We start from the raw sequence: 288,358 nt of genomic DNA, 5'->3' as shown, positions 1-288,358 counted from the left end.
TTTACATCTCATTGTTCACAACAGAAGTACGCGTAATACCCTAATATCTACCAAAGTGAGTACACAATACTCAACCATTTGTACTCATATACTCGTTGTGTATCCTGAAGCTACTAATAAATGGTGGTAAGAGTACTGTTTACGGTATAGTAAAATTATAATTATTAATATTTAATTTTTAGAAACGTTCTGTTATTCAGAAAGGAAAATGTCGGTAGAAATAAATACATCACAATATAAGGGTAATATAGTATTATATTTATGTTATATATATAGTATACCTGAACTTTTTTAACCTAAAACATTTTATGTTATAATAACAACATATAATATTTCAAAATAATAAAAGGTATAATAAAGGTTTCATACTTTACATTGTGTTGTCCCTATTGAAAAAGTAATTTCAAATAAAAATACAATAAAAATAAATTAAATATTTGATAAAATATATTTTATAGTAAAATTGTAATCAGTTACAAAATTAAATTTAGAAAAAAAATGAATAAATCATGTCTCATGGTTTTCCGTCACGTACGAAGTTGTGGCCGGACACGTCCTATACCTATCCGAATACCCGTTATAAATCATGGACATAGAGAGTGTGCGGTCCACCCAAATTAAAATTTCATTGTCAAAAACACGTATGTCCTGTAATTTTCATTACACATGAGTAAGGGTAAGGGTTTTAGCGGTATTTCATGTATAAATAAATTAAGAATACGTGTTTCCTCTCAATAAGTATCTATGTAATCATTTGGAATTAAAAAAAAAAGTAAAAATGGAATACAAACATTTTTTTTATTTTAATTATTTTTATAACATCTGTACTTCATAATATAGGAATATTTAAAGTATTACTTTATCGTTTTCCTCAATTACTCAATTCATGAATGAGCATACCTATTTTCCTGTTTGTCCAATGGTCGACTGGTAGACAACACCATCCGGTGTTAAGTCCGCCAAATATATACACTGCATTCCAATTTAAAATATATTTGTAATATTATATATAATCCTTTAAGTGGTACAATAAACAGTTAATAAATAAAAAAAAAACTATCTGTGAATAACTATTATAAAAGGGTTCCATAATACTTCTAGGTCAAATACGAGTATGACGCACTACACAATAATGGAAATAAAAGAAAACCAATTTACCTATATCGATATTAATAAAGACATTATGTAAATTCAATTTCATGCGCAACGACCTGAAACATTGTATTCCATACCTTCTCTACAAAGGCAACAATTTAATTTTCCTTCCCAAAACGCGGGCATGTGTTACACAGAAATATAAATATTTAAATTTAATTTTTTTTCACGCAACACCCTCACGGAATGTATTATGTTAAAACCAAACGAAGCAATTTCGTTTTCGTGTGTTACGGAATTTATCGTGTACATATTTTAAAGTAGTAATGTATTAAAATTTATCTTTAATATACTCCCAAAAGTAAACACTTTTTAGAATGTACATCACGCGAAATCTCGAAAAGTTAGTTTCGAACCTTCTATATATATATATATATATATATATATATATATATATATATATATATATATATATATATATATATATAAAAATTTAAATTTGAAGCTGTCTCTAAGTATAATACGAAATATGAAAATGCCTATTTTTCATAACAAAAACTTCAAATTTAAATTTTGTTTAACTTTCTGATATATAACTGTATCCAGAGAATAACCAATTGATAGAATAACCAATAATAAAAAAAAATTAAAAAACCAATAAAATTGGTCACTTCTAGACGATGTATCAAAATAAAACAGACTCCAAATTGTAAGTTATCCTTTCAAAAATACTAACGTAAAAACAGCATTCAATTTGTTACATACGTGATGTCAGAACAAACATAAATACTGACACATTTTTATTTAATATTATATTGACATCTATTGTCTCGTATTAAAACTCTTAATTCAAATTTCTTAAACATGTCCCAAATATAAATTTACTAGACTAGTTATAAATTTATTAATAAGATAAGAAAACAAGACAAATGCTGTCTAGGACATCTCAGATGGAATATAAACTTGCGAATAATACAATTAAAATTTAGGTACTTTTCATATTAGAAACATTATACGTGTGTAAATTTAGGTTAAGATCCTCCGGAACCAGCGTACATGTATGAGTTATAAAAGCGGATGAAGCAAAACATATATTTAAGGGTAGAGGCCTTTGTCATTCTATTCTCTCTGCCTATCCTATGAGGGATCTCCTATCCATGTGTACATATAAAAAAAACTGTAACCTGGCCGTGACTGTGGACCTTTGGTTAATGTGAAATTTTGTCTAATGGTAGTATAGTATCTAGGTCAAAATATAGAATATTCTTACTACGTTATTTCATTACAAAAAAGAGCATTATATTCGTCCTAGAAGCATTAGCGAGCCCTTTTACAATTAGGATAATAAAAAAAATATATTAAAAAGTATAATAAAACATTAATGTTGTAATATAATACAGGTGACATAATTTTATGTATCCATAATCTCATTTCTTGACATTGTTTATTTGTAGAGATTGTACTTTTTTAATACTGTTTCAGAACTATTACATATTAAATATTACTTGGTGTCTGGTATTTGTTTTATTATTTATCTATTTATGTTCATGCACATTTAAACTATTAGGATATAATAGAATATAAGCCATTTAGAATAACAAAATATAGATAATGTACACTGATCATGAAGCTTTAAATATACAGTAGTTTTGCTGCCTTAGCTTTGAAAGCTGTTAAGCTATATAAAAATATGTCGATGTTGCTAAATTTGTTGCTGTATAAATTTGGTAATATTGCAAAAAAAATAATACTTTGAATAATTAGTACAACGTTTTAATTCAAATATAGTATATACATATTAATTCTACTTTTACAATGTGCATTTAGCACCAATATTACTGTATCTTTTTTCATTCTAAAAATCTAAAAAGGAATGAGAAAGAGTATGTATTACTTGAAGAAATCCTGTGACTCCATTTCCTCCTAAATCTTAGCTCCGCTCTCATACAATGATAAATGATGAGATTGGTTGATCCTTTTCTCCGCAGTACGCAACCCGTATCATTTGTTATGATAAATTGTAACACTGCTCAAGGACTGGCTACACTCCACATAATGTTGCCTGTTGGTCGGCTAAAAATATTATTTACTATAGCACGTGATAACCCGGAATATGGTGCTTTTCTTTATATCCACTGAGATTTGAGGGTGTAAAGTACTCGTGTCTAAATCCGTATAAAGTTGTAATGTCCGTTCATAATTTTAGTTCATCCAGTCTTTTTTTTCTTATTTCAAGATATTTATAAATATTATTTTATTTTATTTATAAAATAAACCATATCTCTTGATAGGGATGGGATGGTCAAAAGCATTTGTTGATTTTAGTCGTTATGTTAAATTTAATACTAGATATGTTCATTTTTTTCCGGCCATATTTTAATAGTAAGTAATAAAATTTATCTTTTGTTATCTATTCCAAAGAAATATTTATCTATTTTATTTAAAACTATAAAAATCTAAAAATTCCCATTAGGATTTATTTATTTAAGAAGAACCAACAAAGCATACATATATATCGACTTAAAATATATGACAATATAGTTAATTCATAAAATTTTGCCTTGATAAAATTAAAATTATATATATATATATATATATATATATATATATATATATATATATATATATATTGTTGTGAGTATATATTTTTTAATCAACACAAAAAAGAAATGTTTTAGCTGTACTTATGTCCAAATCTTCAGCGCAATGTACGTTTAACCTAAACAACGTTATGGATTTTTACACATGGGTTAATTTGTCTTAACTGTGATAATTTTATACCTATATGTATTATGAGTATTGTGTCATTTTATGATAATTTTATATTCTATCTACGGTACATTATACCTATTTAATTTATTGTCTCTGACTTTCTGTGATGTTCTAATAAGAAGTCATAATAATGTACTGTTGTAACAAATAAAAGAAGTATAGGCAATTTATTTATATAAAGTATTTATTTAAACAAATCACCATATGTACCTCTTCATATAAATCATTAAGTTAAACATTTTTAAAATCACAAATACATTTTAATTCGTTTAAATTAAATTTGATTTTAATATGAAGTATGTTTTGCAATAAGCAGTTATTATCTGTAAAAAATGGCAGCTTTAATTGACAAGAAATGGATGTGAGACCAATAGGGATGTAAATATATCGACTGATAACAAAAATTGTAAAAATTGGTTAGTTAGCAACGTAATTATGTTACAAATATTTTAAATGGAAAGTAAATTTATGTATTTGGTATCTAATATAACCTCAACGGCTTAACCATTCATAATAAAATTTGGTATACACGTTGTATATGGGATAAAGAAGGATATAAACTTTTTATTCCAGTCAATGTATATATCCCGAACTCGCGGACCAAGTCGTGTATAAAAGCTAGTGTCGTCTCAAACATATTGAGAACCTTCGTGTTTTGGAAATAGCTTAACGACATTAATTACTATAAAATGTCAAAGACTCATTTTAATATAGATAGAGAATAGATCCTAATGGTTGTAAAGTCTGATATTTTAGTGATTTTGTTATGTCTCTCTATTTTGTAAAAAATATTAAATTATTATATTTTAAAACTGAAATTTTTTTAAACATAAAACAGCTTAATTTACCTAATTGAAGCTCGCTACGGCTTATTAATGTTGAGCGTCCCTCGCACCTATAATTTTATACAGGAGTAAGTAGAGATAATCGCGGTGTCACGAGCCAACTTAAATAGAAAAGTTTTTGGGTTTAGTTTATGCATGCCCTCAGGCTAGCCCTTACTAAGTGTTGCCTTTCAGAACTTGGGGTCATAAAAAAGTTGGCCGATGGGGGCACTGGGGTTAATTACGTCGAAAACTTTATATTTTGTCGGACACTCTGTATTTAATAAGGTCATTTTTGTGAAATATTTTCCGTTGTGGGTTTTTGAGGTTTAATTTTTCATTGTTTTATGTAATGTTTCATTCTATATTACAATAGATAGTACGTCTTCTTAACTGACTTCAAAAAGAAGAAAGTTCTCAGTTTTTATTTTTTTATGTTTGTTACCTCATAACTCCGTCAGTTCTAAACTGATTTGGAAAATTCTTTTTTTATCTAAAAGAAAATACTTATAGATAGGTTTCGTAGATTATTTAATAACAATTTTATCAAAATCGGTTTAGTAGTTTAATATTTAGACCAAAATAATTAGTTTTGTCAATTGAAGTCGTTTTTTTTCGGTTTTAATAGAAATAAATAAATATTTAAATATATTTGCTAAACACACATACAATCTCTAAACGAAAATTATATAAATTATTTATTTAGATAACTATTATACAAAATTACTTATGAACTTTTATTAAATATTTTATTAAATTTTTCATCAAAAAATAGTGGATCACTTGTACTGAAACAATCAAGGTATCAGCCATTTTAATTCCATTAACATTATCTATGTTGAAGTTATTAAAGCGTCTGATACCCGTGCAATGAGGTAAAAAAAGAATTTGACACTTGAATAAAAAAGAAAACAATTTGACAAACCAATGAAAAAAAAAACCTAATAAAATCCAATAAAACTCATTTGGTGAGTCCCCGCTGTGAAGTGAATAAATAGTTCCCAAGTTGCCCGTACAAAAAGTGAAAACTTTTTCTTTTATCTATTGAATCTGATATCTTTTTGGGCAAAACGACTTTTTCTCTTATACTAAGTAATCGATTTTTAAAACTTTCTCTAAAAGCACAAACGTATTACTTAAATGAATTTATTATTATGATGATGATATCAGCCATTACATGTTCACTGTTGAACATGAGTCTTTCCTATAAGCGAGGTTTTGCCAATATTTGCCACGCTTTGCAGACAGATAGGCAACCGCAGTCAGGCTTTGGTGATGTTTTAAAAGGGTTGCTGCTGCCCATTGCTCGTCCATTAAGTTTTCCAATACTTTTTTAGTTATTTTTTAGTTTATGTTAATATACAATGTACTATCGAAAGTACTACCGTTTATACAATTGTTTTTAATGGGTGACAATGAAATGGCAACTCCGTCGGCACTATCGGTATACGCAGACAGGGCACCAATGAGGGATAATTAATCAGGATAAAAAGCAGGTCAGTCAACCCATCGTGACGAATTCAACGACAAATTAATCACAATATATTTCCAGAGGGAACCACGTGGAGGTCGACCTATCAGGGTGTATTGATAACAATGGGGACTAACCTGCCCGTTACTAATAATCCCTCTCCCCTCCTTTGAGTATACTATTGTACTATATCAAATCAACCACCACATGATTTCCATTGGAAATTTTCAAGAATAATTATCCTATGCACATCATATATGGATATGCAAAAGTAAATTGGCTGCTCTATACTGGTATATATTAGATCCTTTTTTTTTAATTAAAAACTAAAAACACTATTACAAAAATACCATTACACATCTGAAGTGAAGAACATCATAGGGAGAATGAATCTATCTTTTTCTTAGCCAATCCATCAATCCCACTCACTCATTCACATTCATTCATCCCTATTTACTTCCACGTTCCGTTCCAGCAAATATTGATTACATTATTGATTTTATTTTCTACATGTATATTGATCCATATTATATCTCATACGTGAATCGAATTTTATTCCAATCCGTTTAGGTACAACAAAAACCAAACAAACATCTTTACACGCCTTCATTTACAAGAGAACTTTTGTTCACATTTGTATTATTTAATACAATAATTATATTTTATTTTTTATAGAATAAACTGAGAGTTTAAATTAAATATGAGTACATTAGTTTTATACCTAATGTGTTCTAATTATTATAACTCTATATCAAATATAGGTTACACTTGAGGAAAAAAATATATTATATCTTTCAAGATAGAGATACTCGTAAGTGGGTCTAGGTTAGTAACACTATTTGCGGCGAACGTTTAATATTTTCTTTCAAGAATATGTAATTTCAATCACGTACCATTCCGAGACTGACCAAAATGGTGTAGTGACAGTGAAAAATAATGTGACCTGACCTTTAGTACATTTTACAAATCCTTCACGGAATTCTTCCATTTTTCTTTTTCCGTCCCTAATCGACACCCACATAGAGCTTTTTTTTTTGAATAAATTGTAGTAATGATATTTTAATTTTAGATAACTCTATTCGTATTTAAATACATGGAATTATCAATGATTGGTCCTTTAATAATTTCTATTTCTATTTTCATTATTGTAAGTTGTTGGAGTATTAAGTGTGGTCACTAAAGGTCCAAAAATATTATTAATATTATTCATAGGTGGCAACTCTTGTAGTTGTTTATGACAGTGTGTGCTCTCTTGTCTGTGGTCTTTTTCCTCTTCCTTTTTCCAACTGAAACTTGATGTACACGTGAGTCAAAAAGATAAATTAAATATTATTAAAAATATTGTCCGCTGTTTTTATAAAATACCATCAGGTTATGGGCTCAGTCATTTGTGGTGTTGAAAAAAGTTATAAAGTTCTGAAAATAAAAATTATCATCACGGGCATCCACGTGGTGAGTCGACGAAGCGGCAAGTCGAGAATAAAACTTCAAGATGGAAAAGCATTTCGAAAAATTAGCATTCAAGTTAGAAGGAACAAATAATTGGACCACATGGAAGTTCCAACTTCGTGTATTACTTCAAGCATTAGAATTATATGATGTAGTTGAAAAAGACGCTTTGACAAAAATGGCGTCGGAAGATTTCATTAAAAAGGATCGAAAAGCCCAATCATTAATTGTTTTAAACATCCATGAGAAAATAATGGTGCACATCATAAACGCAAAATCGGCATCAGAAATGTGGGCGAAACTATCAACCATATATGAGAAAAAATCGTCTACCAGTCTTCATATAGAACAACAGAAGTTTTTCCATTTACAATGTGAGGATGATGTTATACTTTTTATATCAAAGCTGGAAGAAATAAGAAATAAAATAAACCAACTTGACAGTAATACATCAATTCCGGATAAAATGTTTATTACTAAAATACTCATGGGACTTCCAAGTAAATACAAACATTTCATAGCAGCCTGGGAATCAGTTCCAGAAAGTAATCAAACAATAGATGAATTAACAGCAAGGTTACTCATAGAAGAGGAAAGAATGAAGGAATCAAGTTCATCAGTAGCGTTAACAACTAAAAGTGCTGTACAGTCACAACATAGAAACAAATGTTATTCATGTGGAAAACCAGGTCATATTAAAAAAGAGTGTCGTTATCGAATTGTCTGCCATTATTGTAAAAAATCTGGACACTCCATAGGTGACTGTTGGATAAGGAAAAATAAAGAAAATCAGAGAAGTAAGAAAGTTCAGCACACTAGCAATGATATCAGTAATGCGTTTGTTGCTAATATAAGTGATTCCAGTCAATGGATTGTCGACACTGGAGCTAGTGAGCATATGTCGTTCCAAAGAGAATCATTTTCATATTATCAGAAATTAAACCCTCCAAAAAAAGTAATAATAGGAGATGGAACTCAATTAGATGCGGAAGGACAAGGAACTATAGAGTTGTTGGCATATAATGGAAACAAGTGGATAAAAACAACAATATCGAATGTTTTATATGTCCCTAAACTGACTATAAATCTTTTTTCTGCAAGAAGTGTCATGGACAAGGGCCATGATTTACATATAAATAGCACAGAATGTAAAATTTTAAAAAATGGTATGGTAGTTGCTGTTGGTGTTAGAAAAAATAAACTGTATATGATGAGATTCACACAAGGGGAGCATGCTGCAGTCTGTAAAGAAGTGTGTTTGATAGAATGGCATAAGCGTTTGGGCCATCAAAACTTACAACATGTAAGAAATATATTAAATAAAAATAATATTATGTATGAGGACAGTCAAATTGAAAGCTGCGAAGACTGTATTAAGGGAAAGATGCATAAATTCCCATTTGAAAAGAGTAACTCAAAATCTACCAAAGTATGTGAGTTAGTACATATGGATGTCTGCGGCCCTATGGAGGTATGTTCCTTAGGGCAATCAAGATTTTTTCTTTTAATCAAGGATGATTATTCAGGCTACAGATATGTTTATTTTTTAAAAAATAAATATGAAGTGTATGAAAAAATAAAAAAATTTCTTGATATGGCAGAAAAGGAAACTGGAAATAAAATAAAAATAGTAAGAACAGATAATGGGAAAGAATTCATAAATAATAATGTTAAAAAATTATTTGAAGACAGAGCTATTAGACATCAAACATCAGTAGTTTACACTGCAGAACAAAATGGAAAAATAGAAAGAGATAATAGAACAGTTGTCGAATGTGCAAGAACAATGCTATTATCAGCAAAATTAAATAAGAATCTATGGGCAGAAGCAGTCAATACAGCAGTGTTTATTTTAAATAGAACCGGGAAAACAAATATTCCTGAAAAGTCACCATTTGACATTTGGTTTAACAAAAAATATGACATATCACATCTCAAATTATTTGGGAGTAAAGTTCACATACATGTGCCAGATGTGAGAAGGCAAAAATGGGATTCAAAAAGTTTAGAAGGTGTTTTTGTTGGATATGGAGAGTCTGGAATAACAGAGACCAAAGGTTATAGGATATACATACCTACAAATAATACAATAGAGGTAAAAAGAGATGTAATCTTTATTAAATCAACAGATGAAAAACAAACAGATACTTTATTACCAGAAAGTGAGGTTATATTAGATTTTGAGAGTATAACTGACTCAAAACAGGGGGAAAAGTGTCAAGAAACCACAAGTTCTATCATAGAACAGAGGACACAAGAAATAACTGAAAGTGATGTCCAAGAAACTCCACAGAGATCTCACACAGATGTACAAACTATAGAAAAACAAAAAAGACAAATAAAGAAACCATTGTGGTGGAATGATTATGAAACATCATTTCTATGTGTCATTGAAGAGCCAAAAAGTTATGAAGAGGCTGTCAGCAGTTCATATTCTGAAAAGTGGCAGGATGCTATGAATAAAGAATTACAAGTGCTTAATGAAAATAACACATGGACTGAAGTGCCTGTGCCTATCGGGAAAAATGTGATTGATTGCAAGTGGGTGTATAGAGTGAAGTGTGATATGGATGGGAACCCTACAGACTTTAAAGCTCGGTTAGTAGCCCGTGGCTTCCAACAAAATGACTGTTTTGAGGTTTATGATATATATGCACCAGTAGCTAGATTAAGTACCTTTCGTGTGTTGTTAGCCATAGCAAATAAGTTACATTTACCAGTTCATCATTTGGATGTCCGTAGTGCCTTTCTTTATGGAAATATAGATGAGGAGGTATATATGAAAACCCCTAAGGGTGCAATAAACAAAAATAATATAGTTCTTAAGTTAAATAAGTCGATATATGGTTTAAAAAAATCCCCAAAATATTGGAACTTAAAATTTCGTTCTGTAATAACTAAGAAGGGGTTTGTTAGGTCTGAAAATGATTACTGTCTTTATTCAAAATGTGAACAAGGTAATAAAATATATTTATTATTGTTTGTAGATGACATATTATTATGTGCAAGTGACTATACCCAAATTGTGTGAACTAAAAACCTATTTATCTGAAAACTTTTGTATGAAAGACTTAGGTCCTGTCAAAAATTATTTAGGTATATCTGTAAATCAAAATATTGGAGAGGGCACCACCGAATTAAGTCAAGAAAATTATTTGAAATTGTTATTATTAAAACTAAACATGTCAGACTGCAAAACACAACAAACACCAATGGAAAATAAATTACAACTTGTTAAATCAAAGGAAAATGATCCTTTTTATGAGAGAAAATGTAGAGCTTTATTGGGAAGTTTAATATATGCAGTACAAGGAACAAGACCTGACTTGTGTTTTGCAGTGTCATATCTTAGTAGATTTCAAAATCATGCTGATGAAAAATTGTATAATTCAATTAAAAGAGTGTTGAGATATGTAAAAAATACAATAAATTTAAAATTGATATATTCTTGTAAAAGTAGTGAAACAAAATTAAGTTGTTATGTGGATTCTGACTGGGGAAGTGATATTAATGATAGAAAATCAACATCAGGTTTTTTGTTTAAATTGTTTGATTGTACTGTTGCTTGGTCATCAAAAAAACAACAATCTGTGAGCCTTTCATCAACTGAAGCGGAATGTAATGCTCTTAGTTCTGCTATAGTAGAAGCGATTTGGTTAAAAAAATTAATTAATGACTTTAATTTATTTTGTACTGGTCCAATAATAATGCATGTTGATAATCAAGCAACTATAACTATTTGTAATGCCCCAGAAAGCAATAGAAGAGTAAAACACACTGATATAAAATTTAATTTTATTAAACAAAACATAGAAAATAGTATAATTAACATAAAATATGTACAGACTGGAGAGCAACAAGCTGATATATTGACAAAACCTTTATGTAAAGAAAAGTTTATATATTTTAGAGGCAAATTAATGATGATTTAGAATAAATGATTCATCTATGATATTATATATGTGTATATATATATATTTTTAAATTCAGTTCAAAATATTAGAACAGGTTCTTTTTGGTTATTCTTTTGGACACTTTATTGAGGAGGGGTGTTGGAGTATTAAGTGTGGTCACTAAAGGTCCAAAAATATTATTAATATTATTCATAGGTGGCAACTCTTGTAGTTGTTTATGACAGTGTGTGCTCTCTTGTCTGTGGTCTTTTTCCTCTTCCTTTTTCCAACTGAAACTTGATGTACACGTGAGTCAAAAAGATAAATTAAATATTATTAAAAATATTGTCCGCTGTTTTTATAAAATACCATATAAATATACCTTTTGTGAAATTGTATAAATAAAAAAAAGATATATTATAATAGGTATTTCTTATAATTCAAAACTTAATTAATATTTTACTGCAGTAATAAATAGTTTTTCCTTATAAAGTTTAATACTAAATCAGGTTGACAAGCCAGAATTCTGGCTTGTTCCCTATTCTTACTAATATTTAAAATTTCAAAGTGAATTTATATGTTAGCCACTTAACGCCTTAACAACTCAGTCTATGGTATACACACAGATAGTGGAATTAAATTTGAATAAATTAGAAGGAGAAACGTTATTTTTTATTCCGACCAATAAATATATCTCAGTCACGCAGACAAAGTCGTGGGTATAAACTGGTAGAATATATTATTGTTGTTCTTTATGAAAGATGCATATCTTTACTATGTTAATATCTATAGAAAATACACAATATCATATCGATTAAATTATTTTAAGTTGCTAAATAGCTTTATCTTTTTTATGGGTAAAATGTAATGATAACCCCGCCTGCGCTATCGGTATGCGCTGGCGGGGCACCAGTAACTATACAATAACTAAAATCTCTTGCTTAAAAATATTATCGATCATTTAAACCAATAAAAAAAATTTACAATTTTAAAATAAGTTGAAAATACAAAATTGAAACTGAATCTACATTCACCTAAGCCGTTTTGCAATTGAAATAACTTCAAAACTAATTTAAATAATTTAAACGCCCCGACAACTTGATTAGGAGATTTAATGTACTTAGCGAGTGAATTAAAATTGGACAACTTATTTAAAGCTCCCTTCATTCATGGACATAAATATTCTTGTTCAATTCTTGTAACAAGAAGATTTACAATGCAGAAACACAATGACTTAAATTGTTAAAAAAATTATATTGACTAGTGCTATTTTTATTACTCGCGTGAAATTAGCACTCTCTGACGTTGAGTGTTTCTAGCTCTACTTTATATCTCTTATTTTATGAAGGACTTGGATAGTCTAGACGATAAATAACGAGTTAACAACGGCTAAATATTTTTTTTAATGGATGAAGAGTCATAGATGATAGATAAAAATGTAGGCAAATGTAGGTCCATTGTGAAAAATTCGACACGGGTTGGCCACGATGGTTTCCAGAGAGAGCCAATTGGAGGTGGATCTGATTGTATTGTTCAGTATTGCCTACGTAGTTGAACGTAATACACTCTAATTTACATCAGTATAAATATGTATATATAAATCCATATAGTATCTATGATCGATGTTTTTTGTATACCTACATTTTTCTTTTCTGCATGTGGTATGTACCAATAATTATTAGGGCAATGTTTGTTATATACCTGTATAGCAATACAATTTACATCACCAAAATATCATTTACTTATTTACATTTTATTACATCATTAATAAAATAATAAATACAGTTAATTTTAATGAGAAATGATCCAAAAGGCGGCCTTATCGCTAAGAAATCTCATTGCCCTCAGCAATAAAACCGCCTTACTGTACTTATACAAATGTATCGATGTGTTTGTAAATTGTCTTGCTTATTTCCTATATATTGTATAATGCAAATAAAGTATACTCATTCATTCATTCATAATCTCTTCCGGACAACCTTTGGGTAAAGGATATTGAGAAAATAAAAAAAAAAAAAAAAAACAAAGGAAAAGAGAAAAAAATTACCAATGTTAGTTACATAATTGTAACTATTATTGGTAATCCTAAATAAATAAATCAATGTTAATTTATTATTCTTGTGATATCATGCAAATAAAAGTATATTTTTTCATTCATTCATTCACAAGTACAAAGGAATTAGGATCGCGTTATTTTGTGCATCAAGTTTAGAAATATTATTCTTATCAGTACGAGTCTATGAAATATAATTAACATACTAAATAAAACTAAGTTCTCTAATATCTAAGTTAACTGACAGACAACACAACGCATAGCTGAAACTGAAACAAGCACAAGCGTAATTAATAATACTCTCGCTAATAGACCGCTACATTATCTCTAGTCCCAGATTCTTGAGGTGTCTCCAAAGATAATGTACCTATTATGTTCGGACGTTTCTAGACTAATGTAGTAACGATGTGGGCACTCAAGGTTGTTACTGTTTAAATAACTAAGGAGGATATAAGATGGTTCTATAGTCATACTAACTGAACGAATTTGAATGAAATTTGATATACAGGTAAAATACACATACGAGTAACTGACCCGTACCATGAGGTTATACAACCTTAACACATAGGATACTTTATGTACTGATTCACGCGAGTGAAGCCGCGTGATATAGCCAGTAACACCTGATTCGGTAAAATGTTCACTATATCATTGCTTGCTGAGTACTTGAAATAAAATGAGGTACAGCAAGTGCTGTTTCACATATGTACGGTAATATTTTTTTTTATTTATTTTCTTAACCTTATTTTATTTATTAGGACATTTATTAATTTATTTACATACTTGGATAATTTAATACACTTTAACAACGATTCCTGCACTAAACTCTAGGCGCAACTTTTTAATGACAAATTTACATGTAAGTTTTAATACGATTAATGTTTTAGATCACAGGTACAGCATTTTTTAAGTAGTCAATCAAAAATATTGAAAAATACCACAATTGCCACAATTGAAGTCGGTTTTATTTTGTGGAACACAATTTAATTATTTTTTTATAATAAAACTCTGTAACTGTTGGTTTTCCTTCAACAGAAGAAAAATATTAATTTCATTTATGAAAGTGTACTTAGTATGATTCTGTATCGTTAAATATTTATATTCTCATCCTTTTATTGAAGGCAATAATACCTTTTGACAACATAATATTTTTTATTACTTTTTATCCTACAACTCGCTTCAACATTTCAAATATTAATAGATACAAGAAAAAGGGGAATATTCCATATTATATGTGACGAATAAAACGGATCACGAAGTCTTGTCACGAACCTACACATATAAAAGAAACAATTTTGTATACGTCAGTAGACACATTCCAGTAAAGCATGCCTGTATAACTTTATGTGACTTATACAAACAATGTGATTGTATAAATGAATATTAATATTGTGAATTACGTTCATTGAGGTAAAATGGAAGAGCTTTATCCACTCATTTCATATTTTATATATAAAGAGTTAGACGAGTTGTTTTTTTTAATGTATATATAATATATGTATATAAGTGCATTTTATTTTATCGGCTTATTTATAACTCTTTAAAAAATACTATATATTATATACGTAGATATTTTAAATTGAAAAATATACAAAGTAAGTTTCAAATTGCTGGATACAATAGAAAAAAAAAAGCAATCAATCAAATAACAAAGAAAATAAAAATGGCGGCTATTTTGATTAATTCTGACACCGGATCTATATTTGAAGTGTATAGGGACCATCGGATGTCGATTTTGAAAGCAATCGATTAAATAATAAAGTCTGCAAAATACTCAATAGTATCTTTGTGTACCTACATAACATACCTACATAAATATTATATTTATATAATGTGAAAAAAATTAACAAAATACAAATAATAATTAAAAATAATTCAATTCTTATTGAAAAAATCCATCTCATTTTGGGAATTTTAATTCAAATGTGGGAAGTTTATTCCAATACTTGCAACACAAAAAGTGGCTCGAATTCTTTTAAAAGAAACGTGAATATTTATAATTATATTTATGCTTAAAATTGGCTATAGGGTAAGTCCTTTATTAGTTCTATTTTTGTCTTATAATTATGGCTCCTTTTTAGTGTGAAAAAACTCATTTCGTTTATTAAATAATTAAATATAGATACATTGTGTGCATAAGTATTAAGAACACTAATTAAAAAATTGACAGCTGACAAAAAATTGGACACTTTAAGACTCGAAGTTCTATCGATATATCTAATCTTGTAGTTTATTCCAAAAGCGGATAGCTAGTATAGTAAACGATTTGCCATAAAATCTAGTGTGATGTACTTGTGTCTTTAACTGGAAACTAAGGTTGACGGTATTAGAGGTATGAAAGAAATCAAACTGTTCCTTTAGATTGTGAGGCATCGAAGAATTATAGAGAACATTATGAATAAAAGATATCCACCTTAAAATGTATAAAATTGATTTAATATAGCTATAAGGCACTCACAGTGCTGTATTTTACTTTGTTCTCGAACTTGTCCCTTACGATCTTCTATTGTATTATTACAATAATGAATATAATACAATAATCCCCCATATATAAGTAGCAGGATAATATTATCTTATGTAATGCAAATTAAATGAAGAAAGGCTTTGTCGTTTTCCCGGAATGCCATAGACACAAGTTTACAATACACTCTTATCTAACCTCTTGTGTTTTAAGTGTTTAGATATTATTTTTCATTATCAAACTACAATAAGCAGATTTTTTACCCTCTTTTTAATTCTAATCTATAATTCAAAAAGTACTCTTTGTCAAAATTATAGTTGTGATTATCAATACGTAATGAAACTATGATCACATATTAATATTATTAGAAATATTCCTTACTTACTTGTCCTATATTGTAAAAATCTATTGTATTAAATGTTCTAATTTTTTTTTTATATTTTTTATTTGAAATATATATTTTTTTATACAACTTAGAATGGCAAATAAACTGACGGCTCACCTGATGGAAAGTGGTAACCGTCGCATATAGACATGAGCAGTACCATGAATATAACAGAGTAACAGTTTCGCCCATTATACCCCCCCCCCGCCCCTCATGCGTTACTATTTCTGAGGACTCAGGTGGTATTTATCTGTACTCTGTAAATTTACTGCCATATCCCACCCTTCAAACCGAAACACAGCCATGCAAACACAACTGCTTTACAGTAAAAACACGATAAGAACAGTGGTTCCCAAGCAAACGTCTTTTGTACAAAGTAAATAAAAAATTCTGCTAAAAAATAAATAAAAGACCATCTCATAGAAATAAAAAAGGAAATCATCACCTACAAGCATAAATAACACCATGAACGTTGCAATATATGTCGTAATGCTACTGGTACTACTTATTCATTATCATTATTGAAAACTATTGTATTATATCGCCATACCCACTAATTTTACTAACATAAACCAACTTTCAAATTATAAAGATTGTATCGCGCGAAAAAGCGACTTCAATTGTAATTAAACCATTAGTTATAATAATTTTAAAAATTAAATCTATATATAAGTCTATAAGTATATCCTTTTAGATAAAAAATAATTTTACAAATCGGTTTACAAATGACAGAGTTATGAGGGAACAAACATAAAAAAATATAAGCAATATGAGAAACTCCTTCATTTTAAAGTTGGCTCAAAAGATAGACATGCAAGCATAGCCTGGTGGTAGAAACACTAATAGAAAAGTGATACCCATATGGATAATTCTGTATTATCTTCATACCATGGTTTAAGAATAAGAAAAAAAAGATATATTATCTCTATAAGATCAAAACAATAAAAGAAACGTGTTTCATCAAAGATTGTAAACTGCAAAGCCTCAGATAAAACGTCAACACTGGAAACTTCACAGGCTCCTTGTAACTTGACGAAAACAAATTCGGAATTTGTCAATTCGTTTAAAATAAAACCGAGGCACGAAAAGTTCTCATTTGAGCATTCTCATTTATTTGAATTGTGTAACAACAACATTGTTTTTATCGTTATTTACTGGTAATATTTTATATATCTATATTTCCTATTGGGTACCAAAACCCGACCCTTCCCTATTGAGATTCCATAATAAAATATTCTGAGAAGCTTCTTTTTTTATGCAATTTGGAATGGAAAACAAGCTGACTACCCATCTGATGGAAAAATGGTAAACGTGGCCTATACACATGAACAGCGCCATTCTAACCATAAAATACAATGTGACGCCTGTGGTACATGTGACGTGGTGGTTGATATACAACAGTTATAGTCAAGAAATGCCTTTATTTAACCAATTTAATATTATAATGGTAAGTATATTTATTTGTACTAGAAAAAAAATACATTTGATAGGTTGGAATTATGAGGTATAAAGGCATAACCAACCACGGGCATCACAGTATATTTCATGATGTCCATGGTACTGTTAATATCTGTAGATTTTTATTGCAACTTTCCATTAGTTGGGCCGTCATCTTGTTTCCCATTCCAAACTGCATGAAAGAAGTATGCTACGCAATCTCACTGCATACTTGTAATATTCTGAATATATATATTATTAAGTAAAAATCGCTTAATAATCTATCAATATTTTCATATTCATCCATCCAATCTATCTATCCATCTATCCACCTATCTTTACAAACTTTCTCATTTAAAATATTAATAGGATACATAGAAAATATACTGTTTTTATATACTCATTATTAAAATTGTTATTAATCTGAATATGAAAGAAATGCAGAAAATATATATATATATATATATATATATATATATATATATATATATATATATATATATATATATATATATATATATACATCTTATCTATATTTTATATATACTAGATTATATATATATATATATATATATATATATATATATATATATATATATATATATATATATATATATATATATATATATATATATATATATATATATATATTTAGGAAAATTTCACTAATATCTACTATTTCTTGCTGAATTTCAAATCAACTGTATATTGGCTAATATTGTACAACTAAACAAGTGAACTGCGCTGGCGACTTCATATAGTAAAACAGATAAATGTAACGTATGTTTTATTGTCCGTACGTAAAATTTTACGGCGATCGATAATACACATTTTCTTATATGATTTTGTGGTCGTATAAAAACCTTATTTAACCCTCATCTCACGATGTTCAAATAACACATTCCGTTCATTGAAGAGACGCACGTTTATAGAATAAGAAAGACTTACAGTAATTGAGGTTACCGAAAAATAAGGGGATCACCAAGTTTTGAGCTCGGAAGTGGATAAAAATTTTCAGTTCACCAAAGTTAAAAAGTTAAGTTAGTTGCCCAAAAGTATTAAGTAATCTGCATTTTAAAGGTATGGATTAATAGATTAATACCTGGATTTTTGTAATATTATTATTTTTATCTTTTTATAACATAAAAACTTCCGAAAACAAAATGAACAAAGTATCTAAGTATATAAATGTTCTTAAGTCTATCTATGCTCTGTTGGTCCATAATAATAGGTATAAAAACACTATGTATTTCTGTTCAAAAACACGCATTAAAATCATATCAATACACCAAAAAGAAACTTTGTACAAAAGTCGTTTTCTTGGTCACCTCTGTCTCATTCGTGTTTCTACCGTGATGCAGTTGTGTATGCATGGCTGTGTTTCTGTTTGAAAGGTAGGATATGGCAGTGAATTTACAGCGTATAGAGGAATAACACCTGAGTCCTCGGGAATGGCAACGAATAGAGAGTATCATGGGCGAAACAGTATACTCTGTTATGTCCATGCTACTGCTCATGCCTATATGCGACGGTTACCACTTTCCATCAAGTGAGCCGTCAGTTTGTTTGTCATTTTACGTTGCATAAAAAAATAGTCAGAATGAGAAAAGCCACTATTGTTTCCGATTTGTGTTCTTAATTACGTAATTTTAGAATATATGCCCTTTTGACTCAGTTCAAAGTCTATGCCAAGCTTACATGCAGTCTCGAGCTCTTAAGTCTAAGGCGAGACTTTGCTTCCCTTTATGTGTTACACCGCTTGTATAACAAAAATGTAAGCAATTGTTTAAAATGATATCCACAGCCGCCTTTTATCGTCGCACCACTTTCCGTCGACAGAGAATTCATCCTCACACGCTTGAACTTAATGGCTGCGTACAGTGCGGTTTCAGGCCTAGAGACTACAGTATGGGGTTCTTTAAAAAGGTTGTATTAAGGTTTCTTCAGAGTCGGCAACGCGCACGTGACACCCCTAATGTTACAGATGTCCATAGGCTACAGTTACCGTTCCACATCAGACGGGCTGTATGCCAGTTTACCACCATCGTGGTATAAAAAAAATGTCCATGTGGTTCAGAATATGTACTGAATATTTACAATATTTTGTACCGTATTCTTTTCTGGAAAATAGTTATGTTTCACTTGTAGTATTGCTAGGTTTTCAATTTTGTTACTCCGTTTATAACCTAAGGAACTTGTTATACTATCAAACAAATATATATAACGTGTACACCTGTATTATACCATTTTATTTTTGTACCCTATTAATATAATAAATATTTGTAACGATGGATTGATGATTGTAACTCTTTCAAGTAAAAACATTGAATAGATTTGATTGAAAGATGGTATACGGATAGATTACATCCTAACTCAGCACATAGAATTCTTTACGTACGGATTCAAGCGGATAAAATCGCGGGATATACGAGTAGAGACTTAGAGATAGTAAATTAATATATAATGTACCACGTGATTAATTACGTTAAATATATTCTTCTATGTAACAATAAATAATGATATAAGGTTTATCATAGTTACCATTCTATTCTTAGATATTATAAAAAGGCACGCGTATAATTAAGTGATTCTTACATAATATGTTGATATCAGCAAACATTTTTCAATTATGTAGTATATATTAGAAGTAATATAATGAGATTGTCTTACGGAGTAAAAAGATTACTCCGTAAATATAGAAGTCTTTGATAAAACGTCATATATGATAGTGTATCATATATGACGTATCATATATATCAATATTTGATAGTGTATTAAGCCCCTAAAATATAAACTATGCCCATTTTAACCTATTCCTATACAAGTCAGCAAGCTTTGCGACCCTACATATATAATACATTTGTCACGTCAGTGTTATCTTCAGTTTGTCTGTCACGTGGGTGATAGGGTAATGGCAGGCGCGCTCCAGAATTTTAAATTATCCACGCCTTTACTACACACGAAAATGAAAAAACCGGAGGTAAAATAAAGACTTTCAATTTCCACGTAGATATTTCTAGAGAAACTCGTCCTCCTGCGAGTGTTTGGTAAGTTTTTTGCATAAGTTTAATAATATGAAAATTATTATTTAGCGAGAGCATTTTTTTTTTACTGAAAAAAAAGTATTCAAGATTAATTTGGACTTTTTACATGACTATCAAGCGAAGATAGGCGAGTTTTTATTCTAGATTATGATTATATTAGTAGATATAATGTATTTATTTAATGATCATGGTGTCTTTCCATTTATAAAAAAGAATTGAATATTAAAATTTATATATAATATTATATTATTATATATAATACTAAAATTAAATATTTCTAAAATAGACATAATGTCTCGATTTTAGACAAGAGTCTGGACTCACTTTTCACTCAATACAGAAGGCTTAAAATTTTTATTCGTTTTTTAACCAACATTTCTTTATGTATATTTTTACTTTTATAATCAAAATACTCTTTCAAGAAGTTGTTAATTATTTAAACAATTTATATGTAACTAAATTCAATTTTCTACCTTTTTAGATGTATTTCGGCAGAATTTATTTTGCTTTTACTGTGAGAACTCACTTGGCGAGTTTAGTAAGTCGCTTGATCAGCGTTTCTCGACTAGCGTTGTGTTACTGTTTTAAGACTATAGATTGTCTTAATTAACATATTTTACTTCAATATGTGTGACCATATACAGATGTGGTGCTTCGTTTGTATTTGCGAAAAAACATATTTAGTCTGGCTAGAGAAGTATTATATTCCTTGGTATATATTTTTACACGCACATTTTAATTTGTTTTTAGAGAGGTAAGCCATATTATTATAGATAATCTATACGCACGGACCGGCCATGCGAGTCGACGTAACCCATATGGCAGTACTCTATTTTGATCTCTTGTATTGTATTGCTAGGTGAATTTTTATAGTTAAAGCATTAAATATTTACCAAAATATAGACATACCGAGTGTGAAATTCACTACAACGACCCTAGATGATAAAAGCTTACGATTATTCCATTCTTATTACAGAAGTTAATATATGTATATATTTATTTTATAATTATGTAATTCTTTAAATAAATACCACAAATCGAAGTTGGAACAATCAAAAGGTAGTGAAAGTTGAAGTGAAGCTACTACACCAGAATATTTGTATAGCCTTGACTAATGCATACTTGTATATAACTCACAATTTTAAGTCACCCTCGAAAATTAATGAAAGACTAAAAAAAATGTTGCAGACCCTACATTTAGGTGGCCAACACGTAGTGCTAAACTACAGTCATTATTCAGTATAATTACACCTTAAATAGTATGTGGAAAGCTTTATCCATTACGACGGTCCAGGCGTTGTTAATTTTAACTTTAATTAAAAATAATTTCTCTTCTAGTGGACAACAACGATGTAAAAATATTTGGATATTCCTAATAACACAAGTGACTTTAGTGTACACATGTTTCTCGTATAATTTTTTTTCTATTTAAATAAGACAAAAATGTATAGGAGCTATTTCTAAAATTATTTAATGCATTTTGTAGCTTAAAGAATTCTTAACTAATGAAAGTGATTTTAAAAATAACGTGTTGACTGATATTTATTTTCGCCAATGTTTTTACGTTTTAATTTTCACCTTTCATTAAATTTCAAGTTTAAGAATATTTTTTTTATTCAAGTAAACTCAGTTACAAGTATCTTTGAATAGTCACTTTCTTCAATATTGATAAATTGGAGGGAAAGGGATTGTTAGTAATGGAGACTAAAAATCCTATTGCTAGCAATATATTCCCCCCTATATAATAGGTTCCCCCTGGAAATTGTCATGATTAATTCTTCAGGATGAATTCATCATGATAGGCTAACTGGCCTGTTTTCATTCTCATCGATCACCCTTCACTGGTGCTCCGCCAGCGTATCCCGTTAGCGCAGGCGGAGTTACCATACCATTTTCATCCAACAAAAAAAAAAAATTGATAAATTGAAGCACGCCGAGTATTGTGGTGGTATACTTATTTGAGGCCAATTTGCAACTCGGTTTTAATTTTATTTTATAATAATAAAATTACATTAATTCATGCATTGCATAAGCAAGTGGCCCAGGATTGTTCCTTGTGACAGTCTATGGGGAGGCCTATGTTCAACAATAGACAGATAGTGGCTGAGATGATGACGATGATGATGATTGATCCTCAGTAGAACAAAAATTTCAATTGGGCAGAAATTAGGAAATACAATAAGCTCATTTAGAGTTTCGTAATATATTTTTGTTACAATTTTATAAAACTCGTATAAACTCAGCATATCCGGATATATTAGTTTTCAGGAGACGTCGTAATTAATGTTTCGCGGTAACAAAGTTTCCATTTAAACGTAGCTAGTGGTTTTAATTTCGCTCGAAATGTGCTAGTATCATTCTTTTCCTATTCTTTCCTATTATAGTACCGATTGTTAAGAATATCACTTATTGTATACAAATTTAATATTTATTAAACTTATAAATGTGACGAGTTTATTTCTTTGTTAACTTTCAGCGCCTTAACAACTTAACTAATTACTATAAAATTTGGTAAACACATATTTTGTGATATGGAAAAGGATATAAGCTAATTTTTATCCTAGTCAGTAAATATATTTACATCATGTAGAACAAGTTGTAAATAAAAGCTAGTACATAATAAAAAAAAAAAAAAAACTTTACTTCTATTAATAACATATTTTTATTTATTAAGAATATGTACAATGTAGGAAATAATATTTTTTTTGACAATTTTAAAATCGACAAAAACTTAAGAAGTTCCAAAGTACGCCCTCGGCACATATAGAGGATTTAAAATAAACGGCCTTTACGGTGCAATTGTGAAGTTTAATAGGTCTCGACAGGTGCATTGTGCGACGGAACCCGGCATGATAATGGTTATGACTACGGAACTCTATTCAACATGAACCATACTAGACCTAAATATAATGGAATAGACAAAAATTCGTAGTTTATAAAACAACTTGAGATATGGCCCAGTTACATACGGGTAAATCGATTTTTTTTAAAATAATACATAAGCTATGTAACTGGCTGATAATGCAGTATTCTAAGAAATTTTAAATTTAGAAAATTCTTTTAGCTATAGAAAACTATATTGTTAGCAAGTAGTATAAATATGCAGCTAATTTACTCGTAAGTCTGAACAGTCAGAAGTCATGACCAAGTACAATACTAGTACTATAATTACGATGAATTTAATCACAGAAGTTAAAAATCTCAATAACAAGTGCATAATTAAGAATAATTTTGAAAATAGATAAAGCAAGAGATATATGTAAGCATAAACAGATGCGTTTGGATCTAAGTTTTCTTAGTACCAAGTAAGAAATTTTTGTAATTTTAAAATACATAATAGTCTTTTCAAAAAATTAAAATATTATCCTAAACATCAAACATTCACTTGTCATGAGAAAACGGTTTTATTATTGTTAAATTTTTTTAATATTTAGACAACATAACTAAAAAAGTATTGTATAAGAAATTAAAATCATTCATTTCCGAACTGTGTAAAGGAATGTTAAGTTCTGTAATTAGCCCATGAGTCAATGCGAGAGTCTCTGTACATAATAATAATATGTTATTTTTATGTTGAAACTATTTTAAATATTATACAATTTGTCACTTTTAGCTTCAATCTATATTTACGTGGAAACGGTTTGGAGTGTGCCAAGAATGGCTTATATGAAATTTGTGAAAAATTGTATCTGCTATAGTTAAGTTAAGCAATTCAATTATGTTCCTTTTATATAAAAGCTTCTGTATTTTATTTAAAATTAAAATCTTATCACAATTTTTATTTTATTTGTTTATTCAATAAAATAATTATTACATTATGACAACAAAAACTAAATTTATGTTATAAATCTAGTGCTTACATACAAAATTATAGTAATGGTATTTAACCCGACTCTAGATATTTCTGAGCCGCTTCTTTTTCTTGATTATGAGCACAATATAAGTTCGATATAATTATGGATTACTAGCTGTATCCTACGACTTCAGCTACATGAATCATTAAATAAAGTATCCTGGGCACTAAATTTAAATATAATCTATCCCTACATCAAATTTTATAAAAATCTGTTCAGTAGTTTTTGCGGGAAAGGGTAAAAGCATCCTTTTGGGAGTGATGTTGCTTAAAATGTTAATATCCATTTTTATTTTGTAATAATATCTAAAACTACGACAATATGATTAATTTGGCAAAAAATTTAAATTTATATATTCAACTTACAAATTTTTTAACTATTACATTTCTTTCGAAACGTTAATATGACATCTGAACTTAATAGTAATGGACTTTATACCGGACTGAATTACAAATACACGACAAATAACTCGTCGACCTTTGATACAGCACCGCTATAAATAATATCCTAAATCCTGATAACACCCTTTCACAATGGCACATGGTCGTGTACTGGCCGTATAAACTAGCACCTAGTTCTGACTCTATCTTAATCTTAAACACATGGCTACAAAATACGTAGGCGATATAATGCCTGTGTATGTGACACATACAGATTACACAAGCATTGTACTATCAAATTACAAACTAAATATATTTTGTATTTTTTTTATTTATTTTAATAAGTGAGGTAAATAAACAGCTATAGATAGAATCGTCGTCATTAAGGTTAATGAAAAGAGTTCTTAATGAAATATTTTTCAAACTTGTCTTTTCATTAAAAGATTATATTTGAATTGAACGTAGTTTTGGTGCAAATGTTTATATGAGATACTTGCTTATTTATTTAATTGGGAATAAATTTCTATAATAACTTAACTATTATGATGCATGCTTGTCTATACTATTTTAAGAAGTTAGAGTTGACAACGTAAAAAACCAACAAACATAAATTCATATACGAATAAATGTAATTTCAACATTTAAAAAAGTAAAAAAGAATTTTTTATAACAGAAATTAACCAAAGATTACGACAATATAGGCCTTTCCTATAGATGAAAAAACTGAATCAAAAACTATGATAAAAATCACATGTGAACGTTATCATAGTTATCATGACGCTCAATTGCTCATACTAAATTCAATTATTTTTATTCAAATGCCCTCATGAAACCTTCCTTTTGTAGTGTCATTATTTTTCGCTACATATTTACTAGAACTGCTATTCTTACTTAGAAATTAGGAATTAATAAAAATTACCAATAATAAATATTTTACTGCAACATCAAATACATATGGCATGCTAGAAACAATAGGTGCCATCTGCAGTTGTATACTGCATTAGTGCTATCTGGCGTTCTAAGTAGGTAAGTGCATTATGACATATTGTGCACTAACCTTTAGAATTTCGTTTTAACTAATTAATTTACGATATTGTAGTGGTGGGTTACAAAACAAAATTAAACAAGAGATATTCGATAGTGCTGGAATCGAAATTTGTGGTTTTAATTGATGATTTTGTTAAAAATAATTTTAAATATACTTTCTAAATGGGCTAGTGGTTTTTATTATTATGTATGAATGTGAAGTAACAGGTAATACGCGACATTTTCCTGAATGAATTATAACCCATATAATCGTAAGTTTTTTTTTTCTTTTAATAAAAGAGGATGTAACTCTCGTTTTATCAAAAATATAGTAGTTTTCTTTTATCTCTTTCTATATTATTCTTATATATTTATATTTCTATATTCTCATAATATTTATAGATTTCTTTACACTTGACATAATAAATCGCTAATTATTTTGCATTAATTATTATTCGAATCGTTTTTATTAGGTTTACCCTAGTATTGTAATAATTATATCAGGATTAAATACTTCCATTCACAAGTACATAATAAAATATATAAAATCCTGAATTAAATTATTATCATAGTTTTTATAAAGTACTATAACTTCATAGAAGGAGTTAAGTAACGACGGAACCCTACTAATGCGCGTTTGTCACGCTTTTGTTCGATCTTTTTTCTTTATCGCATTACCCTGTAAACTCGACGACCGTAGGATTCTTAGTAAGAAATTTGAGTAAAGGAGGTGTTTTTCTCAAAACCCTTTTCGGATTACAAAAGTAGCTAGCGATTCTTTTGCCAGAATTCTTAATTCAATCGATAAATTGTCTTGTATACCCAGTAAAGGGTATGTACTCTATGTAAAGAATTTGTAATCAGTATATTAAAAGAGCAAACTTAGAAAATATACAAAAATCTATAGACTATATTTATTTTTACAACTTATAATGGCAAACAAGCTGACGGCCCACCTGATGGAAAGTGGTAACCGTCGCCTATAGACATGAGCAGTACCATGAACATAATAGAGTATACTGTTTCGCCCATGATATCCCCCATGCGTTGCCATTCCTGAGGACTCAGATGTTATTCCTCTGTACCCAGTAAATTCACGTTATATTGGTATATGACGTGACCACCCTTCAAACCGAAACACAGCCATGCAAACACAACTGCTTCACGGTTAAAACACGAATGGGACAGAGGTACCCATGCAATCGACTTTGGTACAAATTCTCCCTCTGGTGGATAAATACAGTAACTCCATGTAATCCGTCAAAAACAGGCCAACTTTCTTATCCATGAGTATTTTGTTTTAATAAAAAAATATCTAGTTAGCCAAACGTCAAATTAGCTGTCTAAATTTTGACCCACTTTTAGCACTCGATAATTTAAATGATCTAAGGCTGATTCATAAAAGATAATTCCATAGTAATATATTATTATAATTCATATGAAAGATGTTAGCTTGGACACCATTCTTTGACCATGTTTCTATTGCTAAAGAGTCGCGCTTGTATAACTGTTTTAGTTTTACAGGCTGAAAATTTTTCTAAACATTTTACTTAAAATGCATTTTTATAATTAAATTGGTGAATTTTTAAAAGTATTTGTTCACCAACATTATAGTGGCGGATTTGTATTTGTTTTTTTTTTTTTAATTCGTTGTTACTATACAAAGCTACGATAAATTATGTAAATTAAATTTCGTGTGGAATCCACTTCACAGCTTAATGAGAGAAGAATTTTTAATGTTCAAATTCTTTTTACTGCTATTTATAATGAAAAATATTTTATTAAATTTATTAAGAGAGAAATATATAAAATTGTAATACAAATTTTTAAAGTTTAAAAGATGAGATATGTAGTGATATTATGGAGTATAGATGCATACATTTTTAGTTCTCGAGAATGTCTCTTCTAACCCTATTCATATCTATAGAAAATGGTCGTTACTTTCCATTAGGTGGGCCACCAACTCCTTCACCTCTTTATAAAAAAAAAAAACATTAAAACCAAAAACAAGAAATTCCAAATCATTGTTATTATTTGATGCATTTCACTTTTATCTAGTAGTAGTTTCTTTTGTAGGCTTGCTCCCTACTACGTTAGATTCTAATATGTTCAGAAAAATGTGGACATATCGAGTGTGACGCTTCTCGTAACGGCAAAACTTAGTGTTAAATTTATGTTTTAACAAAAGTCTCCGTTCACAATTATATTTCGATTGTAGGTATTTATTTCGTGAGCATATATTTCCTTCTATTTTGTCGCCGTATAGTCTCAGTATAGAATAGGCCATCACTGTCTTTCCTGTAGGGGTCGTAATAGGCGACGAAGGGAACTTTAATGGTCGAGGGATAGGCAGCTGCGTACCTCTTAAAACATTACCAAAAACCCTAAATGCGGTTGCCAACCCGTCTGCCAATCATGCAAACTACTGGCAAAACCCCCCAATAGGGGAAAACCTAACTTCAGCAGTAAACAGCTAAAATGGTTGTTTTACTTACTGTAACTGCACTATATCTAAGATATATTATACTACGTATTATATTGCATAAAAGACTATATTTTTGCGCGTTACAGAACGCAAAATACTATTATTAAGCCTATGTATAGCAACTCTTAATCGACCGAGTCCGAATTTAGACAGCAATCTAATTAATCTCAGTTTCGTACCAATCCATCTTCAATGGGCCCCGATAGTAGAACGAATGGGCATCCATCTATTGTGACCGTGAATTTATCTTTACCGCCATTGCGATCTCACAATAATAATGATGTCCCATTACGAGTATTGTGTTTCTGTTAATGCAACGCCGGTCCATTAGTACAACTTTATAAATTTGCTTGTTGTTTATGTTCGCCCGCGCCAATTTGTTGTCTTCTATTCTTATGGGAGATCCAAAAACTCTATTATTAATGGTTATGGTGTATAAGATACTCCTGTACAAAAAGATCCTGACATTACATTCTGATGAGCTATTTTTCTAAACTTATTTATCTTAACCTCATATTTATTTGTTTAGTAATTTTACGAAATTACTGTTATGTGAACCATCATAAACTTTATTTATAGAAGGCAAAGGGAATGTTAGTGATTGGGTCTGACTACCCTATTGCTAGCAATATATGGTATATTGCACCAGGTCGACTTCCACGCGATTATCCTTAAAAACCATCGTAGTTAATTATTGATGAATTCGCCATGACGGACCAACTGACCTTTTTTTTACGTCGGGAAATCCTCATGGAGACCCATGGAGACCTCGGGGGAGGCATATGGGTACTGCCGGACTTTTACTGGCTATAACCACCACGTGTTTCTCGGTTACGACTTAAGGTAGCGTTGCTGCAGTTCCGATTTATTGCTATTCCGCAACAACGCCAACGCCGTTGCTCAACCCCATTTCAAGGGAGGGAGGAGCCCGCCTCTAGGTGCCTAACTCCCGGTCCATCTCTGAAGGAGACGTGCCGAAACAAGAGCACGTTCCTCAACGCAGAGGCCTTCTCATTGCAGTGCACTGGTCACCCCCGTGTTCATCACTTAAGGCCCCTCTTGAGAGGGCTGACTACGATTATGCTGTCAGCCCCGTTTTCTTCGGAGAGCATTTGATGTTGGATCCAACTCCCGGTCCCGTTCCTCTGCCTATTTTTGCTACATGATCTGCTTAGAAAAGGACACCATCGCTTTCCAGGATTATTCATCGCTTACCATCTTTCTGACGATAGATAGTACCGTGTTGTCTACATCGATAACTGCCGTCAAAGCCTGACACGCAATTATCCACCTTGGATAGTCTTTGAGAGTGTGTTGCATGAAGTCCTCCTTCACGCCATATTGCACGCCGATGGCAAATGGATGTGGATTCTGTACAAGATACCTTCCACAGATACCTGCCAAAGCACCCATGCCCCGACGGACCAACTGACCTGCTTCATTCTCACTTATCAATCACTGGTACCCTGCAAGTGTATACCGATAGCGTAGGCGGGGATACCATTTCATTGTTATTCGTTAAAAAAACTCAGTTGATAACAATTTTAAATCTATTAGAAATTCTGTTCATATTAATACTTAGAATAAAGACTTTGCTGTGATATTAAATTTCAAAATTTAGAGATAATTTTAGAGTAGTAGTGCTTCGGAATCGATCCTAATGTTTGGTATCTCTAGACTTACCAGTTTCAGATGTATGTTGCTTAGCCAGTCACTTTCTCTGTCAAGCAACATCGTAAGAGTTTTTTAATTCACTCTAACTTTTTTATTTTTATGCTGCATGATTACGTCACTAATACTTAACTAATTTTCACAACTATTTTTGCAATTATTAGGATGATTGGAGTAATCATTTTTCTTTACGGTGTTAAAAACCCGCTAGTTGCGGAGCAAAATCTACTTGTAGACGGGATTCTGTGGTCTAAATTAAAATATTTCCAACATACTGTAAGATCGTAACTACTGTTATAATTGATTTTTTTTTTGTTAAACATCATACTTATCGTTATAATTATTTATATTTTCTTTGCGTATATAAATTCGGGGTTACCCTATTATTTTCAGACTCAACGGGAACCTTTATTCATGAGCATGTCTATATTATAGTATATAATATACAAAACAAACAGTTATTTATTGTAAAAAGATATAAATAGAGTACAATTTTATGAAGGGCTGTGACAACAGGGATATTTGTTATTATTGATGTTACAAATTTTTTTTGCCGAATAAAATCCACTTGTAGATTTTAGATGAATTCCGCGTTCTAAATTCAAATATTTTCAAAATTAAATTGCTAAATTGTTTATAAAATATCGCGTCGTTCTTCGAATATGTAATTTATTTTAAAATACTAGTGATGTCAATATTTTTTTTGCGTAACAATATATACTTGGTTTTGCCCCTAATCTCAATATCAAAAATACTTTATTATTATATAGATTAAAAATAGCACCTTTATTCTCAATTCTCTATGTATTTACTACTATTCTTGTTTTTAATTATTTTATAATAATGTAACTATATTTATTCACTTGACAAATACTAATAATTGATGTCTTTTTACACTTTGACTTTGCTAGAACTCTTGCAGAATTAAGCTGGCCTATCGTACATCGTCATATTTTTTTTACTTTATGGGCATAAATAAAAATGAATTTTCAAAGGTATGTAAATGCATCACTTTAAAAGGACTGCACCTATTTGACTCATTATTTTTTTTTTATTGTATTTTTAAATATCAAGAAAATGTTTGTACAAAAAATGTGTTTAAAAATCGAAGGAAAAAGTGAAAAAATTACACCCATGCAAAGCCAGGGCAGACAGATAGTTAAAATAAATAAGTACGTACTTAAACATACTTTCGAAAGAATTATATATTTTTTCTTTAAATAAGAATAAAATTAATTGAATTTACGAACAATATCTATTTGAAACCCAAAATCCTTACTTATGGGGCCCAGAATATAAAAGGAGAGGAACATATTGAATAAATACGGGTCTTATTTACAGCGCAAACATCTCATCAGACAATACAAACAAGGAAAGCTCCGTTCACTCTGTTTTTCCATGCAGATATCTAAATTTCGACATCTGAAAGGCTTGTACTTAGGCGCTATTATAATAATTGACATGAAATAGGCAAATTTTCTATCAATCTGTTCATTGTATTTTATAATAATAATATCTTAAATAATTGTTTTTTAAAAAACTTTTATTTTTCTTTAATGTAACTTTAAATGGCAAAGAAAGTGACAGCCCGCTTTCTGGAAAGTGCTAGCCGTCTCCTATATACATGAGCAGTTCCGTGGGCATAACAAAGCATACTGTGTCGCTCATGACACCCTTCATACGTTGCAATTCCTGACGAGCAAGGTTTTATGTTTTAATTTCAAATATATTAAGTTATATACGTATGTTCAAATATATACATACTGAAAGATGGCATAAAAGAGATTACAATAAAAAATATTGGTAATCGATTTACAAAAGAACAGAGGTATAAAAAAGTACCATCCGGTGCAATTAACCGTGAAATGGGGTCACGTCACATTGACGGTGAGACATTGAAGTATACCCGGCTCCTAGAACCTGTAAAGGGGATTAATATATCTGGCACACAGTGGTATAAAATAATAGAGGGCCATGGCAATATCGAATTGTAATTAATATGAAGAACACTTCCTCTATTATATTATTTTATGTAGTTTAACAGTATAAGTTCAGGGAGACTTTGTACAAAAGTCGATTGCTTGGGTACCTCTGTCTCATTCGTGTTTCTACCGTGAAACAGTTGCGTTTGCATGGCTGTGTTTCGGTTTGAAGGGCGTTTGATATGGCGTGAATTTACAGGGTACAGAGGAATAACATCTGAGTCCTCAGGAATAGCAACGCATGGGAGGTATCATGGGCGAAACAGTATACTCTATTATGTCCATGGTACTGCTTATGTCTAAAGGCGACGGTTACCACTTTCCATCAGGTGGGTCGTCAGCTTGTTTGCCATTCTAAGTTGTATAAAAAAAAATAAGTATCTACTTGCGTTTGTTTATAATATTGGCAAAGATATGACATGCATTAATATTATTATTTGATATTATGATTTTTAAGTATTTTTTAAGAAGAACGCAGTTGCACATATTTCGATTGTTAAGTTTCCTTAGTCACCTTTTACGACACGGATTTTACTTGCTAAACTCCCCTTATGGCAAAGACCTATGTTCAGCAGTGGACTGTTAACGGCTGATATAATAATAATAAAATAGGCTACGTTTTATGTCTATCAATGATCATATCAGTATTTTAATCATATCATCATTGGTATCAATATAAATACACGTATGAAGTCGTGGGTAAAAGCTGGCAATAATATTAATATATAAACATTTATTTGAATTATTGTTCTCCTTAAAGGAAACCCGGGCGGACTAGTAGGGTGTGCAGTGCCTCACTATTAATTAGAGGCATCAGTGCAGAATCCAATACGATTAGTTATGTAATGGAGCGTATGTACGGGTAAGACATTGATGTATGTACGTGCTAGCTTATATATTTAAGTGAAGGTTTAATTTCGCCCGTGCATCTACTTTGATTGAACAATTTGAATTCTCATACACGTATTTATCATGATTATTTTGAAATATGTACTTGTATTTATCAAATTTCTATAAATAATAGAGTAGTCAATGTATGTCAATTATGTAGATATAAGAACGTGTTTAGCTTTTTAAATTAAATTTAAAAGACAATCAAATATAAATCCTTAATACCATATAGTTCTCTTACAACTTCTTAAAAGTTATCTGTAAAAGTTAGCTCTACGGGATAAGTCCGCTATTCTATATTAAATCTTTTGAATGTGTCCAATGTAAAGTATGTACAATAAAGATTTTACAAGACAATACAACAGTCTAAAGAAGTCTCCCTTTTAATTGTATTAATGTTATTATGAAGAGAGGGAGACTGATTTTTATTAATGCAGACTACCAGCCTCATTGCTAGCAATATAGCCTGTCAGGTCGATCTCCACGTGGTCTCTCCTGGATCCCAGGTGTATTGATCACGATGAGCTAACTGACTTCATTCTTACTTGTGGTGCCTCACCGGTACCCCGCTAGTGTATGATATATCGTTAGTGCGGGCGAGGTTGTCATTCCATCATCATTCTATATATCTATCTATCCTATTTAAGAACTGCGCTCTTATCGGTGGAACTCTTGCCACTCACTATGATTTTCTGCGAGAAGAAATTATTTCGGGAATGCCTTTGACCAGATATCAGCAGGCAAGTAACTCTGGCTGATATACCACGGTGTGGAAGGCAAATGGAAAAACCACCACACAAATTTCTCTAACAAATGGAGCATTATCACCCATTAAAAAATTATTATGTGTGTAAAAGTAATATTTGTAACTTAAAACGTAATGTACGTATAACATGTCATAAATACATTTAGAATTTGATCACAATATAATTACAAAATAAATTAAAATACATTACTTAATAATATCTACATTGTTAAAGAATGTAATGTAATAATATAATATTGTTCTAAAAATAACTAAAAGTAATAATTCGGAAATAACGTATTGGTTACTAATATTAGAACGATTTGGATATTAATTATGTAGAAATGACTTTTGAAACTTGTACATTTTGTTTTTATTTGTTGTTTATTCACTGTAAAATAGACTAGATAATTATACGAAAAGCGCCATCTAGAATACACACTTAGAAACTTGTTGTGTTTCCGCCCGCCTAACTAACAAATACAAAAACTGCTACAAGGTTTGAAAGCAAATAAAGTTGTAAGACAGAGCGGCACACTACATAGTGTCAACATTTGCTGTCTAGATGTCTCACATATCAAATAATTAGATTTTATATTCCCTTATACATAGACGAATATAGGGTTAATAAACAAATTATATACTTACGATTATAGAATAGGAAATTTTTAGAGCATTATCATGATAAAAGTGAAATATCTGTATTTTACTGAGTATAATAATATCAAACGAGTAGCAGAGAATCTAACGTTATCACTTAGATTAAGTTCGTTAATTAAAAAAAACTTTCCATTAGTGAATAGATAGTAATAAATTTTAATTCAGACAACATTTTGATATCAGTCGGATTCGAAATCACGACCTTTAAAATCGATTGCGTCCTTGTCGATTAATTGCCTTAATATGTAAATCAATATATAAAACTGCAATTACATCCTGATATTTATTACTTCGACATTTCAATGTCAAAGAACCAACCCTCTTCAAAACATAATCATCACGTAGCTTTACATATCGAGATATATAAATTGACAATTGAATATATAGACTTTATTTTGTCTCGCTTCATTCATGTTTCACCTTCGTCCATTGAATAGCGACCTTCTGTCGAGACGGTGTCATATTGATGTCAAACTCAAGCATGCGCTTTGGATCTTGCACATGCGTACTTGCAATTCTTGCTGTTGTGTACATTCTGTTGTTTCGCGTTACAAAATCTGTCAAGCTTCAATAATAAGCTTAAATTACTTTGCTATGGTCTTATAACCGTATAAAAGTTAACTTAGCGATTAGTTTTAGTTTTAGCGTTTCATTTGCGTTTTGTTATGTAGATGACCTTTGTGATATTTTCTCATTAATAGTCAGGCTTCAGAAGAATTTTCGTTTCCCTTGTGTGAATATATTTTATAATGCTCATTTAATTGAGCATTGTTTAATTGCGCTGTAAGGGGAACATATCAAGAGGTAAGTTAACTGATAACTGTATATTTGTACATAGCTGACTGATAACGAACGTATAGGTGTACAACTGAAGTGGGCGTTACTCAAGACAAACTGCGTGGGTGAAACATCTGGCTTGTCGCAGACTAGGTGTCACTTAATTATTTATTCGTGCAAACGTTTTCATTTGCTTTTTACAAATATAAGCATAATACTTCATTGCTTTTAACGTATTTTTCTAAGAAGATCAATATCCGATTTACGATGCGTAAAAAAAACGTTCCTTACTCACAAGCGGGTATAAATATTTAAAAGAAATATATTTTATTAAAGGTTTTATGTACTACGTTACATATTATAATCACCGGTAATGTTGTGTTATTATGTGAGATCTTAATTAATTTTATGCATTTTTATGCAAAATTTCATTAGTAAGACAAAATCGATATCCCTTGATTGGGTGTGTAGTAAACGCTTACAGGTCGCTGCTAGTGTCCTACATATTGGCAAGTAAGGGAAGTCAATAATAAAACAGATTATGTAGGTGACAATAAATATAGACTTTTTTGTTTACATAAATCATATACTTCATCAATATACTTTGTAAATCGTCACATTCTTTTACTAATTGTTTTATTTCTGTTTATTACATTTTACATTCTAAAAGTTTGATTACATTACTACACTAATTATAGTAATTTATATGATGAATGCGAATGACATTACTGTTATTCGAATCTTCTACTATTCTGTTATCATACAAAAGTTGCTTATCAAAATTTGTGTCATTCATGAAAAAAAATGATAAAGTGCATTACTACCAAAATTATGTTAAAGCACGTAATTTTATATCTTCGTTTCGGTGTACGAATAAGAAGAGACAGGTTGGTTCAAAGTACGTTAAAAGAATATGAAATGAGAAACATAATAACCACGTAATGTGCAAATGAAAGGAGATAGATACTCGGGTAAATCTAAATTAACTTATCGAAATCAAATAGATCACATAATATTGAAATGAAGGTCAAGCAACTCTGCAACATTCGTGCATAAATTATAACAAAATTTTTCACAGTAAAAAATTTCGTTAACAATAGAATATAGAATGTCCAGAAATTACATTCGAAAAGGGCAAAATTGTTATTTTTTTCAAAATCGTCTATTTTCAAGTAGAGATAATTAACTAATAAATAATAAAGATGAAAGTGTGCGAAAATTTCGAACAGGATTAATTGTATAACGTAGTCAAGGTCACAACTATTTACAATATTAGAAGTAATATGCATAGAGATATAATCCTTTTAGTTGTATTAGGTATCATTTACATGTGTTATGTTTTCCAGTATCAATGTTGTACTCGTATTGTAACTATAACATGTAGTATATTTCTATTTTTTTTTTTTAAATTAGCAAATTTTTTTCTTCACTAATTCACAATTTCTATCAGACATAAACTTAGTCCAATTTAACCTATCTTAGACAAGCTTGCGCATTCACCGCTATATAAACTCATTTACTGTGGCACAATTGCTCCACTCAGAGACGGTAACGAGTCTTTAAGTTTAAGGCGTTTTTGCCTCTCTCTGTGTGTACTATCGCTTGTAAAACGGATTGTGTTCTGAGGAATTGTTTAATTTGAAATGATGCCTAAAGCCACGTTTTATCATCGCACCGCTCGTCATCGACAGGAAGTTCATCCTCACAAGCTTGAGCCTAAATAGTCACGTACAATGCAGTTTCAGAGAAATTTTCTCCCACGAACGCTCTGTGGAATAGATCTCCCTGTCGGGGTTTTTCCTACAGGCTACAATATAGGGTTATTCAGAAAGAGTATATTAAGGTTTCTTTAGAGTCGACATCGCGCACGTGACATGACGGTGTTGCAGGCGTCCATGGGTTTCAGTAATGGTTTACTATCAGACGGACTGTATGCTTGTTTGCCACCTTTGTCGTATAAAAGAAAAGATTATTTAAAGATTGACTACAAGAAATCCCTTTTATGAGATAAGTCCACTATTATTCTTATTTATTCCTTAAGAACTCTGTATCCTATAGTTTAAAACTTCACCGCACAATAAAGTGTTACGAGCAAACAAAATAAACTAGTATGTACCCATTTAAAAGTTAAGGGCCAATAATCCTTCTAAATATTTTACTTAAAAACATTTTAGTCATATAGGAATGAAACATTTATAAGGGTTCATTACCCTTACTACGTTACTACATTTATTTCAAGATATTCTATATTTTATGGTAAATACATTTACAAAGTCGCTTTTCCTTTCCTTTTTTCTAAAAGTCCTTTGGCCTACAATAATACAATTCTCGTCGTAAACTTAGTTATAGAATTTGTATGCATCTCCGCTTTTCACTATACCGAACTGAATTAAAAGCGAAGAGCGTATAACAGAATTATTTGTGATCATTTTATATATACAGAGTGAAATCAAAGTCATTAGCGTTCCTTTTATGGGAGTGTTCACCTTATGCAACTGAACATATTTTCCAAAGAAATATGTATCAACAAACGTTATCAAATTTGTAACTCTCCATACTAACCTGTCAGCTCGAGGCGCGGTATTGGTATAAAAAGCTAAAACTAATATTTAATGATCAGTGTTTCTTTGAAAAAATATGTTTGTAAGATTTAAAATAGGGTGAAATGTAATTTAAAATGTATATTGTTATTTATTTACTTATTACGTTATTTGTTACAATAACAGTAGTATAAATACCTCTGGTAATATCAGCATAAAAATGTTTTACCTATTAAAATCTTGCAGTTGAAATAAATATTTACCTTTTATTAAGATTCTTAGAAATGCAATCAATTCAACGAGATGCCCTATCTGGCTGATGGCTTACCTACATATGCTCGTTTTTGTTTTAAATAATAATAAATATTTCTATAAATAAATAAATTCCACAAATAAGTCACAACCTGGTGAACACAAATATGACAATAAATCATTATTAAAATACAAATAAATGTACTTCATTCTTAAGCTCCTTTAAAAGAGATTATCAGTATGACATTTTTCTTTTTGTATATAACTTCGATAATTATGAACCAACTTTGGTAATTATTATTGCGATTGATAGGTTTTACTTGTTCTCATATTAATATTATACTAATTTCGTCACAATTAATATCACTGTTTCGTGGAACAAATTTCATTTATCCATACTATTAGAAACTTACACTTGAATTTACTTGAGTATATCAATCGATGAGTAATTAAATACTAGACACTATAAATTTGTGTTAATTACTATTTCATGCCAGGTAGCCTAATAAAATTATCAATAAACAAACCTACTCTCATAAATATTAATAACAATAATGTTACAAGATAAATCATCAATCGTTTACTGAACTAGATAAGTTACGAGTATTGTATCTTGTAGAAGTTCATATCACACAAGTTCATATCACTACACCATACACACACATAACACTTTGCAGAAGTTATTTGTCAAAATGACAGTCGGAGATTAATGGCTAATATAGAAGGTTTTAGAACTTTGGTAGTAATAGTGGTGATCAACCTTCGAGTGTTGACAGTCACATACATAGTAATGGTAGCGATTAAATTAAAGAAAATAATTCTAATCAAATAACCAATTAACCAATTCATCAAATAAGTTTATTTTGTTTTGTGTGAATAAATTTAATTTATCGATACCACCGAAAGCTTACATTTGGACCACCAATTTTCATTTTGCGTGAAGTCACGCGTCAGTTCAATTTCCTTTTCATTCCAGTCGACGGGAGAGCGCCACGGAGAGTGGTTGTCTGTATAGTGATTTTAAGTACATATATTTATAACGTAGCTATCAGTTTGTAACTTAATATATCATACATTAAAACTATCAATTATTTTACAACCATGGATATTACAATAACTAGACACTATAGTCTTGATGAAGTGAGTACTTTTTCTATCATTTTTTTTTTATTTTAGTTGTAATTTTTTTAAAGCTTTAAAGTATTAATAAAGCTGTATGAATGGTCAAATAAAGAAAAGTTTTATAATTAATAAATCCTTAAATAGTGACTAAGTGCAAAATACACAATTTTATTTATTTATTTTATTTAGTGTTTAAATTATAATTATTCATTAATTAAGGCCAATTGTTTACTATTATTATTGTACCTACATTTTGCATGCCTTTTTTTCCAAAATATGCATGTTCGTAACATATTACTATTATCATTTTAATACCACGTTTTTGGACAAATAAATATTATCATAATTTTTAATTGCCAAATTACTGTAGCAGTAGTAGGATATTATATGATATTATCGTCACAATATAATAAGAGAACAAAATGTCAACAATTATATATGGAGATGCTTATACATTTCGAATTCGTGAATAATATTATCACGATACATGTTCGTGATATTGTAACAGTAATAGGGCGACTTTATAATTAACTGTACAACATAGTATCATACACGATTTTATCGCCACGATATAATAAGAGAATAAAGTATTTAAATTTGTATGGAAACGCTTTTAATTTTTCACCACGACATTGTGAACGTACACGAAATGTGGAAATGGTAGAGGTAAAAGCTAACTTAAAAATGGCTTCACACATTTTATATCGTAATGCTAGAATCGTGCATCGCGCGGTGTTACGAGCAATAATATAAAACTAGCCATCATATAAGAATTATAATATAGTTAAAATGCATGCATGCAATGCTAGCACTATAAGCAAAGAGAGATTATGGATGGGCGAGAGATGGGTAGCAGCGTCCCTCTTAAAATATCTTTAAAAGCCTAACTGTGTTTGCCACTATTAGACATAAGCATTCTCCCCGTATTGAGAAGGTTTATATCCAACAGTGGACAGTTAACGGCTGAAATAATAATAATAATCAAAATGCAAAATTTGGAAATTTTGCGAACGCGCCGTAGCTACATCAAGAAAAACACTAAATTAAAAACTACCAATTAGAGTAATTTTGACGATGTTACAAACTTATATATCTTAAAGGTTTTTTTATGTACCTATGATTAAATGCATGGCAATTTATTGGTTGCGAATTGATATTATTAAAATATGAAAATCATATTTCAATAAATATTAAGTGATTGATAAATTTCGAAGCTGACGAGACTTGCACTCACACCTTCTATTTCATGCTGGAGCCAATATTCTTACTAGTTGAGCTACCGCTTTGCTGATCACCTGTTCGAAATTTTACATTACAATTGTAATTTTTCAATAAAATGGTTATGTTAACTAGGTATGTCATAAATTTATAATTATTTTGATAATAAAGTAACAAGTGTAGTAAAACTATAAGAATTTTATGATATTATGGTATTTTTCTATATTAGTATTATAAGTATGAATTTATAAAAAAAGCGTCTCTATTAGTTTTATATTATCTACAGTACAAACTCTATACGAGACTTTTTAATAGAAATAAAAGTTAAATAGACTACGCCTACACTATTGGTTTACGAGTACGTTAGCGGAATACTAGTTAGAGATACATGAGGTTGAAGTCAGGTCAGTTGATTCATTGTAATGAGTTCATTGGAAAATAACCATGATTGTTTCTAAGGAGACCGCTTAGAGATCGATCTGATAGGATATATTCCTGAAAATTGACAATTAGGTCTCTATTTTTAATAATCTTCTTCACTCAACTATATATACAATCAAGGCGACTTTCACGCAGCCTTCTCGAAACTTCGCTACGACGTGATTTGACAGGTCAATTAAAAGTACAGGCAAAGAATAGAAATTTTATAATAAATCGATTATAAGAATAACACAATTAAAAAAAAAACAACAAAACTCAATAATTATATTATTAAGATCAAATTATTCAGTAACTTTTACTAATAATGAGTTATATTTTTGTCAAGCCACGCCTTTTTAGTTTTTGTAATAAAATATAATAAAAAAAATCCTCTGTTATAGCCTATTTTAAAATAGGCCGGTACGCCATTCCATATTCATCTTTTCGAAGATATGTAATCTTCAATGTATAGGTAATTACAACAATTCGTTATACTTTATTATGCAAATTATACATATTATGCATATATTAAGGCTACCCAATTCAACCTGTATAATGCTTGCACGATCTGAGGAAGGTATAATGGGTATTTATTATTATGGTAAACATCATAGATAAAGTACATAACATTATTTATCGAAACTAAAAATTTTTAATTCATTTTGTACCGTCTTAAGTAGCCAAATATTCCTTTCTTACGCGTATTAAATGTAAAAAAAATGTTATTACTTATTTACATATATACGTCATTAAATATTGTGTGGTTATTTTTTTTACAATTAATAAGAGGTCGATTTATGTACATACTAAAAAAGTATTCACAATACATTTTATGCCATCTTCCCAAGTGACTTTCCTTTTATGCCCTTTGTGTTTTATCGATGGGTGAAAGCATAAAAAATATTTTTTTTATTAGCCCATAAATTCATGGTCATAAGTATAATGTCTTCTAAGGTTGAACTATAATGGTACATTTGAAATATGTAAATTATTATTATATTTCTAAGCTATATACGTTAGAGTAAAGTATCATATTGAAGTTTACGAGCTATATTATTTTATGTCACATCATAACTGTCCTGCTATTCTATTCGTCTTTGCAATATCGTCATAATATTCGTACACTTTCTGTCATTTAATATAGCATAAATCTAGATATTAAAAAGTATGTTTCCCTTGAAGCAATGGTAAATGATTTTTTTATTATATCAGCCATTAACTATCCACTATTAAACATAGCCCTTCTCATAAGAAGTGTTTTGACAGTAGCTGCCACACTTGGTAGACGGATCAACAGTTAAGCTTTAAAACAATATATATTTTAAAAGAGACATTGCTGCCCATTTCTAGTCCATTTAGTTCCCTTAGTCGCCTCTTACGAGAAAGGATCCCTTCCTTCGGCCAATTCTATACCGGGCCTACACGGCAATGAATATAGTTACCACCATCTTGTTGTTTCTCATGGGTGCAATAATAAAGACGTATCTATATATATATATATATATATATATGTATATGTATATATATGTATATTTGAAATTTGTATAGAAAAACAGGACCAAAATCAACAGAAAAATAATTCATAATAATAATGATACACTTTGTCTTAATTCAGACATGCAAAGTTGCGAAATACCACTAGATCTGCCTAATCAAATAATGATATAGACAAACATATTCACGTAACTCTTGAAAACAATTACTCCTTTTTCTGTGTAGTTGTGTAAAATCCAGACGAATCGATAAGTACCATCTGTTGTAAAGTAGGTTTAAAAATAAGACATTAATATTAGCTTTTAGTCTACTAATATCATAAAGTTATTAAAGATATTTGTTACTTTTGTTAATGAAATTTGGTAGACAGTATGATGGATTACATCATCACAATACATCATCTGTATTAACATACATATAAGGTAATTTTGCTCTTCACGAGTCATGGGTGAAAGATGAAATATAGCAATGAAATTACAGTCATAATTACAACAATTTTCATAAGAATGGCAAATTATGAATGGAACTATGAGCATCACAGCATATTTGACATCCCTGAAACATTATACATTGTTAAATAAATAGTGACATTCTTACCAAAATAAGCATTCTCCGAAAACAGCTTTTAGAAATTTATTAATTTTGTTAGAAGTGATAGGCTTAATCACAATTACTCAGGTTGTTAACATAAAGGAGCCTATTTCAAAGAATCCACGCCTTAAAATGGAACAAATTTATAACAACTTTTCTATTAAATAAATACCTAATAAATGCCTATACTCTCGATATGCGTATGTTATAATATTACCACTTATAATATTATTATTATAATCGTGGGAACAAATTGACAACTTACTACTTAAACCTTACTATGATTACAAGTTCGATTTCCGCATAATACAAATATTTGGCGAGTTCACTTTCAACCAATTTTCAAGACATTTAATAAACACGCTAGGGGGGAGTAGGAATTGTTAGTAATTGGGCTTAATAACCCCTATTGCTAGCAATACACTATATCATTTCGACCTCCACACGATTCTTCTTGGAAACCATCGTGATTGGTTTATTGTTGAATTTGTCACTATATGCTCATTAATCTGCTTCAACCTCACCTATTATTCCTCACTGGTGCCCCGTCAGTATATACCGTTAGCGCTAGTTAGTTTTCATTCCATTATCATCCATTAAAAAAAATATACACGCTATGTTTAAGACGATCAAAAACGTTATGCTATATTTTATTCAAGTTGGTGTGGAAAACTAATAATATAATATTTTTTACAGTCGTCAATGAGAAGCGGGGCGTTAGCTGCGATGGAGGCGGAGCCCGACCTCAGCACCTTCGAGAACAAGTCAGGCTTGGCTGAGGACATGAAGTTCCTCGCCTCCATGCCTGAATTGTGTGACGTCACATTCCTCGTGGGAGACACGCGAGAGCCAGTATGCGCGGTTAAAGCCGTACTGGCTGCTCGTAGCAGGTCTATTGTAGCTTTTTATTATATTTTTTATAATAGCTGATCAAAGTGGCCATACTCCACCTTTTGTAAGTAAACGTCCATGAATAAAGAACTTTATCTCGGCAAATAAAATAAAAAAGCATATAAAATAAAAAAAATAAAAACATTGTCTATGTAAGCATATCCAAACACACTAATGCCAACAAGAGCCCTCTATGCAAATAATTAATTCATAATAGCGAAGCCAAAGTGGTCACCGTGATCAAAAATGATCAGAACACATTATCATCATCATTAGTTTAAAGGATTCTAATGATATCACCAACCTTTTCACTTTATGTGCTTTAGTAGAATTGATTGACCTTTCTAAACTAGTAGCTGTAGCTAAATCTTTGTATAAATTCTTTAGAAATGCTACGCTTTCCTGATATTTAGTAGTAGGTATTTGGAAGTTCGGGATGGAGTGACCTTTATATGTCAATAAGGCGTTCAACTAGAAAGGTTGCACATTTATCACAAATATATGTTGATTCTATCTATATAAATGAACACTTTATTTTGTCCATTAATAAATGCATCAATTGAGAACTACTAGAATTATTTGACTTAGTAGTCCGATTATAGGTGGTAAAAAAACTTAAACATGGTCAGCGCAATGACTGCTGGGTCATAACTTTAGAACAGTTACATAAATTGTTTTTAATTACATTTTTATTTAGCTAATAATATCTCAATTAAAGTATTTCCTTAAACATTTAGGATTGATTTTAGATTAAGATAAAAAAATAGTATTTAGATAAGACAACATCTGTTGGTTCTGCCAGTTAGTAATATAAAACACAAATCAAACTTAAAGCCTGTGTTAAACTGTGTTAAGTTCTAAACTACGTTACAACTATAAAGCTTTCAAAAGATTAAACCTTGTGTAGGTATAGCAATTACCAAATATATAGGGAACTCTAATCTCTTCAGTACTTCGACTTTCTTAGTTCTAAATGTTGTGGAACGATGGATATTTTTGAAGCCATTTACGAAAGATGCTTAGTAAGAAATTGATTTTTTTTTTTATATTATTGTAAATGAAAGTACTCACTCCTCAAAGTAGTTAATATTAAAAAGATTTATTTTAATAATAATTCCCACTTTCCATATTATAAAATATCTAAATTGTATGTTGACGAAAGTTCACTGTGTGGTCCCGGCATAGATTGGGCCACCACTTCCTTTTCCATGGGTGCCTTAAGAGGCAACTAAGGGAACTTAATGATCAAAGGATGGGCAGCAGCGTTCGTCTTGAAACATCACCAAAGTCTAACTACGGTTATTGGCCCGCTTACCAACGTGGCAACATCTGACAAATCTCCGCAATAGGGAAAAGCCTATGTCGAGCGATGGACAGTTAACGGCTGATATAGAAGTTAAAAAAAAAACGCAATGAGAACAAAAAATATTTGTTTCGCTCTTACTAAATGACCTCGTACAATACAATGTCAAGAATTTACTCATAAAAGCGGCGATCCAGAAATTCCTAACATTTACTGATGTCATGCAAAGTATCCCTTTGTAGCCCGCATTAATGTTAGAAACATTTAAGTTGTCTACAGGATATTAACTAATATGCGTGAAATTTAGCGTGAACAGAGCTAATTTGTTGTGGCAGATAAAAATTATAAGGAAAAGTTGGTTTACTGAAAACCTATGTGCGTGTATAGAAGACGTTAATCAAATCATAAGGATTGTAACTCCTACTCACTTTATCTTTGGTCAAAATTTGCTAGGTTCGCTAGAAATAAACAATGTAAGTTTTATTGTTTTTTTTTAAAAAAAGTAGATTTTCAATTCCTCAAATTTTTAGGTGACTCAATTACGTCGTCAATGAAATCGATTTCCATTTATTATATTACGTTCCAATTTCATTATTTAACAAGTTTTTCATTGCGCTACGAAAACTCCCTATCATAGAAGCATAATCTTCTTACAAACAACTTTCTGAAAGATTTTATATAATACTAGCATAATGTGATTACTTGTTATAAAATTACAATCGACATCTAACCTAAGTTTTATGAATTGATTTTGTAATCTATGTTCGTTTACGCTAATCTTTGAAATGGCTCAGAAATTTTCGATATAATTTGGTAAATAGTTATTCGCTCCAACTTGAAATATAAGATAGTTTTTAACTCGATAAAAAAAATGGCGGTAGGAGAACATATACTAACATTTGCTGGTTTTATTAATATACAACATTATTTTTGTTAACAGGGTATTCCAAAAGATGCTTTACCAAGCCCCGAGTCCCCAAAGAAAGAAGGAGCCCGCACCTCGTGAGAACAAGCTTCGCCTATTTCTGAAACGTTCGTCCGAGCCCTTGCTCAATCTACAAAATGCCGCTCAACAGGTAATTACATGATTTACTACGAACCTATATCAAAATACACTAGTTTGTACGGGAATGTTACGTGTTCATCCATCCTAAATGATATACATGAATAATTTATAACCTGAATTATCATACTTCTGATTCTATATATCCATCCATCACCATAATATAAATATATTTAGGTGTAACTCCTGTAATATACAAAAAATTAATAAAAGGAATTATTTTTATTTGTTTACATTATTTCTCAGAATTTTACAAGATGTATCCCTGACTCTCCTTATAATACATTTAAATAAAATAACTATAAGCATGACTTAATATGTAATTATAAGTCTAGGTTATTTGAAAGTAAAGTCTTAATAATAATAACAAAGGAATTCATTTCCCTTAAATCAATATGAGTTTTACTCTCAATTTCTTTGATTAAAGCTATATCGAGAGCATGATTGCCGTCTAAAAAGGTTCCAATATCTACGGGGAATTCTACCAACTTTATTGCTTTATTCCTCTTTCTCAAGAGTTCTCCGATACTACTTTAGGAATCAGCAAACGTTTGTTTCTTCCAAAGAAATCTCGAATTGTTGATACTGTCGTGAATGTTTATAGGTAAAATAGAAGTAAATGCCAGAGCGAGGGGTGTTTGTTTGAGCTCCTAAAACATTTACGTGAAAGTACACAATAATGATTATAAGCAAGACGAACATTTCTCTAAAAGACGTGAAATGTTAAAGTAAATTGTTTTTACTGTGTTCAATGCAGAGATCGACTTTCGCGCAGCAATTGGCACCGATACAAGAGGTAAAAACAAAATTAACGGTGTTGTAGGGAACATTCATTTCATCGGTTTTCAATATTCGGTGTTCATATTGTAAATTTTTCACTTTTTTAATACACTTTTGTAGATAGGACTGATTTGATTCGGCTACGAGTAACAAAACTTACTTTTTGGATCGAGTTTTTGTCTTAGGCGAGTTCCATCACTGAGATTGTATTGCATGATTATTTTGTATTCGTTGGATTTTTTTTTTATATTTCTTGAGAACAAGTCTTATATGTATCAATGTTGTATCATCTATTCACTGGCATTACTTCCTTAAAAATCGATGATTAGCTCAAGATACAGTTATAAATAGCACCCTTATGCATGCTTATAATAAATGTTCGTCAACCGCATTAATGTTTATATAAAATTGAAATTATTTCAAACAACACATATATTTATTTTGACCACAATACTGAAAAATATAAGGTTATTGAAATGTATTTTTTAATTACTGGCATTTTGTCTTTTATCGTACTTCATTGTTTTATTGTGTGATTAATTAAAGCTTCATTTTTTTTATGCTTTTTAATGGCTTACAGAAATATATTAATAAAACTTCGTAAGTATTAAAAATAAAAACGGCAATAATTATCTTTCTTGTAACAAAATATATTTCTGTTTCAGCTCAATATTTTTATTCGCATACAATTCAATCAGAAATTGTGTTTATCTTACTTATAAAGATTTTAATTTTCAGTTTAAACTTTCGTGTCTCCTATTTTTGCCTACAAAATTATAAATTAATAATAACATGTAACTTTCAAAGAGCTTTATACTTTGATTATGACAAAAGTTTTAATGTAAAATCAATGTTTATAACAGCCGTCTTCGCAACAACATCAGACTCTGATCATCGAAGAATTTGAACCGGACGTGTTCCGTCAACTGATCGAGTACATCCATACTGGTTGTGTAACCCTTCAGCCAAGAACATTGCTGGGTGAGTGGTTAATATATTATTACGCGTAATTTTACTAACACACTAAAAGGTATAATTGAAATAAAATAGTCCATTGAAGATAGCGACTAAACGTAATTATTATAATGTTGAAGGTATTATTTGGAATTATTATTAGTAAGGGTTGTCATTTATAAAGAACGTATAACCAAACAATAAAACTTAGACTTTATTATTAACATATTTCAAATATTTATCATTTACGAATATAGATTTTGTTTTTAATATAAATAGGCTAAAATCATCTTTTTATTTGGACTAAATTGTCTCTGTTACTGTATAATATAAGACTTTTAGCCGAGTTAGCTAATAAAGAAAACTATTCCAATCAGTCATAACAATTTATTAGTATTGTTACTCGTACATTACTGGATATGAATTTAATATTTTGTCATTGACTTGGTATAAAGATGGTTGCCCATATGCAAAATTTTCAAATTACTCAGCAAGCTATGGAGAAAGCTATGCTTGAAATTTCTTTACGTGACGAAATCCAAAAAAACATATCCGCAAAAGAACCAAAGTAACCAAGCAAGCTGATGTGGAAATGGACTAGTAACATAACTCGAAGAACCGACAACTGATAAGGGAGAGGTTTTAGGTCAGCGATCTCGTACAGATAAACGCAGTGAAGGACGACTCCCCCTCCACTAGATGGAGTGTCGACCTCAAATGCACTGCAGGAAGTCAATGTATGCAAGTGACTCAGGACCATTTTTATGGCACTTTATGAGGGAGGAGATATACTTATGTTCAGCAGTGGAGAGACAATGGCTGACATGATGATAAAGATGATGATGATGATTGGTATAAAGACTTATTTTGAATTTTCCTTTTCTTGTACTACGTATGGTTTTTTGTTTTAATAGCACCCTCTTATGACTATTATATAACATTATGTTCTTACTACTATTAGGAAAAAGAATTACTATGAAATAAATAATAAATTATATTTTTAAATTTCTCTTAGTTATTCAAATTAATATTATAAATTTTTATTGCAAAAAAAATTATAAAATATATTTATAAATCTTAATTATAAATTAAAAGAACGCAATTTAAATATAACTCCAGCAATTTACCATATCTGTTTCGTAAAAGTGTTGTTTTTGTTAATGGTATAGGATTGTTTCCGTTATTATTTAATTTGTCCCATTTCGTCCGTCGTCGAATCCGTCCCAACAGTTTTATCCCGATTCAATTATTTATAATTATAGATCTTTTTTGAGTTTACTTGAAATGTTTGAGTTTTACGAATATGATTTAGGATTAAAAAATATATATTTCAATTAAAAATTCAATAGTAATTGAATCAATTAATAGTCATTAACCTCTGGAATAGAAGACTTGTGAATGTACGTATGGCACCAAGTAAGCTTATGTTCAAAAGAAAACGATCTGTTGAATCAATATGCAGCAATGCAGCTCTAATTACGTATTACTTAATAATTAAATAGGTATATAATTACATATCAGTCATTGTGTGTAATACCGTGTAATATTATTTAGTATGATATTTATTATTATGTCAATTTATATAAATAGGTTAATTCAATTTTATGTGTAATGTATGTTCGCAACCACACATCAAACGTTTTCTGTTTTTACCTAATGGTTAGCTGGTAGAGAGTGCCATACGGTATTAAGTTTGTCATTTGTACAAATTTTATTGTGCAATAAAGAACAAATAACTTAACAAAAATATCTACATAAAAACGAAAAAAAAAGAAACAGTTTTATAGACAATTTAATTCTATTTGAAGTTTTAATAGTCTCACTGCTCTTAGTTTTTTTATGCCATTGAGTATTGTAAACAAGCTCGAAAAGTACACAAGTTAATGGAAAGTAATGGAAAATGGTCACCGTCGCCTACGAACTTGATCGATATCATCATAGATTTATGCTGTGACACGCCTTACACCACTCTTATATGGTAGGGTGATATTGTGGATTATTAGAGTAGGTACATCAAACAATAAAACAAAAACTGTGTGATCCATGGCTGATAGCAGGATGTCATTTGACCACCACAGTACATATGTGCCGAATGGGTTTCTTATGATATGTTTCTTTCTCTGTTCTGAGTAAGGTTGGAAGGAACAGATGGAAGGGGTGGGGAGGAAGAAGAGGGAGAATTAGCTACGTAAATATTGTAGGGCTGGTAAATACGCTTTTTAGCGTTCATGAGAGAGATGTAGGGTTCATGAACAAGTAAGTGTATATTATTTTTATTATGGTTTTTAATAATCTTAAATTATAATTTAAGTAAATTTTACTTTTTCTGCCATTAATTACCATTGCAATAATTAGAGCTATTATGTAAAAAAAAATATATTTAATTTATTCAAAATATTTCCACAATGTACCATTTAATTAAAATAAGATTCTATATTCTTTTGGGAACATTATTCAATTTGAATAAAACTCTGGTTTCATATTCAACAAACATGGAAATCTCTGCTCAGTGTGTTTGACTATTACCTACTTATTACTCGACAGAATAAATATTGACTTCATTATTTATTCTGAAGTTAATAATGAAGTTTATTATTAAATTTAGACGCAAATACAAAGCAATGATGGAGATAATAAATGTCTATTTCCGTCAGTTCTTGTCCGGTTTTTTCTTAAACAAAATAATAAAATACATTGATATAATCTTGATACATTCGTATTATAAGTATCTTGTAGATGAATAGACTACCGATAAAAATTGTGTTCCACAAAAACAATAACAACACCGATTGTAACAATAGCAGTTATTTTGATTAAAAAAAAAACTGAATTGATAAAATTTATTTATATGATTTTGATAAAATTTTTATGGGACCAATCTCTAAGTACATTCTTTCAGATAAAAAAAGAATTTTTCAAATCAGTTTACAAACAATGGAGTTATGAGGTTATGAATATAAAAAAAAAACATAAAACTGGATTGAGAACCTCCTTTTTTGAAGTTGGTTGAAAATTGAGCAAGAGCCGGATACACCTGGAGAGTCCATGAAGTGGCACATACGTTACAATGGGTGAATGGAATGGATAGATAATAGATATAGATATATTTATAGAGATTACATATAGATATATTATTATAGCTACTTGAGAAAACCTGTTAGTGGCTTATTTTGTGATACTAAACTGTATCTATTTGCTCTAGTGTACCCCTGGTTTTCCTGTTAGTAAATAAATATATAATGATACAGTACTAGTACTTTGTCCGCTATTTCGTACGCATAATCTTCAAAATTAGGAAAACCAATGGAATAAATCACTTTTAGATGACATATCGAGATAATATATATATCGGTTTTTAAGTTAGACCCTCGGGAATACAACTGTAGAAATTGCATCTAATTTGGAACAGTAATTTTTATATTATGCCAGAACAAACACATATATATATAGATAGATAGACAGACAGACAGATGGATAGACAAGTAGAAGTAGTAGTATAAATTCTTAATAAAAATTATTGCTTTGGTACCTACTGGTCTTATTAAATAAGACCCTCATATAAATTTATCTTAAATATCTCTCATATACAAATATCATCAAGTTACAAATTTATTATATTAGTAAGTTGATAGCTTTTACCCGCGACTTCGCCCGTGTGACTGACCTAATTAATTGAACGGGCTAAAAAGTAGGTCATGTCCTTCTTTGTTACAAATCTGTGTATACATTTCATGACGATTAGTTGAAGCTGTTAAAATTTGAAAAGGTAACAAATTCACAAATACACTTTTTCTTTATAATATTACTTTTAAGTACTAATTTTAATTTACAGTATTTTTAATTTTGTCTTTGAACATAATTATATATATATATTATATATATATATATATATATATATATATATATATATATATATATATATATATATATATATATATATATATATATATATATATATATATATATATATATATACACACGGCATATACAACGAAAAACATTACCCATCTTATACGCAGGCTTGTATGATTTGAATTCTTGATACCGACATCAATCTCGATAATGGGTCCCTGGAAGATGATATGCGTAAAAGAAGAGTGGACCCCACTATGACAAGTGATATGGATCGATAAGGGGTAACGTACTGCGCCAACCCTAGATAACGGGACAAAGGCAGAAATAATAATACCCATCTACACTTCTATACTTGTTATAAATTAAAATAATCGATTGAAACCATTAGTTCTGGCTGTATTGCTTTCAACTCTAAAATAACTCGTAAAAAACGACTAAGATATACATAAATATGTATATATCCTGATTTTATGGTGATAAATTTGTTTCCAGTAATTTGATGTTTATAAAATAAATAATACATTTTGTATGCATAATGAAATAAAAAAATTAAGTGTTCGCAAATGTAAAGAGTAAATAGGTATAAAAACTAAAATATCAGTTAAGTTTCGTTTAGCTACGCTTCCTTTACTTTTAACTTGAAAGACTTCTCTACAAAAAAATGTAAATTATTATTAATTTAAGTTGATATATTAAAAAGTGATTCCGGAAACTGATATTAAAATCGAAACGATAATCATTCGAATCGGATATTAGGAATGTGAAGATATCGCGTAACATGCGTATATACAGGGAGAAATTATTATTATTAAGGGAAAAATAATTGGCATCTTCTAAGGGGAATATTGTGCCAGTAAAACAGAATATTTTTTCCCAGGAAACTGAGCTGATAAAAGACAAAAAGTTTTTAGCCAATATGCTAATACGGTACGTCCAGTTGTTATTTTAAACAGCCTCAAAGTATTCGTATTCAAAAGTTTAGTGAAAAAATGTTTAATATCGCTAGTGAAACACTGTCTTAAAAGAACGCTGATTATTTCAGATTTCTCTCAGTATATATTTGAAGTTACCTCGTCCTGATACTATTATCTATTCAGGCGCAGACTTAATACAGTTGGAAATTGAGGGTTATTATGGATCATTGTAGTCCTTCATATACATTTCATGTAGTCATAGTAGATAGTACTGATAGTGTCAATCTTCGAGAGTTGAATATCCATCTACATACTAATGGTATCTGAATTAAACAAAATAATTCTAATAAAGTAACGTACTCTAGCGACCGAGGGGAAAGGATTGTTAGTAATGCGGACTATCAGTCCTATTGCTAACAATATACGCTATCAGGTCGACCTCAACGTAGTTCCCCCTGGAAACCATCGTGCTGAATTCCAAGTGTGTTCATCACGATGGGCTAACTGACCTGCCTTTTCATTCTCACCTATCATCCCTCACTGGTGCCCTGCCAGCGTACACCGTTAGCGCAGGCGGAGTTACCATTCCATTATCATCCACATTTGATAGCAACCAATATATTTATTTAGCTTTCATTACTATAACTTTTTTGTTACTCAATATGGATGAGACTTTTAAATTCTTTTAATATTATTCAACGAATAATTTTCCCATAACTTTATCTTAAGATTCTGTTGCTTAATTTAAATAAGTTTTGGCCGTCCAATATGCTCGGTCCCAAAACTTTCTAAAAAAAATTCCAGGTTAAACTTAGTTTTTTTTTTCTTAAAAAAAAGATAAATCAGGCTTGTTATTAATTATGAAATGAACGGATCTTCTTAAAAAAAAAAAGAAAAAATAACCCGCGTAAAGTTTTTTATTGTATTTACGTTTGTACTTTAATTTTGTTGTGAAAATAAGTACTACATGGTTTATAAAGGTATTATAAAATTAATTTTACTACATGTTTGTCTTTTGTAAATTTAGTTGTAGATTAATAAATGTCCTTTTGAAAATAGAATATACAATATTGAAATCGACAATGCGTAAACGTCTTCACATAAATTACGCGTGCCAGAAATAAATAGCTATTAGAGATTTATGCTGTATCAAATCGCAGCTTAAGTCAACCAAGACGCTTAAGCTAAATACTCATTTCCCAATCGCGAACCAAATAATATAGAAAAAAAAAAACCTCTTCACAGCATTGTGTTGCTTCTAGTTCCGATTATTGCCATTTTGATCCGTGTACAATACATTTATAAGTAGGTATAAACATACTTATATATGTAATCTGGGTGTTTATATAAGTATAATAAACATGTGTAAGTATATCTTTTTTCAACAAATAAAAAAGTATTTTATCATGCAGAGAGACACGACGGAGGCTGTTGTAAACAACGAAAGTTCTAGAATTTCAACACCAAATAATGTCGTCTTCCCACGATTAATAGCAGATAAGATAATTTTATATACAAAGCTATTTTAATTCTTCAAAGAGGCTGTTTTATAAAGATATTGTGTTTATAAATAGAAATAGCTGCCCAAGCAACAATTTTACGCCTACACAAATGCGTGACAATTATATTACACCTTGAGAGTTTTGGGACCTCATCGGGTTTCTTGATAATGAAGAAATTTTGTGTGTAAAATAGTTTGAATATTTATTACTTCCCTGCTTTCCGTTTATTATTTAATATATATCACGTCCGTTTCCAAATTTTTCAATCGCTTAATAGTTATAGGAATATATCATATCTCCTCCTACTGGGGGGAGGTTTGCCAGTAGTTACTATGTTTGGCAGGCGGGTTGGCAACCACAGTTCAGTTAGGCTTTGATGATGTTTTAAGAAGGATACTGCTACCCGATTAAGTTCCCTTAATCGCTTCTTATAATACTTACGGGAAGAAAAGGGGTAGCCCATTCTATGCCGGGATATTATATACTATATAATATTTTTGTATCACGAATTTATAAAACTTTTATTTTACATTCTTATTATTATTTATCTGTATTAAGTCCACCAAATGTATATAGAATTTCACTATGCTTTCAAGTTTAAATAAATAAAATAAGTAAATAATTTGTAATATTATTTAAAATGTTTTTATTATTAAAATTTATACACGTAACCGATTCTGAAACGTTATTTTCAAGTGTATTATCGTACTATTATAATAAAATTGTAACTAGACGATATCTGTACATAGATATTTAAGAAAAAATTATATAAGAGATCTAAATAAGACCAATAGATACCAAAACAATTTTTAGTAATTTTGTCTGACTATATGTTTGTTCCTGTATCACGAAAAAACTATTACACCAAATTGAACACAGTTTTCGCTGTTATTTTATTAAAGGTTTAACTTAAAATCAATATATGTTGCATCTAGAAACATCATCTAGAGGTAGTCTTTTCAAAGAAAGTTTTCCTACTTCTAAAATATACACAAAATAGCAAAAATCTAGTAAAAAATATTAAAATTATATTATTGTATACATTGTCTCTATTTTATTTACTGTATACCATAAGTATAGGCAGGTGAATAAACGGAAAAACAAACATACAAATACAGGTTCTTTGTCGAATAAGTACGATACGGGCATTACAGTCACGAAAACATTTGATGAATAAATCCGACTGGTGTTGTCAAAAGTCAAAAGGTTAAACATATGGATTTCAAAGGAATTTGTCATATAGATAAAACATATCCTATATTTACATATAGAGTATGTATTATTCTAATTCAATAATTGCAAATGCCATATACAGGTTGTTTTATAAATGGTTGTTTTGAAGTCTTTTATCTGTTTTTATCAGCTTGTCTATTTAATGTTCAAAATCCAATGTATAGGTCTTTTTTTTTATACAAAAATCCACAGCGCTTAAAAAACAACTTGCATGCTAAGTCTCTTATGAATACAGCCAATAACGGATTTTATTTATATAAAAAAATTATAATTCCAAAGCGAGGTAGGCAAGTTACAGTGGGTGTATGAATGAACTGAATTCATGTATAAATTTTTTATTCTGACAATATTATAATAGCATATTCCTTCGTTTTTGTTAAGTATAGGCTAAAATTAAAAGCATTAAGATCCTTTTAAAGGAATATTAATTTAAAGCAGATAGAAGGAGGTAGATCGAATTTGAAATTTTTATACTAAAAGTCGTTGATATAAAAAACAACAAGTAAAATCGAAAAATAAAAATAGAGAAAATCGATATTATAAAATAAAGAAAATAAATGACAGTATTTAAAATTTTTGCAAGTCTACTAAATCTATTAAATTATGCTATCATTATTTCTTTTAAAATTCGAGTCACTGCTAATTATAACTTTGTATAAGAATGTGATTGTATTTTGTGTCTGTGCCGTAAGCATTTTCACTGCATATTATATAGTATAAGTTCATAATTAAATATATAAATTATCATTATTTAATTAAGGTGTAAAAGATGATATTCGCCTTAAAATAAATTATTAAATTCCATTGCACATAGAATTTAATAAGAAAATTACTACAAAATATAACAAAAAGAAGAGATAATTGTTATATTATTATAAACTTAGATTAAGTTTCTTAATTACGTACAATTAAAAACAATTAAATTCCAAGTTTAATATAAAAGGTAATATAGAGAAATTGTATAAAACATTTTAATGTTTTTATATTTCAATCGTAACAAACAAGAGATTTTACTAATATTATGAATATAATAAGAATAATTTACATCTGTGTTCTACAAAAAAATCGTCTTCAATACTTCAGTAGTAAAACCATATATTTTAATTCAAAAACTAAACTACTGAATAAATTTTGATGTAATTTCTATGTGACCAATCTGTAAATATATCTTTTCAGATAAAAAAAGAATTTTCTAATTCGGTTTATAACTGACAGAGTTACGAGGTAACACATAAAGAAAGAGATGCCTATAATCTTCGCTATCTTTCTAATTTTTAATTTGCGGTCTCCATAATCGAATGAAGTACCATTCTAATATATTTATCATTAGTGGACATGAAGGCCTTCCAGAGTGGGATTTGTCTTTCACATTCTCTTTCCATTTACCACGCTTTAATTTTGCTGTGCATATTTTGATGAATGAATATGATGAAGTAGAATCCCTAATGTATTAACTTTATTATTGAAGATGCATTTTGGTGTACCCCTTTCTTAAGGCGATATGTAATGATAACACGCTGCTCAATTTGTTCTATTTGCAGAAATTACATTAAATTCTTGATTTATAAATTTATAAAATCACAAATAATTATCGCACACGTTTCGAATTTCGCATAATTAATTAATCTTTCAAACCATCTTTATATATTTAACTATATACTGTATATATAAATACGAATTCGTGAACAATACTAATAATATATACATATGTAAGTCTATAGTTTGCTTCTATAATCCTATATTAGTCAATAACATGAATGACAAACTAAAACATAGGTTTACATTTGACGAATATATCATGAAACATACAAACAAAAATTCAATCGGGAATCCTTCTCCGTTTTGAAGTCTGAGAAATAATCATCGAAGTAAATTTACAGGTGTGATGAACGCAGCGGACTACTATGGTCTCGATGAACTCCGCCGCGCATGCGCCGGCTTTGTGCAATGCTGCATCACTGTTGACACCGTCTGCGCACTTCTAGCATCAGCTGAGCGGTACATTCAGTACAAGTGCACTAAATCTTTAGTTCAGAAGGTGAGATAGTAATCAAATGACATAAACACATAAATAAAAACTGTCTATTGCTCAAATATTCTTTTACAGACTGAAAACATGTTCATGAAAAAATATATGTTTATAGACCGCACTATTATGATTTTTTTAATGCTGATCTTCTGTTTACATGAAAAATAAAATATGTACAAATTATTTAAATCTTTGTATTAAACTATATTTATAATAATTAAACCTTACAGTCCAAACGCTTGTTTTCCAATCGCTTCACCGCAAAATTTTTGTGCTAAAAAGCATTTTATTTTCTATTCTGCTTTTGACCTACATAGAAATTGTCAGGTTTTTAAAGTATACAATAATCCCCCAGAAATCTGTTTGGCTTTCTTATTTATTTCCTCAACTGGATAAGCTTTACAGTCTCCCAATAGGTCTAGGAAAGCATCAATACCGTAACACATATGTATAATTAAATGGAATAATATTAATTAGGTTTAATCGCATAAAAATAATAGAAAAAAAAATCTATATCTTAAATATAGTTTATCGTAGCATATCACAATTTTATCGTTACAATATAATAGTAGTATATAAAATTTCGTATGAAGAGGTTTTTATATTTTCATTGGCAATAGTATAAATTTTACTTTCCTATTAGTGTATAAAATTTCGTATTTAATGAAGAGGTCTTTATATTTTCATTGGCAATAATGTTATTTTCATTTCATATAATTAGCATAATAATAAACAGAAAAAAGTAACTTTTAATACAATTTAATAGGAATGTTATAAAATTATTAGTTGACCCGACCATAAACACTTTGCTGTCTAAAGTCAATTAATTGAATGTTTCAATATTTTACGTGGTCAATAAACTTAATTTAAATTCACATCGTGACTTAAAGAAGGTTACAGGTAAATAGTACCGTCAGCAATAAAAATCAGGTACGTAGGTTACACACTTATATATACTATTATGACTTATTTTTATTGCTGACGTTTCGATTTAAACGTAAACTTATTTATTCTTTATTAATTAAGGTACTTTTTATTAAATTTTATTCAAACAGAGAATACATATGTTTTTTTTTTAATTCAGGTGTTGGAATTTGTCGACGAGCATGGCAACGAAGTGCTAAACTTGGGATCATTCACTTTGTTACCACAACACGTCGTAAGGCTAATTCTAGCGAGAGACGAGCTTAGAGCTGACGAGTTTACTAAATTTCAGGTAAATTTTAATTATATAAATCGATTCTCCTAATATATTATTCAAAAAATATCTAAAAAATGTATACGCTTGTTACTCAATCACGATTAAATGGCTTTATAGATTTGAATGATATTTGGTATACAGACAAACCAAGTCCTAAATCGAGATATGATAATTGTTCATTGTAAGTTACATAAAAATGTTATCGTGGGATATAGCTAATTATTTTTATTTGTAATAAGAATATTAAAATTACTAAATGTAGTTATTAATAATTTCATTATAATTGATTGTTAATTTTACGAAAAATAAATTAATTTAAAAAAAGAAAATATAGAGTAATTATTGCAAAACGGAAACAATATTCCTACTTAAAAATATATTATGGAATTAAAATTTAGTATTAATAAAAAGTTATTGATTTATATATATTTATGAGAATTGCAAAATAAACAACGGAGAACAGGCTTTTTGTTTTTTTTTTGGTAGTTCATGTCAGCCATTGTAATTTATTTCCCTTTCTAAAAATATACTAACATTATTAAATAGTCAACATAATAAAAGGCATTTTTACGCACATACATATATACATATATTAGATAAAAATATTTAATTGTTTAAAATGAAATTCCAGGCAGCACTGATGTGGAGCAAAAAATACTGCGACACCAACCCTAACATGTCACTTAAGGATGTCATCGGTAACTTTTTGGAGTACATTCAGTTCCACAAGATCCCTGCCAATGTTCTAATGAGAGAAGTTCACCCACTAGGCTTGGTTCCGTACTCCATCATCATGAACGCTCTAGCGTATCAGGTGCGATGTCGTCGAAGTATTGGATATTTCGTTCATACCGGACTAGTAATGATTGCATTATCTATCAATTATGAAAAAAATAATACATATACAAATTATTAATTAATTAACATTATAACAATGTAATCGAAATCATTAATATACTTAAACAATCCTTGAATGTTGTATCAGTAAAAATTAATACTTTTCCCAAAAAAACATGAGTCAGTAAATGAACAATTTGAGCCTACCACCCTAACATGATATGTTTTTTGGTTTTTTATTTCGCACAATTTGGTTTTTTATTTGGCAAATGTGCTCAGTTGCACGGACAGAGTAAGTTAATATAAGAATACTTAAAGTTCTCTTTTATAGAAACTAAAAAAAGAATAAACTTATATATTTATTTACTTTAATTGCTTAATAATAGTTATTGGTACATATATGAGTTTTAAAATATTTTAAAATAAATAAACTTTTAACATTAAAATATATATTCAAAAATTGCACATAAATCTATTACAAAAACAAAATATAGCAACAAGTGGGTACTTTATTTTGCTTCTTAAGTTCGCAAATACTATATTACTATCACAATCAAAAACTTTAGTAATATTTCAATAAAAAATAAAACCGTTTAAAAACAATTTTATTTTACATTTTCTATTGGAGCACTTTTATATTTGAATTTCATTAAATTGACGGTAATGCAAACATTGTCAGGTTACGGTGTAAATACTCTTAAAGATCGCCTATCCAATCAAAAAGAAATAATATAGCCTCTGTATGTACTAACATTTAGTTGTTATAAAATAAATAAATAAATTGCTGTGAAATATACGTAACTTGCTATTATTTCTAATTGTTGGTTTATGTGAATCTTTAATTAATGTTTAATGTTATAGAAAATCTTCGTGCATAGTTATTTTATCTTTAAATATATTAATAATATATATTATTTATAATATAAAGTTATTTCCATTATAGATATTTTCTTGCTAAATATGGTACTTCATTTTAATTTAATTATAGTATACAATAAAATTATAAAATAAAATATAAAATTTGTAAATATCATATGTATATAATCTATTTTGTTTATAAGTCTCCTTCATAGGCTGGTAAGTAAAATCTAATATTCATTGCACATTTATTACCATATAACTAATTTTTAAAAACTTATATAAATTTTTATGTACCGTAAATAATTTATCATAATCTATTTGAAAAGAGAAGGTTTCTATAGTGTTTAAATTGACATTATTGGTATACTATAGATTAATTAAAGCGTTATAAAACAAAAGAACTACAATAATTGAAATATGGAAAATAATGTTACAAAAAAAAAGTTAAAATAATTATAATATCCCATATTCAGTAATATCCCATTTTCTAAGTCATAATTTCCTACACGAGAAATGTATGATTATTACACCATTAATAAAAGTAAAATATTTATATTTTTACCTCTGTTAATTATAGTATTTATATATATATATCATATATGAATGTATTGCTTACAACTTGTAGTTTTTAAATTTGCATGTGTGTATAAGTTTGATGCTTTGATGTAGAACATTGAGTAGAGTGCTGAAAACGCTGTTGTTGCAGGCAGACCCGGCCAGCATAGATCCAGGAAAGCTGTCCCCGGCTCGAGTGCGCCGCGCTGGTCGTTCTATGTCCGTGCAATCTTCACTCGACCCCTATGGGTCCAACACAACCCTCTCCTCCACCGGCTCGAGCGATGTTCCGTCTTCGGACTCTCGGCACAACTAACGCGAGGGGAACTTCCCCTATCCTATATCCGAACCCGTCCCCGGCCCCTCTACCGCCCCTGTCGCCCCTCTCTCTGCTCCGGATAAACCACCAGAAAAACCTGATAAGCAGCCAGAGAAACTCGGGCTCTTCTCGTCTATCAAACGTGCTGCCAGCAAAAAGTTTGGTGACCGACGCTCTCCAACACCAAAAATTAGAGAACCGCGATCCAAGTCGGACAGTATAAAACATGCTGCTCTTACTAGACAAATTTCTGAAACAGTAGCTGCGTCTGGAGACCCGACTTTCGAACGTTGCAGACCCAGAAAACGTGATAGCGAAACCGAATTTCCCGTTCGTAAATCCACTTCAGAAATCTCCGAAAGTTTTCCATTCGTGAGACGTGCATTAGCTGAAATAGAGAATGGTTTGAATTACTTCAGAAGATCAGTGGCATCGGATGCGGGTGAGCCGAAGGCGCCTTTGGCGAGGACTGAACCAGTTGTTGTTGTTGCGGCTGCTGAAGACGAGGTACCAGCGTCCCCTCCTCCGCCGATGGGATTAAAAGAACGCCGAGGCTCCCGTGGGTCACCGTGCGCTAACCTACCCCCACTAATGCTACCACCGTCCACTCCAGAGGCATCACCAAGTCGTTTATCTCCGAACCGACTTTCACCTCAACCAAGAGAGCCACAGTCAGCACCCATAATAAGAGGTAACCCACCTCGTCGTTCTAGAACTCGTTCGGAAATGCCACCTGATCCTCCGCCGCGTTCACCACAAACACCCAGACCAGCTTCTGTTTCTCCTAAACATACATTTGCTTTTAAGATCGTATTAAAAAAAGTGGAGAGTACACCGAATACCTCCTTCGACCGGCCTGACCAATGAGAGTACCTCCTCTAAGCGCGACCGCAGCAATGCGGTGGAGTACTCGAGGTTAAACGCGCTTTTCTCCGTTTTCTAGAAAATGCTAGTATAGATTAGATAGCAATGAACTGTTCATTGAGGTTTGTCAAAGAAAATTGTACTTGAAAACATGACGCTTCGGAAACTTCTTTGAATTCTTATGAATTCAGGGGCTGGTCCCCTGTTTGATGTTTTTCGGCATGAATGTCATTGTAAGAGTAATGATAATAATATACAATGTATGGAGCATGAGTTGTGTATAAATCATTCATATATTTGTTACATGCATAAACGAGATTATATATTATTAAAATATAATATGTTCGTAAAACGACGACTCATGATACATGTATAAAGGTTTATATTTTGTGAAGTTGTTCCAACATATAAAAATTAATCATATTGCTTAAACTTCCAAGACAGCATTTCTGCGAATCAAAGTTTGAAGCACTATGAATACTTAATAAGTAAAACAATATCTACTTTATACATAGGATCCCGACTATGAATGTGCCTGTATTTATCATAATCCTCTATTCTAACCGTTACCTTGTTGTTACGTCTTACCATTTAGTGTACATACTGTGTACTTTTTTACGATCAATATCCAAACAATGGACAGTCTATCTAAATGTATTTTCGATGTTATACAAAATTGTCTAACGTGAAAGTATTTTTGTATTGTTGTACGAGTATATTATGACGAGAAAATGAATTCAATAGCATTGTTAATGTAAACATCAAAGAAATTAGAAATTTATCCTTCAATTTTAACTTCTTTCAAAAAATAAGTATTGTAATGTATTGTCTACATTTTTTTAACTCTTACAAAAAAAATATATTTTCAACTAAGTAATTCTGCGATGTTAAGATATTAAACCGAAGAAATTTGAAATTTACTCAAGGATTCAGAATAAAATGTCAAAACTATAATCTATAATTATAGTTTTGACATTTTATTCTTGATTCTATCAAATTACAAACATATATTTGTAGAATTTATAAACAATTATTTTTCAATTACATTATTTTACTGTTAAATTTTATTTGACAATAGCTGTATAGATTTAGTACCTTTGCCTTATAAAAAAAAATAGAACCATAAAAAATAATTTAGTCTCCTACATATAATTGGTTTCATGAACATGACCAAACTTCCACACAGACCACAGAATCTTCAGCTATCCTGCCTTCATGGCACAGAAAAATAAACTACGAAAATCAATTCTAATACAATAAAATTTTCGCGCATTGCACTAGAGAATTATTAAGAAAAGTTAATCTATTTATTATTTAAGAACACGGTTATATAGAACAGAATATCTAGCTAAAAAGGAAATTGCACGTCAGACTAGGCTGTATGGACTTCGTCTCCTTTTCCTGTCAGGTCAAAAAAAAAGTTAATAAAGGAAAAAAAAATTATACGTGTTTTTATATTTTTTTTTTTTTTTTAGTGATCAAAGGATAGGACTTTTTCTATCAGAACTTCAAATTAAGTATACTTGTGTACGAACCATGCTATTGGATTCATTATTTATATAACCCAACCACAATAGCTGTTGTACATTGTGGAGTGATAACATAATGTGTGATTCTGTATGAATTTATTGCTTTCTCGTGTTTCGTTGTTTGATTATGCACCTACTTGCAACTATTCATTTTTTCGAAAAGTTTTGGCTGTGTCTATAAAATATAATACATTTCAGTTTCGTGAAAAAAAAAATTAAATTAATGTGATTTTTGTCATAGTATTTTTGAAATAATATGTAAGATATAACCAAAGACATTTTAATATAAAATACAGCCGTAAATATGTATGTTAACCTGTTTCTATAAAAATATTTTTGTTTTAGAAGAAAATGAAAACACATTGTACTATTTTTATCAAGTTATTTTTTAATTTCTTTATGAAATACAACTAGTGCACATTAATCATACAAAATATTCAATAAATATACATATATATATATATATATATATATATATATATATATATATATATATATATATATATATATAAACACTATTACGTACAGTTTTAAAATAAATATCTAAGATATTGATGTTTTTGTCAAAGTGTCGTGGTATGATACAATCAAAGGTATGATTTAAAATACTAAAATACAGCTCTAAAAATATATTCAAGATTAATTTTTTAAACAAAATAAATAAATTAAAACATTTATTTAATATGTATTTTAGTAAGTTTTACATCAAACTCGTTTACTTTCTAAAGCTTTGTAACAATAAATAAAATAAGGAAAAACGTTTTTTATTTTATAAAATTAACGTTGAATGTCTAATTAAATAGTCATTGTTTATTAATTAACATAACTTTTATAAATGAATGGATTTGTTTTTTACTTCTAATATTAATTTTAGGAATTGTTTAAAAAAAAGAAATAAATATAATAAGATTAAATATTTTATAATAATCAGATAATATCATAATAATTGCCAAGTTTTATTCTATGTCTGCCAGTTATGGTCTTCCACTGATTAAATGCATGATCAGAAATGTAGTTATGGAATCAAAGCCTATTGTTTAATTTTTATACATTATATAAGAATAACTCATAGTTTTCTTTTTTTTTTGTTATTGTTATTATCTAGATTACGTTTTGACGTCTTAATATGAAATAGGTTCTAAACCAAGTTACCTACATGATGCCAGTTTTATTTAAAGTTATTTATTTATAAGCTGTTTTTCTACGTTGGGCACAATTAATAAACTAGCATTAGGATGTTTTATTTCTATCAAATTTAATCATTTAGAATTTAAACAGAAAAGATAATATACTACAAAATGCAATGAAAAAAAACCTTTCTAATTTAACTCCTTGTGCATTTTATGTACTGCGTTATTTTGTTGAAAAGATGCACTCAGATTGTTTATTATTGTGACAAGTATTTTAGAAAAACATTTAATTGTTTATAATAAAATTGTAAGACCAAAGCTTTAGAGCTAAACCTTATAATACAAGAAAACTCAAAATCTAAAATTTTACAAATAAAAGTATTTCAAATGACACCTTCGCGGTTTCCTTACATTACAAAAAAAATTTTTAGTGAAATCTTTTCTGTAGATTGTACATATTTATTTGTAAGCGTATTATTTTTATATATATTTTTTATATAATAAACTTTGACTAATGGGAAGATCATTATAACTACGCTTACAAATATCTTAAAATCTAATTTACGGGTGCATGTACCGTAATATGCTGTCTTATTCTTTTTGCAATTACCACGTGTTATTTTAGTGAAACAATTTATACTACTGTGAATCAAGTTCATTATTTGATGAAATTTTTATTATAATACATTTAATATACACAAAATTTTTGCAATGTACTATAAAATCATTATCATTTCATAGATCTACCATCACAGTGAATTGTTCAGATAAATTCATTTGGTTAAATGTTTGTATTCGATGTCTTTGACGGGTTTGTATCAAAATATTTGTTGTACGGATATTGTGTTTTCTAAAATATATTGTGTAAATAAAAAATATGGTCAAGAAAAGGAATTACTTGACAATTTAATGACTATTATTTTTCTATCACCTTTATTTTAAAGATACTCTCTAAAGTATTTCCAGTGAAAAAAAAAGAAACAATATTTTTATGCCCTCTTGTATGTTTATAATATTCGAATTTTGAATCCTAAGGTACGAAATCCTCATTACTATGTAAAGAAAATACAAAATGATATCCCATTATCGTTGGTATAGGAATGGGATGGAAGTTTTCCGATTCAAAATAAAAGAAGAGAGAAAAATTATCAAAACTTTGTACAAAAGAAATCTGCATGAGTGCCATTGTCCCATTTGTATTTCTATCGCTTAGAAACTGTGTTTGTGTGGCTGTTTCGATTTGAAATATGATTTGACAAGTCAGTAAAATTATAAATTACGACATGTTTTATACCTTAGTTCTCAGGAACTGCAAAAGAGGTACAGGAATGATGCAGTATGTAACTGTAGTATCTATGATGCTATTCATGTCTGTATTCGATCACTTTTACGTATGTAATCCTTGCTTTGAGAGTCCAACTCGTGTATTCCAAATATACACACAGCTCAGGCTCTCAAATTATGACTAGACAATAACATTATACTCACCATTATATTCATTATCATATATAATCATTACATGTAATTACTCCATGTATATAATTAAATGTAAAGGTTAGTATACTGACAGTGATTACTAAAATTGTTACAACACATGTTACGACACGTGTTTCATCTCTAAACGAGGCATCTTCTGAAATTAATACATCATAAAATGTGTGAAACAGTTGAATTTAGATGACTGTGTTTCGGTTTGATGGGTACCACCCTTCAAGTATGGCAGTGAATTTATAGGATACAGATTTTTAACCCCTTAGTCCTCAGGAATGGCAACGCATGGGGGGCATGTCTTTAGGCAACAGTTACCACTTTCCATCAGGTAGGTCGTCAGCTTATTTGCCATTCTAAGTTGCATAAAAAGATAAAAAAGTAAATGTGCTTAGAGTTAATGATCGTTGGAAATTAATGACTAATATGGAAGATCCTAGAATGTCTAGTAATAATAAATAGTAAGTAGTCAGGCTTCAAATGTCGGCAATAGCACGCATAATAATGATTGCGAAATTGAACAAAATAATTCTAATCAACTAACCATAAATACCTATCATTCACTAATGGCTTAATATCGGAATTCTGTACGATACCGCAATGTTAACAATGTAGTGAAAAGCAATTATCTGATTCCCACAGTTTGTGTTGGTTACAAATGGCATCACTAATAAAAACTTTTATTAAACTAACACCACATTATTACGTTTTGTGGCTTTTCCAAACATGATGCATAAATTTGTGAAAACAAAATCTTAATCAAATTATTTTAAGACTGTGTCTAAACACAGTAATTTTGAAAAAAATACTGTGTTCAGACATGAATAGCTAATATAATATTATAAATAAAAATAAATAATACTATGTGATTTTAACTGTCATCGGAAGTGGCTGGTTCGAGATGTCACGTGTCTTCTGTACTTATTATTATGATATCTAATTTGTGCCACGTGGCATGCAAATAAATAAATACATTCATAAACACCATAAAGTCACCAGGTCTTTGTGGTGAACGTAACACTAACTACACCAAAAATATTATTGACTACCCTTTGAAAAATTTGTCGCAAGAACAATTTTTTTCTTCTTTTATTATGGTTGGCTCCTATCATCGCATGGTGGTGATAGCAGCCAGCTATAATATTTCGTTCTTCAGACATAAAGACACGATGAATAAGTATATATAATATGCGCATTCTTTTATCTACGTCATGCATGTCTTACAGTCGGTGAGAGTTCATTAATTATGTAAGCTTCTTGTTTAGATGACCCTTGTTACCTACATACAAACGTCAGCTAAAAAAAGAATCTTTTAATTTTTTATTGCTACCGCATTGGAAAATCAAGGAGGTACATTCATTATTTGTAAGAATATACGTTTTTAATAGTTTATTTACAGATATATATGTAAAGTGTAAGATATTAAATTCTTACACAACTATGTGTATGCATGTGTATGTTTATATGTATATGAATTAAATAATACTAAAATACAAAACACCAGAAATATTACAAACATTTCCAGGCTTTTTAACAAATAATTATGTTTTTTTTTTTATTTAATATTTTACTGTAATTCTATTGGTTGACAAATATTAGATGGTTGTCAATGAGATAATATACATATTACATTTAAAATATTTAAATTTAGAATGGGAATTCTATATCTACAAGTTAGATTTTATTTAAAGTCAGCGATTTTAATAACAAGGAAGTAAAAACAGCGTGTAACCTACTATTATATATTTATTAATAATAGTCTAACCTACACATATAAGTATAAATTGAAATATAGGAAAATCAATAAACTCTTCGTTTTGAATATGTTTAAAAAGACACATGACGCATCTAAATCGACTACACTAATAAATAATCGTTACGCTTAGTTGTTCATATTATTATAGGTACTAATATATGTTAGAATACAAATGAGAAAATAAAATAATAAATTCGACTACAACAATACTATTTAGGTCAGAAACTTCGTAGAGGATGGTTGACAAGTCGAGTCCACTCGAGAATGCTAACGAGCTTCTGTACAAACGAAACCCCACTTTCCTTGGAAAAGGAGTTTGTTTTTGTTTATAAACGCTTTTCATAAAGAACGCTAATACAAACGTAATATAGTAATATTCGGAATTAAAAATATTTTTGAAATTGATTTAAAAATTTATATATAGAGCATATCGGGGCTAGTGCTTTTATCAGCTAGAAGGTTCGTTGTTGCAATAAATTTTAGGAATATCGATATATATATATATATATCGCTGCCTACGCCGTCGGTATACACTGGAAGCGCCAGAGGTATAGAGAGAGGTTAGCCCATCGTGTTGAATTCCACAAGAATTAACCATGATAGTTTCCAAAGGGAACTACATAGAAGTCAACCTGTCAGGATATATAGCTAGCAAAGAGACTGTTAGACTACTATTAACCCATTACTAACCATCCCTTTCCACCTAGTCAAAATACTTATACTTTTTTCTACTGTATTTCCTTTGTTAGTTAGTTTGTACATAATATTATAATACTTGGAACATTTTGATCGTTTATTGATATTCGATTCGATTAACGTTAACTAATAATCATAATCATCATATTAGCTGTTTATTGTCCACTGGTGAACATAAGCCTCCGCCTAATATAATGGTGGTTTTTCCAGTATTTGCCAGGCTTAGCAGGCGGGTTGGCAACCACAGTAAGGTTTTCTTGATATTTTAAAAGGGACGCTACTGCCCATCCCTTTTCATTAAGTTTCCTTAAACGCTTCTTACGACACCTACGGAAAAGGAAGGGTGGCCCATTCTATGCCAGGACTACACGGCATAATAACAGTAAGTATAAATATAAGTTAATAGAATTAATTATTTATAAAAAAAATGCAAAAATAACTTTTATTGCATAACATTTAAATATTAAAAAATCAAAAAGGAACTATATAGCTATGACAGCTTTATTGTTTATCAAAACTCGTGAAAAAAAAACCCGCCTTTCCTTTTGCAAAAACTCAAAAGAAAAAAGATTCGAACGTGATCTGAAACTAAATACTGGCTGACAACAAAATGTTAAGTTAATAAAAAAACACAACGGACTGAACACAGTTATTAAACTTAATTTGTCTAAGAGATAGGTAGTTATAGGTTTGTTTTTTTATTATATAAGGAATTGGCGTTAGAAATTACAAAAAGATAAATAACATCCTTCATAGTACAGTGGTAGGTACATTTTATTTGTAAAAAAAGTGATCTCTTTTTCTATTAATCTAATCGGCTCTTTCGTTTCGATTAAGTTTTATAACTCTTCTATCAACTCTTTTATTTTTAATGGGTTCTTGATAGTTTCTTGATGGCCATTTGAACAGTTTTTAAAGTTGATTGCTATGTCGCTACCATAATTACAATAATGACGTGAATTGTAAACTGTACAATACCTTAGATGATTTACTTAAAATATTCTGCGGGATAATCGTATATTTATAAATTATGTTTATATCACGCCAAATCTTTTACAGGATGACTAGACACAAGTGAATAGATTAGAAAGTGGTAACTCTCGCCTATAAACAGTATTATAGACATATCAGAGTATATTGTGTCCCCCATGATACTTTTCATGCGTTGCCATTCCTGAGGACTAAGAGGTCATACCTCTGCACCTCTGTAATTTTACTGACATATCCCATCCACCAAATTGAAACACAGTCATGCAAACACAACTGCTTCATGGCAGAAACATGAATAGGACAGAGGTACTCTAGCAAATTACTTTTATATAAAAAGTTTCCCTCTGATAAAACTCTACTGCTTTTATCCTCTTGCTTCATTCGTAATCCAAGTCCTATGTGTATTACTGATTCTTGAGACCTATAATTTCACTTTTAGTTAGTACGTGACAGGAACGGGAAGCATTAGTTTTTCTTGATTAAAAAGACACAGCATCCAAGGACTGGTAGAAAGATATACAGACAGAGTGTTGATTAATGGATTGACTTCATCATATAAAAAGAAAATTTAAACCTAACATCCAAATAGCATATCGTATTATTGTTCTATTAGGAACAGATTGCCAATAAGCAGATTAGAAAAAGAAAAAAAAATAGTATGTGATCTTTTTGATCATACCTAACTAATTATAAGACTATACAAATATATAGCTGTAATAAAAAAATAATGAAATAAAACCTAAGATATATACAAGATAAATTATTTTAAGTCGTATATCCAAGACAAATCAATTTAATCAACCATCTTCTTCAAATATGTATATCAATCATAAAGTGAACGTATCTCTTTCCTAAATGAAGTCTGTAATAAAAAGATATACGTCTCGGTGTATTGCCTTTCGACGTCTATCATATCAGCAAATATTTGAAAATAGATAAAATCTCTCATAAATCACGCTATAGTCATATACATACCAGAACTGTTCATACATTAGATGATATGAAACCAACCGACTTTTGTGGCGCCTTTTTTCTTCGTACTTTCTTTTATTTTTATTTATTTTTTTATTCTTTTTTCAACCGACTTAAAACAAATGGAGGTTCTCAATTCGGTTGTTTTTTTTTTATGTTTGCCACCTCATAACTCTGCCACTTATAAACCGATTTAAAAAAATATTTTGTTATCTGAAAGGATATACTTACAAACTAGTTCTATAAAAAAAAATCTCGAAATCGATTAAATAGTTTAGTTTTTAAATCAAAGTCAGTTTTTTTAGCATAATCTTTAATATAAAATTTAAGTAAAATATTAAAAAGAACAAGAAATCTGTTTAATTAAAATTATAATAACTCAAATCGATTTACAATTTGAAAATCATGTAAAACCTACACATTAAAAAATTCAATTAGATTGTAATTGTACAATCTAATTAACTCTTTCAATTCCTATGTAATAATACTCTTGAGACAAATTCTAAGAAATCATTCGAGAAATTTTATCAGAAAATGTACTCAAAATTCTTCCTGTACACCATTCTCTATACATATCATTCTCTATACACCAACCGAAGCTGTCTATTTTATATTACTCGATCAGAAACAAGAGCCTTATTTACTTTTTAAAATAATTTGTATATAATATATGATACTCTACCAAAGAATTTTCTACCTGTAAACCTTAGGAATAAACAGTAAATTCACGAATGTGGTACTTATTTATATTAAGTACGCAGTTAATTTGCTAATTATTTTGCACTGACTTGTAAAGTGGTGGCATGTGCGAAGGGGCGAACACTCCCTGCGCAGAATATGAGTAATAAAATGCTTTAGATAGGCTACCAATTTTATTCACAATCACGATGTTTATAGAGTGCATTTTATTATAGCTTGGCATATGGGAATCTCATATAAAATTTATTATTTGCTATATTTGCGTGGATTCAGATTAATTCATATTAATATAATAATTATAAACGTGACACTTTATATCAATTATCTACTTACTTTTTAATTAAATAGCTGAATCGACTTTTGGAAATTGACATACGATAAAACTGGTTAAACGAAAAATTTTAGTATATATTTTTTTTCAATTCAATCCACAAAAGGCTTATTGTAGTTAAAACGTTTATATTAAACAATTGTTAAGATTCCTACGTAATATATAAAGCTAACTTTATATGAAAATGAAGTCAAATATCCGAAAAAATAACAAGTTTAATTACGATAAAATTAATACACAATAAATATGGGAGTAACATTTATTTATTACAAAAAACAAAGTTTCAAATTTAAAATCACAAATCAAATTTTTTTTTATGTATTTTGTATATAAATACATACAAATTGCGAATTTTCTTCCTTTGACAGTCGCTTAAAAACCGACTTCAGCCGTAATACATTTCGCACGAAATCAACACGGAAGTAAACACTTTCGATTGCAAAGCAAATCTTCAAAATCTAAAATTAGTAATTGAAAAGGAAACATTTGTAGCTTACTTCGTGCATAAAACATCAAAATAATAATAAATTAACAGCGTCGTTTGTCATAAATTCAACAGTACAAACAGGGTGGAAGGAACAGAAGATGGTGGATGCATGGAAATTTATTGCGATGGCATGACAAACACAAATGCGGCTTAAATTTTGCATTAACCTGATTTCGAATATTGCGTTCATGGAACTGACTGATGAGGGGTTAAATTTTGAAGTAAATTTATTAGAAGCGTGAGCATTGGTTGTTAAATTTGTAAATAAAGGGGTAAGAATAACTTTGTGTGTACCATTGACTTTTTGGGAACAGCCATTGATATTTTTATTTATTTATTTATTTATTTATTCTTTATTGTACACAAAAAAAAATATTACATATAATATATATAAAATAAAAATAAAGGTGTACAATAGGCGAGCTTAACTCTGTAAGAGTTCTCTTCCAGCAAACCCTGAGTGGAAAGGAGCATTAATTATTTATTAGCGGGCAGTATGCGTACAATAATAGAAGGAAACATTATTGATGTTTCTATTAAAACATATGAAATATGTTGACTACATAAATAACTCATACAATTAAAATCAAAATAAATACATATCTGTATACATATACATATATACATAGACATAAAATATCTCTTTACATACAAAAAAATAGGTACATATACATACATAGACATAATAAGTTTATGAGGACAGAAGATGCTCTTTTAATCTGCTCTTGAATATATTCAGCGATTGACTTTCACGAATATGCAGTGGAAGAGAGTTCCATAGTCTAGCCGCATGAACCGTAAATGATCCACTATAGCATGAGGAGGTATGAGGAGGGATTTTAAGAATAAGAGATTTACTCGACCTACTGGACATGCCAGTGGGGTCAAGGAAAGTGAAACGTTCACAAAGATAAGATGGAGAGGAAGAACTATACAGTACAGAATACAGGAAAGATAAAAGATGAAAATCACGACGTTGACGAATTGGGAGCCATTTTAATATGCTTCTGTAAGAGGAGACATGATCGTATTTTCTAAGTCCATAAATAAAACGTATGCATAAATTCTGTAGCCGCTCCAACCTATTTAATTGTTCCTCTGTGACATCTAAATAACATACGTCAGCATAATCTAGAAGAGGTAGTAATAAAGCTTGGGCGAGTGTGATTTTCGTTTCAATGGGCAAAAATTTCTGAAAACGTTTGAGCGAGTGAAAAGAAAAGTATAGTTTCCTACTTACTCCATTGATATGTTCACCCCAGGATAAATTACTGTCGAACATGATTCCAAGATTTTTGGCACTTCTAGCATACGGAATTGGAGATTGCTCATAGAAAATAGAAGGTAAAACATCAATATCAAGTGCACTATATCTCCGATGCCCCCCGATTATTAATGCCTGAGATTTACGAGGGTTGACTAGAAGTCCGTAGGATTTTGCCCAATGGGATATTTTATTTAAATCATGGTTTATATGATCAATAGCCTCAGAGATGTCACAGAGTTCAAAGTGTTGGTATAGTTGCAAATCGTCTGCATAGAGATGGTAGGGAGAAGAAATTACTTGAGTAATAGCATTAATAAATACTGAGAAAAGAAGCGGGGAGAGAACGCCGCCTTGTGGGACTCCAGATGCAACCTCACACCAATCTGAGTATACCTCATCATAGCGTACGCATTGCAATCGGCCCCGAAGATATGAATCTAACCAATTGATTACAGGTGGAGATATGTTAAGAGATGAAAGGATACTTAAAAGAATGTCATAGTCAACAGAATTAAAGGCACTGCTGAAGTCCAATAGAACAAGGAGTGTCAGGGAGTGGTTGTCCATAGCCCAGCGTATATCATCAGTTACTTTGACAAGTGCACTAACTGTGCTGTGACCAGGACGGAAACCAGATTGATAAGGACTCAGCAAGTTATGGCCAGACAAATAAACGGATAGTTGCTTGTGCACAATGTGCTCCAATACTTTAGATAAGGTGGGAAGTATTGAGATAGGTCTCAGGTCAGAAATAGATGTGGGATTGGATGTTTTAGGGATAGGAATAATGTGTGCTTTCTTCCATAGCTCGGGAAAAGAGCATGTGTCTAAAGAAAAATTAATTATATGAGTAATTATTGACAATAGTTCATCAACAATGGGTCGTATCATTAGAATGCTCACACCGTCTGCACCCGAAGCTTTGGAAGAGATATTGAGGAGACATTTCTTAACATCACACTCTGTAACCATGCTGAAAGAAAAGGGATTACACTCGGGTCTAGGCATTTTCAGAAGGTGATCAATAGTAGTATTTTTGACATTATTGTCTAGATATATGGGTGATTTAGAGAAATGTTTGTTGATGTCATTGGGATTAAAATTGTTAGAGATCTCTCCAGTAGACTTACCAATGCCGAGTGATTTAAGAAATTTCCACAAATTTTCCGGGTTGTGGTCAATTACTGAATTATGTATATAGCGACGTTTAGAATCCCTACACATTCTAGTGCAGCGATTGCGTAATCTCCTATAAGTAGTCAGGTTATCCTCCGTTGGTGATATGCGATAGCGTCTCTTGGCTTTATCTCGTTTAGACATTAAACACTTGATACGTTTGTCAAGCCAAGGTGCAGGAAGATGTTTAATCTTGACTCTTTTAAGGGGAGCATGAGAATCATATAATCTGTTTAAGACACTATTAAATTTACTGACTTTGTTATTTATGTCAGAATATTCTAAAATTGGATTCCAGTCAACTTTATTAGCATCTGAACGCAGTTGTTCCAAGTCAATCTTGTTGTAGCTTCTAAGAAGTACATATTTGGAAGAAGGTTTAGGAGTACGCACACGATACGATACATAGATTAAATCATGATAAGAAAAAGGAGCAGTTATTTGTCCAGAGGTATTAACATTATCAGGATTGTTTACAATAATTAGGTCGAGAAGTGATGGGGAGCTGTGTGGGGCGTGATGTGTGGCTAAAGATTGAAGGATATGCATATCAATGGACGAGACCAAACTACGGAGCTTCTGGGAACGGTAATCATTTTTTAATAAACAAGTGTTAAAGTCTCCAAGAATAATAGAATGGTCGTATAAAGTTGATATGTTTTCTAAGTAACTTTCAAAAGAAGAGAAGTAGTCTATATGACATGACGGACTATAAAAAACACCAAGTAGTAATTTGGAGTGTAGGAGGTTTAATTCTATAAAAAGATATTCCGCAGACTGAGAATAAATACTAGGAGAATGGTCAACAATCGTATACGATAAACCTGTTCGTAGGTAAATAGCCACACCACCTCCCCCAGCCCCGGTTCTATCATTCCGAATTAGTGTGTAATCTGGTAGGGAAAATTGAGTAGATAGGAGAGAAGGTTTGAGAAAGGTTTCGGAAATAAGGACAGCATCCACTGTGTTGGGATCGAAACTAGACAAAAGATCATCATAGTGAGCAGGGACACTTTGAGCATTGATATGGACTATATTTATAGATTTGCTTTTATTGTATGGTAACATTATTTGATTCAAACGGCGTAACAGTAATGTAGACTCATCTTCAGTGAAAGCACTAACATAACTGTCGTCAGAATTGGCATTTGAAGAGCAAGAAAAAAAATCGTCATTAAAATTTAATGACATTATAGTTATAAGATAAATAAATAATATATTAATAATAATTATATTTAATTCTAAAGGAAGCTTTAAGTTTCAAACAATAAATGCACCTTTGCACTCATCATTAGTTACCTATATTATACAAAACAACATAAGCCGTAATCAAGTATTACGAATAAAAACATTTAAACAAAGACCATCTAAAGCGAAGGAAACTCACAGATATAGAATATTCCCCTGAAGAATATCCCTAATCCATAAACATGTATAACCATAGATTAAGGGTTAGCGTGCAGATACAATATTTATGATACTGGCAACTCAATGTAATGTTTGACTTTGACATTTAAATATCTGAGAGGTGTAAATGACTGCAGTAACTAAGAGCGTTGACAATTTGTTTTGAAATATGTTATGTTTTACTACCCACATAACACTACAAGTACTTTAATGAGGCAGTATAATTTGATTCAAAGCACATTATCAAGCAAACAAAACACAGTGCACACAACACAGAAAGATGCGATCTCAAAAATTGTGGTAATTAAATTAAACAAAAGTCATAGTAAAGCAACAGCAGAGTAATGTTTACTTATTACCGCGTCTGGATCTACCCGCTTTTATGTTTTTTGTAGGAGTTGAATCACTCACTTTATCAAGCTGCTTCTCTCGAGCCCCCCGTTCTGGGACATGCGATGGGAATTTCTTTAATAGGAAATTGAGTTCAGACATTTTTGTTACAGTTTTGTAACTACTATTTACACATTACTTAAATCGTCATAGTCGTAGAATACTGAGGGATCTGACGAAGATTACATATAAAGATCCGTCAGTATTCTACGACTATGACGAAATGATAATATAATGATGATAATTTACACATTATTGTCGTGATAACTCGGCATAGAATGGGCCACCACTTTCTATCTCGTGGATGTGGGAGTCGACTAAGAGAATTTAATGGTCTAGGGGATGAGAAGCAGCGTGCCTCTTAAAACGTCACCAAAGCCTAACTGCGATTGCCAACCCACTTGCCAAACGTGGCAAATATTGCCAAACCCTCCTTAATGGGAGAGACTAATGTCCAGCAATGTACAGTTAACGGTTGACATGATAATAATAATTTACAAATTAACATAATTATAATTCAATTAAATATTAAAATTAGGTCTTGGCTGGCTACCACACTCAATAGCGATGGAAATTAGCTAAAATATAAACTAGACTTCTAAATGCCAGACGTGTTTTATTATAATATAATAGGCTTTTTTTTTAAATAACATGCGGTTCACCTAATGGTAAGGAACTACTACCGACCATATGCATATGCAACAACGAAGGAATTGCAGCCTTTTGAAAAGGAATATGCTCTTTTTTTCTTAAGAACTGTATTTCTAAACTGAGATCGTAACCTTTAAAAGTTACGATATCGGTTGAAAAATGTTGTTGCTGAAACTTGATTTCTTTTTTTTTTTAAACAACTTAGAATGACAAACAAGCTGACGGCCCACCTGATGGAAAGTGGTAACCGTCGCCTATAGACATGAGCAGTACCATGGACATAACAGAGTATACTGTTTCGCCCATGATACCCCCATGCGTTACCATTCCTGAGGACTCAGGTGTTATTCCTCTGTACCCAGTAAATTCACGCCAACCGAAACGTGGTTTTATGTGAAAGAAATTATCTTAAAAAACGCGTGGTGCAAAACTCTCCAGATCAGAAGATTAACCAAAGGGAGACAAAAGTCGTCCTCGTGAATATTTTAGTCCCATGTATTCAACCGCGAAGCAACTGTGTTTAGACAACTTTGCATTGATTTTAAAAGAATATTGTTTTTTATGATAATTTTATTACTGTTTAGCTTGTGTTTATCCACTCATTACTCATCTAGATTTTGATCTTAACTTATTTTTAATTGGCTTATTGTTATCATATATATTTAATTTTAAGTTATTACAGTTGTAAGCTTCTCTAATAAAAGCAAATAATATTGTAATAAAATTAGGAATATGTAAGTACAGTATTAGTGTATAATAGCAACGCATGAAAGATAATATAACTGCCACAGAATAAACCATGATGTTGATAATAATATTTATACCAATAGACAGCTTTCTGCTAAAAGAGCCAACTTTCCATTTCATTAAAATTCCATGTAAGCAAGCAGTGATAAACGAAATATATATAAATGATGAAATCAAATACAGAGTAAACAAAATAAAATTTCAAATAAAATTGTTTGTTAGGTTATTTTTACGGCAAGACTTGATATAAAGGATCATCGTTAAAAAGAATTCCAATTTCAAGAAAAAAATAAGTATAAGGTGTGCTTCTTATCAAGAGACAAAATTAAATTTGCTTCCTTTATATAACAGAAAGTGAGAAACGAAAAATTAATCTAGTCTGGCAATATTTACATTGGTTTTCGTACCATCTGTAGGCGTGTCTCTTTCAAATTTTACTACAATCCAGATGCTACGTAAATCTTTTCATTTTGTTTTAAAAGCGTTTATTAGAAATTTATTGTTCATCTTACAAGTATTGTTTAATAAAAGTAATATTATAACGACTGCAATTACTGGTGTGATAGTCAGAGGAATTTGTCAAGTATGTGATTATAAACTACATGATATTTTATGCACATTTCGGTAATTATCGCCATCACTAGGCTTATTTCGTTTTATTAACAGTATTTTTCATCATCAGAAAGTTAATTGGATATTAAAATTAACATACCAAATTGTTGATGCTTTCCAAATTATAAATCATATGAAAAGAAATGATAAAAATTGTACACTTACGAGCACATACGCGAAAATACATTTGATTTTAATGTAAAATAATTATGCCTGATGATAAAAATGTACCAATTTAAATAAAATCATTATTAAATTCTATAGCCACTGATCTGACCAGAACTGCTTAAGAGCATTTCATTTCTATGTCAAGGTACTGCTTGACATACTAATGGAGTGGGTAAAATCTTATTTGTGATGAAATGACCCCGTTAAAAGCCACTTGGTTTACTTTGATTTGAAAAATAATATATATAAGATATTTTGCTCTGAAAGTTTCTAAATGATACTGAAAAATGAACGATGGACGTTTTTAATTATAGCTGTATGAGAAATAATTTTATAGAGATATTAGTCATGTAAAAATAATAAAATTGAATAATACTTGATTAAAATATTACAAGATAAAAAAAGACAAATTTGAAAAGAAAAGTCGTTTTGAAGTTGATTTGAAATAAATATTTATATTTTTTTAAACTACTCAAACTTACCGTTAATATGATTTGTTTTGTCTACGAAATAATCTTAATCTACGAAAACAATATCTTTTCCTTAATAAAGACAAAGAGAATAATTATTAAAATATTTGATATTCCTCTAAATATATTTATAGAAATAAAATTATAAAATAAAGTTAGATAGGTATTAGTCTACGACAGACAAGACAGAAATTGAATACGAGAATTAATCTATTCTAGGCTTTGAAAAAAGATTATGAATTTTCTGAATATACCTAATTTATTTTCAAGACTCTTTACAGTATGACATTTTAAGCTTGAATTATTTACAATGTTAAAGTCAGTTCTTAAAGTTTCTGTTCAAGAAGTTTTATAGTCACTCCGCGAGATAATTTATTCGTACATGTTTTTAGACATCTTTTAAATTTAAAATAATGGAAACTGCAAATTTTACTACATAGTTTTGATATTTTATACTTATGACAATAATCAAAGTTACATTACTATATATATAATATTCATTATCTGAACTAGTTAAGTATTTGTTATTAAAAAAAAATCTTTAGAAGTAAAAAACCTAGTACTTATTAAAAAAATCTGTGTTTAGTTCCTAATAATACAAAAGTGCTCGTAATTGCTTCCTTCCAATTTTATGATAAATAGTAATCAAAATTCTGTCCAGAGCATATATCGAGTAATTCATCAAAAGTAGAAGAAAGGTTCTTGAGTGATGACTTCGTACGGGCAAACGCAATGTAGGACCCCCCCCCCCCACTAGATGTAGTGACGACCTCAAATACATTGCAGGGAACTAGTGGATGTAAATAGCTCAGGACCGTTCCTTATGGTAGTCTATGGGGAAGGCCTATGTTCAACAGTGGACAAATATGGCTGACATGATGATGGTGATGATTAATTCAACAAGACATTTATTATTATTATTACTACAAATGTTTTATTATTACTATAAAGGCAAATACAGTGCCCTATTTTTTAAAATAATTATAAATTAATGGAAGAAATCGCATCGCCTACTTTGTCGTTCCCATAGAACTTTTCAAGACGCTTTCTTTGACTGATTCTCAATACATCTGCCTACGTCTAACTATCCGATTAGGGAGCATCCATTTTGCAAGGGTGTCTGGCAGAATGTCACTAAATGTCATCTATAGGGAGCCAGTGGAGAATAGTGAGCTAATGTAAACAAAGCTATCAATTTGTAAGCAAATGATGTACAATACATAATTATCAAATTTAATTATTTAAAATTGCTTAGTGAAAATTTGTATATACACTAGTTTTTAACTGCGACTGTGTCTGCGTGATTAAAACAAATTAAATAATAAAAAGTAGCCTATATCTCATTATAGTAACTGTAATGACGTTATCGTACTAAGAGAAAACAAAAAAAAAAACAATCAAACTTACTTTCACATTTATAATTTTACTAAAGCCAATAGGTAATGTAAACAGAAAAACAATAAAGCAACTCCCTCGTGGAGAATAATGAATTCTTTTATAGTTTAACTGAAGAGAATTTATGCAATGAAAAAACCGTATCGCGTTTAAATTTATGAGCTCCAAAGCTGTAAAGTCTCACACTTCAACGGACCTATATCAGATGTCCATTCACTACGCGAAATGAAGTTGGTGTGAACCAAATTTTACGTTGTTTTTTTATTTAAAAATATCTGACATTTAAGAGCCTATTTAAATTGTGACGTTACTTTTTTTATGAAATTTTACAGATTCTCGTAAATATTCAAGCTTGACATATTTTAATATCAACTTATTTTTAAACAATGGTTAAAAATACAATACAATGTTTCACCTTTTCATTTCAGAATGTCGTAAGAAACAATATGGGCCAGTGTGAGAAAAGAAATATTTATGTAAATAAAAATTACTTGTCGTATGAAAGGGTATCTGACTTCAGAACTTCTATTTTTTATTTTTTGTATTTGTAATTATCGAGGTTTTTCCGTGGGTTCTGGTTTAGCAGGGGACACTTCAGGGTCGGCAATGCGTGCGTTATGCCCCTGGTATTGCAAAAGTTCATAGGCTACGGTAATAGCTTACCATCAAATGAGCCATTTGCTTATAAGACATTTGCTTGTTTGTCACCTCAGTGGTATATAAATAATTCTCAGTATAAAGTTTCTATGAAAGAAAATATTTCAATAATCGTATGAAAAACTGAAAAATTTTAATTAAAAATTTTCTTATAGGTGAGTGGGTGAAAGAGAAGATTTATTCTCCTCTTCTTTATTAGTATACCAGGGCAAATCCGAGACGGGAAACTACTTTAACATATACCAAATTAACTGAAAAGCTTGTTATACTAGCCTACTAGGCTGATACCCGAGAAACTAATATCCTGTATCCATCCTTTTATATGGAGAGATCCGTGTTTAGTAATAAAATGTTAATAAGATATTATGGTTTGGTATGGTATTTACCGAAGGTAAACTTATAAATTTGCCGGTTTACCATATGAGTTATAGGTACACCTGTGGGAGCTATTTCGTCAAATGTATTGAGTATTTGGAAAAACTTCTGCATAAAATAATAAATTATATTAAATTAAAATAGGTGTCTTGTTGCATGTAGCTTAAGGCCATTCCTTACGGCAGTATATAGGGAAGGCCTATGTTCAACAATGGGCAGATAATGGCTAATATGATCATGATGAAAATAGATATCTAACAAATTTAACTGTCCACTGCTGAACATAAGCCTCCCCCTTAGGAAGTTTTGTCAGTAGTTGCCACGCTTAGTAGTAGGATTGGCAATTAGGCCATCAAGATTTAAGAGGAACGCTGTTGCCTATCCTTCGCCCTCACTGAGTCGCCTCTTACGGGAAAGAAAGAAATCCTCTCATTAATATCTCTAAATAAGTTTAAAAACTATATATTTATACTATGGTGTCATTAAGCAGTTTTTGAATAATTGTAATGTTCCCTAAGAGTAGGTATGTAGCAAATAGATAAAATAATAGGTGCCTTATAAATATTACTGCGACCTAAGTATAATCTTCTATAGTAAGTCCAATACTGTTCCTTAATGGAATGTAAAAATACGTTGAAAGCTCCAACTCTATGTTTATAAATTCTAAGCCACAAGTGGTTTCCAAAAACAGTCGTTCCAAAGATTTTCGTCGGTGTTTTTGTCTTATATTTTTAGAATGAACCAATTTCAATTCCTATTGTGGATAAATAAAAGCTGATTATACTCGAATATATATATTTTTTTAATTATTAAATTTAAATATAGAACACTTTATTCAATTTGAATAAGTCCAAGTAAAGCAAACACGATAGTCTGCGTGACATTTCTTCCTGCGCACCTCACCTACATTATTACAAGTCTCCTTTATCTTTCCAGTACGTCGTCACTTCAAAAGATAATCCTTATACAAATTCCTGTTACAAAGGAAGAGGTCTTGGTTGTGGGGCGTGCGTGCGGAAGTGAAAACATTCAAGTTGGTAGGCGCATATTTCAACACCGGCCTGGAAACGAATGTATAGTGTATTTTTTTAAACAGCTGTTACGTCAGTAAAACTGTTCGCATAGGCTTTTTTTTATTTTATCAGGTCTACAAGAAAAATAGTTAGTTGTTGGTAACGAGTTGATATTTATGTAATGTATGCTCAAGATAACTAGGTGTTATCCGCGGGTTTGGTCGCGTAACACCTGTTACTTTTCAATTTCATGGAAATTTACGAAAATATTTTTTGTGAAAATCTACATGTACAACCTATAGTGTTACTTATGTACTGTTTAATTCATTAAGGTTATTTTATTTCCATTAAAATTAGTATATTTTTGCTATTCGTGTATTCACTATACTTATTATACCATATAACACCTATTAGATATATGTCATATGATTATTTTGCCAAAACAAGACGGATTTTTTAAAAATCTTATTTTCCTATTTAGTGTTAAAAAAATTTACTGTCGATAGTATTGATTCCATATTAATTTTATGATCGTTGAAGCTTTTTGATCGAATAAAAAAAAAACTACAAAAGAAACTCTGCAGAAATATATTTATTTGATTAAATATAATTTAACTAATAATGTAGCAGATATATTGGATGTAAAATATTATGAAACAATTTAAATATAATGTGTCTGCAAAACAGTCGTTCATTGAAGTAGGTATTTTTTTAGGCAAAATCAACTAGTTATCGTAATACTGTTTCGACAGAATATATTCTTATGTTGCTTATTTTCGGGAATGACTTAATTGATTTAGGTGGTAACTTGTGCATTAGCAAAATGTACAAGAAAAGTTACTTGACTTAAGATCCATTAGCCGTGACTGTCGACGAGCTTAGAACACATTGACGGCTTCCAATTAAGGCTACGGTTCTGTATGTACCTTTAACAACAACAACACTTTTATAAAGGTGTCATTACAGAAAAAGTATACATTTATGCCTGCATATGTAAATTTATTTATTAATTTATATCAGTACGTACACATTACAGAGAATTAACCATGGTACATTAATTTATACGGTACAATAATATTTAGTTTAAACTAACTGTAAAATGTATGTGTCTACATCAAATCATAAACACACCTTGTAAAAAAATGTGTAAGTACAATATAATTTATGTATTAATAAATAATTTTACTTGCTTACATATTTACAAATATATAATAAAAAGTAAATATATTAAAACTTGTTTTTATTTGTGAAAACCTATAATTAATTGGCTTTTTGTCCTTACTGTTTTTTTTTCTTATGAAATTCTCTAGCTGTTAGTTTTTCTTTAATACTTTTCACTTTTGGCTTGATTTTTTTAATGATGGTCATCAATTTATCTGAATGTTTTGGATTAATAAGTCCAAAAGTATAAAATAAATAAAAAAAAAATATATATATATATATATATATATATATATATATATATATATATATATATATATATATATATATATATATATATATATATATATATTAAATTATTTATTTTCAGATTTGTCTCATTTTTATTTATTGTTTTGTGTGATAAATAAAATATTATTAGAAATATGTATATATAAATAATCTACGCATAGGCAAAATTGATGGTTTTATTTAACATCATAAGTTACAGTTTTATTACAGTTATAATCAAACTTCTTAACATATTTTCAGTAAATTCAAACAAAAATATGAGTTACTTATATAGTCAACATATTTCATATTTTTTAATAGAAACATCTATAATGTTTCCTTCTATTATTGTACGCATACTGCCCGCTAATAATTAATGCTCCTTTCCACTCAGGGTTTGCTGGAAGAGAACTCTTACAGAGTTAAGCTCGCCTGTTGTACACCTTTATTTTATATATCTTATATGTTATAATTTTTTGTGTACAATAAAGAATAAATAAAAAAGAATAAATAAATAAATTCTCTATATCTATAAATAAACATTTTTATTTCGTTTGCTTTAATTCAGTTATAATACTTTCAATTCATCTGGCCTTAAACTGAACAGGTTAAAACTAAGTTAAGATACGAAAGGGGTAGCCCGCTAATAACATTCACTTATCTGAATTTGAATTTCATAAAGGGGAAAATTGAACACATTGAACTCTCCGAGAATAGAATATTAAAACTTCTGTAACCGGTAGGGAAAGCGCTTACCAGTAATGTAGATATGAATGAATCCTCTTACTTTTTCAATTTGTTCTTCCAGAAGAAAAACAAATTATTATAAACTTTGTAACGACGAGATATATATACAGCATTGATGACACTTCTGTATTCAAATTGAATACAAAATATTGAAATTATTTTTCACTGCGACTTCTTCGGTATGACTGCGGTATATTGGGATAATGACTAGTCTATATACTTTTCTGTTCAAAATACTATGTATTATATATGTGTAATATTTTATACTATGTAATGATATCTATCAACATATTAAAAAATGAAGTCCCTTCCGGTCTGTCTGTCTTTATTCTTTAAAACTACGCAACGGAATGCATTTTTTTTTAATAGATAGAGTGATTCAAGAGAAAGGTTTATATGTATAATACATACATAATATAGTAGAGAAACACTCATAATTTTAGAAGTTTTTAATGTGATGTGATGTACTGTGCACACATGTGAAGCAGGGGCGAGTTGCTAGTAGCATATGTAAAAATATAATATTTTTAAAACATGCAATTTTTACATTGTAATATGGCATATTTAAGAAATTTCATGTTAAAAATCTTAATTTTTTCTTCGAAATGAATATGAAACCAACACAAGGAAAAAACTTTTTTTGCATAAAAAGTAATTATAAATTATAAATAAGAAACCGCGTTTCATACACAATAAAAATACAATGGAACTAACTTCCTTTTTAAAGTAACTCTTAAAATGTCTCACTTACACTTTGCTATTCTATAAATCCAATAGAATACCTATAGCTATATGTAATCTTATTATAGAGTCACCAGAGATCCCAAGTGATCCTATAAAACAACATAGTGTGCGTTCATGAATAATTCAAAAGCTTCCGGTCCAACTCACAATAGACTGTCTATACTCGTAGGTGAAATGAGAATGAATCATTGATATATAAAAATAACACTAGTTTCGTATAAATTTGAAAAAAGTTACTCTTAAAACTGTACTGATTTAAAAATAAAGAGAAAAAAAAAACAGTTAATATAGGATAAGAAATAAAAGGAATCAGCTACTCTAAATATGTAACTCCGTATCTTAAACGCTATGTTTTTATTCACAAAATTTATAAAAAGATGCGTTCCTTAGCATGACATTAGTCAAGGAATACTTCCGTCTACTCCATCAGAAATTATAGTCCATATAAATTTTTTGTTAATACTTCGGAAAATTTCTCTATATACGTTGCTTGTCGTTTGAAAAGAGTGCATAATTTATTTCTAATGCGCTCAATTTTTTGTACCTCTTTTGCCACAAAATACACCTTGACTTTTCTGTAAGTCAATGAGATGAACAGAATTTTACCAATGGGAGACTTTAGGATAAAATCGACTGACTATCTTACCTTTTTCTATCGCTAAATAACATGTTTACATGCTAATGTCGGTTTAGGGGTATGGTGGAGACATCAGTGGATTTTAAGATGGTACACAGTTTGTTGGTTATCGTATATTAGGTACCTAATATTTGACGGACCATATATTTAATACATTTTCTCCCTCATTGTTTAAAAAAATAAACAATACTCTTCATCTTCTTCTTCCTACCCTTATCCCAATTATTATTTGGGGTCGGTCAAATCTTTTCGTAATATGGACAATATATTTTTTATCCATACTACAAAAGGATTTAGCTTAGTTTTACGACTAGCTGCTTGCCTGACGTCAACCCTCTTTGGGAATGCATTTATTGATAGTTTCCGCCACCTACGGTTCATAGGAAAGGATTAAGGAAGAAGAAATTATGTGAGAAAGGAAAGGGGAGACACTGCAGCGGCTCTAGAGTCCTAGGTCGAACACCCGTATACCCTTATTCTAGAATCGAACAGATTTCTAGAGAAGAACACCTCTGACTCCTAAAAAAATAAACAATGCTATGATCGAAAATTTCGAAAAAAACTACCATAGTGTCTGGTAGGTGCCTAGTTATACCTTTAGCAATCAATACTATACGAGTATATAGAATACCGTTTCCATACATCTCATAACTGTAAATGCGACGCATATTCCTAGTTAAATTCCTTCACATAATAACATGTAATACAAGAGAAACGTGACGAGTTGTGAATAGAGAATATAAGCTATATAGCAACTAGATGTGACATAGAGGAAGGAACTGTTAACAATAAAGACTAGCAACCCCTTTGCTAATAATGTACTCTGTCAGTCAAATAGGCTTCCACGCGGTCCCTTTTGTAAATTATCGTTGTTAATTTCTGATGAATTTGTAACGATGGATAAGTGACCTGCTTTCATCCTCAAATACCTCTCACTGGTGCCTTGTTAGCATATACCGATAGCTCACGCTGAGTTATCTTTTATTTACAATAAAAAAAAAAATAACTGGATGTGATACAGAAAAGTTAAGTGAGACTGTAAAGTAGGATATTTAATTTCGTAATAAAAAAATTTAACAGTTAAAAAAATTATAGTACGTAATGCATGCAATATGTATATGCAATATGCAATAAATGCATTAATTGATAAATATATATTATAAACTATATACTGAAATATATTTTGGCAAGGACACATTTCAAGAAAGTTTACTAATTGAATCAAGTTAGTAAAAACAGCTTATAAACGCTAATAAACCTACATCAATCTACTGAAAACTAAATGTGTCTTCTATTTAATGAAATATTGCAAAAAGTATTCATGATGATAAATCGCCTTCATATCAAAAATTGAAAATACCACCTGCTATTTCTACCAGTGCAATAATCCAAACTTTGTTCAATATAAGTTTAATGTAAAAACTCCGAATCCAAATTTATTCTAAATACATGTAAGTTATTTTGAGATTACCAAGACAAAGAAAAAAAAATAGCACGTAAAGTAGTTGCAAACGAGGCATTTACTTAAATGAATATGAATAATATCACATATGTTATATAACTAATTACGTCACCTGAAGGCATTATTCAGTTTCACAAAATTACGAATACTATTTTGAAATTATGAGCGACAATTTTAAAACGCCTTAAATTTTAATTACACATTATTGTGTTTATACTCTTTTTCTGAATTTAAATATTTTTAAATTAGAAAATTATTAAAAAAGAAATCGTAACATCCCAGATCATACATTACAAATAGTACTTTTTTTTACGATTCCAGCTTGTTTAGAAAAAAAAATATTTTTAAAAATTTTACTTTACAATTTCTTAACAGCAACTTATATCGTGTGATCGAGATATCTTCACTGGCTACAATAAAAAGTCGCCTATGTCCTTCCTCATCCTATATAGTACATATATATACCTACATATATATCAAAAGAAAAGCTAAGAATAAACAAACAAACAAACTTACTATCGCATTTACAATAAAAATAATGATCAAGTGCATAATATATGTTATACAATCTAGTCAAAAACTTCTAGTTACAATAATAAATCTGTAACACTACATTCAGTCTCATTCATATCGATATCAAAGCTGCTACAGTGTTGTATTATAAAGTGCTACGTGTTCTGTTGAGAATAGTTATTGACAAGTGCAATATTGTCACTTCTGTTATATAATAGTAGCTCTGTCTGCTTTCGTTTGTGAGAAGCAATCTCACAATTTCCATCATAAACAAGGTTGGAATGATATTGATGAAATCTGGTAGAGAATGATATATTGAGCTCCGAAAACTGACATATAGTCTTTTGAATTAACTTTTAAATCGACCCAGATCATTTCGATCGTTCTTATATTTTAATGTGCAGTCTAATAAAAAAAAATTGAAAAAATCGTCAATTTTTCACTTACTGAACATTATATTCTTTACGAAATTGATAGAGTTTACTCCAGTATAAAACACATACGCATTTCATATTGCTGCCATTGTAATCGTATTTTATTTTACTTTTATAAAAAAAAAATCAAATCGTTTTAATATTTACTTCAAGTAAATCTTTTCAGAGTCAAAATGGCTATCTCCTATTTCACCTAAAAGAAACATACTAGGCCCTGATATGCTCAAAGATAAATAATATAGCTAAATATCAATCAAATAAAAAGATTATGGTAAATTCAGTTATTAGTTATGGTATTAATAGGAACTTTGAGTAGTCAATTTAAGTGAATAAATATATACTTAAGAATTAAGATAATGTCGTTACTCAGGTTAATCACATCCTTCTCCTGAGTGCCAATTACTTTATAAATGAACTCTCTGAACTAGAGACTGCAATTTCTATTAAGTTATTCAATTATTTTCAGTCTCAAAGAAATTAGTAGTTTAATTATCGACTGGCTATCTTGAACGCAACTCGATCACGGCTCACTATTAAGTAGTAATAGATTTATGAAGTTCTTAGAAAACGTAATTAAATTATAAAGTCACAGTGTTGTCCTTATTGTATAGAGATATGGGGTTATACCTTAACAACATAGACTTATTTACGAACCTTTTAGAGCGTTGAGTGGTCTATAAAAGTTAGGGCTTCTTTTCTAGTGAAGTAAATTTTTTAATAAAAAAATCTTGTTAAAAGCTGGCAAAAATATTTCACGTCTATAATAAAATCAGGTATAATGGACTACAGCGATTGTATTTTAGTACAAATTTAATAATACTAAAATACAATATAGACAGGTTTTCTTTTGTGTAATAATAATAAATAGTTCTTATTTATTTTGTTTTTTAATTTTTTTTAACTGGAATTATGGAATCGATGTAAGAGGACAACATAATATGGTCTATATCAAATCTACGTGAGGACAGAATAATGATAATAAAAGATTATAAAAAAAAAATATATTTTGGAAATGGAATAATAAATTGATATATAATATATAGTCAGATGCAATCTAAGGAAGAAATCAAATTTCCAGAAATGAAATATTTGCAAGAAACGAATTATGAAAAACCATGATTCAACAGATGTAACAGAGACCTTTGGCGTCCGGTTTCCCTTTCCCATCTCTTATGAAACTTTGCATGGTGATATACTTTATAATAAAATTAAAAAATAAATACTCCATATTCATTTTAATAAAACGTACTCAGTTAAACTTTGAAATAGGAATAGTCATACAATGCTTTTATAATTTTGAGTAAATATTAAACAATTCTGAATGGGTTTAAAATTATTATTTGTATTTTTTTTTTTCTTAATTATTCAAACTTATCAATTTTTTCATTATTATCAGGTAATATAAATTAATAATTGCATTATAATAACAACCACCCGTTTTCATTACCATACTTAACTGATGATAAAGACTCTAACAGTTATAACAAAGGCATAGTTAAACTTAAGAACGAAACACACAAATCCTTAAGTAAACTGTTAAAAGGGTGAACAAGGCGGTTAATTGTCAAACGTAAAAGCAGGTGACCTATAAACTTAGTTTTAGATAGCGGAATGGATTGGATAGGAGAAACCATCGTCTTTAAATCAGTTTATAAGCTGAGTGCAATTTTATTGAGCCATTTGAAATATCGTGAAATAGATAAAACCAATAGTAAAAAGTAAAAGGATATTGTTAATGTTTAATTAAATAATTATTAAAGAAACAAAGTATTAATTAATTATTGAAATAAACAACAATATGATAATGTAGAAAGTTTTTGGAATAGGGCTTTAGAATAAATAAACATCGACGCAGAATTAACGGAGACGTCGATTATTATCTTGTAACATACTCATAATGATACAAAAATACAATGAAATTTAAAATCTCTTCTTTAAAATTGGTTATAAAACGATTCCTAATATAATATCAAATTGTATATAAATATACGCCAAATTGGAAACTGTAAAAAATTGTCGCAATTAAATATGAATGAAAAATTTACTAAATATTCTGTTCTGATTTTAGATACTATGTGTATTTTGTTATTTATAGAATTACATAATACTGGTCTTTACACAAAACTTTGTTCGCATGACCACGATATAGTATTAAATTGGTTGGATATATATTATTACATAAGTATAATAATCCTAAATACATATTAACTATCACACACAGTGCCTCTAATAAAATGCGCTCAAACTTTATATGTCTGTGTTAAAGTACAATTCTTTATACGCGAAATACAAAGGGAAAGCCCGATGTAAACCATTAGCATTGGGATTTTCAAAACCCTTATATATTAAAAAAAAATCGGGTGAATCGTGAAAAGAATTAGCCTAAGTTGTATGCGTGTGCATACCAAATTGCGTGACAATTGGTCGAGCCGTTAAAGCACCAAGAGGTTACAAACAAACAAATTTACATTCATATTTATAATATTAGTAAGGATTATGTAAGTTGTAATAAAGTAAAAGTGCCGCTTAATTAATGCCCTTGAAACAGAATGGGTTGACAAATTTTACTAAATACTCCATTTATTCAGAACGCATACACTATAAACAGAATATATTTACTGACTGAAATCTGTTTCACCACAAAGTTATGTTTTTGACAGCTTTGAAATTGTAGTTATAACAAATTAATTGAGTCTCGATTTCCGGACTCACTCTCGCATGCAACAGTAATTAATTTGCATGCCTGTAGTTATATCACTTAAACCGAGAAATCTTTAGTGACATCGTGGTTTAAACTAAAACTAGATTATTATCAGCAGAATTAGATTATAATCATTAGAAGTTATTGTCTATTGATTCACCCATAAACTGCCATAAAGAACTTAATTATCTTTTTACGCTGACTTCTTAAAATATGTTTTAAATTCAACATAATATAGCATGGGATTCCGCCTGTCAAGCGTGACAACTACTGGCAAAACCTCCTTTATAGAAGAGACTTATGTTCATCAGTAAACAGTCAACGGCTGATATGATGATAGCTGGATCTATTTAGGGTCGTCCTAAAATTTGTATATATAAGATCGTTCAGCTAAGATTTTCTTCTTCTTTATCTCTTATCAATACTTTGATCTATATGACTGCCCATTGAATTAATTTATTTTTCTGGTTATATCAATATTTTTGATATCCTCATTTTGGACTCTTTGTTAATTAATTAGACACTTAATTTCTACTAATTTTACCCGCGATTTTGTCTGTATTATCTACGAAAGTAATTCGATAATTAATTTTAAGTTGACTTATGTGGGGTACCTATATACAATAAAAGAATAGACGATAAGAAAATATAGACAATAAAAAGAGTTTTGCTGTATCAGTACATAACAGGTGTTGTGTGTATTTTAGAACTCAGTCTCAATCCAAGCTAAACTGGAATATCTCCACCGACCAATAGTCTAAAAGCCTCGCTTTAACAATACATCGTCTTGTTTCTCCAACCATGATATGGCATGATTGGCAAAATCATCGACTTCAATTGGTGACAGCCTTATAAATTAAAGTAGTAGAAGAAGAAATCTCAACTATATGAAAATGACGTTGAATTACACAAATACAGTGCTTCCGGGACATTTTAGTCTAAAAACTGATAAATGGAGTGACTACAAACAGTTATAATGGACTCTCAAATTCCATGGCAAATTTGTGAATCGAATATTAAAAAAATATAATAAAGTACGTTCATTGTTTTTGTCTCGGTGTGAAAAAAAATATTTAACTGTTTTTTTTTTAATAGTTCCAAATAGACCAACTGATGTGGAATTTTTACTTATGTATGTTTATAACTACGAGTATATATGTTTCAATTCAAACAAAAGTTGGAACCTATATGGTCGTGTACAGTGCAGTTTCAGAGATGTTTTCTTTCACAAACACTCAGGCTATAGAATAAACTCCCTGCTGAGATTTTTTGTAGAATCCACTATATGGGGTGTTGTAAACGTCCATAGACTACAGTGACCAATTACTTTAGACGGGCTGTACGCTTGTTTACCACAGTCATATCATTTTCGTAGTTTAAAAAAATTGTTTGATTTGTAAATTAATAAAATTTTGCCAACAAAAAAATTGTGATAATGTCATCAATTATAGAGTAAAAGTGTGCAGTAATTTATAGCAACTATAGGTTTATTGATGGTTAAATGAAATTTTTTAGACTTACAACGTCAGTTAAGAGACAGACTAGTTAGTATTAGGGACGTACGATGCACATTTGAAAAGAGAATTTTTGGAAACAAAAGATCTAACATATGAAATTGCTTTACAAATATGTCTTAATTATCAAGCTACATGATAAAATAATGCCGAAGCAAACTCCATTATATGGGTAAGATATGTTATGTATGAAAATAATGGGTAATTTAATAATTGCTTTCCTGTTGATTTATGTGGGATATCTGTATAATTATTATGACAATTAAAATTATTATGTTTCCAGTCTCTCCCAAATTGCGTCTTTTAATCTTTGTCTACGCCAAATAAACAGAAGAATTCATATTCTTACCTATTTAATATGAATACAATCATAAATACATAAAAATTTATAAAAATTCTGTTTCACAAAAAAAACTGACACACAATGTAGGTCATTTTTTTTACCGTGTGTACAAAATCAGTTAATTCAATTTAAAATCTAAATTACTGAACTAATTGTGATAAAACTTCTATGGCACTAATCTGTAAGTATATACCAGAGGGAGACTTTGTATAAAAGTCGTTTGCTTGGGCACCTCTGTCCCATTCGTGTTTTAACCCTATAGCAGTTGTGTTTGTATGGCTGTGTTTCGGTTTGAAGGGTGGGATATGGCGTTAATTTACAGGGTACAGAGGAATAATATTTAAGTCCTCAGGAATGGCAACGCATAGGGGGTATCATGGGCTATACATATATATACTTTCAGATAAAAAAGAGGGCTCGTCAGTTAAATTCATCGTCGAGTTATGGTTTAACAAACATAAAAAAAAGAACCAAATCGATAGTCTTCTTTTTTTGAAGTTGGTCGAAAAAGTTTTCAACAACATTAAAATGTTGTAATATAACAAATTATATTATATTGATTATCATATTTTACAATGTGAGTTACATAATACTTATTTACAAAGGGGGAAATAAGCGACTGATGACAACATGGTAAACTGAAAATATCTACGTCGGCTTTGCGTGTTCGCTTTTAAGTTATTCGAAGTTGTAATTTAATATAGAGACTCATAATTTTACAGAATCGCGATATGTTACGATATCGATCTTGTAACCAGTCACCTACCATGACTGTGCCCGAAATTTCATAGCTGTAGAAACACGACCTTGTTCTTTAAAAAAAATGTTGTCAGCATTTTTTATTTTAATTTTGTTTTTAGTTTATTATCAGATGACGTATATGCTTATTTGTACCCTTGTGGTATAAAAAAATATAAAGTTATTATTTTTTTTATAAAAGATCACTTTTTATATTTTTTCCATTAATTTTTGTGGCGGTTTCTCTCAAAATATCATATTTTTCCAATTAAATTAATTTTATTTAGAGGAATCTCTTTATTACCGAAGTTGTTATAATTTTTATTTTTTTCTAAAGACAAAATTGACATTTTTAAAATAAACAGTAACAATATATAATAATACTTGTATAACAATAAAACATTGACGAAGCAGAAATTGGAAAAATTATAAAAAAACCAAACAATACAACTAACAACTTCCTCCTTTATGACGTCGATTTAAAATTATGCGTTTTGACCGTAGGATATTTCATGGCGGTGATTTAACACAAACAATATAAAATCATTTATCTACTGCAGCACTGTCGATATTGATATCAATGTGATTCATCAAAAGCATGAAATAAAGGATCAAAAACCCACAGTTAGGTCGCCAGGCTAAAATATTGCGTGACGTTATATATCTTTAAGTAATTGTCACAAAGGTCACCAGGGATGTTTAATAGTGTTGTAATTAAGCAGTGAATATTTTTACGGTTAGAATGATGTAATTGATACAATGTTTGAAATATTTTTTATTAATACACTGTCACACCAATAGTCTGGTCCTAAGCTACGATACCCTGTATTATTAGAAACCTGGCAATGAAAATTAGAGTGTCCAACAACAACCGGGCTCAGAGTTAATATAGGTAGAAAAGTTCATTTCCTAAATTGGTCCTATCGAGAATCAAATCCAAGAACTCTTTTGCCAAGTGTTGTACACAACACTGCACCAGGAAAGTCGACAAAATATTTTCTAACTTCCTGGTAATGAATAATAGAAATGACTAATATTAGACATTAAGGTGTGGTACAATATTTTTCGATTAACACTCCACTGCTGAACATAGGTGTTGCCCACGAGGGGATTTACCACGCTTGGCAGGCGGATTAGCAATCGTAGTTAGGCTTTGGTGGTATTTTAAGAGGGACGTTTCTACTCATCTCTCGACATTCTACAAACATCACCAAAGCCTAAATGCAATTGCCAACCCGCCCGGCAAACGTGGCAACTACTGGCAAACCCTTGCATTAAAAGAGAAAGGGATTATTAGTAATGGGGTCTTTTTTTTTGATGGGTGAAAATGGTATGATAACCCCGCCTGCGCTAACGGGATACGCTGGCGGAGCACCAGTGAAGGGTGATAGATGAGAATGAAAACAGGCCAGTTAGTCAATCGTGATGAATTCATCAGGAATTGACCATGATAGTTTCCAGGGAGAACCGCGAGGAGGTCGACCTGGTTGGGTATATTGCTAGCAATAGGATTCTCAGTCTCCATCACTAACAATCCCTTTTCCCCCTTAGTAATGGGGTCTAACAGTCCCATTGCTATCAATTAATTATATTATGGTCCATTAAACTAAAAGATTCAGTAACGACTACATTGTGTACTGGTTTAGTAATAGGATTACAAATAATTGCCATCAATTCACCGCAATGCAGTGCAATTTGTTAAAATAGCGTACCCATAACCGTGGGAACAAGCTGCGTGACGAAACTAATAAAATCACCTCCTTCAGTTCCCGCCTCGTTAAATTATTAGGACGATAAAGTTAAACTTGTATAGGATATTCGGTGGAAGTTAAGGAAAATTAGAGACAAAATATTATTAATTGTCTAAAAAAAGACCAATTCGATTTTATTTTTTATATTCATTTTACGCGATATCTTCTGAACTAATTATGATGAATATATTTAATCTATTTTTTAAACTTATACATCATCATTATCATATCAGCTCTTAACTATCCATTGCTGAACATAAGCCTCCCCCTAGGAGTAGTTTTGCCAGTAATGCAAGTAATGCCACGTTTGACAAGCGGATTGGCAACTGCCGTTAGGCTTTGGAAATATTTCAAGAGAGACGCTGCTGCCTATCCCTCGCCCTCCCTTAGTCGCCACTTATGACACCCACGGGAAAGAATGGTAAGAATGCCTATTCAGTGCTGGGATCACACGAGAATGATACAGGTATTGTTTTAATGATGAGGTAAATTTTGTTATAGAACTATTTTAGCTTTATATATTAATTATCATCATCATCATCATATCAGCCGTTATTTGTCTATTGCTGAATAGCTGTCTCCATTGACTGCCTATATGTATCCTGAGCCACCAGTCTCCACTGACTCGCTGAAATACATTAGAGGTAGTTATTCGATCCAGTTTGGTGTTGTTCTACAGTGTGTTTGGTTATACGCTACTCCCACTTCAGAACCCTTCTTCCCCATCTGTTGTCGGTTCTTTGAGCTATGTGACCAGCTTATTGTCACTTCAGCTTGTTTATCCTTCGAGCTATAATGGTCACTTTGGTACTTCTGCAGAAATTTTCATTTCAGATGTACAAAAGATCTTTGTACAAAAGTCGTTTGCTTAGGTACCTCTGTCCCATTCGTGTTTCAACCGTGAAGCAGTTGTGTTTTCAAGGCTGTGTTTCGTTTTGAAGGGTGGGATATGGCGTAAATTTACAGGGTACAGAGGAATAACCTCTGAGTGGCAACGCATGGGGGGGTATCATGGGCGAAACAGTATACTCTGTTATGTCCACGGTACTGCTCATGTCTATAGGCGACGTTTACCATTTTCCATCAGGTGGGCCGTGGGCAGCTTGTTTGCCATTCTAAGTTGTATATAAAAAAAAATCCATGACGCATAGAAACTCCGAGCATAGCCCTCTCCATAGTCTATGGAATTGAGCTGAGACCATGTTTCAGTTGTGTATGTTATCACAAGCAACATGCACTGGTTAAAGATTTTTGTTTTCAAGCTTATATCTTAATCATACGGACAAATCCATATGATTTATAAATAAATTAATTGTAAGCTTATACATATAACTACGTGTTTGCTTAACCGAATTATCGTCTTCAATTTGAATTGGTTCTTAGTTCAGAAGTACTGAAATATTCATAGATATACGTTAGTACGCATTCTACCTTCTAAAAACATGAAAAACGTAACGAAACATCGACCCGAGTTTATAATATAGCCTTCGGTAACAACTGGAAATAATCAATAGCTATAAACTATTAAAGAACTAATAAAACACCGGTACGCCGAATAGTACAAGGAAACCTTACAATCGGCTGATCATTATTCAAACGCAGCTATGTACTACTTCCTAATAATTTTATCTTAAAAAATAATTTGATAGGTAAACAATTTTATATTTAACAATAATGTTATTTTAAATTTCTGGTATCCAGTATCTACTTTACCTACAGGCAAGTTTTAATGCATCAATTTAAATACGCAATATTTTTAAAAACAATCACAATGACGGTCGAGTAAAGTGAACGATTTTCGTGATTATTTTTTATCGGGATAATCAAGGAATATAGATTAGATTTCGTTTATTTTAGAAACTCTATAAATTCTTATTAAATAATATCAAATAGTTACAAACAAGGCTATTTTACTGTAGAGTCTTAGAAAAATACTCTCTACACGATCTCATTGAATATTTGAAAACAGGTTATCTTACGTAATAATCATCATCATGAATTCAGTCGTTAACTCTCCACCGCTGAACATAGGCCTCCCTCTTGGATGGTTTCATTAGTAGTTGCCATGTTTGGCAAGCGGGTTGGTAACCGCAATTAGGCATTGGTAATGTTTTAACAGGGACGTTGCCCAACCCTCGACTATGAAATTTTCTTGGTTACCTCTTACGACACACACGGAAAAGGAAGGGGTGACCTATTTTGTGCCGGGATCACACGGCAATATAATAACTATAGTTACTAATATAATAACTAAATTATAACTAAACAATGTATAAACATAGGAGATATTTTAGAAAAAAATGAAATGAGATGTTTAAATAAAGGAGATTATTGACAGAACAACGTTAAATAATATGTAGTGGTCGAATTATAGTTGCTATTAAAAAATAATCCTAATTATTACTAATTAGCTACTTGTTCGCTAGCAGCGAATTTATTTCTCAGACAAAGGTGCACCTAGTCTATTTAGTAATTAGCAATCATGCTACGAAATACTATTATTTCCCATAATTAGTAATCCATTACGAAGTAATTGCATAATGTTTGTTAATTGAAAATTTATAGATACTCAGCCAACTAGACCTACGTCAATTGCTTTTTTTTTTCAGCAATAGGATGTTATAATTTATTTTAAGGGTATTTTCGTTCTTTAGGTATGCGCGTAATAGTCATATAGTACTCTGAACTAATTTCTTAAAAGAATTTTACTAATCCAGCGTAAAGAAAAGTTATTAACGAAAATCAATATTTTACATTGTAAATTTTAGCAAAAAAAATTTTAATCCATATTAACTTGACAGCTAGACACAGCGTGTTCATAGAGTATCGACTATAAAAAATGTTCAGTCAACAATTTGACGTAACTGTATTAAAAAAAAAACAAAACGCACCATTACTTACACTTATGTTAATATTTTTTATCGTAATCACGAGGACCCATTTACATAAATTAAAAAAATATTTATTTTTTTATATTTTTGATTAATTATTGACAAAGTTCTCTCTACCTAGCCTAATATATATAAGGGAAAGGGATTGTTAGTAATGTCCCATTGCTAGCAATATACCCTATCAGGTCGACCTTCCCGCGGTCCCCCCTGGAAACTATCGTGCTCCATTCCTGGTGTATTCATCACGGTGGGTGGGCTAATTGACCAGTCTATCATCACCCACCTATCATCCCTCACTGATGTCCCGCCAGCGTATACCGTTAGTGCAGGCGGGGTTACCATTCCATTATCATGCATTGAAAAAAATATAAAATAGGTACCTATAATTTACAACAAATTTTATATCGAACCCATAATTCTTAGGAAAGATTTTGCCTCACTCTGCATGTTCTACCGTTTCTACAACGGATAGTGCTCAGAGGAAATGTTCAATATGATGTCCATGGCCACCGTCTACCATCGTACAGCTCGACATCGACAGGAAGTTCGGCTCCATATCTTAGAGCCTAGATTGTCGCGTAAAGTGCGGTTTTATAGATATTTTCTCCCACGAATGCTCAGGATTGAGCTTCTTGTCGAGGTTTTTCCAAGAGACTACAACATGGGGTTCTTCTAAAAAGAGATAAAGAGGTTTCTTCAGGGTCAGCAACGCGCACCTCTGGTATTGCAGGCATTTATATGCTACGGTAACAGCTTACCATCAGATGGGCCGTATGCATGTTTGTCACCTCAGTGGTGTGAAAAAAATATTATTAAAAAAAGTTGTAAATATAGAGTTTATTCCAAAGCAACCGACATATGATAACTATCTACTATTTTTTTAAAATAATTCGATAATTTTGATTCATTATAACATAATTATAATATAATTAATCAAAAATATTTTAGTGTCTATCTATTTTCGCGATATGAATGCTTTTAAACTACAGCTAATTCATTATAATAGGTACCTATATACCTAATATATATGTTTGGTAAACAATTATTCTATTAAGCCTAGATTAACAATCACACATCACCGGCAAATGAGCAGACATGCTGACCTTTCGATATTCTCGTACCGTGTTGGAACTAATAACACTACCTTCGTTAATGGACACCACGAAAATGTCGGAACTCTATTGAACGTCGAATATTTATATTTCTTTGATACAACTTCCTCGAAATTATGATGTTTGATTAAAGAGGTCATGTGACGAGGTCCTATGAAAAAATAACGTGAATGAGTTTTTTATGACTGGGTGGACAAACGTAAATAACGACAAGAAAATATTCGATTAAAAGACTAAAAATAAAAATATAAAAATACTCACGACTCGTTTCCATTATGGAGTAGTCAGAGATTTCTATAGACTGTTGCATTGTTGAAGTATATTAGGTATTTTATGCCACTATAATGGACGTAACATACTCTCAACATAAAATAAATAAAAAAAATGCATTGTAATAACTATAATACCTCTCATAAGTTGACATTTCTGAGAATTATGGTATGAGCATTATGCCTCCATACCCTATAATTTTTCGGCTATATCTTACTTTTCGATCCAAAAACAGCCATGCAAGCTGCACGGTTATTTCATGGCAGTTTCATGGCATGGTTTCATATATATACAGTCCAATATTATCACAAAGAGTATCTTTCCAGTAACGCTTTATTTTATTACAACAGAGTTTCAATTTAATACAGAATATTTAAATATAATATATCAGAAATTTATATTACAATGTCATATCATATCAACATAATATGTTTGAATAACAATCACGTAATTTATATCCAGACTTTTGGGATCTACGAGTGTAAGTCAGGATAGTACTCCTATGTAACAATACTCACAAAATACAATTTAATTACGATTTGATTTAAATTATTCAATGTTTTAATTTCATGTTCTTTTTTTTTACTTTTTATACACTTAATAATGCATAGAATGGGCTCATCAGCAAACAGCGTTATCCATATCACTATACATTTTTATTTGCGGTTAACTGGTGACATAAATATAGAGAAACATACTCGTATGTACATGTCTATCTCTGAACTAAATGTTTATTATATACATATATTAACTTTCATGAAATACGTAATACCTAATTCAATAAATTGCTTCGGCACAAAATTTCTAAATGATTATAAGATTTTTTTTTAATAGAGTAATTTATTACATTAGGTGATATTTTTTATACTTACTCTAAATTTTTTCTTTAGCTTTGCTGTTTTGCGTATTTATATTTTATAAGAGAGTTACAGAGTTTATCTAATTGTTAATACTCGTATAATGCGAAGTAATTATCGTAAATTTGTACTAATTTTCTCATAAAAATATTACATAAAAAATATTATTATTATATTTACAAGGTGTTAGTTCTATGTCGGGAAAGTATAATAAAACCAATGAGAGGCTTTTATATTTTATTATTCATTGTGATAGTAAATAGACGTAAGGATGTAAATAATTGTACAATATACATAGTAGACCTTTTTTTTATAATTTACATTAAAATTATGAGCATTTTTAATGTTAATCGTGATCATAATAGATATGTACACTTTTAGTTAGTAATATTCTACTCGAATATTCACTAATATCATGTAAAAGCTACACTAATTTAAAATACATTAAATAAATTAAACTCGTGTAAGTGTTATTGTAATTGGAAATTGCTATAACATCGTTTATTACTTTATCATTAAAACCATATGCTTAAGAAAACTATATTTTAAAACACTACTATAAATAAAAATCACTTCTAAATTGAAATCTAATTTTTACAATGACAGATAATTGAAAATACCTAATCAAGATGCAACCATAAATATTGGCACAAGACAATTTTAACGTTGTTAATACATGGATTTCTTTTTTTCTACAAAACTTTAATATTTTCTAATTTACAACATTGATTTTGTTAAGGAAAATATAAATGTGAACTATACTTTATACATATTACTATTGTGAAGATTGTGCATTTAAAAAAAATAAATCAAAATTACTTTTGTATGTTATTATAATAAAAAGTTGATTTTTTTTTTCATTATTTTTTAAATATATTTTTCTATACCAAGGTTAATATCGAGATTGTTTTATTATTCTAATTTATCATTTTAATTTAGTTCATCAAAAACATATAGTACCTATTTGTTGATCATTTAAGCATTATATTGTGTATCAATTTTGATATGAATAGGTACATAATAAATTCGTGATTGAAGGCCGATTGCAATGATAAAATTTTACATGTACAGAATTTCTTTTTTACATATGTGAAAATTAAATAATTAATAATTTACTTTAAATAAAAATAAATTTAATTTTTGTTACAAGAACAATGACACTTTTCATTTCTATATAAATTTCCTCTTTTAATGGCGTTTTTCTCAATTCTTTTTTTTTATTATAAGAAAAAATAACAAAATAGTCTCACAATTAGCAAAGTTATAATGTTTTTACAATAATTATAAATAATTAGGTACTACTAAATAATAACATTTTACAGTATTTATCGATGTGCAACAATTTAAGTATGCATATATAACTTCAGTAACTATAAATACTGATAAGAGAATTTGATACACCAAAATATTTATTACATTTTTCGCAAGCGTATATATATTATATATTACTATTAATTGTACAACTTATTATTTGTACAACTTAAGCGAATTGAAATACGTGTATTTTGTCAAGGATGCTTGGTTAGATTTAGGATTATCCGAGATTTTTATTTCTGAGTTGTCAAAAATACAGGTAAATCAATCTAGTTTACAACTAAAATGTTTAACTTAAATACATTATCAGTTTATTAGCTTTATCCATTTAAAAACGTATCTGTTTTAAGTGGCTTATGTATTTAGAGCGATTGACACAAAGAAATGATGTATCAACTGTTTAATAATACATTATCTATATTTCAATATTGTTCAGACCATTACATACATTACAATGATATTATAATACAAAAAAGTAGACACTGAGATGATCGGGACATTTGCTACACTTCCGCGCAAACAACAAATATTAGCTGTCTTATTTATTCTTATTGTATTAAACACTGCGTCCTTTTTAAAATATTTGATAATGTGGCACAACATCTGTGTACTGTCATCGTCATGAATATTTTTTAGTTGTTTCCAAAGCATATGATATCTTCTCTTTAAAAATTTCATCTATTAAAAAGTACCTCACTTTCTTGTGTAAGTGTTAACGAATTAAACATATGAAATAATTTCATTGTTTATAAGACTGAAAATTGTTAGATGCTGTCTTTACTTAATTTAATTGTTAATTCATTCAGATAACAATTTCAATGCACCAATATTGTAGCCGATTTGAAATTTACTCTTTGATTGATAAAAGGGATTTATCATTAGGATAATTTAAACTAGGACATGTGCAACACACGACTATCTATTATTCGATGAAGGATAATATATAAATAGTGGAGGGAATAATATAGTCTTAACTTTGAAATAGGTACTATAATATACAACAGGAAATATCCACTTATCGGAATTAAGGCCTACATGACATCCTATAACCTCTGGTCCCTAAGCACCAGTCCAGTCTAGATAAGAAAAATTAATTGCAATGTTTTATTCTAATTATACCAAAGGGTTGTTTAGTGCCATTTTTCATTTTGATTTTAATTTCATCTACATGATTTTCATAATTAATATTTATAATTAATATATAATTAATTTTAATTGACAATTTTTAGAGATATTTAAATATTATATTTGAAAAAAGAAAAACATCTAAAGGGGAATGTGTTTTGACTAAGAAAGAATACAATGGGCGGATTAAAAAGTATATACATCGCACGGTTATAATTTACATAATTTAGAGTTAAATAATCTACAAATTTTCTCTGATCTAATCTTGCTCTACACTGGTTCATACTTTGATGTTTCATTACATTTTTATCGCTTATATTCTATAATACCATGTGCAGATAATACATATCATTGGACCAAAATTCAACCTTCAAATCTTGACGTAGATCTATACATACTATTAACATAGTTTGCGCCATTAAATTAAATTTCTTCATATATTTTTATTTATAGCTCTCTTCTAGAGAAATACCTAAAACGACATTTGCAAAATTAAATAATGATCAATTAAATATATTTTTTATTACTACAATTTTCTATTAATCTTAAATTTAAAGAAAAAATATCAATGAACAAACATTTATTTATAAACGGTTTCGAAGAAATTAAATATAAAGAAGTCGAAGCATAAGAAAATTACAATAATTTTTATGACATAAATGTATTTATAGCTGATATAAAAGATAGTATAGGTACATTTTACGATTATCTATAATAATTACATTCATTATAGTGGACTAAAAATCAAGTAATAAATGAAATATCTAGGACACCGCAGATTATGACTATAATTTGTACATAGCTATTTATTATCATATAAGTGACTTATATAAAATTGCTTATAAGAACATTACGCACATCATATATTTCATACTCGATAAAATTTAGAGTGGCACTGTTAAGTCGAATATAAATTTACAATAAAGTTATTGTGCAGTCCTTAATTATGAGTTATGTGATTTTAAATCTAATCGCCGACATTTATATTTAACACTCAATAGAGACGCAGGAGAGTAAAGTTACAAAAATATCAATGTCAAGAATTAATCAAAATAAACACACCATACCAACTATAAAAGCTATGGTCCCTCATCAAGACACACATTTAAGTAGCTACAGATTAGAATTTCATGCAAGTCTCCAGAATTCGTTGTGACAACTCCGCAAAGTTCCGTATTTGGATCACTCAATCGTATTAGACCAAAGTGCTACACAGTATCACAAATTAATAATTTTATTATTAAAATTTTGATCGTCCGATGCGATAAGATATATGATATTTATGGGCTCTGCACGGGACTGGGCCAAGGTGGCCTCATTTTTTCCAGCACATATTTGAGCTGGAAACTGGTATGGAAATGCTACAGATACTCGTCTATCTGATCATAGTCCTCATCAGGGGGTGAAGGTCCAGACACTGAAAGAATTGGTAGTCCAAAATGTTTGACAGTTTCTACACTGCCACTATCGTCTGATTTGCTAGCTTCTTCGTTTATAGTCTCTTCTCTTGGTGGTTTGGCTTTGCAGAGGCGTTCTGATGAATCGCTCATTGTAGTAAGCGGTATGTTGTCTGCTGATCTATAGAAAATATATTAAAATTAAAATTCCCTATATTTTTATGGACTTAATTTTAAGTATCTTAGTAATTTCGAATAGATAATTCGATTTAATAACTTTATACTCAAATCAGTTAATAATGTAAGTAAAGTAAAAACAAAACTCTGTAAAAACAAACTTCTCCAACAAATCAGAAAATAATTATATTAAAAGTCGATAGAAGAGTGAGCGATGGTCTCAAATATGTTGCACGAAACGATTGATTTTTTTATGATAAGGATGGAAGAATTTATTAACCATTTAGTACGATTGCAATACGTGTTAATTAATTACAATTACTGAGTCAGTGGGTTACTGACTCATTTGCCTACTGTAGCTAATGCCATGCATATTTTTTCAAACCAAATACGTTTATTATAAGTACAAGCACAAACTTACCTAGCCTTCCGACACAGCTTCGATTGAGAGCCGTGTCGCCTTAGGAATTCGCCGGCGTCGAATCCAGCGAAACCTGTGGGCTCAGCGGAGACGAAGATGGCCGAGTTCACACGCGGTCGATTGCACCGTGCCAACAGCCGCTCTTCACACTCCAAACTTTGCGTATGTGTGTGTGACCAACGCATATGCTGAAATAGAAATAATATAATTCAGAACTATAGATTCATTAATATTTGAATGTTACCTGTTCACATGAAAATTATAAGTGTACGTGATAAGCTTCCAATCTCAACTTTGTGAAATAATAAAATATGTACAAAGTAGAAATAAATGTTTTATTTTACAATGTATTTTTATACAAGATAACCAATCTTTAGTATAAGATAGGTTAGGTATATAACGAAACAAGTATTTTATACAATTAAAACAATTCAGTTCAAATTCAACCTTGATATTACATATATTCTACACTTTAAAGACAAATCACCATTCGAAACTGACTGAACATTTGAAGCATTAGAAGTTAAAGTTCCTCGCAATTTGGAACAAGATTACTTAGGTTAAGTTTTCAACGATAAACGTAGCTTCTGTTGAGCCCGCATACGTACAAACTACGATAAAACTTTCTGTTGTTATTAATAACTAGCTAAAACTCCCGTGTTTACCTACGTGATTTAGAATAAAATTAGCTAAATTAAGCAAAACTGTTGACAGAGTTTCACATGTCATCGCAAATGTTTTTTTATAATGCAAGTTACTGTTTTATCCTTCACACACAGTGAGTGATAAAAAAAGACAAAAACATTCGTGTTCAACTAACATATGACACACAACGCACAGTAACCTTTGTTTCTTTTAAATATTTCACGTGAATATAACAAAACGGGAAAACTTTTTCCACACTTAACTTGTGAATCGCGTGTCCTAATACGACATCTACTAACTGAGTAGCTTATAAGTTGTTGATGTTGAAAAAAGAACCTTAAGTCTTGGATAAAAGGTGAATATGATAGCGTGTATGTGTCATGGAAAAGTGTATAGTAATCACAAGTATTGCATGTTCATCACGATGACAATACTGGCACGCAAATATTCACTCGAAGCACCTAATTTTAGGTCGAGTATTCACTAGGGACGGCTGACTAGCGACACGTGACATATTATATGGATTTTATGTACCTGTAAGTTACTAGCTATACCAGTTACTTCGTCTGCGTATCATATTTACTAAAAAGTAGCAAATATATATACATTGTATTTAGTAAGAAAAATAGATAAAAATAAGAAATGGAGAAAAATGTACATTACTTTTTTTTATTACAGTCAATCAATATATCCTGATAAAGTCACAGGCAAAAATTATTAATATCGTAAAGATATAAACACAAAGATATAAGTACAAAAGTATTTTTATATTTATAGAACTAGAATAAATAGCAGTATATATCCTTCTGTGTCCCAAATACGCGTATACCAAATTTTATAATTAATTAATCCGTTAAGACGCTATAAAGAAACAAAGAAACTCACTTTCACATTTAAGTCAAAATATCAGGGAAGGAAAAATATTTATAGGTATACCCGATATAAAATGGTAATCTATGCCAAAATATAAATGGCAAATACTCAATAATAAAATTTCATTGAAATTAGTTTTTATTTTATAAATTATTCTAGAATTATCATAATTATAATTATATATAATATGGAATATTTTGAAATAAATTTATATTTGCCATTTTTCTAAAATGACGTAGTAAATAGATAGTTAGAAATTAAAGAAATCCTGATACCCGATACTGTAAACTAATTCAATTATTTTTAGTTTTTTGGCTAATTTTTGGGATATAAAATTAAATTAATAATACCTACATTCTGATTCTTAATTTAATTGATGTCTTAACATTATAATTTAATTTGATTATAATGTTAAGACATCAATAATCTAAGTATAGAAATAACCAAGTTTCATAATCAATCAAATAAAACAGAGAAGAGATAATATTACACTACTAATGGGTCTTTATTTCAGGCAACAAGAGTATTCCCAAGAAGATAAACCTATCTACATATATATCATATATATGATAATATATCTTTATAATTTTCCTGTCTTCATTCCTATGAAATAGCATATATACCTGTACCTTAATCTAAAATATACACTATATATATTTACATATTAATCCTTATTTCCTAATTATTCTATACGTTTGTCTATTTCTGATATTATACAAAATTAACTAGTCATATTATACAACAATATAGCATATTAATTTGTACTTCCGTTCAATACTTAAGTATTATAACAGTTTTAATATTTTATTTAGAACAACGTAGCGTGTAACTTCACTATCCTCTGACCGACTAAATTGGACAAGGTTTCTTATTAATCATTTACGAAATGTCATATATATAGAGAGCTCGTCCTTAACAAGTTTAGTTTGATTTATACTTTACAGTAGTTTGATTAACATCGATCAATGAAGTGAAGCAATTTGGATGGGTGACCGCACTATAGTTTGTTGATTTTGTATACGACGTGCCGTAACGTTAAGTCATGTTAGCACAATATACAAATTTTATTTTTATTTTTAATTATAATTAAGTTATTTTTAAGGTAACTAAAGTTTTTTTTTATACTAGTATGTATGTTGGCAAACTTGCATATGACCTTTTTGATTACAAACAGTAATGCAATAAAAGGTATAACGCGCACGTTCGTAATTTTATTACGCCCTTTTTTAAAGAAAGACTTTGAAAAGAGAACGATTTGAAAACTTCAGCAAAAACTTTATTATTTATTATCTACTATCTGAGCGTTCGTGAGAAAAACTCCTCTGAAACAGTACTGTGCGTGACCATGTTGGTTCTAAGGTGCGTGAATGAAATCGCTGCGAGTAGTGCAATGATAAAAGGAAGTGACAAATGACAGAATGGCTCTTCGTATATTCAAATGGAGAATATAATTTTTTTTTTATTTTAACTACTTAGCTGTATTTACTACCACATTCTATACAGGTCATTTTATACAGATATTATTGTTTAATCTATGGTATGGTTTTTTAGTAAACTTTTTTTTAGAATACGCATATACTTAGTCAAAAAGTCATAAGTGCTTCTTTTTAAATTGGACTTTATTTGGCCATAGCCTAGATTCATACTCAAAGACCAAGTGAATAGTTAGATTTTCTACTATAACATTGAAAGCTATTGAAGAGAAACCTGCAAAAATCACTTTCAATATTACCAGCGTTCTAGTTTCTTCCCGCGCTTTTATTGAATTAAATGCTGTGAGTTAGCTGAAAAGGGTTACTACGGGTACCATGAATATAAGCTATCATACGTTGTAATAGAAAAGAAAATCCTCTGTATGCATTTATCCGCGTATATGACCACCTATATACGTGTTATATTTATTTCTATGCAACTAAGAATTACAAGCAAATAATAAGTAAATACCTTATCGCTATCACGTTTATGAGAAAAAATAATATTCAGTTATTGTTATCTCGTTCTATCTTCCTCATAGATCAATAACAATTTTTATAGGCAAACACAGTGTATTTAAATACAAACAATGGGAACTATCTACCTGATGGGAATATGTACCTATCTACATACGTAAGTACGTACATAAGAGGCAACCGTCACCTATACATAAGATTAAAATTAGCTTTACAAAATACATTGTGACAACAAACAGTGTGATGTTTATTTTGAGGCAGGAAGCCTGATGATCTAAGAAACAGGCAGCTCGCTGCCCAATTTAAATATCAGTCTCCCACAACTATGTTTAGTTTCATGTTAGTTTCATACTCTGAAATTTCAGTACCATGTGTCTACCATTAAAATCCAAATGCAACCGTGTAAATAAAACTGTTTGATGATTCTAGTGGGACAAATATAGGCAAAGTTGTCGTTCGATTAAATTAATTAATATTGTTTAATTCATCATTATTTAAATTTAATCATGCAATGTAAATCTATGTATCAATAATGAGTAATAACACAATTCGTAAATATACTATGCACACGAGTTTTAACTATCTATAATTATCTATTAATAATATTAAAAAAAAAAACACCAATAAATTGTTTGATTTTCAAACTAGTACTATAAAAAAAAAAAAAAAACTTAATTAAGAAAGTAAATATATCACTGAATGTCTCATCGTCATAAATTATTATGTACAAAAATTTTAATAAATTTAAAAATACTTCTTTAAATATAGGTGAAACCAAACTAGATAAGCTATTCATCCTGAATATAAAGTCCAGGATGAATAGGCATTTGTAAAAGATATCCAGTCACTGCTTTCATTCATTTTCTAATTCTAAAAGATTCCGACACGTCCTATATGGTAGAAGTGTATAAAAGTGATGCAAAGTCATCCTAGTACGATTATGAAGATTTACAAGGTGTGATCAAAATATAGCAAGCCGAAAATCAGAGGTCGTATAGTATTTATGATACTGAATTAAAGTTAAATTGTTGTCAATAATATTAATTTTGTTTGACATAAAAACAGCTTCAATTGTAGAATTTTTATTTTTATTTCGAAAAAATCAATTTCTTCGATCAATTTAACAAAATTATTATTAACATAGAAGTTAACTCGATCAATTAAAATACAATAAAAATATAGGCAAATTAAGAAGTCTTTTGAAGTTGCATGAAAAGATGAGAGTTTATAAAGATATTTGGATCATTATTATTCTACACAATTAAAAATAAATGCATTTAAATACATAGGCGTGCATACAGATCATATTCTCTGTTATGAATACTTAGTTACGTACTAAATGTAATCTGCCGCAAATCAGAAATATTTTTGATATTTGTTCCATGTGTAGGTAAGTTGTTTAGTATATTGTGCAAAGTTGGTTAGTTTGACAAACTGTTCTTGAAATATCAATAGTATATTTAAAAATAACTGCAGTTCTTCAATACTATAGTTGTAAAACTTCAATCAATAAATAGTTACTTCAAGTTGTTGCATTGCCAGAACGAACTTGTAAATGGGTAAATAAGTTTAAAATAACAGTTTTTACCCCACTATATTCAATGTAATTATAAAATTTTATATATTGCATTTTCTGTTTAATTTCAAACAATGGTTAAATAAACCATCAAAGTACCCAATGGTAATCCATAATAATTTATAAGCAATTCTAATATTGTCATTTATCGAATCTTTTAGATTACTATAACTTTAAAGATATAAAATATGTCGCTAAAAGATTATTATCTTTTTTACTAAAAGGCAAACCATTATAAATTTGTATTGACATTGGCAACTGCCAAACCTATTAAGTATGTTTACATATTTTCAAATATTATTGTATATTTTGACACAATAATTCGATAAAATACTATTAGACAAACTTTTAACAAGTGGGTTGTCAACTTGTCGGGTTGTTTGTCATTCTCAGAAAAATATGAAAGAAAGTAAAGAAAATTATAATAAGGATAAGCAAAGTTTTTTTTTTTCCATGGCATAATAATTCTGCATAGGTACTTTATAAACTTTTATATCGGTGTACAAAATTTAGACAAAAAGTTTATAACTCAATTATTTAACATTGATTTTGTTTGAACGTACTTTTATATTCTTAACTTTTGGAATTTTGATTATTGTATTTTATTACATACAAAATAGAAAGGTAAATAAATAACAACGTTGTTTATCTTGTAAATCATGACCAACAAACTCTCTACAGTTTGCAGGTCTTTACATACATACATAATATACTAAATAATTCCTATATACCTTATACGATAGGTAGATATAAGTGAGGATCAATGACCTACGTACATAATCTCTTACTTCCTATATTTTCATAACCAGTCCCACGCGTTTACCACGATTCCAGGTAATCTGCTCTCTGACAGTACAAGATCTATCTAATCATTGTAGTCTAAAGCTTTCCTGAAAATCTAGCATCCTTCCATTTTTGGATTACGTAGATATCTATTTTGTTCACCTTTCATCCGACATTCTTTTCACATAACTGAAGTAATTTAGCACATACCCTATCTGATTTTTATGCCAACACGTTCATTCAAATCAATTCCATTACGATGAGCATGCAACTTTGTATGGGATTCTATCTTGACTTTCCTTTCATTTACACTGATGTATAGCGCTTTGTTCTCTCAATCGCCTCATCTGACACGGGGACACATATGGAGAGAAAAAAATATTTTTTACTCTCACAAAAATTTATGAATAAAAAAAATATCATATAAAAAATATTATGATGGCACTTCTATTTATTTTTCTACTCCTTTGATTGACGGTATAATTCAATCCCAGCGTGAAGTAAAATTTTTAGGCATCATTTCCTATCTAATTTTACAATTTGATGAATATAAATCTCTAGCTTTAGTGGATTTTAACAGACAGGGTTGTGGAAAACTAACTGTTACGACGTAATATGAAATATATAATATAATAACAAGGAGTTTTTTTAAAGAAGTTATATGTACAAATAATATATTATATTATGTTAATGGTGATCTGATAAACATCACTGCCTATGTTAATGAGCAAACGTTTCCAATATCCAATACTAGTCGCTTTTTAATACTAATTGTTAGATATGTGGATAGTATTAAGCACGTACAGGTAGCTACGTCCACCTTTATAAGATGATTCACCTCGTTTATTAAACCAATGTGTAATCGACCTCTGTGTTCACTTGTCGCGTACCCAACTTAGAAATACATAATAATAATAATATATTGTAAAATAATGATATAAAAATAATTATATTAATAAATATGCTTGACATATTAGTATCAATACTATTTTAATTACTTTATAATAAGTTTGCTTCATTGTTAAAAACCATAGTCGTTACGCAATGAAATAACACGTCAACAAGTCCTAACAAAACTAGATATTGCTGGTCAGTTCTTTTAAATTGTTTATTCCTGACACATTCCTTCTTGACACAGTCTTTATCAAAATAGCAATTAACAGCCTCGTTAGCTTCGGCAATATTCGGGTTAGCCTCGTCCTTCCTCTGTTGCTCGACCGTCAAATGCTCTATTTCCGACCTCGATAATAATTTACTATTATACAAATTGATTGCAAATAGAGTTGAGTAATCCTAATAATATTACATATACAATACAATATAGATAGCTATTACAAAAAGACATTTTCCTGATTTAAAAAAAGCAGATTCATAGAATAATAATGTATTTTAGGTACGAGGACACGAACGGTATAAATTCTTAGCTCAAATATTTGAACAAAAAATCGACAGTGCAAAACGTGATTTGTGGATTTATCATAACGTGAGTAGCAGAAAACAGAACGTGATTTTGTGAGATTTACAGTCGTGAATTACTTTTGCATTACCTGATTCTCAATTCCGCAGCCGCTAAATTCCATTTGAATATTATTTTATTTACCAAATTCTGAATTTGTAAATTACATATTTTGAGAGAGTATTATTGATATTTTTGAGAGTTTTTCCCAACAGATAACAACATTACGACCCCAGCAAAAGAATCATAAAGTATTGACAATTTCAAACAACTTGTAATCAAGTTTGTTTATAAAAATATTTTTTCTGTCATAAAAATTGTTTTCTAATATGGATATTGACATTTAAAATTGAAATATACAGCCCATATTAATCACACAAAAACTGTTAAATTTTAATTATGTAAACAGTTTATAGAAAAATAAATATTTATTTATATATTTACATTTATTTATAAAATATATAAGTATATACTTTAGAAAATTTATAATTTTATGTAGTACATAGTTTATATTGACAGCAAACTTCGTTATTATTTCATACAAAAACTAAATATTTACTCTCGTGTAGGCTTTAAATTCAATTTTCTTCTAGTTCGAATAAAATTAATGCTGTAAATCCAAATAAAACTGTGGAATGCCAACTCAAACTGTCATGAAGTGGTAAATAACTGGGTTTTATCACAAAAACGGCTAGAAAATAAACGCGTGACAATCTCTTAACATGTGCTTTGTAACGTGATCAGCGTGCGTATTAGCGAATTACGTGATTCGGTTTGACACACCAGTCAGCGTGCCGCGGCTTACTTGGTGTTCGCAACCGGCACATCGGCACTGACAGTGTTGGCATGCCCGCGGCCTACCGCGGGCGGGACTCCGCTAGCTGCCATGGTTTTGCTCGTCCTGAGCTGCGTGGAGCAATGCGAACTGACAGCCACAGTCTCTGGCACTCCTTCTTGGGTATTGGAAGCAGCGATCCAGTAGACAGCAGACGTCCTGCGCACCACACTATTTAAGCAAAGAGCAAAGCTAGAGTATTCGTTTGATACGCGTTGCACTACTGCTTGTTGTAATATTAAGCTTTTTGCATCTGTGGAAACGAAGCCTTGTAAAGATTTTTTTAAACTAAAGTAGATTTTTTATATGACACTTAGTATGTGAATTTGCTATGACATCTTCGGTATGTATACATTTAGGTACAATATCTATAACACATACTACGTTTTCAAAATAAAAAAAAAACAATAATTAAATGAAAATGCCCTTACGTCTAACTAAAACATACAGATGCATTACTTGCTGTTATGAATTCATTGCTGGAGAGTTTATTTGCAATGTCTATAAATAGCGAAATGTTTCAAATTAAAAGAACTCCAGCTTTAGAATAGCAATAAAATATTCTTTGTATGTTTAAATGGCTAATTTAGATATATAAATAATTGCTATATTATCGACTGTGATCACATATCATCTCACCGTCGAAGTAGTTGAATCCGAAGAGGTGGGCGGTTTTTTTGTGGTCTGAAATATTAATTCCTTCTATAAATGTGCGCATCCCTTATTTAATTAATAAGGCGAAACACAAATATTATTAGAACTTTTAATGTCCTATATTAGTTATTTTATGGGTGCCAGTGTGTAAAGTTACCCAAACGTTGTGTAATTTACATGGTCATGAAATATAACGGATAAAAGAGAAGGCTATCCGTATCTTTGTGTAATAGGTACAAAGTGTTCCAATTAGTTATTTTTTTTAGATAATAAGAACAATATGAGTTACATATCACGAAAGTAATTGGGAAAATACACGTAATGGACAATTAATAAATAAATGAAACTATCATAGCCTAGAAATTTACTTTGACTTATATATACTTAAAAGTTTTCTAGTTTGACTTTGACCGACACCAAAAAACTTGCATATATCATAAAATTTTTATTATGAAAACAAATTATTTATTTAAAGACAAACAATTATGTCAATACATTGTAAATACATTTATAAATTTATTCCTTTTGTTTCCTATAGCACAACATGTAAAATAATGCGCAATCATCCATCTGTTTATTATAAAGTTAAAATGTACATTAAGTACATTTAATTTCATATATGTACATAAAGTAAAATTTAAATTTCATTTTACATAAACGGTACATAAATTAATACGAAATACTGTAATAGCTCCAAATCTACCATTCTTTATTCAGGTAATCCTTACTAATAATTTATAAACATATAACTATGTATATAATATAGTTTATTAACTCTTGGAGATTTAAAAGCACTATAAAATTATATATGCAAGTAATATTTAGCATAAAAAAAGATATAGGGCTATTTTTGTTCCATGTATGAAGTCTGACAATAATGGCATAAGAACTATGTTAATTGCGTATTCATTTAAATTGGGTAGGTATATCTATTAAGACCCATTGTAGAAGACAGGCCTCGTGCAGTGACCGTACACGGGATAGATGAGAAATGGGATATTTTGGTTCTGCAATGTTTGACCCAGTTTTCATCAAGATATTTTTTTACCTATTGTTCTATCTTTTCTTAAACTTATACATATTTTTACGAGAAAGAGACTTTGTACAAAAATCATTTGCATGTACACGTTTATCTCACCCGTGTTTCTGTTGTGAAACAGCTATGCTTACATAACTATGTGTTTGTTTGTAAGATCTCTTTTTATACTACTATGGTGGCAAACAAGCATACGGCCCGTCTCATATTGAAGTTCTTCAGAATTATAGAATATTGAAATAAAATAACAAAATTTCTACAGAAGCATTGTTACGCATTTGTATACTCTAATTAGATCGTCCTCAGGATAACTCTGATTACCCCTCCCCCTGCGCTACCGTGGACTGTACCATAGAAATAAACAGAATGACAAATTGATAATCCTTACTAATATTATAAATGTGAAAGTTTGTTTATTTGTTATCTCTTTACACCTTAACAATTTAACTAATTACTATAATATTTGATATACGTACTTAATGGGATATAGAAGGATTTTATCTCAGTACTAACTGATCCCGGTCACGCGGACGAAGTCACAGATAAAGACTAGTCAATAAATAAAATAAGAATTTAATCTTGCTCTCCAAAATTAATATAGAAACTCTATTATAAAAACGCGACTTCTATATTTTGTTTGTAAAAGACATGTAACTATAAATTTATTTGACCTGCGTTGACAATTGGACAATAATTATCAGCATTTTAAATATTGTTGTGCGTCTTTGCTCCATCCTTGACCTATAAACTATCTTTTATTAGATTGTAGTACAACCTATAAATATTCAATAGACCTGAGTATTATTAAAACTGTTAAATCAGGTTAGATTAAATATTCAGATTTTGATGTTTTGCAAAACAATAATATTGGTAGATATAGGGTTTTAATTCAAATTTTCTTTCATTACTACCCAAAATTATTACAGGTATTATTTAGTTGTCAGGTATTGTTACAAGCTTATCGTTTCTACATTTTATAAATTTTAATATAAACTATAAATTTGATCTGGACGAAAATTAAAACGTAATTAAACGTTTTAATTTTCCAATTTAATTCTAATTTAATTCCATCTTATTCTATTTAGGTAAATACGAAAATAATTTGATTGGATATTTTTTTAAAAAAACTTATAATGATTAATGTAATATAATGTCAGTTAAAATATATACTCATTAATTTATAAAAACAATAATATTTGATAAATTTATATGCAATTTAGTTTACTTTTGTTCAGTATATAACGTTTCCTATCTACATTTATAAACGCTAGCAGTCTTATCTATATAGGCGGCAGCGTATCCGGCCAAGTTCAAAGAAAAAGGAACTGACGACGCAGCAACCGTGTGTATCTATCTATAGGCTTTATTATATTTGTCTAATCAACATATCTTCATTTAGTCATACGTATGTTAGCGTACGTCCTGTTTTACTGTACTTATACTGTTGAATTAATATAATATCTATGTTTCTTTTCTAATATTTGGCTTATTGATAAACGAAATCATCTCCACTAGTCAAACCAAATTTTGAGCTTGAATTACATCCTAAGTGAAATAAACGCATTGTGTAAATAATTGTCTATTAAAATTTAAGAATTTGTAATAAATATTAAGTAGTTAGCATGGTAGTATTACCAAAAAACAAGATATTGTTATATAAATTCATTTTATTATGTTACATGTTCTTATAACTTGTAAATTTTAAGATTTTCTAGACAGAACTTACTCGTAGCACCCATATAGATCTCAATTCTCTTTTTGGCGGAGTCGAAATGATGCACATTCGTAATATTGAACTTGGCTCTCATTTTACATTTATGTTTTTGATAAGATTATATTTAATTAGATTGTCAATCATAGATAAAATCAGAGTACACCCTAAAGCGATTAATTTTTGCTGTCTTATTTTTCTCTGTAGATCATCCTACTCATAGTTTATAAATCCAATTGAGATGATTGCCAATCGCAAAGTTTGAAATGTAATTGGAAATTGAAAAAAAAAAATATCAGACAGTGGAATTATTAATAATAAATGTAAATAATTATACGTAGTCTTATTATATTTAATCGCTATGTCAATCATTAGTAAAATCAAAAGGGAATTTCAGTCGTCAATTACCATTGATCGTTTATAAACCCAATTGAAATGATTGTCAGTTACAAGTTTTAAAATTTATTTGGAAATAATTTTAATTGAAGCTTATTGAAGATGCCAACTCGTCGTTTTGGTGCGTTATTGAAAATCGCTTTGGTACTTTGATGTAAGGGTAAAACGTATAATTCAATTAAAACTCTCGAACTAAAATCAAAATCTGGACCTCGTTTATTCAAAACACACTATGTATAATAAACCTTTATGCAACGCTCGTGTACATTATTAGTTGATACTAATATTTTATATATTTATATATATAAAATTGTAACTTGACGATGTTTGTACATGAGAAATATTTAAAAAAGTATTGATGTAAGGGCTCGTAATAAGAGCAAAAGGAGCCAAAACAATGATTTTTAAACAACTTGTTTGTATTACTGTTTATATAATTGTACTGACATTACACAAAAACTACTACATGAAATTGGATGCAATTTTCACAGTTGTATGAAAGGTCAAATTTAAAAACTGGTATATGTTTTATCTTAATGCGCCATCCAGAATCTATTTCATTGCTTTTTATGAAATACACGCGTACAAAATCGCGGGTCAAAAGCTAGTATATTTAAATATATATAAAGTGAATTACATATTGAAATACCCGGTTGTCTCTCTAAAGCAAACAACTGCGTGACATGAAAGTGCCAAATAAGCTTACAAAAACCTTTTTATTCCAGGTAGCACGAGGTGAAAGCATTTTTATTTTTACATTTATATATTTTCACCTCTATGTAAAAAATACTCTGAAAAGTTTTTTATCGTATGTAGTAGTAACATAATGGAAATATATAGGTATATCGTTTGATGAAAAAAGCAATTAAGTGCTCTCGTTCTACGCATAGATGCAATATACGAGAGCGCTTAGCTTTTTAGATAGATTTGGTAGTATATAATAAGTGGTAATGTCTTTATTAAATTATATATTACTGGCTATAATGCGATAAGATAAAAAAAGTCTATAATTTTCTTTTTATACCACTATGGTGGCAAACACGCATATGGCCCGTCTCATGGTAGACGGAGTTATCGTAGCCTATGGACGCCTATAACACTAGGGATATCACGCACGCGTAGCCGACCCTTAAGAAATCTTAATATGCCCTTTTTTATGCAATCTCTAAGAGAAAAAATTAATCTCGTAGATTAATTTTTTCGAGTACAATATGATTTGTAGGTATAATATAGTTTAATTAAAATCCATTTTTCTGTTTAAACTCTATAGAGTTAGAAACATCCAAAACTTTTTTTATATTTGTAACTCGTTGTACTTATTTGTTTTACACTTTATTACATTTACAAAAATAATAAATATAATAAATTTTAATACGGCGATACTAAAGGTAGTTTTATCGCTAAGCACGACTTTTCTCTCGTGAATTAAAATAAAAAATATATTATAACTATTTATTATAGCCACTAAAATTCTACTAATGGACACAGACATCCCTCTTGCACTAGCCAGATAATTTGTTATAGAATATTTTTGAGGTTTTCTTCTCTTACAGTATTGTTACATATTTTGTATCTCTAAATGCCTATTATGACATCCTAGAGATGAAAAAGAGGATATATTATTATACTTTATCTGTTACTATTTGGAAATAAATGATCTTAAACGTTAATGTACGATATTTTATACTATATTCGTGTATCAAAGGGTCTCACCGTGTTTCCATATGAAATCATTACCTTGGTGCCTTGGTAAATATTTTTTTTTTATAAGTAAACTTATTTCCATCAACTAGCAATATATTAAAGGCGCTAGTGTCAACAAATACGCCAGTGCAGATTTAATAAAAAAACACGACGGGACCTTTTCCTTGTGATCAATTTAACCTTCTATAGTTATGTAAAAAATATGCAAGCATAAACTTTATTTTAAAGAACTACATTTACATATCTTTGTGCGTATACCTTTTTATGCTTCACTCAACGTATATAACACAATACAACTCACATAGTAACTAACTAATAAGTAATTTTACTTCAACTCAGAAACTTCTGCTAATATTACTGAGAAAGACTTTGTATGAAACTATATTAAAACTTGATAGTATAAAACCTTAAAAATACACAATCGAAACAGATTTTGCGAAGATACTTTACTTTACTTTAATGATACGAGATTGAAAGTTCCTTGCTTGTCTGTAAAAAAAATGTTTATACTCATTTTTTAAAGTCAACAAAAATATTTTTATCTAATTTTAAAAGAGGAGGTTATCCATTCTGCTGTAGTTTCTATTATTATATATGTATAATTATAATCAAGATTATAAAATTACAATATTTTTGCTAATTATGAGTTAATTATATTTTTTTTTTGTTCGATTAAAAGTGTTGAACGTTAACCTTATTGATCCTATATTAAATATGACAGGATGTTTTAAAGCACAAATTCTCAATTTGATAAAGACTATTAAATGTCATTTTTTAATAATATAACACTCAAAACTTTTCATTCTAGATTTCAATAGAATTATTAATCAGTCCCAAAAAGATTCTATCATCATACTAACATATCAGGCTTTATCTGTTCACTGCTGAACATAAGGCTCTCCCTTTTTTTGGGGATTATGCTTTTGTTAGTATCAAGTTAACATGCTTGGTAGGCGGGTTTGCAACCGCAGTTAGGTCTTTAGAGATGTTTTAAGAGGGACGCTGCTGCCCATCCCTCCCTTATTCGCCTCTTAGGACACCCACAGGAAAAGAAGGGATGGCCCATTCTGTGCCGATGCATACAGCGAATAAAAAGCTTATATACTCAATATTAATATTAAAATATGCTTCAAATGAAATTATAATCTCGGAAACAAGCTAATAAAATATGTTTGTTGAAAGATTAATAAATTGCATGTTTTACAAAGTGAAACATAAAAGATATTACATTGTACCATAGTATACAGTAAGCTTAGTATCATATTATTTAATACAAATAAAGAAAAAAGTACATCTATAGTGCATGAAAATAAAAAAAAAAAAAACACGGGCATATTAATACCTAAATAATATGCTATACTGTACTGATATACGAGTCCTTTTCTCAATTAATTGTCTTGATATGGATAAATAAATATATATCACTTTTATAATACTATTTTCTTACTTTTAACTAACCAAACTAAAAAATGTAAAAAAAAAAAATTAGAAAGATAAAAAGAGTACTTTTAATTAGTTTCTACAATTTCAGTAAATACAAATATATTAGTTTGCACGATATATTATATATAACCGTAGCAAAAATAGTTAATAGATTACATACCAGTAGTTGTTACAGGATTATCTATGTTATTTCAAAGTTAATTATCTTTTTCCAAGAAATACACGTTGAAGCGGATTCCTCTATATAAACGTAATTGAAAATACGAAATTACAAGAAAGTATGAGATTCTGCCTTTATCCTTTTAGCTTGGTATAATTTTATTCGTATTTCAATACATTCTGTGGCTTTATAGCATCAAACGAAATAATAATATTCCTATACAAATTTCGAAACGTACTATATTAATTTTGTATGAGGAATATTCGTTTGAGCTGTTCATTCAAAAGATTATATACTTACACTTTATATAAAAACTTTTTTCAAAAAATACTAAAGTTTAAAAGAAAAAAAAGAATAATATGAAATGTCCAACGTCTTATTTAATGACCTCCAAATTTATTATATTTACTTTTTATTCATTTTGTAACTACCTAATACTGTTTATTTTGTTTTTTAAATTATATTCGTTGATTTTTTTTTTCGTCTTTTTTCTATTTATCACTACGATACTTAATTACGTGCCAGTTTTAAGCGAATTTTGATACTTGCCTAATTCTTTTTGCAATCCCAATCTTCATTGTAGAGAAAATACCGCTTGTGAGAACAAAATTAAAACAGTATTTTAATAATATATACAATATAACATACATAGTGATTCCGTGTTCTAAATTCAATCGATATTAATGTATCTATACAGCATCTCGTAGTTGATTAACGTTTAAAATTGAAGTCAGTTTTTGCTGAACATTTTGTTCAGCAAAAACTGGCTTCCTATAATACTTATTATATTTTATAGAAGATTTAACGAGAAGATATAAATCGATGTTTAACAGCAACAAGTAATACAACTACTATAAAATATTCGAATTCGAAACAATAGATATAAAATTTAACAGCTATACTTACATCAAATTTTATATCTATTTTGTTGTTTTCAGACATCATTGGATTAAATCCAAATGGTCGGAAAGGAATATTAGGAACGTTAGGTGATTCTTGTGTTTGTTTATTCCGATTATATTTACGATTACAACTGCCACAGATATAGGTTTTAATTGTACTTTTATTTACGACGAAGATAGAAGAATCGAAACTGGATAAGTTTTTTTTTTTTTTATTTATTAAACATTCTAAACATGATATTGTTGTGAGATAATAGTTTTTTGACATTTTTTACTTTTGACCAATTTTATTAATACTTAATTTTAGTTGAAATTCAGTGTTGCCATATTCATAATACATTCAGTATGTGTAATAATAATATTTAACGTCTAATTACAAACACATTTATTGTGATAGCACTATTGCAAATTTATAGTGATTAAATGAATATTAATATGAACTAGAATAGTGAAGCCCATTAAAACGGTTTAACCGCAAATACTTTGTCGTCTGCCAAAATTCAGATATATTATTTTCTTAATGATTGTTTAAAAATTCTCTTATAGTACACTAAAAACATTATTATATATTATAAAAAAAATATATAACTTATATAATAAACTTTTCATTAAGATCAAATGAGACACAATAAAGTTTATGTTAATAAATAAATAAATAAAATTAAAATAATATGAAACAAAAACAAATACGAGTATACAGTTAAAACGCAAATAGGTCGAGGGCGTGCGGAGGCATAAAAAAAATAATAAAACCTTAGGAATGGCATCGCATGAGGGGCACCAAGGGCGTCACAGTACATTCAGTGAGGTCCATTTTACGGTTTTCACATTTAATCAGGTGGATCGTCAGCTTGTTTGTTATTTCAAGTTGCATAAAAAAAAATTAAGCTCCGGAAACGAATAATGTTACCCTATTTTGAATCTTAACAAATTTCATTTAAAATGACGAAGGCGAAAAGATATAAAAGTTTCATGTTAACTTTTAACTCCCCACCTTCCCCATTTTATTTCCCGCCACTATGTCATCGTATCTAGACGTAAGGAGACAGAGAAATCCAAATAAAAAAAATACCTTACCTAATTAATAAACGTTAAATCAATAAGTTATTGTTGTATTTGTTTAAACAAAATGGTTAATCTCATAATTGGCAATTATGCCAAAATCAATCTACGACTCCTATTAAATAAAATATATATTATTATTTGATATCAAAGTCCAAATCGGATTTCGGTAAATAAGCCAATTAATGTTTCCGTTAAATTTTAATTTATCTCAATAAATATGAATTATTAATTTGTAAATGTATACTTTATTTATTAGTATGTTTAATATCTTCTTATATAAGTATATTTTAATACGCAAAGAATATTAACGAGCTATATATTTAGTTCCTGTGAGCATTGATACCAGAAATAAGGTCTTCGCCCATTTCAATATCATTCGCCCCAATTGAATATGAACATTGATTTGAATATAGTTCTTCATTTCGATATATGTGATAACCGATATTTGATAATATATATCCGTTGTTAGTTTATATATAGTTTTGTAACGACAATACACAGATATAGATATTAATGTATATTACCCATCCTTATTTCTAATACATATTAAATTATTATTAAAATTTAAAACAAGGAATTATTTTCAATGGGATTAATATAGAAGAAATCACTATTGATTAAAAAATAATTTTCAAAATCTAACTAATTGCAAAAAATGTGAATACCAGAGAAAAATCAATTAAAATATTTTTTTAAATAGGTTCTAAGAAATCGCTTTAAAACTTAAAAAGCGCATTAAGTATGGTATACATGAAAGCTTATAAAGATGTTTAGATTTTTTTTAATCAATTTATTAATCAATTTAACCTTCTATAGTTATGTAATAAATATGCAAGCATAAACTTTATTTTAAAGAACTACATTTACATATCTTTGTGTCTATACCTTTTTATGCTGCACTCAACGTATAGGTATATATTATATAACTTCATCAGAGGGAGACTTTGTACAAAAGTTGATTGCTTGGGTACCTCTGTCCCATTCGTGTTTCAACCGTGAAGCAGTTGTGTTTGCATGGCTATGTTTCGATTTGAAGGGTGGGCGTGAATTGACTGGGTACGGAGGAATAACACTTGAGATCTCAGGAATGGTAACGCATGGAGGGTATCATGGGCGAAACAGTATACTCTGTTATGTTCATGGTACTGCTCATGTCTACAGGCGACGGTTACCACTTTCCATCAGGTGGGCCGTCAGCTTGTTTGCCATTCTAAGTTGTATAAAAAAAATATAACACAATACAGCATACGTAGTAAGTAACTAATAAGTAATTTTACTTCAACTCAGAAACTTTTGCTAATATTACTGAGAAAGACTTTCTATGAAACTATATTAAAACTTAATAGTATAAAACCTTAAAAATACACGAAACAGATTTTGCAAAGTATCCTACTTTAATGATACGAGATAGAAAGTTCTTTGCTTGTCTGTAAATAAAATGTTTATACTTTTTTTCTAGTAGCTATAGTTTCTATTATTATAAATAGTTTCTATTATTATATGTATAATTATAATTAAGATATTAAAATTACAATATTTTTGTAAATTATGAGTTAATTATAATTTTTTTTTGTTCGATTAAAAGTGTTGAACGTTAACCTTATTGATCCTATATTAAATATGACAGGATGTTTTAAAAAACAAATTTTCAATTTGATAAAGACTATCAAATGTCATTTTTTAATAATATAATACTCAAAACTTTTTATTCATGATTTTAATAAAATTATTAACCAATCCGAAAAAGATTCTATCATCATATTAACATACTCGTATTAGTATTTATCTGTTCACTGCTGAACATACAGCTCCCCCTTAGGGGCTTTTGTTAGTATTTGTTATGCTTGGTAGGCGGGTTTGCAACCGCAGTTAGGGCTTTAGAGATGTTTTAAGAGGGACGCTGCTGCCCATCCCTCCCTTATTCGCCTCTTAGGACACCCACAGGAAAAGAAGGGATGGCCCATTCATAAAATATATATTATTATTTGATATCAAAGTCCAAATCGGATTTCGGTAAATAAGCCAATTAATGTTTCCGTTAAATTTTAATTTATCTCAATAAATATGAATTATTAATTTGTAAATGTATACTTTATTTATTAGTATGTTTAATATCTTCTTATATAAGTATATTTTAATACGCAAAGAATATTAACGAGCTATATATTTAGTTCCTGTGAGCATTGATACCAGAAATAAGGTCTTCGCCCATTTCAATATCATTCGCCCCAATTGAATATGAACATTGATTTGAATATAGTTCTTCATTTCGATATATGTGATAACCGATATTTGATAATATATATCCGTTGTTAGTTTATATATAGTTTTGTAACGACAATACACAGATATAGATATTAATGTATATTACCCATCCTTATTTCTAATACATATTAAATTATTATTAAAATTTAAAACAAGGAATTATTTTCAATGGGATTAATATAGAAGAAATCACTATTGATTAAAAAATAATTTTCAAAATCTAACTAATTGCAAAAAATGTGAATACCAGAGAAAAATCAATTAAAATATTTTTTTAAATAGGTTCTAAGAAATCGCTTTAAAACTTAAAAAGCGCATTAAGTATGGTATACATGAAAGCTTATAAAGATGTTTAGATTTTTTTTAATCAATTTATTAATCAATTATGCTTAAACGATTGAAAGGTATCTCTATCTATTTATCTGTGGGTACAGACCACGCCTTAAATTGACACAAAGAATGATTACGTATTTGTCTTAATTCATGCAAACAAAACTACGCTACACAGTTAGAGCTCCAATAATTCTCTCGAGGTCGTATCACGTAGGTATACAAGGTTTATTTTTAGGTTAATTGCTCTTTACACCTGATTAGCATCCCCTGGAATCCTAGCGATTATCTAAACTAAAAATTCTCTTAACAAATATTTTTTTTATCATAAATTTAATGTTAACGTTCATATATTCATGTTTTACTCTTACTAAAGTTACTAATATTATTAATGTTAAAGTCTCTATGTTTGTCACGTTTAAATAGTTCTACATATTTTAATAAAATTTAATAAAGCAACCGTCACTATCTCTTGAATTGATCTGGTTTATTATAGGTATTTTATATTACATTTGATGTTACTTCGTAATTAACAGTTTATCTTTTTTATAAATTCCTATTAAAAGGTAGAAATGACCACTATCATTGTCATTTATTCATGCCATTAATATAATAAACAGAAATATATCACAAGAAAATCACAAATATTCTAATTCAATGTATTTACGTTCTTACTCTAAAGCCACTTGAAATACGACTGCAATTTATTGCGATCAATCACCTGTAACGGTAGCTACGGTTCGCAAATAAAACGGGTTTATAGCTTCACTAATTGCTGAACATAAAAGAATTAAGTCGAAGTTAAAACAACACAGTAACACATAGCATTAAATACCTATTAGACACTGTAATACACGATACGTACGAGCTTTTTTCCAAACAAAATATGCTGAAAATTTTCGCACTGAAATTATGAGTAATATTACATTGATTTTCATTATATTTTCATCTGACTCCAAAAAGGAGGAGTTTGTTAGTTGGAGTGTATTTTTTTAATTTTATTTTACACATTTTGATCAATTTTACACTAATTCCAATTTTTGTTTTGTAATCGATGGAATTTATACTTTTTAATGAAGTATAGATTCCTAAATGATCTAATTTTATATTAATTTATTAATTTCTTACAGAGACAAAAGACCTAACACAAAAGGGCAAAAGGACAAAATAACCCTAATATTCCTCTAAAGAAACTCCACGGATTAAAGCCGAGAAATGGTAGAGAATAGGCTCTTTCATATGTGAATGGAAAATGTATCGCGTCATTCGCAGTGAATTTAACATTTAAGATGAAAGAGAGACTATGTGAAACAATGTACATAAGTACATACAAGATTTGTAGATATTATTATATTAACATTACCTCTCAGGCTGATTATATTATGATATTATAGAATTTAATTAGTTTATTCAAGTAAATGCGTATTTTAGAAACAATATAGAAATATTATAGCTTATGTATAAAATAAATGCTTCATCTATTTTTATGGAACATAATGACAAACAAACTTACTGTTCATATGATGGAAAACAGTAACCATTGCTTATAAACATGAACAGCACCATGGACTTTACAAAATACACTTAAATATAATAATAATATAATAATGATACTACTCATGCTTTGACTTTCCTGAAAACTATCTTATTATGACTTCATAAGCTGTAATTTCTCTACCTTATTTTATCCTACAAACCTAAACATAGTCCTAGAAGCACAACTTTACGACAAAAACACGAGTAGACCAGGGCCTATAGACAAGTGGCAAACGAATTCGTATACAATAGAAAAAGATAATATTATAAGAAAAACTAATATAAAATTGGTGCATGGATGAAACATTTTTTGTCAAACACTATTTAAAATAATCCAGATATTTTAACAAAAACACTGGTTGTGTTAGTGTATACTTTTCGTCTTTTATTCGAGAATTTTAATTTCTTTTTAAATTATACTACAACTACTTTTAAAAAATAAAAATCAATTATTCGATCGAATATTTCTATTTGTCAATAATTTCAACATAACTTAAATTCTATTGAAATAAACTATAATTCTCTTTACTTTTTATAACATTTATAACTCTAACATTTATACTATTTTTTTAAAGCGATATATTTAAATATACGATTAAGTTTAAGTTCGGCCTTCACATTCGGTATCTTTATGTTCAAATAATCATGAAGATAGGCCGAAAAAGGGTTTCTACTAAACGAGATTGGCCTTCTGAAAGAATACTGAATTTTATTGCCCATCTGAATCTAAAGTATACTAACAATTTGTATTTTGTTAAACAAAATTTTGATTTATTATCTTTTCTCGTTGCTATGAAACAGTTTTATATTATTATAATTAAAGTTATAAAGTTTGAAGTTTCAAAGTTGATAGTGTAAAAGGGATACCATTTTATGTTCAAAAAACCGGTTTACTAAAACCGTTTATACACTATAAATCAGGGTAGTATACCTACAGCCAGTTAATATCACATAATAAGACAAATTTTATAAAAAAAAATATGTAAGATGCAGGTGTCGTTCGAGTTTTACAAGGAAGATACGATATTAAAATTTTATGTAACCGGTTCAAGAGTATTTTCAATAACCCGGTACATCCGGGTCAAGCACTGCCTATAGAATGTAACAATGTTGGACAAAACAATGGAGATGCTACGTAAATTCAGAAAAACATAAATATATATACAAAAGGTGTAATATACGTATATATTGAGTATACGTAAATATAATCGAAACTATGCCTCAACTTACAAAACATTATTTTATTATAGAAATAATAACTGTAATTTAGTACGCGTGACTGGAATATGTAAATTAATTCTAGTGATTAAAAGTAACCTATGTAGTTACTATCCCAAATATTACCCATATCAACATTTATTAACCCTATTTTACCCACTAAAATGTTTTGTTTTTTCTTTTGTGTGATTTTCGGTATGAATGGAAATGACAAACAATTTTAATAGTTAAAATAGGACTGCATAACGTTTTATTTTATTTATGAATAAGACTACCTATTATATATTACGATTATGACAATCTTACAACATATCGCGTAACATACAAAAAAGTCCATGGAAATTGGAAATCCTTCCTTTGAATGTCGATTAAAAAAGGCCTCTTTTGTTGAATAGGATAAGTGCTTCATAACGCGCATTAAATGGAGAATGATATTATTATATTATTGAAAGAGGCTTATCTTATTTTTCTGTGACACTTATCCCATGGGAACTTGGGAATAAGGGCCCTGTCCTTATTAGAGCAGGATATATCGATGAACCTCTCATGGGATTATCTCGTAAAGTCGACATAGATACAAAGACTGGAAGACGATAAACAGACAAAAGTAGTGCATCACTTGTGTCGCCATAAAGAGTTCGTATATTTATTTTATAAACTTTTGTACGTTCAATTTTGATATAAAATTAGGTTATAACAAAAATGTACACCGGCGGACTTATCCCTTAAAGGAATTTCTTCTAGTCAATCTTGAAAACCCGAATGGGGAAAGCCATTATTTAATATCATTTGTCCTGTAAGAATCAATTCATAAATATTAAAATAGTTATTAGCCCTTACTAATATTAGAACAATGTGAAAGTGAGTTTGTTTGTTACCTCTTAATGCCTTAACAGCTTAACTTACCATTGTAAAATTTATTACACATTCATTTCATTTATTTCATAACAGTTGTGTCGAAAACAAAGTTAAACTTGCTTTTTATGTCATTTATAAATTCATATAACACAGTTGAAATTTTTAGATGAATCGACTAGTTAATTATAGTCTTAACATTTTTTTTTATAAATAACTAATAATATAGTTCAATATTTAATAATGTCAAAAAATTAATACACGTTACTACATGATACAGGTAAATACCTTTTTTATAACATCTGGAAAATACTTTATGCAGACCCATACACCTTGTGGGAGCTGAATGGGTACTGTGGGAATTCCCCCTTAAGGCGGGTGTGTACCCACCAAAACCCAGACGATATATCCTCGAGGTGGCATGTGTCGGAGACATGGGTTCGCTTTCGCACTCACCACATCTCCGTCGGGAGTATGGAGAAAGACCTAGGCTACTATTTATCTTGGTCAATTAGCATATACCGTTTACAAGGACGAAGTAGCAGGTAAAAGATAATGTGTAATAAATAGATAGTTTAATCCATCTAAAAAGTTCAACTAGTGTTCTGAGCCCCACTTTTATTTATTTATAAAATCTTTATTGTCTAGGTACAATAGGTAGGAACAAAAGTAAAAGGCAGAGTTAATAAATTAAGTAGCTTTCTCTTACAGACAAACAAAAGGAAAAAAGTTTAATACGTATTAATATTATATTTTTTTTTTTATTATTATTTTATCAACTGTTAACTGTCCACTGCTAGATACAGACCTCCCCCATAAGCACGGGCGAGATAGACTTTCCCCATAATCAGGTTAGACTTTTGGAGAGGGATGTGTTGGCCATCCCTCGGCCAATAGATGCCCTTAGTCTTATTTGTATTTATATAGTAACTTACATCAAGATCTAACTTTCTATGGGTATTGCCATATACATTCATTTATCATTGTTTACCAGAGGGAGACTTTGTACAAAAGTCGACGTTTCGTGTTTCAACCGTGAAGCAGTTGTGTTTGCATAGCTGTGTTTCAAGGGTCCCTCGTGAATTTACAGGGTACAGAGGAATAACATCTGAGTCCTCAGGAATGGCAACGCAGGGGGGGTATCATGGGCGAAACAGTATACTCTGTTATGTCCATGGTACTGCTCGTGTCTATAGGCGATGGTTACCACTTTCCACACACTTACATTCATTTATAAAAAAATAATAATAATAAATTGTCTCTATGTATCGTGCACAGAAATACATTGTTTATTTGTTACCAACTAAGAGATTATTACCATTCCATGAAATTCGACAAGTTCACAAGTCAATATATCGAAATCCGGATACTTGTTCATAATACCAATATCTGTAATTTTCGTTTCTTTTTTGTTATGCTTCTAGTATAGTGATTAACACACAGTGGTAAGCTACCACGCGCCGCACTTAATCGGCTTAAAGTGCATAGAAATAATTCGTAAATTTGTATTTTTGTTTCATAATAACTTTGCAATTGTTCCTTCCACAATGAATAATAATAAAAGCCCGGTTACCTATCTATGTGCTAAGTATATGTATTATTTTTAACCGACTTCAAAAAGAGAAGGAGTTTCTCAATTCGGTTGTATTTTTTATATTTGTCCTCATAACTCCGATTTGGAAAATTCTTTTTTAACTGAATTCTTTGGGGTCGATTTACAACCCTATCTTATACTTACAGATTGTAAGTGTATTGTATTGATAAAAATTTTATTAAAATCGTTTCAGTAGTTTAATTATTAAGACAAAATAACTAGTTTTCCCACAATTAAACTTTTTTTTTTATGGAACACAACTTTAAATTATTAGATAAGACTTCTATGTCGTGACTGTCGACAATCATAAAATTAAAACTATAATATTTAAAACATAGTAAAATATAATATTACTTCTAAAAGAAAGAAAGAAGTAAATTATTGACACATCTAATTATCATTTATCTATGTCACATGTCATGTTCGTTACAAAGCAGTCGTTTAGCCATTCATAAAAGGGAAGGCCCTAAATGGGTCGAGCTTTTATATTACTTTATTATGGAGGGCCATGTCGGCATACCTATATTTGTATTTATCAACATAATTAGATCCTTTTGGAACAGGCAGAGAAAACCAATTAGTGTTTTTTTTTTATGCAACTTAGAAATTATATTATAAACACGAATTAATATTGGCAATTTCTGTATATTTTTTTTTTTTTAGTATAATGAGAGTCGTAAAAGGCGACTAAGGCAACTTAATGGTTGGGAGATGAGCAGCAGCGTCCTACTTGACATCACCAATATCCTAACTGCGGTTGCCAACCCGCCTAAAAACTATTGGCAAAGCAACTCCTGTCCTTATGGGAAAGGCTTATGTTCAGCAGTAAACAGTTAACAGACAGACCGTTATAGACTACCTTTTCTCTCAATCAGTATACATATCTCGGTCACGTAGACGAAGTCACAAGTAAAAGCTAATATGTCTATAAATGTCGTCATACAAAGTTGCTTTATTTATTTTAAAATAAAAATAATGGCAATACTTAATCATCATCTTCTTACCCTTATCTCAATAATTTGGGGTTGGCGTAATATGATTTTGTCCATATTACAAAAAGACTTGGTTTTTAGTTTTACGACCGGCCACCTGCCTGACTTCAACCCTCTTTGGGAATAATGGCAATACTTAATATAAATATAAATATAAATATAAATATAAATATAAATATAAATATAAATATAAATATAAATATAAATATAAATATAAATATAAATATAAATATAAATATAAATATAAATATAAATATAAATATAAATATAAATATAAATATAAATATAAATATAAATATAAATATAAATATAAATATAAATATAAATATAAATATAAATATAAATATAAATATAAATATAAATATAAATATAAATATAAATATAAATATAAATATAAATATAAATATAAATATAAATATAAATATAAATATAAATATAAATATAAATATAAATATAAATATAAATATAAATATAAATATAAATATAAATAATATAAATATAAATATAAATATAAATATAAATATAAATATAAATATAAATATAAATATAAATAAATATAAATATAAATATAAATATAAATATAAATATAAATATAAATATAAATATAAATATAAATATAAATATAAATATAAATATAAATATATATAAATATAAATATAAATATAAATATAAATATAAATATAAATATAAATATAAATATAAATATAAATATAAATATAAATATAAATATAAATATAAATATAAATATAAATATAAATATAAATATAAATATAAATATAAATTACCAGAGGGAGACTTTGTACAAAAGTCGATTGCTTGGGTACTTTCTCATTTGTATTTCTACCGTGAAGCAGTTGTGTTTGCATGGCTGTGTTTCTGTTTGAAGGGTTAATGAATAAATAACTGAATTAAATGGCAACGCATTCAACGAAATAGTATACTAGTTTTCAATTATAATTATTTTATTTTTCTTTCCATCAGGTTCAGTTGTTTGTATTCTAAGTCGTTAAAAAAAGATTAAACTCGACTAATGGTAATGCTATTCTTTTTTAATATATAAAGAATAAGTCTACCTGCATACAGATTGTTAAAGATAAGAGGATACTATATTAGAGATTATAATGTACAAATGTACAAGACTCAAATGAGTCTTGTTACTCAAGAAAACTCATTATCTCATTACATTCCCATCAATCTCTCTGGCAGACAACTCAATTATCGTAAAATTTGAGTTAGGTACTACCAGTTAATGAATAAATGACTGAATTAAGCATTCAACTACTTACTAGTTTGCAATTATAATTATTTTATTTTTCCTTGGTTGTTTATTGTTGTATAAATTTAAATAAAACGACTTCAATTTGAGAAAAATAAGTCAACATTAGAATTATTGTCAATAAAAAAATAATAACCAAAATCGATTAAAAAAATGGCGACAAAATACTGAAAACAAACAGAATGTGAATGCTACATGATCCTACTAATATTATAATTGCGAACGTTTGCAAAGATTTTTGGATGTTTAGATTTTTGTATGTTTGTTATTCAATCACGCTTAAACGAATGAATGAATTTGAATGAAATTTGGTATATGGTTGCATGAAATTGTTTTGCTGTATGAAATTTAGTAATGGCTGAATAAAATTTGGTATACAGATAGATCATATTTTAACATATAAGATACTTTACATACTAATCCGCATGGATAAAGACGCAGAATATAGTCAGTAATATTATAAATATGAAAGTTTATAAAGATGATCTTATGTTTGTCACTCAATAGATTTAAATAAAATTTAATTGGATACTTTATGTACTTATTCACGCGAGTGAAGGCGCGAAATACCGATAGTTATAAGTTAAAGGTTAAAAAAATTGCAATACTATATATAGTTACTGCAGAGGTAAATATATTTTTAATAAAAAATTACAGCCTTGTTAAATGGGTAACAAATAAATCATTCAATATTAGCATATGCATGCATGAGTTAAAACGAGACGGCATATTCTTCTTCGTCTTATTCTTTTACATGTACTGACAAAAACATATCTATCGATATATACGTTTTCCGCATGTTTAGAGGGGCTGAGATCAAATTCAAAGATTGATTTTATCTCCATACAATGAACTCGCACAATACAATAAGAAATCTTTTACTTTACATATTACTAAATATATAATAGACAAATGAAATAAATATATGTATATATATATTTGCAAATCGAATCAATAGCTTTAGAGAACTTTGTTAGACGGACGAGAAATATATATCCTTCATCGTCCTCTATTAAATAAAAGAAAAGAAAGGTCACAAAGAGATTGGTACTGAAAGGACACAATCAAAGATTCAGCAACAGTATAAATTCTATTATATAAACCAACTCACAGGTTATGCATTGTATATTTTATATGGTGAGAAAGCTGTTATTATAGTTATGAATATGTTTATAATAAAATCTAGCTCCTTTATTCGGGGGAGAAAGGGATTGTTAGTAATGCGAACTACCTGTCCTATTGCTAGCAATATACCATGTCAGGTCGACCTTCACGTGGTCTCCTCTGAAAACTATCAAGCTGAATTCCAGGTCTGTTCATCACGATGGACTTACTGACCTGCCTTTTCATTCTCATCTATCATCCCTCAATGGTGCCCCGCCAGTGTACACCGTTAGCGCAGGCGGGATTACCATTCCATTATCGTTAATAAAAAAAAAACCTTTATTCATTAAAATACGTCAAAACTCTCATAAACCTATTATGGCTATTGAAGTGTTTTCTCATTTTCTTTTGCACTAATTTGTTAATTAGAAAGACATTAACAAAAATAATAGTTAAATTAGATTTATTTGTTTTAGTTTTTATGAATAAGGGAGTGTGTGTTTATTTGTGTATAAGTGTGGGAGTATCAATACTGGCTGTTGACACTAAGGTTTTTTAGAATATGTATTGTGTTTAAATTTGTACTGTGTCACTCTTTCATAAAACGTGTTTTGTGTTTTATCACTAAATTGAATATTTTATATTACAAATACATATATGTTTTACTACTCACTACATACACATTCTGCTGTTATGACTGTTTCGATTTCAAGGATTACATATGGAATATAAAAAAGAGAGATATTTTAGTCTTCGGGAACGGCAACAAATGGGGACACTATACACATAATGTCATTCATGTCTATAGACACCATTTTCCAGTAACTATGATGTTTGCTATTCCATACAGCCTTAAATATATTTAAAATTAGCAATCAAGTATCTTTAGAGCAAAGAGTTTATTCTAATATATATAATACAAGTGAGACTCAAATATATATATATATATATATATATATATATATATATATATATATATATATATATATATATATATATATATATATATATATATATATATATATATATATATATTATTGTTGATATTACTTTAGTATACTTTTTTGTAGTGCCGGCACAGTATAATATTAAAGTTCTGACATCATTTTCAACAATAATATTTTCAAACAATTCATTTTATTTTATATATCCTATGTACTAATTTACTATGATCAAGAATATATATCGTTTGATGTTATAATGAATAAATGATTAGCCACGTCGTGGGAATCCGTCGACTCTTAACAAGTGGGCCAAGTTTTGGTAACTTCTAATTGATAGTCTCATTATAGTTACGGTGGACTTGGTCATGGCAACTTTGAAGCGATATACATCGTCGCTTGTCAATTAATCGTTAATTCATGTTGTTTAACGCAACCTGTTATATACTGTTAAATTATAGAGCAGCTCTAGATGAAGTACACAAATTTGCACTTACGAGTATCTAACCATATAGATTTGAGCATTTTCTATGAATAAGTAAATGAGTATCCTTTATGTGAGTTATACAACATACGAAATAAAGCAAAACAGTAATAATTGGAATGAGATACCGTTATAAACAAAACACAGAAGTGTGAGCAAGATCGGAAATACTTTTTTGTCTTTCTCTGAGTACGCTTTTATTTTTTGAATGGCAAAACTTATTTGCCACGTCAAAAGAATTGTTTACATTACCCGTTCAAATTAAGTAGCTATGTCAATATTATATGTTGCGAATAAAGAGTAACATTTTTTTTAATATTTCTTTGCTCAATGACGTCATTCTATTGTTATTTCGTAATGTATACACTCATAGCATATCTATGATATTTTCTTGTACTATCAATTCCATTGATCATTGTAAAAATTGGTACCTATTTCGAAATCAAGAAATCATGATAAAGCACTTTATTTCTGAAACACCAAACATCCAACTGGGCGGTGTTTTCTTTTATTTCAGACGAGCGACTTTGTGGTGCAATATAAAGTGGAATGAAATACGTTTTACAATTCGTTTTATCGCATTCGTAAAATGTCGGAATAGATGTCTTTACGTCTACAACTGTGTGATTGTGGGGTCCTATTCCGTTTTACTTAGCACTCGTAAAAGGCATATGCGAAATTACTAGTCGTTAGTATTTTACTGCTAAATATACAATGACAAAATGTCATGTTGAATGCCCGTTTATACAAGCGTCCATAAAATTTCACTTTCATTCTTGACTACAGCTTTCGCTCTTCTGAATGTTTCATGGTTGTATTATAAATCCGCTCGTTTTTACTTTTTTCTTATGAATTAACTTAGTTAACTATAACAAAAACATATTTATTTTTGTGAACTTACTAACAAACTTATAAGTTCTTCCTATAATTAATTATTATTACGCATAATAGCTTCAGCTTTACTCGAGTAGTAACTTGAGGTTTGCCTTATAGTTTAACGGTTATACTGTGGTTGAATATGTTAGAATAATTAACAGATAGGAGTATAGTATATACAATACATACAACCATAGCTGATAATTTAACCGCAATTAATGCAAGCACGTACCGACGTGCAGTATTAAAATTGTGATAGATGCTGACTTTTATTTCTGCAACATTGTTTGTGTGATAGTCTAAATTAAACGTCTAAATTCACCAGAGGGAGACTTTGTACAAAAGTCGATTGCTTGGGCACCTCTGTCCCATTCGTGTTTCTACTGTAAAGCAGTTGTGTTTGCATAGCTCTGTTTCGATTTGAAAGGTGGGATATGGCGTGAATTTACAGGGTACAGAGGAATAACATCTGAGTTCTCAGGAATGGCAACGCATGGGGGGTATCATGGGCGTAACAGTATATTCTGTTAAGTCCATGGTACTGCTCATGTCTATAGGCGACGGATACCACTTTCCATCAGGTGGGCCGTCAGCTTGTGTAAGTTGTATAAAAAAAACCTAATTCATAAAAAAAAAACAATTGTTCATTACTAACACAGTCTAAAGAATTTTTCGTAAACGTGTTTCATTAATAGTAAGATATCTGTTTTTTACGAGACTTCATACAACTGTATTTTATTTGTCTCACAGTACGTTCAACTACAACTTTTTATGTTATACCAGAATATAAAATTTTATTAAAACATATCCAGCTATTTTCTCATAATGATTGACAGGAAAAAGGATAAAAGGCAGGAAGAAGAAGAATAAAATTGACAGAACAGACACTAATTCTCGTAATGACTTATTCGTATTCCGTAGCTTATGTTTTTGCCTTTCTAAAAAAAGCAGTTAATCAGTCAGCAACACCTAATATTATTGATATATTTTTTTTTTGTGTGTATAATACGACAACTGCATCTAAACATATAAAAAATACTTCTTTGAGTGTTACGTACATGTACACCGACTCTTGAGACTTATATATATATATTATATATATATATAATATCATATATATTTATTTATTTATATATACAAATATATATAATATAATATGTAGTTAGTATATATATTACTCATCTTGGCTCGTACACTAGTTCCAGAGACTGCATAAAATCTAATTGTAAAATATACCATGACGCAGGTAGCATCCTTCCAGTTCTATAATGTATATTTATTATATCTAATATTCTTTGGACATTTCAATTCCAAACTATCATATCAAAACCTTTTCCATTTAAAACAATGTACTCTAGCACTTCTGTATAATTAACTCGGCATGCTAACCTTCTTAATTTCTCTGCGGTATGCGCATTTCAACCGCAAATGATTAAATCGTTAATAAACACAATATATATTAATTCCGAAATTACCTAATTCAATTACATTGAAATGAATAGAATTATATTATAATGTAAAGTTAACAGGGTAAAGAGACGTCAACTAGATGATTAAACTTAACATTTTCAAGATAGATTATCTGTGATGTGTGTGACAACTGGCAACTTCATTTCCTTTGTATAAAAGCCTACAGAAATGACATTTCTTTCAACTGATATGACCAGTGATACGATTTTAGAATTTTAATTCATATTAAACATTTTAAGGGATGCTTTATAGGCGAAATGCTATTAACTGAGGAAAAAATTAGGTTTTTCCCCAAAACCAATAACATTGACAGATTTAATTAAATTAAATTCACATTTATATATTTACATTCAATAATATTAATGAACGTTTTTGTCTATCATTTGTAGTTCAAATTAATAATTCTACCACTTTCGTTACATTACTGTTAAAATTATACTGTATTCGTTTCCTTTATAAAAAAAAAATATTTAATTTAAATGAAATACTGATATAAGTACTATATATATTTCTTAAATATATGTAGCGAATTTATAAGTACTTTATTTATTTACTTATATATCAAAGTATATAAATCCTGTACTTTAGGCACACATCGAGTGCTAAAATTCTGATCTACTTATAATTCGATAGTGTTAAAAAAAAATTAAAACGAGTATGAAAACCATTCTTTTCATTTTAAAATTTATATTGAAACGGCTTAAATATAAATTTGAAATGAATAGCGATATGATTGATTCGATAGTGCAACATATCGATAACATAACAAAGTCGAACAAGACTTCGAATTGGTAATTAAAAATAAAAAGCATAGTTCCAAGTAAAATTACAAGTTGCAGGATTTCCACGACCTTCAAGGTAAAGCAATGCTGCATTGCGGTTCAGTACTGCTCACGCTATTGTTTAACTGCAAACTCAAAGAGTCTATATATAATGTCTTACCAACCTTGGTGTATCAGATAAGATTTGTTTAAAAAGCCCTTCAAATCATAAAAAGCCTTCCTTGTAGCGTGTGAGGCCACAATACTTTCTAACAACGAATATTCCAAGTTTAAAGAAGTATGTACTTCATATTTAAGGTTCGGTGATAGTATCGGAAATATATAGCAATATTTTTATTAATTGACCAAATTATTAGTATACAGAGACTTTTGTTTTGAAATAAAATATCCACATAACATAATATTAAATCTTTTTGTTTTGTATGTGAATAAAAAATATATGTATAAAAAAAATGAAAAGCATTACATTACCCAGCGAATACCTACTTTTCTTAAATAATTAATTGTACTAATTTTAAATGCTCCGATATAAATACACTCATTTATGTAAAAAAGTATTAATTAAAATTCTCATTTCTGTATAATTAAATTATCTCATAAAGAACAAAGACAAAATCAACTTAATGACAATTTTATTGAACACTGCCAGGCTTTCAATTCACGTGAAACTTTGCGAGTGTTTGAAAATTAAGTTATATTAAGAGAAATTTTCACGATGGCCCAAATCGTTTGAGATTTTGAAACTGAAGAGAAATTTAAATTTTACAAGTTTGAAGGAAATGATTTTGTGAGAGAAAAAAGGAGAGTTTAATATAATTACCGAACATGCGGATGGAGCTGAATGTGCACAAGTTCCTCCCGCAGTCGCTGCCGCCAACGCACTGCTTCCTGGCACCTGGTGAAACATAAAGCAAGTATTACATGTACTTTCTGAAATAATTTAGTAAAAAAATAAATTACCATTCATGTAACTAACTACATGAATGATAATAAATTATTACCATTTATTACATCATTACATGAAATCAAATCACTAAGATTCAGATAAAGAGCTTCAGATGGGAACTTAATATTGAAGTTATACCTACTGAATGCACAAATTACCTAATAGACACGGATACTAAAAGGTAAATAAATAATTACAGGTAGAGGTCTAAGTCTACGCGAGTAATATGTAACTACAAGAATATATTTCGTAGCTATAGTATCCAAATACGAGTACAAGAATGTTTTAGTACACGAGGATGAAATACAGGATGAAATTTTTGTTTGGGGTTGTTAGGATATAGTAGCAATTCTGGGTTTAAACAATAACACACCATATCGTAATCCTAAAGCGACGTTGGTACATGAGGACACTGTTCCACCTGTCAAATATATATTTACTATGGAAAATGTGTTATTTAATGAACAGAAATTCATTGTTATTTGATTCGTTTAAATTATTACTAAACCTATTCACATTAGTTTTTACTGACCGATTCTTTTCGTTGAATTGAGCATTGCAATTTATATAATTAAGTTTAAAAATATTTTTATTTTAATCAATTCGATTAACTTATTAATATCGAGGTCTTTCCTAGAGGGTGTTGCGGGCGTCCATAAACTGCAGCAACCGTTTACCATCAGACGGGCTACATGTTTGTTTTTTAACTTTGTGATATAAAAAATATATCAATATAATTAATATTTATAAAATCAAAACCACTTTATTTAATTGTATATTTTCATGGTTAAATGATTATATCAGATATGCTTTGCATGCAATGTATTACTAGCAACCTGATTGTACCTAGTTCAAAGTAATTACATCTATGTTTATTTGATTCGAATATTTTCATTAAACTCTCATAGAAATTATTTTATGAAAATATATGTTTAAAGATGTAGGAAAATGATCATATATTCAAATACCTATGTATTTTAAATAAATCCTTGTATCTGCATAGTACGTTTTTAAATTTTAAATTAAATTTTATTACTTTTGCAATTTTTATCCATTTAATTTTAAATATTATATTGATCTTTTTTTATTCAATAAGACATTCTCCAAAAATATACTTTATACATATATACTTTAAAAAATATTCTACATTATAGTTAAACCAGTATACGTTATATTTAGTTGTATTTAAATTGAACTTACTTTCAGCTGCTCTTGTTTGTAATCCGGTTGATATGGCAGAAGCATCCGGATTTTGCCCCATCGATTGAAGAAGAGTGCTATCGCTCCGATCCACACTATCAGCACTAACACTACGATCCCTATCTCCACTCCTCGTATCTAAAGAATATTAAACGACAATAAATATCATACACAAATAATATAGCGATATAAACATATATATTTAATATATAATAAAATCACTATCCGCATTTATCTGTTACTCCGATTACTTCTAAATAATATTTAAATGCCATTTACATATTTTTTACGAAATCTTTGTATGTATAATTTGCATCCCTACATCGGTTTCTTTTAGTCCTCTACGCTAGCAATTTATCAACAGGTATGTAATATATAAATATACAATATTTTATATTTTTAGACAATTTTATTTACTTTATCGATGCAACAATGACATAAATTTCTTCACAAATATACACACGTTTTACTCTATAAGTGCTATTTTTATCCATTGATTTACGGAGCTTTCGTAGAGCATATATAAACCTATTTAGTTTGGTATTTATATTATATATACTACACATAATAATGTGAGATTTTTGGTGGGTATGAACCCACCAAAAATCTCACATTGTTGTGTGTAGTTTTAATAATGTATAACAATTTTATATTATTTAATAACAACCAATAGTTCAATGTATAATTATGTATAATAGTTTCAATAGTTGTTATTATGATAAGTAAACTGTTTAAACTGCAATCTAACTCCCAATAAGAATTCAACTTTTATGTTTCTTAAATTAATTAAATAATTGCTCTCTTGCAAATTAAAGATAAGTATTATTCTCTGATGAAATAGAAATAAACGTTCTTGTTTACTTAAAAAGAACTCAGTTGGCGTTTCGTCCTCTTAAAATTATTTTAAAAGTACTCAACTTCCCTATTCAATATTACTCGGTCCTCGATTTCTTTATTTCCAGTCTCGACAGTAATGTCCTATTTCAATTCTCAATACTTTTGTACTGTCGGTAAACAAGCTAATAGTATACCTGATAAAAGTGGTGTAATAGAATAAAAATACCTAATGAAGTACGAAAGATTTTGTCATAACAGCACAACTTGCTCGAATATTTGAATTTCCCAACTAGAGAAAATCTCCGCTTTACGGAAAACCACATTTAAATAATGCTTTGTGACGTTGTGTTCTTGCGGTAAGTAAAGCTTAAGCCAAAAGTCTAGAGTGAAGGGATCAGGGTCGAGAGTACACATATCCTGTTACCCTATATATTACACATTTATATATTTTACTTAGGATCTGGCAAGTCATACAGCCTCAATGGTCGCATACAGCGCGGTTTCAGAGATGTTTCCTCCCACGAACACTCAGGTTATGGAATGAGCTCCCTGCCGAGGTTTTCCCAAGAGCCTACAGCATGGGGTTCTTCAAAAGGGGGGTAAAGAGGTTTCTTTAGGGTCGGCAACGCACGCGTAATACTTCTGGTATTGCAGGTGTTCATAGGCTGCGGTAACCACTTACCATCAGGTGGGTCGTATGCTTGTTTGCCACCTCAGTGGTATATATAAATATAAATCTTAATGGCTTCAAATTTTGTATTTTACAAAGGTTGACTGGGAGAGAATATTATACAACATTAAGTCCTTCTTTTGTACCAAATTTTTTTTTAATATTGTCAACGAAACAAAGTAGAGCGAAGGCTATAAAACTGAGGTAGGCGAAAGCTTAGATAGTCTTAAAGAAAACTTGAAAAGAATTTGTACAAATAGCTAGAAGCAGAAAGTAAGTAATAAGTCGACCATTAAAAAGTCAGTTGAAAAATACTTGCGCAGGTCTTTTACCTTAAATTATAATGATGAATTAAGTGAGATAATAATTTACTCAAAATTATTTAAGAAAGTGTATTTTAATTTTTGAAATGTCGACTAAACTAAATATTGTATTAACCACTTTTCTTTATCATTTTCGACTTAAAAATTTTTTTCGTCAATACCATAGAGTAAAACCGAAAGGTTTATAAAGTATTCAACTAATGAAAATAAACATTTTTCTCAAACAGAGAGAAGAAACATCGAAAAGCTGTGAAAATGTTGAGTCTTTCATGCTATAAAAAATGTTGAACCTCTCAAGAGGATGCACTGTTTTTTTAGATTTTTTTTTTTGTTTTTCGGTGTAAAATAGAAAAATGTTTAATTATATTGGTGATACACTTCCCTTAAAGAACACTGATGTTAAACTTTATCCTTTATTCAATAATATATAACTAAAGTATTTATTTTTAACAATTCTCACGATTAAATTCGTGAGTCATTAAATTCAATTAGTTTTGTGTTCGTAAAGCAGATTAAATGTTAAAATTGTTCAATCACACGACGCGTGATTTAATCTGCGGTTTACGACAGTTAATACATTCTGATTATAATTTCGTATATTCAGTAATAATATATTTAGTGCTATAATAATAAATAAAATATTATATTATTACACTCATACGAGTGCCTATATTAGTTATAATTTGCAGTATTTCTCTTTTTTTTTTGGCGGATGTTTATAATTTTCTTTCTAATTTTATCTTTGTCTCTTATCAAAATTATTAAATACATACTATTGCATGTAATATAGGGTTCCATTGAGATATATTTTTGTTAATCTGAACCTAATTTTAAATGTTATAATAACATAATCTCAACTAAATAATGAAATTAATCAATTAAAATAAATATAAAGCATTAATGAAAAAGTATTTTACAAACCATTAGGTATCTACATTTACATTCGAATCAAATTACTGTTAAAGTTAACTAACTAATTTTTGTTTAACTCTATTTAAGATTGTAGAAACTAATTATAAATTTGACTTCAGAAAATTTAATTTAAGAATGCGTAAAAATTTTACCTACTGTATTTAATAAAATTGAGTGTAACAAAAATTCAAATTTCAAATTCAGCTATCAGGAGGCAAAATTTTAACTTAATATTTAAGATTATCTATTTTATTTAAGATTGACAAATAAAGTTTGCGATTAAAAAAAAGTTTAAAAAAATTAGGAGTTAAATACTACCGTTGGGAATGTAGGTGAGGGATCTGGTGGTGCGACTGAGGATCGGGGCGTAGCACCCACTAGTCCCCCGTCCTGCTGCGGCGACGTCCGCGGAGGCTCTGTTGACAATGTGCAAATATTAAATGAATTAAGTTTTAAGATGTGTTAACTACTAGCAATTCAAGGAAAACCTTCCAACCGTCAAATCGAAATACAGTCACACAAACACAACTGCTTAACGGTAGAAACACGAATGGGACAAAGGTGCCTAAACAAACAACTTTTGTACAAAGTCTCTCTCTGGTGATTAAATATGCAATAACAATATAAATTTTATACAATACAGTGCCATAATATATTCCTTGATTCACTATTCCTTAAAAGTACTAGTTCAAGATTTAGTAACAACAAAATATTATATACATTGTTTTGTTAAATGAAACTCGATAAATCGTGTATTTATATGATTATAAAAATAAAACAACTTCACATTTTTCCACACAAAAATTCTATTACAGTATTAAGTTACCAAAAAAACTCAGCCATTATTTGTCGCTTACCCTTTTTCCGACCTTTTAAACAGTTTCTAGCTCAAATCCCTCCCGAGAATTCATAAATCGATGTTCGTCGTTGATATTTTATTACTTTTTTACTGTTCTGTTGTTTTTCACATTTATATTTTTATCAATTAAAATTTTTATTTTATAGGACAAAATAATACTGATATTTATTTTTCATGCAACACCATCTCTTCATTTCAGCCATTAACAGTCCACAGCTGAACATAAGCCATCCCCATAAAACGGAGTTTTGCCAGTAGTTGCCACGCTTAACAGGCAGGTTGGCAACCGCAGTAAGGATTTTAGAGATGTTTTAAGAGAGACGCTGCTACCCAACCCTCTACTATTAAGTTCCCTTAGTCACCTTTTACGACACCTACAGGAAAGAAAGGGGTAACCTATGCCAGAACCAACGGAACGTTGATTGCATATTTTGAAGAAAAAAATTAGGCAAATTTTTTTACATTATATTTATGATAAAAAAAAATGCGCGTTATTTATAAAACTCGATAAAACTGTCTTTTTTAAGTTTAATAAAAGTTTTATGTTCGGCAGTTAGGTAATTTTTTATTCATATCCACTGAGATCTCTGATATTTCTTGAACGATTCACGTATTTTTTTACTTTGTAAAGGAAACTCCAAAATTGCTCCCATAAAAAATTCACTACTTTTATACAGTTTTTAACCTACTTTTTAAGAAATATGGATCGAAATACCATATATAATTTAGAATCTCCCATACGAAGTTGACAACTCTACGTTAGTAAGTATGAAAGGTTCGAATTTTTTTGTTGTTTTTCGACCTATATTTCTTTGAGAGAAAACATTCAATTTCACTAATAATTCAATTCCTAAGACTTCTCATTAATTCCTATAAATTGAAAATATTACATTTTATAATATACAAATATATTAAGCTGTATAAAGCAGCTTAATATATTTATATAATAAAAATAAAAAATGTAATATTATCAATTTACAACAATCAAAAAAACATAAAAAGTAGCTATATTATATAATAAAAGTATTATAATACAATTGAGATGACTAGATTATTTACTGACAAGTGCCAGTAAATTTTATCCTCCTCCTTATAAGCATAAAAATTCCAGAGCTAGAAAACGCTACCCTTTCGTCCATTGTACATAAGAACAAAGACTCTTTATTAATTCTTATGCTTTGTACAAGTATTATATGCTAACTTTAGAGCATTATTTTTATACATTAAAAGAAACCAAAGAAATCTATCCATATTTCCATAACAGATTAACTAGTTACTGTATGGAAATGTTTTGAGTAACACGATTAAGTAATCCTTTAATAAACAGCTACTTCATTAAACAATACGAATTTAGACTAAACAGCGACCGTACTCAAACAAATACTAAAGCTAAATGCCAACTCCAAATTTAGAAATCGGTCAGAGCTCTCGAGATGTGCAATTGGATCGGCTATGAGAGAATATTCGGGTTCGTCGAATGATAAAGCGAAAATTAGTTCGAAGTTTTGCCCGTCTCAGTGCGTTTTAATTAATTCCGAACAAATTTTGTTGTTCTAGTATCTGTAATGTTTACCAAAACTTGATAATTACAAATCTTTGAAGTTACTTGACGTAACAAGGAGATGACTTTTAGCTGTAGTCAAGATTTAAATTCATTTTCATATTATAAATTTCGTTAATTTACGAGTAAAACGTTTTAGAAGAAAAAGTTTAACTTTTTATTTTCAAATAATTTTCTGAATATAAAATGTATTTTTTTTTAATTATGTCAAAAAAATATACAGTTAAAATATAAATTAATAACCTATTTGTAAGGGAATATTCTACGGGTAAAGCTAAACTTTTAAGTCTCTCAGCAAATTGCATAGGTACTAACAATCATGTCCTTCTATGAAATTCGATTAGAAAGTTTTATATTTTAGTTGTTTTTAGACTCTGTAACAGTTTCAGTAGTAGAAAATTCACCTACACTTTTTAATTTATTTTATTTAACATATTTTTTATGTTAATTTTACAACTGATATATCTTCTGTTAAAATATTACATAAAATTGTTTCCTACTAATGTCACAATAAAGGTAAATTGTATATAAATGCAAATGTACGAAATCTAGGTTAGTGAATGTACTACGAATCTTGGGATTGTACTCTATCTCTCCAATTTACGAAAATTTTTCGTCTATACAAAGTTACTTTGGATAATCCTTTTCTCAAAAAAGTATGTTTATTACATCTTATATTTTCAATAAGATTTGTGATTTTTATCTCTACTAAGAATTTTTTAAAGATCTTTTAATAAAAATTAAAAAGAATATGATAAAAAAATGATGATTTCTTGTAATTGTTTGTATCTATAATAAGTTTACTTTTATAATCTTTTGAAGGAAACAATAAAGAGTATCTATCGATCTTAATACTACTAGTCGTTTTGCAACTCTGACAATTCGTTTAATTCTGATACTAAACATATCAATGTTATAAGGTTTTATACTTCTAAGAGCAATATAACATCACCGATTAGTTTTTACGGTATAAATATATTATATAAATATATATATATATATATATATATATATATATATATATATATATATATATATATATATATATATATATTGTATAAAAAAAAGGATCATTAAATTACTGAACTGATTTTAATATTTTTTTTATAATATTAAACTGTATTTTCAGATAAAAAAAAATCTCGACTAATTTGATATTATATATATCCATTTATATATATTATATATATCCATTTAGATAAAAAAAGTCCAGATTGATTTAGAACTGACGGAGTTGTGAAGTAACAAATATAAAACATAATGCAACCAAATTGAAAACCTTTTTTTTTTTGGAATCGGTTGAAAAATAGGATATCATTTTATAAACTCAGAATAACACCTCTGCAGTCGTACACGCCGTCATGCTGATGCGCAGTGCACCCGGAAGATCAAAGAGAATTGGAGCCCTGCCAACGTTCACGCTAAAATGAATTCGCGTTCCCTTTTTTTGACGGAATTGATTGATGTATTGAAAGAATTGGCAACTTAGGGCTAAACACACGTAACGCATTAACATTGAACAGGAATACGAGTCGATGTATCAAGTCTAATGACAGAGTTCGATAGCTAATAGGAAATACTTAGAAAACGGTACCTAATCGATAAAGGCTAAAAGTTTGTTTTGTTAAAAGGTTTCAAGAATTTCAATACAGAAGATTTACAAACCATTGGAATTTTATGAAACATGGCTAGGAAATTAAATTAGTACTTATGGTAGTGTTATTGTCCTAACTATTGCTTCTATCTAATAACAATGTATGGTTTAACTGATAAAATAGTGTGTTTCTAATGCAATGATAAATACGCAAATTTGTATAGATTTTTGTATAAATGGATGTTTGTTACTATTTTACACAAAAACTACTAAAAGAATTTGAATGAATTACTTATTCATACACATAAGTTATATCCTAACCTAAAACATAGAATATATATTGATTCATGCAGACGAAGCCGCAGGATATAGTTAGCATTAAAAAATTTGTAAGTTTGTTTTAATTTTTTTCTCTTGACGCTTTAACTGCTCAACCAATCATCATAATTTTTGGTATATAAATACTATTTGGAGTGTAAAAGAGCATAGAATTATTTATTACAGTCGGTGATCAAGTGGTGATGAATGAGAGACAAAAAGTTGATATATATACTCGAATAATAAAAATAATAAGAACATTCTGTAAGTTACTCTTCATCATATCAGCCATTAACTCGACCCATTCTATGCCGGAGCCACACGATATGATATAATATATCTCGAATAAATCAGTAATTTTTCAATAATTATGTTACATGAATTAGGTATAAAATGATTTATTTGTTTAAAATAACTGTTTATATAATTATATGGGGATATAAGTATATAAACAGTTATTGAACATTAATTAAATACCTAATATATTTAAAAATATAGAATTGAAACTAACTAATTGTTTTTACCGTGAAGCAGCTGTGCTTACATAGCTGTGTTTCGGATTGAAAGGTGGGATTTGGCAGTTAATTTACAGAGTACAGAGGAATAACATCTGAGTCCTCAGGAATGTCAACGCATGGATGGTATCATGGGCGAAACAGTATACTCTGTTATGTCCATGATACTGCTCATGTCTATAGGCGACGGTTACCACTTTCCATCAGGTGGGCCGTCAGCTTGTTTACCATTCTAAGTTGTATAAAAAAAAACTATTATAAAGTGTACGAAGTTGAGGTTTCATATAAAAATAAAAATTTAATTGGTCAAAATGATAATAATATCTTCGATAATATTTGGTTCAAGTATAAGTATATAGGTACATGTAAAGGAAACTCGCCTTTGTTATTTTACGGGCTCTCACCCAGATCATCTTTATGATTGAGTTAATAGCAATTTCACTCACAAAAGTCTATTAAAACCTCATAATTAAATTAAGTGAACACAATCTTGTAAGAGATTATTATTTTAAATTATTATAATTAAGATACTTAATTAAAAATTTTGCAAGTTAAATAATTTGTGCAAATAAAATAAGATTTTAATTATTTTATATTAAGCTTTTAATCGTAAATAAATTAGATTAAATGAAAATATAATTATTTACAAGAAACTATACGTTTTCTAATATTTTTTTATTCAGTCACACTTGAAACAACTTGATGTATTTCAATTTAATACATAGTTTATAATTATTATAAATAAATATATACATTTATACATATACATATATATAAAAATCTTTGTGCTAAAACGTAAAAAAATCCCGGTTCATACTTATGATTTGTTATCATTTGACATAGGTATAATCGTTAAAAATATAGCTATGTCAAATAAATAAATAATAATAATAAATATTCCTTATTCAAGTAAACTTAATAATAAGCATTTTTAATATCAACTTCTTTATGAATTTACCGCCCAGTTCGGAATGCAATTTCAGCTCAGAAGAACGGGCGAGAGACACATTCGATGATTTTTTTTAATAAAATTTACTATACGTACCTTCAATTTCTTGCCATATTTTTTGTGTATTTTCATTTGAAACTTTTAAATTAAGAACACTCATATCGAAGTGTGAACTCGAAGGTTGCGAATTACTTGTTAATTTAAAAAAAATAATAATTGAAGTTATCAATATATCTATTTGATTACATCGATCATAGAGCACGTCACACTCATAAATGTACCTGACATCTACTTTTTTATTTATTTTGGTTCTGAAGTTCTCTAATCCTTTTTGCTATCAAAATCCAAGTTTTAGTAGCTAAAACAATAAATTATAGCATGATTAACATTTTAATTAGCTATCAGAAGTTTTTTAAATATTTGATCTATAAGAAATATTGAAAAGTCTTCAATTGTTTTTCAAACTAATACATAATTCCTACATTACTATACGATAAGGTGCGAATGTTCTGTAAACCGCCATGGACTAAAGGATATGCGTATAATGTAGTGAAGTCCGGAACTTAGTGGCATCTATGTCCCATATTATAAATACAAGTGTCCCACTTTTGGAACAGCTTTCCCTTTGTTTTATTCAACACTCAGTGTGACAGGGACGGCGTAAAACACGCAAGTTGAACACGCAACAGGTACCTATTTATATAGCACTGTAAACTTTAAACCCTATTACAAAATGTCAAACAGAGGTCATATACTGTATATGTAATTTTGTCATTATTAATATTGTTGGAAAGTTTATTGCATTATTTAATTAATTAAATTTTGTTATTTTCGCTAAATATTATAACAAAAATTAATTTAATTTTAGATGTTTTGTAGTTTTTTCTATATTATATTGAAAAAACTTGGTTTCAGTACGGCGAATTATATAAGAAGATACTCTTTCGCAGCAACCAAAAAAAAAAAAAAAAAATTTAATATATATATATATATATATATATATATATATATATATATATATATATATATATATATATATATATATATGTACTCGCAAAATAATAATTCCTAATAGCTTCATTACAATCGTATTTATTATTGGATCATGCTGTGTGCACATGTTATGGCAAGTTTACCTAAACAATACATCCCCGTGGGTGTTGTATGAATCAACAAAGGGAAGGCGTAGGATGGGCAGCAGCGTCCCTCTTAAAACATCTCTGCCAAGCGTGGCAACCACTGGCAAAACCTCCCAAGGGGGAAGTTTATGTTCCGCAGTGACAGTTAAAGGCTGATATGATGATGATGATTGACTTATACTCGTATCAGGTACGATATTGAAACATAATTTTAATCAAATAACCACTTATATGGATTTCCGCAATATAACACCTAGTTCAGTAAAACATTAATTGGCAAAGCCAGATCTATGTGTGACGTTTTAACCGCGATTTCATCCACGTTACCGGAATAAGTTGATTAACTGATTCAATAGCAGTATATGTACTCATATATATTCCAAATACTACACACATTTGTCATGAATTTTAGTAGATACGTGTGTATCTACTAAATTTCATGACAAATTAATTGAGTTGTTTAAGCCCAGTAGCCAATTTAATTCTCACGTTCACATTTGTAATATTAGTAAGAATAATAGGTACCTATTTCATTCATAATACATAATAAAGGAGGCAATAAAATTATGTAATGATATCGAATTACCCTTACTTGCTTATAGAGGATAAGCAAGCTAAAGTAGCAATGGGCTAGTCACATAGTCAGAGAATCGACAACGTATGGGGAAGAAAAGTTCTTGAGTGGCGACCTCCACGGTACCTATACGGACAAACGCAGTATAGAATAACCCCTCCCCTGCCCCACTAGATGGAGTGACGACCTCAAATGCATTGCAAGGAGTCAGTGGATGCACATTTATATAATTATAAAAAGAATATTTAATTCCGGAATATTTCTCACCAGTTATAATAATCCGCCTGTCGTGCCAAGCGTGGCAACTACTGGCAAAACTCCCAAACGGGAGGTTTATGTTCAACAGTAGACTGATAATGGCTGAGATGATCATGATGATATGACTTACCCAGGGTACGGAAGACAATCGGCCTGCTTCTATACTTGTGACCGCCCCACAGGGCGGCCACCGTCACTTGGTACTGCGTGTCTGCCTCTAGCCCGCTCAGTATGACAGCATCAGAATTACCAGCAACCTCCAATACCACTCTGTAACTAAGGAACAATCAGTCAATTTCGTTGTAATCTATTAACAAGCCGAAGATAGAAGGAAGGCGAAGAGAAAATCTGAATACTAATCTAATAGTATAACATAAGAAAGCAAAACTGTTTTTAAAACCAGAACCAACCTAAAACCTGTTTTTACAATTGGGCATATTTAACCTCTAAAATACTTTAGTGCTCGTAATTCCATCAGATTTATTCGACAGAAAGGTTATTTTTATATGTTGTTTTTTTTCTGTTTATTTAACTTAAGTACATTAACATATTAGTAAAATAAAGACAATTTTTGTATAGCATATTAAATTCTTTTCTTTCATAGTCAGAAATGTTTAATAAACCAAGAACAATATAAAGTCGCCGATTTGAATCAAGCTCTGCAAGGCCACTACTACAAAGCGAAGTGATCAAAAGGTGCTTCAGAATTCTATCTATAGTTAAATTCTCGTAATGAAAACCGCTACGGTATCGTAGCAACTCAGTCATGGTAACCGTATTTTCGCCCTTGAACGGTAACAATTCTATAAAGTGGTTTAATTGTAATGTTATGGAATTGTTTATTTATTAAATATATATAATACAATAATTTATATATTAATATAATTATATAATTTATTAATATATTTTTATACATATTATTTTAGCAAAATACAAAATAACTGGAAAATTTTTTCTTGTTTCTCGATTCAATTGACAAGTAATACGTCAATATGAACTTTGAATGGGATTTAGATAGAAAGGATTCTCAACTTTAATGGTTTGTATTTTTAACAATCAAGTTAGAAACTAACTTTCTAGAATTTCATTATGGATAAAGTTTATAATGATATCCTATAATAAGCTCTGTTAAAAAAAATAATAAATTTATGACCAATGGTAATTTATACATAAAATTTTATGTTAACTTTTTATATTACCAAAAACTAAAACATAAATATATCGAAAAAAAGAACAATTGTATTTGTACCAATAGCACTACGCAATAATAGGTATGTATGTACATGTACTTAACATAATCCATTTCTTAAAACTAGTATTAATATTTACTACTAGGGTCCCATAATTTTATTCTTTTCATACACAAAAATATATATTAAAGCCATCTAATTACTTATGATTTTTAGTATATACATTATAAATAAAAAAATATTTTACTATGTAACGATTCTTTAATTATATCCCTTGATAATCCCATCATTGACTACGGCGATGCGTGTTCTCATATCTCATATCATCATCATCGTCTTAGCCATTATCCGTCCACTGTTGAACATAGGCCTCCCCATAGACATAAGGAACAGTCCTGAGCCACCTGCATCCACCGACTCCCTGCAATACATTTGAAGTCGTCACTCCATCTAGTGGTGGTGGTGGGTCGTCTTACTCTACGCCAGCCTGTACAGAGTCGCCACTCAAGAACCTTTTCATATTAATAAATTCTTTGTAATTTATTAAATAAACATAAAGTAAATAAATATATTAGTACAATTTATTTGTAAAAGTTGACAAACAAAACTGTGTACTCAAATTAAAGATATCCGATGCCTATAATAAACACCCAAAGTAATACAACTGTCAAAAGAAAATAACATTAGCATTTTTTCTAAGCAAATTTGTCGGAAACTTACTTCCGACGGCCGTCCCGCCTGTTCCGTTCGCAATTTGTACTTTAAGCCTTACTTTTTTTCTATTGTACGCCTTTCACTGTTTAAACGACGTTTTGTTAGTGATTCGTTTTGATGCGAACTGTTACAAAGGTGGGGTTATTTACGGAATGCAAGCAGGTAATGGACTTATTGTGAAAGCATACAAATGGAAAATGTACACGCTACAGAATGTTCGAGAGATGTAAAAACAGATTAAATATTTCTTTGTTGTATTACTGTAGTGGTGGCTAGCAATACGCAAAAGAATATAAAAATACATACAAGGTAACATAATCTCACAACTATTCTGCATAAAGAGTATATTAGCTTAGTATTAGAAGTCTGGTCACGGAGATTACTATAAGACTTTATCCCCAGTTTTCTTAGTCTTGCACTGGTGTTGCTTTAATATATTTGTTTGCAGTAATAACTCTTTTACAATTATATAATATATTTTAAACATAAAATAATTCGAAAGACCAAAATACTCTTCACATTATTGACGAGTACATTTTGATTACAGATGTTACATTTTTCATTAAAAGTAAATGGGAGGATAAGAGGAGCACTAACAAGTTCGTCTTAAATATAAATATAATTATAATAATTATATATCATATATACGTAGATAATAATAATAATATATTTATTTTAAGAAAGATACAGTTGCATAAGGTACAATTTACAATTTTTACAATTTATATACAACGAGGAAATATCTGCATTACCATCAGTCCCCAAACTAGGCCAGACCTGTATCGTGTAGATAGGTATTATATATATGATAATACAAATATAAATTTTTTTAATCCCTTGTTCCCTTAGTCGCTGCTTACGATATCCTGGGCATACTCGTATAAGAGATACGACATATTGTATTCCAACTTCGTCACCACATGGATAAAGTTATAGAACTATCTTTAGATGCTAATATGAAAAGGCGAATAGGAGTTTGTTTCATTTTGGCGTCATGAAATTTATTATACATATAGTGTTTGCGATGGTGAAGTACATGCTACTTTTTATGCCAGTCAATCAATATATTCCGGTGACATGGATTGAGTAACGATTAGGAACTAATAAAAAAGTATGTAATAAAAAATATCGCAAAAACTCAACTTTCATTCAACAAAGATTTTAAAATAAATTTAGTTTCAAATAATTCATTCATTCAATTCACCGGTCTTGCTATCTTATTATAACAATGTAATCCACATTTCAATCATTCATTGTCTACTGCTGAATGTAAGCCGCTTTCACAGTCTACAGCAAGGACGGTCTAGAGATATCTGCGTTCATCTACTCTCGACCCAATCTCCGAAACCATAAAGCTGACTAGTTTACTATTTTCATCCAATATTGCACAATATCATACTATCAAAGTATAGAATCATAATCTATATAAATCTATCAATTTCTGAAGTTTTACGCACTTTTACTACCAATAAAAACTTTTACAGTGGACGTTTTTACAATTTACTCTAGCATGGCACGGCGTGGCATAACTTTATCGTCACGATACAATAGAAGAACAAAATGTATGCAATTTTAAGAAAATTATTTTAATTTTATTGAAGAGTATTGTAAAATTAAAAGTTTTTTTTTACGTTTTATGCTGTCTACGTCCACAAATCCTAAAATTGAAACTATTACATTCAAATTATGTTATTTCAAATATATTTGTTTACAAGCACTTTTAAATCGTCATTTTTTTAATCTACTGCGGAATTCTAAAGGTTGGTATCTGTTGGGAAGAGCCGGCAAGAAACTCAACAGTTAGTCTTTTAAATCTCTGTTAACATATATACGAGTATATTATAAATTTACATATATTTATTTAAATGTGCAATGTCTAAAATTACATGGTCTTTTTATCAATCAGTTATCTTTATGAGTTTAACGAGTATATAACACTAGCGACACGCACCGGGTTTTTATTAAATAAAATTTTTAATAAGTATATTAAGATCGAATAAATACTTTTTTAAGTTTATCGGTTATAAACAATAAATTTAACTTTCCCTTTTATAATCTCGTAGCATATAGATACTTTTCTACGGTATGGTCATGATAAAATAATATCGCACCTTACCGTTATCCGGTAAATTATAAAAGCATTTTATTAAGAATTAAATAATTTTTTTACTTAACAACTATAAAAAAGGGGAGATTTTGAATTCTACGATATTTTTATGTATAAATTTCGCTATAAATTTGCCAGTTCTAAATTAATAATGTGGTTCACTCCGATCCCATATTAATATTATTAGCTTTAAAGTAAGTAATAAATTTAATATGTTATGTCATTAGTTAATATTGTAATTATTTATTATAAAATGAAATCATAAATTACCTAAAATTCACCGTAATATATTTATAAAATTATTTACATTTTAATGATACTTATCTAGTAAATAAATTCACAGTTGACATCAATTCTTTCAATTTTATATCACATTACCCCTCTCTAGAGAGAGCAATGAGCGATGTTTGTGCCTAGAACCTAATTCAAACGGAGCGACGCTAGACTTATTCCCTGCTAGGTTGAATTTTAACATTCTCGGCAAAATATTCACAGATAAATTGCCTACAACTACATCTGGGACCACAGTTCTGAGCGAATCTTTTTTTATATGATTACTAGCTGTAAACCGGCGAAATTGTTAGTTTGAAACAAAATAAGGTATCCTTTATGTTAATTTAAGACACGGTTTATCTATGTACAAATTCTAATAATAATAATAATAATAATAAGCCTTCCAAAGTCCAACCCCGCGTCCGAGCTCACCATCTAGCTCACGTGGAAGGCGGTCACGCGTATAAATAAAACCTACGCGGCTAAAGGGGCAATGGCAAAAATAAAGATGGTGAATAATTATAATGGAGACAGTATAGGGTCGCTGCCCGGGGGTCGCCGGGGCGCGTCTACAACTGGCGGTAGGCGCGGCAGAATGCGAGCCAGCCGACCGGCCCCACCACCTGGCCGGTCCGACCCCTCGCCATCGACATCAGCTGGCTTGGCGCCGGCAGGGCCGTCACAGGCCCAGCAATCGGTGCCCGCCACTGGTGGTACACGTCGCATGAGGTGGACAAGAGCCATGAATGAGGACCTCATGCGTGCGTTCTTCAGGGCTACAGGGACAGAAACAGGCAGAACAGGATACCGGGCAGTAATGCACCGCGAGTTTCTGCGTCTTTTACCGGATGCCGTATGGAAAGAGAAGGAGTTGCACGGAAGGTTCTTCAAAGCCCTTCACGGGCCGTACGTAAACACGAAGACCTCCGTGCACTGGCTACAGTTCGGTGATCTCTTCGGAGAGACCGAGGGTTTTGTCTGTGCAATACAGGATCAGGTGGTTAAGATGAACAATTACCGAAAGCACATTCTGAAGGATGGCACTGAGGACATCTGTCGGGCATGTCGCCATCCCGGAGAGTCACTCAGACATGTGCTTTCGGGTTGTTCAGCTCTTGCCAACACTGGGTACTTGCACAGACACAACCAGGTAGCCAAAATACTCCATCAAGAGCTAGCTCTGAAGTACGGCCTCGCGAATGAGAGGTTGCCGTACTATAAGTACGAGCCCCAGCCGGTCCTCGAAAGCGACAGCGTAAGGCTCTACTGGGACCGATCCATCATCACGGACAGGACCGTTCTCGCGAACAAACCTGATATCGTGGTGATGGATCGGGCACTCTCGAGGGTGTTTTTGGTGGATGTCACCATACCGCATGACGAGAACCTCGTGAAAGCCGAAACCGAGAAGAAGAGAAAATATCTCGACCTGGCTCACGAGGTGACCGAAATGTGGGGGGTAACATCTACCGAAATCATCCCAATCGTTATGTCGGTGAACGGTCTTATCCCAACCAGTCTGGAACAACATCTCAGACGGTTGGGATTCCGAGGCGGCTCACTCCCGGGAAAGATGCAGAAAGCGGTGCTCTTAGATTCTGCCCGCATTGTACGCCGGTTTCTCTCCCTGGGACCCTGAACCCCGGCCGACTGTGCTTCTGCCAGGGGTTAGTTGCCATCTCCTCTCCTTAAGAGGGGAGATGAGAATTTTAGTGAAATTTAAAAAATAATAATAATAAACTCTTTATTGCGCACAGTAAAGATGTATACAAGGAGTATTTATACAGAACGTGCATATACAAAAGGCGGCCTTATCGCTACAAGCAATCTCTTACAGACAACCTGGCGTCTGTAAGAGATTGCTTGTTCTATTCAAATATGTACACATTTTTAAGCATGACTGATTAATAAACATATAAAGATCTTCACAAACTTTTCAGTTATTTTGTAAAGACTAGAATTATCAGACTAGAATCACCAGAGGGAGACTTTGTACAAAAGTCGATTGCTTAGGTACCTCTGTCCCATTCGTGTTTCTACCATGAAACAGTTGTGTTTGCATGGCTGTGTTTCGGTTTGAAGGGTGGGATATGGCGTGAATTTACAGGGTACAGAGGAATAACACCCGAGTCCTCAGGAATGGTAACGCATGGGGGGTATCATGAGCGAAACAGTATACTCTGTTATGTCCATGGTACGGTTCATGTCTATAGGTGATGGTTACCACTTTCCATCAGATGGGCCGTCAACTTGTTTGCCATTCTAAGTGGTATAAAAAAATAAAAACAAAAATAAAAAAAAAATGAATATATCCGTCAGATTCTAAATAAAATACCAAACTCTACAATCTTCTGTCCAGTATAAATTACTTTTCTACTTGACAGAAGATTGTGTAAAAGAAAATGTTTCCTTAACTAAGTTATAAAATCAGCTCTTTTTCTGGTGAATAATTCAGTGAAATCCTTTTTTTCCAATCTTGAGTTAGGTCGACATTTATTTTAAAGTGCAAATATATAATTTATTTATTTTAATATTCTGGATATTATACTTAATTTCAATTCCAAATTTTGTAGTCATCCCCTAAAATATTTTTACTTTTAATGAATAACTAATTTTAACTGAAATTTTGAACAAATTTTCTTGTTTATTTATTTATTTATTCTTTATTGCAAATTAAAACTTTATATAAAAGGCGAGCTTAATGCCATATGGCATTCTCTGCCAGCTAGCCATTAGTTATTTGTTTGTGTGTTCTAATAAATTAAAGATTATTCAGGTTGAGTACCATTATATTCATATTTTATATTTACGACGTACTTTTTAAAACTAAATTAAGTATAATGACTTTAATAATATTACACTTAGTTTTAGAATTCATATTTTAAGGAAAAATTAAAAAAATACATTATCTCTAAATTATGAAATCTCTTATATCCTAATACCCATATGTTTGCACATTAACCGCTCTTTAAATAACGATGCTTTGTGGTCTATAAATCAAAACAAAGAACATCTGGAGATACATCATTAAAATACAAAAATATCTACAAAGTACTGAAACCTGAGCCGGCGGAAGAAATTCCATTTTCCACAGCCACCTAGAATCGTAATAAAAAAAAAGGTTCGAATGATAGCATTCCTCAAAATTATCATGACCATAAGACAGTCGCCTACTGTTCAATAGTAGTACAAATAAAAAATCGATTAATTTATTAAACATTAATTTTAAAATTTATATTAATTTTATAACGATATCTCTAAAATTAAGAAACAGATGAATCTTTTATTTAGTAAAGAATAAAAAGGAAAAAATTGATTGTTAGTTCATAATGAATAAACTCGAAAACGTGTTAACATATTTAAAAATTTCTTTCATTTATTAAAACTACATTATCAACAAGTAAGTAAAATATATAAGCATATTATTTTCACAAATTCCATCTACTCGTGCGAAGCCGAGCCGAGTCTATATATATGTATATGACTTCATCCGGAAGACTTTCGGATGAAGTCCAAATGATTGTCGGAAACGACAAACATAATAAATTTATAAAATTCCCGTTACACATAATATATTTACAATTCATTTAAAGACCATTTCTGTGGTAATTTGAACGAAACTTGATTACCTGTTCGTTAGGTAAACACAATTATATACAAATTTATAAGCCTTTTCCTTCATAAAGTTGCTAACACTATATTTTTTAAAGGGTTGTAACATTTTCAATTTTCTTAGCCTTAAATACTAGTACTACTTTAATAAAAACAATGTCAACCACCAATTCAAATTAAGGCAATTTACATTAATTAAAATACGACACAAGTAGGTACAGTGAACTCCCAAGTTTCCCACTATCGACTGTTTTGCTGAATATTCAACAGTTAATTCAACACTGAATTCATATTAAAGGGAGTCACAAACTCTCGTTTACGTTACCTTTGCTTTATTTAAATTTGTTTTACAGTACCTACCTGTTATACTGTTTATACTACATCCAAAACGTACTGCAATATCAAAGTTTTTTTAGGGGCATGCATAATACATGTTCAGCGTACGCGATTTCCTTTCATATCCTACATAAATTACAGGAATAGTTTTATTACTTATTAGACAGTTTATAATAATTCTTCTTTATTATAATTAAAAGCATTTTGCTCTACATAAAAGACATAACAAATATAATTATTTGTTATGTTTTTTATTTACTAACCATAATAAAATTAATGAAAGAATTTACTATATATAGACCATCTAAATTATTCTTTAATAACCATCAGACCAGGTCAATCCACTGTTACTGAATATCTCCCAAATCACACCACTAAACGTGAAATTCATTCATTACGCTTAAAGTCCTGGCATGGGCAATACAATTATAGACAATATCAAATCGTATGTATATATTCGATATATATCATTACTATATATTTTAATATCAAGATTCAAGATCGTCGGAATTTTGATAGCGAAAAAAAATTTGTGTGTTAAAAATTACCATATATTTATTAAAGCTTCTGATATGATCTCATACCCTATATATAGACATGTTATAAATATCCTATAACTTATATAGAGATAACTACTTTTACTTAATATAATCGTACTTAATAATATTAAATACTGTATATTATGTGGTACTGGCCCAATATATAGATATTTTAACTATATGTAACACCCACTTCTCTTCAAATCATTAACCGCTCCGCCGAGCCTCGGTTCACAACTCAGTTACCCATTGAGGTCAATTCGCAGAATTAATAATATTTACTCTAAATTTATATATAATGCAAAGGATACAATATTTAGATTACGCCCACTCTGTGCGGTCAATGAGGGTCAAAGTTCGGATGGCGGAACTTAGTTATTACTTTAGTAATGAAAACTTGATAAGGATGTATTATTCGTAACTTACTGCTTATGTTGAGATGAATATTTTCAGTTGATAATGGCATGGTAACCTCGCCTGTATTAGTAATTAGTACATATATGCAATCGGAGTACCAATGACAAATAATAGGTGACAGAAGACAGGTGAGGATAAAAAGGTCAGTTGGCCCATTGTGAATAATTCTACTTGTAAGTCGACCTGAGAGTGTATATTGTTAAAGCCACTAGACCCTATCCTACATCATTCACTGACTCTCTGTAATGCAGTCGTCACTCTATCTAATAGGAGGGTCGTCCTACATTGCGTTTTGCTGTATGGGGTTTGCACTTAAGAACCTAATTGTGGAAGAAATCCATCGGTTGTCAATTGTCAAGTGTCTGACATTTTGGATGTATTTTTTTTATATAACATTTCGAATTTTAATGACTCATTTAACATTTTTTCTTTTTAAGTTTTAATATTTGCATGCCTAATTATGGTGAAATATGAGGACTTATACTTATTGTAACATCTATACACTTACCATGTTTCTTGTAAATAAATAAATAAATTCTTCGAGCTATGCGACTAGCCCATTGCTACTTCAGCTGGCTTATACTTCGGGCTATGTCGGCATCACCATCATCAATATCATTCCAGCCATTAACTGTCCACTGCTAAATATAAGCCTTCCCCATAAAGAGAATTTTACCAGTAGTTACCACGCTCGGCAGGCAAGTTGGTGACCGTAGTTAAACTTTTTAAGATGTTTTAATAGAAACGCTTCTACCCATCCCTCTACCATTAAATTTAAGTTCCCTCAGTCGCCTCTTACGACACCCACAGAAAAGGAAAGGGTAGCCTATTCTATACCGGGACCACATGGTCGTCAGTAATTATATATTATTAAAAAACCACAATAGGAACTTACTAAATTGTATGATTTAACAGTTACCCCTTTTTATTCATTGGGGTTGGTATAGAATGTTTTTCTTTATCTTCCATTACAACAATTTCCTTTCAAAATATAATATTAATAAAAATACCAATTAGTTTTAAATTATCCTACACATATGTATTTTATTTCTAACATTTTACTTGCACGAATATAGAAAATTAATTTATACTGACTGTATTACGCGATTTTGCACGCGAATATTAGGACCTACCTTATATGATAATTCAGAATCCTAATCTGTGTACCAAATATCATTCAAATTAGGGTAGAATAGAATAGAATAGATATTATAATCTACAAAATGATGCTTATTATAATTATTACCAGTAACAGCAATTGACAAAAAATGGGAACAAAATATGTATATTTTTACTATTATTTTCCAACTACGAATACAAACTAAAACGAAACACAACCGAGTCTATGTTTCGTTTTCACGCAGACAACTAAAAAAAGTAAACGAGCAAAATGACCAATGGGCATACATTTTCTGCACTCCAAATATTTTTTGTTGCAGTGTCGACTCTCGAATTTTTAATAAACTGTATAATATTAAATATAGTAATAAAAACACGAGAGCCGCCCAGTAATACTAGACAGGTTATAGATTTCTCTGCGTTATGAAAAGCTTTTCAATGATCATATCACAGAACACTCAATACTGAACTAATTTTAAAAAGTTTTTTTCACATTGATAATCAAATCCGGAACCTCATTATATAATAGTAAAGTACCAGAAATTATTCCACGAAACCAAAAATGGCAGTATACATACACACTTCATAGAAAAATGATTAATTAATAGAAAGTTTCAGTATATATTTTTCGTAAATAATTTCGTTTATTACATTATTGATTTGAAATATGTCTAGCGTAAAAAAATAACATATTTGCCTACAATTTAAACAAAACTATTATTTACGTAGTACCTTAAATTTTATAATAGCACATTATAGTTACCAATTAGTGTACATATCACGAAATTTCAAGAGTATATTTATGACACTAAAAATTTGGACCTGTGAATGTATAGAAGACTATTTTTTTTTTAATAATTTATATTTTTTTGATTCCTTAATGAACATCACTATTTCATATCTTTCTTTAGTGATAAAGAAATTGACAAACAAAAAGGCAGACGAATGCATTCATTTAACTTATCCTTAAATTAATCTGAGAATAGTCATTATCAAAATAAGACTTATGCAAAATTTACTTAACTATCTTGGTTCAAAGAAAAAAAAACATTTTTTTTTATATAAAAACTTTCTATTGTATTTGTTGAAAAATAACTATCGTGAATCATACTGTGTTGTAATTTTTTATGACGACTTTACTCACGTTTTATAGTTGGGGATGTCCGAATAGTTTCGAACCCAAGTTAGTAAGATACTTTAGTTTTAGAGGCCCTATTGAGACATAAATAATACTTAATGTAGTTATTTCGCAATGTCGCAATCCCCATTGAAACTGTAACCTATTGAAACTAAGTCCAATTGAAATTACGTTCAATACACTACGCGACATCTTGTAGATAATGTAATGTGGTTCCTTATCTAACTACAAGATAATAATATGACAAGGCTGTTACTATTGTACTCAATTGAATGTTAATAAACAGAGCGAGGGTCTTTATATAATTTGTATATAGAATGAGGGTCAGTATTGCGTATACAAATCGTAACGTATACGAATCGTATCGTAACATAATCTACCAGAAGGAGACTTTGTACAGAAGTCGTTTGCTTGGGCACCTCTGTCCCATTCGTATTTCTACCGCGAAGCAGTTGTGTTTACATGGCTGTGTTTCGCTTAAAAGGGTGGAATATGGCAGTGAATTTACAGGGCGCCTGAGTCCTCAGGAATGGCAACGCATGGGTGTATCATGAGCGAAACAGTATACTCTGTTATGTCCATAGTACTGCTCATGTCTATAGGTGACGGTTACCATTTTCCATCAGGTGGGCCGTCAGCTTGTTTGTCATTCTAATTTACATAAAAAATAACGTACGCATTATCGTACAAGACTAAAGTAATGTAATAATACTGGTTTCTTATTGCATTTGCTCCATATATATCGACATATATCGACAGAATCGTCATTGCTAACCATTCTACAAGATAGAATAAAACAGCACCTTCCAATGTCTCATTCTATCTTAAGTGTAATCTTTACAGCCCCGCTAGATAAATCTACCAGTAGAATCGATTCGGTTAACACTCAGATAAAAAAAGCAAGATGACACACCTCGCCATCTCATTCTATCTTAATGACTTATTAACGATAACATTTCTATATTCGTTTGACGCTTTTTCCGGTGATATAGCTATAAAGATTATCCATTAAGCTACGACTCCTTTGAATTAGTACTCATTATAATAAAATCTGTCTTTATTACCGCTAAACCATTTATCATCAATATGAACTTTAAATAGTAAGATCATAACATTTTTCCCAAATACCTGGTCTGCCATAAAGTATCAACCTACTCCCATAAACGTTTTAAATATTCAAATATCTTTGAATAAAACTTACAAATATACCTACATTAAAATTAGCGTTCCTCTATGATTGAAACTAAATTGATTGCTGTTTTGTTTCTAGTCAAGGAGAAATATTTCTAACAGAAATATAATATCAATGCCTAAACTATTTCATATATTTGTGAAAATCAAATATTAACCGAAGCAAATCCATTGGTCGAAACTAGTTGTGGAAACAAAGCTCGTATTTCATATACAACTGTATGAAAACAGCCAGTGTAAACAATTGCTTAAATACAGCAGAATTATACTCCAGTATTAAATTCATATTTACTACTCCACTCTGAAACATGCCTATTGTTAATATTGAAGTACCCAAGCATTATAATATTTAATGTGCCTTACCCAAGTTGACGATTTACATAGTACGCCCGTGACAGGCCTGTGTTGAGGGAATCAACATAATACTATTATCATAATGTTACATATGTGGATTTTGCTCAATACGGACAATAGATAACGATTTACTGGAATAATCTGCTTTAATTCTTAAAAGTAGTCAGATAAAAAAAAATATTATCAGCATTTATTTCGTCATGTAAAGTTTATTTTATCACTCAGTAATCTTATAGGCGTACAAATGTTAAATAAGTAAAAATACTTAATAGATTGCATATGATTTTTGCTACAAGGTCCGGATTGTTTCAAATATAATATAACCATCTAATATTGATATTTAAATGTGATGGAAATTTTCTTTATCTATCTATTTGGCCAACATGGTTAATCATTGGAGGATAAATGTCTAAAAAAGGTATACCAATACCCTGAATATTATATAAACGTAGGCTACATTTTATTCAATTCCCAAAAGGGTAAAATATGTTTAGAAGAACTCCATACTGTAAACAAGGTCGCGTAGTAAATGTTAAGCTAATTGTAAGTTAAAGTAACTAACTGCGTAGCTAACGAAAGTGATGTAAAATAAAATATTTATTTATTAAATATTAAACTCCAGGTACATCCCCTTTGAGAGTTAGAAGCGATTTGGTCATGACAAGCTTTTTGTTTCCTTTGCCTTGATGTTGTTATAAATGCATTAAACAATAATAATGCTAATGCTGATAACCTTTCGCATTAAGTCTATGTTGTTTTACCTTTCGCTGTAACATAAATTTACATGGATGAATTTATTTAGTGTTCGGATATTAATCTCAGGAACATTTCCATCTCGCATTTAATTTTAATTATTGAACAGATACGATAATTACCTGTTCAATAATTAAACAATAACTGAAATATACTGATACCCTTCTTATTTTGATATTCCTACTCATAAAGGTATTTTGACGATCTCTATTGCTCAGCGGTAGACATATTACTTTGTGTAATAAGATTCGGGGTTTGATTCTCGATCAGACTAATTTAAGAAACTAACTTTTCCAGGTATCTGGGCTGTGCTCCCAAATTTTCGTTGTTTGGAACTTCTAATAGAAACATTTTTTTTAAATATTTTTATGTCAAACGTTAACTGTTGACTGCTGAACATAGACCTTTCCCATAAGGAAAGTGTTACCAGTAGTTGCCACGCCTAGCAAGCAACCACAGCGCCGCCGTGTGGTCTCAGCATAAAATTGGCCAACCCTTTCTTTACTGGGATATCGTATGAGATTAAGGGAATTTAAGGAGATATAAGATATATATATATACATATATATATATACAATAATAAATATATACAATATATATAATATATACAATACTAAAATCTACAAGCATCTACAGCTCGGACCAAGGTGTGCAGTTAGTCTCGCGCTCGCGTCTTAGTCGCTCATAACTAAGGATCACAATTTAATTCCGAAACTAGTTGAGCTTTACTTTTTTATTATATTAAAATACAATACTATAACAAGGAAAGACAGTTACTAAAGGCGGTCTGATTTCTAAGGCAGTCTTTTACAGATTAACTGTGGTTACAGAAAAGTAAATAGAAGTTAGTAAATGACATAAGAATAATTTAAATAAAAAGACGAGCAATCTAGACAATATACTTATATTCATACAAGCAACAAATAAAGTGCATTCAATAATACAATACATATATATCACAAGGAAATATGACGAATTTAGTAAAATACTTATTATATATAAAACTGGTCAGGTATAATTTGAACACAGACACCGAGGGTTCCGTACACAACTATACTTATATAATTGTGAGATAAAATTACCTGAATAATATTGTATTCCTTATGCAATATAGATATTTCATAGTTGATACTATTTATACTACAATTCGTAATTTCTTATTTTCAGCCATAATACTTAAAAACTGTACTGCATAACTAAGTTTCTTTTATTTTTCCTATAATATTCACATTGAACTTTATAAATTATAATTAATTCAGAATTTTCCATTCGCTAACTTCAAAAAGGAGAAAGAGTTTTTCTGACATAATTAAAAACTGAAAAATTACGCTGCATAAAAATTTTAAAAAATATTAATAATTAAAATGTGATAATGAATTCCTTTCATGCAATACCGATTACACTAGTAGGTTAATTTGGAATTTTTCAGAGCCATTTCTTATAGCTAGCAAAAATAAAAGATTTTTTCAATTATTTTTATTGCGACGCAACATAAAAATAAATAAAAAGTAATTTTTAAATGTACAAATAAATTCCTTGTGCAATACCAATCAGACAAGTAAGTCAGTTTGGTAATTTTCAGAGCTATTTTTTGTAGCTTCTAGTAAAGAAAATAAAATAAATATTTTTCATTGTAATGTGTATGAGCTGACAATATAAAAATTATTCTAAATCGACAGCATAAGTAGTTGCTAAGATATAAGATTCGTTTTTACCTTTTAGATACGAAATCTTAAAAAGACACAGAATAAAAGACGACGTTGGCCAATCATTACTGTTGTCTATATTTTTCTTTTAATTTGTACATCTAGCTATTAATTAGACAAGCAAGACTATTCATTAAGGGAAATAATGACTTTCAATATCAAGTTTCTATTGCAAAGTTGCTCAGCGTTAATTTGCTACGAAATTTAATATTAAGTTCAATGCTCAAGAGTCGCGAAGTTGAATGACGGCGTAAACGAAGTTTGTGCTTTGATCATTTTATTATGACAATCATCAATATGTAACATTAGTTAGAAATCGCGAACACATCCGTATGTAATTTATAACCTGTCTACCAGTACTAAAACTAATGAATTTTGTGATTGTGCTGTGAAATTTCAAAGATTAACAATCTTTATCCATTTTGTTATACTAACGGGTATTATTATATTTACATGTAAAATTAATAGTAACACGTTAACAATAAATATTTAATGTCGCAGTACAGTAAACACTACTAACAGAGATCGTATTTTATTGCATTTTAAAATATTCCCTTTTTCTTTAAAGTACCCTACAATGTATTGGAGATACATATATTACATATACTAATGTATTACATATTCTTAAAATTCAGCAAAAGAGCATGCAATGATGGATATAGAAAGGAGAAAGTAGGACTCACTGACCAGGCTAACTTGATGGGTAGTTGAACAGCTTAGTGCACTCTATGGCTTTGACTTCTTTTCCACACACCAACACTAATTAGATTCACAATTAGGATGTAAAACACACACGAATTTGCATAGATTACTAGTATTTTTCCATTTAGAGTATGAGCGATTCAAGCTCGGGTATTAGTGACTGCCATTAAAACATTTGTTTTCATCTAACATTCAAACACACTACTCGAACAAAAAACTACTATGACGAGCGAACAAGCGCCTATCTCAAACCGTGATTGTTTAATTTTTTACCTACCGACTAAAATTTAAACTAAAAATATATATTCTGTCCAACCTTGCAAAAAAAAGAAACAAAAGAATATTAATGTCAGTACTTATTTATTTATTTACACTTTATTGCACCATTTATAAAAAAGCAAATACATTTAACTGTAATAAGAAATGATACAAAAGGCAGCCTTATCGCTAAGCAATCTCTTCATGACAACTTTTGGGTAGAGGACATTGAGAAAAAAAAGAAAAACGGGTATGTGACGCACTCTTATATATAAACAAATATATATTTACTATTTAAGAACAAAATGTAAAGTGCCACACACAAGCCCGAGAGGTTTAAGTGGTACTAAAAATCCTCAAGTTTTTAAATGAATTTATGCAAATTAATAAATTACATAAATAAATAATTTGTTGAATTAGTCAAACGAAAAAACAAAGATATTAAAAAAAACTCGCGAAAGGCTGTCATCTGCGCTCTCATTACCGCCCATATAAAAGCGCGTATATTTAAAACAAATACAAATAGGATTATAAACAAAAAATAACAGACCACAAACAAATATGTAATTAAATAAATAGTTTTAAATATGTGTTGAAAACAATTACAGATCGCCTACAATCTTGGTTTTCAAAAATTCAAACTCTAACCGGAAACTGTTCCGACATCCATTCCTAATTACTTTATTCATTTGTTATAATCTATTCCCATTAACTTATTACCAATTTCAATTCAAATTTTTGCGCCGATCGGTGACATTTGTGTTTGAATGCCAGACGAAAAGTAATATTATTATAACGGTCACTAGTACCTAAGCTTGTGTCACTCATACTCAAAGTGGAAAAATGCTAGTAATCTATGCATAGTAATAGTCGCGTGTGTTTTACATCCTAAATGTGAATATAACTAGTGTTGGTGTGTAGAAAAAAGTCAAAGCCATAGGATGCACCCAAGATGTTCAACTACCCAGCAAGTTAGCCCGGTCAGTGAATTCTTTCTATATCCATCAATGCATGCTCTTTTGCTGAATTCTAAGAATTCCTAATAGTCGTTTTCTAGGCAGGTGAATAAAATCCCATAGATTTGCTCTTAAGTTTATCGCTATATTCTACCAGTAAGCCCTTCATTAAGCAAATAACCTACGCATTTAAGTTGTCAATTTGAAATACTACAATTAAAAAGAAGAAGCGATAATTTTTATATCTATTATATAATATAAGATTATACATGTGTGAAAGTTTTCAAATTAATTTGTAAGGTATCTTTAAATTTAAAAATTCTAACTCCATTTTACGACTAAAAGTAAAAACAAAATCAAGTAAAAGTTTCTGACGAATTTACTAATGCTTACTTACGTATTCACATAAACTTTTAAATAAAAATATTATATATTTATATAAATTCTAAAAACGAAAGTCCTTCTAATAAAAATCATTCCATGCTGTTAATGGCGCATTTCATTAATTATACTTATGAAGGTCAGATTCGAAATTTAGATTTAATGATCTATAAAAAACGAGAAATTTTACCTTTTAATAGAAATAGTAAAGAAATATAAATTTGATTGTCAACTGATATCAAAATGCAAGAAATTTTCAATTCGTGTGTATTTTCTTTATGTATGCTACGCGACACATTTGCTAATGTTATACTTAAATATACTAATACACTATAAGAGACTATAAATTATAGTAATGTACATACAAGCAACCATTCTTATTAATATATGAATATAAGATATTTTCTATGTATAAGGAAATACGCTACACCAAAAGCCTTAACTGCGGTTTCCAACCCGCCTGTACAACTACTGACAAACTCCTCCTGGGGGATGCCTATGTTCAGTGGTGGACATTTACCAAGTAATATGATGATGATAAAACAATACTTCATCACAGACATCATGCATTCTTCTAAAGATCAGACATGTAATGGATGCGCTCTCTTTATGTCGTAACATTATAAAAATATTCGGCATATCTGTTCGTCTGTTTTTTATTTTATTTATTTATTTATTCTTTATTGACTGCATTAGAAAAAAAATTTGGTACAAAAAATGGACTCAATCATTCTTTCTCAGTCAACGTTTGTTTGTTTATTTGTTGGTGCAGAGATTGTTGGCACTTGGTTTAATTTGAACACAATAGTATAGTATAAAAAAAACCTATTTTCTAATATTACTAATAGTATGTACGAGTATATTCGACCGTTAAAATAAATGGAATCTGATAATACTTTTTATCATTCGTCAAAATTGATTGTTCTTTTATCGTCACAACTATCCCTCACGGAGTAGTCAGAGGCATTTGGCGACTGTAACTATTGGAATGAACGTAACATGCGACATTAATATTTCACTAAGCGTATTTTTTTTATGGGTGAAAATGATATGGTAACCTCGCCTGCGCTAACGGGATACGCTGGCGGAGCACCAGTGAAGGGTGATAGATGAGAATGAAAACAGGCCAGTTAGCCCATCATGATAAATTCATCAAGAATTAACCATGATAGTTTCCAGGGAGAACCGCGAGGAGGTCGACCTGGTTGGGTATATTGCTAGCAATAGGATTCTCAGTCTCCATTACTAACAATCCCTTTCTCCCCCACTGAGCGTATTAAAATCCTATATGTTAAGAGGCGAGCCTATCGCCTACACTTGCATAATTTGAAATTTATTAATCTTACTGTATTAGTAATCTAAATTTAAATTCACAATGTGAAGTATGAGAACCCTCGCACATTTATAGGCAATACTTTTGTCGAATAGAAATATATTATACAGGTTGAAGTAAAAATATATTAATATTAATTGGCATCGTTACTAAAGGCGGTACTTTTTACTATTTCCTTATTCATTAAAACCACATACATTTAATAAACCTATTTCAGTTATTAAATTATTTTGTATTTTTTCTTTTAATATAAAGTAATGTGTAAAGAAGTCACGAAATACGCTAATAGGGAAATTTTTGTTTTTATGAATATCAAGTAAGAGTGTATATTACTAGCTGCATTCCGCGGCTTCGTCTGTGTGATTCAGTATATAAAATATGTTATATGCTAAGTTATTATATAATCTTTTCATGTACAAAATTTCATACAAATCCATTCAGAAGTTTTTGTATGAAAGAATAAAAAACATCAAATCTAAACATCGCATATATAATAGTTACAGAAATAGGTTTAATAATGTGCACCAGCTCATCCCGCTAAGAAAGCAATAACTAAAGGGACAGAAAAGCACAGAAAAAGCATTGGAGAGGGAGTAATCGCTAGCGTATCCTCACCTAGCGTCTGATGGCTTGTATGTGACGTCATACTTCTCGACGAGCTCCGCTGTGGTGGACCACGATACTTTCACCGTAGTAGGATTGAGGAACGTCACCGTTATATTCTCAGGCACACCGGGGCCCATTGATCCTGGAAATAAATAGAATTAGTATATTCCTCCTTTTAAAGTTACATACCAAAATAGTGTGAAGAAACCTTTTTTTATGTTTTCACTTTTTTATATTATATACTAGCTAACCTGACAAACGTCTTATCACCTACAACGCCATCTATTGAAAGTATTTCAAAGTAGTGATTTCAATACATAATTATCTATTTTAATTTTTCAACAGAACTTACAGTTTTTCTGATTTTTTTTCTTTTAAACCATCTCTGTATTACAACGAATAAAACGAGAAAAAATTCAAATCGATCAAACCGTTATTAATTATTAGTGAAACTAATAAATGGCAATTAATTTATTTAAATACATGTAAACATATTATTTTTCCTGTTGATTCACCTATACTTATATTTTGTTCACTGTTTCTAAAAATGCTGTGAAGTTTTTGATTCTGTAATATGAACGAAAAGATTGTAGTATGCTAGTAAGTAAAATTCGGTAATGTTGATAATTGTTTCTGCTTTCAAGCAATTGTATTTGCCTCTCAATGGGTTAATGCAGGTGTTATTGATTTCAACAGTGGATGGTTACCCCTTTTCATCACGTAAGACGTCAGCTCAATCCGAATTTAAAAAATTAAAAAAGTTCTCTTAGTAGTATGTTTCAAAGTAATTAATATTGTGTTTCACAAAAAATCCGACTTCGATTGTGGCAAAACCAGTTATATTTTTTTTATTTAAGGCAAACAAACAGCTAAAATAATACATAATTATATTCTTAAATAGTAATTTGACAGCCAGTAAAATTTGCACAAATAAAATATAAGTAAACGAAACACAAAATTAGACAATACTAAATTAAACAAATATAAACAAAATTAAATAAACTAATACTATTAAAAACTACAACAATATTGTCAATAGTAATGCTCAGAAGTTAATAAAACATTTTTCAGAAAAACACATTATTTGAGAATAATACCTGTATAACCATTAAAAAAAGTAAAATTTGATAATAATTTAGAATAAAAAAAAAGTTACGAAAATTATTTTGATTTTATTTTGATTATATGACCAATCTTTATGTATATTCTTTTCAGATAAAGAAAAAGTTTTGTAAATCGATTCACAACTGACATAAGAAAAAAATACATCGGAATGGAAAACCTTATTGAAGTCTATTGTGAAAGGTATAAAACATGCAATGTACTTATAAAGAATACACATACATAATAATACACAAAAACTTAATTCGTAAAAACATAATGTGATTATTTTACCAACAATAAACATGACCCAACCATCCAATCAGTATACTAGAGATATTTTTTCTCCTTTCTAGTTCACAGGATTCGCCGGAAGATATCCCTCCAAGGAATACGCCCGCCTATACTTTGTTATTTTTCCTTTGTAACTTTTCTTTTTTACAAGTACATGTACAAATTTCTACGTACTCCGTGACTTTAATACAGGTTTTTTCCATTCTCAAAGCTGGACTTATCTAATAATTGATTGACTGATTCTAATAAATTATAGAATATTATTTTATTTATTTTATTTTCTTTATTCACCATATTACTATAAAATGTTTGTTACAAAAAACTGAATGCTATATAGCATTCTCTCCCAGTCAATCTTTGGAAAAGCAGAAATGTATTTTTGTAGTGAAAAATACTGAAAATAGTTTTTTTTTATATTATATAAATATATACTGTCAATTATAAAATTTTATTGAAATTCATTTAGCCATTTTTGTTTTTCACCGACTTTAAAAAAGGACGAAATTCTCAATTTAGTTGTATTTTTTTTTAGGTTGTTACCTCAGAACTCCATCATTTATAAACTGATATAAAAATTCTTCCTTATATAAAATAACATAATTTCATATTGATATCTGTGCTATTTTATTAAAATGTTCAGTAAATAGGTTTTCCAATTAAAATAAGTGTATGTATGAGTATTATCACGATTGAAGTCAACCTTTTTTTTGTGAAGCAAAATTTACTTGTAATAAATTGTAATAAGATTTATAAATATTATAAATTTTAATAAGTACCTCGAATTTAATCCTATTTCTGTTGGCTTGCTTATATAGCTCTATTTTAATTATTTTTTATAGTAATGTAATATCAAGGTATGGAAATATAAGTTAGCTCTCAGAAATAATAAACTTATAGTATATTCTGTAAAGTCAAAGTAATAAACTTAATATATAACTGTGTAAAATTATTGATTTGCATTGCTACGAGTAAAAGCTAAAGTCATACTTTCGTAAGACATGTGCACTCTTAAATATTGTTAAAACATTGTATGCTATGTTTTACGCTAAATATAATTTCATTAATATTATTTTTATTAAGCAACCACTTTCTATCAAATGGACCATCAGCTCGTTTTACATTCCAGTCTATATAAATATAGTGCTTTGGAATAAGTAGAATGATACATATCATTGTAATTAAGTATAATTGTAAAGCAACTGGAGCCTTTCAATTATAACATTGATAAAATGACTCTATTATTATTTAATCGATAAAAAAAATCAGAATTTAAAAACCATAATAAAAGTACATTATAAAAGTTGTCACTGTATTATTTAAAAATGTAAAATAAAAAAAATTAAACTAAGTTTTTTTTGCCTCAATGGTATATTGGTAACGGACTCAATCACTAAAATTCTTGAATAAATTAGTTGAGTTATTAAACTCAGTTATAAAAAAGATCTAGAAAAACATTTTCCACTCGTGAGAAACTGTGGACAATGGCTAGTACAGAAATAAAATAATTGAACGCAATATTCATTTTCCATTGAAGATAAATTTCAAAAATGGAAAAGTAAAGTAAATTTCAATACCATTTCATCGATAATCCCCAACACAGGGCCATATTGTAAAATAATTCAATATGGCCGATGAAATTTCCAGCTACTAGTGAGTTTCAATTTCAATAAAATTTAGTACAAAATTATTGAATATTGCACATAATACATATTGTACTAAATTATAAGTTGTGAACCCATTATTAGTATGCATATGACTAGCAATTAATAAGCATATAAGTAATGACTAGTGAAAGTCATTATTTACATAGTAACGTACTATGTACCTACATATGTAAGAAAACAATGTATTACTACAAATATCTAAACTAATATAATTTTATTTTATATGCTAAAATTGAAATTATTAATATGCTTATAAGGAACTATTCAACTTTATTTAAGCAACTTAGAATTGCAAAGAAGCTGACGACTCACCTGATGAAAAATAGTAACCGTCGCCTATAGACATAAATGGTACTGTGGTCATAATAGAGTATACTCCTAAACTAATCAATGAATCTGCTTTTTTTCCAAAGACACATAGAACGAATAATAAAAAAAACTTAAAGGCCTACTTGGCTCTTTGGCTACTTTTAAAATCAGAACTCTTACGTAAAAAATAGAGTTACAAGTTGACTTTATTAGTGTCATAAGTAGAAAGGATAATGCTAGGTCCTGTCTATCTATGCTTAGAGCTCATCGAATACATATAAAATAGAAAAAAGAAAACTACTGCTGCAATCTGTAGCATTTTAAAAATCAAATCGAAATTTCTGCTATACGCGTACAAAGTTTTCTTTCCATTTGAAAATTATATTTGAGAAACATGGCGCATTTAAATACGCCTGGAGCATAAAGCTAACAATGCATGATATTGCACTTATAGCGAATGGAATTCGTAACGAGTACAAGTTGGAACATGTAGATGGTTTGTTAAAATCATAAAAAAGAACTTGAATATTTAATACGAGGATTTTAAACGATTGAAATGTTCTGAAGCGAATTTGTTTTACTCTTGTGTAGTATAAAATGAAATGAGATAAACTTAATTTCAGTAAATGCGACAGTAAAAAAGCTATTTATAAATAAGATATAAAGTTATTTTATATCATACATTTATGTACCTTTATGTATATTTTAAATTAAAATATACAGAGTGGAGTCGAAGTAATAATCATTATTTTAATGGTGTGTTTTCTCTCAGTGTTACTGTGTATTTTCCTTAAAGAAGCTTAGATTAAAAAAAATTAGAAAATATAAAGCCTCCCAAAGTGAATTAAAAAAAATGCTTATTGTTTTAATCAAATCTTTCTTTAGTGAAATTGTTCAGTTTCATTAGAAAAATGAATGTCCTCACCCAATAATACATACAACATAATTACGGTTGACAGTAGGTTGCAGGCGTTTTGAAGAATTATATACCATATCAGCCATTAACTGTCCACTGCTGAACTCCATCTTCTCCATAAAGAGAGTTTGGCCAATAGTTGCTACGCTTGGCTGGTGTCAGTGGTGGCAGTCAGGCCCCGATGATGTTTTTAGAGGGGCTGCTCATCTCGTGACATTAAACTCCCTTAGTAGCCTCTTATGACAAGCACGAAAAGAAAGCGGCGGCCCATTTTATGCCGGAACCACACGGCAAATTATATAATTTGTTTCAATACAATTTAATGAAAAATTACCATGAAACTCGTTGAAATTATCACAGAAACACTCTTTTAATTAATAAATTAAAATATGATCAATCAATGAAATTATTTCTTCTACTATTGTATATCAGCAGACTTTTTTATGGTCCGATCAATAATTTTATTATTCGTTTTATTTACATTCAAATTACATTCTATTGAAACAGGTTGCTGGTTCTTTTTTTAAGTCTAATAAAAGTGCATACACACCGGCGTTGACAAGACGCAGCAGTAGCGAAAGCGTGAAAGCGACGGCGGCCGGTTGCGCGAGCGGCCCGCGCCGCATGTCGCGCCCACCCGACCGTTCATGCCATGTCGCTTCTGTAACAAAAATTAAATATAATGTATACACACTACATCAGTTAGTTTTATCGCACTATAAAATCAAATAGGGCTTGTAATTTTCTAAATCATAAATAAATGATCTCTGCATATAATTAAATAAATAAACTTTTCAAGCAACAGGTAGCAACAGGGCGCATCCGATAGTAAGTATTTTTATTACTTTTAATTTAATTTATTTTAATCGTTTTTAAGTGACCTTGTAAACAGAAGATTATCAATTTGCGCACATTTTTTTATTATATTACGTATTATGCAATATCTCAAAATCAGTAAAATGTTGGACCGAATTCGATATTATTTTGCATTCGATAACGTTAACTCCCGTTTTGGCCAATGTTCTATATTTTATTCGTAGAATCCATTAAGAACATAACTTTGACTCTTTTATTATCATATACATCATTGATTTGTTATTACAGATACTAACGACTAAACTTTGATTGGTAAAGTTTCAATGATAAAACCAACTTAAAAGCCTAGATTATTGAGCTTTCGAGTGATTAATTAAGGGGTTTCAACAATCAATTAATCAAGACACGGGTTTGCTCTCCAATGACGGAATATATTATAGAAACTTTCATACTACTCGTATCTTGTTTTGTTGAAGGTGGATGGATAACTGTTTCACTGGTTGAGGGAAAAGGGATTGTTAGTAATGGAGACTGAGAATCCTATTGCTAGCAATATACCCAACCAGGTCGACCTCCTCGCGGTTCTCCCTGGTAACTATCATGGTTAATTCCCGATGAATTTATCATGATGGGCTAACTAACCTGTTTTCATTCTCAGCCATCACCCTTCACTGGTTCTCCGTCAGCGTATCCCGTCAGCGCAGGCGGGGTTACCATTTTCATGTTGTTCAAGACATATCAAACTGTAGGTAGGCTACGGTGTTACAAAACCCAGCCTTTGGGTTCCAAATAAATGATAATTTAGTTCATCAGTAAATACAGATTCGCGTAAATGAAAAAGAACAAAATGGTGATACCGCTGTCTCATTTCATTTATTATACGTAGTATTATTTTAATTTATAAAGAATATAAGAAATTACATAGAGGTTTGTGCATTTAATAAAAGGTAGATATAGTAACTTTATGAGTATATATATATATCAAAGTCCTAGAACACTAGCGTAAGAGTAAAAAAACTAAATTATACCACACTATAAAAAATATACAAACTACCTATTCAACTTAATAACTAACATTAAAATTACCTGCTCTTTTGGAAGTTTGGGAAAAACCCGTAACTAGTAGTGGGACTTTCATGGACTCTATTTAATTATTCAAGGTTCAGAAGTAGTTACCCGAGTATCATTTAGAAACTTTAATTTAATTTTTAGTTCACTAAAAATGAGCAATAAATATTAATATTAAAATATAAGAAATGACAAATACAGCTAGTTTGCTGTATAGACAAATAGAAAAACAAAGTAGCGCCTTATAACCAGAATAAAACAGATTTCTTTTATTTCCTCTATTATTATCAATCCATTCATACTAATTAATTGATTAATTATAAGGTACATTTTTCGAAACGTCATCTATTTAGCCAATGTAAGTTCAATTAAAATCGGGAAGAGGAGAACTAGAAGAGGGAGACTTTCTACAAAAGTCGTTTGCTTGGGTACCTCTGTCCCATTCATGTTTCTACCGTGAAACAGTTTTGTTTGCATGGCTGTGTTTCGATTTCAAGGGTGAGATATGGTAGTGATTTTACAGGATACAGAGGAATAACACTTTAGTCCTCAAGAATGGCAATGCATGGAGGGTATCATGGACGAGACAGTATACTCAATTATGTCTGTATTACTGCTCATGTCTATAGGCGACGGTTACTACTTTCCATCAGATGAGCCGTCAGCTTATTTGCCATTCTAAGTGGCATAAAAAAATCGGCTCCTTATCTAATTTTCTTTTTTTGATAATTTCATCAACTTAATTTCAATTCATTAGAAATGAATGACTAAACTAAAATACAGTTTTCCTTTTTTAGTCTTTATCACCACATCATCTACTAGTCCTCTTCTTCTTCTTATAATATCTTTGTGTTCTCTCATAGTATGTGCTCTTCTTTCACAAATCTGTTATCTTAACTCACTCCTCTTTTATTATTATAATTTTTTCAGCCATTTTTTTCTCGATCTCTTGTTCATTCATCGCTTGTTTCTTAACACCCTTCTTCTAATCACAATATTTATCACACTAAAGTTAATTCAAGAAAGCCTTTCCTCTAAACATAATATTTTAATTTAATAATTTCGTGAAATTGCTATTTTAAGAACCACCATAAACTAAATTTATAATAATTTTCTATATGTATACTATATTAGAAATTTACTATTAGAAATGTACGAGTAGTTCTTAGAATAAAGACTTTACCTTAATATCAACTTGAAATATTAATTTTAGAGATGAGTTTAGGGTAATAGCGCCTCAGAATCGACCTCACTGTCTTCAAATATTTTAGTACAAATACTTAAAATTGTTGTTATGGATAAACAATAAATTTTACAAAACCTGACCCTGCTTCTTTGTCTTGACTTAACAGCGCATTATAATTTTCCATCTCAACAGCTCCAAGACGTACAAAATTCAACCGTCGACCATTTTGTAATTAAGATAAAATATTTAGTTAATAGCTTGGTTCTCCGAGAACATTCAGACTGAGTAATTGCTCTAAATATTTCATAACGAGTTATTAAAAGGACTTATTCTGGGTATTTAAATTAATCCGTGTAGGTAAGTTTTAGCATTTCTATAAACATAGTAGTCTGGTGTTCGATATATACCTATCTACTAATACTAATGTGTATATTATTATCACTACTTTACTATGTTTCTTTGTACTTTGTATTGTTTGTACTATGTTTCTACCGTGAAGCAGTTGTGTTTCTGTTTGAAGGGTGTAATATGGCAGTGAATTACAGGGTAAGTTCTCAGGAATGGCAACGTATGGGGGTATCATGAGTGAAACAGTGAACTCTGTTATGTCCATAGTACTGTTCATGTTTATACGGGATAGTTACTGTCCATCGTCAGCTTGTTTTCCATTCTAAGTTGCATAAAAAAAAAACTCTTTTGCTAGATATATTATATACTCGTATGTGTTAGGTTGACTGGAAGAAATCTCTTTTAGAGATAAGTTTGCCTTTGCTAACATTGTTATTAACTTATTGTTGTTACTGTATGTTTTAGTGCAATAAAGAATATATATATATATATATATATATATATATATATATATATATATATATATATATATATATATATATATATATATATATTCTGTTACATAATGACGTCACTTAGCGTACAGTCTTTATTCACAAACCACTCAGTATATTGAATTCAGTAATCTATACTAATATTATAAAGAGATAAGATTCTTTGTATCGTTATATCGACATAAACTACTGTATGGTTTTTGAGATTACTCCGATATATACCTATAAAGTAGTAAATAGGGTCTTACAAAAAGGGGATATAGAATAGATTTGTACGACTGAAGCTCAAATGTTTTTAGCATCTCTGTGGATGCAAATGGTTTAGGATCATTTCTTATGCGAGAGACCAATATTCAACAATGGATAATTAACAACTGATATATGGAGAATTAAAAAATAATTTTCATAATATTTACTATGATTCATGAGAAAACTTACTCAGTTTCCCTTAAAATTATTGCTGGATTTCGGCTTGTTACTGTTGATTTGTTCCGTTAGATTCAATGATATATACATATAATATAATACTACCTTTTTGCCCATTAGTTCCTATGTATGTGTATGTGTATGCATGGATTAAAAAAAAGAAGAAAATAAATTAAATAGACCGCTTTTAGATAGTATACTGCGATATAAAATGTACCAAATTTTAAGTTATACCTTCAAGTACACACCTATGAAAAGCGTCTCTAATTTGGTGCAGCAGTTTTTTCGTGATATCGGAACAAACATACATTACCCTTATTAAGACTCCATACATATTTTTTTTTATGTCTTTAATGTACAGACATTGTCAACTTTCAATTTTATTATATTACATTAATTATAGACAACCGCATTAATAATACATACATAAATGGTATTAGTTAATTAAAGTTTACATTTCCCACAACTACGTGGATTTTCTCCTACACTGCAGATTAATCCTCCATCCTCTTTATTCTTAAATCCTCTCCAGACAAAGGATATTCCTGGAAGTCAACTTAAATTAAATATTTAATTCATAATTAGAGCTTTGCCAGTACGTTTATGAAGTTAGATTTTCTTGCAGTGTTTATTTTTTAAATTTATTCTAACCGTTCAGACATTTTGAAATTTTGAGTAGATTTTAATGAGATTAAATGATGATGCTTTTTTTTTATCTTTAAGTGACTTCGACAAGAAGAAGATTTTCGATTCACCTCTATTTTATTTCTTAAGTAAGTATTACGTAGTGTTTTTACCAGTACTTAAACAACTTAATCAGGTCTAATTGACATTATATTAATTTTACAAAACTTGTGGCTGTTTTTTTTTCAGAGAAAATTAAGCTTATTGCGAAGCAAAATTTACTTATTAACACAATTCTGCGTTCTAAATACAAATACTTAGCAAATATCATATATCTATGAAAAATGTCATTATAGAGCGACATAGTTAGTACGTTTTAAAATTAGAATAATGACATTACTAGTCAATGTTATTTTTTTTTAATTGAAGTTACTGTTTTTTTTTTCTTCGAACCAAGATGTATGTATATATTTCATATGATAATATGTGTTAAATACTTTATTGCAAATTAATATTAGATTTATTTACCTATCAGTAAAATATTAGTAATTTATTTTTGCACTTTAGTTAAACAAAACTACACATACACTCAAATAAGCGTTTTAAAAAATTGTGAATACCATTGCCCTTATATTATGTTTTAAAGCAAAAAATATTTCCATTGGATGATCTCCAATATTTCTTACAATTTCAACTTTACCTCTATGTCCTGTTTATTTTTCCTTACCTTATATTTTGTAATTAATTATATAACGAGTATTAAGACAATATTAAAGTTAAAAATCTAAACCTAGAGGAGAAATAATGGCCAATAAAATAATTACGTGCTGATTAAAATAAGTTCCATCAGTTTATTTATGGTATTAATAAAACATGACCAAATATATCAGCAAATAAAAGAACAAACAAAATGAAAATAAAACACAAGAGACTTTCCAATTTAGACGCAATTTGATTTTGTGCGTTTGAACATTTCTCTTTGTGTTGTAAATTTGTTGTTATTTCTGAAGGCGAAGGCAGTGGGACGCAAAGACAAACAAATAAGTAAAGTAATCGAGTAATAACCACGTCGGTACAAAGTTAACTCGATGCAATTCGGTGCACGTTTGTGGTTCTTAAAATGAATTCGAAAATTAATCTATTAAATTTATAAAGAAATATATAATGTACAAAATTATAAAAATGGATATAAAATAATATCTAGAAATAAAAAAGATATGTTTTATACTATGAATCCATAGTTAGAAGTGTATGACTACTGCCAACACTAGAAGATTGACCACCACTATTACTACCAGAAGTTCCACAACCTACCATATTAGCCATCTGTGGACCATATCATAGACTATATGATGATGTATTTAGTATAATTAAAGAATAGATTTAAAGGGTTAACAATTATAAAAATAAAATCTTTAAAAAACTAAGGATTTTGCAACACCATTAATCTCCTACTGCTATTTTGTTCACACACGTTTTGTGACAATCTAGTGTTACAGATATTTTATACTATTGTATATTACCTTTTACACGCGACTTCGTCCACGTGAACGGGATATGATCACTGACCGAAATAAAAAGTAACATATGTCCTTCGCCATCCCCTATATATTAGTTTAGTAAGCATAGACCAAATTAACAGTAATTGTATAAGTCGTTATAGTGCTAAGAAGTAACACGCAAACCCACTTTCATACTTATAATACGAGTATTAGTAAGGATTATAATAAAGATCAATGTATAAAATTGAACAATATGATACTTCTTAATTTTACACTTTATAATCCGTTCCGACTAATAACAATCCTACAAACCTAATACAAGCAACAAATTTACAGGAAAATAATAAAGTTTTTTGTTAAGTAACAGTGTAATATGACACGAAAATGGTGACTGGGGAAATTGAATAACTTCCCAGTTGAAATGGAAGTTAGGAAACTCTGTTCCGTGAGCGCTACCTACCTAACCTACTCATGTTGAAAGTCTAATGAATTATATTAGATGTCGCAATACGCTTAGTAAGCTTAGGTTCCTTTTTAATTACATATATTTACACTAGTTTTTACCTGCGACTTCGTCCGCATGATTATAATATACGTGTACGTTAAATTTTATGGCTATTGAGTATCAAGGGGTAACAAAAATTCTCTTTTAATTATTTATATTATATATCGATTTTAACGCAGATGTGTCTCATGTAAATAGCTTGTTTTGCAATGAGCTACTTGAATACTGTCGTGACCAGGACTGGTTATGTGTAGATATTACTTGGGTATGTTAGGCTAGTAATAGTTTGTACGTGTAATATAATAATGTAAAATTTGTTATTAATTATAATTAAATTATTTATTTATTTATTCATTTAGGCACAGCAACAGTAATACAATTCACATTAAATTGACTATAATAAGCTTTATAACTAAGTAATTGTTTTAAAATTGTACACCGTTAATTGCTACGCACAGCGTTAGCTTACTAGTTTCAATATTATATGGTATACAATAACAATAGAAAACGAGAACAATTATATATTAAATTCAGACACTATTTTTACTATACTTATATCATCGTGAGATCCCGACATAGAATGAGCCACACCTTTCTTTCCCATGGGTGTCGTAAGAGGCGACTAAGGAGGGCAAGGGATGGGCAGCAGCGTCCCTCTTAAAACATCTCTGAAGCCTAACTGCAGTTATCAATCCGCCTGTCAAGCGTGAGAACTACTGGCAAAACCCCCATGAGGAAGGCTTGTGTTCGGCAGTGAACGGTTAAAGGCTGATATGATGATACTTATATCAAGCCAAGTCCCTTGCACTATATGAACCCCAAAGAAGATTAAATATACGGGTTCACTGACCTCTTATTACTGTATATTAATTTCTTACTTACTATTAAAATATTTAAGGTGCAAGTATCAAGTTAATTAATTAAAAACTAGCTAGTAAGAAAAGTTACTTGAATATTCATACGGCTTCAGGGTGAATAGCCTTTATATAAGAAGTTTAATTACAATAACATCTTCCCTCTAAACTATCTGTACTGTTCTATGCCCAATACGAGTAACTAATCTACATAAATGTATACTTAATGGAAATATATTAATTTAGTTTCATACCTAGGAAACTAACTTCACAACAGCATTGAGTTTTGTCGTTATTATTATTATTTGTATCAATACTCTGTAAGTTTCCCAAAAAATTCTTATCTATACATAATTTGGATTTTTTGTAAAAGTTCTTAGTGGTTTTTTTTTTTTATAGGTGTAAATGGAATGGTGACCCCGCCTGCGCTAACGGTGTACGCTGGCTGGGCGGTATACCAGTGAAGGGTGATCGATGAAAATGAAAACAGGTCAGTTAGCCCATCATGATGAATTCATAAGGAATTAACCATGATAGTTTCCAGGGGGAACCGCGTGAAGGTCGACCAGATTAGGTATATTGCTAGCAATGTTTCTTCTTCTCTTCTTTTTAGTCTCTATTACTAACAATTCCTTTCCTCCCATCTCAGTGGGTATTAAAAAGTCCTACTCGTAACTGGTTATTACTAGCAACTTCGAAAAACAGTGTTTACAGCAATGTTTTTAAGATTAAATATTGTGTCCTACAAAAAAACCGTCTTCAATTGTGACAAAACCAGATTTGACCTAAAAACTAAACTATTGAACTAATTTTGATAAAATAGTATATATACTTACAGATTAATACTATCCTGTAAGTATATCTTTTTTAGATAAAAAAAGAATTTTAAACCGGTGTAGAGTGGGGGGAAATGGATTGTTAGTAATGGATACTGAGAATCCCATTACTAGCAATATACCCAACCAGGTCGACCTCCTCGCGGTTCCCCCTGGAAACTATCATGGTTAATTCCTGATGAATTCATCATGATGGGCTAACTGGCCTGTTTTCATTCTCATCTATCACCCTTCACTGGTGCTCCGCCAGTGTATACCTTTAGCGCAGGCGGCGTTACCATACCATTTTCACACATAAAAAAGAACGGTATAGAGTTAATGAAGTATGAGGTAACAAACATAAAAAATATAATCATATTGAGAACCTCATTATTTTTTAAGTCGTTTGAAAATGATGCATTTTATAACTTTTCTTCTTGTATATTGATTTAATATAATCACTTAAAATTCACGTCATCAATATATTTGGGTGTCAATTATTTCAATACACAACTCTCTCGTTTCATTACAAAATTCAATGCAAAATTATTCCACATTAATAGGAAGTCATGAATTCCAACAATAAAGACTGTATACAGCTAATACTTCCTTCGGTGATACGAGCGAGGAAAATATTGTGAGCAGTTCGCAAGGCAAATTTCATTTCCTTAAATGTAATGAGCGCGAAATCCTTAATACTTATTTGTTCATCAAATTCTTACACGATTTATACGTTTCGCTTTATTAAATTTTGCACTAATTTGAAAATTCAACCTGAATATAATAATTTACTTTATGGTCCCTTCCTTTCGTTGTATTATCCGAATATGAAAAGAAAAAGGTCATTAATTTGAATGTTTTTATTTCACACAACATTGCTTCAGCCAATTGTGAATCGATTTTCATGATTATTTTGTTACTCTTGTTAACCAAAGTTAATAGACATTAGCTAATCTAATTTTAATTAAATTTGATACAAGAATACTGTATAATCTCGAGAGAGTCTATTGGTAATTTTTTTAACAACTATTATAAAGTCATAAAATCTTTTATTCTAAATGAACTAAGTCGTAATTTAAAATTAGTTTATAAAAAAGATAAAAATTCAATGTTCTAATTTTATGAAACGAATAAAACATAATTACATTAACAATAGATTTTTATTCAAACACTTCGTTAAAGGTCCACCTATTGAAAAATCGAATAATATTTCTTCGCAAAGAATTGGATTCTTAAAATGAATGTAATAACCGAAAATAGGGTTGCCAACAATGGCATTATAAAAAGAAAAAGGAAATGTTTTCTGGACTCCTTTATTAAGCGAAAGGAATTGAACGAATTTACAAGAAATGTTCTCTAAGCTTTATAAGTAGGTACATTTATAATGCACAGAATTAGAGCAGTGAACAATGCCGTAAAAAATATCCCGATAAAAGGAAGATTGATCTGTTTTATTTAATAATTTTTTACATAAAATATATCTTTATTAATTTTTTTTTTTAATAAAATAAAGTAAGAATAAATTTTTGAACTTCAATGTTATTTATAAGTCTTCATATTTCGAGGCTTATTAAAAATTTTTTACTCTAAATACTGTAATTATCTGAGTTAGATGCATACAGTTATGTGACATTAAATTTTACTATTTAAATTAATATAATGCTTTACATTTGTATTTATCCATAATAACAATTTTTACAATTAATTATAAATAGTCTTCCAAATATAATAAATAGTCATATAGCTCGAAGTTCTGTTCATTATGGTAGTCTATAGGGGAGACCTACGTTCAGCAGTGGACGGATACCTGAGACGATGATGATGATGAGTGTCCCAATGCAACATCGAGGTAGCGTACCCGAGATACTGGCAGCATTAATTCTTTGGATCACTAAACTTATCTTTTATACAAAACAGCTACCAGCTCTTGGGTCACCAGTAACTTCGATGAGTTGCACTGCTATCGTCAGATAAAAATGCTTTACATCTGAGCCGAACGATACCATGGTATTTGAAAATTGGCACATAAAAAATATTATGATATAAAAAAAGAATATTAAAACTAGTAACTGACAACCCTTAAAATTTATTTAATCAAACCTTTCTGAACATTGAAAAGGAAGAATATTTTTAGCAATAGGACGTACGAAATGAAAATAGAACAGATTTTTAAATAGACTGTAATATTGACCTATTCCTAATTCTTAGTTCGCATACCCAACCCCAATTCCTTACTAAGATTAAAAATTTATAAGTGAGTTTGTTTTTTTATTTGTAAGCACAATGGAACAGCGTAAAAAAGGTATAATTCAAATGAAAGAAGCTGAGTGGTCTTTTCAGCATAGTTATAGTGAACTATATCGTTCACTAATAATGAAATACCTCACGTGAATTTACAGGGTACAGAGGAATAACACCTGAGTCCTCAGGAATGGCAACGCATGGGGGATATATATGGTACTGCTCATGTCTATAGGCGACGGTCACCACTTTCCATCAGGTGGGCCGTCAGCTTGTTTGCCATTCTAAGTTGTATAAAAAAAAAACCTGAGCAGTGCAATGTTAATAGTTTACTAAGGAAGAATTTACTAACAGTAATCCTCTTTAGTTTATTTCTTAAGTACAATTAAAAGTAGGTAGTCAATTTTAGTTTACAAGTACATTTAAAGTTCGATAAAATAAAGAAATAAAATAAATATTAAAAGGTAAAACTAAAAGGCGATGGAGTTTGAGACGTAGAAAAGCTAAAAGATCCTTTAGACCATCTCATGTATAGGTAACGATATTATGGAAATACCTATATCCCTCATTCAAGTGGATTTATTATAAAGATTTTTGGATATTTGGGCAAAGTTATCTACTATTTAGTAAATCTTTCGATTTATTATAATTTGTTTATTTATAATATTTATTAAACTTTACTATACCTATAAAATAAAAATAGTGGACTTAACACCATATAACGTTATCTACCAGTCGACTATATATATATATATATATATATATATATATATATTTCTGTGAGATTTTGTTTCAAAAATTTAATACATCTTGACAAAACTTGTATAAAACCAACACGTAACATTCATTAAATTAAAAATGGATAATAAAAATCGGTTAATAACAGATGTATACAGAACAGCATTCATGTAAATGCAGATAGTGAATAACTTAAACTAATAAAGTATATAAATATAAAACTTTCTTTTATAATTTCGGTTAAAAACAAGCATATACAATAAGATGTTGTAAGAATGTCGGAGCGTACTTAGCAAATAATGTCATCTTTTAATAATAAATTCCTTTATCAAAGTAAAGTTGCATTGAACGTAGACGGAACACGCGAACTTTGTTCATAAAAAGAACTTTTTTATATAATCTCTCTACCAGTCTCTTTAAAAATTATAAGATGTGTATAAATTGAGATTTTTAAGATTTCGCTTCGTAAATAAAACAGCTTCGTCAATCATAACAAAAATTATTATTTTAGACGCAATTCTTATATTAAAAATTATACCCTGTGGATTTAATAAAGAATAATCAAAATCAGTTCAAAATTACCAAAGATATCGCGTAATACAATATATTGGTTTTTATCAATAAATTCCTCGAGGAAAGGGATTGTTAGTAAAGGGATCAAATAGCTCCATTACAAGCAATATACCCTATCAGGTCGACATCCACGTGGTTTCCCCTGGAAACCATAGTTTTTTATTCTCGTCAGGATGGGCTAACTAACCTCCTTTCATCCTCACCTGTCATCTCTCACTGGAGCCCCGCCAGTGTATACGGATAGCGCAGGCGGGGTTACCATACCATTATCGCCCATTAAAAAAAATTGTCGTGACCAGAATAGAAAGCAGCATATGCCTTTCTTCATCATATACGTGTATACCAAATTACATAGTGACTGATTAAGCCATTAAGACGCTAAGAGATAAAGAAACACACTCATTTTACAGTTATAATTTTAGTAAGGATATTGTGACAGACAAAAACTTCTACGACAGAAGGATAGAGTCATATAACATCATAAAAGTTCCCACAGTACCTATCCAATGCAGTAGAATTTAGAGCCCTTCTAATCTTGTATTGATTTTTAATGTGATTTATATATATATATATATATATATATATATATATATATATATATATATATATATATATATATATATATATATATATATATATATATATATGCACTTTGTTTGCGTCGCTGCTGTACCACTTTTAATAATACTTCTTACAGTAAGGATGTATTACGCTTAAATGGTATGGTAACCCTGCCTGCGCTAACGGGATACGCTGGCGGGGCACCAGTGAAGGGTGAGACTAACAATGACTAACAATCCCTTTCCCCCCTATCACTGATGTTGAAGACTCCAGATACTACAGTGATTATTTACCATCAGATGAGCTGTAAGCTTGTGGTTCGTGGCATAAAAAAAATAAGGTTTTTCCCCTTTCTCACGTTTCCTCATTACTGAGTAAACAAGTCCCGTAGCCGAGTCCTTTGTCTTGTTATTTGAGTAAAAAAGGAACTTTTTAACGTTTTCTACCACTCGTAATTTTATATCGTCTGTAGTAAATATTTTACATGTAACAAAATGTTAAACTCATATTAATCTTCAAAATATTAGCTTCTGTATATTATATATTAATTGTTCGTGATAAAAATAGCCTATGTCTTCCTCTATACCAAATCAATACATATAACAAAATCGTAACTGATCGCTGTCTGTACGTCAAAGATATATATAAAAAAAAACTATTTTTGGGGGACCTTATGAACGCAATAGAACCCAAAATAATGATTTTTAGAATCTGTATATATTTTTGTCTGTATGTTTGTGCATTCTAATCTTAGAAACGGCTTAACCGATTTGAATGCGGTTTTCACAAGTGCGTTGGTCCACTTAACATTTAGTGTTTGTTTTATCTTAATCAATTCATAAATAAAAAAGTTATATCAATCTAAAGAATCACATATAAAATGCTATAAAATAACCGATCAGTTAAATTAGCTTGAACTTTATGAAGGTATTAGGTACTTAATTATCATTTAAGTATATAATACAATGAGAATTGATCGCTTAGAGGTCGTAGCACTAATGCAAATTAAGCTGCAAAAATACACAAAAATATATCAAATAGCTCAATAATAACTCTGTTTTTAGAATTGAACATCGTCAAACGCGACCTGTATAGACGATGGGTGTTACGCTTTCACGCCTTAGCTACTAAACAGATAATAAATTTGGATGTCTGATATACATAGAAGCACATAGGGTGTCTTACGTCCCTTAAAAAGTAATGTACCTGAGTGATTGATTTTATTAGTGAATCAAATAGGCTACATGTTATTTTCGATAATTCCATTTACCCGTTCCAAGCTGAGCCCAATCGCTAGTAGTACCTATAGGTGTTCCTGACAATTGGTTAGTCCGTTAAAGCGCCAATGCGTAACAAATACATTTTCACATATACAATATTAGTAAAGATGACATTGTATCAGTCAAGTAACTATGAGCGTATTTATATGAAACAACCTCTATTATTCAATTAGGTAATGAGTTTACAGGCCACGAAGTTAATTGAGCCCCAAGAGAGAAGTAGCACGTATTGTGTTATCGAAATAAAAAGAAATAATTAGTTTGTTTTTTTATGCAACTTAGAATCGTGAGAAAGCTAATAACCTACCTGATGGAAACGGATAATCGTCGCCTATAAACTCATACAGCACAACGAACACTTGATACGTTGATATTTCTAAAGACTTCAATGATTTGTCTTTATACTCGGCAATGTCTCTCCGATATGCCAAACCGAGACGATGCCAAACTAATTTGTGACATAAGCTTTGACTGGAATGCTTTGCCCTTTGACATTAGATTTGCCCCAAGTAAATTAGCATTCAAGCATAAACTACGTTCTTTTTATTCAGAGTCCATATATAAGTAATATTTTTGACATTTCGCTTTATCTGATGTTGTTTTCCTTGTATCTGGGTAGTTATATATACATACATACATATATCATACATACATACGTCATAGTCGTAGAATACTGACGGATCTGACAAAGATTACATATAAAGATCCATCAGTATTCTACGACTATGACGATATGTGTGTGTATAATGTAAAATTTATTATACGTATATATTTTAGATACATATATATGTTATTTTTAATTTAATATTGTTTATTTTGTAGCACCGTTAATTTAATAATAAAATTTTCTCTTATTCCTGTCTACTGTTGTCTGGTAGATAACGTTATATGGTGTTAAATCCGCTATTTACATTTTCTTGGTATATTAAAGATTTATAAATAAATAAGCACAAGTAGGATAGATGTACCTAAGTAGATTATTATTCTAAAGGTATAGGAATTGCCGTGTAGTCCCTGCATTGAATCGGCCACCCCTTTCTTTCTCTAGTGTCGTAAGAGGTGACTAATGGAAAATAATGATCAAGGAAAGAGCAACAGCGTCTCTTTTAAAATCTCACTAAAGCCTAACTGTAATTACCAAGCCGCCTACCAAGCGTGGTAACTACTGGTAAAACCCTGCTTATGGGGAAGACCTATGTTCAGCAGTGGACAGTTAATGGCTGATATGTTAATTAAAAAAAATGGTACAGTAAAGACACGTGTAAGATGATTCAATTTGGTTCATTGTTTAGTGCGTGCCTATTATAGCAAGATTACGCTACGTACGAGCTACTACAACAATATTATAAATAGAAAAGATTTTACGAATACCTGATTATTTTTTAAGCAATGTATTTAATTTTGAATACCACTGATCTCCACCATTTATATATTGTTTGTATAATTGAGATAGGAAGCAAGCTACATCCTCCGTGCCATATAGGTATTTTCTAAGCGATTGGTTGAGCTGTATTAATGCATCAAGAAATAACAGAAACCCACTTTCTCATTTATAATATTAAATACGCATTATATATAAATGTTTATAATATTATATAATATCTAATATTAGTATTATACCGGTTTTTGTCTACTTTTTTGACAAGAAACCCCAAACTGACGCTTGCCGCCGTTCCCTTGAATGCGTGCTCAGAATATTCTCGTGTTTTTCGTAATAATTCTTGATTCTCTCATTTCAAACGCTTTCATATAATACTGAAGTCTTAAAAGACTAATAGAAAATGAATTATAATACGTAAATGTTATATTAACAGAATTATTTTAAACTACTTCACAAAAAAAGGTATTTTGTTATGTCCATGGTACTGCTCATGTCTATAGGCGACAGTTACCACTTTCCATATGGTAGGCCGTCAGCTTGTTTGTCGGTCTAAGTTGTATAAAAAATCTTTTTACAATTTTACTACCTTATTAGTCTATTTTAATTTCATCCCTTTAAATTAAATTTAATGTACAACACATTAATTATACTTCAAAGTATCTGTGAGGGCCAACACTTGAGACCTTTTATTACTCTTTATTCCATTTTTATTTACCTCTATGGTCACTTCTACTAACTTTTAAACAAATCCATTAGCAAAAGTGCAGGAATAGTAAGAGCAAAGTTCCTCATATACATGCATTACATTATATGAACAATATTTGAAATACTTTTCATAAACCGACATTCCACATGAAAATAGTTTATATAATACATTTTCCATTTAATATTTTGTAACATGTGAAATTTTACATTTTCCACTTCCATTTACAATGCTAACAAGTCACATTATATAAATGTTTATTTAAAACTATTGTTACAGCTATAATTCAGACAGCAATTTAATTCAAGGACCGCCGGAATTCAAATCACAGGTCTGAACAAAGAACGAAATAAATTATTCTATTATAATGTATGTACTTATCACCGTACTAAACCTTGAACTTTAAGATAATAGGCATCCTAATACGATGGGTAATCTATTTTTTTTTTTCAAAAAATATGTATAAAAGATTTGCTAATTCCATAAGGAATTAGCAAATACACTATAAAGTAACAGAGTAATAATACAGTGAAGCCAATCCTGAAGAGCTATTTTTCTATACCTTATTTTTTTTTTGTTTGGATAATGATAAATTAAAATTGTAATAATTTTGACTTAAATCTATTAGATAATGAGTTCATATTTAACCTTATAATAAAGATTTCATAGTGATATCAAATTGAAAAATGGTAACCATCACCTATAGACATGGACAGCACCATGAATATTTTGGAATACATAATAATGCCCACAGTACCTCTTGTGCGTTGCCATAGAATTATACTCTATTGTCTTTATAAATGGCAGTGAAATTACTGGGTACAGAGAGGAAACTCTATACCCAGTAATTTCACTGTTATAGGCTGAGTAGAGAATTTTTCATCTAAAAAATCTTTAATTAGTCTATATTATCTTTACCAGATTATATTATATGCTTTATGTTATAGGCTATTATATTATAGGCTATTATTATTACCAGAGGGAGACTTTCTGCAAAAGTCGTTTGCTTGGGCACCTCTGTCCCATTCGTGTTTCTACCGTGAAGCATTTGTGTTTGCATGTTATTGTGTGTGTTATTGTAGGAAAAGCCAATGGTCTTCCAAATACATAATCCCACCCTTCGAACCGAAATGGTCATGCAAGCACAGCTACTTCACAGTAGAAACACGAATCGGAATATATACGTATACATATATAATATTATAGAATAGAAGAATTATATGTATTATGCTGTAATATTCATCTTTCTTTTACTGGGAAAGACCTGTAATTAGTAGTGCGATATAAATGAATATGGTATGGTAATATAACGCAACTTGGAATAGCAAACATGCTAACGACTGACCTGTTGTAAAATGTTAACCGTTGCTTATCTGTAACTGACTACAATGAAAATGTAAATTAAATAGATATAATAGATGGAATCAGAAATAAAAAAAAATATGATTTTATCTTTTTTTAAGTACTTATGTATTTGGAATTTCAACAATATTACTAATTTATTAGCGATCTATACTGTAACTAAATCAATTTTAGTTAACTACATGTGATAGCTTGTAATTAACTTATTGTTGTTATATATATTTAATTATTAACTAATTATTAGCTGTAAGCTTTCTTCATAAATAATAAATAAATTAATAATAATATTGCACCTAAACGATGCGTGTTTGTTATGTGAGATATTTAAAAAAAATGGATATGAGGTCTTAATAAGACCAAAGAATACTGAAACAATAGTTTCCAGAAGCTTTGTCTATCAGATAGACAGTGTCTGTCTGACTGTGTCTTTATTCTGGCATCAACAAAAACTTCTGCATCAAATTAAATGCGGTTTCACAGTTGTATTTCTAATGGTCTAACTTCTAAAGTCTTATGTATGTTTCATCTTGATTCACTATCAAGAAGTAGTGTATTACATTAGTTTTTCAATTATGAAAATGTAATATAAATCTAGATATTAAAATAAATAGCAATATAAAAAATAATGATGAGTTAATAAATCACTTTGTCTAAAGTGATTCATTTCTTCCAAGAGATCAAAAAGTAGGTTTGTTAGTCTTATAAAACTCGGTGTTAAAAACAAAAACATTTACCACTAAACGAAATCCAATGGTGATTGATTCTTTCCATTCGATTACCCAAGTCAACAGTCGACCCAAAACTATAATCGCCTTCACTGGGAAATAAAGCTTTTCAACATCGAGATAGGTCAACTAAATATAAGGCAACGTTAGTGATGTAAACGTAAAAAAAAAATATTCCTTTTTTCTATTTTCTGTCATTTAATAAGTTAAATTTTTTGAACACTCGCATTAAACTATTGTAAGGAATAAACTTGTCATACTTAGTAATATTCTATAATAGTCGCTATTATTACTAATAGTATTTTTAAATATAGTTTTTGATTATATTCAAAATTTCAAAACCCTTAAAATTTTATAGGACAAATGAATAACGTAAGCTAAAATTGTATATATTTTTTTATTTCATTTATTATTTCTAATTTAGTAAATATTTAAATATATTGTGCATACAAGTACAAATATTGTAGTTACATAGGATATGTATTAGTCTTCTGCAATAGATATGGAATATATTACCGATATGTTAATATAATAAACGCAAAAGTTTGTAATGACGGACTAAATTTTGACCAGTTTGCAATATAATAAATAATTTAGATAAAAATAAATTATTTAAATACATTAATATTCCACTCTATCATATCTGATTATATTTTTAATGTTAGATAAGTGTAGCTACTTATTCGCCACTTCGTATAATAATACCTACTATATCTATTACAATTAATTTTAATACACTTAATGTTAGATCTACTAAAATAATTATACTTACAATTAATTACATTACAAGTATTAAATTAGTTTTATCATTAGTTGTCAATACGTAGAGATCTATAGAAATATTAAATTGCTGTATATTAAAATATTCGAAAGTTAGTACTATCGAAATATCAAATACCTACTCTAGAATGTGTCGTTCTTTTGTTAAAAATCTTTTCTTCTTAAATCTATTGAATAGAAGGGAAGCCTTGATTTGAGACAGCCTTGATGTCGATGCGCTATTATAATCGTTGAGTAACACTTGTCCCTTTGAAGTATATTAAATTTTCCAATATTTGATAAAGAATAACTATGAAAATGGCATATTTATTATTTCTTAGCAGAAACAGTTAGTTAGTCCCCATTGCTATCAATATCTCTACCCTATCAGGTCGACCTCCACACGGTTCCCCTGGAAACTATCGTGTCTAATTTATCGTTGAATTCGTTACGATGAACTAACTGACCAGCCTTTTCATCCACACCTATCACCTCTCACTGGTACTCTGCCAGTGTATACCGATAACGCAGGTTACCATTCCATTTTCAGCCATTAAAAAAAATATACTGTTTCCTCTTCTTATTGCCTGCTGTTAATTAATGCTCCTTTCCGCTCCATGTTTGCTGAAGGAAAACTCTTATACAGTTAATCTTACCTGTTGTACATCTTTATTTAAAATAAACTATATCAATGCAATTTTTATGATTAATAAAGTACAAAAAAAAAACAAAATAGTGAGTTGAAATATTTTAATATGTATTTGCTTACAAAAACTTCGTAATGTTTTTTTTTTTTTCTAATGAACATCGTTAATAACCAAATTCAATCTGAAGATTCTACGATAGACTAAACAAAAGCGTATGTCATTATCTATCAGAAAGTCTCGTACCTTGATGTTTAATGCCTAGAATAAAAGAAATTAAGATTTGATTGCACAAAAAAGAACAACTTAGTAAAAAGTTAGTATAAAACCAAAAATAACTCTCTACTTTATCAATTTGCAGAAGTATCAATAAAAGCTTATATTTTTATTATAATAAGATATATATTTGTTTGTTTATATTAAACGCGATATCTTCACTCATTCTGTACATGTACATTTAGACATTATATTTGCTCAAGAATAAAAAATAATGCTATATATGAAATAAAACACTTTAGCTGATTTCATTCCGACATTACTCTTAGAAACCGCAACGTTTCCCATGCGGACCTACCTATATTAAAATTTATTTGTAGCACTTGCAATCCTTCAGAAAAACATTTAAGCGCTAGACACAGAAATAATTGAAAAACTGTATAACCAAACAAAAAGTAACCTAGTTAATCCCGACCGTTTAATTATCGCTGGTTTCTCGTTTGTTACTGCTTTTTATTTCAACGTTATATGGTTTATTTGTTGTGCATTTAGCAATCAAAATCAAATATGAAAATGATTGTTATATTCTATATTGTAAATAAGACATTGTTAAATGTGCTTTAAAAATACTTTTCATAATATTATTAATAACAAATTTAAACAAAACATGTAAGTACAGACATGCATGTGTCCCAGGATACTTCAAATTAGGGCATGTACAGAAAAATCTAGACGGATGACAGCCCTACCTACTATCCATCTACTATTCATGGTGTTGCACTCTATAACCTATGGATCATTATCGATCAAGAACGCTATCAATACGCCATTACCAGTAATATAAAAAAAGTTGTTATTTTTATCGGATTATCGGTAAGAGTGATATATATATATAGCATTTTTATAAATAGAGGTTATAGCGTTAGGTCATTTCATAAGTAATGTACCTTTATATAAATAAAAATCAATTTCCGAATGTATACTATATAAGGGCATCACTTCAGAACGGCGCCTGTTTGGCTAATTCCTTTCTTTTTGTGTTTATAATTGTGAGAACAAAATTTGTATGAAAGAAAATGTTTAAAAAAGTTTACGGATAAGTGACTAATTTGGGTTAATAATCTCCATATTTAAAAGTGAGCGAGGGAGTAAGTGCAACAGAAGAAATAGTCTATTTTTTTTCATAAGTACACGTGTGCAAATTAGAGTTGGCATTGAAATTTGTAGTCGATTCCAGTAACGTATTTAAAAGATATTTAATCACATATTCATAAAAACGTCAAACCTCTCTCATAGGGGGGAAAGGGATTGTTAGTAATGAAGACTCAGAATCCTATTGCTAGCAATATACCCATCCAGGTCGACCTCCTCACGGTACTCCCTGGAAACTATCATGGTTAATTCCTGATGAATTCATCATGATGGGTTACTGGCCTGTTTTCATTCTCATCTATCACCCTTCACTGGTGCTTCGCTAGCGTATCCCGTTAGCGCAGGCGGGGTCACCATACCATTTTCACCCATCAAAAAAAAACCTCTTTCATAAACGTATTCTAGCTATTAAAATGTTTTTTCTTTTTCTCTTGTGCTAAATTCCAAATTTGAAAAGAAGTGACAAGAAAGTGTAATAGATAATTATAAACACCTTTAAATATACGGGACACTTAATCGCAAACTGACAAATGAATAAATACTTGTAAACTTTATTTACAATATCTACTCCTTACTCGCGACATTATAAAGTGTAAACGTTAGTACCTACTTTACGGTCGCTTTCAATAGAATATTCAAAAGGAACCTTCAACTACAAATAGCAGGTGGGTACGGAGTTTTAAGTAATTTATATGTCCTAGCCTACTACAAGTGACTGGCTGGCATAATTGAAAATGATCTTTATGACTATATATTCAAGATAGAATTTTTGTTGTCATCTATCATTTACAAAGGAATTTCAATTTACATTTGAAGAAAATCTTCAGTTTGCATGTTCATGTTACCTTGATATTACTATTCAGTTTTTGAATGATATTAAAATTTATCTAAATATTTTATACACGAAATCAAAATTTATAAAACAATAAAACTTTATTTCAGTTCCCTTTTTATTATATGTATAAATATGTATTTACAAAAAATATTTAAGTATGTTTCTGCATAATTTGGGACTAGACGGAACTATATAACATGCCAAGTAGTGTTTATGTATTTTATTTAAAGAAATATGATATATTTTATAATTACGTGTCATATTTAATATACTTCAAAAAAATCATGGAAATAAAAGAAATATTGTACATGACTATTTACGTACTTTATTCTTTATTTGAATTACGAGATATCTTTGCTAAATCTAGACCGATTTTATTCATGCAGAGTATATAGTTTACTCCCATATTGGTTTCATATTAATCTTGTTACTATTATAATATTTTAGGAGTAACATCTCAAATTTTAACACAGATACAGAAGAATCATGAATACATCGTGTTGCCAGATGTATATCAATGTCAATAAATGTTTACATATAAAAAAGCTATAAAATAAGTACATTACAAAAGCCTTCTGACTATAGACGTTTGTGAAAAATAATGCTATTGTCATAAATATGTAATAAATAATTATTCATGAACTGTTTTATTGTTCTTTTGTATATTTGTAAATTATTATTTTCATCAATATTTACGAGTATAAATATTGTTTGTAATGTCGTAACAAAAATGAATTTGTTTATATTTCTATTATATTTTTTTATGGGTGAAAATGGTATGGTAACCCCGCCTGCGCTAACGGGATACGCTGGTGGGGCATCAGTGAGGGATGATAGATGAGGATGAAGCAGGTCAGTTAGCACATCGTGACGAATTCGTTGAATTCGTCACGATGGGCTTCACGATGGTTTCCAGGGAGAACCGCGAGGAGGTCGACCTGGTTGGGTATATTGCTAGCAATGGGATTCTCAGTCTCCATTACTAACAATCCCTTTCCCCCCTCTCTATTATATTGTCATCATATCATCTGTCAACTGCTGAACATAGATATACCCCACAGACTATCATTAGGAATGAACCGAACCTTTTGACAATTTAAAATTGGGGGATTTTGCCAATAGTTGCCACGTTTGACAAGCGGATTTGGCAATCACAGTTTGGCTGGTACGCTGCTGCTCATCCCTTGACCATTAAATTTCCTATAGTTTCCCCTTACAATACCCACGGGAAAGAAAGGGATAACCCATCCTATGTCGGGACCACACGACAAACATGTCCCTTTATTATTCTCTGTTAGGTATATATTTACAACTAAACTGCTGTATTTATTCGAATAGGATATGCAATAACATGGAAAAATTTTAAGTTCAAGAAATATATAATTTTATTATACAACATTGAAACCGATAATCGTACCCTATAAATGTTACCATAGACTACACAATACACTGTGACGCCCATGATATATCATCAATCCTTGGGACTCGATCTAAATCAGTCAATAATAATTAAAATCTAACCAAGTCGAATGCATTTATCTAGATTTTACTAATCTACTATAAAAAAGACGACTTATATAAAAAAAAATGTAAATGTGTTATCAGATAACTGTAATATTTTTAAAAATTCTTAATGAATATGGAATTTTATAGAAAGCTGAAACTCGAGTTAAAATTTGTAACATAATCGCGTAATATAATAATTAAACGAATTGAGTAAATATCTCTTCCTATAGAAATTCACTAAAAAGTAACTATCGAATCAACTGTAATAAATAGATAATATTATATAATGATCGATCACGTGTGAAAATAATCTAGGTGAAGGATATATTTTATTCAGAACAGGCAAATGGAGAGTCACTCACAAAAGAAAGCTATCAAAATTCCGCATGGATGATCCAATGAAGCTATAGAGAAGATCGGAATATTTTCACTAGCTATCAAATAATATTTCCATATAGATCCAGGCTGTTTTCAGTGTAACTACTTTTTATAATAAGCATACCATTCTCGGCAACTTAAGGATCAAACAGATCATGAAAAATTACATACATATGTTACGTGTAATTATGTAAAAGCGAGTGACCTAAAAGTGAGCTTGGTTATTCGTTTATTACCTACTCGTATCTCTTTGCTCCTTAACGGTTCAGCCAAATGTCATGAAATTTTGTTCATATTCATCTCAAACACACACATGTAATATTTGAAATGAAGTGCTTACGCTACGTTTTACTTTTTATTGTCAAAGTTTTCTTAAGCACATATTGTACGAGTATTTTAATATAATAACTGCCGATTTAACTTACCTGTAATTAGATCAAGAATGGTAAAAACATGTAAATATGTTTCTTGATCTAATCACACGTAGGTTAAACCATAAAGTTATTACATTAAAAAAATACAATACATATACATGAACGGTGTGCCCATATTATGAACATTCTATATCTTATTATTGAACTATCATTATAGTCAAGGAATTTTCTTCGTTTTAAAATTTTATAATTTATGTGTTTAAATAATTAACATTTGATTAAAAAACAATTGCAGCTATTAAGCTATCTATGTAAGCACATTTATTTAATATAAACAATTTTGGAGAAGAAAACTAAACTAATAATATTATAGTCAAAACACAGTTCCTTTGAATAATAATAATCTGGTCATTTAAAATTTTTATATTTAATATTTCTATACAAAACAAATTAAAATAGTCGCCCATATAATAATTATTGTTCATATTTCTTCTTGTAAATAAAATAGTGTTAATAAATCTAAACAAAGTTTATCACTTTTTGCACAAAAGTACTTAAAAATATAGGTTCATTTTAAGTAGCTCTTTTCTATTCTATTACTCCAGTTTTAAACATTAGAACTTTGGTATTAAAATTTAAATTAACGAAAAGTTGAACTAATATTTTTCTTAATTTAACTGTATACTTCAATATTTAGAAGTATAACTAAGAAAAATTATTTAACAAACCACAAATAAAGTCGAAAAATAAATGAAATGAGATATGACTTGTATGTTCATCTTTTAGTTACTAGATCTACACGAATATTATGGTTTTGATGTTCATGTCTGTTAGCGTACAGCTAATAATTTAGTTAATATAGTTTTAAGCCTAAAATAGAGTTTGCTTTTTCCATCACTTAAACGTTGTTATACTATTGGGTTAGGTGACAAATGTTAAACCTTTTACTTAAACATTAAATTTCTCGAAAAGTATAATAAATATTGCAAATCTGTACTTATCTATACTATTAAAGGGAAATATAACTGATATGTTACTTTAATTAAAACTTCTTCATTTATATATACGCACAATCTATTATTTAAAAATTAGCTTAAGTTTTATTTGGCCCTGTTTTAAGTAGGCTTTCATGTTGAAAATATTTTTGGCGCGAACCGCAGAAACAGTCATTTATTTAAATTTAAAAACGACCGAGGTCTAATGTTATTTCTTTAATATCAAGGAGGTAAAGAAAGTGAATTTAATTTTTTATTAATTTAAAGTCATTCGTTCAACTACTAGGGGTTGATCATCTTTTAGTTCAATTACTCTATAAATATTGCCGTGTAGTTCTGCCATAGAATAGGCCACCTCATACAATCCCGTATCGTAAGAGACAATTAAGGAAGAGCGAGAGATGTGCAGCAGCGTCTCTCTTAAAATATCTCCAAAGCTTAACTACGGTTGCCAATCCACCTGCCAAGCATAGCAACTACTGACAAACCTAGTGTTTTTAGGTTTATGTTCAGCACTGGACAGTTAACGGTAGCTATAATGATGATGATGAATCCATATAGTCAATAATAATATAATAAGTAAGTAAGTAAAATGAGCATAGTAACACTGAAAAAAAAAACAATACAATATTCTCACAATTATATAATACAAAAGGGCGTTGATATAGATAGAGCGTAATGACTCATATTAATATTTGTCTTTACTGATTATTTTGATAGATATCAGAGACTAAACTATTTTTTCTATACAATCAGACTGATCTATCAATAGGTACGTACTCGTTATCGAATTCATTAAAAAAGACTATTGTTTAAATTAATATAAATATAGGTATTATATTCATTACTACATAATTTTAAATTTCGTAGAAATGAATACAAATTTAAATGATATACGTAAAATCGTATTGAAAAATCTTACACATAAGATTACTATTTTAAAGACGTTATTTAACACTTAATACATATGTTCTTCGTTGCGAAATATAAATAAGAAAAATTTATGTTTCAACCGACTTTAGAAAAGAAGGAGGTTCTCAATTTGACTGTATTTCTTTATGTAACCTCATAACTCCGTTACTTGTAAACCAACTTAAAAAAAATATTTTTTTATCTGCAAGCATATACTTACACATACTAACCTATAAGTATATAATCTCATAGATATTTTAATAATGTTTGTGTACTAGTTTAGTTTTAAAATCAAAACGACTAGTTTTGCCACAAGTGAAGTAGTTTTTTGTTATTAGAAACATAATCTTATAGTAGTTATGTAAATAATAAAATATATTTAAAACATTACCCTGGATTTAAGAACTGTCAAGCGTTTGTAACATGCGTATATAAATAATAATCGTAATAGCATTAGAAAAAATTGGTTGAAAAAGTTACCAACTAATTGATCTAACCTTCCGTGGTATAACTGGGAACTTACTCATTTCAGATAGCAGGGAGGTGTGCTAATCCTATCGGACCAAGTTGTCGTAACAGAAATTTAAACCCTATTAATATTAGCCAACTTTAATTCCCTTAAAACAAAAAAATATCAGACAACAATGGCATCTGATAACTAAATTAGGTCAACGGCGAACCTGCATCTATTTTCGAACAAATCGATTGGCCAACCTATTGCACTAAATACAAAGTGACTTTTGTATGTGAGCCTAAAAATAATAAAACTCTGAGGCACAGTTGGCGCGTCCAAGTATCAATCATGCATGAGCTGCGATCACGCGAAGCTTTAAAACATTTGGTGTTGATGGACATACAGTCAGAAACAACGAAGAAGTGTTTTATGGTTAAGGTGTCAGTATCTGTCTATCTACTTTAACCCTAGTCACTTATAGGGTAAGCAAGAAGAACTAGTATCAAAAGCTATTATTTCTTTCTTTATCCGCTTTCATAACTCCTCATAAGCAGAAGAAAGGTTTAGTAATATAGATTAGTAGCCCCATTGCTGACCATAAATCTTATCAGATTGGACTCCATGAGGTTGTCCCTGGAAAGTATCATGATCAATTTATAATAGGATAGTATTCGTCACAATAAGTCAACTGACCAGACAGTGTTACCATTCCATTATCATCTATAAAAAAAGAATCTCTTCTCAAGCAAGAAAAGGATTGTTAGTAACATATAGCGCTATAAATATTACAATATAGTCTGTGGTGTGTATGAGTATAGTATAGTGCTGTTCCAATTTACTAACAGACATTCAGCTGTTTCACAGAGATATCAATTTGTAACAAATAGACCGCCAACTTGTTTGCCGTTTTAAATGGAATAAAAAATATCATGTTCATCTAAACATCCAATTCTTACAACAAAACAAAATTATAACTAGGCGATGTTTTTACATGAAACGTATTTAAGAAAAACTGATATGAAGAGTCTTAATGAGACCAATAAAAGCTTAAAAAATATTTTTTTAGATTTTTTTCTGTCTGTATGTTTGTTCTGATATCACGCAAAAACTACTGTACTAAATTGGATAAAGTTTACAGTAGTCTTCCTAAAGGTCTAACTTAACTAAAAATTATCAATTTTTTTTGGTTTTCCTGCTTCTAAAGTCCACGCGTACGAAGTAATGGATAAAAAGCTAGTATTTTCGTAAACGTTCAATTTTACGAAATCCGTAGGATGGTACTTAAATAAATAGGCGGATTAAAAATTTATACAATTGTCATCATCGAATTTACAATTATATAAAACGAGCATACTGTCCTTCTGTGTGTCCCCGTTGAAACAAAACGAGGCGTTTGTCGCTGTTACGGGGCCGGCTAAAGCCCACAGGGGACCTCGATGTTATACGTAATGAATGGCACGCCGCAACCGGACAATGTCTGTTGCGGTACGGTTGTCAGATCAAACAAATTTACTGACGGGTAGATTTTGATCAGCAAAAAAAATAACTAACTGTTCTATTTTCAAATTTAAAACACCGATGAATGACGATGTGCTATATAGATATGGAAATGCTTCCTAATATTATAAATGTGAGTAAAAACTGACTTTACCCGCAATAAAACACACTGAAGAGTCATAAATAGGTTACATTGTAAATAAAGTAATTATTAATTTAGGACGCGTAATAGTATGCAAGAATTGGTGATGTAATTAGATAAATAGCTTTAAAAAAATTCGACGAATTGAATATATTAACTTTTAGACTTTCGTGCTGAATGTTTTATATTTTATTAGACACGAGAAATAACACGATCATTTAAACCATCATATGAGCCATTAACTGTTCACTGTTGAACATAGGCCATAAAAATTATTTTAGCCAATACTTGCCATGCATGGCAGGCGGTTTAGCAATCGCAATTAAGATTTCATGATATTTTAAGAGGGACGCTGCTGCCCATCCCTCGACAATTAATTTCCCTTAGTTACCTCTTACGACACCCACGAGAAATAAAGGGATGGTCCATTCTATATATTCTATTCGGAAGCAGAGACACAATAGCGCTACATCAGTCTACTCGTGACCACGACCAGTATAACCTAGTCGAAACGTCGAGATAATTTAAGTAAAATTACTTATTATATATGCATTTTACATAGTCTACCTAAATGATTCCATTTTAAATTATAGCTCGTACTTAAATACATAGTTTTTTACTGTTCAGAAATACGTTCCATCCAACATAAACATACATACGTCTAAAACATTATCAATACAATATATATATATGTATATATATATATATATACATATATATATATATATATATATATATATATATATATATATATATATTTGTGCTACTCAAAATGGCAAGCAAGCTAACGGCCCACTTGATAGTGGTAACTGTTGCCTATAGACATGAGCAGTACCATAGACATAACAGAGTGTACTGGTTCGCCCATGATACTCCGCATATGTTACCATTACTGAGGACTTAGGTATTATTCTTCTGTACTCTGTAAATTCACTGCCATATCCCACCCTTCAAACCGAAACACAGCCATGCATATACGACTGCTTCACGGTAGAAAAAAGAAAGGGGCAGAGGTACCCAAGCAAACGACTTTTGTACAAAGTCTCCCTATAAATAATGGTAATATTATTTATATTAAAATACATTTAATAAGGCACACTAACAATACCTATTACAAGACTTCATAAGGAACAATAGTGCGTGTAAGATGTTAATATTAGGTTTTCTCAAATTAACTTGTTAGTACTTAATGTTGTACTGCTACTATTAGAAACAAGAGCATTGAATATTTAGAGGTATAAATTTCAACTACGAGTACAACATCAAAATCAACCATTGCTAAACATAGACGCAGCAATCGATGCAAAACTGCTGAATATCGGTGATTCATCAATTCCACTGTTTGTAAAACCGTAAGTAAGCAACAATCGTTTAAACTTTCCATTCAATCGTAACTCTCAATAGATGCCAATTTGTCAAACGATGCAAACAGATTTAGCACTGCAAAAAATAAATAATCGATTACTTTAATACTCACAGTATTTATTTGATACTGTGAGTTTAATATAATTCTAATTAGTATGTCGGTATATTTGTAGTACGTGTCTGGATATTTTTAACTAACTATATATATATATACATAAAAAAATACTGCTCAGTATGAGGATAGGTGGCGCTGTGTAAAATTTTAATGTTATAATTTATATTTTACTAGCCTTAGCCAAGATTTTGTCCGCCTGACTGGGATAAAAAGTAGCCTATGCACTTCTCGATCCTATATACCTAGTAGCTGTATACGAAATCTCATAGTGATTGGTTTAAGAGTCCAAGAGCAAATAAACCAACTCACTTTCAAACAAACACATTTCTAACAGTAGTAAAAATATAAAAAAATATAAACTTGTTAAACGCATGACAAAGTATGATAAAATATTTAATATTATAATATTTGAACTTAGTTCATTAGTTCAGTAACAATACAGGAAAAATGCTGACCTAACCATAATAAAATTTATAATGGAAGAACATGAGAGTAAGCCTTATAGACTGTAAATGAGTTGTCGAAATCACTTCGGAATTCGTGACAATATTACAATATATGTAAATTACACACAAAATAACCAAACCATACAAATAACATATGCAGATGTAATGAGATTCTCATCCCTGTGAAATTCACATAATAACATCAAGATAGCGATAATAAATATCCATTATAAGTAAAGCGATTACAACTTCTTTATATTATTATTCTTGTTTACAAGAAACTAGAGTGTAGGTAGTACTTTTCGTTTAATCTTTTTCTGACCTTTCTATCGCGTCTATAAATGTCGGCCACATTTATAAATATGACGCCACATGCGTCCAATATCTAAGTCTAAAAAACGTCACGTCTTATGACGAAATATAAGTAGGTAGATACAATATATACTACCTTATAAGGATTTTTAATAACGAGAAATACACCCTTATAAAACACACATCTAACATATGGTACACGTATGCAAGCATGTACTCGTACGTGCGAGCGAACGTGCATACGTGCGTGCGTGCGTACGTGCGTGCGTGCGTGCGAGCGTGCGTGCGTGCGTACGTGCGTGCGAGCATGCATGCGTACGTAAGTGCGTGCGTGCGTTCGAAAATGCGTACGTGCGTGCGTGCGTGCGTGAGTACGTGCGTGCGTGCATATCTACGTGCGGGCGTGCATGGGTGCGTGGTGCGTACGTACGAACCGATTTTAATTATTCTATTTGTAATCGAAAATATTTTCAAACGATCAACATAAAGAGTTATTTATAACTATTTAACAAAGACGTCAGAAATCCCGACTAAAATAGTTTTTGAACGAACCCAACATTAAACAATATACACAATACACATTAATCTATCAAAAAGAATTCTTATACACAAACACTAAAAGAGATTAAAATATTATTTGATAAATATTTATCAGCCATCATTAAAAGAAGAAAACCTTCGTGTTACTTAAAAAAAAAATTAGTGCGATTTATCAAATATATTCAATTTTATAAATATATGGTTTTTATATGTATTAATATTAAAAAAATAATAATATCACCGTCTAAAAAAATTATATATAAATCTTTGAAATCGAATAAAAATGTGTAAAAGTTTCGTGTAATTTATTTGTTCTATGGGCACTTTATAAAATGCTGAGCTGTATATCTCAGAAGCTACCTATCCTACCTACACATTTAACTTCATGGAATCCTTTAGATCTTAGACGACGATAATTTTCAGAATCTATTTTCATCTTTATATGCTTAACATCACTTGACCTATTTATATTACTTTTACCATTTTTTACCTGTTTGTTTATATGAATTATTATTAAATATTTACTCTTTATTATTTTCTTCGACAAATTACAGTAGTAACCTTAATTTAAATATAAACAATTACAAGAAATAATTACACTGAGAAAACAATGCGTGGCCTTATCGCTAAAAACGATCTCTTCCAGGCAACCTATGGATAGAGAGGAGTAATTATAAATAGTTTGATTCGAGGCACGATTAAAATTCTGTCATTATTAACTATAGTTGAGATATAATACATGTAATAATGTAAATACATATTTATGTTTATTAAAACATCTGTATACTTAATAAGAATATTTTTCTTCAATAAATCTCGATCAATACAGACGAAGTAGCGGATAAAAGATAGTAAAGAATATATATATATACTAATAGAATAATATAATAGTTGAGAGTGTACCTAAATAAATAATTAAATGTTCATTTGAGTACTCCAGTCATTATGTTCATTTGGGCGGCGTAGGGACATTTCAATTAGTAACACGTTGTTCATTCTACACGCCAGATTCTCGCACAGATTAGTGTTAGAGACGAGAAGGTAATAGTTTTACCTTTAATTAACTTGCCCTCCGAAATTTGTGGATTCATCTGTCTGCCATCCCACATATGTTCTTGATAGTTAATTTCACGAGATCTCTGTTATTTTTTCCAAAAGAACATAACTTTGTATTCACCTGTGTTTTAGTGGATCTATTATGTCACGCGATATTCGCAACTGATATTATCCATATCTTTTTACGAGAAGTTATTTTACCCGCAAGTTCTTCCGCGTGATCGAACTAAAAAGTTGCCTATATATCATTCTCCATCCCAAATACAGAGATAGACACGTATTAATTTTCATGACGATTCATTCAATGATTAAAGTGCCGCTAACAAATAAACTCAGTTTTACATTTATAATATTATTAAAGATTTTTATTTATATTACATTTTTTTTAACAATTAGATACGCAATTTTAGAATCCTTAAAAAAATCTAACTGGAATTTTCTACACTACAATAATAAATTTCAACAATTCGTAAGTACTCTTATCATTACATCTCACTAACAATTTTGTTTGTCAACTAAAATAGATGGGCTTCGTATATACTTTAGTATTATTACTATAATAATATTATATATTATATCATATTAAATACCAAATTACATAATGATTGTTTAAGCTGTTACGTAGCTATAATAAAATAAACAAACTCACTTTGACATTTATAATTTAATAAGGATTACTATTGTCTGCTTTCTCTGCGTCATTTCAATAAGTCAACATAAACAGAATTGTGCTAATTTATATAACCCTAACTAGTAACCCAGAAACAATTAGAAAGGGGCTGCCTCACTAATGTCTACGCAGTTAAATTGCCTTGTTAATTAAATGCAAATATTTTAAATAAATACTTATGTATTTATTTTTATGCGTATGGAAAATTAAAATGCTTTAGGCGATTTCATTGCATTATCTCTTTTATCATTTTAAATAATTTATATTACAGCACACTATTAATAACAAATACAGTAAGTATTGAAGGTCAACTGAAATACAATTATTATAAAATGGATTTAATTGAAGATCGTACCGAGTTATTTTTCTTTTACAAAATAATTTTTATTTAAATTTACACAAAAAATAATATACAAATTGAGAAATATTTACAATACAAAATACTTATTTGATTTTTATAATACATATTTCATCATTTGTTTTTAACGTAATATCTTCTCCTTATCAATTTTATAATATTAATATTGTACACGTCAAAATCTGTAAACATATTTTGACATTTCGCGCAACCCTACAAGTCATAGGTTAGATTAACATATAGAATCATCATATCCTTTACCATAACCATTAGGCTTTGTTGAGGTTTTTAGAGGAATGCTGCTGCCCATCGCGCAATCATAAATTCCCTTAGTTACCTCTCAAGGCACCCACGATTCATTTCAACCCATATTGTTTTGGAAAAATTATAATTTTGCCTGATAGTATAGTGTAGTAGCAAATTTTCAATTCTACAATTCGATCGTGTACATTACTATAACTAGAACCTAATATCTATTGCGTTTGATTTACGACTTCTACATTTTTCTCTATTTATAACTAACAAGTGATCCGGCCTGGTTTCGTACAGGTAAATAAAATTTTCCAAAAATAATATTTGAGTTTATCCATTACAAACCAACAAACAACAAGCAACCAAGAAAATATCGAATTTTAACAAAAACACAAATTTTAACAAACTTAGAGTATCTTCGAAGAACAAACCGTTTTGTTTCAGCTCATCTGTCTAATAAACTCCTGCTTACATGGAATGTTTCATGAACTCAATATTAACTCCATAGTCCTTATCTTGTAAACTTAGTTGGTAATTTAATACAACTGCAGGAGTTTAATACGCATATGAATTTCTTAATTCCATCATAACCTCTAAACGCCTAAAAAGATTTGAATATATTAGAAATCTTACATCGTTCCAAGTGACACTAACTTTAAATTTTTTGACTGGCCAGTCATGCTTTTTATTAATTTATGGCTCAAAATATACTTCTTATCTTATGTATGTATGTATAACTTAATATTTATTAATCAATTTTAAACTTACCAGAGGGAGACTTTGTAAGAAAGTCGATTGCTTGGGTACCTCTGTCCCATTCGTGTTTCAACCGTGAAGCAGTTGTGTTTGCATGGCTGTGTTTCGGTTTGAAGGATGGTATATTGCGTGAATTTACAGGGTACAGAGGAACAACACCTGAGTCCTCAGAAATGGCAACGCATGGGGGGTATCATGGGTGAAACAGTATACTCTGTTATGTCCAGGTACTGCTCATGTGTATAGACGACGGTTACTACTGTCCATCAGGTGGGCCGTCAGCTTGTTTGCCATTCTAAATTGTATAAAAAAAAAAACTAAACCTGTGATCCCCTAAATAATTTTTGCAAGGTACTTTTAAAATGTCTAATATAGAAGATTAAAGTTAACTCAAAAATTACAATCTGGCTAATATTCAAAGACACAGATGAATATTTAATAAATATATTAATTAAACACCTTATACCTGTGACTTTGTACGTGTAACCAGGATATATTTATTTATTGACAGTATAAGTAAACTATAAGCTTATACCTTTCTCCGTCCCATATAAGTCTACATCTTTCATAGTGATTGGTTAAGCCGTTAAGGCGCTAGAGCTAACAACCAAACTCACTTTCAGATTAATATTAGTAAGAATTGAAATATTACCAAATTTAAGTACTTATATAGGTGAGATAATAGTTAAACAAATTTATAAGACATTACTTTCGTTATATTTAGTACAGTCAAAAATTCACATTTTAATTACATTTAAATATAAACAGATTTTAATATAGGTCATAAGGATTCAATAATCCAGTACAACTAACAAATTACGTTGATAATTTATAAAATAGTACGACAAAAATCACTGGGCCGCATGCAATTAAAATGGGAACTGTTTGCTACAAGATAACTGAGCATTGAACGAAAGTAATTTTCCGGCAACGCACCAGAATAGAAAACCGCAAACTGATAAGTTCAGAAACGAGTTTAACACACCTACAACATTCAATAAAGGTGTTAAATCTGTTAATCCTAATATCACTACTATTCAGCAATATTAATAGTATTCAGTAGTATTTCGTTAACATGTTACTTGTTTTATTAAAATTAGTATTATAAATTAGCGCACGTTAATGCAAAATCTTAAATAGTGTATTATAGATTTGAATAATAAATCTTGGCATTTATTAAGAGATTGGTAAAAATTAATATAATTAATTACAAATTCAATTTAATACTACAAAACGTATGGAACTCGGAATCTCAACGAGACATTCTTGGTCAGTGACGTAAGAAATTGTATATATATATATATATATATATATACAATTTCTAGCATAGATAAATTTTAAAATATCAATAATAAATAATTTCAAGTTTTTTTCAACGACTGTATCTCTAAAAATAACACTAAACATTCACAAGTGAATATATAGGAAGGAAGAAATTGTTAGCTAGTCCCAACGCCAGCAATATATCTTGTCAGGTCGATACCTATGCGCTCTACTTTAGAAACCATCGTAGTTAATTCTGATTCTAATACATCTCTCACTGGTACCTCGCTAGTATAAAGCAAAGACGCAGATGAAGTTTCCGTTCCACTAGTATACATTAAAAATCAAATTTCCTTAAAAAGTCATCACGATTGTTTCAAATAAAAATGGTTGATTTCCATTTCAAATGGGAATACAAAATAGTAAATTTACTATTCAAAAAAATCTACATTGAAAGTTTAGTCGAAAGCATAGTTACTATATTTTATATAACTGCAAATTTTATGTAAAATATATCCACATGAAACGTACGAATACATTACAGAAGTCCGAAAAACGTTTTCATAATATATTTGTTCCGAGTCACTCCAATTATCCCAGTGATCCCTTTTAAAAGGGTTACGATATAGTACCACGCCACGTCATCAAATTAAAAAAATATTGTGCCATATTGAAATAGGAAATGTTGTTTTATTGAACAACATTTATCACGGAACAAAAGTTGTAAAAATATTTCTTTTTTCAGACAAAATTGAAAGAAAAAAAGAAAGAAAAATATTTATTTGGTGCATATTAATATCAATAAAACATAAACAATTATAAACTTAAAGAAAAAGGAAATACAAAAATTGCCTTATATCTAATTGGAAATTATGCAATCAAAATGGTCACCACTCAGCAAAGGGTTTAGGCATTCATACGTAACACCTAAATGGTGCTTTTCTGTGAAACAAATAGAATTAGTAAATGACGTTACTAAATAGATATATTACTATTCAGGTATACATACAACTATTGATTAGTATAACAATAATAATTATGTTAAATTGTAGAATTAATTCATGCTAGCAGTGAGGGATGGTAGATGAAGATGCAGTCAGGTCAATTACATGCTTTGAAGTTTAAATCTACTCTGTGATCAACATTATTAATTATATGGTCAACATGCTGATAATACGTAAAAACACATTAATATTTTTTTTTTTTATTACAACACAGGGGGCAAACGAGCATGCGGCTCACCTGATGGTAAGTGACTACCGCCGCCCATGATCACCCACAACACCAGCGGCATTGCAGGTGTGCTGCCGGCCTTTTAAAAAGAAATATACTCTTTTCTTGAATGTTATGTTGTCGTATCGGTTCGGAAATACTGCTGCTGGAAGTTGATTCCAAAGAATGGTTGTGCGTGGAAGAAAGTGCCTTGAAAAACGCACGGTAGAAGACCGCCACTCGTCCAGATGATTGGGATGAAACTTTAGTTTGTGGCGGGTTGTACGGTGGTGAAAATCAGCAGCATTAACATTAATATCTAGTTAAATAGATCCACTATTTAATTATTCACACCAGTAACAAGAGTTGAAACTTTCCCTTACATCTTATTTATAGACAATCTTACCTTGGCCCGTACGCCAGTTTCACTTTGCACTTTCAATAGTTTTCATACAGATTGTAAACAATCCGTAGAATTTATCGGTAGAATTGCATAAGAATTCCCAAGCTTACGAGCCGGCAGCTACGGAGTATCGCATCTTACAACTTCTTACGTAACCGACCAAGAATGTCGTGTCCGGGATTCCGTAGATATAACTTTTGTACTATTAAATTACCTTTATAGGAAAGTAACTGAATTAATAATACTCTAATGACAATTTTAACCTTTTAAAAAACTAGAGGTTAACTACTTATTTTTATGTTTGTTTGGTAGGCGATATATTCTGATTAATTGTATTGTAATTATTTATGACGGCTTTACTCAAATTTTAATAATTACAATGCAGTATGACGACACATTAGTAATTATTGATCAATTATGAATCGAAATGTGGTGATAATATATCTATAAAAGCTATAATCATTTTTTTTTTTTTTTTGTTTTTCATTAATAAACTATTTTTGTTAACGCAAATCTACTTATCTTCGGGAGTAAAGGTTGGCTGAGAGTAATCATTTTTATTTAATAAATCTACTATGATACTCACTATTTTTTTAAAAATTCAATAACATATTATTATTTAAAATTTACTATAAAGTTAAAAATAGTATTACAGTTTAGTTGGTATTTTCTTCCTATAGAACCCAACTTAATTTGATTTTGCTTATATTAGAAATATGAAAAATGTGATAAGTTTGGGTATTTTTACTATATAAAGCTTGAACGACTGAATGGACTTTAATATTTCGTAAGCAAAAACCCATATTACAGTTAACACAGAGTACTTTTGTACTAATACACACACACAAAGCCTCAGGTTAAAGTTAGTAAATAATAAGCTTGCTAAAATAACCACATTAATTATATTAACAGAGCGTTCAACAAATAAAGATTGTCACGTAATTTCTCCAGATTTTCCTGTAATAAACATCAGTTGAGTGTCCAATTACAGAGGCTATCAGAAACGCAATCGGAGTCCTTTGTACACAAGACTCTAATAAACCACGACGGACGAGACACAATAATGAAATCGAGACTCGATGGCAAGTTGTTTTTATAAAAGCGGTGATTGTATGTAAATTTATAAAAGTAACCATCCAAATCGTAACACTAATTGTACCTTAATAGTTACTTGTTCGGATTGAATAATCTAATACATCTCTCTATCTAATAAGAATGTCTATTTTACAAAACTACAGAACTATATGTAACAAACAAAAAGGTGAAGTCTTTAGTACCACGTACTTTTATAATTTACTGTCTAACCTTGCTAAAACAGCAGAATATTAATATCAATACTTACTACCTATTTGAGAACGAAATATATAAGTATCACACACAAGCCCAAGAGATTTAAGTGTTACTAAAAATCTATAGTTTTTGAATCTATTTGCATGCTAATTTAATTAAAAAAAAATAAACGTTGCACACAAAACCTATTGATTGATTTTTAGATTTACTGCTAAAAATATAAAAATTTCAATTGATTTTTTTAATATAAATCAAATTACTTAAAACAACAAAGATATAAAAAGAAGGGAGTTAATATTTTTTTTAAATATAAATATATGTAGGTAAACAACAACGAATAAAGATAAGAATTTTAATAACTTGTAGAATGTAGAAGTACTCGAAGGTAATATACCTTCCTACTAGTATATGACAAATATAAATCCACAAATAGACGATTTTCAGCAAGTGCAATCTCTGTCTAACTTCAGTGAAACATTTAAACTTTGCTATAAACTTCGATTCTCCAGAAAATCCGATGTCACCGAAATATAAAATGAAGCATTTTATAAAAAGATTTCTAGGTACATACATTAATTTCTCTGAAAACTCAACATCAAAACACCGCACTAAAATCAGACATAAATCGCACTACTTGAAAAGCATTCAAGTATAAAACTTTAGTATTGTAAAAATTTGTAAACAGGAAAGAACTTTTCATATATCAAAAATGAAATTACAAGTTCCGATTACAGGACAAGTCTATAAAAAATAAAATGTGATATTTCTTTAACCCATAGAATTCCATTCCATATTGTCTCTCTGTGTACCTGCATGTCAACGTCGTAGTTAAGTTATGCATTACAGAGACCTCTGAAATCTATTCCCCACTGGGATTGTATGCAATATACATAAACATACGGATACCATGGAGTGAATAACAAATACGTCTACACAAAATAATATTTAATATTTTTTCTAATGGTTAAAAGTTAAGGTTAGTCGCAATGGTTATATTTGTGTAACCATTATGTCTAATATATTGATTGGTTAGGTAGTGAACTACTACGCCGAAATCCTGCTGTAATATTTTATGAAACTGGATAATTTTCTCCTAGTACAGTCATTCAGTCTTTAGTTATATTTTATTTAGTTATGTTTTATATAAACCATGGGGTCACATGATTGATGTAATATTTTACTTTAAATATTTTTTGTGGTTTTTAATTAGATTTCAACCATAGAAAACAATCATCATTATCATATCAGCCTTTAACTGTCCACTGCTGAACATAAACCTCCTCTTGGGAAGTTTTATCAGTTGTTACCACGCTTGGCAGGCGGATTGGTAACTACAGTTCAGCTTTAGAGATGTTTTAAGAGGGGCACGGCTACCCATCCCTCGTCCTCCTTTAGTCGCCTTTTAGGACACCCACGACAAAGGAAGGGTTGGCCTATTTTATATCGGGATCACACGGCGAATGGAAATGAATGAATGAAAAAAAATATATATTTTTAGCAAGGCTTCTTGTAGCAACTCGTTTTACGGCTACTGATACAGAAATAATCCAGTACTTTTTGTAATTATGTACTCGTAAATTTAATTATTATAAAAGTATACTCAAAAATGGATATTTTTATATTATAAAGAATAACCAAACCTACATACTAGCTACATGATAAAAAGTGAAAGTACATAAATATCATTATGAATATACTATATGTTATAACATCTCAAGTATTAACAAGCTTATGGAACTAAAGCGTTATGTCTAATGCTTGTGGTGTAGCAGTTAAACATACCGCCGCATCTTTCAATTGTTGCAAATTCGACTCCAGTAAAATTCAAATACTTGTATTCGTGTGTTGAGTATATCTGTTTCTATTAATCTGGCTGTTTTCTATATGTTTCAAATAAGAATATTATATATTATTTCATTACCAGAGAAATTGGTTGAATTTTGAAAGAATGTGTTCTCTCTCTCTCTTTATAGACTGACACATTGTACTCTATTTGTATAGGCATAGATAGAATACAATGTGTCACTACTCTATAGAGTACTCTATTTAATGATAATCCATCCCCATAAACTAAGAGCTAAACAGAAATGAAAAGAAATGGTATTTGCTTAGTAATACTGATGCTTAGATTATGATAATGTTGCTTAGGTGGTAGTGATGATGTTTAGTAGGTGATGATAGTGATTATAACTAGGGTTTTTCCCTAACAATGAAAAGGAAATTTTATAAGGATTTCTTCCTAAGCACCCTAAATTTCATTTAGGGTCGGCAATACACACATAACATCCCTATTTTTATAGATATCCGTAGGCTATAGTAATCCCGTTTCCCATCAGATGGGCCGTATGCTTGTTTGCCACTATAGTTGTAATAAAAAAATGCAAAAACTCTATAAATAAAATCGTAAACATATCAATTATTCAGCATAGTTAGCAAATAATTCTCGTATAATATCTTATAAAATCCATATGCTGCAGAAGTTAATATTAACGAAACTTCACGTAAATGATGTTAAAATAATTATTTTATACAATAAATATGTATCATTTAAAGCATACGTAACTCCTTTGTAGCTTTAATAAAAAAAAGTAACAATTTTAAAGCCTCATTACCACCTACACATTCCTAATAATTTATACGCAGGTAACGAACGAATTTCTATCGATTTCACTCGACCCGTCCCTGAGCCATCACTAGTCCAATACTTGTATTTAGACATATAAACAAGTGACTCGATCAATAGCAATCAACACACGACCTATATAACTTACTTGTGACCTGTATAGTAGTACTAAAATACTGCTTGGCTATCAAAAGAAAAGATTATAGAACACATATGTGTCGAATATGAATTGATACGAAATGTAAACAAAACTTTGTTACATTAAATTAATAATAATACTTGTCGGTTTAGTAATGTAGTGTAGTTTTGGGTTTCGAATTAGAAAATGTCAGATACAGATCAGACATGGGTTCCGTAACGTATTTGTCATGCGTCAAAATACCTATCGTAACAATCCTACCTATAACAAGACTGTTTTCTCACAAGGTTTCGACCTATCTGTTTATTGTATTGTAATACAACTTATATAGCTATATGTATATCTAATGTAAAAGATTGCTGCGTGAGAAAGAGTTGTTAGTATCTGAGACAGACGGCCTATTACAAATTATAAAACTGAATGGCATTCGCCAAATTTTGAATGTAGAGTTTTTTGTAATTTCTTTTTTTTTATCAAAAACGCGACGCTTTTCCAAATTGTGAGGCTGATTTTCATATTCTTTAATTGGACTCGGTAACGTATTGTTCCTATACTGTCTCGATAGAAACATTTTCTGAGAAATATCTTATTGTTATACATTATAATTATGATTTTAAATGAAAAATTAAACGTCAAAGGCCTTTGTTTACATGCACATTAATGGAACCATAATAATTTGACATTCGGCTTTTTTATACTGCATACACCAACCAACAGAAAATAACAAAAGAATAATGGACAAAGTAAGAATTATTCATACGTAAATGGTAACAATAATATGTAGAAATGTAAAAGTCGGTGAAGGCGAATCTTAATACGTATTTACCTACCAATATAGTAGGTAGAACAAAGAATATATTTGTTCTCTTAGTGGGAAGACCTATTATAATAATAATATGTAGGTATGTTTGAATAAAAAACGTTGATAACACTTTTAGAATTTTTTTTCAAATATCAAAAACTTTAATAGCCTACAGCCAGATATATACATACATATAAATTAAAAAGAAAACAAACTGTTAAAAATAATATATATCAACATTGCTCAATATTTTATTACTCGGCCAATTGATGAATAATAAATAATAATAAATTCATGTAAAGAGAACAGACTGGTCACACAACAAAAAGATCCAAAAATCAATGGGAAATAAATTATCTCAAATATATTAACTATAAATATACTATAATAAATATTAAAGAATAGGACACCCTTCCACTAGATGGAGTGATGTACTTTTGAGCGGTTGACTGTAATTTTTACAACAGTGCAGTAATCACATAATCCAGGCTTTCGAGATCATTGTATACATACACCTGTGACAACAAATTTCTAAAAAAATTCAGAAACGTGACTAGATTTTGATTAGGTTCTTTATTGAGATAATCCACAAAATAACGAACGAATAATGAAAGATTTTATTTCGAAAAAATCTTCTTTTATAATTAAGAAACAAAAATAAACAGACACTTCAAATATGAATAAACACACTAAAAACACGCAGCTATTTTAAATAAAAAATTTAGAATGCTAAATTGTGTGTCTAAGTTTCAATTTTATTTCGTAACAAGAAAGATTTTGATCCACAAAAACAGACGACAGGGTCTTTAATCGGGTAATTAACATGAGATTAGAAAACAATATCGATAAGTAAACAATGTCGAAAGCAAAACTAGTTATTAATATCGATTCAAAGTTAGTAAGATCATCTCGTTTAATAGACAAAAAAAATTAAAACTTCATTCTGCAATAAAAAATAGAAACACTGAAAATCTTATTTTTGTGTATAGTATACTCATATTTTTTTTTATTGTTAAGGAGGCAAAGGAAGACTAGTCTATGAACACTTGAAACACGAGGAAAATTGCTTGTATGTTGCCGGCTTTTAAAATGTTTCTAAGGACATTTTTTTAAATACACCATATCCATATATACGAGGTTCTTCTCAGAGTAAAGATAGAAAAAAATTAACATCGCTACGATAATCACCAAGCACCAATAGGAGATGATATTTATTCATAGTATGAGTGGTATACCTAATCCTTTTGTCATTTCAAATTAATTAAATAAAATAATAATCACATATAAAAGGATGTTTCTTAGAATCAATAGATACTCTGTGTAAATAATTACATATTTATCGAAGCTGATGGAAAAGTAGACATGGGGTTTGCTTATAATTTGAAGAAACTTGTATAGGTACACGTGGGTAGTACCATAATATGAATACAATATGACTATATTATCGGTAATACCAGAATAGTTCTGACCTTATAAATATAAGATTTTTAGTATTTTACATTTATAATTGAAATGAGATAATTAGACCTTTTCAACTGATTTAGACCGTTTATAAATAACTTTTGAATTTAATTCCTTTTTAAAAGACTTAAAAAAGAAAGAGATTTTTCATTCGCTTGTTTTTTTTATACGAGATATTAGTGCTGTTCAAGTCTATAACCGCTTGTTACTAATGTTCATCAGGTAGAGCAACAGCTTGTATGCCATTCTTTCATTATCAAAAAAAAATTATACAACTTAGAATGGCAAACAAACTGTCGTCCCACCTGATGGAAAGTGGTATCCGTCGCCTATAGACATGAGCAGTACCATGGACATAACAGAGTATACTGTTTCGCCCATGATACCCCCCATACGTTGCCATTCCTGAGGACTCAGATGTTATTACTCTTTAGGTACCCTGTAAATTCACGCCATATCCCACCCTTTAAACAAAAACATAGCCATGCAAACACAACTGTTTTACTGTTGCAACACGAATGGGACAGAGGTACCCAAACAAACGACTTTTGTACAAAGTCTCCCTCTGGTATATTATAAATGTCATAGTACATAAATATTTGTACATGCATCTATTACATGCAGGTAATTAAAAATTGTGTGAAGTAATAATAAAAGTAAAATCAATATTTACCTGTAGCAAATGTTTCCTCGCACGCTAAATGAGTACCTCATGGTATAATTGTAGAAAATTACGTAAACATAATAGTTGACGGTATTTTAATAACATAGGACAGCAAAAATGTTTATTTTGTAACTTGCATGCCTGTGTCTATTTTTTAAGAGATAAAAATAGAACAACAACCAAACCGTGGGTTCTCGCGGACTCCAGTATCCATGAAAGGTAAATAGTGGATGCGGAATACCCATGACGCTAGACATCATGATATAACTTAAATTACCCTCCTCTTATTTTTTTTTAATGGGTGATAATGGAATGGTAACTTCACCCGCGCTAACGGTATACACCGGCGGGGCACCAGTGAAGGATGATAGGTGAGGATGAAGCAGGTCAGTTGGCCCATCGTGACGAATTCAACAAGAATTGTACACGATGGTTTTCAGGGGGAACCACGTGGAGGTCGACCTAATAGGGCATATTACTAGCAATAAGACTATCAAACTCCATTGCTAACAAACCCTTTCCCCTCATCCTCATCTTATTATCATATTTTAGGTCGTGTTTGCATGCTCAGCAAGCACTATCCGTCTTTCAGGTTAAATAATGATGATTTACCTAGTTATCAAAAGAACATAAATACCCACAATTTTTTTTAGAAACCGGCGCCCCTACACTGGATATGAATAACCATTACCCTTAGACAAAGTACAAAAGAATCTATCGAAGGAATTGTATTGGTTAGTGCTCATATGAGAAGAACAAGACAGCATACATTACCATACCATTCTATAACGATTCATTTGTTTTTTCCTCATTACCATCATTACATCACATCACTGTCTACTGACAGTTAATGGCTGAATATAGACCTCCCCCATAGACTGCCATAAAAAACGGTTCCATGCCACCTGCATCCACTGTCTCCCTGCCATGTATTTGAAGTCGTTACTAAACCTTTCTTCTCCATCGATTGTCGGTTCTTCCTGCTATGTGTCCAGCCCTTTTCCACTTCAGCTTGTTTATACTTCAGACTATGTCAGCAACTTTGTTTCTTCTGCTGATATCCTCATTTTGGCTTCTATCAGATAAAAAACTCCAAGCATAGCACTTTCTTCACAGCTTGTTGAGTGACTTGAAGTTTCTACAAATGACCAAATAAACCAACAAGGTGTAGAACTACAAGTTTCAACTTTATCTAGTGGGAAAGTTAATTATAGGTATAATATAAAAGTATAGATTTTATTTCAATATACATAAATTATTATTTCAATAAATAAATATACTTATTTGCCTTGAACATTGTACAAATTCCTTGGTGCAATCTCTGACATACTGATATGTATGTCTCTGTCAACATGTAACTACTCAAGCCGTATGGGGGGACATAATAAAATGTGTTTTGTGTTGTCGGTCGTATTTTTGGGTACAGAACACTACTACCTTGTACCCGACTCTGATTTATTTTATGTTACTTGACCCAGTTCAGTAAATACTAGCGACCCGCCCCAGTTTCACTCAGATAAGCAAGATGTATAATTACAGAATATTTTATTATACACATTGAAATCGTGTTGACGTAAAACCTTTAAAAATCTACAAAATTACTTCTGACTGGCGATAATTATTTTTTATTTAATAATTAAAATAAATCATTGTTAAAATTATTTGATAAATAAAATGATCATTAGTTGTGCGGAACAATGGGTAAGCATTTAAGTCAATGTGAATTAACAACCAATACCATTCTTATTCGAAAAATAGAACTGCATAGAATTGTATTATAAAAGAATTGCAATTTTATCAAGGCTTGACAAAGTTTATGAGTGAGATCGTATAATATAAAGTACCAGAGATTGATGATATTTGTGATAACTAAATAAAATTTCATTAGTTTGAAATAACTTGTAGAAAATCCTACTAAAATTATAAATGTGAAAGTTTGAAAATACATTCAAAAATTTGTGACTCAAACTTAAATGACAGAAGGGATTTTAATCTATTATAATTTAATATCTACATAAATAAAACAGACCTAAGATTAAAATCTGTCAAGTACAGAAAAACAGATCATTCTATTATCCATCAAGTAAGCTGTCACTTTTTTTCCTTTCTCAGTGGTATAAAAGAAAAAAAAAAACAAAACAAAAGTAACTTTTACTATTATTTAACATTATAAGTAAACAAAAACTACCTTCATATATCTTTATACAACTAAAAAAATGTATTAAGAAAAAAGACCATAAATGCACGGAAAACAATAATAAGTTAGAATGATCCGAATCATGCCTCTGGGAACTATTCCGGTGTTTTGAACTTATGTGAAACAACAGACTGTACTTTAGTTGAACAGTGAGTATATAAACACGTCAAAAAGTTGAGCAAAATACGTATCTCGGAACTGAAGGTACTTAAATTATATTTGAAAATAAAATATCTACATAACATCTCAAGAATTGGTCTTCTAGTATATGCCTGCTCCAATAACTAAAAGAAAAATTGATTGTTCTAATACACAAATAAAAAATAGCCAAAATTGTGAAATAAAATTAAAAAAATATCTTCTAACATGACACAAAAAGAATACTATCAAACTAACAACCATCTTTTTAAGATCTCTTAAAAACAATCGTTGGAAAGAAAACAAATTAGAATGACATAAACATACAAATGAATAATGTACCTACAATAAAAGCACATACCTATGCACACCTATTGTGAATACATATTTGCAATCCTTTATTAAATTATTGTAAACCTATCCATAATTTTTTTTTATCTATATTAAATTGTCAATGAACCAGTTAAACTCCACGGTCGCAATCACGTTCTATTGAAACCTCAAGCAAACAAGTCAACACAAATTTGCAATTCGCTGTTAAAATAGATTTTCAACAAATCTACCTATTTATATAACAATTAGATACAATAATTTAATTAATGTTAATTATGTAAGCAGTTCTGCATCCTGTCATATTAACCATTCGGTTAACCGACCAGGAACAATTGTAAGATTATCAAATACGTACCAATTCCTGGAAAATAATTCCCGGTGGGAATATCAGGAAACTGGTGCTCACCTATGTTCATTATAAGGAAATTGTGGGCAAAATTTTATGTTCTCTTATACCATCTGTTCTGTCTATAGTCTGTCAACTTGTTAGTAACTAAAAGGTGTGTCTATATGGTTATATGGGCAGGAGATACCATTTTAATTTACATTAGCAACATTTATGATATTTTTTCTATCGTCAGTAACATCGGAACTAAATTTAAAAATCTTCAAAACTAGTATTTAAACACGATAGTTCAATTTTAAATTCATATAATTTGTATTTGATTTAATACATTTAAATTAATCTTCTAAAATATATTGTATTCATTAGTGACCATTCAAGTAAAAAATATTTGTAAAAAAGACACCAACTTTACCCATTCCCTTTTAAGTAAATGTCACCGTAATGAACTAAATCGCACTAATATTATTTATGTAAATTTATATAGATGATTATATGTTTGTTACTCAATCATACTTGGCTGAACTGAACAGACTCCCTCCAACTTTTTACTTTAATGTGTGAGACCACATACAGACGTGACGCTCTATTTGTGTATATGAGGAAACGTCTTCACTAACGATTCGTCCAAGAGATATTTCTTGGTTGAAATCTTGTAAATATTTTTACCCACAAATTTTTAATTCTTTAGATCTTGGAGGGGTGTGCCAGTGTCATCATTAACAATCTATACGGGTTGATCATATTCTAACTTAATACATAGGATACTTTGTCTACGGATGCACGTAGGCAAAACCACTTGAATCTACTAGTATATTATAATAAATCAAATCCCCTATAACACTGTAGACCTAGTTATTAATTTAGTATGAAAAGTTCAAATGTATTTTTTTTTCTCAATATATTATATGTCATGAGCAGATTGTAATTTTTACATACGGCTAATGACTTACATTTCGCCCTGTATGGATATTAAGTAGTCCTTCCTATATGCATACAAGCGTTACCCATCGTACACTGTACATGATCCAATTAACAAACTAATTAGGATTCACACGTCCTCGAACTTCGTAACCTAAGAAACAGAGGATTTGTAGCGTAAATTGAACTTTACGAAGACATTGGCGTTCACTTATTTGTGTAGGAGTAAAGGCTTTAGTTGTTTAGAATTGGTAGAATATATCACATTTTTTGTATGTAACATACAGTTATAGTTTATTTTTTTAATTTTTTTACAACACAGAGGGCATACGAGCATGCAGCTCATCTGATGGTAAGTGACTACCGCCGCCCATGATCACCCACAACACCACCGGCATTGCAGGTGTGCTGCCGGCCTTTTAAAAAGGAATATACTCTTTTCTTGAAGGTTATGTTGTCGTATCGGTTCGGAAATACTGCTGCTGGAAGTTGATTCCAAAGAGTGGTTGTGCGTGGAAAAAAGTTTATGTTTAAAAATAAAGTCAAACTGAATACCTTCTACCTTCTTTTTGAAGTCAGATAAAGAAATTTTCTCTCATGTTTGTTTTAAATCCTTTTTTATTTAATTTAAATATGGATGTTATTTCTAATCATTCTTTTGTTTCTTTGTTAAATGAATGTAGTTTTTTAATTAAATGTATTATTCCATCATTTACTTATTATAAATATTTTATTTATTAATGTATAGATTTGTTTCTGATTTTATTTGTATAGGTATGTATTATATAATTATATAAAAAGTTAGTATTTTGAAATCATTACCATGTATAAACAAAAATTAAATAATTATTATAAATAAAAAAAAATATTGAATCAGAATTACTCTCAAAATCATGAATAGGGATATTCTTTTACTGTTATACATATTCCTTAATATTAAATCATTGTTAATGCAAGGTATCAAAACTCTAGGTTTCAACTATAACTTTTCAACGCAAAGTGCACTTATGAATAATAAATCCATGTATGTAGATAAAGTAACTGAATACATTTCAACGATTTTCAACTTTATGGTCCATGTAATAAAGGTAACGATCAGCATACATGATACCCACATTGCTGTTCATTGAATTTTAATAATCCTGTCTGAAGTCTGAACAGCAACAGAGGTGAATCAGTTTAGAACTTCTCTCATAATGTATATAGTCTACGCATACTACGAGAGATATAATGCAAAGTTTGTACACAAACATCGAATATGAAGATGTTGTTTAACTTATGTATTGTCTTCTAATCTCTATATAAATATAATGTAATTCAATGGTTTCTATTACAAACATAAAAAATACTGTTGGTTGATTCAATTCATTCGCGAATCTTTAAACTTTGTTTTCCAAATACCAAATCGAAATTTTTCAGAGAAAACTCCACAGCCCAACTGATGAAAAGTGATAATCATATACTATACTCATGAATGAAGCCATGTATATCATAGATAACACTGTAATGCCCATACTCTTCGCACGGAGGTATAATAGTCTATTACTACATTTATGCCTCCGTACCCTGTAAATAGAACTCTTCAGTAATAATATCTGTAAACGCGCCCGAAAGAAGGAATTGTTAGTAACTGGAACTAGCAGACTCATTGATAGTAATATAATCGTAATCTGTCAGGTTGACCTCTACGAGATTACCTCTTGATATCATCATGATTAATTCTTGATATATTCGTCACAATGGGCCAACAGACCTACTTTCATCCTCCTATCTCTCTATCTATCATCTCTCAATGGCACCCTGCCAGCGTATACCGGTAGCACAGGCGAGGTTATCACGTTCAATCATCATTTAAAAAAAAATGTTTTATTATGATTTATTGAGATTATGTGGTGTAATGTGAATGAATGTGTACTTCCTACCACAAACACATACTAATGTTAAGTAAAGTTTTGCGTGATTCCCTTCGAGAAAACGCCTATTTCCTACTTCCTTCATAAGTTAACAATGCGTATGTTATATTTCCTCTAAGAGGATATAACTATATATATATCTATATTTAGAGTAAACTCCAGTGGAAAAATCACATCTTTTAAAAACCTCTTGACAGCTAAATTTGCATCCAGAGCACTCTGAATAATCAGCCAGTATTGTCCCTGTTCAGACAAGTTAATGCTTCCACTATTTGTCAAAACCTGCACTACCGAAGTCAGCATACAGAAGTCGGTGGAATATTAAACTATAAATTTTTATGTCAAATCTCTTGCGAGCTAGACAGAAAGAACCGAGTGTCAAAGTCCTTTTTCAATACAGAACATAAACTTAAAAAAAAAATTAATCATATTTAAAAGAAATATAGTTTATAAGTGGCAATATTATACTGTAGTCTTCTCAATGACTAGTCCACATGTACTGAATGATGTGCTATGTCAATTTATTAGTGTTTGTTTAATAAACTAAGAAAATTTAAAAATAAGCCCTTTCATTAACAGGCTTTGTGGTCCTTTGAGCCGGATATGAAAACAGTCTTCAAGCGTATTAACATTATAAATACGAAAGCTTGTAAAGATGGATGGATGGATCCATGTTTGTTACTCTTTCATGCAAAAATTACTGAACAGATTTGAATATAGTACATAATTTTATATGTTAGGATATATTCCTAATGTGGGCAAAGCCGTGGGATACAGCTATTTCTTACATACATATAGAACACAAAAAGTTCTTAATATATATAGATTAGACTGGGTCTTCTCCATTGCATACATCATACATTAGTATAATATAATATTTATTAATATCTATTATCTAAGCTTCTTATCTGATATTCTTAGCACATGCCCGGGCCAATATTACTTACATTTTCTTATCTCTACACCCACAATTGCTTTTAAACTAATTCTCTACTTTCGTTCTAATAAAAATATTAACTATTACATTTGTCTCATTCATCCACCAGATGAAGTATCAGGTATCAAAAAACGTACTAAAAATGGTGTGCTAATGGCTAACGTGGTGTTTTTTACATACTACATAAAAGTCTGAATATACTGAAATATAATAAATAAATAGAGAGTTTGTGTGGTAAAATTTCGTAAATACAATTTTGTAACAACCGAAATGTTTTTAAATAAAGATTTTTTTGTCCAAACATATCTAGGGAAACTAGTTTCCAAATAGAAACTAATATTTTTAGTATTTAAATCAATAGTAAAAAAAAGTTAAAGTAACAAACTCTTAACGGAGTTTAGATTTTATTAGTATGTCCATGGCTCATGTCTATAGGCGACCGTTACCACTTTCTATCAGGTGGGCCATCAGCTTGTTTGCCATTCTAAGTCGTATAAAAAAAAATTATTTATAAATATATTTACTTTCAAGCATATAGATAATAAATTTATTTATTTACTTAATGTATGTATGTATTTTGCTAAGAGAGTACCGATTTTAGGGTTATTACTACCAAATATCGTACAGAGCAAGGTCACCGGAGCATGCGTGTCGGTAATTCACGTTTTTCCCTTAATTGGCCGCTTAACAAATTGCTTTTCGGCCAAATAGCTGTCGGAATTAGGAACTGTGCCCCTTACTACAAAATGAATTGAAACATTTATCTATTTGTGTAAACGAAAAAGTATTTCTTTTTCATTATTTAAAAATAGAAAAAGCTATTCAATAATTTACAACAATGTTTTTTTTTATAAAAATAAGTTATCGTAGTTTACCTAAATGAAAGCATTAATTCCCATTTTTTATATATATGTTTGTAAATAATTATATACATTTTATATAATTATAATACTTAAGAAATTATTTTCTGAAACCATTTATTTATTAAATCGTAACATCAATTTTCTCAAATTTCCTTAGTCAGATATTATTGCTCGATTACTCAAGTGGTTAGAATCACAATGAAAGGGTAGATTTGAGTAAATAAATCTATGAGAAATTTTATGCAAATTACTCCAGTTGTTTTGATTAATATAACCTATTAACAGGCATTTATGTTCCACGGGTTTCTCATAAAATTCAATTAACATATTGTACTTTAATTACAGGCTTAGTTTACACATATTTATAATCCTTACTAACGTTATAAACTAGCTCTATCTCGCGGCTTTATCTGCGTAAATCAGTACATAAAGTATCATATGTCCAAAGTTGGGATATAACCTACCCGTGTAAGCTACAAACAGTTTAAATTTCAATTGAATCTGTTTGTAGTTTTTGTATGAAAAAGGACCAAATATCCATTCACCCATCTGCCTATCCATCCTTACAAACTTTTTCATTTATAATATTAATAATAGGATGTGTAAATAACTTGTTTATATATTACCTTTTAGCGCACGATATATATATATATATATATATATATATATATATATATATATATATATATATATATATATATATATATATATATATATATATATATATATATATATATTCGATTCACTCAGTAAGATTTATAAAATTAAAGCGCCGCCTTTAGTCAGTACTTATTGGTAATGTCAATGTTTCCCAAATATAATCTCATAGAAAAATATTGTTTTTGCATCATGCATTAAGATGTCTAAACAAACGTATCTGTTAATACGTTTGTTTAGACATCACGCAAAACTGCTGCATCAAATTAGATGCAGTATTTATAGTTGTATACCTGAAGATCTAACATAAAATCTAGAATATGTTTTCTCTTTATACACCATCTAAAACTGGTTTCTTACTTAGTATTTCCACTTCCAAAATTCACGCTTTATTACAAAGTATACAGCAAAAAACTAGTCTTAAAAAAAATCTATATTCCGATAGTAATAATAAATATAGTCAAATCGTCATCTTACGGGTTGTAGATACTTGTACATTTAACTAACCAATACTTCAAAAATTTTAAAACTATTTTATAAACTTATTTTTGCAGTAGACAGATTATACTCTATTGTTGGCCTCACATTAATTTTATGGTGACTGAAGCTGTTGTTTTTCTCTGCTAAAGAAATTTCTCTTTGTTGTGATAAAAGTACCCTTATTGACACACGATCCCACGTTCACAATGCAAATATTTTCAATCTAATATGTCAAACGGAACCTCTCATTCATTGGTGTATTTGTTATGATTCAAGTCTTTGTTTTTGCAGAACAAACAAACCTAATTGTGTATATTTTTTAATAGAAGAGAAAATGGTATCCCCACCTTTGCTATCAGTATACACTGGGGAGAACCAGTGAAAGGTGATAGATAGGTCTGGATAAAATATTAGTCCATCGTGATGAATTCAACAAGAATTAACAAATATAGTTTCCAAGGTGAAACGCGTGGAGGTCGGCCTGATAGGGTGCATTACTAGCAACCCCTTTCCCCACTTTATATATATATATGTATATATGTATATTAATTCATGATATTAGCGTAGCTATCGATATACGTTGGCGAAGTATCAATGAAGGATGATAGGTGAGCATGAAAGCAGATTAATTGGCCCATCATGACATATTCATCAAAATTAATGATGATTTCCAGAGAGAATCGCGTGTAGGTCCACTTGATAGGGTACATTTCTAGAAAAGGAGCTGTTCTCACAGCCCCCATTTACTAACAATTTCTTTTCCCCACTTTTGTATATTGAGATTGCTCTATATTTGTACAACACTCGTCACGTATCAACGGAAATTACCTTTGTGTCCCGCAAACATCAAATATCCGGAGTTGTTGCGTATGATTAATGTTTTATACTTGAAGCCAAAATGTTACATAATAATAAATTATTTAAATTAATCCTGGTCTGATGGTTTATTACTCCGATTAACACCGCAAAAGTTTTAATTTTAAATTTAGCAGACAGGAAAGATCATTACGACATAATAATTATACAATATAGATAAAAATAATAAACTATTGAGAAGAATGAAGGATTGTTTTTTTTTTACAGCACTGAAGTGGCAAATAAACATACGACCCCACTGATGGTAAGAGATTAGCGTAGCTTATGAACGCCTGCAATACTAGGGGCATTACACGCGCATTGCCGACCCTAAAGAAATCTGTAGACTCTTAAGAAAACCTCTGCATTTCTATCAAATAATCTATCATATTATTTATATTGTTTTCACTTTTTTTAAATTCATACACCTAACGTAATTTGTTTATGTTAATGTACAGAAATCATACTTGAAACCAATTTTCACATTCATATTTTTAGGTAAGAAATATTAACATTGGTCGTCTGATCCCAGCATAGAATAGGCCACCCCTTCCCTTTCCCGTGGGTATCGTAAGAGACGACTAAGAAGACGAGGGATGGGCAGCAGCTCATAACACATCTCTAAAGCCTAATTGCGATTGCCAATCCGCTTGCCAAACGTGACAACTACTAGCAAAACTCCCCAAGAAAAGGCTTATGTTCAGCAAAGGACAGTTAAAGGCTGATGTGATGATGATGAAACATAAGCACCAATGAGTCAAATTTGTAAGCATGTTTTTTTATGTTTATTATTAATCATACAGACAACTACAATTATCTGATCTTCGGTCATCGATTTTCCGCCGCGTAAATTAATAGACAAATTGGAATTATATTTGGTGCTTACACAAAAAGATCAAATCCTGCATTGACACAATCAATTGTAGCTACATACTAAGTAAATCATTATTAACATAAGCAAAGTTGAAATATACAACTAGTCTAGGCACAACCAGTAAATAGCTCTTCTATATACTCGTATGCTATATATACATCTATGTATACTGATCTATTATACTCCGGATGCAGGTTGATAGATTACATTCTGGTGTTACTTGCAATAACTTAGATAAATAATGAAGTAAACATAAATAAAATTGAAAAGACATAAAACACTCTTTGCGAAGATCTATGGAGTAGTCTCGTCTTGATTGATAGATTAAATAAACCAGATTATTTATAAAAACAAGTGATCATTTTACGAGCATTCCGGTACGGGAAAATATTGGTTGGTATATTTATTTTAACTTAATTTGTGGTATGGTAAATGTGGTAAGCTTGCCGTGTGATCCTGACATAGAATGGACCTTCCTGTCCCCTGCGTATTGTAAGAGGTAACTAAGAGAACTTATTAGCGCAGATATGATGATGATGGTAACTGCCAGCTACAGATTTCTATTAAGATTTTTTATGCAACTTAGAATGGCAAACAAGCTGACGGCCCACCTGATGGAAAGTATTTACCGTCGCCTATAGACATGAGCAGTACCATGAACATAACATAGTATACTGTTTCGCCTATGATATCCCATGAATGCCATTTCTGAGGACTCAGATGTTATTCCTCTATACCTTGTAAATTCACTGCAAGATAATTATTACTTAATATATATATACAGCTTTTCCAGCGTAAGTCCTTTCTAATATATTGTATATAAAAGTGATAGTAAATTCGTTCTTTTGTTGTCTCTTGACAATATAAAATCTCGACTATACTTATAATATTGGGGATGAAGACCTACGTATTAAATTGTGGATAACCACATCGTTAATATCTAAATAAATTAGAATTAACTTTTGTTTGATGTAAATCTCAACAAAAAGCATAATGAGAGAAAATTTAACAAAAATATTTTCACCTGGCAATTACGGTTGCGGCTAATTGAGAGCAAACAAACCGTGTGCATTTTATTATATTTTTGCTCATTTTTTATTTAAACTTCATTAAATAGCCTTATATTTTGTAGACAAAAGTGAACAGTAAAATCTTAAGTTATAACTTGTATTTTTTATCTGTGATGTATCTATTTCTCGTGTCTTATTTTAGTCGTAATTTTTTTTAATGTACTATCAATATTTCGTCATCATCATTTCAGCTGTTAATTGTCCACTGTTAAACATGAGCTTTCCGGGGGGAAAGGGCATAAGGCATAAGGGGAGTTTTGCCAGTAGTTACCACGCTTGGCAGGCGGGTTCATATATTAATATATCATAATTTACTCATATATTACTCTAGATAGACTAAGTAATAATATAATAATCCTCCTCTTTGTGGACTGGGAATAGAATTAGAAAAAAATCATTGCCCTCAACAAGAATAACAAATGTGCGGTTGGACAGACTCGTTTAGATTTATTAAAGGTCCGTTCTCACTTCGGGTATAAACAGTAGAATAAATCCATGCCCGTACGTACCCACATACCACCTACGGAGTTATATCCCGTAATGGATACTTAAGTTCAGAAATAAACTGTGGTTTATACCACAACTTAAGTGTGGTACTTATTTTATATTTCTGGTAATAACTTCGGAGAGCCCTTCATAAGCTTAAGGCGAATATCTTTTCTTACATCATTAATTTTGATTTAATTTTCGAATAATGAGAGTATTTTGTTTTTTATCCACAGAATATTGTGAGAAAAAAATAATAGAACACGATGCTATATGCTTGTGAAGAAAAGTAGGCTAAGGCTATTAGTTTAATTGATACTCGTATAAGTTAATTTCATTTCTTTTTCGTGTATTTCTTATGAATTTTCTTATTCTTACTGTTACATTTAAATACATAAATTATTATTCAAATACAAATTATTTTACTATCTTATAACAACTTAGTGTTAACCCTGTGCTAATTGAAGTAACAGGCTGAGAGTGCAAGTAAATTTGCTTTGTGTTGCCGAATCGCAAGCTTCAATCGTCCAAATGTTCCCAGAGGGATTTCAGATTTGAAATAAGTTCACTTTACGTAACTTTTTGTATACGAAAAATGACATGGGTCTCCGCTGAAAAGGGTTAAAATTGGCATATTTATTATTTAAATTAATTTCAAATAAAGAATGTTTGATGTATGTATAATATTCAAAGTGTTTTGAATGTAAATTATTACCAACATATTCATAAGTATTTAGTTTGAATACCTTATTCTTTGATTAATGAGACCAATCATTAATCTAAGACCTCATTTATAATATAATTATTTTTTTTATTCAGTCAATATGTTGTTGGCATTTCATATAATTTGTCCGTTTAGAAACAGCGTCGTCATGTTGCAAATGATCGTCGTTTGGTAAAATACGGAAGGTAAATCGTTGAAGGGTCCGTTTGTGTTCATTTTGACATGATTTTTATTTATTATGACTTTTATAATAATACATGTGAATCCGTTCCGTATAGTAACGAAGTAAGAATACTTACATTAGGTTGTCATTATTTTTATCACCTTTTTAATTGTTAAAAAAACAAAGCTTAAAACAAAACTTAAATTCTAAGCTATTTAGGCTATATAATAAGAGTAGGATATGCTACTCTTATGGGAATGCATTCTAAGATATTAATGGAATATTAAGAAAAATGGAATGATCATCACAACTGAAAATAAAAAAAAAACATGCATTTGATTTGAGAATTTTAAGTAGATAAATAAATAAACCATTTTATTCTAATTATTTATAACAGCATTGCTCGAATTTTAAATTGAGGGTAACTGAACTCGATTACAGCTCACTGGTAGCGAAGTGCTGCTCGTAACACAGCCGTGAACCGCGCTCATAGATAAGGGCTATTCAATAAGTATTTACTTTTTATATTTTTTTATGCTTTGTCCATTATAATAACATAGTCATCTCATTGTTTATAAAATTAATAATATTATAATACCAATCCAACTGAAAACCTAAACTCTTACTTTTTTTCAGTAACTTTAACGTTTTCCATAAACTTTTTCTATGTGGCTTTTCTACAACTACATGTAGTAAGCTTAAAATTAATAAATACAATTTTAAACCTTTGTACATTGTATTTCGTATTATTTTACAAAACTAAAGGCATTTTAAATTTGTCTTCGGTATTTTGCATAACGTTAGACGATGTAAACTACAACATACGTAATTATTTCATTTGTTCTATGTTATATCAACAATGTTTTCTATGTTTAGAATTTTAAATATTTATTCTAGTGTGCATTGTGTTACCTTAATAAATGCAACAAGTGTTTGAAGTGTCATAATGTAGTTTAAACTCAAGTTTTATTCGAATTGCTCTATTAATTTACCAAGTGGTACTAACAAGTAATCCAATAAAGTTAATAATAATATAATGTTGGTATTATAAACGCGAAAGTTTGTGCGAATAGATGGATGTGTGTGACTATTTCACGCAAAACTATGACAGATTTGAATTAAACTTGGTACACGGATAGACTACACTAACTTAGAACATAGGCCATTTTATATACTACTTCACGCGAGGAAGGTACATATAAAAATCTCGCATTCAATCAAGCTAATCTCCGCTCAATTTTTACAATCTTTCGTAATTGTGTTGTTGGCTCAGTTGCAAAGACAGGGCAGTTTTTATCCCAATACGAAAAAAATTAAAAAAACCCGGTAAGTGACAGCAGGGGATTAAATAACGTTTGCCGGGTCAGTTAATTAACTTATAAAATATATCCCCTTGGTGTACTGAGTTCTGCTACAAGCAAACGCAGTATAGGACAACCACCCACTAGATGAAGCAACGACCTCTAATGCACTACAGGAAGTCAGTGGATGCAAGTAGCTCGAGACCGTTCCTTATGATAGTCTATGAGGGAGGGCTATGTTATATGTGATATGATGATAATGATAATGAATCCCTTAGTGCTATAACGACTAATATTAGCCAATAAAAAGAACAATACTAATTATCAAAGTAAGCTAATTATAATCCATTACAAAAAAAAAACAAAAACTGCGTTATATTATATATTATTAAAAGAATTACAGTCATATTCTACTCTTTACAAACTGTAACACAGTCATTCGCAAATGCATGCATACTTTACTTTTCATTTCTTTTAATACCAAAGTTAATTATAATCCATTACAAAAAAACAAAAACTGCGTTATATTTTATATTATTAAAAGAATTACAGTCATATTCTACTCTTTACAAACTGTAACACAGTCATTCGCAAATGCATGCATACTTTACTTTTCATTTCTTTTAATACCAAAGTTAATTATAATCCATTACAAAAAAAAACAAAAACTGCGTTATATTATATATTATTAAAAGAATTACAGACATATTCTACTCTTTACAAACTGTAACACAGTCATTCGCAAATGCATGCATACTTCACTTTTCATTTCTTTTAATACCAAAGTTAATTATAATCCATTACAAAAAAAAAAACAAAAACTGCGTTATATTATATATTATTAAAAGAATTACAGACATATTCTACTCTTTACAAACTGTAACACAGTCATTCGCAAATGCATGCATACTTCACTTTTCATTTCTTTCAATACCACTATACAAGTTATATTGATCAATATATTTATAATGTAAATACTAAATAAATAATAAATATATCGATTACAATAAACTAAACAAATCAAAATGGTCATATTAATTAATTTTCTTTTCAAAACAGAAAAGTGCTCATTCGTTAACATGAAATTGGGAACACAGAATGAAATAAACATGTCAATTTAGTACAAAGATTCTCCAGTAAACTTGTAGCAAGCAAATGTTTATTTCAGTCTGCATCCCTCAATCCTAATATTTACACTTAAAGCTATTCAAACTGGGAAAGCGTAGATGGAAGAGTCATTAAAGCTGATATTAACATTCCCATCTCTGAAAATTCACACGTGAATTAGAATATAAACTCAATACAAACACGAAGTGATGTTGTATTTTTAATGTAAATTATTCCTTTAATTACTACTCCTGTAATTACTACTACTAATTGATTCAGGATAATGCCCTCTGATGTTAATTATTTTTATTATGGTTTACACGATTTTACTATAGAGAAACTTTATACAAAAGTCTTCTTGAGTGTCTTTGTTCTACTTGTGTACCTGCCGTGAAATAGCTGTACTTGCATAGCTATATTTCAATTTGAAGGGTAAAAAATAGCAGTGATATTTCAGATTGTCAGAGCAATCGACATAAAAACACCATAATCCGGATATAAAAGACAATTCATAAAGAGCGCCACGGAGATTCAGTGATATACATTATTCATGTCTATGGCAACGATACCATATTCCATCAAAAAGGTCGTCTGCTTGTTTATCATTTCGAATTGCAAAAAATATAGTATATTAAAAGTCTGTTGCTTAACTAACCGGACGACGGCTTTGTGCAATTTCTGTAACACGAAGCAAGTGATAATTATTTTCAAAGGAGTTTCAAAGAGAGTAGTTTCAAAGTAATACAATTGCGATACAATATCTATTTTATCTATACTTATAATAAATCTGTATGTGAGATCAATTCTGTACATGAAATATATTTCCAAAATAACTATCAGGGGGTGATTAGTGATCGATACTGATGCCAAAAATGCAATCTGTAAAATTTTTGTCTGTCTGTCTGTATGTTCGTTATAGAAACAAAAATTACTCGACGGATTTTAACGAAACTTGGTGCAATTGTTCTTCATGCTCCTGGGCAGGTTATAGTATACTTTTCATCACGCTACGATTAATAGAAGCAGAACAGTGAAGGGAAATGTTAGGAAAACGGGAGAAGCGTTCCCGTTCGTCGTCCCGTGTGACGCCTGGACGAGCCGCTAGTTATTAAATAATGTTGAAAAATCATAAAAATTGACTATAATTGAACGTTGAAATTTTATTTGTAAGAAAACAGGTATAAGTACTGACTATATATTTACAACAAACCAAGCGATAATTGCGGTACCAAAAGTGACTTACTGTAAAACTACCTAACGTATCATATCAGTAAGCGTACCAATAACAAAGCAATGTCCGATGTCTCACTATAAAATTTTTCATCATCATCATCATCAGCCTTTAACTATCCACTGCTGCACATAAGCCTCTTCTTTGGAGGATTTTTCCAGTAGTTCCGCACTTGGCAGGCCAATTGGCAACCACAGTTAGGCTTTAGAGATGTTTTAAGAAGAATGCTGCTACCTTTTCGCCCTCCCTTGATCGCCACTTACGACACCCATGGGAAAGGAAAGGGCGGCCCAATCTAAGCAAAAACCACACGGTCAATAAAATTTCTAATAGCGACTAAATGATAAACATCCTAATATTAGGTGGCATTAAGGACGAAAGAATTACGATAGTTTGAACATCTAGAAAGAATGTCGAATACAATATGAAGGTGTTTATGTATATATATATGTATATACATGTATATGTATATATCTTTGTATATATTTGTCTATATATAATAGTACTAATATAATAGTGCGCCACCTACCCTTTATTTTCTTTTTTTTCTCAATGTTCTCTACCCAAAGGTTGTCTGGAAGAGATTGCTTAGCGATAAGGCCGCCTTTTGTATCATTTCTTATTACAGTTAAATGTGTTTACTATTTTATAAATGGTGCAATAAAGTGTACATAAATAAGGTGGGAGGATGCAGATAACGAGGGAGATCTAGACTAACAATTATGATCAGATTGACCTTCGTCGATTTCGAAGGCTTTTGACCCTTAAATAGTACGTCTCAAGGATCAAAAGCCTCCGAAATTGGCGTTATGCATGAAACAAGTTATGAAAGTAAACGAAGCAAGAGATATACTTAAGGAAAGAGGCCTTTATCAGTTGATTTCGTTCATCTACCGCTTAAGATATCTGCCCTCCTAGACTAGGGGTAAGCAAATAGCTTAGAATTCATAATAGAATGAGACAGCAGCATCAGATATATTTTTTCATGTTTACTTATATCTGCTGATAGATTTGTTTGTCACTGGTCTACAAGGACTAACATAAAAGTGGCTAAATAATGCCCGGATTTGTATATATAAGATAATTTATTTATTATAATAATGTATGTGCTATAATCTTATTTAGTTTGTGTTGACTAGGAGTATGTGTCGACTCAGCACTGATTTTTTACTAGATCCCGTTGATAAAGCATCCGAAAATCCACCATCTAAGAAATTACAATACAAGAATTCCTGAAATTATATTTATTTATTTGAATAACTTTATTTATCAAAGGAAAATATGGTGCAAAAGGCGGACTTAATGAGTAATATTCTCTACCAATCAACCATTGGGGTGAACAGTGAATGACGAACGCGTATATGTATTTAATTATTGGAATAAGTAAAAAACAACAGCTTAAAAAATAATCAATATAGGTACACAAATGATGTCGTTATAGCATTATAAAAATTCTTACAGACAATACCTACTATCATAGCATAAATTGAGAATACTAAAATGTAGTATTAACATTACAATTTACAAAATAAATAAAGCTAAGTCGACAAATGCCTCTGATTACCTCAATAGAGATTATATTCTTCTTTATATTTATAATACTAAAGAAGCTGCGTTATTTTTAATTATCTCTTTATTAAAAAATCATTCAAAATTACATATTTTGAATGTTTTTTTTTTAATAAAGATAGAAGCCTCGCTAGACAAATTATTAAGGTATCATATATATAGCGCTTGATCGTTGCATGGTTTGACTTTTAATTAAAATTGATTGATGCTATAGAATGCTAATTGCCGACTAATTAACTTGGCTTTACACCACAACGTTCAGTATAAATTTGTGGCAATTAGACGCTTAGCTTGCTAATCCTACTAATATCTACTAAAGATTCAGATGATTCCTACGTGTATATTATTTTGATTATTTTTACTTTTTTTGCGTATAAAAAAACTGAACGAAATTGATTAAAATTTAATACTTAGATTAAATCTTTTCGCGATTACTTTTTATTGTAATCATATTTGTAAAATTGCAGGAATCTTAAATGCTGGTTCAAGATAAACACAAGATGCTCAAGAAGAAGTCATCCCCAAGAGTAAGAGATGAGAGATATGGTTAAAGGTCAACCTGAAGGGGCGTATTGCTAACAATTAGACTCCATTACTAACAATCCTATTATCTCTATTTCTAGGTAGCAGTCTCTAAAGTTAAGATAGCCCTGTCGATTGGAAATACAAAATCTTATACGAGAAAAAATATCTCTTCCCGAATAATATTTGTATATATTAATAAAATGATGTAAACGCTTTGTGTTAGAGAATTTATTTGCGTAATTTAATGCGTAATTAATTCGTATGCATAACTAAAAAAACATGAAGTAGATATATACTTCATTCTTTTAAATGTCTTTATGAAGCATTGCATATTATCATGTAAAGTACTACAACTTAGAAATTTTTTATATATTTCTTGTTAATAATTTAAATTTAATTTCTTCTTACATTTATCACTTCTTTTTCTATAGTTTCTTTTTTACTGTCTTTTTTATGCAACTTAGAATGTCAAACAAACTGACAGTCCACCTGATGGAAAGTGGTAACCGTCGCCTATAGACATGAGCAGTACAATGGGCAGAATATACTGTTTCGCCCATAATACCGCCCATGTGTTGCCATTCCTGAGGACTAAGGTTATTCCTCTGTATCTTGTAAATTTATTGCTATATCCCACACTTCAAACTGAAATACAGCTATGTAAACACATCCTCTTCATGATAGAAACACGAATGAGACAGAGGTGCTCAAGCAAACGACTTTTGTACAACCTCTCCCTCTAATGTCTTCTTTACCATAATATACTGATGGTCTCTCCACTGCTTGATTTCTGTCTTTTTATTAACTCGCACAAACAATAATAAATTATTACAAAATAAAAAAGGAGAACATTTGATTCTCAACATTGGTTCACAATAAAGGATAATAGTAAAGATTAAATAATAATATCTAATTTTCTATGTATGTATATCTCATAAATTTTCATAGTTTTAGCATAACGTACATACAGGGATCGATTCTGAGCGTTATTTCACTTCAGTTTGATTATTTTTCGAAACTACTGTTTTATGCACCATCATAAATCATAATTAATAATAGTAATAATAATTTTGAATTAAAACTATTACACAATTAGTCCATATTAGTCTTTACACTAAACATTTTTCAGTGATATCAAATCAAGGCGCCTTAGAATCGACCCCACTATCTACATACATAGATGCTCGTGTCTCTTCAAACGCTTTAGCAAATATAGCCCAACTTATTTATGTAAGTGAATTTATATCTTACATTTAAACGATTCGTCAGTGAGTGCATGAATAGGGATACCGAAGTATAATATTACTATTTGAAATAAAGGTGAAAGGTTAAATTGAAAAGTAAAAATACATATAATATTGTCATATCCGTTTTATAAAAAAAAAGAATAGAAATGAGTAAAAACTAGCATCAGATGCTTCAGTATGATACTTATCTTTAATAATTTCTTTGACCAACTTAAAATTGATATATATGTTGTCAAAATGGTTTTTGTTATTCCAATCCTTACTAGTATTAAAAATATGAAAGTGAGTTTGTTTCCTTATAACGCCTTAATGGCTTAATCAATTACTATAAAATTAGGTATACACGTCTATGGTATGGTGGCTTAGGTGTACACTATGTGTATACTTAATTTTATACGTATGTCTATAGGCGATGGTTACCACTTTCCATCAGGTGGACCGTCAGCTTGTTTGCCATTCTAAGTCGTATAAAAAAAATGTGGAATGGGAAAGAATATACGCTTCTTTTGATCCCTAAACTACTGGTTACTAAACATATTACAGTCACACGGACAAAGTGACGAGCAAGGATTAATAAAATTATAAATGTGATAGTTTGTAAAAATGGTTGAATTATTGTTACTCAATTAATCTTAAATGATTCAATAAATGGTTCAATGAATTTTAATAAAATTTGGTCATAAGGTAGATTATATCCTTTATTTTATTAATAGATCCCTATGTACTATTGCCTACCTACTGTATATATACATTACGTACTGAATCATGCAGGAAAAACGGTTAAATACACCTAGTAATACATTAATATGTCTGTAATATCCATGCACATGAGGAAAAATATCTGCTGGTTTAGAGAAGTTTGAATCGTATTACTTGCAATACTGAGAAAGTTGTTTTGTATTAAAAAAAAGTACGTTAACCGACAACTGAATGTTGATAGTTACTTTTTTAATACTCAACAATTTATCTAGTCCTATATGATGTATGTAATATTATACCGTTTTGAAACTTTTAGTATTGCAAACTCATGCTTTTTTCTATCAAGGTAGACACAGATAACAGAACTGTTTCGCGTACCCAGCCGTATTTCCTTTACCTTCTCTACACTCATAAATTTCTTTACACATTATATTCACTCACTGTCCGGACTGTCACCATAAGCGTGCTTATATCTCATTTGTTAGAACGCGCTGACTAATGTGACGTAAACAACATGTTAAATTCAACCATAGGGAATAAAATAGTACATAAACATATTATGTGCATAATCATATTATGTAAATATTATATATCTTTAATAAGGATGAGCACTGGAACCAGTGTAATCTTTCTATTATTTAATTTAGAATGATAAATTGATGGCCCACGTGATGGAAAGTGGTAAATATCGTCTATAGACACGACCAGCAAGCATTATGGATATCAATCATGCGTTGCCTTTCCTGAGAATTAGTGTTTTTTTAATGAGTGAAAATGAAATAGTAACCCGCCTGCGCTATCGGTATATGCTGATGGGGCACCAGTTAGAGATGATAGATGAGGACAATGCATGTCAGTCAGTCTATCATAACGAATTTGAAGAATTAATCACGATAATTTCCAGTTAAACCATATGGAGGTCGCCCTAATATACCCTCTTCTGCTAACAATGAGGATGTTATACCCCATCACTAACAATCCTTTTCCACTCGGATTAAGGTGTTATGCGTCCTGTAATTACATTGCCATATCCCACCCTTTATACCGAAACAGCCATACAAGAACAGCTGTTTCTTGACAGATATGTACGTAGATGAAACAGGGGTACTTAAGAAAACAACTTTTGTACAAATACTCCCTCTGGTAAACTAAGGGGATGTTGTGACTTAAACTGACATTAAAACTATTCATAATTATCCCTATTATTATATTTATTTGATTATACCTTTTTCTTTTGGGGTCTTTTGTTATTGAGCTGACTTTATTCTCATGACATCAAATATTATTTTTGAATAGATCCATTCAGTAATTACCATTGCTTTTTTTGAGGATATAGGAAATGACAGTATAACTATTATTAATCCATTAAGAGAAGGTAATGTCGTTCTAGCTAATAGTTTAACAATAGCCGTTTAAATAATAAATACGTATATACACCTGAACACGACATATCACATAGCGCCATCTAGACAAAAAATAAGCCGAACTTGCTACTTATACTACAAGTACTACACAATTGAAAAATACAAACATCTGATTGTAGGTATGACTAAGTCCTAGGTACTGATTTACTACATTTTTTTAATGCATGCACTCAAAAATGCTTATTTTGTACGGAAATAAAACCTGCGACTTGTCTTACCTTTTATGCTACCTACAGCTTAGTCTCATGTCAGTTTGAATATTTTTTACTGGTCAATTTAGTACTAGTAGGTTACACATACAAAGAAATTGACTTCACAAGAATATCTAATTCCTCAAGAAAACTAATCATGACACTACTAAAGTAAATTAGTAAGTAGCGAGTGCTATAAAAACTATTTGTTAAAAAACCGCTTCCGTACCTTATGCTTTAATACTTTTTCAAAAATATCAATGTCATCATAGTCGTAGAATACTGACGGATCTATATATGTAATATTTGTCAGATCTGTCAGTATTCTACGACTATGACGACGTAATGCCTCTTTTGACAACTACAACATCATTTTTATGTGTGAACTCCGATTCTAAATTTAGCCGAAATGAATTGGTACATATTTTCAATTACGGTATCTATTTAAAATCTTCGTCTGTGGCAGGTTTATATTGGACCTGTTACTGATTCCAAATTCAACACAGGTCAGCACTGACCTGCAATTTTGTAAAGTGGTTTCAAGACACTGCTGCTTTAGAAATAACTGTTAAATTTTCATTGTATATTTTTTGAGTCAGTTCACTGACTCCATACAATGAGTAAGAGTCAAATTCTGATGCTGATTCAGAAATCTGTAACTAATCTAATATAAATTTGTCTATAATAAAGCGACCTTATTACTATAAGTAATCTTTTTAATGTAACTTAAGGGTAACTTTAAGTAAAATTAAGAAAAATAATGCTATTAGTATATTGCACTTAAATTTGTCCCTTATTCATGATTACTTCTCTAATAGGTAATAAATGAGATAACAGCTACTAAATACAATAGTTATGTAAATTATTAACTATTATATAAGCAAAATAAAATATATATTTAAAAACTACTTTGAGTAATATTTTTAAATAATTATAACATATATACATAAATATATAATTTTAAATAAAACTTACAATATAAAAGAAACAGGTGTATGATAATAGGTAAAAAACAATACACAACACACACTTATACAATATATTTTTTGTATGTGTACACAAAAACACGTGCTCCGATTTAATATTTAACATTGTTGAAATGATAAAAAAAAATATAATATTTATACGTATTTAATAATCCTATTACACAAAGTGCGTATTCGAAAATAAATATTTAACTCACCTTTACGAAATATAAAAATCAGGACGGCCACACAAACAACTCCACACGCGTACACTTCAGAAAACTTTAGCACTTTTGCAGAATACCCGAGACACTGTTACCATCCTTGCGCGACACATAGAACTATCCACATACAGCTATAATATTCGAAACTCGATTCGAAATTTAAATTGTTGGAATTAATGGTCGGATTGAGATTTCAATTCCGCGAGTGACGCCTGAACACGGCCGGAGTAATGAGCGATCTCACTTCGACTGAACGTGGATTGGTTCAGGGCGGGCGGTTTAGTTGAAAGTAGGGCTGGCACTACGACGCCTGTATTGATGATTACTTTAGTCAATTACAGCTGAACATGTCACACACGTAGACAATGTGGTAAGAACTGTGTCAATGCTCTGTAAATTGTGAATGTGTCAATGTATTTTATCTCAATGAAAATTTTATTGCTGACCTAAAGTTTACCTATTCTACTTTCTTTTCTTTTACATTCGCTAACTCAAGATATTTATAAATTTCCTTATGTATTGAATAAGCGTTCACACAAAAATCTATGATAATTATTAATTTAGTGTAAGGATAACGCTCTCTAATATCAATAATTATTCTACGGCTTTATTATACAGGCAGGCCTCTGCCATGGTTTCCCAGACGATAGTTTTACATACCTTCCGAAATAGGATGCAATTAAGATTATTATTAATTGATTCAAACATCAATTTGAAAAATTCTTAAGATTAGACTATGATTAGATTGAATTGTGTAATTCCTGATGTGTAGTCAAGCGTTGTCAAAATCACGGAAGGTCGTGAAGATAAGAAAATCACTTTAAACCAGCTGCTAACAATGAATAATCTCTTAGAACATTTCAGTATTTGTACTTGTACAGAGCACTAAATTCAAAGATGGTAACTTCTATTAGACTAGCTACTAGAACAAGGACTAAAGCAATTAGTCCCTGCTCTAACTAGCATAGAGCGACGTTACGGATTAATAATTTAAGCACTGCAAAGGTTTTGAATTCGATCATATGGAAAGAGAAGTGATAATCGTCGCAGACAGGCTTTGAATTTTAAATATCATTGTTCGTAACATGTAAATGAGTTCTGGCTACATAAATATGAAGGACGTTTTATAAAGAAAGAAAGTAGGTTGGTATCTAAAAGTTTAAAAGTATTTGCGCCCGTTAAGAATAAAAGTAACCATTTTCTGTGGACCATTGTTCTTATCTGCTAATCCCTATTTAAATGCAAAAGTAAGTCTCTATGTATGTCTGTTTACTTTATTTTTAACTAAAATCCAAAGCATTTTACTAATCTCATCAGCAAGACATATTAGAAACTACTAGAGTTACTAAACACATATTATAAATAAAATTAATATTGTTATATCTATTTTAAAACATAAAGTGCTATATCAATAGATTCTTTTTAGATTATACAGTTAAGTGGCACTTATATACTTGCATAGTAATCTAAATACTCGTGTACATACATTCTACATATAACAAGGTAACAAAGATGAAACGAGATGACATAAACAGAGAGAAAAATAAATTTTACTAGAATATTTACTATAGCATGTGAGTGTTTCCAATCAAATTTATAGGATAGTAAAGGAATAAAAATTGAAAGAATGGATAATATGTTATCGTAAAGGATTTTTTACATAAATAAGAATTGCAAATAAGCTTAGATATAGGGAAATAGTAACCACAATCGTATAAACATTAATACTACTACAAAGATAGCACAGAATGGAATTATACACATATCTTGTGTCAAAGATTACCTTAACTTAAGTATTTCAAAGCGAAATACATCATTATTTCTGCTTCACGATATAATTAAACAGGTAAGACAGTAGTACCTAATAGAGTGTGTTAGACAAGACTCTACCAATAAAGATCTCTTATTTCACATCTTGTCTTAACTATTGTGTTATTTCTGAAACAATAGTGCACACAGACTTATTGTTAATCTGCATCGAATAGATTCACTCACTACTAAGTTGTATTAAACTTCAGTAGCTTCCTTTTTTTATTTAGATTTACCGTAATCATACTACTCTCACTTCTTTTACTTACTTTTTACTTTCTGTTACTCTCTTTTGAACTTTTCTTACCTACGACGACCATTATTTTGTTAGAGATTTAAATCATATCAGAAAAAGCATCTTAAATCTGCATCTCCAAGTCTAAAAATTATACTATTAAAAGATTAAAATGAAAAACCCCGGCTGTACTAAGTACCTACCATTGAAGGATAATAACTAAGACTGAAGTCTGGTCTGTTAGTCCATCAAAGTAAATTTACAAGGAATTAACCTTGACAGCTTCCATGAGGAAACCGTGTGGAGGTCGACCTAACCGCAATAGTAATATGGACCGCATTACTGACAATTTCTTAGTAGGTCACAAAATATATCAAGTCTATTGTATCATTTAATTAGAAATTCATTACCATAAATGCGTTATGAAAATTTAAATGGAAAACTACGTATGGCTAGAAATAATCGACGTAAAATACCCGCCTACATACATATATCGACGTTATGTTAAAAAATAGAATTGTAAGCCGTCCACATGTCGGTAACATTTGGAATAAGTCGATACAAATTACATTACCTTGGATAAAGTATTGGAAATAATGACTGTAATTAGTCGCCTCAGAAGAAATTCCGATCGAGTTAGTATCAAAATTAGGTCAAAGTTAGAAGTACCGAGAATGAGTGACAAGATTTTTAAACTTGATCTGTTCGTATTTCTTTTCATTCGCATTTATAGTTGATTTAGCTGCGCAAAAAGACGGTAAGCTCAGCCCTATAATGGCGAACTCCATGGCACAGTAATGAGCGTGTTGCTTTATGCAAATGTGATCTCAGGTTCGAGTCTTGGTTGGATCAATTTAGTAAAACAACTTTTCTGAATAAGTTCGCTCTGGATGTTTTTATTTGTGTTCCCAGATGTTCGTTGCCTAGTTTCTCATAACAGTGGGTCTCTTAGCTTAGGAATCAAACGATTGGTATAATTTTATGGCAGTTATTACTAATATACTCAATTTCTAAAAAAATCACAGTAATTTTAAAGATATCGCGTAACATACACACAAAAAAAAATCAGACGAATTGAGAACACCATTTTGTTAATAGTTAAAAATCCAATTGTACAAAATCAATGAGAATAAAATAATATATTACTATGGAAATATTCTGATGATAAAGCTTGAAAGCAGGCACTGGAATTTGCAATTTAAATTTTCCATTAAAAAATGCAACCTCACAGTTTTATATCGTCTAATTCATAGACAAAGTACGTATCTGATATAATTATAAAAAAGAATATCATCATAGATATTTAGTTAATAGATATTAATCAATCTAATAATGGACCTTAAAGGTCAACACAAGATTTACAAATAAAAGTGATTTAAAATATACATACATCAATCCTAAACAAACAATGTTATAGAAGGAAATCAAAAGATTGAACAAGGAAAGAATGTAATCATTCTTTTCCTTGTTGAATTTTTTTCCAGTAAAAGGATGTTAGTTTATCAGAGGTCGTCCCGTTTTGCTACTGTTGACCTTTTTAGATTGATTATACTAAATTAGGGACAAAGCAAAAAGTATTTCGTCTTTTAATCACGTAAGATGGAGTACTGTAGTAAACAGTCACTGGATGGATTTTTGCCAGAGAGAGCCCATACAAACGTTATCTAGATAGGTAGGTACCTCTATCCCATGTTTTCTTACGTCAGGCTAATGTTACAGGCTTTACTGTGATTGAATTTAAAGACTTAGATACTGAAGTAAAATTACAATGTCTGGAGGCATTTTTTGGCAATTACATAGTATCATGGTGATTACAGTATATACTATAATGCCCTTAGTACATGCACATATTTGTGACTAGTAGGTGACGATATATCTTATATTATATATATAATATATTACTTTCAGATATATAAAATATATATATATATAATATATTACTTTCAGGTAGTTTGTTAGTTTGTTTCTCATTCCAAGTTGCATATAGAGAAAACAATTTTACAATATCATTATATACATAAATAGGACATCATCATCATTATGTCAGCCGTTTACTGTCTACTGCTGGACATTAGCCTCCCCTAGGAGGGAGATTTTGCCAGTAATCGTCACGCTTGGCAGGTGGGTTGGCAACCGCAGTATAACTTTGGTGATGTTTTAAGAGAGACGCTGCTGCCCATCAACCATTAAGTTCTCTTAATCACCTCTTACGACACCCACGGAAAATATATGCCGAGATCACACGGCAATAAGGCAGTTAATAAGACAGCTTGTTAGTAATGTTATTAGTTTCCATTTCTAGCAATATGCCATATCAGGTTGACCTCTACACTATTTCCCCCTAGATACCATCATGATTCCTTTTTGACGAATCCGCCACTATGGGCGAACTGACTCGCTTTCAACTTCACCTATGTCATCCTTCACTGATGCCCCGTCAGTGTATACTAATAGCATAGGAGAATTTATCATTCCATTAACATTAAGAAAAAAAAATATTTTAGAATAAATAATAATGATAAAAAGTACTCTCACCACAAAAGTGTCAGCACATTTACTTTTTAATTTTATTCATTTTTACAAATAATATAAAAATATCTAAAGTAGTGTCTTGATTTGTTATCTCTTTACTAGATCAACTGATCTTTGCAAAATGTGGCATACCGACACGTATTTTACATAAGAAATAACGATCAATATTTACAGGTACATGCTCGGAGTCTCTTTGCGTGATAGAATCCGAAACGAGGAAGAGAATTATTCGCAGAAGAACCAAAGTCACCGACATATCCCGAAGGATAAGCAAGTTGAAATAGCAATGGGCTGGTCACATAGCTCGAAGAATCGACAACCGATGGGGAAGAAAAGTTCTTGAGTGGCGACCTCGTACTGGCAAACGCAGTGTATGCTCCTTATGCCGGTCTATGGGAGTGACTTATGTCCAGTAGTGGGCAGATAATGGCAGAAATAATGATGATGATGATATATAGGATACGTAGACGAAGTCATGAACACAACTTGTATAGACTCCTCATTACATGTATAACATTTGTAAACGAATGTGCTTATACCTACTTATTCTAACCTTAGCGTGCATGTATTAAAACCATTTAACTATAAGTTTGCACTGTTCTGACCTTTCGGATTACCGTAGTAAGTCCTCATGGGAAAATAGGTAAACACGGCGCCTTAGTACGTAGGTACGTTATATTGTTTCATAAATATTTTACAAAGGTACAACAACAACATGAAATTAAGTTCTAACGAAGTTTAAGATTCTCTATAAATTAGTATATAGTTACACTAGATTGTACACGTATAAAATCCGAATAAACAACATTGCGAACTCCCAATGAGAGTGAACCGTTATGTAGAAAAATAAAACTGTAAAATAACAGTTTTACGACACTATCACTACGTACAAAATTAATCAAGCGCCGACGTGTGTCCACTGCTTGACAATTTATTAACACACACGAAGTAGGGTGGCGCACTGGCCAGTGTAAAATTTATTTTTCATTACAAATAGGACAGCCGTGTAAAAACTCTTTTCGCCGCTGTAATTTAATTTTGTATTCATTTTTTTTTTATTATTATTATTCTCTTCTGGTCTTAGCGTATTTATATATTTTTTTTAAATCATCCACGTGACCTGGATATATTGATTGTCTAAGTCAAAGAGGAATAATACTATGCCATATTTCATGAGAATTGGTTGAGCTGTTAAGACAATAAAATCAATTCCATTTTTATAACATTTAGAAGGATTGTATTTACTTACGCATTTATTAAATGTAATTTAATGTAATTAGTAATTTGATTTGATTTGCCTGAGCAACATTATAACAATTATTTCTGTATTTAAATATATTTTTAATATCATATATATATATATATATATATATATATATATATATATATATATATATATATATATATATATATATTATTTATTTATTTATTTATTTATTTATTCATTAGTACAAATATGTGTACATGGCGGACTTAATACTAAAAGCATTCTCTCCCAGTCAACCATAGGGAAGTGTCAGAATACTCGAATAAATATATATCTATACTAATATTATAAAAAGGAAAGATTTCAGTTTTTGTACGTGTATTTGTTAGTTTGTTAAAAATGAATTAACTTAAGAACTACCCAACCGATTTTAAAAATTCTTTCACCTACAGAAAGCTACGTTATAAGTGAGTGACATAAATAATATATAATTTACAAAAAAAAATTGAAATATCCACGAAAATGACAATAATATATCGCAAAATATAAAAAAATTACCTATTAAAACTAATATGAATTACTACTTTATCTTTCTATCTATCTACTCTTACGAAGCCGGGGCAGATATCTAGTACAGCATAAAGTTAATTGCATTTATGTACTTAAAGTTCTTTTCTTCCAAAAGCATTGTCAAGTCAACCAGGATAATCTTGTGGATAAAATAACAGCTACTTTAATTTGTGTAAAATATCAACAAAATATTTTTATGAAAAAAAAACAATAGGACATCCCGCCGTAATAATATTGTTCTTTATTTAAAAAAAAATCTAAATTCGTACATTTATAAGCAGCCTGGTATAAATTATATATACTGTTTTACGTAGATATTTTAATTTTAGTTTGGATTAGCATTCCAGGTCTTACAATCCCGAAATAAATCGAACGCCGCTACTGTTAATTTACTTTTTAGTATGGGTACAATATTTACATTAGCCACTCAATATCCATCATGTTGGTAAACGAGGTACGCCTGCTGTTTGTAATGCCGTCCATTTTACAGCTGGCGGCGCATTTGTTTATTTGAATGCATATGCATGTAGATTTAGGATCCAAGTACACGATAATTGATTGATCACGTTATTATTCATAGATAATGACGATATTATTTCATTGACAGGTACATATTACTATCTATTTATCAGCCCTAGCTTTATACAGTTTTTTTTTTTTTTAAATAAATATAATCCATTGTACTAACTAATATTATAGCTTACTATAGGTTTAGAGTTTTTAAAATTGTTAAAATAGACCCAAAAGGTCATCTGGAAGAAATTACTTAGCGATAACGCCTGTAATCTGTATCAGTTCTTATCAAAATTAACTGTATTTACTATTTTATAAATAGTGCAATAAATTGTAAAATAAATAAATAAAGTATTTTTTGAGTTTATCCTTTAAAAACAAACAAACATTAAAGTCAAATCTGTCCCCTTTATAATAAAAGTATAGATAGGTGAAGCCGAATTTGTTAGGGGTAAGTGAAACAAAAAAATACTTAATTCTATAGAGCATATTATGCCAAAACAAATCATATTGGACAAACATATTGAGCTTCCCATTCTAATTTAATAGCTACCATACCATGTCATTACGGAAGGCTCAAAATAATTTGTCATATTTCAACCAATATTCTTTTAATAAAAATATTCCATTTCACTATTAGAACACACCCTTCAAGTGATGCTCACGATTTCCATTTCACCCTTTTCTTTCATTTATTTAAGAAATCAATATTAAACATATACGAGTACATAAACACAAACCCGCTCGGGGTTTATCCTTCTCTGTGTAAACATAATTTATCTAATTTATATGATAATTTATTCAAGACCTAAAACATCAAAAAATTATGAAAAAAGAAAAAATACATTCGCATTCGGAACATTAGCTTTTTGAATTAAGAACATCCCAATTTATTTTCTTGTTTTTGTGAAAAATTAATCTCATTTTTTCCCCCTTTCAACATTAGTTCTTACATTCTACAAATACTCTTGGACAGATTCTACTTGTAGAAACTGGTCTATTCAATAATTAATTAATTAGTAACATACCTGTCTTGCCTTCTTTTAGATGCCTACATACAAATACGAGCCCCTTTTCAGTAGGACTAACTTTGATATTATTTGTGATGAGTATATAAAGAACATAATACTTAATAATATTATATTACTTAATTTTACAAATAATTTTATTTAATTAATACTAACATATTTAAGTAATTACATACAAAATTAAGTCTTCATATTTCTCGAGTTTCATCAACTTCAATTTATTCTCGACTGCAACAAAAAAAAACATAATATCAGTGAAAGTTGTAGCTCGACTTTTATCTCAATATAGCACTTTTATTTTGTGACAAACATTTCTACTGGTATATGACATAAGAAAGAAATTTTAATTTAAATTTTCATTAAAATAATCTTTAAAATTGATTCTCATTTTACAAAGATATCACGTAAAATACTTGTACACAAAAAATACAGTCAAGAAAATAAAAGATTTCCTTATTTTGAAATGGGTTAAAGAACGCCATAGGTTAATGGGAAAGTTCACGCCAGTCCCTTGTAGAGTGGACAAAAAGGACAGAGTGCCGTAGACCTATATTCTTACATACACTTCTTGCTTTTTCCAATTTCATAACTCGTCTCATGCAAGCACACTTCAGAGACTTGACTCATCACTTGAAAGTAATTTAATGATTTTACTAAACTAGGTGTTATCTTGCGGAAGTTCATATCGTTGGTTATTTTAATAGAATTAGTTTGTTTATTTCCGCAATCATTTATTTATTTATTTATAGGATTACCAACATAAGATACAGCTAAACATTTCAGTACAATACGCTGGTAGATTAAATCTAACTGTTCTTACAGTTATAGGCAACTATTACTACCAAAATTTCCACAATCTTCCATACACGTATAAGCCGTCAATCTTCGACTATTATTCTCTTCACGCACCTTTTGTGACATCTATTTCATCTCTAAATGGAGCATGTTCAGGCAAATTATACTAATATGAAAGATCCATTCGAGTATTAGCAGTCACACATTTTTTTTATACAACTTAGAATGGCAAATAAGCTGACAGCCAACTTAATGGAAAGTGGTAATCGTCGCCTATAGACATGAGCAGTACCATGGACATAACAGAGTATACTGTTTCGCCCATGATACCTCCCATGCATTGCCATTTCTGAGGTGTTATTCCTCTCTACCCAGAAAATTCACGCCATATCCCACCCTTCAAACCGAAACACAGCCATGCAAACACAACTGCTTCACGGTTGAAACACGAATGGGACAGAGGTACCCAAGCAATCGACTTTTGTACAAAGTCTCCCTCTCCATATACTAATAGTAGCGGAATTAAACAAAATAGTTATATTTCAATAACCAATAATTTAATTGAAAATTTAGACCTTACCTGTGGGCCTCTATGAATGGCGAGTATCATGTCGTATTCATCCGAACCAATGATGATGGTAGCCCGACCGTCGTTACCCACTTGGACAGACTTTCCAGTACAACTGTTGCCGTTTCTGGTACCAGAAATAATGTCGCAGTATGTGCCAGCTGGGAGGCAAGTCTAAAATAAGAAATTTCTTTTATATTTTATATTTCAACAAGGAAGTCAGTATATAGCAACCTCTTCTCGATTGTTATTAATAGAAACTAATAGACCTATTAGTATGAATGTTAATTCCTGGTAAATTAATTTAAATACACCAACTGACCTGATTTAATCCTCAACTCACCAATCATCCCTTTCCAGTACCCCGCCAGCATATACTGTTAGCACAGGCAAGGTTACCATTCTATTTTTAACTCTTTTCTTGATATAACGACCATCACAAACATAGATGGAATTTAAAATGTTAAATGTTACATAATTAATATATGCCGTGATATTATAAAAGCTAAATTACTACGAACTAAGTCCCTTCGAAAATGCCATTCATAATGTTATTCTCAGAACACTCAGAGACATACATTCCACATAGATAACTCCGAATCAATATTTGATAGATATTAAATAAACTCGTTTGACAAAAATTGGTACACAAAATACATGTAGTTACTTTGTGTGCCAATTTTTTCCAGTTACGATATTTATTTATATTCATATCTGGATCGCTACTATATTGTACAGTCGATAGGTGCAGGTGCAAGCTACTTAAAACCATTACTTGTGAAAATTTATGGAGAAGCTTATATTTAACAGTGAATAATGATCGACTGGAATGATGTTTTATAATAACGTAGAAGGTATCGGAAGAGAAAATAAGTGATATATCATCATATTGTGGCAATGCTTTGGTTATCGTCTTCCCTCTTGAGTACACAATGTGCTCCATGATATGTTATTATTCATACATAAAGATAGCGGTTACTATTTCCCTTTTTATGAGTACAACTTATTTACTATTCTCAGTAGAAGAAAAAATGGTAAAATGAATTGTTGGTCAACAATTTAAGATTGTGTTCCACAAAAAAACCGACTTCAATTGTGACAAATCTAGTTATTTTGACTTTAAACTAAACTATTAAAACAATTTTGATCAAATTTCTATGAAACCAAATTGTAAGTAACTTTTAGATTAAAAAAATAATCTTTCAAATCGGTTTACAATTGACGGAGTTATGAGCTAACAAATATAAAAATAATCTAATTAAGAACCGTCTAGCAAAATGCACTCATCTTGGTTCTGTAAAACAATTATCATGTGAGAAATAAATGAATTTTTGTGTTTATCATTTCCGACAATTGTTTCGACTTCATTTGTTTCTTCAGAAGGCCATTTGCATCGTAACGTATAGTATTAGTAAGTTTATAAAATTCCCGTTATATATGTACATATATATGCATATATATATGTGTGTATATGTATATAGACATCGTTAAAAAATGACAATCATCTTTAAAAAAAAAACAGTCGTATAAATCTATCAAAGATGCACTTTCATAGTCAAACGAATGAGGAAATAGCTCTAGTTCTTTGTTAGTGTATAAAAATTCTACATATTCTTTATAAGACTGCCAGATGACTCTTGTCAAATAAATACTGATAGTAAATGTTGACATATCACATACCTGCAAGTTTTGGTTCAACGTCCAATATTCATTATTAAAGGCAATGAAGGCTTGACCACCACGACAGAAAGCAATCTGATTGCCACCGTTATCCCACCAGTCGTTAACCCCAGTTCCCAAGGCTACATTCCTGAATTGAACCATTTGGTAGATCTGACGCCACCGGTGCTCGCAGATCCAGCCGTTACCACATGTGTTATCCTAAAGTAATGAAAATACAAATTTGAATAAAATTTAAATACTTGTGCATAATAATTATTATATAAAAAGAAAAACAAAGCAGAGGCCGATGATAAAAATCACCATTTAGTTTTGCATTTGATGTAAGAATTAATTCTCTATCGCTTGTTCTTATTATAAAGTTAATAAATATTTAACTACTACACTATTCTATTAATTCCATAGACCTGACAGTATGACATCCTCATGAATAAACTTAACGAACTTTCTGGAGACATAATTCTGAGTATTCATACTAATTCATAAAATTTTATTTCCGGCCTTGGCCCTACCAAAAAGCATACTTTTCAAAGACTTATAAATAGCATTTCCTGACTCATAATAATTATGAAGAAAAAAATTTAAGAAAAATATCTATATTATACTTACCGAATTAATGGAAGGAGAGATGATGTTACCGCTGCTATCCATTGGCGGGCCAGCCTCGGTATTTACGAAATCAAAGCTACTCATCAATTGTGGTTCTCCATAAGGATGGGCCAACATAAACGCTACAGCAGCTTTGTACTGCCTAGCCTGTTTATATGTAAGGATACTACCACCAGCGCCGTGCCCTCTCTGGTTATCGTGGTTATCAATAAAAGTCAAGGAGACATCAGAAGCTAGCAATCCCCATTGAGGACCCCAATTGACCAGCCATCTAAGCTGATTGCCACCTTGGAATGCCCTGCTCAGTTCCATTCCAAATTTGAACTCGGTGACAGCAGCTAGTGGGGTATATTCGTCACGACTCATGGCCTCTCCGCCAAGATCAATGACTTCCTGATAGATGTAAGGACGAGCGCCTGATGGAAAGCCGTGATCGGTGTTCAAGTTATGTAGCCTGTCGTAAATAACTCGGAGATCGGAAGGCCACATATGTTTAGCAGCATCAATTCTAAAATTATTCATATAAACGATAAGTACTAAATATGGAAAGTTATTTATCTGGTGGCTTATACCTCTTAGTTCAGAAAATCTCGGCAATTATCAAATCTTCAAACTAAAACACTCTTACCCTTTATACTAACACGACAATATCCAAAGGCTCAGTTCAAAATACCCAGACCCAAACCAATTTATAATACCAGAAGGAGTCTGCAAAAGTCGTCTATATGGATTCCTTTATCTCATACGTGTTTCTGCCATAAAACTTTTAATTTGTATTTGATATATTTCAGTTTGAAAGGTAAAATATGACATTGAAATTACCTAGCAAATAACACCTCCGTCTTTGGGAATGGTAACACATGAAGGGTAACAAAGGCATCACGAATGTAGTTTATAATATCTACAGAACAGTTAAGGACCTTTAACATAATCAGCGTTCTGGTAGGTGTTGTGTACGTGCAGACAATGGTAGTAATGATGGAACCAATTACAACATTATTCGGTCATATTGGTAGTAATGAATTTGATTCCTAGTCAGGCCTTTGGATGATAACGTTATTTGTGGTAAAAATAAATTATAACAAAATAAATATTTACCTAAAACCAGCCACGCCTATATCAATAAGGCTATTCATGTAACCCACAATCATAGAACGTACATATTCTGATCCTTGGTTTAAGTCCTTTAAGCCGGATAATTCACAGTTGCGTACCTGAAAAACATTTTACTCTGCTATGTACTTATTATACAAGATTAGAGACTCTATTGGAGTCTTCTAATATTTTTAATTATTTAATTTTAATTTAAACGTAAGTTCAATTAAGCTTTTGAGTACGGGCTCAAAGGATAGGTGCTTTGTATTTCAAATGCCCTACGCAGTCGGGAAGTAAGGCTTACTCTGATTATCAAAGCATTCTACCATGCCCGTAGCTCATTTGTAATTATGTAGTCGTATTTGGAACGTTAGCTTGAAGCTCTGTAATACTAGCTGTAATCGAATACCCTGTTTATATGAATTAGGGTAAAAATATCCTAGGAGGTACATCTGTGCACCATATTTTATTCAACTGTACTAAAATTATAAAGAGAAAAGGTTTCATTTTTTATACTATATTTACAGAATGAAAAACGAGTTAACGCATTTTAAAAATTCTGACATCTATAGTAACCTACGTTATCAGTGGGTAACATAGACTGTATATAATTCTTTATTTACTCATCTAACTTAGAATATTTTAATACGAATAACAACTAGTATTTACTACATTAAACTACACGAAAATTTGTTTGTTTGTTTGAACGCGCTAATCTCGGGGATTTGGATTTTTATATACTTGGTCTTGGTCTGGGTCGACTTCGGTATGAACGAAAACACGAAATGTAATTAAAAAATTCGGAATTTCTTTTAAATTCAAATATATTAATTATTCGCCATATCTTTTTTTAGAAACCAAATTCGGAGAAAATACGCCTAACAAAGAAAATCTGAGGAAGAAGTGACAATGTTATTTTAAAAAATTATACCATCAGTATTGAATCCGACTCCAGATATTTTTGAGCCACTTCTAATATACCTTATATAAATATTAGTACACATATATTACAACTAACCCTATCAGGGCAGCATCCATAGTCATTGCCTGATATGACGCAGTGAGGCCAGTTGAAATCATTGCGACCGTACGGAACAGACGGGTAGTGCCACTCACCAAAGTTGGCTGTACTACCACCAGTACCAACGTTCTCACTCCAAGTTCCAGTCATGTGATTAATAATGGCATCTACGTAGATCCTGAGAAAGGTATATGTTATTTTCCATTACAAAATCTATGAATATATTATAATTAGACTGTAAACAGTGTAAGCAGCTATGCAATGGCTATTCATGTCTATATACGACGATTACCACTTTCCATCAGGCGAGTTGTGGCGTCGACTTCTTTGCCACTTTAAGTATTATAAAAATAATTATCTGTGTATTCGATACAAATTAACAAACATTACTGGATGTATTTTAATTTAATTTTGATAACTTCATACCTCAGCCCAGCACATGATAGAAGGAGAAGAAAGTAGTGGTACTAATCATCATCATATCAGCCTCTAACTGTCCACTGCTGAACATAACCCTTCCCCTTGGGGGGGTTTTCCAGTAGTTGCCACGCTTGGCAGGCGGATTAGTAACCACTGTTAGGCGTTGGAGATGTTTTAAGAGGAACGCTGCTGCTCATCTCTTGCCCTCCCTTAGTCGGTTCTTATGATACCCACGGGAAAATAAGAGGTAGCCTATTCTATGCCGGAACCACACGTCCAAAGATTTGATTATTTGCGTGTAATGGATGAACTTAAAAAATTCAAAACAATTTTTGTTTCTCACTTATAGTATATATTATCAATATACTGTTACTTGTGGCAATATACACATAATAAAGTGCAATGTAATATTATCTGTGCCCCATTTATGTAGAATCTCGCCACATTGGATGTCCACATCATATGGTTGTTTTCTGCAAAACCAACTCCAATTATATTTTGCTAGGTCAATCACCATTTAGTTCTCTAGTTCTCTGTTACTTTACTAGTAAAAATAGTAGCGAGGACATGGCTACTGTGCCGTTTTCATCTATTTAAAAATATATTATATAATACTTTTTACTATTATAAAATATTTAATTATGGTATTGTTTACACTATTTTCTTTTTTCCGTAGGTGTCGTATTGATATATATGAGAGGAATAAGGAAACTTAATGGTCGAGGGACGGGCAGCATTGTCCTTCTTAAAACATCATCAAAGGCAAACTGCGGTTACCAACTCGCCTACCAAGTTTAGCGACTACTAACAAAACCCCTTTATAGAGTAGGCCTATGTTCAGCAGTGGACAGTTAACGGCTGAAATAATAATGATGCATCATTTTACCTATGATACTTTTAAGGTACCCAATTGAAATTTAAATTGCTAAATCTTAACGATTGCTTACCTGACTCCAGCATCATTGCAACGTCTAACCATATTGGCGAACTGTTGTTCATTGCCAGATCGAGTTAAAAGCCTGTATGATATTGGCTGGTAGCGTTCCCACCATGGTCGATTGTGACTCCAAATAGCCAAGTTCTCATTAGGAGGTGATACCTATACAATCATTAAAATCCAAATAATACGCGTATAAAAAATATAAGTTTATAACGATGGGTGGATGTTTATTACTCTTTCACGCAAAAACTACTAAACGAATTGAATTAAGATTTGGTACACGGATAGTTTATATTCTAACTTAGCACAGAGTATACTTTATATACTGACTTACGCGAGTAAAGACGCGTGGTACAGCTAGTAGAACCTAAAAATTTTTATAATTAAATAAAATTCAAAGCAAAGTATTTATTTAAATTTAAATGTATAAAAGAATAAGTAATGCAAACCCTAAAAGTAGTTTGTTCATAATCAGGTACTAAATCTACGAGTATACCAGCTATTTTTATTACACCTCTTTTATTAAAAAAATAGATATTTTTCATAAATTCAAGCTCAGTCATAGGAAAATAAACTTTATTATAGTACAATGATATTTTTAAAATTCACTACATTGGGTTGTCCATATATTTATATAAAAATTAGTTCTATGTAATAAATACATGTGGGCGAAAGGACTGTAAGCTGGTATGGAAACACGGTGTCTTTAAAAGGTATTATTATTATAAATATGGTATATACATACAAAGCAAAAAGAAGTTAAGAAACAAAATATGACAATTCAAATGAAAAACAGATTTTTTGATATATAAAAAAGGAATCAAAAAGGTTCATCGTGCACAACATAAAACAAAATTTTCTCATTAAGGTGTACTTATAAGGAATTTTATTAATAGTATTATATTGTGTATGTACCAGAGGGAGACTTTGTACAAAAGTCGATTGCTTGGGTACCTCTGTCCCATTCGTGTTTCAACCGTGAAGCAATTGTATTTGCATGTCTGTGTCTCGGTTTGAAGGGTGGGATATGGCGTTAATTTACAGGGTACAGAGGAATAACATCTGAGTCCTCGGAAATGGCAACGCATAGGGGGTATCATGGGCGAAACAGTATACTCTGTTATGTCCATGGTACTACTCATGTCTATAGGCGACGGTTACCACTTTCCATCAGGTGGGCTGTCAGCTTGTTTGCCATTCTAAATTATATAAAAAAAAGTACAGAGTTATACCTGAATACCACCAAAGCCATTAGGGCCAAGAAATCTCTCACATTCAGCCGCTATGTCATCCCATTTCCATTCAAACAGATGCACCATCGTAGTTCGGCCTGGCGCATAATGTGGGTTGAAATAGGCCAAACTTAGACTCGCCAAATGTAAAATAAGGGTTAACCGCAACATCCTGTATACAAATTAGCTATTAGTTCTAGATATTTTTATATATTTTTCTTATAGGTTATTTTTTACTTAATTATATTTAATTTATATTTATATATATATATATATATATAGCTTATATATATATATATATATATATATATATATATATATATATATATATATATATATATATATATATATATATATATATATATATATATATATATATATATATATATATATATATATATATATATATATATATATATATATATATATATATATATATATATATATATATATATATATATTATCTTTATTTTCAGACATCTAGTTTCTTTTTTTTTTTTTATATGTTTAAAATTAAAATTTAGCATCATTAAAAATAAGGAAATTCTAAATTTGACCATATTTTTATGTGTATGTCACGCTTTCAATGCAAAACTGATTAATAATTTTACTTTCATTGAATACCATATCAATTTAGTTATAATTAAAGTCATTTTTCTTTTTTTGTGGAACTAAATCTCATTTTTGTAATTCCAAAAAATTTTTGTTCAAAATTGTTAATGCCATAAATCAGTTTAGAATTCCTATTAAAATCAAACTGAATTTTTCTTCACAATTAAAATAATAGTACAATACTTAACTATAAATAATTCGTAATCACAAAAACTAGGTCGAATTTCCATATAATTTTGGTTATAATTTATAAGTACTGTTTTTTTTATTTGGTGATTTGTACATACTGAGTACAAACAGAATAAAATGCTGAGTCACATAAAAACCGAACATTTCTACCGACATGATTCTTAATTAAAATGAAAAAATGTACACGCCTGTATGCAAACTGAATACTGGACTCATTTAATATGATTAAAACCTGTATACAATACTGTATTCTGAAAATAAATGATTACTTGTTTACGCAAACCATATGAAACAATAAAGAAAATAAAATCTTCATCATCATGAAGGTTTAATTTTTTTAACTACTAATAGACTTAAGTGCTTTTTAATATAATTTGGAGCGGAAACTTAACTGATACCCCGCTTGGTGAGAAATAGAATTTAAAAAAAAGCAGAGAAACAAAAATCACTCTAATACAATTTCACTGAGAAGCACTTACTGAGCTAATTAACTAAAGGTACCTTAGTCGAATATAAACACATGAAGTCCTAAAAAAATGTTTTAAAGGAATAATTACGTCAGAAAAAGTAAATTGTGTTCCACAGTCAATATCTATTTTCGGTGAATAAAATTGTAAGTTTTCAATGATAAAAGAATTAAACATTACAGTCGAATTTAGAACCTCTTTGCCTAATATATACATATATACCAAAAATTGACTCAAATCTAAATTTTTCTTCGTCTTAAAGACGGTTGTAAATTATAATATTACTTTCTTTAATAATGTATAGTTAACGTGCACTCCTATCAATGGTATTGATGACAAGCAATTTTTAATTTATCACATTCGAATTAAAGTATTTATATTTATATTCATTAACAAATTAATATAAATATAAACACAAACTTACCTTATTAATAATAAACAATTTCTCAGAGCTGATGTAATTTTTCCATGAACTAATAAAATAATGATTAATCAAGACCACCAACTGTCAATGTGCTTATATATTTCTGATAAAATTCTTAATACATGTTGATAGGTGGTATTTATCACCTCATTACGTATAATACGGAACCTGATTAACGACTCATTCTATACAAAATAAAAAACAACTGATTCTTGTGTTACTAACTTAAAACTAATCCATTCAGTACTTACGTACTTTAGGGGGAAAGGGATTGTTAGTAATGGAGACTGAGAATCCCATTGCTAGCAATATACTCAACCAGGTCGACCTCATCGCGGTTCTTCCTGGAAACTATCATGGTTAATTCCTGATGAATTCATCATGATGGGCTAACTGGCCTGTTTTTATTCTCATCTATCACCCTTCACTGGTGCTGCGCCAGCGTATTCCGTCAGCGCAGGCAGGGTTACCATACCATTTTCACCCATCAAAAAAAAAAAGTACTTACGTACTTACATGGCATATTTTGTGAAGTATAGTATTATAGTTTATGACAAAAACAATAACTAAACGAAATTAGTAACAAATCTAAACAGCAAATCAATTAATTGATTTTTTTATAGATACTATTATAAGACATCAACAGACTGTCTTATGGGTAATTGAATTCATATTTGTTTACTTTTTTATTAAGTTTTGTTGAAACTATAGTCAAATAAGTGTCATGACTCTAGAAAAAGAAGTAATTATTAAATGATCTAAAATTGAAAACAGAAAAACGATATGATATTTTTTTTTACATCGCGATATCAGAAAACAAGCATACAGCCCGTATGATGACAAATAATCACAGTAGCCTATAGCTGCCTGCAACACTATAGATGCCACGTGCATGTTGCTAACTTCAAAGAAACCTTAATACCTATTTTGAAGAATTTCATATTGTAATCTCAAGAGATAGAGCTCACTCCACAACCTGAGCGTTCGCGGGAGAAAACTCATCTGAAACTGTGCGCGTCCATTTAAATTCTAACGTGTAAGGTTAATTTTCAATTCTGTAAATCTACAAATTTCAATTCAAACTTTCAAAGTAAAACTCTCTATATGTTATTTGCTCCAGTCAGTTTTGAATTTTCAATTCGTTATTAAACCATGTTCTACTACACAAAAATGTTAATTATGGTAAACCCAGTTATTTTAATTTAAAAACTAAACTACTCAACTGACTTTGATAAAATTGATACAGGATCAATTTGTAAGTGTATTCCAAAAGATAATAAATGAATTTTTAAAATCGGTTTTACAACTTACAGAGTAATAAAGTAACAAAAATAAAACATATACAACCGAATAGAGTACCTACTTCTTTTTGGAGTCGGTTAAACATTACATTTCTTCTCACAGTAATAGTTATTGTTTCATGATAGTAATAAACCTATAAAATTTATTACCAGCCGATGCTGCGGCAATATATCTACCAATGCGTAGGTAGTCTTATACCTAATATCGTAGACATGAGCATTAAGACAGGATTTCCAAAGAAATTCTGCGAAAACAGGAATGAACGAATTCATTCCCATTACTATAGAAATTTCGAGAAATCTTTTATCATCCAAAGTACCGTACTGATTTTCGAATACGTTTTCTGTCAGTCATACTGAGTTTTATCTCAAATATAAGCTTAGAGAATAGACAAAAACAATATATATACATATTTTCGAAAAGCTTTAACAGAGGGGGCGTTGCTATAAAGAAGGTCAGGTATTTTTTTTTAGGTAAACAAATTTGTAATGACAATATTAGTTCTCGTACAAGTTTAGGTTCTTACGACGTCATATGTAGTTCTGTAAGTTTTATTGTTATAGATTTATTACATGTAAGTAGTGATGTGCTGTGTAAGGTCAACTCGAGTATTGACTCGATTATCTATTAGGTACTCAGATGCTTGAGTACTTATATAAGGAATTTGGATACACTTTACTTAAAAAAGGGGAAAAGAGGTCTCTTCAGTGTCATCAATGCGAACATAATGGCCCGGCTATTGCAGGTGTTCATAGGCTACGGTAACCGCTCACCATCAGATGGGCTGTATGCTTATTTATCACCTCGATGGTATAAAAAACAAACTTGAATATACGATTCGGACTTGTGGCACTCAAATAGTAGTCGCATGCTTATTATAAGTTTTTGCTTTCGCTTCCTGATTTTATTATTTTCCCCTTAGTAACCGAAGCCAAAATTATTAAATAAATATCTTTATTAAATATAAACTCAAGAAAACAACTGAAAAAATACTGGAGTCTAATGAAGTTTTCGAGTCTTTAAACTCAAGTCAGATCCATTCAATTTTGATAATATTTGATTCTTTTTTTTTAAGTAAACAAAATACTCGAATACGGAAAAACGCCTACTCAACACATCATTAGATGTAGCAGCCCTGGTTGTATGACGCCATATGTCGAGACAATAGCGACATTTCTAGCGACATTAAAGGTGATGGCCCAGTATGAGTTCATCTACTGCGATTTATATTCTGTTAATATAACCATATTAGACAGTAACTGGAAGTACTACACACTCGTTGTCCATTTTACTGTTATTATAATAGTAACAGCTAACCCAGAAAATATTGTTTTCTTTTTATTTTATTAGGTATACGCAACAGGTAACAATCAATAAAACTAAAAACATTTATAGGAAAACAATGGTATGAACTAGATTGAGACCCAGACAGGTGTACATCCAGAATAGATAAAGCAGTTGGCAAACTATATTAAAATATTAATTATTTTGATATTATTGTACCCTTGGACATTCTATAGTTTACTTTCAGCTTCTCAAATGTTTACTGTAAGAGATTCCTCCATGAGATAAGTCCGCCATTGTATATTAAATCTTTTAATGCGTCCATTGTAAATTATGTACAATAAAGATTTTACAATAGGCTACAATATTATAGAAAGGGTGTAAACATAGTAAATAACAAGGAACAAACAAAATGCAAATTACGAAACTACATAAAACATATCAAAGAGATTCGACGGCTGTTTATAAAACATTTTTGGATGCATTCAGTGGCAAGTTGAAGATATCAATTTGAGGATATTTAGCGCATTGCCTCCTAATGGATCCATTTTCTTATTTTATTAAAAACTATTATATCAAGTTATCTCAAGTTAGTCCAACTAATAGACACAAAAAATTTGCATAAACTAACAAGTGATTTTTATATAGATATAAAGATAGATAGATAAATGATTTATTTGCAATACTTATAACACACAAATAACAACAGATATATACATAAGAAAAGAAATATAGGAATATATATACAAAAAACAAACAAAAGAAAAATCCATAAAAGAAATAACGTAAGAGATACTTGATATACTAAATAAAATACTTGATATATTAACTGGAATACTTTTATTAACTGGGATAAAGAGTAGCTTATATCCCTTCTCATTTAGCATATATTTACCAAATTGTATAATGATTGGTCGAGCCGTTAAGATGCTAAAAAATAGGAAACAAACGAATAAAGAAACAAAGTCACCATCTGCAGTGTCAGCTAAGTCGGATAATGCTCGACTGCAATTCAGGGATCCCAAGGTCAATCCCAAGCAAAACCTTATATATATATATATATATATATATATATATATATATATATATATATATATATATATATATATATACCACAAAAAAAAAAACTTTAATTACTGTGATTTAAAAACTGAACTACCGACTTTATAAAAATTTCTATCATTTCGGATAAAAAAAAAATTCGAAAGGTAACAAATATAAAAAATACAACCGAATTGTAAACCTCCTTCTTTTTTAAGAAAGTTTAAAATTATTATCACTTGCTTCGTGTTTCACCATGGTCCGGTGGGACACGTCAGCAGCCTTCGTGCGTAACAGAAACGACCCAAAAACACTTCACATCTGATGACTACACCCACAGAAAAGGAGTAAATAGTACTTATACATATACATTCATGTGTGCAGTAGTAGGTACGTGGGCTCTTTCAAGTTTTCAACCACTGGAATATTCCAATCAGGATTTGTCATAATATGTACAGTAAATCGAAACGATTGATAATATAACGAACCCTCTAAGAGATTCCATGATGCAGGATTTACGCGCAGTATTTCCAGAATAAAGTTTAAATTCATTATAGAATGTATTCTCACACAGAAATGTATTTTAATAAAAAAAAACTATTCTCTAAACACTCTTAGCGTTGCCTTATATAAAAAAAATATTTGTATATTTCGTTGTATATCTAACATTCCATCGAAAGTCTCAAATCTCAATCACATATTTTAATTTTACGTACAAACTGTGCGGTAACGTAATCGATTTAATACGGCAACTTCAAAAATATTTCGAGTCTTCGACTATGTTGTTTGAGGAACGTTGATAAATTTTATCTTTTACGAATCTATAAAGTTTTTACTGCAGACCGGGTCTCTTGTATTATATCGAAAGGCAGTTCATTGAATATCAAACAGAATTGGCGTGAATTTACAGATGAAAGATCAATAATGACAAATCGTTATGTCCATGTCTATAGGCGACGGTTACCACTTTCTATCAGGTGGGCTTATCAAATTGTCACTGACAGTCAAAATATCTTGTTTTGTTTTATGCAATTTAGAATTCGCAGTGTATGCCTCGGCACAGAATGGGCCACCCCTACCTTTCCCGTAGGTATCGTAAGAGGCGACTAAGAGAGGGCGAGGGATGGGCAGCAGCGTCTCTCTTATAACATCTCTAAAAGCCTAACTGCGGTTGCTAACCCGCCTGCTAAGCGTGGCAATTATTGGCAAAATTCCTTTATGCGAAAACCTTATGTCCTGTAGTGGACAGTTAACGGCTGAAATAATAATAAAAAATTTAGAATAGCAGTCAAGCTGACAATCTATATAATGGACAATAGACATTAATAATAACATAATTGTAACGTCTATGACATTACAATATATTGTGACACCCATAATAGCCAGAGGAAAGGGTTTGTTATATATGAGGTCTAACAGCCCCATTGCTAGCAATAAACCATCTCAGGTCGACCTCCACGCGGTTCCCCTTAGAAACCATCATAGTTAATTTTTGTTGAATTCATCATGTTGGGCCAACTGACCTGCATTCATTCTCACTTATCACCTTCCACTGGTGCAACCCGAAGTACAAAAATAGCACGGGCGGGGTTGCCATTCCATTTTCACCCTTAAAAAAAACACTTGATAGCCGAGGACTATGGCCATCATATTCTTTATTTAGTTTACAATTGTTCATTGTTTCACAATATCGAATCCTCATTTTGTATCAAATCTCCCCAGGTAAAATTGTCGTTACAAGTTTCAAAATTCAGGATTAACAATAAATGGATCATGAATTAATATAAAAATTTATTAATTGTTAATTTATAATGCGTTTATTTTGTTATGATATTCATTATCATTTTGCTGATATGGTAGTAACAAAATTTTCCAGTTTATATCATGTGATATCCAGTCATCGTGCTTGAAGAGAAGACTGAAACAAAATAACGTAATTGTTATTATATTATCAAATAAAGTAAACTTTTTATGAATTATCTATCTATATATTGATTGAATGAATATACTTTATTTACATTATACAATATAGGGAATAAGTAAGGCAATAAATGTAGTCATATAGTTGTATAAATACAATAAGGCGGTCTTATTGCTCAAAGCAAACTTTTCAAGATAACCTCAGGGTAATATTATGTATGTATTAAGAAAATCTTTAGATCTGTCTTGCGAGTTTTCAATCTAGAGGATTTGGGATTTTATGACAAAATACTTGTATTTTAAAGTTTAATGTCGTACTACGTGCAATGCAGCTGCTCTGTCCCTGCTCCTCTCTTAAGATATTCCCATACCCCCTTTCTGTGACTATAATAGGACTACTCGAAAAGTAATCACTATAACTAATAACAGCCATAATAAAGCTATCTTGTATTATATTCTTTACGAAGTAAAAAAATAATGATAAAAAAATAATAATAAATAAATAATAATAAAAAAATTATGTTTTATATATACTAAATAATAAATTTAATAAATAATAATTACTTGGACAACGATAAAAAAAAGTAATTGAAAAATTTAGTTCTGATCAAAAACAGTATTATTATGTAAATCTAATAATGTAATAATAAAATTAGTACTGGCAGCTAATGATAATACTTAAAAATAAAATCACAAACATGATTTGATTGCAAAATCACTATCTGTGTTATCATAAACTCACTTATCTGATAGCTCCTCTTTTTGTATTAACACTTATCTATGTAATAATAATATTAATTAATAAATTTGTAATATAGGCCTTGATAAAAAACTCCTCATTAACCATGTTATTAGGAGAGATTCATTTAATTTTCCATAATCGAACATGAAAATATCTGTAATTATATCTATTATCCTTACTAGTATTATAAATATGGTGAGTTTGTTTGTTTATTACCTGTCAGCGCCTTAATAGCTTAAACGCTTAGTATGAAATTTGGTATACTCGTACATTACTATATAGGATGCTTACTACTCTTAATCCCGGTTAGCGAACATATCGCGGTCACTCAGACGAAGTTGCTGGTGAAAACCAGTTAAATTATATTAATTTAAACCTACAATGTTGATACAATGCTCACAACACGAAGCTTTAACAATACTAATTTCATTTAGAGAGTATTTCAAATTGTCAGTATACTAGTATATAGACAATATCTAGTTCCCACTAACAACCACCTCTCTTTCTTCATCCTAACGATTACCAGTTTCCTTTGAAATCACGCTGATGTCTAAGATGTTACACGCAAACTTAGATAATGCCTATTCTCTAGGTGGAAAGAGATTTTTATTAATTGGGTCTAACTGACCCATTGCTAGCAATACACCCTATGAAGTCAACCACCACGCGGTTCCCCCTGGAAACCATCGTGGTTAATTTTAGTAGAATTGGTCACGATGAGCTAACATCACCTATCATCCCTCACTGGTGCCCCGCCAGTGTATGCCGATAGCGCGGGCTGGGTTACCATTATCACCCATTAAAAAATGCATTTTCACTCTCGCTGTGAAAGACAGAAGAAGAAAAAGACTTAAATAGATTTATAGGAATCTGGAAACACAGTAGCCGAAACAAAACATCATTTCTTAACTGTTCATATATGATAACATAAATTCATACCTCTCTCCCAATATGTATAGCCAAATGCATATCTTCAGCGTTCCCAGGTAAATTTATACTGGCATAACCATCCTTACGAACTGTCACTTTGCCCCCCGTGCACGAGTTACCTCGTCTCTTGCCTGTTATCACGTCACAATAATTGCCAGGAGGTAGACCAGTCTAGAATGTGATAAGAAATTTAATAAAATATTTATAAAGTACTAGCAATTTCTGCGACTGATTAAATTAATACTCTAAGCAGCTGTGTATAATTGACTGTCTCGGTTTCAAAAGTGTATGGCAATCAAATTACAGAGTATAAAGCCATAACTCTTACTCAGAGAAGGTTAGATATGAGGGATACCTACCATGAACGACACAATCAATTTTATAATAGATCCATGGTGCTGTTCACGTCTATAGGCGACGGTTAACACTTTTCACTCAACAACTTATTTGCTATTATGTTTATATGGAAATAGCTGATTATTATATATACACAATACATATTATTAACTTATTCGATTACTTATAAATAGGCGTAATCTATTTACAAAATATTCTAAATGCCGAATGCAAATAAAGCAAATATAAATTAAAAGACATTTTCACTAGGCTTGGTGCCTCTGTTGAAAAGCAGCATGTCATCTATCTACGTACATACACCAGTTTTTATCAGATAACCAAAATATTTTTAACTACTAAACAAATTTTAGACAATTAATGTATTAATTAATAGCTGTTACCCGCGAGTTTGCATGTGTGGTGTTGTATTTTCCCTCTAAGTTAAAATTAACAATAATCCTTTCTAAGCGGACAAAATAAAACTATGTTCCAAATATCAACTTTCTAGACTTAGTAGTTTTCACTGTGCTTTGATAGTTAGGACAAATGATTTAATAAGTATACCATACATTTAATATTGATTCTTTAAATGAATAATAAAAAGACACTTCATTTGATGTCAAACTAGTCAATTTCAGTATACATTTTTTGTACTATTTTTTTTTTTTACATCACAGGGTGCAAACGAGCATGTGGCACACCTGGTGGTAAGTGACTACCGCCGCTCATGATCACCCACAACACTAATGGCATTGCAGGTGTGCTGCCGCCATTAGGATTATTAGTATTATTTTATTATATTTATATGAACTGTTAACTGTCCACTGGTTTGCCAGTAGTTGTCATGCTTGGCAAACGAATTAGCAACCGTAGTTAGACTTTGGTGATATTTTAAAAAGAACGTTGCTATCCTCGACTATTTAGTTTCCTTAGTCGCTACTTACGATACCCAAAGGAAAGAAAGGGGTGGCCCTTTCTATGCCGGGACTACAGAGCATATTGGCATTATTAGTATATTACAGAGAAATTACAGAAAAAAGTTCCATTACAGTTCTCAGAAATTGCAACGCATATGGACCGGCACAGTATATTGACAGAATACATCGTGCCCGCCCTGCTATATATATATATATATATATATATATATATATATATATATATATATATATATATATATATATATATATATATATATATATATATCCATGATGCTGTTCATATCTATAGACGACGGTTACTACTTTCCATAAGGTGGACCGGCCGTCAGCACGTTTGACGTTCCTATTAAATTCACATTCATGTCCCCGCATAAAAAAGATCCATTCGATAAATTTACACTCAGTATTATACGAGTAGATTACCTGTAACGTTTCATTCAACTTTCTCCCTTCCACGTTGAAAGCGATAAACCCTTTATTGCCTCTGCTGAATGCAATCTGATTATGGCCATTATCCCACCAATTCCGTATCGTTTCCTTTCCAACTGCATTCCTGAATGCCACCATATGATATATTTGACGCCATCTGTGTTCGCAGACCCAACCGTTTCCACATGTGTCATCCTGATAAAAGAAATATAAACTTAGTAAAATAATTACCTCAAAATAATAAAATTTATTAATTTATTACAATTTTGTGAAGCACTTATATTATGCTATAGTCATGTTACATAGATAGATACTCTTTATTGTTTCCTCCAAAAGATTACAGTAGTAAAGTTATTACAAACAATTGCAAGAAATAATCATAGTGAGAAAATAATGGGTGACCTTATCGCTTAAAGCGATCTCTTCCAGGCAATATTTGAATGGAGAGGCGAAAGTATACTATTAATAAACTATTGTATAACGACTTAATAATATCATGTAAACCTAAGTTAATATATAATTACAAATAAGTGGAAGGTACATAAATAAGCACTACTGCGAAACTACTTAGTGTACAATTACTTTCTAATGATAGACTTCTTGAAAAACTGCATTGTTTATTTGGTCTAATTATAGGCTTCTGGAGACCTATTAGAGACAAAGTAAGAAATATCGTATATACAGTGCTTACCGTCAAGTGGGCTGTGTGTAAAAAAGTGCATGTGATACTGTATCGAAAATGTCGAAATAATAATTAACAAATAGGTTACACAAACTTTAAAAAATTACTTCCATATATATGTAAAAATACTGTATAATGATAGCCATCATATTAGGCTTTAACTGTCCACTGCTGAACATTCCTCCCCTTTACGAGGTTATGCCACACTTGGCAGGCAGACTGGCAACCGCAGTTAGGCTTTAGAGATGTTTTAAGAGGGACGCTGCTGTCTATCCCTCGTCCTCCCTTAGTCGTCTCTTACGACACCCACGAGAAAGGAGGGGATGGCCTTTTCTATGCTAAGACCACACAGCCGCGGCCATAATACTAGTATATAATATACAGCCTTATAAAGTATAAAAGTTAGTGGGTATTTGCATAAGATGACGAAGTTAGAATGCATTCACACCATTGTTTTCATACGAATAATCACGATAACGTTAGTCTAGGTACAAGTCGAGGAAAAGTTGTAATCCATTATTTTTATTGTAAACAATTTATAAGTATATAACTACACTTAATTCTTTTAGAAATTTATATTTCTTTGATATCAATAATGCTATTCGAGTCTACAGTCACCTTGTTTGTCATTTATATCAGTAATAATATTAGCACATAATCGTATTTAAAGACTACTATGTGAATTAAAAAATAGAATAAAATATATAAAGATAGTGCTTACAGTTGATTTAATTAAAGCATCCAAATAGATTATTAATATTAAAAAAGTCTATATTTATATTCTTAAAAGCTTCTTACTTTGAATGGATTTAATCTTTCAATGGACCAATTCCTAATTATTACACTTGACTTGCCTTAAAATATTAGTAGAAATATAATAAAAACTAATAATATTCAGCATTTGGAAATTACATTCGGTATAAATTTTAAATATATAGACAAACTATATTTTTTTCCAAACTAGCTTTTACCCGCAACTTCGTTCGTATGACCGACATTTGTTCATTGATCGATCAAAAATAGTATCCTAAGTCCTTCTACATACCACATAGTATATGTGTACTAATTTCCATATGGATTGGATGAGCCATTAGGATGTTAAAAAATTACAGAAAAAAAACATTAAATCAAACTTTCACATTTATAATATTAAAAAAATATTATAGGATTCATTGGAAAAATAAAAAAAAAATACCAAAAACCAATCAGATGCCACGTCTCGAGTTCAAAAAAGATAGATTAGATTATATATTATTTAATTAGATATTATTTAATTCCTAACTACAGCTCTTGGTCCAATTTAATGATAGCTGCCAGGGCAGACAGAGTAGGAGGGAAAGGATTGTTAGTGAAGGCCCCATTGCTAGCAATATAAGTCAGTTCGACCTCCACGCGGTTCTCTCTGAAAACTGTCCTGGTTAATTTTTACTAAATTCGTCACGATGGGCCAACTGATCTGTTTCTATCCATACCTATCATCTTACATTTATGCCCCGTCAGTGTATACCAATAATACAAGCGGGGTTATCATTCCATAAAGAAAAGACTAGAGAAGGTTCTTTTATTGAAACTCTAGCCCCCTCATATGGGAAGAAAGGTATTGTTAATAGTGAGATTTAACAACCTCATTGCTAGCAATACACCCTATCAGGTCGACCACCACGCGGTTCCCCCTGGAAACCATAGTGGTTAATTCTTGTTCAATTGGTCACTATGGGCCAACTGACCTGCCATCACCCTCACCTGTCACCCTTCACTGGTGCCCCGTCAGTGTATGGTATACCGATAGCGTAGGCAGGGTTACCATTCCATTATTACCCATAAAAGCCCCCTAATATGCATATAACTAAAAATGGCAAACAAGCTGACGACCTAACTGAACAGTACCATAGGCAATACCATAGAAATTAACAAAAACTAAGTAAGGAACATTTAATATTTATTAGGTACATTTTACGACCATTTGTAGTCATCAGTAAAGATCACAGAACTCTACATTCATACTCGTAACTCTCATAAATTCCTTTACGGTACCATTAATACACTCACAGATAATGTATACGTGTTCAAAAATATATTAATATAACTATAGATAGTTACAGACATAATATATTTAAAACATGATTAAAACCGACGTGGCGATGTGGCGTGAATTTACACGGTACAGAGGAATAACACCTGAGTCCTCAAGAATGGCATTGCATGGGGGGTATCATGGGCGAAACAGTATACTCTGTTCTGTTCATGAATTTGTTCATGTATATAGGCGACGGTTACCAATTTCAGTCACGAGGGCCGTCAGCTTATTTGCCATTCTAAGTTGTATAAAAAAAATATAACACATAAATATATATTATTTATATATATGAATAATATTACAATATGTATATATCTAAATATATGTTATCTATTTTATATATTTATTTATGAACTATTATAAGTACTGTATTTTGATTTGTACTGCGCTATTAGCATCAGCAGACTTTGTTTATATTATATATATATATTGTAAGAGACAACTAAAGGAATTTCATGATTTAGGGTTGAACAGCAGCGTTCCCCTTAAAACTTCAGCAAAGCCTAACTGCGGTTGGCAACCCGCCTAACAAGAATAGTAACTATTAGCACAACCGCTCCAAGGAAGAGGCCTATGTTCATCAGTGGACAATCAACGGTTGAGGTGATGATATATCTATTAATAATTTTAAATTTACATGTACCTTATTAATGCTTGGAGATATTATATTTTCACTGCTATCACTTGGTGGTCCTTGATCGCTATTATTGAAGAAATAGCTGCTCATCAAACGAGGTTCACCGTATGGATGTGCCAGCATGAATGCTATAGCGGCCTGTTAAAATAATTAGTATAATTTTAAAATTAAAATAAAGTTAGGTATTTATATATATTTATATATATATATATATAAATATCCACCAACGTATATAATAATATTACTATTATTAACATCAATTGTAAGTTAAAAAAAAATCTTACATAATATTAATGTATTTAGCATTAATCTACGTGATTTTCCAATAGAATATGTTTCCTGTGAATTTTTATACCAAATGATATATCACTCCGAAATTTAGCTATAATACCTATTCGTGAAACAAAACGGCATTCGCCGAGAAAGACATCAAAGCTTTCTCAGTCGTAAGATCATGTGATTTATTTCATTAAAATTCTGCGCGAGCTACAGCCGTATATAACAATTTCTTTATATATACACAGGGTGAAATCGGAGTCGTTAGCCGTACGTGAAACTAAGAATCTACCCATGCTATAGAATGTATTATATACAAGTATCTACACTAATATTTATAAAGAAGAAAAATTTTGTTTGTAATGGATAAAGTCAAAAACTACTCAACCGATTTTAATTCTTTTTCAGCTATAGAAAACTACATTATCAGGAAATAACATATGTTTTTAAATTGTGTACATACAAGTATTTTTAAAAACTATAAATAAATAGTAAAAAAAACTTGTTGGTCAACAATTTAAGATTGTGATCGACAAAAAAAGACTTCAATTATAGCATAACCAATTCCTTTGATTTAAAACTAAACTATTGAACTAATTTTGTTAATTTCTAAAGGATAATCCTGTAAGATCTCAGATAAAAAAAATTATCATCTAAAACAGTTTACAACGGACGCAGTTATGTCGTAACAAGCATAAAGAAATACAGCCGAATGGAGAATCTACTTCTTTTAAAAGTCGGTTGAAATGACTGATTCATGCAAAACATCGACGTCGAAATCTATACCAAGTACAGTTCACACGATTTATGCTGTTAAGTAAGATAGAGAGCTTAAAAATATAAATGTATTTACCTTATACGCTCTTGCTTCCTTATACGTCAGAGCATTACCAGTTCTCTGTGTATCATGGTTGTCTATAAAAGCCAATGCTGAATCACTTGGTAATAATTCCCATTGTTCCCCCCAAGATACAAGCCATTTGAGCGGGTTATTACCGCGAAATACATTTCTCAACTCTGCTTCAACCTTTAATTAAAAATAAGGCAACTATAATTAATTTATAATAAGTAGATTGTTGTATTATCCGTTAACCGTCCATTGCTGAACATAGCCTCCTCCTTAAGGAGGATTTGCCAGTAGGTACTACACTTGGCAGGTGGTTTGACAACCGCAGTTAGGCTTTTAGAGATGTTTTAAGAGGGATGCTGCTGCCCATCCCTTTACCATTAAGTTCCCTTATTCGCCTCTTACGACGCCCACAAAAAAGGAAGGGATGGCCTATTCTATGCCGGGACCTAAACGGCGACAAGTAGATTACAGTTGTATAATAATTATTAAAAAACGAATAACGATTAACAATATTAATAAATCGTACCTCACTCTTAAAATATTCATATTTAAATTAAGAAAGTAAAATTCGGAAAATACTATCAATAATATATTAGAAATTTTTGAGCTGAACGAAAGAGATTTTTAAAAATAAATATTAATATATAGTTAAATATAAGTCTTTAATCAGCAGAGATATTAGGTGAAAATACGTGAGCACTGAAGCATATTTAATGGTGCCCATTCCGAAAAGAAAAACTATCTCGAGTCTTCGAAAATAAAACAGTATCTAAGTCCTAAGATTTCCAAATGACATGAGACTCATTCTACAGTCACCACTAAGCTTAGTAGCGTAATAACTTAGTTCACTGCACTTATTATGATCGAGAAACGAGTGTGAACCATTTCTGTTAAATTGGTTTGCAGAGTCAGTGCAATCGTATTACATCGTATTCCGCAGATTCTCTGGTATGAGAAGAGTTTATAAAAAGTAATCAACGAAGAAAAAAAAAGAAATAAATTATAATGAAAAAAATTTGAAATAATTTAATATTTGAATTTGGAACTTTAAATGGTGGAATGTTAAATGTATTTTATTGTTTTCTATTTTTTTTTTTAGAATAGATCAATAAAAAAACAGTAAATACATAATATATAAATAGTCTTAGATCAATAAAATCTGGATAGATTCAGAAAATTATAAAATGGTTGGATTTTTTTAAAATGAAGCAATTTTTTGGATGATACCTACTTTCTTACAATAAATGAAAAACCTGTGAAGTTATAAAATAATTACTTACTCTGAACTCAGTGACATCTCCTAATGATGTATATTCGGAAGGTTTTATGGGTTCATTGCCATAGTATATAACTTCTTGATAAATATACGGCTTTGATTTCGGCGGAAATCCAAAATCTGTATTCAAATTATTTAGCCTATTGTAAATTTCCTTTAAATCACTGGGCCACATGTGTTTTGCAGCGTCAATTCTGTACATAGGTAACTGATTAGATATTATATTTATTACCTTCATAATTCATATCCCACTGTTGAACACGAGTTACTTTTTATAAAAGAATCTAGCACACTATTACAACGTTAGCTAAGCGGTTTGACAAAAGGTTTCATTTTGAGTTTGCCTTCTTTGCAACGATTGCATTCTTGTTTTTTTTTTTTTTGTTTTCTAGAGACGAAAGTGTGTAATGTCACATTGTATTCTTACTTAATCAACGTCACTACACAGAGTTTTGTTATTTAATTATAAATGTTTGTTAGTTGCAAACGATTTAGTATTACGAACACTAAGAACAAATTACGGCAAAAAGTCTATTGTATATGAAGGTAGACATATGTGTAATGAATTCCTTAGACATATTAAAGAAAGAGTCGTTATTTACTTTTATAAAAATATTAAAACACCATGTTGAAAACAATTTTTAATAAGCTCTAATAATATGTTTGTCTGAATGTTGATTTTGTGTGTATGTATGTATATGTTTAGTATGTATACATATATATAAATATAAATTATATATATATAAATAATATAGTATTTTTATCAATACAATATAAACAATATTAATACCAACTTTTACTACTTATATTATAGCATAACACACAAAAAAAACGTTATTTTCCAGAATATTCGACTAGTTTCGGGACCGGATCCGGAATCCCTAATGATGTTTATTTAAAATATAATGTATACATACAAATCATTTAACAATAAAATGCATCAATGTTAGTTATGTCAAGCAATTTAGGATAATTTACCTGAACCCGGCAACACCAAGCGACTTGACATCATTTAGAAAGTCAGCCAAAAAAAAAGTTTTCTAAATTGGCTGCACAAAAATCGATGACGGGAGCACAAACTAACTTCAGTTATAATAAAATATAAACAATGATTTGTTATTGAAAAACAGAAAACAAAAGCAGTAGTACCAAAAGCTTTACAATAGATACTTATTATGCAATACCTTAAGCCAGCTACTCCAAGTTCTATCAAATTATTTAAGTATTTTGTGATTTTCTGGCGTACGTAGTCCATAGTCTGATTTAAGTCTTTCAGACCAACCAATTGACAATCGCGAACCTGTTATTATTGGTAATATAGTTATTATAAACTCTCTCCTTTGTTCCTTTAGTATAGGCAGGGATAGCAACGACTACACAGATTTGGTATGACGTCTCCTTGCTTCTTCAACTTTTACACTAATTATTTATTACCTACTCGTAACCGCGATTTCCACACGTTAATTAAATTGGCAATTAATTAATATAAAAAGTACTTTAGGATATAGTCTAAGATACGTACCAAAGTTAAATCAGCTGTTCATACTTAACTACGTAACATCTAAACATAAAATCATATTTACAAATTTTCATTTATGATATACGCTGTGCGGGTATTGTAATTTTTGAAATGAAATTCAATATCATTAATTTTATTTTACAATAAAATGTTTTCTTGCATCCATAACTTATGTACATTGTAGTACGAGTATACGTTAATTTAGTTTTTTTTTTTTTTTTCTATGATTTTAATTATCTGCCAGCTACACTGTGGACAGAGGAAAAAAAAGAAAAGACTCAAAGCTACTAGTGAAGTGACGACTAAAATATCTTGCAAAAATCCTAGGTGGTTTAACACTGTTCCTTGGAGTATTCCACTCCCAATATTTTACCTATAACAATTAAAAAATAAATAAAGTAATAATACAAACTTCAGTAACGTTGTTGTAATTATTAATAGCACAAAACGGATGATGGAAGTGCTCTTCTGTATATGGAACGGCTGGATAAGAATACTTCTTGAAGTCAGCAGTGCTACCAGCCGTGCCTATGTTATTAGAATTGTCAGCAGTCATATGGTTGAACACTACGTCTGCATAAATCCTGAAAAGCAAATGCATGGATCAGTGTCTAAGTATATTACTTTTATAACTAAATTAAATTATAACTAGAATATATATGTATATATAATATATTCATTATATAATAATATACGTGAAGATTAATCACAGACAAATTAAATGGTGTAGCAGTTTAACACACAGCCTTATCCTTCTGTGGTCGCTCACAATACAAACATTTACATTCCTGACTATATCTGTTTGTATTGTTCTAGGTTTTTTTCTGTATATAATAAAGTATAATGCATATGTAAATAATAATGTATAATTCATATATAATATATATGCATTTACAAAAATAATTGTATTTAAGTATTCCTATTAATTGTCTAATACCTGTAGTAATAGGTTTGTTTATTTTAGGCCTATACGACACTGTAATATGTCCAGTGATATAAAATCCATAAATTACGTTTAGTATTTTCTTTTGTTTAGTTTTTAGTTTAGTTTCGCCCATGTAGACAATATTAAAAACATCAGCATCATACTACAACGCGTCATACTCGCAGCAAAATCTTTTAATATCTTACTGCAGTTACTGTCCACAAATATCGATCTCACCTTACTCCAACTTTATTGCATCTTCGAGTCATATTCAAGAATTCCTCTCTATTCCCAGATCGTGTTACAAGCTTGTATGACATAACTTGATATCGTTCATACCATGGTCTCGTGTTGTCTTGTAAATGGATGATCACGTTTTCAGATGGTGGAGAGATCTGTTGAAAAATAATAAGTTGTATAAATATATAGTTGTATTATGTAATGTGTACAAAGGAGTAAATTAAAAGAATTACTATGCTGTTTACACCCCAATTAGTGAAGTGTCATCTTACACTGCCCATCTGTACAGACTCGCTATTTGAGACCCTGACTTAGTAGATATTTAGTAACAAAGAGTTTAAAAAAATCATACGATATGATGATATTAAAGGCCCAACTGTTTTCTATGAATAAAAATCGAAGTGTGGGAATTATATTATATTTATAAAAAAAAAAAATGATTTATTGTATTTTTTAACCTTTACATGCAGTATAAGTGAAAAAAAAAAATTACATAGAACATTCTAAGTTGTATAAAAAAAAACCAATGGCATTGTAATAAGAGAAAAAATACATCGCAAGCGCGTTGGAAATGAAGCTCGAAAATGATGTTAGGTAATTTTCTATAAAATTTGCATTCATTTCCAAACAACAGTAACAAACTTATTTATTCTTATTGTTCCAAAAATGCCGACAACCCAGCTGCAATTTCTTTGATGTTGCGAGTGCCTCTGGGCGGTGGTATTCACTTATCATCAAGTTACTTGCTTGCCTCCTATATTATACAAAAGAAATAACTCCATCATTTTCAATTGTTCAACAACATGGTGGAATACCCGTGTGTTTTCGCTGTGTACGGAATATTTTTTTTTCAAATGTTTTCTAAACTTACAACGTATCTTCATTTATAAAATAATTGGCTTACACCTGCGCTAACACTAAAGTACGTACTTGTACGCCGCCAAAGCCATGAGGTGCAAGAAACCTCTCGCACTCATCTGCTATATCTTTCCACTTCCACTCAAATAGGTGGACAATTGTGGACCTATTTGGTAATTGGTTGGTTCTATTATGGTGATCACATTGTGCTATTCTTATCAACAGCGTCAATAATGCTATGATAAACATCTGAAATACATAAAAAATTAAAATTATCCATTCTTTTAATTCTATAAATAATAATTGATTCATCATCATCATATAAGAAGTTAACTGTCCACTGCTGAAGATAGGACTCCCTATTAGGGGGGCTTTTACTCCCTACTAGTTTTTTTTAATGGGTGAAAATGGATTGATAACCCCGCCCGCGCTATCGGTATACACCGACAAGGCACGGGTGGAAGATGATAGGTGAGAATGAATGCAGGTTAGTTGGCCTACCACGATGAATTCGACAAGAATTAAACATGATGGTTTCCAGGGGGAACCACGTGGAGGTCAACCTGAGAGGGTATATTGCTAGTAATGGGGCTATTAGACCCAATTACTAACAATCCCTTTCCCCCCTGACAGGTGGGTTGGCAACCATAGTTAGGCTTTGCTAATGTTATGTAAGAGTAAAAGAGGGACGCTGCTGTTCCCCTTTAATCCCCTTTTAGGACACAAACGGAAAAGGAAGAGATTCTCCATTCTATGCCGGGAACATACGGCACACAGTAATTGATAGATAGATAGATAGATAGATAGATACTCTTTATTGTTTCCTCCAAAAGATTATAATAGTAAACTTATTATAAATATAAATAATTACAAGATTGATTACATTTATTAAGTTTAAAAATTGGAATTGGTAGATTTTTAAAGAAAAATCAGGTTTTTTTTATGGATGAAAATGGTATGGTAACCCCGCCTGCGCTCACTGGGGGGACAGAGATTGTTAGTAGTGGGATCCAACAGACCCATTACTAGCAATATACCCTAACAGGTCGACCTCCACGTGGTTCCCCCTGGAAACCATAGTGATTAATTTTTGATGAATTCATCACGATGGGCCAACTGTCCTGCCTTTTCATCCTCACCAATCATCCCCCACTGGTGCCCCGCCAGCGTATCCCGATAGCGCAGGTGGGGTGACCATTCCATTTACATCCATTAAAAAAAAAAACCCCGCCTGCGCTAACGGTATACGCTTGCGGAGCACCAATAAAGGGTGATAAATGAAAATGAAAACAGGCCAGTTAGCCCATCATGATGAATTCATCAAGAATTAACTATGATAATTTCCAGGAAGAACCGCGAGGAGGTCGACCTGGTTGGGTATATTGCTAACAATGGGATTCTCAGTCTCCATTACTAACAATCCCTTTCCCCCCAGAAAAGTCAGGTAGACGGTGTAAATATCTTCCGAAAACTCAATCTAGTAGGAAAATATTAAATTTCTATTTTTTTTTATTAACTAGCTTTTTGTCCGCTACGTACGCGTGCGTGGATTTCAAAAGTATGAAAACCAATAAAGTAAATCACTTCTAAATAGCGTAACACTAATATGAAAACAGTTTTATGATGATCGTGATCCAGAAACAAAAATACTAACAAACTGATTATTGTTTTGGATTCTATTGCTTTTTTTATACAAATTAGAATAGTAAACAAGCTGACGGCCCACCTGACTGAAAGAGATAACCGTCGTTTATAGACATGAACGGTACCATAGACAACAGAGTATACTGTATCATTCATGATACCCTTTATGCTTTGCCATTTCTAAGGACTAAGATGCCTCTGTACCCTGTAATTTCATTGCCATAGTCCTTCAAACCGAAATAGCCATGCAAGTACAACTATTTCACGGCAGAGAAACAAATGGGACAGAGGCACCCAAGTAGACGCCTTTTGTGCAGACTCCCTCTGGCTCTTATTAAGACCCCCTATATATCCCATGTACAGACATCATCCAGTTAAAAATTTATTATATTAGTAAGATTTAAGAATCCCAGTTGCATTAAACATACTTGCAAATTTGTACAGTATTCTACATTATTTAGACTGATAAAACGTGATACAAAAGGTAAGTATAATGCTAATAGCATCTTCTATCAGCCAAGCTAGTCAGTGTTTGTTTAATAAATACTTGTAATGTACAATTTGTTAGTTAATTAGCAACTTATATTTATATTGAAATTCCTGGCTCATAAAAAATAATGGCGATATCCTCCGGTATGGATGTTAGATTTGATATTAACGACTCGATTCCAATATTCCGATACTCGCTTCCATATAATCAGTATAATTTCAACCCTAACATGCAATTCACGTCAATTTTTTCCTAATTGTATAGCGGGGAAAATAAATTTTATAGACATCCGATTACACCAATAGGTAGGCAGAAGGCACTTTATTGCTTCTACCTAATTACTTTCCTTATCGTAGGTGCATTATCAAAACTAATACGTACGAATACTAGCATGCTTTAATGTTTTTAGGGTTAACGTCCTAATATGACTAAAGTATGAGTATTTTTAACAACGCATAAGTGATACCATGTGCGTCATAGCGTATTCTATGATGTCCATTGTGCTCTATATCTTTATAGGCGACATGTACCATTTTCTATCAAGTGGGTCATAGCTATCAGTTCTATTACTATTATAAATTAAATTAGATATCTAGAATAGCAATAGACACAATATTTTATGGTTATTTGTTTTATGGAACACGGAATAATAAATACCTAGCCCCTAAATGGGGCTTAATAATATTAAGCTTAATAAATACAATCCAAGTCCGTAAAGTCACACTTACTCTATCTAGATATAAAAAAAATCTTGTTACAACACTCTAAATATTGTTAATCTTAATCGAAAGCCACTTCTTTTTAATTTAAATTGTGTACTTAATAAATGCGTTTAAACTAGACGACAACAGCAATAAATACTGACTACAGGGTTGCCAGATATTAATTTTATTTTTATCCAAATGTAAATTTTTCCTGGTTATTTCATTACAATTATTTCTTGTAATTCCGCTGCCATTAGTATGTGTGTGACTGCCAACATTCGAAGATCAGCCATTTTTATTACGATGAATCGATAGGTCGCTTCTCGCTCGATCGCAAATTGATAGGTCGCTTCTCGGAGTCTAGTGTTTACCGTTAGGTGCTCAAACTACGAATAATAAATTTTAGACTGTGTTGGCGTATATATACACTTCTAGCGGAGTGTTTATTGTTCTGCAATTGGTCATTGCGGTAATTCGACAACGTATTATATATAACGAAAATAGTGTGCTAATTTTAGAGATTACGATGAGTCATTGCGAAGACTGAGTATAGAGAATAATTTAAAAAAGGGAGAATTACTTCTATCGGTTTGTTAATTAATGGAAATTGGACCTACTGTTTTATAATTTCTAACGTTACTAAATATTGAGTTTTATTCCCTTATCACATGTGTGCAAAATTTGGTATGGTTCGCTATAGAAAATAAATGGATGTTTGTGCATGAATGGGCTACAAATACAAATTATGTGCTATGGCGTTTTTCCTCATCGTGACATAATCTGCAAACGGTTTTCTTTACACTTAAATATACAAAATAATTGTGCCTACAGTTGAAAAGACAGAGAGAGGAATTGTCATTACACATAGATGGCTATTGTTGACGTCCGACATCTACGCAGTCCTCCATAGAACCTGACTTTATTAGTATCGTTTCATCCTCCACTGATGCCCCACCATTGTATAGTTCCATCTTTACCTATATAAAAATTATAATTGACTAAAACTCGTTTAATTAAAAAAACTTACTGTTGCCAACCGTACATTATATTCAATATTAAATGCTCTGTTTATATAACCTTATAGTTAGGTAGCATCGAGTCTTAAAAATATATAAACTTTAAAAAAAATATACTATTACATAAAAAAGGGTCAGCTAATTTAAAAATTACCTAATACTTTTTTTATTCCTGCTTATAAGAGCTAGCTTATACTTACCAAAGATTTCTTGTTCTTAGATACTTACGTACACGACGTATCTTGACGTTTATTTAATAAATGAAACGAGTTTTTGCAAAGTTAATGTTGCAAAAATTATAAGACTAAAATAGAACTAATAAGGAGTCACTTATGAGCGGTATCATAATTTTTCAGCAAAAATAGAATTATAATATAAATATCTTCTTTCTTCTCAATCTTTCTTTTAAAAAAATTCGCGCCATTTTTTAGTGTTGTAAGTATCCAAAAATTTTCCCTTAATTAACATCCTCAAAAAGGTGTTTTTTTATGAATTATAGAATATGAATTAATTTTTAATTATTATTTGTACATTTATGCTATTTTCTTACACAATATAAATATAATATTCATGTAGATATATACATAGAGATATTATAAAGTATTATGGAAACCATTTAATGTTATTCATATTAAATTACATTGTTATGAGATAATTACTTGGCTTACTATTAAAACAAGTTACTTCAAAAAGATATTCAATTCAACTATTTACATTTTATCAAACGGATCTTTGTTATTTGAACTTTTAAAATCGAAATCTGAAGATTCGTATACACTTTAAATATTGATCCGGTGTCAAAATTAATACAAATGGCCGCCGTGGTTATTTATTTTTTATTATTTGATCGATTGTATTCAAAATCCATATCTAGGAATTCGTATACACTTAAGATATCTATTTGGTATCAGAAGTAATAAAAATGTCATATTTAAAGTATACGTAATTCCATAAAAGACGATTTTCAATCTTCACCTTAAAATTGTACAAATTATTAAAGTAATATGAAATAATTATGAAGTTCCCTTTATTACATTCTTTAGAATATAATAATAATAAATAAATAATTTATATATGAAATACATAAATAAAATTAATTATCAAATATTATTAAATATCTACTAATAATACTTTAAGTAGTAAATTTTTACTTTAGATTAAAGTAACTAGGTGAGGTACAACCTCCAAACCAAAAATTTCAAATTTGGTAACCCTATCAGCACAGCTATCACGCACACATGTATAAAAAGTTAACCTATTTTTTTTTCAAAGCATTTGAACGGAGACACTCATAATACCGCAAAAAATATAATAATTGTAATTTAATATAAAAAATAATACACTTTCAAAAATTATATATTTATTATGACATAGAAAAATATGTTGTCTTTCTTTAATATATTACATTAACTATTCAAACACAAAATCTAAACATACTTATCTATTTACTGCAGATTATATTAGTATTGCCGTCGCTTGTTATAATAAAATGTATTTAAATTATATTGTGCACAGTTCTAATATATTTATTAATCGCACAAAAGGAATAAACTAATCCTGAGCTAAAATAACTATATATAGATAGCAATGGATTACACACACCGCAACCTCGTAAAATACTGATTTTAAAAAGAAAACAAAAATCACTATCGCACAGATCTGTAACAATATAGCAAAGAAATTTAATGGCCTACGGAAAGTGATAACCATCGTCTAATACAAACATGGACAACACAAAATATATCGTAACAATTAAAAAAAAATTAACCAATAGACAATAAGTGTTAACAACATTCTTATTAATTCTGGCAACATCTGTTGTCAATCTATTTTTAAACAAAATAATGACAATATTTCTGACCAGTTTAAATTCTAATTTAAATCCACTGCTTTCTAAGATCCTAAAATACTTTTGCTTTTAAATTTTTAACGATATGGCTGTGTCTTTGCGACATAAAATATTTATAATAATAATAATTTAAAATTATGTTAAAATGATAATACTAAAAGAATTATCGATAAATTTCGAAGCATTTATGCTTGTAATTGTAAAATTGCATTGAAAAGAAATATCTATTGCATAACAATCGTCGATTATAAAAATAGTTGGACTGTACTATTACGTAAATAACTAAAATAACAAACATTAAAATCAAATCAGACTAAACAGAATAGACTAGAATTATTTAATATATAAAATTATATTGTCATAGATAATTTTTAAAATGGCTCCTATATTTAACGCACAAAAGACATCTACATTTCGACATGTCAGTACTGTGGCTCCTGGCTATAATAAAACACAATGTATGTACTTAGAGAATAATAATTACTGAATATTATCGTATCTCTGCTTTCCTAAATACATATAATAAAAATAAATTTTTCATTCCAATTTCTTAAATATTAAAATAAAATACGGAAATTAGCTGCAGAAATATACAAATAAATGCTTTATAAATTTAAGCATCATACGACAATTGTTATATTAAATTAAATTTATTCAGTCTTTTTTTTTTTTTTTTACAACACAGGGGGCAAACGAGCATGCGGCTCACCTGATGGTAAGTGACTACCGCCGCCCATGATCACCCACAACACCAGCGGCATTGCAGGTGTGCTGCCGGCCTTTTAAAAAGGAATATACTCTTTTCTTGAAGGTTATGTTGTCTTTATACTTTCATTTGACTTTAAAATATCTTAGTATTAATGGCCAGTACAAAAGAGAATCTCTCTTCAGGGTAACGTTTCGCACATTTTGTTAAACTAAGTACATTATTTATCACAGAATATCTTCTTAATATATAACTTTTTAATTATAATATAAAGTACACCGATAATTCTAACACGTATGTACACATTCTATTGACATTTGAAATTAAATTCCAATTTCAACATATTTCCGTTACTTATTTTGTTTTACGCCTATTCTAGAACTGGCGCAAGAAACAAATCGTTGGGAGCGGTATTGACGTGTTCCGTTTGGTACGACCTCTTTATTCTTACGCGAGGGAACTGCTCGCGCCATTCTGCTACCTGAATAATTACAAAAAAATATAATTAATAATTTAATTAACCTATCGACGCACACACGTTATATTTATTATTAAACTATTGAACTTGTTAGTTTAAATAAATATTACTAAGTTTTTCATACCTGCGCATCGGGGATTTGGTCACAGAAACTGACGTCCAAAAGGCGAAGATCATGACATTCATCCAGAATACTGAAAAAATAAAATGCATTTATAATATTTGTGGTTTTTTTTATCTGTGAGGTCTACTCCTGTGCCATGCCATACCGTTAAAATTTTACCCCATTCAATACTAATTAAATAAAAAATAATATCGTTTTTTCGTAAAAAATCCTACCACCAGTATTAAGACTAAATAAATCAGTCGCCGTGTGTGCCCCGGCATAGAATGGGCCACCCCTTCCTTTCCCGTGGGTATTGTAAGAGGTGACTAAGGAGGGCGAGGGATGGGCACCAATGTCCCTCTTAAAATGTCCTTAAAAGTCTAACTGCGGTTGCCAACCCACCTGCCAAGCATGGCAACTACTGGCAACACTCCCCTTATAGAGAAGGTTTATGTCCAGCAGTGGACTGTTAACGGCTGAAATAATAATAATCAATCTTATGGCCAGTAATGATACGACAAAATGTAATAAATACAGCACCCAAGTGTTAATTCAGGTCATCAATTTTTTTAGCGATAATATAAAATTATCTGTGACGATATTTATATAGATGTATAACACTGTAAACCTAGTTATACAATACAAAATATTAACACTTACGCGTCACAAATGTCCGGTGTGACAGCCCTGACGCCTAGTAAGTCGAGTTGTTGCAATCGCGCCAACCGCGGGAGCAGAGCCCTTAAGTCCCGGTCGCAGATCCCTCGCAAAGCACCCAGGAACAACTTTCTTAGTTCATTTCCAGTAAGCCAACCCAGCCACTCGCCTGAAGCGCCCGCTTGCAAACTGGATATTTTTTACTTTATTTTTTTTTTTATGAAATATGCAAACAATTCTAGAATAGATTTGATAATTACGCTTTATAAAAAGGATCGTAAAACATGCAACTGGTTTTAGAATCGATTGGATCATTTAATAAAAAGAAAGTTAGTGAATATAATGCGTACAATGCGTTAAACCACAGTTAAATGGTGAACAGGTTTTCTTAATAATGAGATCAAATACGTTATTGCTTGTAATATATCAGGTGGACCTCCACGCAGTCCCTCTTGAAAATCATTGTGGTTAATCCCTGATGAGTTATCCAACCATTATGGACCAGGGGGAAAGGGATTGTTAGTAATGGAGACTGAGAATCCCATTGCTAGCAATATACACAACCAGGTCGACCTCCTCGCGGTTCTCTTCTGGAAACTATCATGGTTAATTCCTGATGAATTCATCATGATGGGAATCAAATTCATCATTCTCATCTATCACCCTACACTGGTGCTCCGCCAGCGTATCCCGTTAGCGCAGGCGGGGTTACCATACCATTTTCATCCATCAAAAAAAAAATCATCATGGTCGAACTGAGCTGACTTCACCCATACCTACCGTCCTAGTGTATACCATATATCTACATAATACAATCGCACTTACCACCAGCCAACGTCTAATTCTTGTAAATTCTTGCAGTTGCCAAGCGCTCTTATCCCAGTGGGCGTTAATGAGAACGAACGCCAGAAATCAACAGATATGAGGTTTGGACAGTTGTTACCGAGCGCTATAGCCACATCGTCCATAGACGATATCATTTTACAGGAACCTGTAATGAAGCAAAAACGGATCTTGTTAGATATTCTTATTTGATTATTGCAGTCATACATAGTAATTTTACTGTAATTTCATTACCATATCCACTTTTCAAACAAAAATAGAATCAAGCAAGCATATAAACGCAGTGTTTTATATTGTCTCTCTGGTAAATAAACCTTGCTAATGTTACAATTGTGCGTTAATTGATCATATTTAAACGTCTCAACAAATTTCAATGACATTCATTACACAGATCTATCTGTGTAATAAATGTCGTTTAGAAAAATTACATAAGACTAAATTGATTTACAGTGTATATTGATACCGCATTTACACTCAAAACATACAAAGTGTCAGTACATGAGACATTATTACAGATAAAAATTATTAATAGCTATTAATAACATTTTAAATTTATTTTTTATTTATTTATTCTTTATTGACCACATTACAGAAAAATGTCTGGTACAAAAGACGGACTTAATACTATATAGCATTCTCTCCCAGTCAACCTTTGGCAAAACAGAAATTTTATTATGTGGTGAAAAAATTACAACACATTCAAAAGGGGGGTAAAGACGTTTCTTCAGGGTCAGCAACGCGCGCGTAATACCTCTGGTATTGCAGGCGTTCATATACTACGGTAACCGCTTACAATCAGGTGGGCCGTATGCTTGTTTGCCACCTCAGTGGTATAAAAAAAAGCATACAATAGAGAACTACTGCACATTATGATTATATAAATATACATACATGAATACATTAAACAAATATTACATAAAAATACAAATATGTAATACAAATACCGACATACAAATATAAATATACCTACATACTTATAGATTATATAATATATCTTTGTTTAATGTAATAACTACCGGTTTAACCTACATATAATTTGGTCGAGAAATATCGACTAGTTTCGGGACTATTTGGGACCCTTGATCTTGAGCGACTGTGAAGCGAGTGCGAGCCTGACTGCGCGCTTTAGACTAGTCGAATTTTCTCGATCAAATTACACGTAAATTAAACGGGTACTTATTAGATTAAAATACAACATATACTTATGAAACATTTTAAATCACTTAAGAGATGTCTTACCAACATTAAGATGTTCTAACCCCGGATTGGATGTGATAATCGCGACCACTGCCCACGTGGTTATATCAGTCCTGTACAGGTCTAGTCTACGCAGCTTCCTCAGGTTCGCCAACACGCCCCATTCAGTGCAACCGACGACGGAACGCAAACATAACTCTGCGATATTAAATAATACACATAATTAAAACTTGTTTATAGACAACATCCTACTATTGAAGAAAAGGGATTGTTAGTAATGCGGACTACCAGTCCCATTGCTAGCAATATATCCTGTCAGGTCGACCTCCACGTGGTTATCATTCATTAAAAAAAAAGCCTCCTACCACTATTATAAACGCAAAAATTTATCAAGACATATGGACGGATCTCTCTAATGATTGCAATTGCTGGATCCAGCATACAGTAATCCAGCTGGATTCAGATCAATTCCGCAAGAATCCAGCTCTTTCAAGCGATACCTACAAACATAGGCATGTAGAGAAAAATGCAAAAATGAGATAAGAAGCGTTGACGCC

The 288,358-nt window shown here is 30.2% G+C and overlaps 6 protein-coding genes across 14 annotated transcripts in view; 2 read left to right on the top strand and 4 right to left on the bottom strand.

The window, feature by feature from the left end:
* The first annotated feature begins 35,102 nt into the window (after positions 1-35,102).
* Positions 35,103-61,304, top strand: LOC113513612 (serine-enriched protein). Of its 4 annotated transcripts, none has more exons than XM_031910385.2 (9): positions 35,103-35,382; positions 43,689-43,882; positions 46,127-46,262; positions 47,007-47,045; positions 47,893-48,010; positions 57,368-57,525; positions 58,601-58,732; positions 59,349-59,531; positions 61,122-61,304. In XM_031910385.2, exons 2-9 carry the CDS (start codon positions 43,695-43,697, stop codon positions 61,284-61,286), a joined length of 1,119 nt encoding a protein of 372 aa, XP_031766245.1. In that variant the 5' UTR covers positions 35,103-35,382; positions 43,689-43,694; the 3' UTR covers positions 61,287-61,304. The 4 variants fall into 4 exon arrangements, with proteins under 4 accessions (XP_031766245.1, XP_031766243.1, XP_031766246.1 ...); XM_031910383.2 differs by lacking the exon at positions 35,103-35,382 and adding an exon at positions 39,130-39,287; XM_031910386.2 differs by lacking the exon at positions 35,103-35,382 and adding an exon at positions 39,130-39,287 and having other exon boundaries at positions 61,126-61,292.
* Positions 61,305-61,515: 211 nt separating this feature from the next.
* LOC113513611 (uncharacterized) lies at positions 61,516-62,156 on the top strand. Its single transcript, XM_026897603.2, has 2 exons — positions 61,516-61,547; positions 61,652-62,156. The coding sequence occupies exons 1-2, from the start codon at positions 61,516-61,518 to the stop codon at positions 62,154-62,156; spliced, it is 537 nt and encodes a 178-aa protein (XP_026753404.1).
* Positions 62,157-100,935: 38,779 nt separating this feature from the next.
* LOC113522752 (fibronectin type III domain-containing protein 5) lies at positions 100,936-242,218 on the bottom strand. Of its 2 annotated transcripts, none has more exons than XM_052891731.1 (9): positions 241,898-242,218; positions 175,224-175,334; positions 170,399-170,531; positions 150,835-150,974; positions 143,256-143,353; positions 140,196-140,333; positions 138,870-138,944; positions 105,139-105,326; positions 100,936-104,721 (listed from the first exon to the last, which is right to left on the bottom strand). In XM_052891731.1, the coding sequence occupies exons 2-9, from the start codon at positions 175,297-175,299 to the stop codon at positions 104,505-104,507; spliced, it is 1,065 nt and encodes a 354-aa protein (XP_052747691.1). In that variant the 5' UTR covers positions 175,300-175,334; positions 241,898-242,218; the 3' UTR covers positions 100,936-104,504. The 2 variants fall into 2 exon arrangements, with proteins under 2 accessions (XP_052747691.1, XP_052747690.1); XM_052891730.1 differs by having other exon boundaries at positions 150,835-150,980; positions 241,898-242,217.
* Positions 242,219-249,899: 7,681 nt separating this feature from the next.
* Positions 249,900-259,980, bottom strand: LOC128199996 (alpha-amylase 4N-like). Its single transcript, XM_052891732.1, has 9 exons — positions 259,850-259,980; positions 258,158-258,329; positions 256,933-257,084; positions 255,563-255,743; positions 254,548-254,663; positions 253,450-253,957; positions 252,841-253,041; positions 251,173-251,334; positions 249,900-250,025 (listed from the first exon to the last, which is right to left on the bottom strand). Exons 2-9 carry the CDS (start codon positions 258,326-258,328, stop codon positions 250,011-250,013), a joined length of 1,506 nt encoding a protein of 501 aa, XP_052747692.1. The 5' UTR covers position 258,329; positions 259,850-259,980; the 3' UTR covers positions 249,900-250,010.
* Positions 259,981-265,254: 5,274 nt separating this feature from the next.
* LOC113515305 (alpha-amylase 2-like) lies at positions 265,255-281,340 on the bottom strand. Of its 3 annotated transcripts, none has more exons than XM_052891701.1 (11): positions 280,974-281,340; positions 278,184-278,360; positions 277,251-277,408; positions 276,501-276,672; positions 275,754-275,869; positions 274,574-274,763; positions 273,297-273,470; positions 272,174-272,305; positions 268,766-268,966; positions 267,078-267,239; positions 265,255-265,394 (listed from the first exon to the last, which is right to left on the bottom strand). In XM_052891701.1, the coding sequence occupies exons 2-11, from the start codon at positions 278,358-278,360 to the stop codon at positions 265,374-265,376; spliced, it is 1,503 nt and encodes a 500-aa protein (XP_052747661.1). In that variant the 5' UTR covers positions 280,974-281,340; the 3' UTR covers positions 265,255-265,373. The 3 variants fall into 3 exon arrangements, with proteins under 3 accessions (XP_052747661.1, XP_052747662.1, XP_052747663.1); XM_052891702.1 differs by lacking the exon at positions 280,974-281,340 and adding an exon at positions 279,766-279,825; XM_052891703.1 differs by lacking the exons at positions 274,574-274,763; positions 275,754-275,869.
* Positions 281,341-283,308: 1,968 nt separating this feature from the next.
* Positions 283,309-288,358, bottom strand: part of LOC113520762 (F-box/LRR-repeat protein 4) — a 14,294-nt gene continuing 9,244 nt past the window's right edge. For 2 of the 3 annotated variants that reach the window (XM_052891699.1, XM_052891700.1), the window contains 5 exons: positions 287,844-287,999; positions 286,587-286,752; positions 285,765-285,950; positions 285,123-285,192; positions 283,309-285,001 (listed from right to left, as the gene is read on the bottom strand). In XM_052891699.1, coding sequence (XP_052747659.1) covers positions 284,891-285,001; positions 285,123-285,192; positions 285,765-285,950; positions 286,587-286,752; positions 287,844-287,999 — 689 coding nt within the window. In that variant the 3' untranslated portion in view covers positions 283,309-284,890. Of the gene's footprint in view, positions 285,002-285,122; positions 285,193-285,764; positions 285,965-286,586; positions 286,753-287,843; positions 288,000-288,358 lie in introns of those variants that run through there. The other variant, XR_008252478.1, reaches the window with a different exon arrangement.

This window comes from Galleria mellonella, unplaced genomic scaffold (assembly GCF_026898425.1).
Source record: "Galleria mellonella isolate WM207_F2 unplaced genomic scaffold, CSIRO_AGI_GalMel_v1 utg1432, whole genome shotgun sequence".
Classification (NCBI taxonomy): Eukaryota; Metazoa; Arthropoda; class Insecta; order Lepidoptera; family Pyralidae; genus Galleria; species Galleria mellonella.
The sequence above is the reverse complement of the archived record's forward strand: the minus strand, read 5'-3'. Positions and strand labels throughout refer to the sequence as shown.

Bases quoted from the DNA above. Each gene is read 5' to 3' on its own strand.
- LOC113513611 (XM_026897603.2), top strand. From the start codon at position 61,516: ATGCTGCTCTTACTAGACAAATTTCTGAAACA. The intron at 61,548-61,651 runs GTAGCTGCGTCT...AATCTCCGAAAG, and splicing joins CTAGACAAATTTCTGAAACA to TTTTCCATTCGTGAGACGTG.
- LOC113515305 (XM_052891701.1), bottom strand. From the start codon at position 278,360: ATGTTTATCATAGCATTATTGACGCTGTTGATAAGAATAGCACAATGT. The intron at 268,967-272,173 runs GTACATGTAAAT...TTCTTTTATCAG, and splicing joins TATCTCCAAGCATTAATAAG to GATGACACATGTGGAAACGG. The intron at 265,395-267,077 runs GTATGAATTTAT...ATTTTGTTTCAG, and splicing joins CTATACATATTGGGAGAGAG to TCTTCTCTTCAAGCACGATG.
- LOC128199996 (XM_052891732.1), bottom strand. From the start codon at position 258,328: ATGTTGCGGTTAACCCTTATTTTACATTTGGCGAGTCTAAGTTTGGCC. The intron at 257,085-258,157 runs GTATAACTCTGT...ATGATTGTATAG, and splicing joins ATGGCTTTGGTGGTATTCAG to GTATCACCTCCTAATGAGAA. The intron at 254,664-255,562 runs GTTAGTTGTAAT...AATGTTTTTCAG, and splicing joins ATGGATGCTGCCCTGATAGG to GTACGCAACTGTGAATTATC.
- LOC113513612 (XM_031910383.2), top strand. From the start codon at position 39,249: ATGGATATTACAATAACTAGACACTATAGTCTTGATGAA. The intron at 47,046-47,892 runs GTAAAAACAAAA...TGTTTATAACAG, and splicing joins AATTGGCACCGATACAAGAG to CCGTCTTCGCAACAACATCA. The intron at 59,532-61,121 runs GTGCGATGTCGT...CTGTTGTTGCAG, and splicing joins TGAACGCTCTAGCGTATCAG to GCAGACCCGGCCAGCATAGA.
- LOC113522752 (XM_052891730.1), bottom strand. From the start codon at position 175,299: ATGCGGCGCGGGCCGCTCGCGCAACCGGCCGCCGTCGCTTTCACGCTT. The intron at 150,981-170,398 runs GTGAGGATACGC...ATTGTTCCTTAG, and splicing joins TACAAGCCATCAGACGCTAG to TTACAGAGTGGTATTGGAGG. The intron at 105,327-138,869 runs GTAATTATATTA...TTTCTATTTCAG, and splicing joins CAGCTCCATCCGCATGTTCG to CATATGCGTTGGTCACACAC.